At 44.8% G+C, this 208885-nt stretch overlaps 5 protein-coding genes and 1 long non-coding RNA gene across 8 annotated transcripts; 2 read left to right on the forward strand and 4 right to left on the reverse strand.

The window, feature by feature from the left end:
- The first annotated feature begins 14654 nt into the window (after positions 1-14654).
- On the forward strand, positions 14655-66299 carry PIAS1 (protein inhibitor of activated STAT 1). Of its 3 annotated transcripts, none has more exons than XM_083412013.1 (14): positions 14655-14790; positions 36268-36712; positions 47116-47200; positions 48325-48372; positions 50560-50650; positions 51239-51373; positions 54553-54658; positions 55391-55464; positions 56378-56538; positions 56754-56884; positions 57219-57393; positions 59134-59276; positions 60110-60147; positions 61379-66299. In XM_083412013.1, exons 1-14 carry the CDS (start codon positions 14767-14769, stop codon positions 61673-61675), a joined length of 1953 nt encoding a protein of 650 aa, XP_083268139.1. In that variant the 5' UTR covers positions 14655-14766; the 3' UTR covers positions 61676-66299. The 3 variants fall into 3 exon arrangements, with proteins under 3 accessions (XP_083268139.1, XP_083268141.1, XP_083268140.1); XM_083412015.1 differs by lacking the exon at positions 14655-14790 and adding an exon at positions 14885-14982; XM_083412014.1 differs by lacking the exon at positions 14655-14790 and adding an exon at positions 24162-24366.
- CALML4 (calmodulin like 4) lies at positions 64927-71096 on the reverse strand. The gene is made up of 5 exons (XM_083412355.1): positions 71002-71096; positions 70841-70871; positions 69302-69442; positions 68168-68356; positions 64927-67133 (listed from the first exon to the last, which is right to left on the reverse strand). Exons 1-5 carry the CDS (start codon positions 71002-71004, stop codon positions 67036-67038), a joined length of 462 nt encoding a protein of 153 aa, XP_083268481.1. The 5' UTR covers positions 71005-71096; the 3' UTR covers positions 64927-67035.
- A 2998-nt stretch (positions 71097-74094) lies between these two features.
- CLN6 (CLN6 transmembrane ER protein) lies at positions 74095-85878 on the reverse strand. The gene is made up of 7 exons (XM_083412287.1): positions 85530-85878; positions 82851-82965; positions 81349-81447; positions 79174-79362; positions 79025-79080; positions 76873-76998; positions 74095-75827 (listed from the first exon to the last, which is right to left on the reverse strand). Exons 1-7 carry the CDS (start codon positions 85571-85573, stop codon positions 75536-75538), a joined length of 921 nt encoding a protein of 306 aa, XP_083268413.1. The 5' UTR covers positions 85574-85878; the 3' UTR covers positions 74095-75535.
- Positions 85879-90356: 4478 nt separating this feature from the next.
- LOC310663893 lies at positions 90357-91378 on the reverse strand. The gene is made up of 2 exons (XR_014504641.1): positions 90881-91378; positions 90357-90570 (listed from the first exon to the last, which is right to left on the reverse strand). It is a non-coding gene; the product is annotated as an uncharacterized lncRNA (long non-coding RNA).
- A 131-nt stretch (positions 91379-91509) lies between these two features.
- FEM1B (fem-1 homolog B) lies at positions 91510-98304 on the forward strand. Its single transcript, XM_083412024.1, has 2 exons — positions 91510-92579; positions 95242-98304. The coding sequence occupies exons 1-2, from the start codon at positions 92332-92334 to the stop codon at positions 96875-96877; spliced, it is 1884 nt and encodes a 627-aa protein (XP_083268150.1). The 5' UTR covers positions 91510-92331; the 3' UTR covers positions 96878-98304.
- A 2344-nt stretch (positions 98305-100648) lies between these two features.
- Positions 100649-186739, reverse strand: ITGA11 (integrin subunit alpha 11). Its single transcript, XM_083411922.1, has 30 exons — positions 186544-186739; positions 172865-172976; positions 150229-150338; positions 148803-148894; positions 147277-147391; positions 145356-145483; positions 143709-143857; positions 142669-142813; positions 140476-140641; positions 139699-139769; positions 136965-137109; positions 135751-135899; positions 132784-132924; positions 130824-131027; positions 129322-129452; positions 128720-128886; positions 127969-128111; positions 127446-127556; positions 126035-126120; positions 124501-124708; positions 118716-118814; positions 113543-113619; positions 111191-111280; positions 110485-110575; positions 110266-110379; positions 109004-109090; positions 106336-106446; positions 104805-104900; positions 103335-103448; positions 100649-102201 (listed from the first exon to the last, which is right to left on the reverse strand). Exons 1-30 carry the CDS (start codon positions 186593-186595, stop codon positions 102130-102132), a joined length of 3576 nt encoding a protein of 1191 aa, XP_083268048.1. The 5' UTR covers positions 186596-186739; the 3' UTR covers positions 100649-102129.
- Between the last annotated feature and the right edge of the window lie 22146 nt (positions 186740-208885).

Genomic DNA, 208885 nt, shown 5'->3' on the forward strand with positions numbered 1-208885 from the left:
ATAAAAATAAAATTAACAGAGTGAATTACAATTCTTACAACAGGCAGAAAAATCATTAAGTGGTCCAACAAAACCCTCAGCAAATTTTGAAGTCATCTGTGGAGGGGAACTTTGGGGAACCTGTGCTATACTGCTACCACTGTGAGCAGAGTAAATTACTGCTGGAGCAGATTTTAAATGAAGAGGCTCCTTTCATGGAAGGCAGAGCTAGCAAGTGAGTAGGGGCTGAAGCCCCTCCTTAAAGCTCAGTCTGAGGGTGGCCGGTGCTGAAGCAACATTCAAGTTCTGCTCTTATGGAGTCTCCATCCTGAGACCTGCATGGAGCTGTCCAGGGTGCTCTTGCCTTGTGTGAGGTCAGTGAAAGCAGGCCTTCTGACATCACACAAATGTGCAAAAGGCAGAGAGCTTAAAAGCTCTTTTCGTTCAGGGTTGTTGCCAGTGCAGAAAGAGCTCTTAAGCTCTCTGCCTTGCTTACCAGATTCTGGGATGTTCTGGGGCAAGCTCTGGGATGCTCTCGTGAGATCTCATAGCATCTTGGCTAGCCCCACAAGATCTCGTGAGAGCATCCCAGAGCTCAGTAAACAAGATCCGCTTGGCGCATGGCTCTAGAAAGGTAAGGATGTTCATATGGGGCTGGTTCCAAGGGGGTGGTTTAAGTAAATGTGTTTTTGTGTATTGTTGTACCTCGGGTTACAGGCGCTTCAGGTTACAGATGCTTCAGGTTACAGACTCCGCTAACCCAGAAATAGTACCTCGGGTTAAGAACTTTGCTTCAGGATGAGAACAGAAATTGTGCTCCGGCAGCGCGGCAGCAGGCCCCATTAGCTAAAGTGGTGCTTCAGGTTAAGAACAGTTTCTGGTTAAGAACAGACCTCCAGAACGAATTGAGTTCTTAACCAGAGGTACCACTGTATATGAGCCATCCCTGGAACATAACTTCCACACAGGAAGCGATTATACTGTATTCTAGGTGTACCTCTCAGCTTGTAATTATTTGGTTGCTTGGGAGCATGGGAAGGTGCCTCATACTGAGTCAAACTATTGGTCCATCTAGCCCAGTGTTGTAACTGCTGATTGGCAGCAGCTCTCCAGGCAAGGCGACACCCCCAGCTTTACCTGGAGATGCAGGACTTGAACCTGGGACCTGGGAACCTGAATGCAAAGCAGATACTTCACTCCTAGTGGCAGTGCCACCCAAAAAAAATATGTGTGCTGCCATGCCAGCAGTAATCCTCACTTCCTTGCCCCCCTCTTCCAATTCACCTCCCTCCTCCCGTGATTCTTCATTTTTTACACAAATAGAAAATTTAGGAAGTGAAAATCATGGACCCAACGAGGAAGGAAAAATGCTCACCTACCTGGATTTCATTACAAAGGAACACGAGGAGTTGCATTCAGTGTTAGTCATACTCAGAGTAGGCCCATTTAAATTAATGACCATGACTGGCTTAGGTCAATTAATTTTAATGGGTCTACTCTGAGTAGGTCTTGGCTAGACACAACCCATTACAGGCAAGGCATGCCCCCTGCTTGAGTTACTGGTGGTATAAATTCATGTCTGCATTTCAACTTGAGATGTTTTGCGGCTTCCAAGGACCAAATGAATCCAGGTTTGCTTTGGGGTAACCTACTTTCCCATGGTTATCTCTCTATCTCTCTCTGTGTATATATATGTGTGTGTATATATAGAGCATAACTGTATGTTCTGTAACAGCAGAGTGCTGATAAGAGTAGCAGACTGTAATTAACTGACATACTGTAATTAACTGACAAGCTACTTACTCCTATTTGTTTGTGGGACAGACTGTCCTGAACACACTGGCATGCTTAAATCAAAACCCAAAGCATTAGATCATGCAAGAGTCTTAGACTGCTGTTGCGCATGAAAGGAGAAATGGGTTGTTCTAGCCTTTTGGGCTTCCAGTTCATTCCAATTTGTCACCCCACCCCCCACCCCCAGCAACGAATTGCCAGATGCAGTACAGCTTCCCATTGCTTCGCAGTTTCTGGGATGGTCTCCCGCAAACTTCACTTTTGCACCACTTTTCAAGATTGTCCATTGGAAAATCACCTTCAAGTCAGGGAGGAGTTTCATTAATGACTCCCCATGTGGGTTCAGACGTGCTTCTGACACCCCAGCCGCAATTTGAGATAGTCTGTGGCTTGTGACATCCGAGGACGGAATGTTTCTGTTGCGATACCAGTCCACTCTCCAATAGTATAGCCAGATTTCTGGCTACTTCACCAATTCTTACAGCACAGAGGAGGAACTAAAATGTCTGTTTTCAGCAGTACACTTCCAGCCTCTGTTTAGGTTCAGGACCTAAGCATATGTTAAATTGGAGGCAGACTGACCATTGTGTAATAATAGCAGTAGTTGTATGCATTAGATTGAGGCCTTTTATTGTACAAAAAGAAAGGAAAGATACAGTAATTTAAAAAGAAATATAATTTCATCCATATACGTAAACGGGAAACATAAATATTATTTCATATTATGTTTCCTTCATATACAAAATTATTTGAAGTCCTTTGTTAATTGACAAAAAGAGTCAGTTAAAGAGTGCTGCATACACTGACTTCATTTCTTTGGTTACTATTACATTTTAAGCAGAATGTCAGATTATACAAGTGAAAATAATACGTAATGTTCAACACTATATTGGAATTTTAGTTTCCAACAATTAACCAAGGGGCAGAATGTTTTTAAAAGAATTGAGAGAAGTACAGGGTTTGGCAGTTTCTTGCCTGAAGTGTACCAACCAATTTCTTTCACCCCATTGTTTTTCCTACATTGGTATCCTACTATTCTTCCATCTTGGAGCCCAAGGGTGTGTCTGTGTCCAGTTCTGGGTACCTCAGTTTAAGAAGGATATTCATTTTCTCTCTGATGACGAGAAGAGGAGCTTGGCTTGTGTTTTCTTCCAAGCAAATTCTGTAATCGGGTATGGAAAAACATCAGTGCTGGTTTGAAAAAGGACCAGTGTTTATACATTGTTATAGGGTGTTTTTTTTTGGGGGGGGGGTGTCAGTCAACGGTCCCTTCCAAGTCTGTGATCCTGTGTATATGAGGTTTGAGGCAGACTGTCAGACCAGTTTCTTTGGATAATGGCCTTAGCTGACCAGTTAAGTACTGCCATTGACATCTCCAAAGACGTTGCCCTGTTGCCATAGAAACAAACAATGGGTACATGCAACTGCTGGGTGATCTTGGGCCAGTCACACTTCTTTGAAGTCTCTCAGCCCCACTCACCTCACAGAGTGCTTGTTGTGGGGGAGGAAGGGAAAGGAGAATGTTAGCCGCTTTGAGACTCCTGAAGGGGAGTGAAAGGCGGGATATCAAATCCAAACTCTTCTTCTTCTTCTTCAACTCACCTGCCTCTATGCCATGGCATCTTGGGAGGAAGAACAACAGGCAAAGGGGGGCTTTGTGTGTGAGGGAGGGAGGGAGGGAGGGAGAGAGAGAGAGAGAGAGAAAGAGAGAGAGAGAGAGAGAGAGAGGCAGAGGCAGACAGAGAGACAGACAGACAGAAAGAAGAAAAAGAAAAAGAAGAAAGAAAGGGAAGGGAGAGTTTTGGCTGAGGCTGAAAGTTGGAGACACAGAAACCTGTCTTGTTCTGGATTAAAAGCTGTGACTTAGGGCTTTCTTAGAAACATAATAGGAAGGCAAGTTTTATTGAGGTGTTAATGCTGTGAGCCACTCTATCCTATGTTCAGGTTTTAGTGTAAATAAAACAAAAAATTCTAAAGACATCACAGTCTCCATTGACCTTCCTTCCAAGGAATCCGAACTCTGGATAAGTGCTGAAACCCCTGTAGTTTCTCACTTCTCAGAGGTTGGGGTACATGCAACAATATGTTACATTTAAAACTGGGCATAGTTCTTCCTTTTACAATCTCAGGTAAGTAGCATAGAATTTGATACCAGGCACATAATTTAACATCTTGAGAATCACAGGTCTCATCATTTTTAAAAATAAGTTTCTAGGCCTTATGTTTATTTGTGCATTTAAAGCATTTCCACCCTGTGTTTCTCCCCAGCTGGGGTACCAAAAAAATTGACAGCAGAAATGGCCATAAAACCAAATTCAAATAAACCAAACATTACAAAGGAAATTAAAAACAAAAAAGACATTCAGAGGAGCCATTATTAATTAACTAAGAGAAATAAAAAAAGAGAGCAAGCATCCTCTGAGAAGCTAAGCAATAACAAAACAATAAAGGCAGAGTGTACAGCCAAAAATATTAATAATGATGAAGATGCTCTTGAAATCGTGGAGGGCCAAAATCCGTAGGGGGGTGGGGTGTGTTAGAAAGAAGCCAGAGTCTGAGCAAGCCTCCTCATTTTCCAGAAGGCGATGAGTAAATGCAATGAAAGAAAATACTCAATTTGCCAAAAGCAAAAGTGAACAGAGCAATGGTTGCTGTTGCTCTCACTTTGGTACCATACACTACATTTGAAGGGGCTACCTTTGAAGGTGACCCAGCAATTACAACTAATCCAGAATGCGGCAGCTAGACTGGTGACTAGGAGCGGCCACCAAGACCACATAACACTGGTCTTGAAAGACCTACATTGGCTCCCAGTATGTTTCCGAGCACAATTCAAAGAGTTGGTGTTGACCTTTAAAGCCCTAAACGGCCTCGGCCCAGTATACCTGAAGGAGCGTCTCCACCCCCATCATTCTGCCCGAACGCTGAGGTCCAGCTCTGAGGGCCTTCTGGTGGTTCCCTCATTGCGAGAAGCAAAGCTACAGGGAATCAGGCAGAGGGCCTTCTCGGTAGTGGCGCCCGCCCTGTGGAATGCCCTCCCATCAGATGTCAAAGAGATAAACAACTACCTGACATTTAGAAGACATCTGAAGGCAGCCCTGTTTAGGGAAGTTTTTAATGTGTGACATTTTAATGTATTTTTAATCTTGGAAGCCGCCCAGAGTGGCTGGGGAAACCCAGCCAGATGGGCGGGGTACACATAATAATTTATTATTATTATTTATTATTATTTCAGTCATGTAAAAGTCATGGGTTTCTACATAAATTGACACACACCCCTCTGTGTTTGACATTCAGGCAAGCAAGTGGCGTTAACACAGTTCAAGGGGAATATTCCATCCAGGCAAAAGTATTCAAGGAGGGCGTGGAGCAGGGTCAGTGAGGGGTGGAGCCTAGAGAGGCAGCATGGCCCGGGGGGGGGGGTGAGTCCTGAGGGCCAGACAGAGAGGCCTGGAGGGCCACATTCAGCTTGTGCGCCCAAGGTTCCCCAGTGCTGAAATGCATTGCTATGACTTGGGAAATATATTCTGTACAGTGGTACCTCGGGTTAAGTACTTAATTTGTTCTGGAGGTCCGTTCTTAACCTGAAACTGTTCTTAACCTGAAGCACCACTTTAGCTAATGGGGCCTCCTGCTGCTGCCGTGCCGCCGGAGCACGATTTCTGTTCTCATCCTGAAGCAAAGTTCTTAACCCGAGGTACTATTTCTGGATTAGCGGAGTCTGTAACCTGAAGCGTATGTAACCCGAGGTACCACTGTATTTCTCTTGCTTCTTTCTCTCGCTTCCTTCGCCATTTTGAAAGGGAAGCCTCACCCCAAGAGAGAGTTAATTTATTTTTGAAGCCACAAACAGTGCCAAGGGTTTGCAGAACGTAACCTTTGCCCCAAGATTCCTGCTGGGCACCATCCAACCACACATTTCTATTAACAAGTCACCTTGAAAACATCTGGTCAAATAATGGATTCCCCCCCCCCCCCAAAAAAAGGGGGTGGTGGAGATTTTTGTGTGCTTGGAACCAAGGGACTGACAAAAAGTTCTTTGTGAGGGGAATTAGAGATAGCAAACATGGGGGAACTTGCTGAGCTTGGGAAGAAGCTGTTGGCTGATGATTTCCATGGCCTTGGCTAAGAGCAATGTTTAGAATTCATATTGACCTCAAACCGCTGTATTGCAAATAATAAGAATAGTAGTAGTAATAATAAAAAGTTTAAAATACAGTGTGTCTGACCCATAGCTAGGCCCTGTTAAAACCAGTTCAAAAGTCATAATTGCTAAGGCTATCAGTAGCTACTGGCCAAGACCGCTATGCTCTGCCTTCACAGTCAGTGGCAAAAGCCACAGAAGTCACTAGAAACTGAGGGAGGGGAGAGGACTCTTGCGCTCAGGTCCTGCTTGAAAGCTTCCCAGAAGAGCCTTCTGGTTGGCCACTGGGAGAAGAGGACACTGGCACAGATGGGCCATTGGCCAGATCCAGCAGGGTTCCTCTTATTACATCATATCCTTACCTCATTGCTTCCAGTAGGACTTAGTCGCTCACAACTAGCCAGGGCAGATGTGAGCAGAGTGGTTGGTGGCATATGCCGTGTGATCGAGTCCCAGAGGAAATGCTTTGCAAAGCAACAAGAGCTACTGCTGGATCCGTAAGCTGACTGGGCACCTAGTCTCATTTCTCCCTGCACTGCAAAATGGTTCCAAGATGGTGGTGTAGACCAGGCATAGGCAAACTCGGCCCTCCAGATATTTTGGGACTACAACTCCCATGATCCCTTGCTAACAGGACAAGTGGTCAGGGATGATGGGAATTGTAGTCCCCAAAACATCTGGAGGGCCGAGTTTGCCTATGCCTGGTGTAAACGCTGCTGCCATGGGTCTTGGTCATGTGACCCCCATGGGTCCAGAGAAGGCACCATGTCCTCCCGCATCATCAAGCACTTCACTCCAGTGTGGACATTCTCTAGGACAATCGTTCTGCCTGGACACTGAGGTCCAGCTCCGAGGGCCTTCTGGCGGTTGCCTCACTGCAAGAGGCCAAGTTACAGGGTACCAGGCAGAGGGCCTTCTCGGTAGTGGAACGCCCTCCCATCAGATGTCAAAGTGATAAACAACTACCTGACATTCAGAAGACATCTGAAGGCAGCCCTGTTCAGGGAAGTTTTTAATATGTGACATTTTAGTGTATTTTTCATCTTTGTTGGAAGCCGCCCAGAGTGGCTGGGGAAACCCAGCCAGATGGGCGGGGTACAAATAATAAATTATTATTATTATTATTATTATTATTATTATATGATCAAGAAGATTGAAATTGCTAAGATATATTGATAAAAAGTGACTGGTTCCTGGTGACATTAGAACACAGCTGACACTAAGTGCGCGGAAAACTCTAGAGCAGAACAGTGTGTGGCTGAATGGCTTCCCTAGACTGAAGCTCTGGATAAAGTGTGTCCAATACAGAGCTGTCTTTCCCATAGGGCTTAGTGGTGTGTCACACCAGGGCGCCGGCCTCTCAGGGGCTCCCCAGCAAGTGGGGGAGCTGCGCGGCTTTGCCGGCACCTCCCCTTTCCCTGCCCGCCAGCTGCGCCCCGCCAACCATAAGGCTGGCAGGCGTGCAGCTTCTGCAGGTATCGCTCTCCCACAGCGGCATGGGGGAGAGTTGCACCCCCCGGATGGCAGTGCGCAGCTACGGCCACCCCAACACTATCCGTGGTAATCTGGGGGCACTGGGCGGATATTTGCACCCTGGTGCCACGTCTGATAAATAGTAGAATCATGGGTAGCCTCAGCTGTGTTTGGGCCATAGGGTTGTATTCAACACTGGTCTTACTCAGAGCAGACCCACTGAAATTAATGAGCGTGACTAACTAAGGTCCATTAATTTTAATAGATATACTCTGAAAAGGACTAGCACTGGCTGCAACCCATAATTTTATTTTTGCTGGGATTTCTTTAGACATGGTGTGCTGTAGAGAATGTCTGGGTTCAAAATGCCCAGTGCATATTTCTTTGAACAGGACTTCGTAGGCGCCGCTGACTAATGATGCAAATCCCCCTTTAATTGAGCCACATCTTTGCTGCTCCACACATGACGTCAAGTCTAGGGCAGGTGGTCAGGGTTTGGTCCAAATGGCTTCGTGGGCCAAATGGGGGAGGCCTGACCTGCCTAATTAGGCCAGAAATTCTCCATTTCTGATATAGGACTCAGACCTAAGACAAAGCAATTGAAGTGTCTATCAATAGGTTAAGGGCATTTGGAGGAGCTCAGAATAGGGTTATTTACCCTTGATGGGGAGCCTGCTTGCTTCTTAATTTCTTTCTTCATAAAACCCCTCAAAGCAGATTATAAAAAGATAAAACACTATAGTTACCAATAAGAAAAATTAGCAACAATACTTGAAAACTTGAAAAGTTAAAATAACTGGGAGTGACGCGGTGGCTTGAGCATTTTCAGGCTCTGTGCTTCCCCCCAAAGTCCGCCCATTGCCTCCCCCTCAGCTGTACGGCGACTGAGGCAGGCAGACACTTCAGATACCCCACGGTGCCATTGGGCAATAGGATCCATGGGGTCAGCAGATCCCGATGTAGATCTTTATTCCCTCCTGTTTCTGATTTAGACATTCACTCACACCTTCTTCATCAGCAGGGAGGAGAGTGCCATTTTGTGGTTTGCCTCAGGTGCCAAAACGTCTTTGGTAGGCCCTGCCAGCCAGATAAGAAACACTTTAGGCAGGCACAGCCTAGGGCAGAATCTCAAGGGCCAGCTAGAGAGGCCTGGAGGGCTGCCTCTGGGGCTGTGAGGTTCCCCACCCTTGACCTAGATGCTTGATGTGCCAAACCCCTTGAAGTGCCTCATCATCTTGACTTTCAAATGTGTTCATTCTCTCTCTCCCACTCTCTACGTTTGGCATGGAGCCAAGTTACAGTAGGAAGAAGCAGCACTGACTGATCTCAAGCAGGGCATATATAAAACCAGCACTGCTAATTATTTTGCAGTAATTACCTGGAAATTATATGTATGTTGTTTGTGCAATAGTGGGTGCTGCTATTTTTGAACTCGCATTGTTATCCTTACTTGGTGGAGTCACACACACTCAGGATCCATATTCATCACCGGACATGGTTGTTCCCCACCTCCCCATCCCAGCAGTTGGTGAGAACAGTGTAATTATCAGCTTGCACTAATCCAAACACCTTTGCTCCTTCATTCTTTACACACTCCTTCCTTTCCCTTTCACCTCCATATTCACTCAAACCCAACTCATTTGCTTATAAGCATTTAGCATGATTCAGGATAAGATGCTTGAACCTTTGGCTAGGTTCTAGAAATAGCTCCCAGTAGATCGTTGCTTCTTCTTCTTCTTTTTAAAAAGAACAAACTTTAAACGTGCTTTAATTATTATCTTCATTTAATTGCCCCCTTTCCCCACAGCTGTTTTGTGATCTAGAAGTGTTGCACAACTCTCTTGGCACTTCAAAGGGAAAAATGAACAACCAACAAGCGAAGACAGTGGGCACTTAATGGCTTTGGCCAAACTTGTTTACAATCACCGTCCCTAATCAAACCATTACAACAGTTTCCCTTCCTCCTCTTCCAAGTGTCTAGGTGTGGTGTCTCCTTGCCAGACAGAACACAAGCATCTGAAAAATGTCTTATATTCAGATGAAGACGTTCAGTACCAAATCTCTCTATCCAGGAAAGCAAAGGTCTGTTAGTGAGTGTTTGACTTCTACATCCTTGGCGCAATTCAAGGACCCACAATGATGCATAAAAATCCTAAGTGACTTAGGACCCAAATATCTGAAAGCCCATCTCCATCTCTACCTGCTAAGATATCCATAGTGGCCTCAGAAGTTCTACCACCCTCAGAAATGCAGGAAATAGCAGCCTGGCAGATGGCCTTTTTTAAACTGTGGAACTCCCTGCCCACAGAATTGTGTCTAGCATCTTCTAAATGTGCATTTTATATTTGATTTCCTTTAGTAATGTTTTCTTTTGAAAATTTTAAGATAATATTTTAGTTTCCTTTTAATTACATTGCTTTGAACTTATATGTTACATTTTACTTTCTTTAGTAACGTTTTATTCTGGATTGCTTCATTTGATGTATTAATTTGTTATAAACTACTTTGAGATTTCCCCCCTTAAACATATAAAGTGGTATAGAAATGAAAGAAATTATAATGATTTTTATAATACAGTTAAATGATTCTGTGAAAACTTAATAACCCCGTCTTCAGAAGAGCTACACTAAATATGAAGGACTTCCGACAGGCTAAATAATATGCTGGACTTCCAAGAAGCAGAATAAGAGGAACCCCGGTGATCAGGCCAAAGGTCCACTTTATCCAACTTCCTGCTTTTTACAGTGGCCAGCCAGGGAACGTAAGAGCTCGGCTGGATCAGGCCAAAGGTCCATCTAGCCCAGCATTCTGTTCTCAAATTAAATGTAAACTCCAGAAGGCTAGAGATGCTCATGTGAGATCTTGTGGGAACTAGGACGGGCTCTGTGAGATTTTGCAAAAGCATCCCAGAACATACGCACTGAGAGAGCCTTGCCTTGCACCCCCCGTCCCCAAAGACCAGGGCAGAGAGCTTAAAAGCTCTTTTAGAGCTGGGTCTTATTGGAGTTCCTGGTGCGAAAAGAGCTTATAAGTGCTCGCTTTGCGGGGTGCATGGGCAAGGCTCTTTCAGTGTGGTGGCTCCAGAAGGCATGGGATGGTCGCATAGGGGGCGGTTCCAAGAGGGCAGTTTGAGTATGCACATCTTTGCATATATAGTGGTACCTTGGGTTAAGTACTTAATTCATTCCGGAGGTCCGTTCTTAACCTGAAACTGTTCTTAACCTGAAGCACCACTTTAGCTAATGGAGCCTCCTGCTGCTGCCGTGCCGCCGGAGCACGATTTCTGTTCTCATCCTGAAGCAAAGTTCTTAACCTGAGGTACTATTTCTGGGTTAGCGGAGTCTGTAACCTGAAGTGTATGTAACCTGAAGCGTATGTAACCCAAGGTACCACTGTACAGTCGTTCCTTGGAAGTTGAACAGAATCCGTTCCGGAAGTCTGTTTGACTTCCGAAATGTTTGAAAACCAAAGCATGGCTTCTGATTGGCTGCAGGAAGCTCCTGCAGCCAATCAGAAGCTGCGGAAGCCCGTCAGACATTTGGCTTACAGTCACTTCCAGGTTTGCAGTGTTCGGGAGTCAAAATGTTCGGGAACTAAACTGTTCAAAAACCAAGGTATGACTGTACGTGCACTCCCCGGAAAGTAACCCCCGTATAAGATGCAGTCATCCTGTATTATGTGGATGTTTTGATGATTAATATTTAGAATACAAACAAGAGACTGATCTTAGCTTTTTAAGGCTACTGTTGTTTTCTTTTGGAAGTAGGTGAACCACTCATCTTCTCCCAGTTCCCATATGGTGTATGCCTATGCCTATGCATGTGTTCATGCGAGTGAGACAAATTGCTCCTATTCCAGCTTGGTCCCCTTTGATGCCATCTTTGAGTTTAAGTTGTCAAGATGAAAGGCCACACAGGAAGGATTTTTACTCATCTAGAGCATGTGATGATTAAATGCATTGTAGTAATTAGTGTTTACTACTAACAGAATTGGCATTCATATTCCAAGCATTAATTAACAGGGGAGGAAATAGAAATAGATCATATTTACACATCACAATTATTCCTCTAAAGTCTAAGTGGCTCCAAAGCAGAAGAATTTATTAAAAGCGAAAGCAGACTGAGGTATGTCCCCAAGGGCAACACCATCCATGGGGGATCGACTTTGAACAGAGAATGTGTGGATTACACAGTAATCCTGCACATGCCTACTTGAAAATAAGTCCCACTTAATTCAATGGAGCAAGTGGGTATAGGATTGCAGCCATATTCTCTTAGATAAATGCACACTGATCCTGATTGCTGTAATGAAACATGAATGCAAGGACATATGGTCCAAGTCCTGATTTCTGGTGAAAATGATGAACTAGATTTTTTAGTGGACTGCGGTACAGCATGGTATGAATTCCTTCAAATTGTAACTAAGGGGAGGTAAGTTTCTCAAGATGCAAAAACTTAGATTTACTGTAGCTACGATGAGGTGCTTCAGTGTTATCCATGGGATGGATTCCTCCCCTTCATCTGAGGGCAGCATGCTAGCTCAGGAAGCACAGGTTAGGCCAAATGGTGCACATGCATTTCTGCCCTTCAACCTGCAACCCAGCACCTACCACCTGAGGCAACTGCTTCACTGTGTCCAGTGGTAGGGACACCCTGACTAACACATCACATGGATTTTGTTAGTCATAGGAACCAGGAGGGAATGACATATGTATGGGCTGTGGTGTTCAGAAGCAGCGCTTAAACAGTGCTCCTTATCCTTGGAATTAGAGCGGCCTGGTTGTGCCAGATTCCTCCTCCCACATGGGTGGTGAGAAACTTTTGCTAATCATGTATATGGGATAAGTGTGTGCTATTAATATGGTTGAGTGCAGCATGGTGTACCCAAAATAGCTGACACCATACATTTAAATGATCAGGTTAGGCTAGGGAACTTTCACTTTAAAACACCTAGAACTCTTACAGCACATTTTTGCCAGTTTTATTCTTTTTCTCTTCTGTACTGTTAGCTTCTCAGCTCTCAGTAATAAGAATTCACCTAGGAGCAAGTCATTTGCTTTTTTAAAAAATAAAAAGAAGAATTTACACAGTGCAAGATACAAAAACCTACAAATTCCTTATGAGTTGGCATGGTTGAAAGAGCAAACCTGTAGGGATGAAGTCATGTGACTTGCCAGGAGGGAATTTCAACTTTAGAGACACTCCCCCCCCCCCCCATTTCTTATATCACTGAACATTCTGGTATTCTACCAATGGAAATTGCTTCATGCACATATTTTGAGATATAGCTCTTCAGTTTATTGATGTAATCTGAGCAAGGTCTGCAAGGGATTCCCACATGGAAGGGTTAATGTTGTCAGCCTTCGTGTCACACTTGCAGACATCTTTTTAATGCAGAATTGGTCTGCCAACAGGCCTAGTACCTGAAGTCAGCTGGATCTGGAAGCACCTTGTCCACATTAGCTGACTGCATAAAGCCAAAGGGGTCCCTCCCCACAGTAACCTCTGGACCACCCAAAACAACCCTGTTGGCTGGCTACTTGAGCATTCTTTGCAGCTTTCACTGCTACATGGTAGGCATGATTGTGTTTTCTTACCAGTGTTCGGTCAGCTTCAATGTAAAACATGAGCCATTTGTGCTATAGTCTTCGTCTGCTCTGTTTCACAGTCCAGAGCTCCTCAGAATACCAAGGAGCTGCTCAGGCTCCAAAGCACCCAATAAGACACTCAGGAGCGTTTGTGTCCACCTTGCCGTTCCATAGCGAGACTTGGGCTTCAGGAGGATCACCAGCTTTCACCACTCGAAACCCCCCACCCAAGCATTTAGGAATACATTAGGTTCCATCTGTCTCCGAGGGTGGGCTATCAGAGCAGGCCCACCACCCTTACAGGGATAATTGCCATTGTCAGTTCAAAATTAACCAAATCATGATCTAAACATGACAAGGGAGTGCACTGTATCCCCCCGTCTTCTATAATTTGGGGCTAATATCACATCAAGGGTGTGCCCCTCCTGAAGCGCTGGGCCAATGACAATCTGAGAGAGACCCACAGTTGTCATGAAGGCCATGAACAGCAGGATTCACATGGATATTGATGCCACCCAGGATTATCGTTTTAGGGTCCTCCAACAATAGCCTTGGTTAGCCAGATCAGGGATACTGCTGTGCAACAGGGTGGTCAGTAAACCAGCAGCATCCCAATCTGTTTCTTAGGAATAAACTACTATCTGACGTTTAGAAGACATCTGAAGGCAGCCCTGTTTAGGGAAGTCTTTTAATGACTGATATTTTATTGTATTTTTAATCTCCTGTTGGAAGCCGCCCAGATGGGCAGGGTATAAGTAATAAATCATCTTCATCATCATCATCCCTGGCCCAACATCAGGTGCCGACCATGTAAGTCCATCCCAAGATTAAGTGTCAAGTAGATGGTGCTCTTATGGACAACACAACACCCCCACTGCAGCTCCCTAGTCTAGCCTGGTGCAGTACAGGCAACGATGGATTTAGTTGCATCTGAATGACATGCGATCTCGCATGCATGGCACTGAACTTGGAAGTAGCCCCAAAACGTTGTGAATTGCCCTGAGATTGATGGGTACTGTATAGGGCAATATACAAATTTAATAATAATAACAAATAAGTCACGAAAATGATGAGGAATTGGTATGGAATGGGGCAGAGCAGGCTTATGCATGCTCTGCCGACATGCACGGGGGTCTGGAGTGTAACCACCCCCCTGCAGAAAACCAGGATTGCCTTTACTGAAAACCCAGGTGAGCACAGCAGTGTAAAGTTCGGCCTATCCAGCTCGTTCACCCAAGTCTCAGTAATGTAAACCACATCTTCCAGCTCATGCACAATCAGATTGTGCACAAATATGTTTGTGTTATTTATTTTTATTTTGGACTGATTTAGCATTCAGAATCAGCACCACCAGACCAGAGGACTCGGCAGATATTCCGCCAGCAGATATTCTCATTGGTGGAGTGAGAGGACTGGAACAAGAAACAGAGACCAAACACTTAGGCCTCCAAGCACTAATAATAATAATAATAATAATAATAGTAATATTTCTTTGGATATTATTAATGTTCAAAGTAGGTAGACTTGAAATGCCTCATGCCCTACTGATTTCAAAGGCTCCCCACACTCTACATCCCCACGCTAATAACGAGAAGTGACATTAATATGTCTGTTAATATCCGAGGGTGGCACGACGAGACGCCCCCTCCCCTCTCTCGTCCCGCCCTGAGGAGGGACCAACAAAATGGCGGCGGCGGCGCGCCGTTGATTCAAACGCAGCGCGCGGGGCGGCGGTGGTGGGAGGCGGCCTCCCGGCGGGGTTCACTGCGCCTGCGCCCCGCGATTCAAGATGGCGGACAGTGCGGAACTAAAGGTAAAGGCGCAGTTTCAAGCCGCCCCCCCTCCCCTCTTCCTCCCCCCCCCCCGCCTCACCGCCGCGGCTCTTCTCTACTCCCGGGCCCCCCTCCTCCTCCCCGCAGCAGGCCTGGCCCGGCGGCCGGGCGACCCAGTGGAGGAGCTCAGGGAGGGAGGGAAGGCTGGCTGGCTGGCTGGCGGCGATCCGGGGGTGTGTGAGAGGAGAGGGAAGAGAGGCGCTGAGGGAGGGACGGAGGGAGAAGTGAGGTGGGGGGGGAGCGCCTTTTGGCTCACCCATTGAACTGAGTTTGCCTCCCCCCGTATGTCCTCCCTTGCTTTTCTTATCAGCCCCCACCCTAGGAAGCGAGTCCGCTCGAGTCTACTTTCCCTCCGAGGTGCTTTTCTCTCAACCCTCCGCCCTGCGAGGTTGGCCAGGGCTGAGGAGGAGAGGAGACCTCGTTCTGCTGCCCAAGTTGTGGGCGACTCTTCTCTCTCCCCACACCTGCATCAGATCAGCCTCTCTCTCTCTCCCTCTCTCTCTCTTGCTCCTCCACCTTGAGCTGGCTCAGTGGGTCCTCGCCCCCTTGAAGGCCACGAATTTGAGGAGTGCAGAGTAGGTTATGTGCGTCTCCTCCCTCCCCATCTCAAGAGGAAAATAATCTAAAAATGGGGTCCCGCGCAAAGCTGCCCCTTCTTCTTTGACAAAGATGATCGTCCTGTTCGCCTACGTGGAACGGAGTTTGTCCAGAATCTGGCTTCTTTTACCTACCCAGCTTTTGCCCCCCTCTTTTCTGCCCCTCTTGCATAGGTTTCTGCAACTGTGCAAAGGGCAGAGAACAAGGAGGAAAATGTGTCTTTCCCTAATCGTTTTATCCCGAAGTTTTGACAGCTCTCCCTGACTTTTAAATGCTTAGTATTTGCCAGTGGCAGAGAAGGGTGCCTGAAAGGAGTGGAAACTGAGAGACCCCCTCCCCAAACTTTCACTTTCAAAGGGTGGAAACTGGTTTTGTAGTAGATCCTTTTGGTGTTGGTGTTCGTTCAAATTTCCTTTTTTTGTAATCCTTGACCTGGATTGCAAAGGTTTTATTACTCCATCCAAAGATGCTAGTGCAGTAGGCAGGGGACACAAATTATGGGTGTGTGAGCAACAGCTGCCTTTCAGAGGAAGTAAATAAAACTATAAGCATGTGTGCATGCATTTTTTCTACTTCCCAAGAGGTTTGTTAAACCTACATTTTATTTGAAATCATAGATGAAATGATGAAGGGCTTATTTTAATAGGAGTAAGAAACTGAATAGAAACTTTGGCTGTATTTAGATCCTTAAGCTCATGTGACGGAGAGGGCTTTTTAGCTCATTTCCTGAGAAGAAATTCTCTCATGTTGAAATCTAAAGCGCTCTGAACTCTCTAGAGGGATAGTAGATAGGAGGAAACTCCCACCACCTTGGTTTCCTGTTTTAAAGTGAGAGGAAACCAAAAGTGCTGAATCTCACTTGCTCTTCCCTCTTATACACTGCTATTTTCTTAGTCTAGCCTCCATGCATGACAGCTAGAGAAAAAGAGTGAGTTTAAAAATATCTGAGATGATTTTGCAGCCAATCCTTCATCCGAATAAAGTGTGTGTGTGTGAGGTAGTATATATATTAAAAGCGTTTTCTGAAAGTCTTGAAATGCCCTACTCGCTAAATGAGTGAGGTTTGATATGGCTGCTACAATTCTAGTTGCTTGCTGTGATTCCCCAGGGGGTATTATAGTAATAGATCATAATTTCCTTTTTTTAGTCCTCAACATACCCACCCTTGGTAAACACAAAGGATTGTTTTTTAAATAAAAAGTATTTCGTATATTTCTTAATCTGTTTTGAAGCCTTGCCTGTTTACATACTATGAAATTCAACAATGATTACAATAGTCACATGTTAAATATTGAATAACAAAATGTGTCTAGGTTGAGTGGGGGTGTTTATTTTCCCTACATACTGTAGACTTTTATAATCACGCTGTCTTTGTAAGCAAAATAGAAGCCACATGTTTAATACGTTTTTATAGATAATATGTCAAAATGCATGTCAAATGCTTTCCAGTTAAAATTCATTTACCAAGGGATTATTTTGTTTACAGTGTCTCTCAATGTCTTAATGCTTTTGGAAATCACACATGTTGCTTTTATGGCTTTTTTATCCTGGCCTTTCAGAAAGGTTCTTTGCTCCTTTGGGACATGTGTACACAGTGATGGCAGCTCTCTTTGTGAGGTGAAGATGAATGGATCCTGTTTATAACCTCCATTGCCTTTTGTGTTTGGGGTGTGTGTGTGTGGAATCTTGCTGCAGTAGGAGACTTAAGGAAGCCTAGTGCCCATTTCTGCAGGCAGCTTGTTGTAAAGCATAAAAAGGTTTATCTGTTTTCCTTCACACTTGGGGTTGCTTCATTAATCTTAGTGCAGTAAATACAGCAAGGTATTGGTAACAGACTCTTATTGGCTAGGATGCTACATTTATTAGGTAGTTGTTTTAAGCTTGGTTGATCTGGGTGGCAAAAGATTTCCACCTCAATCTTTTACCTCTTCCTTCAATGCCTCTCTGGAGAGAGAGAATACATACATGTGTGTGCAATTCCTCCTCATGAGAGCTTGATAAAATTACTTGATGAATTACTAGATGGTATTTTTTAAATAGATGCCATTGTCGGAGGCAGCATGCCTCTAAATATCATCTGCTGGTAATCGCTAACAGGGAGAGTGCTGATGCTCTCAGCTTCCCATAGTCATCTGGATGGCCACTGTTGGGAACAAGCTGCTCCGCTAGATGGGCCTTTGGCCTGATACACCAGGGCTCTTCCTATGTTTCTTTTTAAAAACTGGAATTTTATGTTGGTCTACTTTGGCTGCCCTCTATCTAACCTCCAGTTCCTATCTGAGTAGGCAAGTTTTTGTCCCCTCCCTCTAATATCTTTTCAATGCATATGCTAACTTTCCTTTCTCCCGATAATGCTTAACTTTACTGCTTATTACCCTTGCTTTCCCAAAAATCAGCGTAAGGAAACTGAGATAGTTCTTCTCAATTTTCTGTCCTTACTGGTTTGTAGCCAGAAATGTGAAACTGACTTGTTTCATCAATCATGTCCATTTGTTTCTTTTGGAGAGGTGGGCAGGGGTGACCCGCAGGCATGGCATGATGAAGGTTGCAGGCTTAAAAAAATGTCTTCTGTTTTGTTATCGAGGACAATCCTTTGTTTAGATAAAGCAACTTTTATTTACTTAAGAGGTTCTTTGTAAGTTAGCAGTCAAATTGCTGGGCAAAATATTTTGCCTTTTGAAATTTATGTTAAGTTTCCTGCTTACCTGTGTTTGGCATATTCTCAACCAAAAATTGAAGTTCTGTGACACAGGAAATGTCCAGTCCTTCTGCTTCCTGAGTTATGGGAAGAGTAAAGGTTAGTTTGTAGATCTGGTGAAAAACCCTACTTCAGGTGTTAGATGGGGCAAATGCTTTATTGAGGGATGGCAAGAAGGGGTTACGGCTCACTGTAAATTGTCATAGAACCATGACCACAGTTTCAAGTATTTAATATTTTCAAGGATGCTCCCAAAGAAAGTAGGCAGGGGAGACTTTCCATCTTTTATGGCTTTGCAAGCCCTGTTGGATTGCTTTGATACCAAGCAAATATCCCCCACTGTAACTTGAATAATTATTTCTGCTAACATTTGTGTGCAGTCTAATTTGAAATATTTTGTCCACCTCTTGTTAGTATTCTTAACAAGTAAGATAAATACAGGCATTAAAATAAATAATTCTGGCTTGGATTCAGAGTAAATTGGTTGCACTTAGTACTCATTGAAAGCAGTGGGATTTAAATGGGGGCATAACTAACTTGTCCCATTGATTTCAGTGGAACCTAAGTTCAGGTAACTTCAGTGCGGATCCAGCCCATTGTGTGTAAAACTGTCACTAAAAGCTGTTAAATTACAGGGAGATGTGTTCTTCTGTTTTGCTTTGTATTTTCTTAGTAAACATCAGAGCTGCCTCTTTTTGAATGTTGTATTCAAACTAAAACATTCTGAGACATTAAATAGCTTGAGTGCCAGATAGTCAGAATTTTTCTTCTGTCATTGAAAATTCCCTGTGTCCTAATATATCATCTAGTTACTTTTTAAAATCAAACAGGTTCTGAAAACATTGGTTCCTTACCCAGCATTGTTCTTTTTTAGAGGTTTGTGAATTCCACAGTTCCTTATTCTTATTCACCTATGAAATTTTGTGTGTGTGATGATATAATAGCTCATATTAAGAACATAAAATGAGCCTGCTAGATCAGGCTGGTGGCCCATCTGTATCACAGTGGCCACAGGATGCCTGTGGGAATCTTCAAGCAGGACCCGAGCACAAGAGCAACCTGGTTTTCAGAAGCACACCATCTTGGCTATTAGCCATTGATAGTCTTCTCCTCCATGAATTTGTCCAATCCTTTTTTTAAAGCTTTACAGATGAGTGGCCATCATTGCTTCCCAAGGGAGTGAGTCCCGCAGTTTATGCATTATGTCAGAGCTTTCCAAATTTTTCATGTTGGTTACACACTTTTTAGACATGCATCATTTTGCAACTCAGTGATTCAGTTTTACTAGCAAACCGGACGTTAAACTAACCCCTTTCCAGCACCGGGAGGAGGACGGAGAGCTTTCGTGTGACACCTACACACTGCAGCCAACACAGTAACATGTCGTGACACACAGTTTGGAAAGCTCTGCACTAAGTGATGGGGAAGCATATAAATAAACAGCTAGTTCTGGAGTAGTATGTTGTGTGATCTTTGTGTGAATGTCTTCATTACACAGTTCTAGGTTTTCATAACATTTACATATAGATCAGAGTTTAATTATTTCTAAAATTGTCATTGTTGATGCTGTCTTCTAAATGGATGTCAAAAGTGCATATTGAGAGGCTTCCGTCTTTACACTCTCATTTTAAAGGAGTGCCTTTGGGAACTGGAAAGATCCTTGAAGTGTTTCTTGCTAGTTATGTTTCCTGATTTTAAGGAGTGATGGAAGGTAAAGAAAGATTTTGAATTAAAATATCTAGTCATGTGTTCTTCTGTACAGGTGAATTTATGAATGTAAATCAGTTGAAATCAAATACTAGGCTTGTTGGATGTGAGGAAACTGCTAACAAGCAAGGTACTTAGTATTTTTAGATGATAGTAATAATGAAGATTAGGCCTCCAAGGATGGAGAAACTTCATAGTAGCACTAGCAAAATAGCCAAATAAGCAGAAGCCACCATTTTCAGCTTTTAGTTATAATTTTGCTCAAACCATTTCCATTGAAGATCTATCTAAATCTCAGTGTTGGATACAAGCAGAATAATTTCACAATTCAAATTGTTTTAATGAGCAGCCCTTACCATGCACCTTCCTATTTACAGTTTTTCTTCTTGTATAATCCACAGTGTTTCTTCAATGCGCTTTGAGAAGTCATCTATACATTTTTATTTCTTCATGCTGAAGCTGCAAAGATCAAATAAGCAGCTGTGCATCACTGTAAAAATAATAATCCAGCTCATGGTACTTAAGTATGTTTGCCAATAAAAATTAGATTGCAAATTTCATGCACACATAAATATGAATAGTGTATGCATACTTGTTTGTGAAGGGTTTTATACTTCATTAGGAGTTCTCATCAATTATATTTACAGGGATATGGGGTGGAATTTTTATTCATGGATACATTAGTAACTATTGTCTAATAAAGACTGGAAATTCTTTTTAAAAGTAACTTCATTGGCTTAAAGGTATTGCATATAGACAGAAAATGTCAGTGGTGGTTGCTGAAGGAGGCATGAGTCATTTGTAACCATTAGGTTGGTATTATTTTAACATTTATTTAAAGCAATTTTCAGATGTGGTGCAGAACAGAAATAAGCACTCTCAGTCCTAAATGCATTGCATGAAGTAAGCTGTATGGATGTCAATTGTGCCTGCTTCTGGGTAATGCCTTTAGGATTAGGGCATATTTTGGATAGATGGAAGGTGATGGGAGATGATGGGGTTTGATAAAAGCACAGAGTGAATAGTAGAAACTGCAGAACAGATGAAACTGGTAGTCTTGGAAAGACGAGGAAGGGATGCATTGGTTGAAAGGGATTGTGTTGGAAAAGGAAAATGGAGAGGCAGATTTCATGGAGAGGAGGCGCTGCAAAGGGGACGGACGAAGAATGAGAAGGTTTGGTTTAAGTACAGAGCATAGCAGTCTAAACAAGGATGATTGAGAGGTTGGAAGTCACACGGTAATCAAATGGGAGCCAGTGTAGATACTTTGGGTACATGTGCGGTTGAGAGTGATTCAGTCTTAATGAGTTTCCAAAAGTAATCTTAGGCATTATACTTTTTAAATTACAAACTTTATTGAAATTTTTAAAAACAATTACCAAGCATAAAGTCGAAACAAAATAAAAAAGTTCCTTCTAGTAGCGCCTTAGAGACCAACTAAATTTGTTATTGGTATGAGCTTTCGTGTGCATGCACACTTCTTCAGATACCTGAATGCATGCACACGAAAGCTCATACCAATAACAAACTTAGTTGGTCTCTAAGGTGCTACTGGGAAGGAACTTTTTTATTTATTTTTACTACGGCAGACCAGCATGGCTACCTACCTGTAACTAAAGCATAAAGTGTTATCTTCCAGGACAAATCCATGTACAGGTGTTAAATCTTGTGTGCAGTCATCTGCATGGCATCAAGACACTTGGGAAATGTTTTACATTACAGATTAAGCTCACACCCACAGGGTATACTTCAATCTAGAGCATTAAAATAATTTCTCCATAGTGCCTACTATGACAAGAGATGGGAGATTACTGTACTATAGTTAATATAAATAGAGACCATATGGAGTTAAACCCATCTTTCTTTGTTATTCCTCTTATCACCCTCTGATGTTGAGTTAAGTGCTCCATTATACTTACGATCATGCTTAGATACTCACAGAATCACAATTTCCAGAATTCCTTACAAACGTGTAAAACACAGGAAAGTAGGTAGACCTTCTTGGCTGTGAGTCCTGGAGGACCTGTTCCCTGCCTTGCATGCCTTTTCTACCTGGCCTGGGAGGGTGGGGCCCTGACTGACTCCAGTTACGAAAGCTGAAGGATGTCCAGAGCACTGTCTAGTCCTGTTGTGTTGGATGAGTTTCAGTTAATAAAGCTCAAGGGTGTGGACAATGTGCTTGGATCAGTCAGGGCGACCACTTGCATTCTGGATCCTTGTCCCTCTTGGCTGATAAAAACTTGCAGGGAGGGGACAGGTGGCTGGGCCAGGGAGGTGATTAATAAGACAAAACCTTGCCCGCTGTTTTGTGACATTTTGTAGTTGGTCCTAATAAAATTGGGTTTTTAATATTTGCATGCTACAAACATGCTGTGCCAGAGGAGTGACAGGAGAGGGTTCTAGAGGCATTTTGAATCAATTGAAGAGCACTGACCAAGTAGAAAGGCTTCCTGTACAACAAGAGATGTAAAATTTATGGAAATCTTGAAGCTATGGGAAAAATGGTAAATTTATGGAAAAAATAAAAAATCCAATACTTTTTTAAAGTACTCTTTACATATTGAAAATCACAAGTTTCATTACAAATGAAGCTACAAACTGCTGAATCGTAAGGAACCTAGCATATCTTTGGTTTTGCCAGTTTATGAGGAGCAGGCAAAAACAGTAAAAACAGAAATCAACATTATAGTATAGTAAAACAAATGATAATTTATTCTGAAAATTATTTGTATTCTCTAGTCCTCTACAGTATCAAGCAGACATAATGCACTTATTTCCATAAAAAGATCTGAAAAAAGAGAGGAGGGGGAATAGAACTAAACACTACATGAAATTTAATCAGTCTCATTCTTAGCTATCACTATCTGTTTCTGTTTCTCTGTATTTGTCACCATATTTATCATGGACCTCTAGAAACTGAAGATTTACACAGATTGAAGCAAGCCTATACCCTTTCACATGCCAATTTAGTTCTTGATTTCCTGTGAGTATTTCTGACCACAGACAAGTTACTTTCACATGCTGCAGAGAATGGAGGAATCTGAAGTAGGTAAGTATGGTGGCAAAGCCCTTGTCACCATATTGCGGAAACAATATGCTTGGCAGAATCTCAGATTGCATTCCTTGGCCAAATACCTGAACATGTTCTATACTCGGCAACTTTTGAAAGGAAGGCCTAAAATATGCTACAGTGCCACTCTTCAAGTTAAGGGCCAAAAGCCTGGAGAAAAAGAAAAGCCTTATTCTAGCAGTGGCACCAAAACATAAATAGCGTGTTCCTCCCTGGAGAGAGCAGTGCACAAATGGGGGGCCACAACTGAAAGGACCTGATCTCATGTTTCCAGTCTCCTGTTGGAAAGACTTGGGATAATAACCACAGGGTTCTGGTCCACAAAAAAGGCATCGTTTGACTGGATGTCAGTTCCTCCCCTTCCTTTGAGGGAAGTTCATTTGTCTGTCTTGCTTGAGATTGTGAATGTTCAATCATACTGATTTATGATTAATTTTTGTTGCATTTGGATACTTACTTTATCTTTGCACAATTTTTGGTAGTAGGATTTAGTTTTTGCTGGTGGGGGAATGACAAAACACCTAAAGCTGAAATATTTAATTGACTTGTCTTCTGAGAGAGCAGTCCAGTTCCCGTCCTGATAAGCATCTCTTGTAATCTCCATTGACTGAGCACCATCAGTGTATTTTACTGTGTATTTTACTCTCTTGCTAGGAAACAATACTTAGCATTTTTCTTTTGGGAAAAGAAAGAACAAGTGCAAGTTTCAAGAGCATCAGGCTCCCAGGCAAAGTCTTCTAGGTGGGAGAAGATTACGTTTGTCTCCTCTGCAATATTAGCCGCTGGGTTTATTTTCTTTGTCAGATTCTTTACTATTCACCTTTGAAGAAGTGCTGCATTGCTTTCTAGGCCTTTGGCTGCACTGAGATTTGTTAGAAGGCTCCAGGGCATGTGGATGTATAGAACAGAATTCTTTCCAGATGACGAAGGCTTTAATGGGTTATAGGCGTCACATAGATAAGGGAGAACCTAAATGTTTTTCAAGGGGCTCATGCAATGTCCATCCAGATGTTGGACAATGCATACTCCTTTTGTGAAGGGTAGTATTAAATCTTTGCAGGGCAATTGCTTCTGAAGAGAGGTAAAGGTATAGAAAAAAGCGAACCTCAAAATGAGGTTTCATAACAGTAGGGAGGGGAATAATCTTAATTGCCAACAAAACTTACAGCCTAGCATTGTCAGGCAGGTTCAGGTCACAGAATTTAAATTTTGTCATAACTGACAGTTTCCCTTTAAACAGTTACAATGCTTGTGAACATTCTGTGGCATTAAACCAGCCCATCCAGTTGAAAATGGGGTGAGAGATGGTTGGCAACCTATTAAGAGTGATTTTCCCTATACAGTCTAGAAAAACTGGGTCAAGAACTTGTCAGTATGCTTCTGGAAACTTAGCTGGGACTTTGTCAATCCTTGAGTGATGTTTTTCTAGCTGTCCACATCATCAGTCAGTTTAGAAAGTGAAAAAATTCTCATCCACAAATGGAGGTAGGTTATGTAATAATGCAACATTTGTTATGTAGCAGACTAATCAATCTATTGACCAGTATAATAAGTTGCGGTGTATGTTGTTAGGCTTCTGTTTCTCTGAAGAGACAAGCACCTTCACTGAGATAGATTTACTTGATAGTAAGTTCCACTCAAAATGAAATTCCACAAAGTGTGTGTAGAACTGCAGTGATGATTGCAGTAGTAAGCTGGCCTTCCAATCTGCCTGATGGATGTAAACTCACTGTAGCTTGAATGTCCATATGCATTTGCACCAACAGAAGTTGATCCAAATGAAAACAGCATTTTAATTTGCAGTGGTTCTTGATCTGATGTTTTGAGGGACACCAAGGCAACAGCTGTTTGTTCATCTGTCACATACTATTCTCCTAAACGTCAGGCGTATCCCTTACTTCTAAGTTGTATTTTTAAACTATGGATATGTGATTAAAATATTGTGAGGGGTACAGTATATTGATGACCACTAAAAAGGACCCTCACTGCATGTTAGAAAGGGTGCATGCTGGATAATGAGGCTGGAAAGAAATATTGATGAGCTGTTTCACTGAAATACCTTTTATCACTTATACTGAATGAGGTTGGAGTCTGGCAGGGGAGGCTAAGGAATGTATAATTCAGCCACCTATAAGCAGTTTTGCTTATTTCCTGCTCCAGATGCATTGCTCAAAACCATACAAGGCTATTCATTTCCCCTCCTCAAGAAAACTGGACCAAATCTCTGTAGGGTAACATTTTAAAGTGTTTTGCACTCATTTCAGAAGCACTAATTAGCACTGCTATAGTTGCAGTAATGGTGATAACCTGTTGTGTGCTGCTTGTACTTAAAATCAAGACATTTTATGTTGCAGCTGAAAAGGCCTTCTAGCCAAAGACCTAATGATGGTAGAAAGCCAGCAAATGCTTACTGGGGTGTGTGGGTGTATGTACGTTCACTGTCCAGTGTTTTTCCTGCTGAGCAGAGGCACAGGTATTTTTTATTTTATTCATTAAATTTGTATACCATCCTTCACCTGAAGATCTCAGGGCAGTTCTCAGTATGTGGTCAGTGCAAAGAGCTTCTGACTTTTCATGTTGAGGCCAAGATGGCTAACTTGGATAATTTGAGAGGTAAAGAGAGATATAGATGAGGCTTTCAGGGGTGTGGTGGTGTTCATTTGATGTCAATTTGATGTCACCTTGTGAGTTTTCTGGGATGCGGGGTCTTGGGACAGATGGGATCATAATGAGGAAAAGAGCACAGATGTCTAAAAAATGAGCATCCCTCTGGTGATGAACTGATATCCTCTCACAACAAGGATGTGCCTCTGAGGGTAATGCCATGGGGACTTCCCATAGGCATATGGTTAGCCACTGTGAAAATAAGATGCTGTACTGGGTGAGCCACTGGCCTGATGCATCAGGTTCTTCTTATGTTCTTAATTTTAGATTATTTACTTAGGGACCTAGATTTGTAATGGGCATACTAACTGCAAAGTTACTTGTCTGCCTGATGCAAAGGTCTCAGTTGTCAAAAGTATTGGGGGGGGGGATTTGTACCTCTGCATGGATAGTGACTGCATTGTTGCAGTCCTGGAAGGGAGAAAACAAGTTGTTAGATAGGATGGTAAAATTCGGATGATCTAAAACAGCCAGTTTGGTGTAGTGCTTAAGAGTAGTAGACTCATAATCTGGTAAACCGGGTTCGCGTCTCCGCTCCTCCACATGCAGCTGCTGGGTGACCTTGGGCTAGTCACATTTCTCTGAAGTCTCTCAGCCCCACTCACCTCACAGAGTGTTTCTTGTGGGGGAGGAAGGGAAAGGAGAATGTTAGCCGCTTTGAGACTCCTTTGGGTAGTGATAAAGCGGGATATCAAATCCAAACTCTTCTGCTTCTTCTTTTGAAGAAATGATATCTGTACTGCATGCAAAGTTAGCTAGGCAGGCAAAGCTGGAGATTTAAGTGTGTGAATAAGGGAAGGACGTTGGGAAGAGGGGTTTAGGCTTGTAAGGCATGGGAACATTTTGAGACAGGTCAACCTTGTATAGAAAATGCTCTACTTGTGTGTCTAAACTGTTATTGTATGCCATCAAAAAAAGAAAAAGGCTTCCATCAGATCACTGATGGGATCTGCACTGATGTTGGCTCACCATGGAAGAAATCCTAAGATCATGCTCAATAGCTCAATGAACAATTTGAGGCAGAGTGTTGTGGCAGATAAAAATGCAATCTTCAATACTTATGCAACTTCCTGTTGCTGCTTTTGCATTCTACTTGCTTCCCCAACACACCTCAAGGCCCAAATAATTATTCTCCAGACAGAAGCATGCTTTTGCTATGGGATGAAATGATGCAAATCGCAGAGTGTTCTCAAGAAGTATTGAAAGCAGAGTTAAACTCTACTCCAGATTATTGTAGTCATGTTTTCCAGTTAAAGCCGAGGGTAGAATGTCTTCAGCATTGGGCTCTTATTTGTAGATGACAAAAAACTGTGAACTCTTTATGGGCATAAAAGGATCCTTGATTATGAAGAAGAGAGTTGTTTTCAGGGTCAGTTTAAAGGCGTTGTTAGCAGTTGTGAGATTAAGGTCTTTAAAAGTATTTTGTATCCTTTCCAATGATTCATTGTCTTCCCACCAATACCTGCTTACCATCACTCTGTCTGTAGGGCCTCTTCCATATCCTTTCTCTTGTCCCTTTGCTCCTCAGTTGTGTCTTTCCCCTCCACCCCCATTGCCTTGATTCTGTTGTTGCCAGCTTTATTTCTTGTCCTCCCATCTCCCTCCTTATAGTTCCATCTGCCCTCCTAATCCTTAGTGCTGGCTCGCATCCTCTGTATGCTTCCTCTGCTCTTGCTCAAGAGCAGCTTTGAATATCTTTGGCAGAAGTCTGTGTCTGTCACCACTCTGAGTTCCCCCTGCGTGTAGCTCTGCTACCTTCTTGCCAAGCAAAGCTACTTGCCATCTGGTAGTCTCACAACCCCTGCCCTGGACTTCTCCATCTTCCTTCCATAAAAGCTGTTTCCTTCTAGGGAGAATCCACTTCCCTCTCTGACCCAGGTCCTAACAGTCACCATGGTCCTCTCCCCACCCTCTTTTCTGCACACCAACAGTTTCTGTTCCTTAAATTCTTTCCCTCAGAACAATCTCTTCCCTTCCACCCAATAACATTTCTGTTTCTTTACTTCCCCTTTCCCTCCAGTGTACTTGAACAAGCAGTTTCTGTTCACTGTCCTGATTATCAATCTTCAAATTTACTGGGCGCATCCAGGTAACTTTTTGGATCCTGGCCAATGCATGGCTACAGATAGCTTTGTGGGCAAGATGGAGGCCAGACTAGAAATGCTAAATGTAAATATTGACTTTATTCTTAAAGAATTACCATACACTGCCTCGCAAGGTGGTACACACTTACAATGCATTAAGTACATACTTATTGAAAAAAATCTATTTGTGTTTCCTTCTTCCATTTCTCTCTGTAATGAAGTACAGGTTGTTGGCTTTCAACTAGTAAAGGCCAGCTTTCATAGCGTTTATAACCTACAAAGAAAACTATATTAAGATAGCTACCTAATGGCACTGGACATCTTGGAAAAATAAATAGTGTGGGAAGTGGGAAATTGTCATTGTTGGTTTTTGTCAATACAGTAATCTTTCCCCCCATCATATGTGGTAAGGTAAAGGTAAAGGGACCCCTGACCATTAGGTCCCATCGTGACCGACTCTGGGGTTGCGGTGCTCATCTCGCTTTATAGGCCGAGGGAGCCGGCGTTTGTCTGCAGACAGCTTCTGGGTCATGTGGCCAGCATGACCAAGCTGCTTCTGGCAAATCAGAGCAGCACATGGAAATGCCGATTACCTTCCCGCCGGAGCGGTACCTATTTATCTACTTGCACTTTGATGTGCTTTCGAACCGCTAGGTTGGCAGGAGTCATATGTGATAGAAATGTCTCAGTGTGGAAAGTTTCTGGTGTTTGCTAACTGTGATACTTGCATTACTTTTAAATTGGAATAATTATGGAATAATAATTATAGTTATGTTAAGTATTAGTACAGTGGTACCTCAGGTTAAGAACTTAATTCGTTCTGGAGGTCTGTTCTTAACCTGAAACTGTTCTTAACCTGAGGTACCACTTTAGCTAATGGGGCCTCCCACTGCCGCCACGCCGCCACCACATGATTTCTGTTCTCATCCTGAAGCAAAGTTCTTAACCCGAGGTACTATTTCTGGGTTAGCGTAGTCTGTAACCTGAAGCATCTGTAACCTGAAGCGTCTGTAACCTGAGGTACCACTGTATACCAAAAGACACGGGTGTTGTGCATATTTTCTTCATAGCACAGTTAGTGCATGCCAGATGGTAGAAGGATAGGTGAAAACCAAATAAAGTTGAACAGATTAGAAAGTAATGGGAACAACCAGGGATAATTAAAGTGATGGTGATGCTGATAAAAAGGAGTATAAGGAAGTGCTTAAGTGGTTGGGGTCTTGTGGTCAAATACACCAAGGAACAGTCAGGAGCTGTATTTAATGTGAAGGCATGGTGTATAATAAAAAAGCAGAATTATGATAGAAGTGAAGTTGGAGCGAGTGGGGAGTGTTTGTATTAGCTTAAACTGTTCGTAAAAGTGATATATTAAGTGTTACTATAATATTAGACAAGTCATTCTAGTATTTTCCTTTATACTTGCTTGCATTTCCTTTTTTGTACACTTCAGTAATAAAATAATTAAAAAATTAAGTAATTTAAATAACCTGGGTGTCTGTGTCTTTAGATACAAAGAAAGAGCCATTAATGTGCATCTCATCTCATGTGGGAATTGGAGAATGGGGGAAATCAATGTTGAAACTGGCTCTTTCAAATTACTTATGGACTAGTAGACTCCAGTGATGGTTGCCAAAGTAATGACAAGATTTCTCCAGCTGAATGGAAGGGAATTTGGGAGCAATCTCTTTTCTAAATAACAAAAGGAAGATTAATCTGACAACCCCTTCTTGACTCCCTTGAAATATGTCATCTTTATTTTTTGCCTTTTGTCTTGATTCTTGCAAGCACTTTTAATTCTCCTCTAGACACTCCACGGTATACACTAAGACAGTGTCTAATGCTAATGTATTTTTCTGCAATTACTTGTCTTTAAACTAGGCTAACAAATAGCAATGTAAAACAGCTCCCATCTGCATGACTAAACACAACACTGGTAATAAAGATAGAAAATGCCAGCAAAGATGACTTTATTTTTCTAGCACTGAAATAAAGAATACTGTTAAAACCCACAGCCTTGTTTAATACAAAAAATAACAATAAAATTCTGACAGAAAATAAATCTCAAACATCTTTCACTAGCATTACTCCCTTTCATTTCAATGGGGCTTTCCCCATGCCTATAAAACGTGAGGATATACAGTGGTACCTTGGGTTACAGAGGCCTCAGGTTACAGACTCTGCTAACCCAGAAATAGTATCTTGGGTTAAGAACTTTGCTTCAGAATGAGAACAGAAATCGTGCAGCGGCAGCGGGAGGCCTCATTAGCTAGAGTGGTACCTCAGGTTAAGAACAGTTTCATTTTAAGAATGGACCTCCAGAATGAATTACCGTATTTTTTGCCCCATAGGACGCACTCCCCCCCCCCCAAAATGAAGGGGAAATGTGTGTTCGTCCTATGGGGCGAATGCAGGCTTTTGCTCAAGCCTGGAGAGCGAGAGGGGTCGGTGCCGGGCTCCCACGGCTTGTGGAGAGTTGCCTGCATGCTGAAGGCTGGGCGTGCTGAGCTCAGCGTGCCCAGACTTCCCGCAACTCTCCGCACGGCGCGGGAGCCCGGCACTGGGCTCCCGTGGCTTGCGGAGAGTTGCCTGTTCTGGGGGCTGGGGTCGGGGGAAGCTTGGGCTTCCCCCACCCCAGCCCCGCGCCTGGGGGGGAAATAATTCCCCCCTTTATTCCCCCCCCCAAAAAAACTAGGTGCGTCTTATGGGACGGTGCATCCTATAGGGCGAAAAGTACGGTAAGTTCTTAACCCGAGGTACCACTGTACATCCTCACGTCTTATAGGCATGGGGAAAGCCCCATTGAAATGAAAGGGAGTAATGCTGTGTAATTCATATGCTCCATTAATTTTAAATGAAGCTTAAAGCAGAAGTGTTGGTGGGTAGATTGTACTAAAAAGACTGGCCTGATTCTGAGGCAAACTGAAGACTCTGTCTTGGTTGCGGAATTTGGGGTACAAGTTTTGGAGACATGTATTTGGGCAATGTGCACCAGCTCATTGACTCCAGTCTCTTGGGCTGATGGCACAAAAGAAAACCATCAGTTAAAATCAATTTCAGCATATTTACAAGTGAGCATATAGGTCACATACCTGTTTAAATAAGAAATGTCTTTGCTTGCTGGCAGGAAGTCATTGGAAACAAGACTAGTTGGGCCTACCTTGGCAAGGAGTTCCCAATCCTGGGAGCAGTCACTGAGAAGGACCTTCCTTGAGTTCCTTCTAAATTTGTTCCAATGTTGGAACAAGAAAGAAGGACCTTCCCAAGAATCTCAGAAAGTGGTCTTTCAGATAACTTAGTCCCATGTTGTATAATGCTCCTGTAAGCTGTATAACAAGATAGTTGCATGATTCCTGTAATCCATCATCAGTCAGTTATCTGATTGCTGTATTCAGAACCCACTGAAGTTGTTTCTGTTTTGTTTTGTAGGAGTTAGTGCTCAATTAATCTAGATTTTGGTCTCTGAATTTTGCTTACAGTTGCTTTGCTGGAGTTTTAGCTTATATTGTTAGGAAATCATCAGGATTGTTCTGTGTGCTGTCAGTGTTACTTTGATAATATTCTAAGGGAATTAATGGATTTCATTTGTTTTCCTGATTTACCCGTGGGCTGCTGTTGGACTTTGGTGCTCTGTTTTGGATCTCCTGCGTGTACGTTGGTAAAATCCTTCTCTTACACCTCCTTCCTGCCTCCTTCCCTGCGTCATCCTTGATATGTGAGCTATGAACTAAGACTAGGAGAGAACCAGCCAAAGCTCTGAACAGATTGGCCTGTTCTGTTCTAGTTTTTATAACTGCAGGCACACTTCATTGGATGGAGGAAGATTATGTTCTTTGGAAAGGAAGAAAAATGTGAATGCTCTGTATCCCGGCCATGGTGATTTGGGGTGGGGGTGGGGCATGCTCATTCTGTATACAAAATCTGAAAGGAAGAGTCCTTTCCTTTCAGCTACCTGAATAGTACTTAAAGGTGAAGCTATGTGATACATTTGTTTATATATTCCCTCCTCCCTCACATTAGAACAACCCTTGGCTTTTAGCATTCCAAAACCATAAGGTAAAATGAAGTAAGTTACTGCCTGTCTGTCAAGGACCTGAGTGTCCATGAATTTTTCTCTCTCCTGCTTTCCTTTTGCAGTTCTGCAGCAGTTGGATGATGATAGTCTTATAATCCCTTCCTAATGGGATGCTTAGGTTATAATCTTATAACTGGAATTTAAGGCAAGTCCATATATAATAGCCCAGGATCTCTATTATCCTTCATGAACCATTTACTGCTGTTCTCAGTGGTCTTAATATGAATCTCAATTTCCACCAGTTTGTCTTCTAAAACAATGAATGATGGAGCAAATGTTAGTCAAATGGGGGGGGGGGGGACGAGTCTTGCTGCAAGTAGGATTTTTATTGCATTGCCCCATGATGTTCTCTCTTCATTCACAGTTACTTCTATATTAAAAGTGTAGTACACAGGTGCTTGAAGCATATTACTTCCTGGGCTAGCCTTCCCCTCCAGATGTTTTTATAATCCAACTCCTATCATACCAGACCATTATTTTTTTTTGTTGGCTGGCTCTGATAGGAACATCAGTAGGGTATAAGGTTGAGGAAAATGTTGGGTATTTCAGTGCAGGAAGTTATTTTCCCTTTCTTTCTTCCTTGATTAACCGCCTTACATACCATTTGCCATGCTGGCTGGGACTGATGGGAGTTGGAGTTCAACATCTGGAGAGCTGCAAGTTCTTAGCCTCTAGCCATGAACAAGTTGGAGGGAATGCTGTGCTGCTTACTCAAAGTTGTACTGCACTGATCCCAAAGTAACATCAATCTCATCATGGGCATTGTGCTTCTTTGTTCTTATATGGGCAGCATTACACATGTCCTCCTTCCAGACCAAACAGCTAGCAAGGGCGGAATATTCCTTATCTGTGTATGACAGTTCACTGGCAGCATCCTGGACACCACATGCTCTGCTTCTCTAAGATTGTTCTTTGTGGTTTGGATAGAGCTATATCAGAATGATGACATCTGCTGTAGCCTCCCTGTCTTGACTGCAACACGTGTTCAAGGCTTTGCAGCGCACTATGGGCAAGACTCAATCAGATTGGGTGTGGGGTAGCCTTCTGATAAGGTTTTTTTAGGTGTTCCTTCTTCTTTCTACATTGAAGAATCTGGATGGAAGGCTTGTCCTTCTAGCTATGTTGCAGAATTTGACAGTTTTAACAAAGTTGTGCCTCTTAATGGAAACTTTTGGATGACACAATGCAACAATTTATTGCGCAAGATGGAAGTTCATTTTCTCCAAAACAACATTACACACCTGTGAAGATTGGCACTGCACAGTTGGAATACAGTTCCCTTTCCATGCCCAATTCTCAGAGATACAGGAGGAATAAGAGAACTGAATATTTCCCAATCCAGATACAGTCGTACCTCAATTTATGAACTTAATCCGTTCCGGAAGTCTGTTCTTAAACCAAAAACCTTTCTTAAACCGAGGCACGCTTTCCCTAATGAGGCCTCCCGCTGCCGGTGCCCTTCTACCATTCAGATTCCGTTCTTAGACCGAGGTAAAGTTCTCAAGCCAAGACACTATTTCCAGTTTTGCAGAGTTTGTAAACCAAACTGTTCTTAAACCAGACTGTTCTTAAACTGAGGTACCACTGTACTTCTTTTATTTCCGTGAGCATCCTCATATAAAGTGATGCTAGATGACTTGGTCAATAAAGAAGATGCACATGATTCATGAGGTGGGGGCTGAAGAAGGCAAGGTTAGGTTCTACATCTGATGAGAGTCATGCCATGAATAATGCAGGCAACCACCACATGGGAATTAGTATATAAAGTAATGTGGCCAAACAGGAAATATTAGGTTCTAGCTTACAGGCTAATTGGTAGTCTTTAACTTTATGAGGTGATGACAGAGTGTAAACAAACAATATTTCAGATAGAATGAAAGGACCAGTTGAAACTATTAGCATTTCTTTTTACTGAGAAATGGCTTTCCATCTCATTCTCTAGTTTTGCTTCCTCAAATATTATATTAAATATGATTTTGTGTTTTTAATGTATTATATATTTGGTGTTAGCCGCCCTGAGCCCAGTCTCGGCCGAGGAGGGCGGGGTATAAATAAAATGTATTATTATTATTAATGTTTCTAGGGAGTTCCAGAATCTGGGCGCAGTCACTGAGAAAGCCCTCTCCTGTGTCCCCACCAAGCAAAATATTTGAAAACATGTTTTGTGTATGCCATATCGCATAGAATCATAGAATTGTAGAGTTGGAAGGGTTATTGGATCCAACCCCTTGCATAGGAGGCTCATCAGCATTTTGGGCAGTTGGTGTACTTCTCTTTACTTATTTACAGTACCAATTTTTTAAAAAGAGCTTTCTTGTGCTCTTTGAATTTCTTCCAGAGATTTTGGATTTGAATTTTTGGCTAAATGAAGAGGTGATTCACAGACAAACCATTTACACTATATGTCGCATTCTGTGATACTGGGGAGCAGCTTCATGTTGTCAATGGCTCCTTGAACAACAGAGAAATTTAAGGGATATCTGATGGTCCCAGTGAAGGCTAGGAAAAATTCAAAAAATTGAGGGGCAGACTATGTACATAACTGAGGGAATACTGAATTTCAAGCTACTACTCAGGAGCTTGGGAGTCTAGGTGCCTTGTGTCGTTTTCTTAACCACCATGATCTCTTCCATATAAGTCCAAAGTAAACTCTTCTCTTGAGATTGCTTTAAGAAAATGAAGGTAGACAGCACAGTCTATGTTTAGGGATATATTTTACAATTGTAGTAATAGTTGTGCTTTATTCAGTTTCTAGTAGGAATTAAGTGAGTTTGCTGTATAAATCACTTGGTTATGATGCTTTAAAATGTTTCATTGAGGCTTGTTTTATCAAGGTGAATGTGGCATTCTTGAATACTTTTTTAGACTTCACAATCCACAGTTGCTCACTTTTATTCCTTAGGTTTTATATTTTCGTCCATTTATTAAGTTTTTTTAAAAGGATTTGTGTATCTTGCTGCACAACATATAGAAGAAATGGGGATAGATCCTCAAACAAGTTTTTTGGGTCTAAAACACAGGGTAGTTTTCAGTTGATTTAAAAGCCAGTTTGCTGCCTTTGAGAGTGTATAACCTTTTGAGCTTAAACTCCCCAAATTCTGGGCGTGTTAAGTATACTTTCGTAGATGGAAAAATATTTCAGACTTGTGAGCTCCACCCTTGTTTTTCTGGAAGCCAGTTCTGGAGATTTAATAAGGCTCAGCCTGGCCCAAAGAGGTCTAGATTTTTCATATTCATAGGTGTCAGTATAAAACTTCTAGGGGCTGGAGCAGATGTAATGCAACCATTTACTTGAGAGTTGCAGGTTATATATTGCGTCAGCATTCCTCCAGCTCCCAGTTCTTCTGTAGTAACCCTCAGTCTTTTGACAGTTTGGATATTGTGCAAATCTGATGCATCATGCAACCTTGAGGGGGGAGTATAATGGAACCATGGAAAAGTAATTGTTTGGGATATGAGGCTATACGCTGTGTTAGATACTGGAAGGATGGGCAGGAGCTTCTGCATTAGCCTTGTCTATTAAGAACAGAAGCACACTATTTATATGTGACATTTGTATGCCTCCCCATAGCATGAAATTTTCTGGGTAGCTTGCAATAAGTAAGTAAAAAGCAACTAAAATACAAACAAAACCATTAAGGGGAAGTGGGATGGGGACGGAAACCTACTTTGATGCAGCGAAAGCACAACAGAACTTGCCACACACACCAAGTTAAAGACAGATTTTAAAATCCCAGAGCTCCAGACAATTATAAATTATAAATTATAAAAAGGCCTAGGTGAACAGAAAAGTCTTCACTTGGCACTGAAAAAACACCCGAAATGACACCAGGCAAACCTTCCTGGGAAGAATTTTCCATATCAGAGAAAAACCAATGCTGAAAAGGCTCTCTTCTCCCTGGTGGCTGCCCACCTCGCTTCATTTGGCACCCAGGGCAGGACCTCTAGATATATTCTTAAGGTTTGGGTAAGTATATCTGGAAGAGTGGGATGTTCTAGGTAGCTTGATCCCAAGGCACTGAGAAGCTAGAATGGGTAGAACCATTTTTAGAGAGGAGGAGATCTTAGGGCAAATTGACTTATGCCTGCAGTAATGAAAGTGTTTATCAGGACTTCTGCCTCAAGTTTGAAGAACATTTACAATCCACTGTGGATGGCTGCTTCTCAAACCTCATCCAAGTTAGTAGGGACATGGCATTTCATTCCAAAAGGGCTTGTAGGGAAGTTGTTTTTTTCCTGCAGCCTCTCATATCTGGAACTCTTTCAGAGAACAACTCTGTGGAACCACTCTGTCCCTTCAAACCAACGTTCAAAGCCCATCTCTTCTGTTTAGCCTTTGACTTAAGTCTTTATTCCTCACCCATAGCCCAAATGATGCCTAAATATGTGGAATTGCATTTTCTTATGTGTGTTTCTTGTTACCCTGGCCTCTCTCCTCCCTCCTAAATTATGTTGTAAGTTCCTTGGGGCAAGGTTCTGTCTTGCTTTGCTTATTCTGCAAAACACCTTGTACAATGATGGTGCGATATTAATAACACTTATCTTGGCTTTTTGTTTGTCTTCAAGCAAATGGTGATGAGCCTCCGAGTTTCTGAGCTGCAAGTACTTCTTGGATACGCAGGGAGGAACAAGCACGGCCGCAAACACGAACTCCTTACGAAAGCCCTGCATTTGCTCAAATCTGGTTGCAGTCCTGCTGTCCAGATGAAAATCAAAGAACTGTACAGGCGGCGGTTCCCACAGAAAATCATGACCCCTGCAGACTTGTCCATCCCCAGCGTCCACTCAAGCTCCATATCTGGTACTTTGTCACCATCTACCATTCCACAGCTTGCTTATGACAGCCACCCTGCAACATCACCTTTGCTCCCTGTTTCTCTCATGGGACCTAAACATGAACTGGAACTGCCCCACCTTACCTCAGCACTCCATCCTGTCCATCCAGACATAAAGCTTCAGAAATTACCCTTTTACGACTTGTTGGACGAACTGATAAAGCCAACCAGCCTAGGTAAGGACTCACCTCTTTGCCTTGGCCTTTGGCACTTGAGATGTGTATTTTAGGACCCACCCTTTGCTTCTAATTGTCATTTGTTCTAAACGGTGTTTAATGTTAAATTTTTAATTGTTGTGACCCACCCTGGTGGTGAAGAGCAGGTAATAAATCATATTAATAATAAACAATGATTGTTACTTTTTAAAAATGCCCTCATTGGGCATGGGGGTATAGGCAATAAATACAAGGTCATTAAGCTATACTTTTCCTTCCTTGGGAATGCTGGTGCATAGGTCTGTCGGTTGCCTTATCCAGTCTTTGTCTTAATCATTTGCTAATGGGAGGGGTGGGGCGGATGGCCCATTGCAAAAAGTTTAATCTGCAGGAGAGCAAGAGCGAAATAAGGTTACAGATATTGCCAGCATATGTAATTAAATGTATTGAAGCTACTATGGGTGTAGCCCACAGTTTTGTCAAACATTTCACCCAGAGATTGTTTGAAGGAAGCAGTCATTTGGATACCTTTTCAAGAATGCAGTTAACCTACTATTTAATAATGCGAAGAGCAGGAAGTTTTGTCATAATCAGTTTACAGTGGTTCATTCACAAATTATTCTCCAAGGAATGTTTTATAGGAAGCTAGCTGTGGAGTACTACCTTAAATGCTGGTAAACATTTAAGTCTGAAAATCTATGAATTTAGCCTTTCACATAGATCTACAAAAGTTGGCAGTTCACAAAAGTCTGTGCTTATAATTTATTTTAGTCTTTTGGGAAACTCTTTAGTTCATACAGTTCAGATCTGGCAAGGCGACCTCAAGCTTGAAAAGGTGCTCCTTAAAAAATAGATGTGAAGATAAGCATTTTTCAAAGTTATTTTGTATTGTCATGGATAATGTTACAATGCATTTAACTGTCCTTGTCAGAGCATTGTTCTCAAATATTCGTTAGCACTGTCTGTCTCAAGGTAGTAAACAAATGGGTCTGAAGCACTTAGTATTTTGAATGTGCCCCTCATTTTTTTGGAACACTTGTTCAGTCTCTAAAAGGCTGATGTAAATTTCAGTCACTTGTGACTCTTCCTGCCTGGATTATAGCCAACCCTGCAGGGTCTCTGGCTTTCTATCTCTAGGCCCTTTCCTAGCACAACAGGAATTTTTGTTTTCATGCTGTCATCTTGGTGACTTGTGGAAGAGCTCAAGAAGAGTTGTTTCCTTGGGAAACAGATCCTAGGTCATTGTTACTCTTTGGATATATTTTATTTTGTCAGTGGAGTTAAATACTTTCTGGACAGGATGATTCCCTTTTTGAAATACTTACATGGTAACCATTCGAATTTCCTTCTGATCCCTCCACCCCACCCTTGCTTGGTGATGGCAATCATTAATGGCTTAGGGATTTGACCTCTTTGATATCTTGAGAAACAGTGTTCTGCCCTGATAATTGTGCATGACACTGTGTACCTCTCTCTTTTAATGCATGTAACGAGGATGGTAAGTTGGTTTAGTTCCAATGCTTACCTTGCCTGATAGCAGTTGTCTGTGGGTTAGTGAGGCACTGGAACCTCTAATTGTTTGAAAGATGATCAACTCACTCTTGATTGTCTAAGAAACATGGGAATAAATTTCTTGCTAGTCCTGACCATATTCTGCCTAAAACATTTGCAGCATCAATCTCACCCCATCACCATGCCAGTTCTGTTAATAAAAGGGCATGGTTACAGTGACTGCAACAAAGACAGATTTATACTCCTTCTGGCCCCAGGAGAGCTTTGATAGACCTGGTTTCCTAATGAGAAGGCAAGACAAACATTCCTGATTTGGTGGACCATAGTATCTGGGACACAACTGCTTGACAATTTCCTTAACTGTAGCAAAATTATAGCTACTTCTAACTCTAGCAACCTCTGGCATCCCTCTCTGATTCAAACTGATTAACAACATCTAACAACTTTTTATAAGGAACCATCTGGGCTTCCTTTTTCTCCTGTAATTTACATGGGAGTTCATTTGTGTTGAAAACTATGTAGCGGAAAATGTCATTTAACTGTTTTTTGAAGCAGTCCTCATTTTCCATGGGTTCTGTTGTGTAAGTTGATTTGTTCTCGCTTTCCAAATTACTTGCTTGTGTAAAGCAAGTGCAATTCAGCCTCATGCATCCCTACTGTAGAAAGTGTATGAAAGACTTCTGTTTCTATTTTGCTGATAAGGGCTGTTAGAAAAGAGTGTTGTGGTGACACCTAGAGATGGAGAACAAACATTACAGCACAGTTTTAGTACAATAAGCATCATAGATGAAAAAGCAATCTTTTAGTCCTAAGAGGTTCCCAGATAGCTAAGTGTAGAAAAGCCATTGCATGTATGCTTGTAGACCCATTTCAATGTCAGTGGTGTTAAAAGAATGCACGTTTGTGCATGAGACTTTTCTCCAAGCCGTTCAAGGAGCCTTTGGAGAAGATGTCTTTATTTTCCACCCCACTCCCTAATTTGAATATGCTTTTCTTGCAGATTTATCGAATGAGGTTGTACATAAATCTCATAGGGTGTCTTGTTGAGAACAAACTGAACTGAACCTCCTTTCTTAATGCCCCAAGGAATCCCGGCTTGCCACATCTGGGTGTAATACTTTTAGCTATTAATAATAACCCTGTGCAATCCACTTAAATGATTCACAAGGATGAATGGAGTGAAACCAATCTGTTTGTATTCTAGTTGATTTAAAAACACGAGCTGATCTGCCTCAGGTGTACATCTCTAACTTTGCACAATGCAAAAGGGTTGAATAAGGCTAAGGAGCATTTTCCACTGACAATGAGCATTTTGTAAAGGGCTTTGAAGAAGATTTCAGGTTCTCAGGCATGTAGACCGTCTACCTGCTGTTTTTCTTTCTTTATTAGGGCACTTATACCCCACCCTTCTATGTCTGACAAATGAGCCACTCAAGGCACTTATGAATGATGTTTAACACATTTAGCAGTACAATCTGAAGAGAGTTTTTAAGTTCTGTTGAACATGCTTAGAAATCCTCCCTATGACCAGAGACCCTGATAAGGTAGTGTTTCAGCTTACAGTGAGGGTTCTAAGTATGTTCAACACACTCTTCAGGCATTGGCACTAAATGTACAAAGGTCTGGAGAGCAGCCAGCATGTCTGGGGGCATTGGGGCAGGATTGCTTGCTCCTGTCCCCATTTTAATGCAAATGCCAGAACATGGCTATAGAGATGCATATTATCTGCGTGCAAGTGACTGCCAATTCCAGATCCCTGAGTGATCTTTCTCAGCAGTTTCATGTAGATGTTGAAGCTATGTGCGACACTACATATATGTTGTAGGTCACTTTGAGTTAACCTGCTGAAAAAAGGACCAATAAATTTAAGAAATAATAATATGCACCAGGAGGAACTAACAGGGTGCTATGTGGCTGTTGTGCACTACAACTCTGATCGCCCCTGAGTGTTCATCTTGCTGGCTGGGGCTCATGGCAGTTGTAGTCCACAAAATCTAGATGACATCACATTGGCTATGCTTGCTTGTTTACACCAAAGGTGAAAATCTTGAGCAGGTATCTCCCAGCACCAGTTCTGAAGTCCGTACTCTGTGAGGGACCAAAGCCACTGTTAATAGAGTGCTATCAAGTCCCATCCATGTATGCCAGTAGTAGGGAACTTTTGGCCCTCCAAATGTTACTGAACTACAACTCTCATAATCCCTAGCCGTTAGTCATCTTTGCTGATGGAAGTTGAGGAGCAGCAACATCTGGAGGGCCAAAGACTGCCCACACTTGATGTGGGCACATTCCTGAGGGACACAACCCTGGCTAACGTCTTGTACCTATTGACCACAGTTTTGGTTGGTCAGGTTAGGTTTGCTATAAAAATATTCTGATGTATTTCAATCTTCTGTAAACATTTGTATCTTCAAACTGCAAGAAAGAGTTCCAGAGCTGGGTTATCACCAGCTCAGAATCTTCATATTGAAGACCTTGGCTAGATTTAGAAACTTCTGAGAACAGGCAAGTGGAAACATGCCATATTGGGTTAGACAAGTTTGGTCACTCTAGCTAAGCTCCTTGTCTCCAAGAGTGGCTAATATTAAAATGCTTGAGAGGAACAGGACAATTATCATTTTAACGTCATTCACATTTTGTTCTTGGCAACCAGAATTCATTTACAGTTTTAAAATGAAAAATACTGTTTCCCAAGGAACCTGCTTGCACAAGGTAACTTGAAACCTAGGGTTCACAAATACATTTGCCAGTGAGCACTTTATTTGGGGGGGGGTGTTTAGCAGAGGAAACAGTTTTTTAAAGTTGGCAAAACAAAAATGTAGAGAGCGCCTTTGTTGTTGTTGGTGGGATTAGTATCAGGGATTGCTACGCAAACACACTATTCCCTACCCCAGTAAAACCCCTTTTCTGGGCAGGAAGTACCAAAGGGATGTTTTGTTTTGAGAGGGATATTTGAGAAAATCAAGCATTATGGGCTTCTAGAAACTAGCTGGCTACCTAATCCAGGCCAAATTTGTGGGACCCTGCTTGAATCTGTGTGAATATTTGATATTTCAAGTCCATAAACTTTCGGCACTTCTTGTTTTGTCAGTAAATAATACTTACCTTTTTCATAACCAATAAAGATTTTATTATGTGAATGGCCTGTGGCCCAAGCATTAATAAACTACATGTACATCAAACATTTTATTACGGAAACTGAGAAACTCTTGGGGGGGGGGGGGGGTAGGAAGCAATGGAAGAGAATGCACATACAGTTTTATGTTTTGTGTTAGGATTTCAAAAGTTTTTCAATTGAGTTGAAAGGATTTGCTGCTTTCTTCTGCTCTGGATATGATATTCTAGTGCAATAGCTACTCCTTTCGTACAGTTTAAAAAAACTTGGAACACAATGAATTTTTTTGTTTTATTTTTTGTTTTATTCTTCATTGGTATATTTTGCATTTCAAAGCTGAAATTCAAATGAAAACTTCAGTTTTACATTTTGAATTCTGGCAGACCACATTCAGATTCCACCTTCTATTGTTCTAATATATTTTGTTCTAAATCTTTCCCTATTTTTAAAAATGAAATTAGGATCTTTTTAATATCCTCTTCACCTCCTCTACTGCTGCTTCCCCTGCTCTGCTATCTCCTCTCCATCTTCAGGTAACAGGCTCTAAAACTGTGGGGGTTTCTCCACGCCACTCATTACTTCCAGCCCGCACTCTGGAAAAATCTGAGCCTCATCTCTTCATAGACCGACTAGCCATAAATCCAGCAGGCATTTTGTGTCCCCAAAACCCTGGGCTGCTTTTCTGTTTGACTTAGTGGTGTTTTGTTTGGCACTTTAAGAAGTATTGCTTCAAAGAAAAGTCCTCTTCAAGAGGGAACTGAAAGATCATAATGAGCCAGAAAGCAGCAGTGGATTTTCATTGTGTGTACCCACAATACAAGGCTTGCTTTAGGCATTAATGCCATGTCAAAGAAGCATAAGTTTTTGGTAGAATAGTGCGTTTTTCCTTTGTGTCTGCAGTTTGTGTCTTCTGCATAGAGCAGCTACCATGTTGTCTAATGTATTCATGGCCACAAGCATGGCCACATCTGCTTACCAAGGCGAAGTGTCCCAGCCCAACAGCATGAAGGTCACTTGTTGAGTGCCTTGCCTCCATTAGGCTCTCAGATGCCTCATGGTATGAAGAGAATAAGAGACGAGTGTTGTTTGGGGTGTTACAGCTTTTCGCAAGTGACAGAAAACCATGCCTCTTCCATGAGCCCCTTGCTCACCACCAATTATCCCTCAGTCCTTGAGCATGTGCAGACGGCTTGAGAAGGGTGGTGGGGGTCTGATCTCATTTGCTCTGAGATTTGGAGAAGCTGAGAAACATCAAGAGTGTCTTACACTGTTTTGGTATTTTTGAGGAAAATCTCACATCTCTCCCAAGCCTTCTGCATTTTCGCAATGACTCTCTGTGCAGAGAATTGGTGATGAGCACAAATAGGAGCTGGCTAGTAAGCCAAGTGGAAATTTTGGGGTCTTTACAAAACCATGCTGCCTTATGCCACCCACATTGCCTTCCACTATGCCGTGGGTGATCCTCAAGAATACTACCTTTTTTCAACCAGTTCTAAGAGTTGATGCCTCTGTGGCTCTTATTTACAAATGCTGGATTCTGCTAGTGGGAATTATGGCTGGCTTCATTCAGCAGAACCCTTAGGAGTTGCACCGACCCTTCTCCAAGGGCCCATGGCAGAGAATAGTATCTGTACCTAAATATAGGACCTTTGTCCTCAAAATGACACGCTGAAGCTAATAGAAGGTATGGAGGAATGAGTGGAAATGAAAACACACACACACACACACACACACACACACACACACACAAATAACCACACAAAAGGGAACAGTTTCTCTTGCCCCTGTTGAGTCCACAGTTAGCAAGTCTCCATGGCCATGATGTTGCTATAGGTGTGCCATAGGCTGTGCATTATCTGGATGCATCAAGCCCTGGCAATATGTGTCAGAATTCTTGCAGGACTCTACTTCCGTTGAGCCACTGCATCTCTTACGGACCTTAATATGTTTGCTATAATGTTGTGCTGTCTCCAGGAGATTCCTTTTGCATCACTTTCTCAGAAAGAGAAATGTAATGCATCAATTCAGCAATAGAACTTTCTCATTTTAAATAAGTCGGAGTTTATTATACTATGAAACCTACCCAGCAGACAGTTACTTCCCTATACATTTTATCCTTAGTCATCACAGTGAGCTCTTTAATTATTTAGCAATGGCCAATTTGCTAGGGAAGATGGAAGGCGTTCTTAGCTAATAAATTGAGCTGATGACCATTGAAATAGAGTGGTGCATTCTGCTCTAGGCTGAATAGTACAGTGTTCATCAAAGGCAGTAGAAGAGCATTTCTGAATGATTATCAGAGGGGAGCTTTTCCCAACACGGCAAGAAATATTTTAAAAGAGAAAGATTGTGGTGCTATATTTAGCCACTGGCTACTACCAAGGGAGAGAGAAGCACATTCTTTTTTTTTTAAGCGGAAGCAAATAGAGGCATCCAACTAGATTTTACAAATTTTCTTTCATGCCTTCACATTTGAAACATTTTCTCCTGCAGCTCTAATTGCATCTCTTAACCCCAGTCTTCAATATACACAATTTACATACACCTTCACTTGGCCAAACACTTTGTGTGTGTTTCACATGCATATCTTTTAATGTGCCTAAAAAGGAGAGCCAGGCAGTGTGGTGTTGTGTGTTGGACTTGCATTTGTCCATTCAGCCATGGATCTCCTTGGGCTCTTGTGGCCTTATATACTTTGCGTGGTAGTTGTATGATCTAGGGCAGCCTTTCTCAACCTTGGGTCTCCAGATGTTGTTGAACTACAACTCCCATCACCCCTAGCTAGCAAGGCCAGAGCTCAGGGATGAAGGGACTTGTAGTCCAACAACATCTGGGGACCCAAGGTTGAGAACCGCTGGTCTAGGGAGAATCACCCATGTGTTGCTGTCAAGCTCCTGAGGGGAAGAATGAGACGTAAAGTATACGTCAGCCTTTCCCAGCTTTGTGTCCCTCCAGATGTGTTGTATTCCAAAAGATCCCAGCTGGCACAGTCATGGTGGCTGGGGCTGATGGGAGTGGGAATCATCCAGCACATCCGGAATACACCATGTTGGGTAAGGCTGATATACTCACTAAATGAAAATAGATGATAGAAACTTTTACAGTATCTTTCTTCTCAAATAAATAAGATAAAGGTAAAGGTACCCCTGCCCGTACGGGCCAGTCTTGACAGACTCTAGGGTTGTGCGCCCATCTCACTCAAAGAGGCCAAGGGCCAGCGCTGTCCGAAGACACTTCCGGGTCACGTGGCCAGCGTGACATCGCTGCTCTGGCGAGCCAGAGCCGCACACGGAAACGCCGTCCTCAAATAAATACTTTATATTAAAAGAATTTCTGCATTTTAGTACTGTAAAATAAGCCAGGACCCCAGAATAGTCTGCAGTGTTAAAGAATAAGCAATAACTGAGCCATAATCCTTCCCCCCCTCCCCCACTATAAAAAGGACTCCTCAACCATTTCCCCAGGGGAGATGGTTTTGGTTCTAGAGTTCTGGCTAGCTTCCATCTTGATGAATAATATATTGTTAGTGATATATTTGGCTCACTCTCAGTTCCCACTTACAATCAGGAAAATTATTTTTGCTTTCAGTTCCTTTAAATGGTGCAGCTTTCCAGCCCAGTGTTGCCAAATCTGCTGTCACACAAAATATGCTGGTGTAGTGGTAGGCTCCGGGGGTCGCAGGTTGTAATACATTGTGGTGATTGTTAAAAAATCCCAGCTTGGAAGGAAACTTATTTAGTCACTGCAGTGTTGCATCCTTCATTGAAGCCAACTGAGAAATGGAAAATGAATGTCTAGCTTTTCCCAGGATGCTTTTTTGTTTTTTGGTATTTTAATTAAATTACCCTGTTATTTGATGAAACATAGTCCATTTTTTGTTGAGCTAATTCTTCATTGCCTTGTACTGCAAGCACTTGTTTGAACAGATGTATACTAAAAGCCTCACAGAATCAAAAGACCTAGGTATTTTGGAAGCAGATTAATTCATTGTGAATGAGTTGATATGCTTTTGCTCCGTGAATTACTCAGTGAATAGATATGTTGAAATGATTTACAGTGTTACAGGTGTCAGTGTTTTTAGTGGGAAGAAATGCAGTTTAAGAAACTAGTCATTTGAAAAATGCTAAAGTCTATACAGCAATTACCTGATGACATCTATAGTGGAATAATAAGCTATTCTGATATTTCAGAAAGAGACTGGAAGCATCTGAAAATTTATTGTGTTGGCTACTCTTAAGGCTTACCTCTTTGGTTCTTATGACCACTGTTTTTAAGTTCTGTATCAAATAGTCACTTTTTGCATGGTTAAGGCCTACATATAAATTTAAGATTTCAATAAATATTAAGACTATGGAGATTGGCATGGTGTGGGCAGGGGCAGGGAGGAAAGCCTGAAATATAAAGAGAATACATAGTCTCCTGTCAAAGCTAAACTTGCTTTATTGCACTAAGCAACATGTTTCCAACAGCACAAGGATTTTCCCTTCTCCCCTGACACAGGATGGAGAGTGGGGATATACTGCTACTGTATCTTGCACCAGCACAACAGTTTTGTTGCTAATACTGATGTACCAGATTTTACTGTTTGATATATTTATGAAATTTGTAAACCCATGCATATTTGTACAAGCAAGGTGGGGAATGTATCCAATGCTAGCTAGAGAGATGGGTGCAGACTGCTCTGTCCTATGCTACTTAAGTGCTTGCATTAGTGGAAAATAGAAACCACAAAGTTGGTAATAAAGTAAAGTAAGTATAGTATTGGGGCTGAAACTGTTTTGTATAGCAAGACACCAAATCTCTGCTAATCCTTAATATTGTATGTTACACTTTATAGCAACATTGAAAACGTTTGGATGTTGTGTATGCCTTTACCATAGTGTCTACACAGGATTAACATTTGCTGATATTGTAGGTCAGGAGTGGGGAAACCTGTGGCACTCCAGATATTTTTAGCCTCCCAGCTCCCATCAGTCCCAGCCAGCATGGGCAGTGGCCAGGGAAAATGGGAATTGGAGTCCAGCAACATCTGAAGGTTAGCTACCCTGCTGTAGATTGTTTTGCACAAAGGTTTATGCACTACATATTTGTAGTGAGGAAAACCTGGTCTTATGAGCATTCCATTCATTCCAATGTGTATATATTTCATAGCAGTTCTTTTTTTCTAGTACAGTGGTACCTTGGTTCTTGAACTTAATCTGTTCCTGGAGTCCGTTTGACTCCCGAAATGGTTCGAAAATCAAGGTGCGGCTTCCGATTGGCTGCAGGAGCTTCCTGCACTCAAGCAGAAGCCGCGTCGGATGTTCGGCTTCCGAAAAACGTCCACAAACCAGAACACTTACATCCAGGTTTGCAGCATTCGGGAGCTGATTTGTTTGGTAACTAAGCCGTTTGGGAACCAAGGTTTGACCGTATTTCTCTTTTGGAAGCATTGAAAAAATATTCAAGTTGGTCAGGGGAGAAGGTAAGGGTGCATTATTGGGAGAAGTATCCAACTCTAGAATATATGTGAGGTTGTGGATCTTCTTTCTGATTATAGATGAAACATTGGCCTGGCATTAAATTGGCCTTCTCCAACCTGGTGCCCTCCAGAAGATGTTGGACTATAACTCATATCATCCCTGACCATTGGCCATGTTAGGTGAAACTGATGAGAGTTTTATTTCAACAACACCAGGTTGGGGAAGGCTGTGTTCATGGCTTCTCAGGAGTGGGTGGGGTGTCTGTATTTTCCAAAATGGATGAGTAGAGTGATCCTTCCTCTTGCACACTCAAATCTCCTCTTATTTTCCCATAGCATCCGATAATAGCCAGCGGTTTCGGGAAACCTGCTTTGCATTTGCCCTGACTCCACAGCAAGTGCAGCAGATCAGCAGTTCCATGTAAGTGGTAGTGATCTTTTGACACCTTTTAGTCCTGTGCATCTGAATTCTGAAATGCATAAACCATTTTAGAGTGTGCGTGCGTGCGCGTAACTGTAAGATTGAAAAACAAGACAGATGTTTGGAATTTAATAACCGAAAGTGAGCTAAAAGAGAGTGGTTAGAGTAGAAGTGCAAGGGAGAGCTACAGTAATTTGGAAAAGGGTTTTTCTGTATGAGTAAATCAGGAGGGAATTGGAGATGGAGTGCGGGTCATGGGAGCGAGGACATATTTTTATTTATTTACGTGTTTTAGGGGTTTATACCCTCCCTTTCAACAAACCAAAATTAGAAGAAGAACTGTTAAATTATGCAACACAGTGACCCACTGGTCCCATAGTATAGTCTGAAGGCACGTGAGGCCACCACCTGGCTGCAGCTAAGCAGGTCCAGGTCTGGTCAGTTCCTGGATGGGAGACTACTTGGGATCTGCAACTTTGCTCCCTTGGATTCCATGTCAGAAGAAAGGCTGGATATAAAATGTAAGAAAATAGGTAAGTAAGTAAGTAAGTAAGCAAGCAAGCAAGCAAGCAAGCAAGCAAGGAGTGTCAGAGCAATCAGTAGAATTAAAACAGGTTGGATTAAAAGGCTCAGGAAAATAAAAGAGTTTGCCTGGTGAGCCTCCCAAGATGGATCCCAGGCTTTTTGAGTGTTTTGAAGCGTAGGCCTGTTTCCCAAAGCAGCGTATGAAAGCCCATTAGAGTCCATTGCCTGAGTTGTTTAATGAGTGCTGGCCCAAAGCTGTCTTCATGGAATTGCTATTATGTGTTCTGTTTGTATAATTGGGCAAAGTGATACAAGTTACAGGAAGCACTGCAGAGGTCAATTGCCCATGAGCTACTGGATCAGATCAAAGGTTCATTTGCTCTAGCATCCAGCAAAGGTTGGTGTGTGTGTGTGTGTGTGTGTGTGTGTGTGTGTGTGTGTACAGTAAGGTATGATCCTGCAAATAAGGCCAGTTCTGGTCAGTGACTCAGCATAGACTGTGAGTGGCATGTTTAACTTTTCAGACCTTTAAATACTCAGATCTTGCATTGGTTTATTGTAATGTACAGTCTTTAACTGATGTCTAATGTCTTTGCTAGGGATATTTCTGGAACCAAATGTGACTTCACTGTGCAGGTCCAGCTAAGGTATTGTTTCCCTACAATTCAGTATTTGTTTTGGTGGACTTTGCCCCCCCCCCCCTTTGCTTAAATTCTCTACCAAAGAAGGTTGAGATTTGCATATATGATCATGCTCAGTTTACATACATTTTATTTGCTATACCTCCGGGTATAGCAAATATAATAAAATTATTATTATTATTATTATTATTATTATTATTATTATTATTATTTATACTACTACTACTCTGTTTCCAATAATTGTGGAAAGAAGCACAATAACTCTATGCACTGTAAGCTCCATGCACCCCCCCTTCCCGGTAATATTGGTAAACAGAGAAGCAGCAGCTCCTCATTACTTCCTATGTTGCTTTTACTTGCCTGTGGCAGAAGAATTGGCTGCTGCTTTGATTAATTCTGTCATTATCTGCCAGAGGAGGACTTGCACCTTGGTGTGTGTGTGTGTGTGTGTACACGCACGCACCTTCAGGGGAGAGGCTGTATGTGTTGTGGTTGAGAGTGCTTGATGCAGCCCAGTGACCATTTCTAAATCAATGAGACCTAAAGCCCCAGAATGATGCTCTATGCTAGTAGCTATGCCTCTTGATATCTGTGTGTCTTAATTGCATCTGACACGCTTCCCACTTTACTAGCCCCTGATTCACTTGTGGCCCCACAACTCCTCTTCCCTCTTTCCACCCTGAAACAGGATCTGTGTTGAATGGATTCAGGAAAGACAGAGACAGGGAAAGATTGTTCACTTCTACTGTGCTTTCTGCTTCACACCTTCATGTGCAAACATTAGCCTTTTATATCCATGTCTGAGTTTCAGATTGAACTAAAGGCAGGTGATGGGGGGAATCTAAACTTCACCCTCTTTCCATCCCCCAATTTGCTAGCTGTTGATTTATTAATGTGGGGTATAATTGAGTCTGCTCAGGGCATGTAATTTCATTCATTCTGTTTAGTGATGTTTGTGAAAGGGTTGTAGCAGCCTCTTCCTCTGAATTCAGCCCTCTGCCTCTTGAGGTCTGATCTTTCTTTTGTCAGCATCTTGGATAGGGAGGTGCCTGCAGACCCACAGAGGAGAATCTAGCTTGTGCAGCAAGCACTGATATCAGGAAGATGAATGGAATTGGAGTGTGGCTGAACTGAAGCTCTAGAATCTTGACTGTGTGCGCCAGCAGTAATTAGAGAGAGCTGCAGCCGCGGCAGCTGTGGAGGTGGAAGAGGGAACAATAGGAAGGAATATCCCCATTGGTTGTAAGCAGCTTTCATAGGACTATGTAAGGTGGAAGAAGCCTGTGACAGGCTGCCTGCGGCATGAGCCCTTAACCATAGGGGTTACATGCAGGATTCATGGTGGAATCTAGGGGATGGCTCAGAAATACTTTTTAGCGGCTTTCTGTTTTACTCTGTAGTTTAGTTGGGTGCACCATCCAGAGAAGTTTTATGATATGAGGTGGCATACAAATGACATAAATAAAATTTGGTTGGGGGCCTTAAGCAAATCCTCTTCCCAATGGTGTCGATACCTTTTTAGGTCACCCAATGATTGAACTAGAGGACATGGCACTCTGATGTGCATACAACAGGTGTTTCCCCATTTTTGTCTTGGGGTGGGGACTGCTCCACACAATCTGTGGAAGCCTCCATACATGGATAAGAGTGTGTCTTTTCAGAAACATCTGTCATTCAGGAAATGAAGCTTTTGTGCTCCCCCCTGGGGGACCCAGTCTTGCTTCTCTTCCAATAGGAGTCTGTAGCCTGTCTGATTTATTAGCTTTTGAGCTCCCCAAGTTTCAAAGTCTGAAATATTTAATTCAGATTCTACCTTACACACTTGGTAATTGGATACAAAATAAGATGTATGTAGATTTTCTTAGCTTACATAATTGTGTTTTTCTTTCTTTCTTGGAGTGGGGTCTCTGCCACCATACTGACTCACGTAAAGTTGTGATTGTGTATGTAAAGTGAGAAATTGTGGGCTTACTGTACAGTGATAGAGCTGGTGGAAGCATAGCTGTCTGGCCTGGGCTGATGGTATTTGTTGTCAAAACTATCTGGAGGGCATCAGATTAGTGAAGGCTGCTTCAAAGCACTATGGGACACTGGCTCACAGATAATGATATTTCCCCATGTCACTTGTAGTATTTACAGACCCTGTATAGAATTTAATATAAAATGTCTGTGAACTCACTGTCTTGTCTTTAGGTTTTGCTTATCTGAGACCAGCTGCCCACAGGAAGATCACTTCCCACCAAATCTTTGCGTGAAAGTTAATGGAAAACCATGTAGCCTTCCTGTGAGTATCCTCAGAAATTTGGCCAATAGTTAAAGATGCTTTCTTGGGGGGGGGGGGGAGAAATTGTTTGGGGGATATTGAAGTGAATAGTGGCATCTTGAATTGCACCGTATAATTCAAGGCAATGCTACCGAAGTCTTGTATTGAAAGATTCAACAAGTGACATACAAGAAAAGCAAATGAGCTCTTCTGTGACTCCCACTTATCAATATTTCATTGCCATTTGCCATTTACACCCTCACTCACGTATAGTCTGGGGTCTAGGGAAATTTAAAGAGAGCAGGAGTGGGAGATCCTGAGAGGGACTTTGGAATCGTTTTACTCTGTACTTCCTGCCCAGTTCGCTCCTCTTCCTGAGAGATTATAGGAGGATATCGGGGGCTGGATGTTGTTTCCCATTCATTAAGAGATGGAAGGCAGTGAGTAAGGGGAGGCACTGGTCATTGGGCATCATGTGCCTGTGTCTCAGCCTCAGTTCCCTATCAATAAAAGGGGTATGACTGACTTCTGGAAGGTCGTTCAAGGTCAAACAAGGTGGCAAAAGAGAAGTTGCTTTGCATATTCATGGTGATGTGTGTGTTGTTTCAGGGCTATCTTCCACCAACCAAAAACGGGGTTGAACCAAAGCGACCTAGCAGACCAATCAACATCACCTCACTTGTGCGGCTGTCCACGACAGTACCAAACACAATCGTTGTCTCGTGGACTGCAGAAATAGGAAGAGTGAGTTACAGTTGGCTATCAGAAGGTTGGGTGTGGGGGTGTGGTGGGGCTGTGGCTGTATGCATCTGGAAAAAAATCATGGAATTTGACTAGTACTGTCAAGATTTAATGCCTTTGTGGAAATCTTTCTGTAGTTTCTTACGCTTTTATGTACTGACTATATCTTAGTTTACCTTGCTACATTTGAGTAGGGACCCTGAATGGACTGTATGTCGACGTGTAAGAGTGATATGGAATATAGACAGATTTATTTATTTGTTAAATTTGTTAGTTGTTTACGAAAAAAGATACATAAATTAAAACCAGGGTAGAAAAACCATTAAAACGCCCCGTGCATTCTAAAAGACCACGTACAGTTAAAAGTCAAAGATCTGGTTAAAATGAAATGTTTCTGCCTGGTGCCTGAAAATATTCAGCACTGGCACCAGATGAACTTCCCTGCGGAGAGCATTCCACAGATTGGGAGCCACCACTGAAAAGGCCCATTATTTTGTTGTCACCCTCTGGACCTCCCATGGAAGTCCACAGAAAAGGGCTTCAGATGTCGATTGCAGGTTCCAGGTTGGTTCATATGGGGAGAGGCAGTCCTTGAGTTAATGGGTCTGAGCCACATAAGGCTTTGTAGGTCCTTGATTGAGAAACAGAAAGCTGAGATAAAGAGATGGAGAAAGGATGTCAATATTGGATTTCCAAAGATTTACTGTAAGCAAAAGAAGAAGCAATCTCAATGCCATTGCTTGACTCCATGCAGTTAACATTTAGAGCCCCCACATAAATTAAAGGGTCATAGAGCTGCATGGCACATTCAGTCTGGTAGCCACAAGACTCAAAACATGATTGCCTTCCGGAACTTGTAATTAATTCTACAAGGTCTGTTGTAGATGTTAGTGGATGTTAGTATTTGCAATACCATCTGAGACTTTCAAACACAGATTTCCAGTCTGGATCAACCTAATTCAGGTAAAGGCATAATAACCTTGTTCCAGCTTCTATGCCATGTGACTTCTCTTCCCCCACCCCCCAAAATTTGCATCAAAACTTGCTGTGGGCAAGTTCCACGCTCTGTAGATTCAAGCTGTCAGTAAATAATGCTGTTAATTAGCAGCTCTTGTCTTTTGCCCTAATTGAAGCATTAAATAAACATGTAGCCCTCTACAAGTTTGATGGGGAAAACGTTTTTAATAACATACTAAGCAATGCTTAATAAATAAAGGTATGAGTTTGTTATATCTGGCACTTCTTTTTTTAAAAAAAGCAATGGTATCTACAATTGTGGAATCATAAAGCTGGACAGAATTGGATTCAGATTCCAGCAGGATCCTTTGTGCTTCTAAAGACCCTTGCCTTGAGAGATTTGAGCTCAGGAGAACAAGGCTTTTAGATCAGAGGATGTAGCTTCTAGGCAGCCCTGAGTCCCCAGGTTAATTTTTTTAAATTAACCGCTATCACCCTCCTCTGCTTTCAACTCATTTTGAGGCTTTCAGGCTGGGCAGCAGGAGATTTAGCTCTAATGTCTCTAGCAAAGACAGCTTGTTTGGAGTTTAAAAGTAATTTCTGCTACACAGAGCAATGCACTGTTGGTCAAACTTTCATAGCATACACAGGGGGAGGAGGAGCACACCAACAACAGAAAGGTGGGAAAGCCAATAAGGTGCACACATATTTTGATAAGAAATCAGCATCTTCAGCTGTCTTTATTGGGGCAATCTGTGGAACACAAGCTTTAAAAGTAAATAAACTTTTCGACTTCATCACTAAAAATTCAATGCCTCCTTTAATGGAATGTCATCACAGCCAACATCTTGAACAGAAGGAGTGACGATAGGAACCCACTAACATACCAGCTTGCCTCAATAGCCGAGTCTCTTGAAGAATCAGGTTTTTCTGTTTTCTGGAAAATGTAATTGGCAAACTAAGAGTACTGTGATGTCCATGGCTTCAGAATTGGCTAATTTTATATAGGTGAATTCGAAGAGAAATTGATTTGTTCACCTGACAATCTATTCATTGACATTGTTAAATGGTGGTGACGTATATAGGTTTTTCTACTTTGGAAGTGGATGTTTCTGTACCATCTGCTTATTGTATTTGGATTAGCTGAATAGATAATTTTATTTTTCGCTTCTGTTGTATTCTGAGAGTAGCCAAATTATTTTTAGATGTTTATGCCAAAAAGAATGGCAGATATAGATAATAAATAAATGAAACTGCCAATTTCTTCTTTGACGTTACAAATCATTTTCCATATAGTCACTATTTACAGCATAGGAATTCTGTAAGACAGTGCTAGCAGGCTTGCATTTGGAGTAAATCAATATATTTATTACTTTGTTTCTGATGTAACAGATTTACTTTTTAATTCCCCCACATTGAAGAGATGTTTAAATTAACTTTGCTGTCAGTGCCAATACATTTTGAAGCTGTTTGTAAACCACAGTTTTTACATTGTTCAATGTTAGTGTTGCATCTGCTGGTACAAGAATATCTTTCCGAAGCACATTATAAAATATAAAATAACTTTATGTTTTAAATGTTATTAGAGATAATGGGCTTGTTTTGCCCTTGATTGTTGTTAATTTTTTTTACAAAGTGTTTTTATAGGAATATATTGTATTTTTAAAGCTTCTTTTACATTTGTGATATGCTTGTAACTGTACTTACACCTTATGCCTTTATGTCTTCTCCAAAGACTTCAGTATGCCATTGTTCTGTCTGCCTGCCTAACTGTGATCAGTTGGTAGATTTTGGAGTGGGGAAGGGGAACATGCTGAGTTTCCCTAATGGCCACAATTGTTGAGTTAGTCATTGCAATATTATTATCATTGGGCGATAGTAAGTCTCATTTGGACGTACTTTTTTTGGTGTTCTCTTGTTCCAAATTCACTGCCAACTGTGAGTTGATAAGGTTCATGCAGGGCATGCCTACTCTTATCCTGATTTTTCACACAAGTTCTGTCTTTCGACCCTGAGCAAAAAAGTAAAAGCGCCTGCCATTTCCCCCGCTGCTGGAACTGTGTAGACATAAATGAGAGTTGTGTTACACACGCTGCCAGTGAATTTTGCCTCTGGTTCCTGAGGGCTGAAAAAACGTGGGTGGGTGGGATTTGGACACATTAAAATAAGACGCATGCTCATTGGCCAAGCTGATTCTCATTTGTTCTTGCTTTTTTTCTATTCAGAATTATTCTATGGCGGTCTACCTTGTCAAGCAACTGTCTTCTACAGTCCTGTTGCAGAGGTTACGAGCGAAAGGCATCAGGAATCCTGATCATTCTAGAGCACTAAGTATGTCCACTTCATGCATATTCCTAATATAAATGTCCAGATTGATAGACAAAGTGATAGTTAATGCTGACATTTGTGATGAGGGCTTGAAATGTTCAAGGTGTCCAGAATGAAGGTTCTCTCCACGCTCTGATAATTCTGCCGCATCTGGGGTCCACTGTTTCTTTGGAGCCCAGCTCTTAAGTTTCCTTTGCAAAGAAAAAACCTCAGAATATAAAGCCTCCTGAACTGGAGTGGGCTGGTCTGCATGCTGTTTTTGGGGGGTTGCTGAATCTTGGAAGTGAATGTTTGAGTGTGTGTTCTGGATTTAGGACTACCCTTTATGCAGCCAATGAAGTGGACTCTGGTATAATGAATTTGCTAGTCTCTTAGGTGCCGCAAGATGCTTTATAGTTCTTTCTGGGTTGGTGTTCATTCCAGACCTTTCCCTCCTTTTGCTCATTAGTTGGTCTCAGTCTAGGACCGTTTCTGCCTCCATGACTTTCTCTCCCTTTCCCACCTTCAGTATCCCATGGGTGAAAGGTCGGTGCCTGGTGTCTTGCTGTTCTTCCACCTGCCAGCTGATCTTGGGGCTTCTAAGGTGGCAGAACTTCACCTACAGCAAGTGATGGTTTCTCCAGTTAGGATTCCTGTGCTGCTGATCTTTCCAGCCTTGTTAACCAATGTGCCTGATGGACCTTTTAATAGTTTTTCTGTTCCTCTCCCCACCCCCATTTCTTCTTTCCTTGACAGTCAAAGAGAAACTAACTGCAGATCCTGACAGTGAAATAGCAACAACCAGCTTAAGAGTTTCTCTTCTATGCCCAGTAAGTCTTAACTTCCCTAAAGTGGCTTTATTTGCTGTAGCAATGCCAATTTGAATAGAAGTTGAAAACCCAAAGTTAATTGATGCAAAGGGTCTTGGTGTTCATAAGGGCAGAAGTCTGAAACTGGCAATATCCTCTTCTGAGAAGGCCAGGTAATTGGTATGGAGCAGTCTCCCATAGCCTACAGCTCTTGTCAGCCTCAGCTGCCTATAAAATGGGGCAGAATGTTTCAAGTCAAACTTTAGCAGGAAGGATCTCTTTCCACTGTGAATGTCAGAGACAGCCTTGTCCAAGTTGATGTGCCCCTTGCTGGACGTTGCAGTCCAGCAACATTTGGGGGGGGGGGCGCACCCAAAGGGTAGCCAACCCTGTCCTAAAGTAACCTCATTTTCCTGCTACCTGATAGTGGGGCATCATTGCCAGTTCTTGACTTGTAAATGGGACAGATAATTTAGCTTAGATGTATCAGAGGCTGTCTTTCTTCATGCTGAATGTGACTGATAATTCTGTAAGTTGCTTTACAGAGGTGAGAGGTATTTTTCTCAATCAGAGCACACAATCCCAGAGATGAAACCTGTGAACTCTGAGGCTGTGAAAATGGTTCTGTAGTGTATGGTTTTTGAAATAGGACTTGGACCAAATTGTGACTTGAGATATTGGACAATATTTACACCAGAGGTGTTGATCAAAGAGACTCCACTGGGAAGATCATATTGGGGAGGTGGACTGGATTGCTACTCATGCAGACAATGGAAGGAGAGTGTGCCTTCCACTCTTATGTGTAACCTGAATCTTTTGCTTGACTTACCTGGAGTTATATGATTTAAAAATGCACCTCTCTTAAGCAGAGTCCTTTGTTCTTTTTTTGTAAATCATGGCATAAAAAGAATGCTTTTGCTTTTTATTTTAATAGCTTGGTAAAATGCGGCTGGCGATACCCTGCAGGTCCCTGACTTGTTCACATCTGCAGTGCTTTGATGCCACTTTGTATATTCAAATGAATGAGAAGAAACCCACCTGGGTTTGCCCTGTGTGCGACAACAAAGCTCCTTACGAACACCTAATAATTGATGGGTAAGTACTTTTTGGAAGCCAGTAAAAGCTGGGTATAGTGAAGCAAGTAATGTGTCTGGAAATATTTTTGCCCTTTTTGTAAAGGTCTGAAACCACTAAAGTTGTGCTTGTGTGTTTTTGCCACCTCTGATGGATTTCAGAAGCATGAATGTTCCTTATGTGCAAATTCCTCCATGCTTTCTGGGTGAATTTCTAAGGAGGCTCTTTTTTAATAGGTTGTTTATGGAAATCTTGAAATACTGCACAGATTGTGATGAAATTCAGTTTAAGGAAGATGGAACCTGGGCTCCTATGAGATCAAAAAAAGAGGCACAAGAGGTGACTGCATCTTTTAATGGAGTGGAAGGTGAGTTACTGAAGTCTATTTGCTAAACTGTTGCTCCCGCTTTCTGACTTTTTCATTTTCTCCTCTTTGTTCTGGCTCATGATTTTGGTGCTTTGTAAGTGTGTAATTCCTAAGTGCAGACCTTACAATGCTATCAAGTCCTCTTGAGGCACACTGTTCTGGAACAGGTTGATTATCTAGATCAGCTTTGGGTTGATTTGGAGACCTCCAGATGTTTTGGATTACAACTCCTTTCAGCCCCCAGCATCGTATGGCTGTTTAACTGTATTTTAACACACACACACACGTTGCAATTACCAATTGGGACTTCAGCACTGGACTGGTCTCTTTCTAGGTTGCTTAAGTTCTTCTGTGGATCATCAAGTGTCCTCTCATCAGTCAAGCAAAAATAAGAAAGTTGAGGTGATTGACTTAACCATTGACAGCTCATCGGATGAAGAAGAGGAGGAGCCATCGGCCAAGAGGAGCTGCCCTTCCCTGTCTCCTGCATCACCCATTAACAATAAGAGGTGAGGAGACACTTAGCTGCCCTGGGAAGTGGTGGGCTGCAGCTCAGAGCCCTCGATGTGATGCTGTGTAGGCAGAGCTCACTGTTTCATTTCATGGAACTTGTAAGCCATCAAAACCTTTCAACTTAAAAGCATTGGATTGCATTCAGCTGAAGTTATGTTCCGAGAAGACTCTCTGAAATTAATGGACCTTGGTCAGTCAGATCCATTAATTTCAATAGGCGTGTTCTGATTATGAGTAACATGGAATGCGGTCAGTGGCATTTTAATGGCAAATGTGACCCTTCTGTTGCTTCTTTTTCCCATAAGAAAGAAAGTTGTTATGGTTCTGGCAAAAAAACCTGTATCCAATGCATTTTTACAACAAATAATAATTGAGAATTTCCCTGAGGCAGTACAGTTTCTGGACCTATAACAAGTATTGGGGCAATTGTGGAAGCTAGATGACACCTCTGACATTGTAACCAAGGTGATTAGCTAATCAAAATACAATAGGGTATTGGCATGAGTGTATTTAATATAACAATACAGTGGTGCCTCGCAAGACGAAAAGAATCCGTTCCGTGAGTCTCTTCGTCTAGCGGTTTTTTCGTCTTGCGAAGCAAGCCCATTAGCGGATTAGCGCTATTAGCGGTTTAGCGGCTATTAGCGGCTATTAAAGGCTTAAGGGATTAGCGGATTAGCTGCTAAAAGGCTATTAGCAGCTTAGTGCCTTAGAAAAAGGGGGTGGGGAGCGGAAAAAAAAACCCCAGGAATCGCAAGACATTTTCGTCTTGCGAAGCAAGCCCATAGCAAATTTGTTTTGCGAAGCACCTCCAAAACGGAAAACCCTTTCATCTAGCGGGTTTTCCGTCTTGCGAGGCATTCGTCTTGCGGGGCACCACTGTATATTTTGTTTTGGGAAGCGTGGAAATATCCTACTTCAAAAAATTGCCTTTAAGGATGAACTAACTGTACAGAGTCTTTTATGGCTAAGTTGCATGAGGGAGGGGGGTGGTTTCTGTTATGTGTGGCTTTTTGTCTTGAGTTTCTATAAACAGGAAGTCTGAACTAGTTCACTCCCTGCCTCTACCCCTACCTTGCTGAAATTACAGTGCCCGTTTCCAGTTGCCGGAATACTTAAAGGAGGCTGGGAGTATAAAACCAAGTGAGATTTGAACCCCAAGCCTTCAGAGGTGCTCTCAGATATCTTCAAGTATTTCATTTCTGAGCTGTGCATAAGAGCTTGCCATTGCTTGCTCACCTGTCCCTTTCTGGTGAATAAAAATTGCCCCCAGGTGACCAAATCCTTCACCAGCCCCAGTTCTGGAAACAGAAGCACGTGAAAGAGCTCTTAGGTTCTCCCCTCCCTGCACTTAATGTTTGGCAGAGGCCTGTGCTGCAGAAATCATTCATGAGGGTTACATACATCAACAGGATGCTAGACAAGGTGAGCCATTGGCCTGATCCAGCAGGCCCTTCTTATGTTCTGAATTGTGGGCATCAGGATGGCAAGCAGGAGGTGCAAAAGCAAAAGGCAGGGTGAAAAGGACTTTGCAAGAGAACCTCAGTGGCAGTAGTATATATGAAAAATCTAGCTGCATCAAGCATTTGTCAGAAAGCATGAAGTGAAAGGAGCTGTCTTTTATGAAAGACCACATATGCCCAGCTCTGAACCCCAGGTTCTGTCTGTCTGGGATACTGCAGGAGGAGTCTGCAGGCCCCATCTTCTAAACTCAGGCTTCTGCTTCTGCTTCTTAGCATTTCAAGTATGCCGCATCAAGTCTCTCCTGTTTCAAGAACCCCGAGCCTTCCGGCTGTTGACACAAGCTACATCAACACGTCACTTATACAAGACTACAGGCACCCGTTCCATATGACACCCATGCCTTACGACCTCCAAGGTAGGTTTCTGACAGGACAAACATCATAGATACAGTGGTACCTCGGGTTAAGTACTTAATTCGTTCCAGAGGTCTGTACTTAACCTGAAACTGTTCTTAACCTGAACCACCACTTTAGCTAATGGGGCCTCCTGCTGCTGCCGCGCCACCAGAGCACAATTTCTGTTCTCAACCTGAAGCAAAGTTCTTAACCTGAAGCAATATTTCTGGGTTAGCGGAGTCTGTAACCTGAAGCGTATGGAACCTGAAGCGTATGTAACCCGAGGTACCACTGTAATAGTAATACCTGAAATTACTGTTTGGATATTTTAACTGTTTAAGAATGTTTCAGTTGTTTTCAGAAGGCTTTTAAACATATTTCATATTATTGATATGTTTGCTGCCCTGGGCTTCTTTGGGTGGAATATAAACTGAATTAGTTACCGTAATTAGTAGTAGAGAAGCAGCCACCACATTACTGAGTGTGAAGTATTTGCCTTGAGTGATGGAGCCTTTCACAACCTTGCTACTAATGTCCTTTTAAACTGATGGTGTTGGGGGTTGAGCCCACAATCTAAGGTGTACAGAGCATGGGCCCTACAAGGTTTGGCCCCTTTTCATGGCTTCACAAGGCCTGTCACCAAAGGTTTATAGCAAAAAACCCAGCATAACATATTTTTCTTTTTCCTGACATAATTTTGCATAGGTTAGTTTAAGAGAAGCACTGTTTGAGGAAGGCTGGAGGCTAAGCAAGAGTGATGAGGATCTGTGCTATATTCTGCTTAAAGCTGTTTGATTTTTGGGGGGGGGGTGTTTTGAGAAAATGAACCTGTTTCATTTTGCCTTTTTCATAGGACTGGATTTCTTCTCTTTCTTACCAGGAGACAATCAGGTAAGCTGCTAATGGGAGGCAGGAAATGGTTCTAGAACAGTCACAAAGGGGAATAGTTTTGATCCAATATAGGGAGAATTTCTTCTTAATACAGTATCCCAAATTGAAAATGTCAAGTGGCTGAAACCACCAGGCAGTATTATAAATTATTTTTGATGTGCTAGAATATCTTTGCCAGAATACATTATTCTAGCATTGATTTCCATCACTGAGGGGAGCAAGCCTGCACAACTGGGATTGCACTGCAAAAGTATTGCTTAAAACTGAACATTTAACTTGTTTTTTAAAAAGCATTCAGGTCTTTTTCTTCCTTGAGGAAATGCTAAAGGACTCTGCGTGCATTTTGCCAGTAAAGTCCAGTAAATAGGAAGTGGGGCTTCTCCCCACAGTCAAGGTCTCACTTCCTCCCCATTATACTGCCTCCTCTGATTTCAGTAATCCTCTCAGTGAAACCTTGAGCCTGACCTTTTTCCTAGAGCGTTACTGCAGAAAACCAGTACTCTTGGGGCACTCGGTTCTGTGTCCAGTTACTGCACCCAACAAATCCAACATGCCTGTGATCTGCATGCAGGAGTTTTGATGACCCTTTTATTTATTATTTTATTATTTCAAAAAAATTATACACAGCTTGAGTGTATAAATTGTATCAAAGCGGTTTACAATAGTAAAATCAGTAAAAGCAGTTTGAAACGTTCAAAAATAAAACAAAATCGGCAACAATCAGAAACCAGTTTAAAACATGCACCAACATCCTACATGTCTGAGTAGGCTTGCCAAAACAAAAATGTTTTTAGTGGGTGTCAAAAAGAATACAGTGAGGGCACCGGCCCTGATGTCAGTCGGCAGGGAGTTCCAAAGTGTAGGTGCTGCTATATTAAAATACAGGTTTCTTACAAGTGTGAAGCAGATACTATTACATGGTACCTGTAGCCTGTAACAGTGGCAGTTCTGGAAAGAAACTGAGCTGCCCATAAGTACTTGGAATCCCCTCTTTATTGACCTGTAGCCCCCTGGCCTTTTAACCCTTGTGAACCCACCTCTTTTGTCTTATCTATACTGTGCTGGTTTTGCTTTTTTTACTTGTGTGAGCATATTGCTGCAACCCACCCTTACGGCGAAGGGCGTGAAATAAAAACAGTGGAGTAGTAGCAAAAACATGCATGAGTACCGTTTATTAAAACCTGCTCTCCAGTGCCTCACAGCTGCCCTTTGTCCTCCTTCACATCTCCAGCATTATAGCACTTCTCTTCTGGCCGCTGCAGCCGCCGCCGTGTCTGCTTCAGATGACCCAGAACTTTTGCACTCCCGGTTTTTCCCCTATGCTTCGTCTCAGATGTTCCTGGATCAGTTGAACGCAGGAGGGAGTGCCACCCTTCCAGCCACTAACGGCAGCAACAGCGGCAGCAACAGCAGCCTCGTGTCCTCCAACAGCCTGCGAGAGACCCATGGCCACCCCGTGGCCAACAGAAGTAACACAGACCCAGCCTCTCTCTTTGGCGTCATGCCGGATATCATTTCCTTGGACTGAATCTTGTTGAGTTTTCACTGGACTAGCTAGAGGAGAGATCTGGGGTTTTGTTTTATCTTATTTTGTTTAGAAATGCAGACGAGCTTTTCCTTTTTGTAGGGAAAAAAAATATTAAGATATGTACAGAGAACAAAACTATATTTTCAGTTGTACTTTTGTATATAAACAAAATATGGTTTGACTGGTAAAAAAAATGACAAAAGCTCCCAACCTAGATTTTTGGATACGGAAGATTTTACACCACCCTTTCTGTCTCGAGTGTTCGTTTGTTTTAAGGCTTTGATTTTTAACTGCATCACTTTGTTTCTTCACAGTGATATTAATGGAAAAGTAATGGAGTGATTGAAGCTTTGAAAAGTTCTGGGAGGCTTCTAGTTCCAGGGAAGACAGATGGCACCCACAATAACTGGAGGGAATGGTTTTCCTCCTTAGGGCACAATCCTCTGGGAATATTTTTCTGCACAAGTACCATTGAAATGAATTAGTCTTGTGCCAGTGGATCAGGCCCTCTCTCTTTCTTTGTAATTTATGTCAATTCCACAGCATTCTCTGCCTGCTAAACTGGTTGTGTGGCTTCTTGGAATGTTCTTTCAGCTCTTCCTTCTGGTTCTGAACATCTGTTCGGAACCTTCCTTGTTCCTTCACCAGACACCATATTGTTCTGTTTGTGTGTTCATCAGTTCTCCTCACGGGGGGGAAAATACCCACACTCCTGCATGTTGAAGCATTACCATTGGAAGGTCTCTCCGCTTTTGCATGAGGCAAAATGGCTTCTTAAAATCCTGTTGCCATAAAGGCATTGGTGACCCTTTCTTGTATGTTAAATGTTCTGTGTTAAAGACTTGCTTTCTTGAGGTCATTCGACATTGGCCTAACACTCAAACTTCCTTCCCCGGGACTTTAAAAATCTCTTTTGTGAAACTCCTACATTGTACTGTGCTATCAGGACTTAAATGAGATGATATAATTTGAAAAAGATGTATTTTGCAGAGGATAATGACAAATAGCATGCCAGAGTCCTTTCTGCAAGCATATTTGAACTATAGGCTCCAATCCTACGCACTTGTGCTTCAGAACAAACCTACATCAGATTGGGCTATATTAGTGGCCGAACCCCACACAACTCTTTTTTTAAGTTCAAAGTCCTTCTCCCTTTCCTTCAAATTTACCAAAATTTGTTAAAATCTTGAGGGTGATCCATCCCCCTACCTGCTTATTGGCTTCAAAATAATTATTGAATGATTTTGGCTTCTTCTGACTGAGCATGTGAAACTATATTTTATTCCCCTTTAATGTTTGTGGGTCCCCCCCCCCACTACCTTGAAACCTGTATGATTAGTTAGGAAAGAGTCTTTTCCAGCTTGGGGATTATTTAAACTCTTCCTTTTTTACTAAATGACAGAACATGTAAATAGAGAGAAAGGGAAACTGTTCATAGTACATGGGAGAAAGAAGGGGAGGGCCAAGCAGCCATGTTGATGTATCCCAGAGCCCTCATTGGAGTGCAGATCTGTTCTCTGCTGTGAAAATACTTTATAGCTAGCTTTTAAAAATCTAGGTTTACAACAAATCAGGAATGGATAGGAAGGAGGGAGGTAGCAGGGTTGGTAGTGGTTTTTTCTTTTTTTGCTATACTTTATCAAAGACCATGTTAGCGATTTCTTTAAACCATAGCTGCAGAAGTTAGTATATCTTGTCCCCCCAGCTTTGTTTTCAAAATCGTTTTTAAGATAAACTTTGCATTGATATCAAGCCACCACTTTTTAATAGGAAACAATCATTTCTTTTCAACTAATTGAGAGACAGTATAAATGTTCTAAGTGGGTTTTCAAATGTCCCCTTCGCCATTTTAAAAGCTGACTTGAATTTTTAAAATGTTTGTTCATATGTATATGTGTGTGTATATATGTATTTATAGATCTCTCTGTGTGTGTGTCTCAGTGTGTCTGTTTCATGCATGTGAATTCCATTACTGTCTGGCTGAAATGTTTCCTTCGACTAGTTTATAATTTATTAAATGTCAGTAAAATCTAAATAAAAGGAACACAAAAGAGGAATCCTTTCTAAGTTCAATCTAGCTTGGAGGCATCAGAAACTGATTTCTTTTTTTAAAAGTATAATGAAACTGGCTCAACTTAATATAAAATGTGGTCCCATTTTGTTGCAATTAGAAGGATCATTCCAAACACTGAAACAATAGGAGATTTGCTAACTTTGGAAAGTCTGGTCACAGTGTAGTTGCAGGAGTCAAAATTGACAAGTGTTCTGATGAAACCCTGTAACTGATGCTCTGCTTCTTAGCTTAAGGTGAATGCTTTTTATCAGGCACTTAAACGTGAGTCTGGGTACCACCTGCTAAATACATTGTAAGATATGGGTCTTGTAGCTTGCTTTGAATGCAGATGACTCCAACTTCAGTCTCTGCCAACATGTAGAGCTGGGAAGGCCCCCTGCCTGGGACCCTGGAGAGCTGCTACCAGTCAGTGTTGACAATATTGAGCTATATGGACCAATAGTCTGACTCATTATGAGGCATCTTCCTATATTGTTACCTGGAATATGTGGTACAGTCAAGTGCATGCAGATGATGGGCTGCAATTGAGTGTATTTATGCCCCATTTATTGTCATGCAATGCAAGCATATATAAGTAGTGTGCACTTGGCTACAGCATCTACACAAGGCTCCCCCCTACTCACCAAATGTATCTACTGCAACTCAAATGGTTTTTATCTGCATGTCTGTCGAGATTTTTCTACATCTGACAAAACAACTGTCAAGTCAGGATTTTAGGAGACTTTCCAACAATTCGTCAGGCTTCAAGGAACGCCGTACTCTGCTTTCAGTGCTGTTTGGTGTGTTTGAATGCTGGAAGTAATCTTGTGCTTTACAGTAAACGGGAACTGCCTGAGAGTGCAATTATCTTCAGTGTGACTTGCCTGAATGGTGTTTTGGGGCGGGGGAGGATTTTGTCCATCCTCTTTCTTAGCCTGTGGGTGCTCGATAAAGATCTAGAACTGTGTAAGACTAGAAATCTTCTAGGACTGGTTCAGGTTTTTTAAGTCCAGTTAATTGTGAAATTAAAAAGGTACCTGCTACATTGAGCCCACGGGTTTCCATGTTTCTCTCTCTCTGATAAGGTAAATGACACTTCTCACCACGGTGGGCAGTAAGGGGTGGGCATTGCGCTTGCAGTTTGGGAATGAGACATTTAAAAGCATTACAAATGAGACAAGGCACATAAAGAGCAAAGGTCAGTCAATTAATGTTTAATGTGGAGAGCGCTTGAAAATTTAAGGTAGCAAACCATTTTATATGTCTCTTCCTGCTCCTCCTGTCCTTCATACTAAGTAAAACAATGAATCTTCCCAATTCAAAGTGAATAGTGTTTCCTGGCCTCCCTTAACTTGGGTTTTGGGCTGGGGAGGGGATTTTTGATGTATTTAATTCTGGGAACCTCTTTTGAAAAGCTATTTCCTGATCAGTGTGTGTGTGTTTTAAGTTGTTTGTTTTGTTTTTTAGCCAACAATAATAGTTAATGGGGAAAAGGTTCCATTTTGGCATTACCTGCAGTCTGTCAGTTTCTTTAAAATACTAATTTTTAAGAATTGCAGAGGATTTTTTTTTAGTAACATGGAGTTAAGGGGTGTTTTTTTTTAGTTAACACACAAATCCTGTTAAATTTGAATATGGAAAGTGTACTTCTTGCATTTCATAACTTGTTGGCTCACTTTTTTTTGTCCTTGTTTTTCTAAAAGAGAAGTAGAGGGATGTGTGCTGCTTGGATGTGTGTCTCACTTTGTACAAAAATTTTGGGGGAGTGAGTGAGTGAGTGAGTGTGTGTGTGTGTCTACACAAGTACACACAGATGCAAGATCCTTGTATAATAGCAGGGGTAGAGTGATTCTGAATCACTTCTGTGGGCATTACTCGATGCAGAGTTTGTTGTTGTTGTTTTTACCTAAAAGCAAAACCAAATTAAACCTTGCTAAGACTTAACTAGCAGTTTGTTGCAAAGTCTCGCAATATTTTCATAACTGCATTCCCAGATTTTCTTATCCCTATCAAACATATACCATACTCCCCTGGAAGAAGGCACTTTTAGAAACCTTCCACTGAACTTGTAGCTAGTCCTTGTTTTTTTTTAACGTGGTTAATCTTTTTCATTGCATTAAACATTTCAGGGTGTTTTCTTTTTCACAATACATTATGTCTTGCTTTGTTTTTATTATTTTCCTTTCAATGAGAGCTTAGATTTTTATTGAGAGAGAACCTGCCAGAGGCCCCCGGCTTGTGCTGCTGTTTGTTGCTCTAATTAACAAAAGGGAAAACAATATGTAAATAAGCAGAAACTTTAAAAAAGTTATTAATTCCATAAACTCAGATCTGTGATTCATTGCCTTAACTTTCTCTTAGTTTTCCATACAGCATGCCAAACAAGTTTTAAAAGTGGCTTTTAAATAAAATGTATAGTAGACCAATGTCAGTTTGTATAAAAGTATCAAGTGAAAATATTTATTACATGCATTGGAAAAAAATGGTTTACCCTACTGAATGTTACCTGTTTATGTAAAACATCTTTAGATGTAATAAAAAGCATTATTACGTTGTCTCTTCTGGAATAAATGTTGCAGAATTTGCACACTGTAAATTTACATCAGCAGGAAAGCTTTTAGGGAGGTGTGCATGTCTGTTGAGAAGTCCTATAGGTAACCAGCGCAAATGTGACACAACTGGACTCTACTGTCTCTCAATTTCTGCCAGTGGGTGCTGGAAGTACTCTTAAATCAGATCTGCTCAACTTGGGGGCTGTCTTTTGGCTTGGTACATCATGCCCCCCAGAGACAAGAGTGGTAGCCACTGGTTGTGTGGGTGGTGGCTGCTCAGCACCTGCTGTGCTTGTTTAGTTTTTAAAGCCCACCTTGTTTTGAAACAAGATTTGAATGGGCTTTCTCAATACAGGGAAAATAACCACACATCTCCTGACAAGGTCAGGAGACACAACCCTGCTGAATAATCCTAGTACATAACCTGCAAGTTCTTCCTGTACGCTACCTTAAAATTCTTGGCCCACCAACACAGGACTGAAAAATAACCCAAATTCCTAGGCACCTTGTTTTTAAAACACTGAAATTGAAGTGAAATAGGTGGTCCATTTTATACAAGCCCAGTTCCACTGGTTTGTTTGAACCAACGCTTTGGCCTGGGAAAAATTGGATCTCTACTATATATTTTTGAGGGTTCCAAAAGACAAAGCATTTAAGGCAAGTAAGTGGGAGAGATCCCAGTTCCATCAAGTACCTGAAGGAGCACTGCAAGCCACAAGGACGACGGTTGCCCTTCTGTTTCCTTCCTTAATGATTCAGTAGTCGGCAACAGGGAGAGTGATGGATTGGACCAGGTCTTCATACCTGACTATTCCATTGTGGCCCACTTTGGCTTCCTTCAGGAGGTTGTCCACTGTAAACAATTGCACAGTAATTGTGGCATGTCAGTTTAGTTGTACATTATATCTAGATTATTGTCTACCTTTTTTATTTTTCACCTGTGTGTGAAATAAGTGTGAAACTATGTTACAGTGGGTCCAAGGAGTTTTCCCATTTCAAGGAATAGGTGGGTTACATTGTGCAAAGGCAGAAGCCCAACAGCTTTCCTTCCCAATCCTGTTAGTCTCAGAAATTGACAACTTGTGTCTATTCCACTCACCCGCCTGTCTCTCTGGTACTCCATATATTTACATTGGTGCTGTCAACTCAGTTTTCTCAAGAAAAGTGTGGGAGTCAGTGCCACTGCTAATTTAGATAACTTCCTTAAGAGAAGTACCATTTTGAAAATGGGAAAGCAAAGGGGTCTGAGAGAGCAACCTAAATATAGGATTAGTTTAGTAATTAACCAAACTGGGGACTGGAGATATTTCAGAAAAGGCTATGTCAATAGAAAGGAAATGCTTTTAAATATAACCAGTTGTTGCTGCTATTATGTATTGTATTTATATCCCACTTTTTCCTTCCAAGCAGCTCAAGGTGGCGTTCATGGTTCTCAATTAATCTCAGGAACCCTGTGAGGTTGGTTAGGTTGAGAGGCAGTGACTGGCCCAGGGTCACCCAGTGAGCTTCATGGCTGACTGGGGAGTTGAACTCTGGTCTTTGAGGTCCTACTCTGACACTCTAACCACTATACCACACCGACTCTCAAGTCAGACTCTGTGAAGCAGCTTTCCACAACCTGGTGTCCTCCAGATACTTTGGACTGCAACTCCTGTCAGGGGCTGATGTAAGTTGTAGTCCAACGAAACATCTGGTTGATGGTAGATAACCTGGAAATTGTTGGAGAGTTTCTGCTTCACACAGTAAGTACACCCTTTACCTATTACTCCTGATCAATACAATATTATTTTTAAAAAACCTGTTCGCTGGAGGCAAAATTAAGATTGAGGGGACACGTCAGAAATGCATGCCAGCCAAGAGAGAATCTCTCCACTAAGAACTTTTTACCTTCCTCCTTAGACAGTTTCTCTCCTAGATTCATCAACTTGGCCCTCAGCTCTGCCACTGAAATGAATCCCGTCTTCTTCCTGTCTGCCATCAACAGGGCCAAGAGGATTTCGTTCTTGGGATCTTCTTGCTGCATTTGCCTGTACATGATGGTCAGGAAAGTTGAAAAATCCATTTCTCCAGTCCTGTCTGGAAACCAGAAGAAAGATTGGGTAGTCTGCTTGAATTGGTGGTTTCTTGTGCCTAACAGGCCCCATGGAAGGAGGGGATTAAGCAGTCCATCATGGCTCATCAGCATTGGGACCTGAGGTTTTCAATTTGTTCATAAACTACCAAGACTTGGGGATGGTCAGTGAACTGGGCAAGTTTGCTAATGACACCAAGTGGTTCACAGATGTAAGGAGAAAATGGGAGCTCCCAAAGGACCTCTCCAAACTGACTGGGCATTAAAATGTTGAATGCAATTCAAAGTAAAGAAGTGTAAAGTGATGCACGTTGGAAACTTTTTTTCCTGAATTTCACATAATAGGGTTTCAACAGGCAGTGGTGGGGAAACCAAGCCTTGTGAGGAATAGTGGAAGGAGTTGGGGATGTTTAGCCTGGTAAAGGGGGGACTGAGAGGAGACATGATAGCCATCTTCCAATATCTGAAGGGCTGTCACATAAAAGAGGGAGCAAACTTATTTTCTGCTGCTTCAGAGGGTAGGTATTCGAGTGACAAGAAAGGAGATTCTGACTCAACATTAGGAAGAACTGTCTGACAGTAAGAGTGGTTGGACAGTAGAATGGACTCTCTCAGAAGGTGGTGGACTCTACTGGAAGCTTTTTTAAAAAAAGGGTTTGGATGGCCATCTGTCAGAGGTTACGGAGCTGTGATTCCTGCATTGCAGGAGGTTGGACTAGAGAACTTCAGCTCCCTTCCAACTTTGAAATTCTATGATTATTTGACTCCAAAATAGCAGGAGAGAATCACCTTAGCTAATGTTGCTTTCAGCATTAAAACACACTAGCTCTCTAACTCTTGGAAAGAAGCACCTGACCAAGAAATTTGGGGTGGGATCTAAGTAATTTGTACAGGCTGCCTTTGCTAGAGAGTGTTTATTAAAGCGCTGACTATGCCTACCGTTTACTTACCAACTTTCTGCAGCTGAAGGTGCCTGGCCACTTCTCCGGGGGTGGGGCTGCTCCCCAGACAGCGCATAACAGTGATGAGATCACTGGCATTGATCTTGCCTTTACGCTTCTTATCATAGAGAGAAAAACATTCTTTGAACTCTAGTTGGGAAAAAGGAGGAGAGGAAGAAACCCAGTTTCACTGACACATCCTAAAGAAAGTGTGTGTAACCTTTGACCCTCCACATGTTTCTGGACTGCAACTCCTATAATCACCCCTGGCCATTATATATGCTTACTGAGGCCCCAGAGGGGCACTCCAGTGCTAAAGAGAAATGATGGACGCTAGCTACCTTCTTGAATTATGGTGCTGGAGGAGACTCTTGAGAGTCCCATGGACTGCAAGAAGATCAAACCTCTCCATTCTGAAGGAAATCAGCCCTGAGTGTTCACTGGAAGGACAGATCCTGAAGCTGAGACTCCAATACTTTGGCCACCTCATGAGAAGAGAAGACTCCCTGGAAAAGACCCTGATATTGGGAAAGATGGAGGGCACAAGGAGAAGGGGACAACAGATGACGAGATGGTTGGACAGTGTTCTCGAAGCTACCAGCATGAGTTTGACTAAACTGCGGGAGGCAGTGGAAGACAGAAGTGCCTGGTGTGCTCTGGTCCATGGGGTCACGAAGAGTCGGACACGACTAAACAACAACAATAGCTACCTTCTAGGAATAGTGAAAGTCCCTCTCTATCATTTCATTATATATATTTTTCAGATTACTATAACCACTGCATGAGCAACACTTGGAAAACAACTGGACAAAACGGCAGGAAAACAATAATATAATGCTAACCCATTTCAAGGTAAAACAACTTTTCCTTTGAAAAGCAGAGGAACCACTGTGAAGCTGTGCTTAACTTTTCACATCAACAAGGACTTTGTGGCTGAGAACAGGCAGCGGTTCTTGGTAGCTGAAGTTATTTCTTTTATTATCTGTTTCTAAGGTAGTAGTAGTAATTATTTATACGTCACCCATCTGACTGGGTTGCCCCAGCCACTCCGGGTAGCTTCCAACAAATTATAAAACCACAGTAAAACACCAGACATTAAAAAACTTCCCCATACAGGGCTGCTTTCAGATGCATCAATAGACAAGCCATCTATAAAGAACTGCAAAGACATTAAACTAGTGTTTCCCAAACTTGGGTCTCCAGCTGTTTTTAGATTGCAACTCACATAATCCCTGGCTAGCAGGACCAGTGGTCAGGGATTATGGAAAGTAGTCCAAAAACAGCTGGATACCCAAGTTTGGGAAACCCTGCATTAAATGGTGGCATCCTCGGTGCCATGATACCTAGTGAAGATGTGGGCACTCGCTTCCCCGATACTTTAAAGACTTAAGTAAGAATGACCTTCCTCAGTGCTTCGACGAGAAACTTGTTAGAAGGAATTCCTCAAAATCTGCTTTGGCATTCTTCCAAGGCAGAGCAGGACACACACAATAAGAAGGTAAGAACATTTAATTAGTTGCAAAGAGTGTTTTGTTAAAAGGTACATACCATTGATCTGATCTTGGGACAGGAATTTTGCCTGCAACACACAAAAGGAACAAAAGGGAAAGTTTGATAAATTAAACTGTAATCTGCAAAACAAGAAACATCACCCTCCCAGTCATCTCCAACACACATAGACAAGCTAGATTCCATCCCCCTTCATTCACCATTGTTGGGTATTAATTGTCCTTTTCAGTGGGGTGTGCCACTCCTTTTGCCTGCCAGCCTGCTAGTCTCTTTGCCTTCTGTGTCTGACTTAGTATGGTCGAGGTCTAAAGTCCACCTGTGCCGACGAGTAGCAAGAAGCAGCAGGTGTAATAAATACTCTTTGCTGTCATGGATACAGGACATGCTGTGTGTTGGATTTCAGCAGCTACTAAACAGACAGTAAGTAGGCCATGGAAATGTCGATTTACTAGAAGCTGTTTTTCACCTCTCCATAGGTGTTTTTAAACAAACAAACAAACAAAAACAAACAAGGGTGACAGTTGTTAGAAAATGCCACCATGCTAAAAGCAGCAATTACCACCCTGGAATCCCCCAAATGATAGAGCGCCTCAAAGGCTTGGTAATCCCAAAAAGATTTCAAGACACCTCATGCTGTGTTTAAATACCAACTAGTGCCCATTTGCTAATGCTTAATGCGATTGTTTCAGGAGGACACACGGAGGTCACTCAAACACTAGCAGTTAGCATGGATGAATCTTCCAGCAGAAGAAAGCAGGGCAAGAGATTCCCCTGGATGCTTAGGCCTCACTTTAAAAATTTGGTCCCCCAAATCATGCTTTTTTTTCTGCTGGAATGTGCCAGAACGCAGTACCCTTTCTCTTGGCCACTCCTCTCGTGACACCTAGCCAATACTCTCCACACAGGCTTCAACCAAAGTTGGGTGTGTGGGTGTGTGTTGAATTGCCCCTCCTACCTTTTTCTAGCTTTATGCGCTCAGAGACGGTAGGCACCCACCTGCTGGGGCCTTGCAGGGTGCTGTCATTCACCCTTTTTTCATTTTTTTAATTGATTTTCCAAATTTATTACAAATACAACACACAAAGAAAAAGACATGACATTACTAAAAAATAAAAATAAAAGAAAAAGACAAAAATATGAACCAATATTACTCTAGGACCCAATTTCATTATCATTGTTAACTGACTTCCTCAGATCCCCCCCTATCTGAATTTCATTGAATCACCTTGTAACAGTTTTCCAATATCCTCTTTCTAATAAAATTAACTCCTTCAAATAATTATCTTCCTTTCTTTTCAACATGTCCTAAATCCATAATGTTTTACAATACATTCATACTCTAATCCTAAGCTATTTTGATACTTTCAAGTGACTTCTATTGAAGTTTGTATTACAATGTTTACATTTCTTCCAATCTTCTTGATATTCCTCTTCTTTCTGATCGCGGATTCTCCCAGTCAGGTCGGCCAGCTCCAAAAAGTCTAACATCTTCTTCTGCCATTCTTCTACTGCTGGTAGTTCTTGAGATTTCCAATTTTTAGCTAGTAGCAATCTTACCGCTGTAGTGGCATACAAAAACAATCTAGCATCTTTTTTAGGAAGTTCCAATCCTATTATTCCAAGTAGAAAGGCCTCTGGTTTTTTAATAAATGTATTTTTCAACATTTTTTTCAACTCATTATAAATCTTTTCCCAGAAGTCTTTCACCTTGAGACACGTCCTGTCATTCACCCTTTGCTGTTCGCTGTGATGATGCACAAGCTGCTGTTGGTGCAGCTACACCAGAGGCCTCTACATCACCATTGGTGCCTCTGCCTCCCACCCTAACCGGCTTCTCCCTCCCCTTCCCTTCCATAGGTGCCTCAGGAGCCGCTGCACCTGCCCTTCTTGCACCCAAGCAAAGCCCCCTTTCTGCTCTGCATCTGTCACCTTAGCACCTTCTACATTTACCTCAGCATTTCGCTGCCGAGCACGTCCAGCCGCTGCCCTCGCGAGGAGGTCCCTCGCAGGGTGGGTAGCCCCAGCAACAGCCTCCCCCTGCCACCACAGCCTCAGGTGAGGGCCGAAGTGGCTGTGGCGGTCTGCTGAGCATGTGCAAAGTGCCACCTCCTTTCCCCCACTCGGCTGTCCCTCAAGCCATTTCTGGGCAGTGAGTACCTAGGAAAAAAAGCCCTGCCCAAACCATTGCTAGGATTAAATAGGTTTTTCTCCAGAGGGGGCCTTAGCCACGAAGGCAGGAGAGATGGTTAATGGTGGCAGAGCGAGAGACAACTAGGTCTGCCCCAGGTGGCCTCAAGTTGCTGTTTTTTAATTACAAACCAGTTGAGATGAATAGTGACTGTGCAAGGATAACATCTCCTGGGAATTTTGCCCTGTATTTATTAGGGAGCGGAGGGCTACCATTTGGATCTTCCTTACAAGCATCAATAATGCCTTAGGACAATTGCTCTCAGCACCTGAACAAATGCAGTATGTGAAAACAAGGACGTTTGGCTAAATAAATAAAGATGCCTCATAACCTAAAGTACGATAACCTTGAAAGAGGTGGAAATATGACCACTCTTGAGAATGTCCCTGGACCCCTACCGCTGGTTGCAAATACCCCCTTTTGGGGGAAAGGGGATTGAGAAGGTTGTGGCACCCAACCCCACACAGAAGGAAGTACTCATGGATGAAACTGATCAGATTGACCCATTCCAATTAGGGTTCAGGCCTGGACTTTTATGGGATTGAATTAGGCTCGATTTCCTTAAGGATGACGTTTATTGAGAGGACAAGAGGAATGAAACCCCGCCATTGTTTGCTGTTTTCTCAACAGCTTTTGGTACCACTGGCCATGGTATCCTCCTGAATAGGTTCTGTGAGATGGGCACTGTTTTGCAGCGGTTCCACTTCTGTCTCAGGGTTGATTTCAGGGTGACTATTTCTTGACCCTCTGACAACCATACTGTTGGGTGCCACAGGGCACCATCCTGTACCCAGTGCTATTTAACACTTGTATAATCCTGCAGCTAAAAGACTTGCACTGGCTGCCAGTTAGCTATCAGGCCAGGTTCAGGAAATGGAGACTTGGGACTCAGCTATATAGCTGCAAATAGAACATTTTAAGTGTGTTTTAAGTGCATTATACAAATGTGACACTAGTTGGCAATGGTGCGCTTATGGCAAGTTCAATATATTTCTCAAAATGCTTTTAAAAAGGCATTTCACAGTGTTACTTAAATGTGTCTAGATTCCACCTTGGTCTGTATTAACAAATGTTTTTTTTAAAAAATAAAATCTCAGCCCACAAGGACTTTAGCAAACTTTTATTTCTCTGCCAACAAACTCTTTTACATCCACTTAGTTTGGATCACACTCAGGATAAATGTACACAAGGCAAAGTCATGGAAGGCGAACAGTCAATGAAGGTTCGGTCCAGGAATTTGAGGTTACAAAGGAAAGTTCTACTCAACAAGTCCTTAAAAAGTTTTGAAGAAATAACCGTGCACCTCCCTTAGAATTAAAAATTTTCTACCTGAGTATCAAAGGGGAGGAAAAGCATAGAGAGGACAACAGGCAGTGGAACAAAGAGGGCATGCGGCAAGGAGGAAACATCCATTTTGACAAGTGGCAGAAATTTAGCCTTCCTGATCAGAGCGTGATCAGAGCTGTGCAGCATGCCTCAGTGGCCATTCTTGAGGTTCTGCTTTAGGATCAGGTTCTGAACATGGCTGTGTGTGCGCGTGCACACACCTGCCTCTTCTACAGCCTTCCCCAACCTGGTGCCCTCCAGCTGCTTCAGATGGTGAGCCCAGCAGGGCTCTATGGAGTGGTTTAAGAAGTGGGGTCCCCAGTGGGATCAACGGTATTCTTCCTCTTGCAAAATGATCAGAGGGCATTTCAAAATCCATTAAGATAAAGAAAACAAAAACAAAAAAGCAACTCCACTGAAATTTTCAGCAGTAGCTGCTCTCAAAACCAAAAGCAGACATCGGTGGGCCTCTCCCAACCCTGGGCTTTAAGAAAAAGGCAGCGAGAACTAAGCTAGACTGTACAGAAGAAGCAGATTCACTTCTCTTTTGCATAGTTTATTCTGCAGGACACAGGAAGGAAAACAGGGAACAAGTGGGTATGCATAGCGCTGAACCTGCCCTGACCATGGGAGGCCTGCTGGAGATGATCCTCTCTGGTTTCTGAGGTCCTCACAGACTCTGCTGATGTGTTTACAAGGTTACCTTATCAGCCATAGGAACCAGAAGGATGAAGAAACCTAGAGCTCAAGCAGACAAATATTTCAGGTTCAATGGTGGGTCCCAATGGGTGTAAATAATTCTCTGTACAACCCACACATGCCCTTATTACAGACTAAGGCTGTGATCCTAAACAGACACAGGCTGCAACCCTAACCCAATTTACGTGGGCATGAAGCCTCACTGAATTCAACAGCATTTATTTCTGAGTAGGCCTGGTTTTATTTGCAAGTAGGCCCCAATGAATTCACTGGAGCTTGTTTCCATGTAAACCTGCATAGGACCACAATGCAGAACTTTATCTGAGCTACGTTAGGATTAGCCATTGAAATTTTTTTGGTGGTGGTGGGGGGGGGGGAAAGGAACTTCTCTTGCTCTGTACTGTGGGCCTGATCCACTGCACACATCATGCCCTCTTCAATGGTGCTTGCAGCAGAGCAGACTGGGGCCCAGGATTGCATTTTCAAATTCTCTCCCCCGCGCCCCAACCAAAGAATCAAAGTTAAATGCTCTCCCCCTTTGCAGAGTGCAGGTTACTCATGTGCAAGGTGTAAAAAGCCCATGGTTCCGGAATGTAGATGACGCCGGGGTATTTCTTCCTGAGGATCTTGTCGTTCCAGAGCCAGCCGACCCACAGGGCGATCAATACCAGTGTGATGATGAAGGAGTAGAAAAGGAAGCGTCCGTTGCTGTCCATGAGCAAGCCTTTCCGTTTCTGGTGCATCACCAGAGCCATCAGAGCAAAGAAGGTGAAGATGAAGAGGATGAAGATCTGCCCTTCCGTGACAAGGTACCTGCAAACAGGGGGGAAAGGGACGCGGGTCAGAGAGCTCCTTCATACAGCAGGGAAGAGAAAGCAGGTGCATGGGGAAGGCAAGGACATTCAGCACTAGAAGAAGATGCCTCTCAGGTAAGAGGTCTCCCAGGCTGGCTTCCCAGCACACAGTTTATTTCTGACATTTGTGCCCTGCCTTGCTGTACGAAATCTGAATCAAGGCAGGTTGCAAACAATTGTTGTGATAACTATTGAAATGATCTAGGCCAGTGTTTCCCAAACTTTTTCAGGCCACCATCCCCTTGGTTCCATAAACTCATCCCTAGTGGGCCCCCTACCCTATAAAAAGCATGATTCAGAATAGCGGTTTGCATGACCCTTCTAAGGAAGATAAGAACACAATGAAATCCAAAACGGTAATTAATGGAAGAGTTATTTTTAAAAAAACAAATAAAGCTATCTAGCTTAATTACCGTATTTTTCGCTCTATAACACGCACCCGACCATAACACGCACGTAGTTTTTAGAGGAGGAAAATCCGTAGGCATGCCACCCGTAGGCATTTCCTCCATAACATGCACAGACATTTCCCCTTACTTTCTAGGAGGAAAAAAGTGAGTGTTATGGTGCAGAAAATACGGTAATTCAACAAAACTGATGAACTTGATTCAGCTTTTCAAGGTCTGATAGTCATTTACACCTCCAGTGCCCCCTGACTTTGAGTGTCTCCCCCCCCCCCCAAGGGCTGTACCATGCTCTTTGGGAACCACTGATCTAGGACAACTTTACACCACAATTAAAAGCAGCACCAGCAAAACCTTGAAGAAAAACAATATTCCAGAAAAACAATTAAAAACAGATGCGTCTTACTTAAGAGTAACAAATTCTACACTTCCAAGTTACAACTAGGGATCTTGGTTAAGATTCAGGATGTTTGCAATAGCCTTTGAACACTGGCTGCCCCCCCCCCCCCATGATGCATCCGTGGCCTCATGTAGCTCTGTAGCATCTAATTGTGACTTCCCCCTCCTCCCCCTCTCCAAAGCCACACCTGGCTCACTTACCAGTAATAGAGGCTGCTGGGCCCAATGAGGAGTAAAGCAGCCACAGGTATCCTCTGCTGCTCTTCTTTAATGGGGATGAAGCAGCCGGAAAAATAGATGCACAGGATAAGGAAGAAAGGGATGTACCTGCGAGAGGGAACACAGTTGCAACAGAGCCATCAGCAGACACTGTCAACAGCCCCTCCCCAGATTTAATGCAGAAAAGAGGGGTTCTTTGTGTCAGCTGTAACAGCCTGAAGACTGGGTGAAGTCTCTGAACAAGAGCATTGTGGTAGTAAAGGTCTGTGCTCTGTCCCCTTTCCCAGAGATCTGACCAGGTCCTCTGCAGATGGTTTCAAGCTGCTCCTTACAGCCCTGAGAGCCAGAAAGTTCATTCATTCATTCAGCAGGCAGGCAGGCAGGCAGGCAAGCAATCCTTGCCCAGTGTGGTGCCCTTATAAGAAGAGTCTGGCTGGTTCAGGCCAGTGGCTCATCTAGCCCAGCATTCTCTTCTTACAGTGGCCACCCAGATGTCAGTGGGAAACCTACATGCAGGACCTAAGAAAAAGAGTCCTCTCGCCTCCTGTGGTTTCCAGCAAGTGGCATTCAGAAGCATTGCTGCCTCCAAATGTGGAGGCGGAGCACAGCCATTGCGGCCAGTAGCCAATGATAGCCCTCTCCTCTGTGAATTTATCCTCCGGATGTCTTGGACTACAACTCCCATCATCCCCAGTTAGTGGGGGAGGCTGTTCTAACTAACCGCTAACTTTAACCCTAGCTCTTAATCAAGTAAAAGCAGGGACTGGCTTAGATGCTCGGTTTGTTATCTAATCGCAGCTGGCAACCACCCATGGCCACATGAACGAACGAAAGCACAATTGATTTGGGAGATAACACAGAGCTTCTGGGAGGTCAGCAAGAGAAGTCTGGGTGGAACTGGATGCGAGGAATGGCTTAAGGAGAAAAGCACAAGGGGGCCTCTCATGCAAGCTGCCATCTTCCAGGTCTTATGCAGAAGTTAAGAGGCAGCAAGGACATTTCACTGCTCCTTCCGCAGCCCAGGGCAGTGGGTAGCATCACAGGTCAATAACCAGAACCAAAGACGTCAAGTCTCTCTGAGCCAAATTCTGCCGCATATTAGCCAGGGATAAATGTCACCAATTTTACCAGGGAACACACGCAACAGAAGAAAAGGTTATCCGTTCAAGCTGCCTATCGCTGTTAAATCCAGAATGCTCATTTCATTTTGGGTCCTTACTGCTGCTCCCCCCCCCCCCACTTCCCAGTGGAAGATCGTTTATGTATGTGCCTTCTAAAGTCACGCCTTCCTCCTGTCAGGACTGTTTGAGAACGAAATGCAGACACAACCAGAAACGGACTTCTTATGCTACTGTTAATGGAGGGTGAGAAAATCCGCCCCCCCCCCAAAAAAAATGTGGGAGAGAGATATCTGTAAAATGCACCTCCACAAGGGATCAAGTCAAAAGAGATGCACAGAGTTTAATTAAAAACGTGTTGTGGAGGCGAGGAAACCAGGCCATGATTTTAGTTGTCATAAATGATTTTTGGGAACCAATTGCAAAAGAGACATAAGGTTCAAGGTGTTGCTATTAGTACATAAAGCCCTTAACAACCTGGGACCAGTTCACCTGCATGATCGCCTTACCCCTTAAATGCTCACTCAACTGCTTCGATTGGTGGAACTGGCCCTGTTACAAGTGCCACATCATATCAGCTCCACATTTGTAAACACTTGATCTTTTAGTATGGCAGCACCTGCACTTTGGAGCTCCCTGCCGATGGACATCAGACAGATGCCTTTGCTGTACTCCCTTTGACACCTGCTAAAAACATTTTTGTTTAGACAAGCCTACCAAGAGATGTAAATGCTGGTGATTGATTTGATCTGTTTTTAGTTTATTACGGATTTTATCCCTTGAATGTTTTAAAGAGTTGTTTTTACTGATTATATTATTGTTTTATTTTCTTTGTAAGCTGCTTTTTAAAGGTTTTTTTTTTAACAATTAAATGGTGTATAGATTTTATGAAATAAAATAGGAATTATTATTGTTGTTGAGTGACATTTTCTCCTCCAAGAAAAGTGGGGGGGAGCAAGGAACACCAACACAATACCCCAACCTGATGTGTGGGAAACGCCCTGCAGTTTACTTACCACATTGAATGGCCCAGATATTCATCATAATAATACAGCAGTTCAAATGAATCAATCTGGAAAGGAAGGAAATGAGAGTCAAGCCAATGAAAGTTTCCCAGCCAGCAGCAGAAACAAAGCAGGCAAGAAGCACCAAAACCTCTCGTTACCAGTGTCTCCGGCTTGAGGTTTTTGATGATGGGGTTCTCCCGGACGGACAAGTGGAGCTGGTAGCCGCTGAAGATCAGCCGGTGGTTGACGGAGTCCCCCACCAGGTGGATGCTGGCTCCCATGACGAAGGTGATGATGCAGATGTACACCATGGACCGTGGGAGAGTCTTGGGGGACCTTTCGATGAGCTGCAATGGGAAACTCCTCTCAAGGACATGGAGAGACAATCAGACCATGCCCTACACACACACACACACACACATACACACACACACACACACACACACACACACACCCCTCTCTTCCTCAGGCAAGAGCTGGAAACATCCTGTAGACAGGACTCTCAGTTCTTGGGTTCCAATGATTTTCTTAATTTCATTTGTTTCCTAAAGGAAAGGACTATTTTTAAAATTGAAAATTGAAAAGCAGAACTGCAGCCTCCACTGACCTGCAACTAATCCAGCCACCCTTTCCATGTCAAATCAATTGATTGTTATGCATTAGCCTGAAGGATCAAAAGCACCACTCAGCAGAAGCGGTGAATTCCATTGCCTCCACTGCACTATTTGAGAGTGTTCCTGTGCCCCACAACCAGTGGCTGATACTACCCCCACCACAATCTGCAAAGCTCTTGAAATGCAATTTCATATCAAATTTAAAAGGCAATGCCAGCCATTAACTCATATAAGGCAGAATAAAACGAGAAGACTGGTCCCAAATTAACTTATGTTAGAGTTGGAGCCAGGGGAAAAGAGTAATTCTAGTTTCTATGGTTCAGAAACCTAAACATTTACACTGACCTAACTACTGCAGAAAACATCCTTGCTAGTTCCAAAGACCTGAATGTGTTTACACACACACACACACACACACACACACACACCCTATATAAACTTACCTTGTCACCCACCTGCTTGCATTTCAACAAAACCCTTTGTATGTGGTTATTCTGACACAATTGTTATCTGAATGTTTTATCTCTGAGAACAGACACTCAAAAGCAGGTTGCTCCGACAGCTTATTTTGCTGAATCATTTGGGCTGCATCGCATAGCTGCTGTAGGGATTACAGCAAGATCACATATGTGATCACTAAAAAATAATAATGCTAGAAAAATGCTAAGTATTATTAATTGCTTAGCCCCAGTTTTCTGCCAGAGAAAAGCTGCTTTACTTATGGCAAGCATTTGCAGTTATGCCGTCTAATATTTCACTGACCAGCTTTCCCAAACCAGGTGCCTTCCAGATGCTCTGAACTCCCAAAACCCAGAAGATCCAGCCACCACGGCCAATGGTTAGGGATTATGGTAGTCAGAGCCTAACACCATCCAAAGCTTGGGGAAGGTTGTCATTGGTGAATGCTACCATGGCTGAGTTTACTTTGCTGGGCTCTGAGAGGCCAACTCCAAGCTTGACATTTGCCATTAGTAACATGATTCTTGGGAGAGCTATTGTCATTTTTTAAACTGATGATGTGAAATGCAAGCAGCACTACCCAATGACACCCATCACAATCATGAAGCTCTACCATGTTAACAGTGACATTTGGCTGTATCGGTGTGTGTTCCGAGAAGCACTGTGCCAAAATCTGTCCTCCTATTTTGTAAAAGTTTTCTTCCTTAGCCACAGGAGTCTTCCATAGTTCTACCTCATTAACACGGCACTTTAGAATTTCAACAGGTGTGGGGATTTGAGCTTACTATGCCATTGAGAGGTGGCATTTGTGTTTCTCTCTCCAGTAAATGTTTCTGCAACCTCCTGATCTGAAAAAGCTACACAGGAGGAGTTACTTTATGATGTTTTCCCCTGAACTTTTAACCAGAGAGCGTTCACCTAAGAAAGCTGTGAAGTAGACCACTGGCAAGATGATTTGCAGAATGAAAGAACAGACTCTCATGAACAATCTCAAGAGTAAGGTGAGCACAACAGAAACCCTGCATGCCACCCATGAGAATTTCATTGAAATTTTCTCTCCTCTGGTGCAATTTCTTTTCTCATTAACTGGTGGCACGAATAAGTGAACATGATAATTTTTTTGGCACAGAACTACTTCTGAGCACCATCGTTTCAGAGAATTCACTTTCCACTCTGATCATTATCCCCGCTATTCAGCCTTCCAAAACACACAAACGGATCTCAGCAGAAATGAGAGAAGAACACAGCTCAAAAATTTACCTTCAGAAGAATAAAGGGCGTTATGACATTGTAAGCCATGTGAAAATAATCTCCAGCACTTGGCTTGTTCAGGGGGAACCATTCCAACGGAAGCACGATCTGAAAGAATGGGAAACGGAAGAAGGGATGAGTTTCATCACAGGCAGCCCACAATGAGCAGTGGACTTTATATTGTTATATGGTCTTTTTGTCAAGGCTGGCCACAAAAGCCATTTCCTTCCTGCTTTTGTGCAGCAAAACCCAACAGAGGCAAGCGCAACAGAGATTGCAGTAAATGAAAAAGATACCACCACATTCATTCATTCATTCATTCATTCCTTCATTGCATTTACATCCTGCTTCCCTCCCACCCAGGAGATCAAGCTGGTATACTTGGTTCTCTTCCCATTTTATACCCACAACAACCCTATGAGGTAGGTTAGGTTGAAAGGCAGTGACTGGCCCAAGGTCATCCAGTGAGCTTCATGGCCAAGCGGGAATTTGAACCCAGGTCCAAGCCTGAGGCTCTAACCACGATCAAGAAAACACCAGTTCTCAACCCCATGTTGCCCCATAAACAAAGGGCAGGGGCAGTGGGTGAGGATTTCCAGGCACAAGGAAGGGTGAACACCCCCACCCCTTACAATTGCCCCCTGCATTCCTGCCAGCTAGCAGAGCTTTTTCAGAAGTTTGTGCCCATGTAATGAAGGGTGGGGCGGGGGGAGTGCTTTGTGCTTGCGTTACTGTGAGAACAAGATGCTGGACTAGATGGGCCATTGGCCTGATCCAGAAGGAACATCTTCTATTCATATTGGGAACAGGTAGAGACACTGCACTGAAGGCACCATGAGAGGCTTCTCCCTCTCAAGGGATATCAGATCTGCTGCTTAACAGGAGCACACACAGCTTGCCTTCATGTACTTGTAAATAAAGCATGCATTTCAAAATCTCTAGCTTTCTGTCTTCCAAAGAAAAGGCTGCCTGGGTAATGCTGTCCCAGGAATTTATGGATGGAAGAGCCCTGCAGCTGGATCAAGCGTGTGGCCCATCCCATCCAGCTGTTCTCACAGATGCCTCAAAGGGAAGCCCCAAAGCAGGTCCCTGGCTGCAACAGCACTCTCCCAACTTGTGATTCCCAGAAACTGACATTCAGAGGCATGCTGCCTTTGAAACTGAGCACAGCCATCATGGCTACTAGCCATGGGTAATCTTAGCCTCTGTGAATTTGTCTAATTTCCTTTTAAAGCCAGCCAAGTTGGGGTCCATCACTGCATCACATGGAATTCCAGAGTTTAACTAAGGCACTGTGTACTTTCCGTTGTCTGTCCTAAAACTTTTAACATGTGAGGAACTGAGGAACTCACAATTCCTGGTTTTGGGGAATTTCAAATGCTGCGACAAAAATTTGTCGTTGTTCCATTCCCTCCCCCCCCCCCCATCACAAAGAGTGACCAACCTCTTTCTGCCCGGAACCCACATTTTTAACAGCCCCCGGGTGGCATTGAAAATGCAGCGGCACTCACCATGGCAATGGGGCGCCCAAAATCCAGCACCCAGTTCTGCAGAGTGAAATAAAACCACAAGTCAAAATGAAACCGGGGGTTCCTGCAGGCGTCTTCCTCTTGAGCCACTCCATGCCTGCCAAGAAGAACAGTTATTCAATAGTAAAGAAAGAGCTTTAAAAAGTGTTTGGAAGCTTCAGCCAGCCCAGAATGCTGACTCAGACCAGTGACAGAAAACAGGTTACTCCACTGCGAAAACAACTTTCTGGGCACAAGTGCTTGTTAGGACCTATAAAGCCCTATATGACTTGGGCCCAGGCTACCTGAAATCTCGTACCTCCCTACATGAATCTGCCTGGGTGCTAAGATAAGCACTTTCTCTCAGTCCCATCACCATCAGAGGCAAGGTTGGTGGTCACATGAGAGGGTGCCTTTTCTGTGGATGCCCCCATATTGCCTATCAGAAGGTCGGCAGTTCAAATCCCCGTGATGGCGTGAGCTCCCGTTGCTCGGTCCCTGCTCCTGCCAACCTAGCAGTTCGAAAGCACACCAGTGCAAGTAGATAAATAGGTACCGCTCCGGCGGGAAGCTAAATGACGTTTCCGTGTGCTGCTCTGGTTCGCCAGAAGCGGCTTAGTCATGCTGGCCACATGACCCGGAAGCTGAACGCCAGCTCCCTTGGCCAATAAAGCGAGATGAGCGCCGCAACCCCAGAGTCGGTCACGACTGGACCTAATGGTCAGGGGTCCCTTTACCTTTACTAGTCAACAAAAGCCTTTGGCTACACAGAAGGGCCTTGCAAGAGGGGCCCCATCCAGCATCCTGTTCAGCAGCCAAAAAGATGCCTGTGGGAAGCTTGCAAGCAGGACCTGAGCACAAGAGCACTTTCTCCTCCTGTAGATTGCAGCAACTGGTATTCAGAAGCATCACTACCTCTGATGGTGGAGGAAGAACACGGGCATCAGGGTTAGCAGCCACTGAGAGACATCCTCCATCTTTAAAGTGCCACAAAACTCATGTCTCTTGAGATGGCTGTCCCTCCCCAAGAGAGGTCTCTTGTCTCTTACTCAAGAAGCTCATCATATAAGAGCCCTGCTGGATCAGGCCAGTGGCCCATTTAGTCCAGCATCCTATTCTCACAGTGCCTGTTGGAAGCCCACAAGCCGGACCCCAGCACAAAAGCCCTCTTCGCTCCCATGGTTCCCAACAAATGGTTTTATTCAGAAGCACTGCTGCCTCCTACTGTGGAAAGTCAGCTTTAATGCATGTTTTATGGAGAGACAAAAGAGAGGGGCTTTCTGGGCTTAGATGCAACCTTTCCCAAACTGCTGCCCTCCAGATGTTTTGGACTACAATACAGCTGTGCTGGCTGGGCCTGATGGAAGCCCAAAAATGTTGGTGGGGGCCACTTAAAACTAGGTTGGGGAAGGCTGCTTTGAAATAGCCCCTTTGCCCATAAAAGCCTTCTTGTCATTTATTTAGACACAGATGTGCTCGGATAAGGTTGTAATTAAGCAGTACACAAATTGTCTAGAATGAAGAATTAAATTAAAATATAACAAGTGAGAGAGAGACACCTAACAGATTCATTAACTAAGTATTTGGGATGGTTCTGCAATTCTAGAGCTGGATCTAGTTTAAATTTGAACTCCACAGAGAAGGTCCCAGATACTACCCTCAGAGGACTGAAGTCTTCTACAGAACTTCAGCTGGTTTTTAAAAAACGTGATATGATGCAGTTTCTTCCATCAGACTGGAAATAAAGAATTTTCCAGGGTGCTGGTGTTGGAAGGCTTTCAAAAATGCATACCAATTTATTAGTCAATTCAAGGTATTTATGTACCAGCTTTCATTCCGAATAGGAATTACCAAGGCGGTTCACAAACAAATTAAGCAACCACAAATTTTCATAATAAAACAAAGTTAAAATATACATCAGCACCAAGACAAAAATGTTTCCGTTTGGAAACTGTGCTACAGCGTGGCAAGTGGGTTGCAGAAATTTATTCTTGGAAAAGCATGAGATTCTGTCTCAGAACACGGATTAAATCCATCCAGTATTAAAGGGGGGGGGGGAATCAGCGAGGAAAGTCGTTGATCCTCGGGGCTTATAAGAGAGGCCTCTCATTAATTCCTGCTACTGTCATGCCTTGCACGATATATTCCGCCGCGAGGGGACTAGACCTGCCTGCTCAGGGAAATCCTTTTTTTCAAAGTACTGTAAGGATTTCACCACAGATAAGAACCAGCCTTGCAAAATGTGGGGTGGGCGGGGGAAATCCGCCCGCACCTAAACCGATTCCATGCAAAGCAGTCGGCGTTGTGAAACACCGTCTAAACCACAAGCAATGATAGGATATTGTGCAAAAGTGGGGAGGGTCCCTGATCAAAAGGCCCTGATTCTGGCCGCACTTTGGAGCAAGTGACCTCCTGCCTGCGAGGCTCCACTCTCTGTCCTGCCTGCCCCTGCGCGGGCGGCTTCCCCAGGCGCCCTCCTCCATCTCTGCCCGGCGCAACAGAGAAGCGCTGCAGCGCCTTCGGGGCAGAGACCTACGTCTCCCCACGCTTACAAAGCCATAGGGCTGCGCTGCAGCCCAAGCAGCCTCCTGAGCGGCTGGACCAACTGGCAGAACCCTGGGGCGGAGGGGCTTGCAGGGTGCTGGGTTGGGAGCATCTCCCCTCTTCCGAGGGGCGACTCACCTGCCCGACGACGAGGCCGCCTGCCGCCTCCGCACGCCCGACATGGGGAGGGCGCTGGGGCTGCCTGGCCTAGCGCGTCTTCTGCGGGCGCCCCCGAGCTCGGGAGCCTTCCTCTCCGCCGCGACTCTCCATGCTCGCCCGGGAAAGGAGGAGGAGGGCGGGGAGGGGGCGAGGCGGGGCCAAGCGGCCGGGGCAGGGCCGGGCCCGCCTCTTCCGAGGCTCAGCAGCGCCCGGCCGCCGCCATCACCAGCAGCAGTGGCTGCGCGCCTTTACGCGCGGGAGAGGCGCGGGAACGCCAGGAGGCGGAAAGGAACTCTGCACATGCTCTAGGTCTGCTCGTTGCCCGCCAGGGGTGGCCGGACTCCAACTCCCATCATCCCTCAGCATTAGCTGTGCGAGGAGGCTGTTGGGAGTTGGAGTCCTTGGCAACCGCTGGATAGACCGGTGACAAGCACGTCAGACGTTTAAAAGCACTCTTATGCCACTTTAAGATTCGCTTTAAAAAGCGCGCTTTATCACAGCACAAGCTGTCCCTTTGGATCCTAGCATTTTTGTCACCCTGTTATTATTTTGTTATTCAGAAACTGCCCAGCCACTTTCCCACAAGGATCTCATTACTCACCTGAAGGTTTCTGCACTGCTTACTATTGCAAGGTATTGGAAGACTCTAAACGCAGACCTGTTTGAGATCGGGATCTCACAACTCCAGGATTTAAGGGACAAACGGACGGTCAACGTCCAAAAGAGTCGAACAGACAAGAAAATCCCTATTTTTCAATCTGCCTGGAACAGTTTTACTGCATATGCAAAATTGATAGAGCATGGTTATTGGCCTCCAAGGACACATGGCAACTTGCGGAATGATACCTTTCTTTAAAAACTGAAATGATTAAAAAATTTAAATGTAATTAAATTGACATTTGGTGCTTCTGTGTAGGGTGGGATGGATTGCTGAATATTGATTGTTGCTTCTTGAATAAATAAGTGAAAACGGTAAAAAAAAATTGTGGGATAAAAAGATTCATGGCTTTCCCTAAACAATCCTAGAAACTGTGGTTTGTAGTTCAGTAGTACTTGGAGGGCATCTGCTTGGCAAAGGTGGCTTTAGGAGTTAAGAGGATACATCTGGGAGAGATTGCCTTGTTCCTATTGTCCTGTCCCAACCACCAGGGCTTGGAACCACCATTGCCAGATGCCCAGAGCAGAAGCCTCGTAAATACTTTGATGATTACACAGTGCTGATGTGCTTTTTTGTGCATGAAAGCCTTGGCAGACTTCAATCAATTAATTCTTTTATAGGAGGGAGCAGTCAATTCTGCTATATTAAAATGCAAACTTGGAAATATTTTAATATGTTTGTCCTGCTTACGGGATTTCTGGATGCATCTGGGCAACCACTGCTGGCAACGGGAGCTCCAAGTAGATGGACTTTCAGTCCGATCCAGGATGGCTCATGCTTTCTTGGATTCAATTTAAATTAGGGCTGCCATACGTCTGGAATTTCCGGGACATAGCTGGGATTCAGCCGTCGGAAACAAAATCTGGGTGAAAATCGCTGAAATGTCCAGATGTATGGCAACCCATGTTGGAAGTGTAGATTTGGGCGAACTTCTTTAAAAATAGCTCCAAAACTTTCTTTTTTAAATTAGATTTTTGGCTCAACAACTTTGGCCAAACAAACAAACTAACTAACTAACTCGACAAATCTGCCAAAAAAAAAGGGCTCAACATTAGTGTCTGGATTTTCACTTTCTGATATTTGGCAACCCTATTTAAATGGCACCCTGCTCCATTTCAGCAGTGAAGCATTTGCTGGTATGGAGAGCAGGTGTGAGAAAAGGTCTGATTACTGTATATTTCTCTGCAACTATTAATGGCATGTGAGAACTGCTGGGAAAATAAGGTTGGCAACATCTTAGCCCAGGCCCACCAAGACTCTTCCAACTTCCCTCTACAAAAAGTGTGGAGAACTAAAGGCAGGGTGGGGTGAATGTGGGTTTTGGGGCCACCCCCTCGCTAACTGTTCCACCCATTCCTTTTTTCTGGCTGGTGTCCTTTAAAATGCATTTTGCTTCTCTGAATGGAGGATGGAGAGAGATGTGGGTGCGGGGGGGTGGGGAGTAGAAGCTTCTGACTTTTGCTTAGCTGGCATGTAGCCACAGTTGCATCTGTTGCTCCAATTGCTAACCTGCCCATCGTGAAATCATAATCCCAAGGCAGGTTGCAACAATCAAACAAAATGCTGCCTCACTTTGCCTAATGGTAGGGTCATCCCTCACAACACAATAAGGCCTTCCAGGGGGTTGGACTAGATGACTCTCATGGCCCCCTCCAACTGTACGATTCTATTACTTAAAGGGATTTCATTCTAATTGGAGCGGTCAGTCCTATGTCCAAAAGCAAGATTTCTGGCAGAGAGAAGCTGTATTTGCAGTACGTAGATCAAAAGCATGGAAATCTTTTGAGTCTGTGCCCTGCATCTGTGACACAAGGTCTCTGCATGCCGGGCTGAACCTTTGAGTGATGGATTTGATGCCTCTCGGGATAATCACCATCAGATTATCCACCCTGGGAGATTAGGGGAAGATAAGGGAGCGGAGGGCTATGCACACATTGCAGCGAGGTCATTCTTTTTTTTTTGCAATTTAGATCCAAGATGGTTTGCGGGGAAACACATCCAAGTGCAGTATTTCATAAGAAGCAACAGGATAGATGCAGGATGGTATAGCTCATAACACAGATATGGGGTGTGGTTAATGCCATGTGAACACCACTTCCCAAAGCAACACTGGGCATGGAGAACATAAGAGCCTGATGGATCAGGCCAATGGCCGATCTAGTCCAGCATCTTATTCTCACAGTGGCAAACCAGATGGCTGTGGGAAACCTGCAAGCAGAACTTGAGCACAACAACACTCTCCCCACCTGCAGGTTCCTGCATCTGGTTTTCAAAAGCATTACTCTCTCTGAAGGGTGAGGCAAAGCGTAGCCATCGTGGTTGTTAGCCACTGATGACCTTATCCTCTCTGAATTTGTCCAAACATTTTTTAAAGCCATCCAAGTTCGTGGCCATGACTGCCTCCTGCAGGAGCGAGTTACATAGTTTGCACTGTGTGTACTAAACAGGATTGTGTACACAGCCAGAGGAGAATATACACAAATGCTGTGTGTTTCAGGAGGGCGACTTGTGCTCACCATCCCTTCCTCCTGCTGCCACCTCTTTGATGCGCACCCCATCCAAAGAACCACATGGCGCAACCAGGCCATTCCTCCCATGCATAATGCATGGCATTGCCCTTGCGCAGTTTCCACAGCTGACAGCGGCTCCTGTTGCATGACTTCCAATTAACTATTAATTTTGTTGTTACTGAAACCACGGCAAAACAATTGCACCAAACAGGCCCTGGGTCCAATTAGCAAGATCGCATTACTGACCGTGTCAGCTGGCTCTAGCAAATGACTAGTTCGTGACAATAGGTGGGTCCCCCTGAAAGCCTCGGGAAACAAAGACCGCGTCTGCAACAAGAAAGCCGGAGGGAAGGCCGTTTCTCAGTGGCAAAGCATTGGCTTTGCATGCAGAAGGTCCTGGGTTCAGTCCCTGGTATTGCTAGATGGGGCTGGAGAGTCCCTTGGCCAAAACTTGGAGTCATTGCCAGTGAGTCTTGACAGTACTGAGCTAGATGGATTCATTGTTTGACTCTGTATAAGGCAGCTTCCTATGTTCCTAGGAGAGGAGGAATGCCACTAGCCAGTGTCTGCAGAAGGAACACCACTGCCTGTTCAAGGGGATATCAAACCTGTCCCCACTACATCTGGCAGGTGCAAAGAGGTGCAGGTGTTTGTTTATACTGTGGTGGTCTCATAAAGCCAGCAAGGACCATTCCAGCATTCACCTGCCAGTTTCCCTTATTCTGACTTCCAAATCTTTTCTGGCACCTTCAAACCTTTAAGACAAATGTCTTTTAGACTTCTGACTGCAGTAGCATATTGGTTTAAAATGAGAGACACATTTCCCTTTTTTACTCAAAATGGTTTTAAGTGTTTGAAAGAGTGTGACTAGCCCTTGGAGGATCCCTCTCCCCCTGCTGTGTTTTTGTGGGAGTCACTGCTCTGGGTGTGTCTGCTGACTGGATGGAAGCAAGCCCAAAGGAGGGGTTTACAGAGAAAAGGCAAGCTTTACACTAATGTTTACACCAACGGATAGGGACGCGGGTGGCGCTGTGGGTTAAACCACAGAGCCTAGGACTTGCCGATCAGAAGGTCGGCGGTTCAAATCCCCGCGACGGGGTGCGCTCTCGTTGCTCGGTCCCTGCTCCTGCCAACCTAGCAGTTCGAAAGCACGTCAAAGTGCAAGTAGATAAATAGGTACCGCTCCGGTACATGACCCAGAAGCTGTACGCCAGCTCTCTCAGCCAGTAAAGTGAGATGAGCGCCGCAATCCCAGAGTCGGTCACGACTGGACCTAATGGTCAGGGGTTCCTTTATTTTTACCTTACACCAATGGACAGTTCTAGTTGAGGAAGCCGAATTTACAGAACCGAGGAAGAGAGGAAGCTGCCTTCTAAAGTCAAACCACTGATTCATCTGGCTCAATATTGTCCGTACACTACAATCCACATTGCTGTCCCAACAGATGTTGGCAAAGGCAGTAGCTCTCCAGGCAGGGTTCTGTCCCAGCTCTGTCTGGAGACATTGGGGATTGTACCCGGGGCTACCTTTTGCATGCGATGAAAGCATGCATTCTCTCCATAAGTTACAAGGTGTAGTGCCTGGCATTAGTGGAAAAATTTGCACAAAAACTTCAGAGTGCTGGGAGGGCAACAAAAATAAAGTTATTGGTGACTGGTTTCATTTTACTACATACTCAAATGAACATCATGTGACATCATGTAACCTCTCCTTCACATTGTTAGCCTTTGGAATTCTTAGTACCCCGCCCCCAGTCAATCTCTGGTTAAGTTATGTGTTGTTACAAGCCTTCCTTGTCCTTGGCTTTTGTATTCCATCATTGTGTGATTCCTGTCAAAACCTGCAGGCATCCCTGCAAATACGAAAAACAGAGTTTAATCTCATGCTTATTGGACCTGCTGTAACCTAGGCTAACAGATTGCTCTCAGCAGAATGCTGGGTTTAGCTGGTTCATATCTGTTTTTTATGTCATTTTTGGCACGTATATCTCAATATGCTTGTATCTTGCTTTCCTGTTGTATATGTTTCCAAAAATAAATAAAAAAATATACTAAACCCAGTCAGCCTGGGAGTTATCCTGGATCTTTGCATAAAGAGCACATGAATAATACAGTACTGTAATAGGTTTATTGCAGCAGCAGCTTTCATAGACAACAGCTCACCTCATCAGATACATGTAGTCTTAGTCTATATAAAGTGCTACAAGATTCTTTATTGGTTTTGCTGCCCAGGCTCATTTTCTTCTATCTGTCCTGAATCTTCCAACATTCAGCTTCATTGGATGTCCATGAATTCTTCTGCGGTGACAGCGGGAGAAAAGCTTCTCTCTCTCCACTTTCTCCACGCCACGCAAGATTTTATAAACGTCGATCATGCCGCCTCTTGCTTGCCTTCTCTCTAAATTAAAAAGTCCGAAATGCTGCAACCTTTCTTCATAGAGAAGTCGCCCCACCCGCTTGGTCATTTTGTTTGCCCTTTTCCACCACATCCTTTTCAAATGAACACTCAGCAATTCGGCTTCCTCGACTAGAACCGTCCATTGGGGCAAACGCAGCGCGGCTCCAAAGGGGGTCCTTTGGGCACCTTGCTTGTTTTCCTCCCCAAAACCAAAACCAAAACTGGGATTCTCCTGGGAGAAATATGGAAACAGTCGAGCTCTGGAGGGCCCTTCCGGAAACGTGGCTCGAAGCAGAGAGGAGAGAAGGGCCAGAGCCATCACGTGGCTTCCTTTCCCCCTCCTCCCTTCCCCCCCTCCGTCTCTTCCTCTTTCTTTCTTTCTTCCTCCCTCTTAGCCCAGCTATCTGTCGGCGGCCCTGCTTGGCTACGGAACATTTCTCCCCCGGACGGAGGTTTCCCAGTCCGGCTCCGATTCCAGGGGGACCGGCCTGGCCATTTCCGCTTCCGGGAGCCGAGGCGCAGGGAAGGTGGGAGGGAAGGAGGGAAGCGAAAGCCGGTCCGGCGGCCGCGAAGGGCACCTGCGGCGGCACGTAGCCGCCTGCGCTCCCTCTCCCGCTGCCATCCTCCGTCGCCGCCAAGACCGGCGCTTGGCGAGCCTTCCGGGGAGCTGCCGCCGCACCGAGAGGCCTCCAGTCCAGCTTCCCGGGCACTTCGCAGAGGCCTTCCGGGGAGCCCGGCTGAGGGAATTGGCACCCCGGGGCCTTCGTCTGCCCCGCTCCCTGGTTTGGGTTTGGGCTTCCGCGGGCGGCCGCCGCCTGAGGCAGGGGCTGCGGGCTCCAGCCTCGCCTGGAACTGCTGTGCGTGCGGACCCAGGCAGAGCCCCTCAGCCAGGGTCCCTTTTGAGCAGGAGGGGGCATCGCGGGGGGTCGGCTGAGCCTGCCCCAACCCCCAGTGAGCATGGGGTCTGGGGCTCTCAAAGGCAGGTGCTTGGGGGTGGCACAGCTGGCCTGAACAGTGTGCGGTGGTGGCGGGGAACGGCAGGACGACGAGAAGCCCCGGTGCCCCCCTTGACCCCACGGGGGTCGGCCCGCATGCACCTCCCCACTGCGGAGCCACGGAGGCGGAGGAGGCGGAGGAGGAAGATCCCGGCTTGGCCCTGGCGCCGGCTGGGGAGGTTGGCGGCTGGCGTTGGCGGTCCCGGGAGGAGCAGGCAGCCATGGAGAGCCTGGCGGGCTACGTCTACAAGGCAGCCAGCGAGGGGCGGGTGCTGACCTTGGCAGCCCTGCTCCTGAACCGCTCGGAGAGCGACATCCGCTACTTGCTGGGCTACGTCACCCACCAGGGTGGGCAGCGGTCAACACCTCTCATCATTGCTGCCCGCAATGGACACGCCAAAGTTGTGCGCCTGCTCCTGGAGCACTACCGTGTGCAGACCCAGCAGACTGGCACGGTCCGTTTTGATGGGTATGTACGTACACGTGTGGCACGTGGTCACAGAGGAGGCCTTGGGCTTCTTTCTAACAGGAGAAGATGGGATGGTCCTGTGGATTGATAAATTCAGCCTGGCTGTTGTGGTGCTTCCTTTCACTCAATGGAATATAGTAGGTTACATCATGCCTTCATTTGATTGGCATATGCTGTTTCTATAAATGATCTTCCAAGAATCATAAAAGTGGAAGGAGCCGAAAGCTGCCTGCTGTGAGGCAAGACCTTCCCCTGGATCAGTTTACGTAACCCTACCTGTGCTGGACTGTAAATAAAGAACAGGCACAATGCAGGAAGGTACCTGTATAGACCAACACTTTTGAGATGACTTTACCAACTAATTCCAGATGATCCTTCAGGAGAAGGTGCACACAGATATGTCCTCTCCTGCCAGTCTCTAGCCAGAGCCTGGTCCTTTCTAATTTTTGCCATCGTATTGCAGTTGTGAGGACTAGGAACTCTTCCTTTCTCTCCTACATGCGGCAGTGGTTTGTAGAAAACAGTGTGGGGCACAGTGAAAAATGGGTGGCATGAGTTATCTAGCCTACTGGAAAAGATGCTGCTCATGGAATTGTTCAAAGTCCTGGTTACATTGCTTGGATACATTGACCCCCTTCACGAGGGACGCTTCACCTGTTAAGAGGCAGAGGAATCCCACCACTGTCCTGTTATCAGAAGGTGACTTAACACATAGAGCCTCCATGTGAGTAATGCTTGGAGGGAGCTATTGACAAAGAGCCAAGGTAAAATCAGGAATATATTTAAAAAGTGGTTCAAAGGCCTTACATGAAAGATTTCAGATACATTTCAGCTCCATATGTCTTCCAAGGCATGACAGTAATGCCAATTGGGGTCTTAAGATGTATATTAGAATTCTTACTTTTGGAAGTAGTTATTATTCTTCCCTAAGGCTATTGAGCCAAAGGGCAAGCACAGAGCATTTAAACATGTAAGGATCAACATTTCCCATATGCCTATCTACCTGGTAATGGGGTGCTTTAGCTTTTGCCAAAGGCACTTGATAATTTCTTTCTGTGACATCGCTGAGGAGGTTGCTGGGAGCTGTGGGACACGCCATCAGAGAGGGGAGCAGAGGCTGTACCAAACTTGTCTCTGCAACCACACCTCCTAGCTGTCCGTTGCTCCTGTTGAAATGGACTAGGTATTATGATTGTGTTTCAGTTTCTGGTGAAGTTGACAGGATAGTAATGCGAGTATAGCTCTAAAACTATACAGAAATGTTTTCTTTTGGAGATAATTACACAGCTGAGAATATTTCTTTTGAAGACCGAAAGCCAACTCTGGGGGTTGTCATATGGGACTACTCATCATGAGATTTGGGATGGGGGAGAAGGACAGCTACTTTCTGCAGCCTACTTATTCTGCTGCCATTCCAGTTATATGAATTAGACTTTTGTGGATAAGTCCCTCCTAATTGAGTTTTGCTGGAGTACCTCATTTGATTATCAGAGATTACACTACAGTGTAAGCCTCCTGAGATTCTTTGTTAGTCACTTGTTGATCTTAGATAGTTTAAAGAGGCTAGGCCACTGTTGAGTCACTGGGGAGAACTCCAGAATCTCCCTTTTGAAAACAACTGACAGTGCTTGACACTGACGTGCAACGTAGGAGATGGTAAACAAATGGGTGGTAAAAAATATCCCTGTCCCTGCCTGCATAGGAGTCAAAGCAACAGCAACAACAAACATCCAAGGAAGCCATAGCTGTTGTAAAAATCCTCTGTTTCCCAGCCTCAGAATTATTTTGCGTGTTCTGCAGTAAGACTTCCTTCTTTCCTTTGAACTGCCTTTAAAACCAATTGCTTCTTTGTTGTCCCAGCATGTTCTGACAAGAAGCTCCCTCTAAATATAAAAGCTGTAATTGATTTAAACACATTTGTCTGAAAAGTCTTTTGGCCTGGGGTTCTTTATTCAGGCGCGGTGAGATGCAACTGACAGGTTAAAACAGTTTGAAAAATTGCTTAATGCTTTCTCCTGGGGCAGGCAGTGCAGTCCCAAGGCCAAAAGATGTTATCACTGCCCCATTTCTGCAACTGAATGTTTGGTAACTCTCTTTGCCTTCTCTTTACTAATATCTGGAATCACATTTGTCCAAATGTCATGAGGGTTATCCCAAAGTACTTGGATACCCGTGACAAACTTTTACTATTAGGTGTATCCAATATGGCAACCACTCGGTGTTCTCTTTAGTGTGGCTGCTGAATGCAAATAGCACCTCATTAAGTGGTTGTTTTTGTTGTTGTTGTTTTTTAAACTATATTCATTATTTTGGTCTGAGTCCTCCCTGTAGCTGTTAGAAAGCTTGAGGATTGGTTGCCATCAATTGCAGGGTTAAGATGAATCCTGCCTCAGTTACAGATTGGATTCTATACATGTTTGGAAAATCATGCCCCCTTTGCTAGAAGTTATGCTCTCCTCCAGATTAGAAATTTCATTACGTGTACTTGTCCAACTCTTCTGCCCACATCCAGCCACCCATTGTGAACCTAGCCCTTGCATTCCCTATCATTCTGAAATTCTTCTGCTCACTGACTCTAGACTGTTTTATAGGATATTATTTTGAAGATTTTTTTTTAAAAAAATTGCACCTATTTTAACATCTGGTCTCTTTCTTTCCATAGTTATGTCATCGATGGCGCCACGGCCCTGTGGTGTGCAGCTGGGGCTGGCCACTTTGAAGTCGTCAAGCTCTTGGTGAGCCACGGAGCCAACGTCAACCACACAACCGTGACCAACTCTACTCCGCTTCGCGCTGCATGCTTTGACGGCCGGCTTGACATTGTGAAGTACCTCGTGGAAAACAATGCCAACATCAGCATCGCCAACAAGTATGACAACACTTGCCTTATGATCGCTGCTTACAAGGGCCATGTGGATGTGGTGCGCTACCTTTTAGAGCAGCATGCGGACCCCAATGCCAAAGCACACTGTGGCGCGACAGCATTGCACTTTGCGGCGGAGGCTGGTCACCTGGAGATCGTCCGCGAGTTGGTGAAGTGGAAATCTGCCATGATGGTGAACGGCCATGGAATGACACCTCTGAAAGTGGCTGCCGAGAGCTGCAAGGCCGACGTTGTCGAGCTGCTGCTGGCGCACGCCGACTGCAATCGCAAGAGCCGGATAGAAGCTCTGGAGCTCCTGGGTGCCTCGTTTGCCAACGACCGAGAAAACTACGATATAATGAAGACCTATCACTATTTGTATTTAGCCATGCTGGAGCGGTACAGAGATAGCGAGAACATTATAGAGAAGGAGGTCCTGCCTCAGATAGAAGCCTACGGCAGCCGGACAGAGTGCCGGACTCCTCAAGAGCTGGAATCCATTCGGCAGGACCGGGATGCTCTCCACATGGAGGGCCTCATTGTCCGAGAACGAATTCTGGGCTCCGACAACATCGATGTCTCGCACCCCATCATTTACCGCGGTGCTGTTTACGCAGATAACATGCAGTTTGAGCAGTGCATCAAGCTCTGGCTTCACGCCTTGCGTTTGCGGCAGAAAGGCAATAGGAATACCCACAAGGACCTCCTCCGGTTTGCTCAAGTCTTCTCTCAGATGATACACTTGAACGAGCCGGTGAAAGCCAAGGACATTGAGAGCGTCTTGAGGTGCAGCGTCTTGGAGATAGAGCAAGGGATGGCCCGGGTCAAAAGCTCTCAGGATGCTGAGCTCCACACAGCCATGGACAACTACGAATGCAACATCTTCACCTTCCTGTATTTGGTGTGCATCTCCACCAAGACGCAATGCAGGGATGAGGAGCAGTCGCGGATCAACAAGCAGATTTACAACTTGATCCACCTGGATCCCAGGACGCGAGACGGCTCTGGCTTGCTGCACCACGCCGTCAACTCTGGCACGCCGGTGGACGACTTCCACACCAACGACGTCTGCAGCTTTCCCAACGCACTGGTCACCAAGCTCCTCTTGGACTGCGGCGCTGACGTCAACGCTGTGGACAACGAAGGGAACACACCGCTGCACGTCATAGTCCAGTACAACAGGCCCATTAGTGACTTCTTGACCTTGCATTCCATCATCATCAGCTTGGTGGAGGCCGGCGCTCATACGGACATGACGAACAAGCAGAAGAAGACCCCTCTCGACAAAAGTACCACCGGCGTGTCGGAAATACTCCTGAAGACTCAGATGAAGCTGAGTCTGAAGTGCCTGGCTGCCCGAGCTGTGCGGGTTTATCACATCAGCTACCACAACCAGATCCCCAAGACACTAGAAGAATTTGTTGAATTCCACTAGCCACGCCAACGGGGTGGTGCTCCTTCCCTTCCCAGAAAGGTCAAACTCTTGTCAATAAAATACTGGGCAGAGCTTTAGAAATCCCTTCTCCTCTCCTTTCTTTTTGGTAGCAGACACACACCAACCAGCCCCCTCGTAAACTGGCTAACATGGCTTTGATTTGCAAAAACCTGTCTTCCAACGGCAGAGTGAACAGGTTTCTTTTTTTCCTCTGAATGAACTGGGGCAGGGTGGAGAGTCAAACTTTAAATGAGAATGAGTGTAAAATATTTTGATACTATGATGCACACGGGTTTTACCATTGACAGCCAAGAATGCTTTAAGCAGCTACCTGCAAAGAGGTTTTACGTTTAATTAATTGAGCCAGCATGTTACCTATGCAGCAGTTTGGAAAGTCTTCTTGCGGGAGGGAAGAGGAGGAAGGGAAGAGAAAATGGAGAAGGATCTTATTGCTGGGATTTTATTAAAACATGCAAAGCAATCCAGGGAAATTTACTTCTCACCAGCCTGTTTTTAATGCCTTTCAGTTCCTACCAGAGTCGTCACTAACATTTAGTTTTAATTTCTGCTTGCAATGAGATGAAAATAACCGATTGTTTGGCTACAGAAAAAGGGAAATGCAGGTTGAAATTCAGATGTGTGAATGTGCTTGCCTATCAGTACTTAAAATTACTAGTATTTATTTGGTTGTTGTTGAGGGGGGCAAAACAGGCATACCTCCTCAAATTCATTCTCATTTTTGCTGCTTTAAGATAAGTAGCATGCAGAAATAGTTTGCATTATTTGAGTATTGTTTTATGCGTGGTTCCCTGTCCCCGCTTCCCTCTGGTAAGATAAAGCGTAAAGTGGTTAAGGCTGGATCTTAATCCCACACCTGAAATGATAACTGCTGCATTTCCTGAAATCTTCCAAGTAGCTGGCAAACAGGTTTTGTTTTAAAAAAAAAAGAGCTTTTTTAAAATTAAAAAAAAAAATGTTAGAAACCTGGCAGGGAAGGATCAGGGAAGAATAATTGTGTTGGCAGGACCCTGCCCTGAGAATCAGTTTCTGTCTTTTCAGCCCTCTTCATTATGGAACTCTTCAGAAAAATAGATTCCACACCCACCTGCACACGTCCAAATCATCCTCTCTAAAGGCCATCTTTTAAATCACTCACAGTACCTTGATTGTATGAAGAATGTTTGACCTGTGAAAAGCATCTCTCCTTGGCAGAAAACTTCAGCAGCCCAATGCCATTTTTTTGACAGGTTACTGAAAACACTTCCCATGATTTTAAATTCTACTTTCTAACTGTCAGCTGGGAAAAGAATGTTCTGCAGTCATTTTTTTAAAAAAAAACCCGAACAGAGAGTTCAAATAAAAAGGGGCATTCTGAGCACAGGTATGTGTGTTTGTATTACAAATAAAATCTTGAATGTGAAACTTAACCCTGATGTGTCCTGCTGCAAAGTGATTGGTAGCTGCTCTTGTGGGATGTTGGTAAGGAGCAGACCTCTCGTTTTGAAAAGAAGTGGTTTCATGCCATTGCATTTAAATTTTATTGTAGTTTGATTAATGGACAAGTAGCTCAGCTAAGCTCTGACCTTCTGAGCCTTAAACAAATAAGTTGGCCAAATATTGTGGTGTTTGTGTGGATGATTTCATTCTGAACAGTCTGAAGTCCAGGTCATTCTGCATTTCAGCATGTTGTTCATGGGCCTTTGAGGGATAGCCAAATTATATTAATTCCTCCCTGATGAGGTGGGGGAGAGGATGATTTAAAAGTTGCCAAAGCTTCCTCCTTTGTGAACAGGAGCACTTGTTTCCAAAACTCAAAATGCTGCTTTTTTTCTGAGAAGGTAAAAAAGAATGGCAGTGTAGTGGTAGTCACCAAAGTGCGAAGATTCAGATTCTCAGATTCATGTTGTCTCATTTTAATTTTGGGGTGCAAATAAGAAGCTTAGGGGTCAGTCCAAGCTGTTCAGCCTCTCTTGATACAGATAATGTTAATATGGTGAGATGAAATGCCACCAGCTCGCCTGTGAACCTGGTTCTGTGAACTAACACACAAAGGTTCCTTTTCATAAGATTGATGCTGTATCTTGATTGGCAGCCTAGGAGCTGGACTTTGGCGTCTGCCAACAAAACAGTAGGCATGAGCTCTGTGAAACCTCCAATTCTGACCAAGTCCCTGGTCTTCCAATACTGCAGGTTTCAATATTTTACCATATATATATATATATATATATATATATATATATATATATATATATCGTGTGTGTGTGTGTGTGTGTGTGTATGTATAGTATGCATGCAACATAGAAACAGTAAATAATAACATTGCTACAAAATTGCAACATTAAACTACAGAATCATAGAATTGTAGCATTGGAGGGGACCTTGAGGGTCAGCTAGTCCAACCGCCTGCAGCACAGAATAAAAACGAATTCATAAAGAGATAGGCAGCGTCCAACCTTATAGGTCAGGGAAACCCTGGTTAAAATGCTAGGTCTTTACAAGACGTCTGAAGCAGCTGATGGCTGCTGTTTCATGCATGGCAAAGAGAAAGTCCTTCCATAATTACAGGGGCAGTAGTGGAAAATGCCCTTTTTTGTGTCACTGCCCTATGATGTTCCACAGAGTGGAATTTCCCCATACAATCTAAGTGACATCACAGGTCTCTACAGGGGCAGGCGATCTTTCAGGTTGGCTAGCTTTGAGCTGTTCAAAGCTTTATTTTTTAACAAGATTTTTAAAAAAAATATATCTGCACATCCCCCTTCACAGAGCATAAACATGCCTGCAGAAGGAGGCAGCCTTACAGATGCTGACAGTGTGGATTATTGCAATGCTACATACTCTACCCACCCTTGTAAGTTCAATTGCTAAAAGGCCTGGGGGAGGGAAGGAGGGATATGGGAGCTTTGTATCCTAATCTGGGTAGCATCTGTCTCTTTGGAATACTCTGGAAAACAAACCATGAAGTCAAACGAGCTCAGTGGGGGAAGCAGAAAGCAAAATTGATGGTCTTTGCCAAGCTGGTCTCCTCCAGATGTTGTGGACTACAACTCTCATTAGTCACATGGTTCCCCCCTCCCCAAAAAAACAAAAAAAAAAGCTCCCAAGGATGAGTGGGTGCTTTGATTTGGAATGTGTCGTAGGGGGTGCATTGGGTTTTAAAAGACAGCTGGTGGTTTCGAGGCAGCGAGCTTGTTGCTAAGAAGATTCAAGTGAGCGAGGGAGGGAAGGAAAGCTGGCATGTTGTCACTAGGAGAAAGAGCACGGAAAGGTCGAGAACCCTTTTAGAATTTTGTACCTGAGCTCTGATCTAGCGGCTGTGGAGCAGTAGTTACATAACGGGGGGGGGGGGGGGTGTTGGCTTTCCTGAAGGAAACGCTTGCTGGTGAATTGAACCAGACAGACTTCTAGCACTCTGGGAGATTCCCAGGGTCAAATGCGTCCTGTCTCTGCGATTCCCTTTCTGTGAGAGCAATTTTGCACTGCCAACACTTCAGTTAAGTGTCCTTGCTATGACAACTAAAAATAACTGCAGCTATGTTAATGTCAGGCTGCTCCTAATGCAACCTTCGCCAACCTGGTGCCCTCCATCTGTTTTGGACTACAATTCCTATCAGCCCCAGACAGCAAAGTCCCGGTGACAGGCTGGTGGGAGCTGTGATCCAAAACACCCAATGAATGTCAGTGTGCATTTGGGTTTTCTCCAACCAAGAGGCAAAATTCCTAGTTCCTTAAAAAAAAAAAAAGTCTTAGACAAATGACTGCATCTAAAACTTTCACTTTAAGAAGTTTTAATTTTCTTTTTACAAAATCCCACAAACCACAATCTACTGCTACAGCATTTTACATAGGTTACTGCATTCGGTGGAACTGATTTCTCATTTTCAGTCATTAATATTCACAATAGCATAAATAATTTTATTATGCAAAAGAAACAAAAAGGGTCAAATTAAAACATTTCCATCGTACAAAAGTATATACACATATAGTACATATTTTCCATGTGTTGCTTTTGGAAATTGCACAACTTGAGGGGAAACACTTCAAACTGGTTTGTTTTAGTCGACTTCAAAAACAAGAAAGGTAAACATTTTCAGAAAAAGTATATACAGCTGAGGATTGAAGGCTTGCATTAAGGTGCTTACAATTGTCGGTATCTGTGTTCAGTGCATTAAAAGAAGGCAATAAAGATCTCTCTCTTCAACTGCTCCATTTAGAGACTGGGAGAGGCACTGCAGAGTGGCGGACGGTCTGGCTCTGAGCTGGGCATGTATCCTGCACCCACCACTTTGGAATGAGTGGGAGTTTCATGTACAGAATAAGTGCCCAGTGCGTTATATCCTGCTTGGGCTCTTCATAAACATTTGGTGTAGAGCATCGGATAAGAATCTAGTAACTTTTTTGATTCATAGGCGCCCCTTACTTGCGGCAGTCCCTTTCTTCTGACATGGGAATAGCTAGAGAACATGTGTCCCCACCTGCAAGTTAACTTCTGTTTTATTCAAGTCACCAGCCTCTTACATGTTTTATGGATAACGTGAATGGATCTCGCTTTTTAAAGCATTAACTCGCTACAGAGTCCTCTGGTTCAGAAAGAACCTCCCATCCTCAAATGATTTCAAATGCTGCACTATTTTGTAAAGGCAACGCCATTTGTTTCGAAGGCATGCTGTGTTGATATCTCAACTTCTTGAAGACCACCTGTGCAGAATATATCGGTCTGGTTCATTCTCCCTTGGCATCTTGAATAAGCAGTTGCTGTAAAAAGAATATGTAAAGACCCATTACAAGTTTGCTGCTGCTGGTATCCATGCAGATCCAGGTTTTTCCCTTTTTTTGGTGGGGTGAAAAGCTTTCACCAAGGAGATATGCTTGTGCCATGAACGGATAAAAAGGACTGGAGCTCAGAGGCTTTTAAGATCACTGCAGAGCTATTCTGGCATGGTAGCTGTCTGCCTCGTGGAGCTAAGATTTGTCATTTTTAAGAAAGCGATGGCCACTGAAGGGTCCCTTGTCCCTGTAAATTTACTCTCCTGGCCGTTGCTGCGTAGCTTCCAGTGTCTTAGGCTGAAGGAAGCAATTCAAACCAGTTTGAAGTCCCTTTTTAGCCAGCTGCATCTTGCCCCTTGCAGGTAACACTGAGCAGTTGGGGTTGCTTTCATGAGAAGAGGTGAAAGGGGTGTTGAGGGATCTCATCATTGCAAAGGAAACTTGGCTCTGAGGAGCCAAGTGAGTCACTTAGGGAGATGGAAGCCTCAGTCCAAGTCCTTGGTGTTCTGGTTCTGGGCTGCGTCTCTCTTGCGGTTAGCACTTTTAAAAAAGCCAAGCTGCAGGAAAAGGAAGATAAAGAAAAACCCACCGTTAATTTATATGCCTGGCATTAATAGCAGTATTGATAGGTCACATGTAGCTGAGGCTCCCTGCCTCTTCCAGCTGCATCTCAAACTCAGGACTCGCCTATATTTCTGCTTGACCTGTATTTTGACTGTATCATGTCTCAATCCATTCCCCTGGGACTGAGAGCTTTTCTTGTAGTTCTGTAGCTGCACCTTGTGAAAATCCAATAGCACCTGCCAAATCGGGTCTTCTCGGATGTGTGGAAAATCCAAAAGGAGATTTTGCTTAAATGAGTTCAGTATAGCAGGTAAGAGCGCATTTTCTCTAGGTGCAGCTGTAGAAGGATGAGAAAAGCTCTTGGACCTGGGGAATTGATGGGAACACAGTATGGTCAGAATATAGAACAGGCAACAATGTGGACCAGCCCAAACTCACTAATCATTATGTGACATCATGGTACAGTATTAGCTTGTTTATTATGACATATCCTATCTTAGTGACTTCAGACTGGCTTACAACTGAATAAAGAAATATGCAAATGCATAAAAGGGAAAACATTGAACTAGGAATTGGTGGGTGGGTGGGAGGCAAAAACACAAAACAAAACCCAATCAGCTGAGATTCTGCCTGTTACATGGCTCATACAGCAATCCTAGTTGTTAAACAAGGAAAAGGCCAAATGTTTAGCAGTGTGACTAATTTTCATGGAAATGAATTTATCACTTTAATGGTAGGAATAGAGGGTAATGATTTTTGTTGATGGATTATTTTTAAAACTCCTACTCTTGTCTCCCCACCGAAAGGGCAGTTGGCAGACAATGGCTTCATATATAAAGCTGGTTTTGGTGAGGAACATCTTACATCCGTTGGCGTCCCCATTGCCAGTTTTCAGCCTTCCCCAATCTGGTGCCCTCCAGCTGTTTTTGCACTACAACTCCCATCAGGCTAAGGGGTGGTTGCAGCAGTGGCAGACTTTGGTGGGGCGTGTCTCTGATTTGAGCAGCACCCTTGTGTGACACTGTGACCATTACACCATAGTTGTGGCGCCCCCGTGACTCAACTCCCAGTGCAACCGAACTGGTCGCGCTCCCCTAAATGCGCCTCTGGTGGGAGAGGGACTCACCTTCCACAGTGCCAGCACAAGGAGGGCCAGCAGGAGGAGACCACCTAAGGTGCTCCCAATGATGATCCAGATGGGGATTTGGGACTCCTCTATCTTGGAGATTTCAAACATGACCTGCAAGAGGAATACACAACAAGAACATTTGCAACTTTGGAGAAAAACCTTCTGAGGGTAAGAGCTGCCTGACAGTGGAATGAATGACCTCAGAAGCTGGTGGACCCTCCTTCATTCGAGGTTTCTAAACAGAGGTTGGATGGCCACTTGTCAGGGATTCTTTAGCTGGGATTCCTGCATTGTAGGGAACTTGCACTAGATTACCCATGGGATCCTTTCCAATTCTATGATTCTACCAACTGGCTCTTCGAATGGAACCCCCCTCGACTTTTAACCCCCTTTGCATCCAAAAAGGAGCAGGGTGATGGGTGTGATTTGTATGGAATTGAAAAAGAAGAAACAAGTTTGGTTATGTATGTTTGGGTTCACTCTGCAGAAGTGTGCCCATGACAAGCACATACTGATGTCTGCTGCCGGCAGAGGGCACCAGCGCCCCACTTTTTAACGGCATTTCAGAAGAGCATGCCATAATGTTCTTCTGCTCTGTGTCGTATGTGCATTTATTTATCTCTTCTTCCAGGGCTGCAAGCACAAGTCTATTCAAGAGCAGGAGGGGCCCTCATTGTGGCCTAATTCTGAAGGAGAGATGCTGGATGCAAAAGGTGCAGTTTACCCCTGTTGGGTTAAACTGGATTTGCAACTGCTGCTTTCAGATAAGGGCAACATAGCAGGACCCAGTCATTGCTGTTCTGCTCTGAACGGCTAGTGGATGAGGAACTTTGCTTCCAGACTCCTGGAATCCAGATGACATTCTGTGGCCCAGTGGGCAGTTCCAGATGTGTGGGTGTGGGTGTGGGAAAGGCAATTTTAATTGGGACTATGGGTTAGCAGGAAAGGATTAAATGCTTCCTGCCATCTTGACACAGTTTAAAGGGTAGCAGGAGGAAACTGATAGAAAGGCAATGCTATTTGGAAAGGGAAGGTTAAAGTGAGAGAGTTAATTGCTAGACAGGAGAGACAAACCCCAGAGAAGGAAATGGCTGGAGCACTCTATACAGGCCAGAACCAGCCCGAAACCCACAGGAAAACTGCAAGATTGGTCATCTGGGGAAATTGCACAGCTGTTTCATTGCTTTTTTTTTTTTAAGTCAGTTTTTCTGAGCTCTGGGTGGGGAAGCTCTGACACTGAACAGGGAAAGCACGAGAAGAAGATGTTTTGTCCATGACTATTGGTGCTGTGGGTTAAACCACAGAGCCCAAGTTGCCCAAGTTGCTTGTGGCCTCCCAGTTCACGAGGGTTCAAACATGTGCTGCAATTCCTGCATGGCAGGGGGGTTGGACTAGATGTCCCTTTGGGTCCCTTCCAACGCTACAGTTCTATGAGATCTGATGAGCGCCTGTGGTCAAGCTACTCACCTGCCGACTGGGATCGTCCTCTCTGAAGACGAAGGCACTGCGGAACCCTCTCTGCAGGACGGCGTTAATCACAAATCTCAGCGACTTGAATTTCATCTTGAAAAGACAGGGCAAGATAAGAGTCACAAGAGGGGGCTCAGCAGTGGACAGTTCAGCTAGTCGGTTACTCAGCTTGTTTGGGGGGCCTTTTCACTGATCTGAGCAAACCAGGGGTTGTGTCGTTTGTAAGAGCAGCACTCTTTCCTGCCTGAAATGTTTCAAGTGGTACACCAGGGGAAATAACTTTTCTGTGCCGCAGCATCACTCCCCCTGCCACTGTATTCTGCTCTGGTCAGACCTCACCTGGAGTACTGTGTCCAGTTCTGGGCACCACAGTTCAAGAAGGACACTGACAAACTGGAACGTGTCCAGAGGAGGGCAACCAAAATGGTCAAAGGCCTGGAAACAATGCCTTATGAGGAACGGCTAAGGGAGCTGGGCATGTTTAGCCTGGAGAAGAGGAGGTTAAGGGGTGATATGATAGCCATGTTCAAATATATAAAAGGATGTCACATAGAGGAGGGAGAAAGGTTGTTTTCTGCGGCTCCAGAGAAGCGGACACGGAGCAATGGATCCAAACTACAAGAAAGAAGATTCCACCTAAACATTAGGAAGAACTTCCTGACAGTAAGAGCTGTTCGACAGTGGAATATGCTGCCAAGGAGTGTGGTGGAGTCTCCTTCTTTGGAGGTCTTTAAGCAGAGGCTTGACAGCCATATGTCAGGAGTGCTCTGATGGTGTTTCCTGCTTGGCAGGGGGTTGGACTCGATGGCCCTTGTGGTCTCTTCCAACTCTATGATTCTATACTATGATTCCCTTGATGTATGCCCTGAGACCTGCAGGTAAAGGGTGGTATTCAAATTTAATAAATAAAATAATAATAATCATGTCTGTCCAAAAGCAGCTGGAGACCCAAGTTTGGGAAACCCTGTTTGAAACAGTTGTCCTAAATTGTTTTTAACTGATAATTTAGTTGTTTTATTCTCTTTGTAAACCACTTTTAGGCTTTTTTTTTAAAAAAAACCAAAATACATAAAAACAATTTATTGAAGGGTGTGTGTAAATAAATAAAGACCAGAAAATCAAGCTGGCTGGCTGTATGATGCGTTAAAAATGACACTTTTCTTTAAACCAGGGAGGGTCTCACCCAGCACTCATCTTAGTGAAAAAGAGGTCACAGATGTTCCTGGCTTGACCTAATTCTTTCATTATTTGCTGTAATTAGCAAATGGTGTTGATGTGGCACTCAAGAGGATGACAAATCTTGTTTCCCAGCTACGTAGAGAGGGAGGATTCCATTGGGGACGGGCGGGGAATGACTAGCAGCTGAAAAAGCTGGCGAGAAAAGAGGAAGTTTGAAAACCTCCTCGTGGCCCAACTCCCTGGAGTCAGGGGCTAGCTCGGGATACAGCTGAGCAGCTAAGCACAATAATCTGCCAGCCTTCAATGGGGATAGCGCTGGAAGCCAAACTGTTTGCTGACTCGCCCTTACAGCTCTCAGTGACTTCATCCACAGATTTCCATGCAAGAGGAAGCTGACTTCTCCATTGGCAGCCAGATTTACACTGCAGTCTATGGATATCACATCAGAATTACTGTAGTTCTGGAAGGAGTAAAAAAGAAAAGAAAAAAGGAGTTAGAAGTGGAGAGGGCCAGAACGAGGCTCATTCCTCCCACCTGGAAGTAGGACCAAAGGTTGACTACTGCAGTTGTCTGGGCAGGTGGGTGACCACCACTGGACATTCACTCGAATTTGCTGCACCCACAGTGAAGTGGTTGGACCCTGCTCATGCTGGATGAAAGGGAGCACTTTTTATTTTCTTTTAGCTGCACAGTGTTTCTCAACCTGTGGGTCCCCAGATGTTGTTGGACTACATCTCCCATCATTCTTAGCCAGCATGACCAGTGGTCAGGGATGATGGGAGTTGTAGTCCAACAACATCTGGGGACCCACAGGTTGAGAACAGGGCAGATAAAAGGAAGTTCTTCATAGTTAAACTATGTAACTCGCTCCCACAGGAGGCAGTGACCAACTTGGTGTCAGGCTTGAGGAATCCTCTCCCTCCCCCAATGGCTCCGAGAAGCAGGGAGGAAACAAGGAAGTTCTTACTTATGATTTGGTCAGTTATAATGGTGCTGCCCAGGACTGACCTGCTGCAGGTCTGAAGGGCCTGGCGCTGCTTCTCTCTGCTTGGCTTGGAGCAGGTCCTGACAGGCTCCATAAATGAGTGCTGCTGCTGCTGGGCAGCAGAGAGGGCTCTGTTTTTGTTTTTGTTTTCAAACTGCTTTTATTTTTTACCTGTGTCATTTTAAATTGTGATTGATATTAATGCTGTATTCTTAGTTTTAGATTTTATGATTTATGTGGAAATTGTTTTTCATTTGGCTGTGTATTTTTTTTGCTATGCTTTATTTATTGTTTATGGCTTTTGTTATGTTGGTAATTATGTAAATCTGGTCATGTTGTAAGTCACCTTGAGCATTGTTTTTAGCTATGGAAAGGGGGTATACAAGTAAAATGATGATGATGATGAAAGACAAAGAAATCCAGTCATTCGTCAGTAGTGGAGTTGCTCACACTGAGCTCCTCCTCCTCCCCTTCTAACAACAACACCTGCTTCTACGGCATCCGCCCATGGTCAACTGTCACTGTGCCCTTTGTTCTTAACGAATGTCACATTTTGGGAGAAGGGGGGTCAGTTATGCTGTCCAGTGATGTGTCAGCTAGCTGCTCTGTCTCCCCTCCATCTTCTCCTAACACCTCATAACTCTTCTGTTCACCTGTCTCTGAGCTGTTATCTTCCTCAAAGCCCTGCTGTAATTTGAGACTGCCTTCCTCTTCCCTGGAAGCTACAGGAGAACCTCTACCACTCTTCGTCCTCTTCAGTCCAGTCCCTGACACTTGGATGGATCTAAAAGAGGACTGAACAAATTCATAGAGGAGAAGGCTATCCATGGTTGCTAGCCCCTCTGCCATGTTCTTCCTCCTCTCAGCGGCAGTAATGCTTCTAAATACAGTGGTACGTTGGGTTAAGAACTTAATTCGTTCTGGAGGTCCGTTCTTAACCTGAAACTGTTCTTAACCTGAAGCACCACTTTAGCTAATGGGGCCTCCCACTCGCTGCTGTGCTGCTGCTGAACGATTTCTGTTCTCATCCTTAAGCAAAGTTCTTAACCCGAGGTATTATTTCTGGGTTAGCGGAGTCTGTAACCTGAAGCCTGTGTAACCTAAAGCATCTGTAACCCGAGGTACCACTGTATCAGTTTCTGGAAAGTGGAGAGGGTGCTTTTGCTCAGGTTCTGCTGTGAGAACAAAATGCTGGATTAGACGGGCTTGACCACTGGCATGAACCAGCAGGGCTCATATTATGTTCTTATGCCAAGCTGGCAGTGCAAAGGCCAGGCCTGAAATAAGCTGAGACAGGGAACATTTGTGATTCTTCTAATGTTGTTGGGCTCCAACTCCCATCAGCTCCAAAGGCAGGGAATGCCAACAAAAATGGTGCCTCTTTACATCCCTGGCCAATGGGCAGGGATGATGGGAGCTGGAGTCCTTCAACATCTGGAGGGCCACAGGGTCCCCATCCTCTCTCATGATTGTTGCTCAGACCGGTAAGCATGCTTGAGCCCAAAGGGAGTCGTCCCCCCCATGGGACTCACACCCTACTCAGGTTTCCTTGCTGTTTTCGATGACCTCCCCCTGCAGTCCTCTCCTTTGGACAGGCCTGAAAATCACTTGCAGGTGTCATCCTAAGCAAGATTGGGCTGCCCACACTCCAGACCAGTCAAGCAGCTTCCTAATGCACAACCTGATGTCCTCTGGATATTTCGGATGACAACTCCTATCAGCCCCCACTGAGGACACCAGGTTCAGAAAGGCTGGTTGACTGCATCAGCCCAAAGTCAATTTGCTATCTGACCTCATTCTCCATGTTTGCTATGTAACACTAAAGCCAGGGAGGGCATTTCCCCCCCAGTCATAAAAAATTTTCATTGCACAGGAAATGCCATGCAGGTTGTGAATACCTTGGCAATGACATTGCATACTTTATTAAAAAGACGGACCAGAATCTGAGCCCTCTGTTCAAGTCTTGTCTCAGCACACAGGATTTGATTTTGTGTTTTCAGAAGTCCAGCACAGCAAGATAGGCATTACATACCAGCTGGGGGTGGCGCCCCAAGTCCTCGTCAGAGGGTGTCCTTCGATAATCTGTGTTGTTCCCCCCAATGTGGCACGTTATGTGTTCCTATAATAGAAGAGGGAAGTTGGAATAGATCACTGGGAACAGAAATCCAAGGAAACATCCTGGAAAGAATGACGCAGACTGGACAGCCTGTTTGGGGGATTTTCTCCCCCTGTGCACATCCTTGCCCCTAAAATACAGCTTCCGCTTGTGCAGCCAGTCCATCCCAAGGCAGCACACAAAATGTGCCCTGTGATTTAATGGGCACCTGGATTCCAGCAACAGTCTCTCTAGGAGGAAAATTGTTCCATGACCTTACAAGCTAGTCATTAAATGCCAGTGGGAGGTTTGGCTCTCTGCTGCTGCTGGCTCCTAATCTTTTCCACCTCCCCAGCCAACCATGTGTGGAAGTGGATGGAGCCCTGAGTGCACAGTTAATGCAGAAGGGCTGTAGCTCAGTGGCAGAGCACCTGCCTTGGGTGCAGAAGGCTCAGGGTTCAATCCTCGATGGCATCTCCACATGGGACTGGGAACCTCTCTTGCCTGAAACCCCTGGAATGCTGCTGTGAGTCAGTGTAGGAGATATTGAGTTAGAGGAAGCAATGGCCTGGCTTTAGTCTAAGACAGCTTTCTTTCGGAGCCAAAAACTGTAATAACTGGGTCAAGAGGGTGACTATTAGCAGAACAGATGGGAGGAAACCAAAAGATGACACAACATCTGGATGGGAGGATGGTACAGCCTGCCAAATTTGCCATTGGGGGCCCAGTTTTATAAAAAGCGCTAAAGCTGGACACAGGAGACTGCCAAGTCAGACCACTGGGTTCCATCTAGCTCAATATCATCGACATGGGCTGGCAGCAGCTCTCCAGGGTTTCAGAAAGGCAGCCTTCCCAGCCCCACCCAGGGATGAAACCTGGGGCCTTCTGCGTGCACAGTAGATGTTGTGCCCCTGAGCCATGGCTCTTCCTGGTAAGCACCACAAGTCTTTACGTAAGCCAAAGGGGTTTGATCCTAGAACTGGAAGTTGCTTGCAAGGGGTAGGGGAAAGTCTGAGCATCATGACAGCACATTTACTTTGGAGGTTGCTATGATCACACAATCAAATTTGGGGGTTGGGGGGAAACTCCCTACATGGCTTCCTGCTGGAGCATCCTGATTTGTAACCCACACCTTAAAGTTCATTTGAGGCTGTTTTTAAAAAATCCCCTTAAGAATCACAAATAAAAGTTCTAGCTACCTCATCCACGTGGAAGCCTGCTAGCTGCAGAAGGCGATTGCCTCCCCTCGTGGCCACGGGGACTGTGATTTTGATAGCCATCGCATCAACAGGGAAGAGGCCCAGATTCTGCAGCTGTGAAAGTTGACAAACAAATGCCAGATCAAGACCCTTCTGCAAGGGGACTTCCCTCACTCCCTTCCCCCACCAGGTTCCTCAGACCCAGAGTTCCTCCACTACCTTAAAGGTACAGTTAAAAGGCGGACCAATGCTGTCATATCTCTCCAGAGAATTGTTTGGCTTGACCTCGTAGTAATTCTGGCTGGGACTCCTGAATAACAGCAAAAAGGAGAAAACTCATCCATTCATAGTTCAACTAAGGGTGTGTTCACATTTCTGCCTTAGAGCACAGTAAAGTTGTTCCGTCCCCCCCACCCCACTGAGAGTGTTTCACAGCTGAGCTCTTTTGCCCCTTAGTTCACATCAGCAGGTCTTCACTTAGTGTCAGATTCATTTCTGTTTGTATACATCTTTTGGATGTCTTTATCCCATGCAAAAGGTGGTTACACCTTGGCTAGAGGTGAATTAGGAACAGCTTAAGGGCTCCAATCAACACACCAAACAGTAGTACCTTATAAGAAGCAAGACATTTGAAATGGTTTTTCATATTGTTCTTAATGTGCTCTAATCTGTCCTGGGACCTTAGGGTGAAGGGCAGGTAATTCATTGTTGTAATAGTAGTAGTAGTAGTAGTAGTAGTAGTAGTAGTAAGTCCAGGATACACCTACATTTTTAATAATGCTGTGTGAACTCAGATTAAAAACCCCACACTGGAAACATAGTGAGTGCCCATTAAACAGGAGCATGAATGCACACAGCGGGTGGAAATTTCAGCGTTAACAAATCAAAGCGCTATAAAGACTCCACTCAAAGCCATCAGAAGTACCTGGTGAAAAGCAGGTCTGTTTCATACTTCAGCGGAAACTTTAGGAGGACAGAATTGTCGTCTTTGGTGTTTTCCTGTTCCTCGCTGTCACTAGAATACAGAAGAACCAGAAGCTCATTTAGGTGACACAGCAGGACTCAGAAGCAAGCAGATTAACAGAGAATGGGCTAATGTTGATGAGAAGGCAAAGGCCCCTCCAAACTGGTACTTTTTTGAAGGTGTCTTCTACAACATCATTCAGCCCGGATACTGGGGTCCAGCGCCGAAGACCTTCTGGCGGTTCCGTCACTGTGAAAAGTGAGGTTACAGGGCCTTCTCAGTAGTGGCACCTGCCTTGTGGGATGTCCTCCCATCAGATGTTAAGGAAATAAACAACTATCTGACTTTGAGAAGGCATCTGAAGGTAGTCCTGTTTAGGGAAGTTTTTAATGTTTGATGTTTTATCGTGTTTCTTTAATATTGTGTTGGGAGCCACCCAGAGTGGTTGGGGAAACCCAGCCAGATGGGCGGGGTACGTATGTAAGTATGTATGTATAAGTTATTATTATTATTATTATTATTATTATTATTATTATTGCCTCACAACGACCCTGTGAGGTAGGGTTAGACTGAAAGACTGTGACTGGCCCCAGGTCACCCAGGGAGCTTCCTGGCCAAGTGAGACTAGAACCCTGATCTCCCAGGGTACAGCTACAGAATTTCAGCAGGAAGCAGCAAAATGTGCACAGAGAGGAAATGGAGCAGTAGGTCTGCCCCAAAACTGTTCCAGGAGCAAAGAGCATTGAAAATGGGGTGGAGGAAAACTGTCCAGATGCCACCATGAGCACAATTATTTGTGAATGCGCCTGGAGAGGCTGTAAGCAGCTGCCTGCTCAGATTCAGCTGCATGAGGAAAGTTGTGGACCTAGGCTGCTTACAAGAAGTTCCTACTGAATGAGATTAGGAGCTGTTAGCACTTATAAATATACACAGAGAGAGTGAGAGCTCAGTTTTTCTTCTGTGGCATCAATGCCAGGGTTGGCGGTGCTCCCCTTTCCAAGAGTAGCAATTTCTCTTACTTATACTTTCGGTGACTTTGGCATCAGACAGAACTTTCCCCTTGCCACTCGCCAATACTATGCTGGCCTAGCGGGATATTGAGACGTATAAAAGGGGATTTCTGGCTGACGCAGCATGATTCATGAGCTGTGTGAAGTTAATCCACTCTGCAGTTGAAGTGAACATAATTTTTGTCGTTTTCCAAGTGCTCATCTTACCAATTTTTGACACAGCTCTGGGTTCTCTAAGCTCTCTCTCTCTCTCTCTCTCTCTCTCTCTCTCTCTCTCTCTCCCCCCCCCCAAGTTTAAGGAACTTTCACCCACATGTGAAACATCACTTCCACTGCCATTTCTGTGATAGCAATTTAGCATCTGTACCTTAAACATGCCTACGGGGAAGTAATTATTTTAATTCTCTTCTCCCCCCCCCCACCCTATTTAACAAAAATTCAAAACTGAGAGATGGTGACTGACCCACCATTGAACCCATAATAAGGTACTGTGTGGATGTCCCCTTGGACTGGGGATATTTACATTTTTAAGGGATGGAATGTGAAATCTTTCTCCTCCCCTGACCCGATTTCCCCAGCGGGTTTGGCACAATGCTGGAAAAGGTCCCTCTGCCATCATATGGGCAACGGTAGGGAGCTGTGATTTACAAGTGCAACTGTGGGTTTTCTATCCGCCAAAGTTAGCTTTGTTTTCATAGCGCCTGGGGTCTTTTAGGAGCGAGGGAGACCTGGCAGGTTTCACAAAGGCTCAAATTTTATAAGCAAAATTTATTGGGCTTGTGTGTGTGTTTGTGTGTGCGCGCACAAACAATGACAGCCTCTGTATTCCACTGTATATTTTCACAGCACAGCTAGACAATGCCCCCCGCCAAAGATATTTAGTAGCATAAAAAGGTAAAGGGGCCCCTGATCATTAGGTCCAGTCTCTGGGGTTGCGGCGCTCATCTCTCTTTATTGGCCGAGGGAGCCAGCGTACAGCTTCTGGGTCATGTAGCCAGCATGACTAAGCCGCTTCTGGCGAACCAGAGCAGCGCACGGAAACGCCTTTTACCTATTTATTGTTGGGGTTTTAGCATCTGCAGTTTCATTCTTTTAAATACACCATTCACCAACTGCTGAGCCTTTGGGAAGAGGCAGGCTAGACACTCAGATAAATATATACATTTCGGAAGCCTCTCTGTTCTGACTCAGAAGTATCAGAGAGGGAAACAGCCTGGGGAAGAATGGGATGGAGGCAGTGGTGGTGCGGAAGGAAAATGAGTGGATGTAAAAAAAAAAGAAGAAAAATAAGGTTATTGCCGACCTGTTGGCAGTCAGAGAGATCTCCAGATTTTGGAGGAAAATAGATTTGCTGAACTCGAAATCCAGGCGAAAAGCCACCTGCAGAGATTTGAAAACAGACAGATGCATTAAGGAAAACAACTCAGGAACATTTCCCACAGCCATCTGGAGCAAACACTAGACTGTCAGGACAAGAGTCTTATAGCCAACATTTAGTCATAAAACTGAATTGAAATTAATGGACTTGACCAACTTAGGTCAGGCGAACATTTCCATCAACTCCGTTTGAAATCAGCAACCTATCAAAGGTCCATCAGTCGCCCCTGGTGTATGATGTGAAAGACAGAAACATTCAAAGTATCTTATTTCTGAGCCAGACCTATTGGGCTCCATCTAGCTTAGCATTGTCTACACTGATTGGCAGTAGCTCTTCAGGTTCATGCCTGGAGTTGCCAGGGATTGAACCTGGGACCTTCTGGGTGCAAGGAAAATGCTCTGCCACTGAGCTATGGACTTGCTCCCTTAGTTTTACCTTTCTGATTGCAACAGCGATTGGAGAGGGACTTAGCAAGTCTGATTAGTTGCATTGTGTTGCCCAGTTCACTTACACTGGGGGTGTTGCCTTGCTGAAAGTGGGAGGTTGGCTGCCAAAAAAAGAAGCTCTAACTACTTTTTTTTTTTAAAAAAACCCCAGGTTTGTGCACAGCTGATTATAATATTAAAATTCCCTTCCTTGGGCTCCGAGGGCTGAATTTTCCATTTTTAGCTTCTATTTGCTTTGGCAGAGCCGTACATATTCGAGGCCATACAGATGCATTATGATAGTATTTCATGGTCCAAAAGCACACAGGGCTGCTTTATTGCAAGGGCTAAATCTTAGCACAGTGATTAGATCAAATCCATCACTGTCAATCCCTTGCCAAGCCGAGGTTTCAATCTTAACATTTTCTTTAGAATCTGGGAAGCCTCTCATTGCCTTCGACTTCTTCTCTGTCTGCCTGTAGATCTTCCAAGGCTTTCCTTCCAGCCTATAGTGGATATGAGGGATAATTTATTTTCCAGGTAGATCATCTATGACAGTACAGTGAAACTTCTTCTGTTTAAGGAGTCAGGAGAGTTAAGATGGGAGGGTTCAGCTGCCCAACGTGGTTCTAAGCCCTGAACATCCTCTCAGTGTCTCTGCTGAGGAATCCTGGTGGAAGTTGTTATGAAAATGAAATAATGAAGATGTCTCCTCCTGGGCTAGGGCAGTGGTCCATCTTGGGTAGGATTGTCTTCTCTGACTGGCAGCAACCCTCCAAGGTATTCGGCAGAGAGAAACCCTTTGCTTACTTGAAGATGCCAGGGACTGACCTTCTGCATGCAAAGCAGGTGACCTAGAGGCGTCTCTTAAACCATCAGTGTGCTTTGCATATGGACTTGAGCTTGCATAGCTAAGAGTGTGATGAGTGGGGAAGCTGCCAAAAGAGGGGAACAGGCTAGTGTTGGCACTATGAGATTTATATATTTTAAGTAAACTGGGGGACTCCATCAGCTTCATCAGCCTCAGTTTCCTATAAGTTTGCTTTACGTTATGGAATGGAACAAAGACTCGGCCTACTAGAGAATGATAAGGAAAAAATACTCAGTGCATAGTTAAACTATGGAACTCCCTCCCACAAGAAGCAGTGCTGGCCACTAACCTGAATAGCTTTAAAAGAGGATTAGACAAAATCATGGAGGAGAAGGCCATCAATGGATACTAACCATGATGGCTATGCTTTGCCTCCACAGTTGGAGGAAGACATAGGAGCCGACTCTTCAGCCCCTCTCTCATTAAAATATTTGAGGGAACCAGTCCCCCCAGTCAATGGGCCTTGCCATTCAAATGGTGTGCATGTGTCACATCATGTGATGGATAATGCAGCGTTGGGCTTACCTCCTCCTCCCCCCCATATTTAATTCAAGCTGACACCACTGGAGGCAGAAATGCATCCTAATACCAGTATCTGAAAACAACGGGAGGGGAGAGGGCTCTTGTGCTCAAGTCCTGTTTGTAGGCTTCCCATTGGGGCATCTGGTTGCCCCCTGTGAGAGCATGATGCTTGCCTGGATGGGTAATGGTCTGATCCGGGAGAGCTCCTCTTATTTTCTTAATACAATCTACTTAGAGGTGAGAGGTGATATGACAGCTGTCTTCCAATATCTCAAGGGTTGCCCCGTGGAAGCTGGAGCAAGTTTGCTTTCTGCTGCTCCAGAGGGGAGGCCCCGAACCAATGGATTCAAACGACAAGAAAGGAGATTCTGACTGAACATTAGGAAGAACTTTCTGACAGTAACAACTATTCAACGGAGGGCTGGACTACCTTAAAAGGTGGTGGACTCTTCTTTCTTTTAAAAAAAGTTTTTATTTATAATTTTCGTTTATGTAGTTTTAACTCAATCATAGTTTTAACTCTGACTCCCTACCCCTCTTTCTGTGGAGGAAGGTGGTGGACTCTTCTATATTGCAGAAATCCTGGTAGCGGCCGTCTTTTAAACATATGACTCACACTGCACCGCCATTTTGCTTCACAGACAAACTGGAAGCCAATCTGTCAGGGATTCTTTAGCTGTGATTCCTGAATTGCCGGGGGTTGGACTAGATGACCCTTTGGGTCCCTTCTGACAACTCTGCAATTCTATGATTCTATTCTCATTCCATACTGCAGTCACATCTGGATTTGGGGTTTTGGCCAGAAGCTTTAACTGAAATGAACTATTCCTTGGCATAAACAAGCCATAAAAGGTAAGGAGGAATCCATCAGTCATGGCTACTGAGAACTATAAAGCGTGGAATCTTTGAACACTTGTGTTTCCCAATACATCCTTCCTCGAATACGTAAGAAGATGGTCTGAACCCACAACAGCTCCAAGAATCTAACATGGGGCTGAAAGTGCCCCTGCTGAAAAACTCAGGAGAAATCTGAGTCTAATATAATCCCCATACCCAGTGGTTGCAAAACAGGAAAAAAAGGTGACTCATACAGCAGCAAAGGAATTTGGGGGCTAAATTACCCAAAAGCCACTGTCAAAGTGCTCCAGAGGATTAGAACAAACGTTTTTGGAATCAGCCTTCTGGTTCTGACTACCCAAACAAAGGCCTCTGAGGATTCTGGGCCATCTATAAGCAGCTGAAATTTCTTTGCTCACTGGTTGCTTCCTAACTTGGCTTCCCGGCGGAGCTCTGCAGCCTTGAAAAAGCAAATATTCCAATTATTTGTGTGTGTGTGTGGAGTCCTTAACGTCTCAAACTGAGCTGGGAAAGCAACTGGGATTAGGGTGGATGATGAGAGGATGAATCTACTTAGAGCAACATTGCTCCATTAAATTCTGGAGAGGGCTAACCTCCCACCCTTAAAGGTTGCACACCCCAGCACCCCAAATGGCTGTACCATTTTATAATATGGTCAGTGGCATACTGCTCCAGGGTTGTGGGAGGTCGAAGACCCGCTGCTATTTCTGCAGCAGGGTCCCTGCATCCCAGAGGCACCCCAACAGCATAGAAGAGGAGCTTTTTAGCCCCTCTATGCTCCAAATATAAGCATTTTATATTGGAAACTGCCTTGTGATTCTCAGATGAAGGGTGGTATAGAAATTTCATAAATAATGAAAAAATAATCAAAGAATCGTAGAGTTAGAAGGGACCCTGCATATCATCCAGTCTAACCCCCTGCAATATGCAGCTCTCCCATACGGGGATTGAACCTGCAACTTTGGCATTATCAGGACCAAACTCTAACACATCAGAGCTGTTTAAAGGTAAAGGTAAAGGGACCCCTGACCATTAGGTCCAGTCGTGGCTGACTCTGGGGTTGAGGCGCTCATCTCGCTTTATTGGCCAAGGGAGCCGGCGTACAGCTTCTGAGTCATGTGGCCAGCATGACTAAGCCGCTTCTGGCGAACCAGAATAGTGCACGGAAACACCGTTTACTTTCCCGCCAAAGTGGTACCTATTTATCTACTTGCACTTTGGCATGCTTTCGAACTGCTAGGTTGGCAGGAGCAGGGACCGAGCAACGGGAGCTCACCCCGTCGCAGGGATTCGAACCGCCGACCTTCTGATCAGCAAGTCCTAGGCTCCGTGGTTTAACCCACAGCGCCACCCGCATCCCAATCAGAGCTGTTTAGGAACACTGAAAACACAAGGTGTTTGGGTTTCAAGAGAATGGGGTGCAAGTTCTGTTATATGCAGTGGAACTTCAAAGAAAACACAACTTAAAAGTCATTCTGAAATGAACACTCCAATTCATGTGCAAATAACATAGTTCTAGCTGAAAGGCAATTCATGGAGATCTGCACCGATCATTACAATGCATCCCTTATTATTATTATTATTATTATTGTATAATTATGAGATTATTGTATAATCTTAGAAGAAGAGGCATAGCTGTGACTATCATAAAGGGACCCTGCAATACAGAATGTGGTATCAGAGTTCTGGCTTAGGGTTACCAGCAGAAGAAAGCACCAAGTTAGCGGTCCGAGGTCAATGATGAAGAGACTTGTGGGACCAGCTGTGGAAGCTCTGTGAGCCTGATGTGTGTACAGGCGACCTGTGGAGGAACAGAGACACAGAACCTAACAAGGGCATCATCAGTGATGCCAATGAGTCTCATGGTCTCAGAAACAGGTATGGATACAGTAGTTGCCAAGTATTTCACCAGCTCCCATCCTCCAGTTTTGTAGAGTGGAGCTGGAGAGCTCTTTTGATGTTCAATGCAGGTGGAACACAAGAAGCTGCCTTGTTCTGAGTCAGACCCATTGGTCCATCTTGCTCAACATTGTCCAAGATTTCTGGCAGGGAGTCTCTCCTAGCCCTACCTGGAGTTGCTGCTGGAAATTGAACCTGGAACCTTCTGCATACACTACTGAATCTTTTCGTTTAATTTGGGAGGTTACTTTCCCAGTGTCGGGAATTGCTGCTGCCCTGCGCATTGGAAGGCAAACTTGCCTTAGACTAGCTTGGACCTTACAGCAGCTCTCTAAGAAAGAAGAAGTGGTGGTTGGTTGAGAGTCTGGTCAACAGCTCCTGTTCAGAGAAAGCTCCATGGTTTTTGCCTCACCTTGAGGATGTCCCCGAAAGCGGGCTGTGAGCTCAAGTTTGCCTTGGCTGCCTCCTTTTCCCTATTTTAGCTCATGCTTGTTTTGTGCATAGGTGCCTCAGAGCCTCTTACCTTTGCTTTGGCTCGGAAGAATGGATAGCTGACATTGCAAACCCTCCGGTTCGGATGCTTCTCTTCAGACACACACTCAATATTAATGTCCAGGTCATCCTGAAACAGAAGGAAAAGAATTGACACTAGCTTTGCATGGGAACTAGATTGCAAAGAGGTCCCCCAAAGCATTTTGAAATGCAGTCTCATTGCCTGGTATACCACTCTACCTTGCGTTTAATGAAAATACTCTGCTTCTTTAGGACATGATATTTGCCCCTCTCTTGTGCCTTGGAAGGACAGTTCTGGAAACCCGCTGGGTGCTGTCTTATCAGAAGGTATGCAGGCAGGTTGGCATGAGAAACAGTGCTTTGTAGGGAATGACCTTTACTATTGGTTACACTGGCATGTCGCAAAAGAGGAGTCTAGTGATCACACAAGTTACACAAGTTACTTTGAGCACACTGGCACTGTCCATTTAGGGCACACAGCACTCCCTATCTTCTGAAACAACAATGGGACACTAGCTCCACCCAAGGCAGGCTGGAGAACAGCAACAACTGACAAAAGATAGACAAAATATATTACAAGGACAAGAAGAAACACTATGCTCAGAATAATTGTCATACAGAAGAAGGAGAGAGTATAAATGCTTCATCTGTAGGCATAGAAATCAAAGTGTCAATACAAATAGAAGTAATTAAAACGGCAGTTGCGACATAAAGGATATATTTGGACTGGAGCGTAATTGGAATTTATAAGATTTTGGAACACAGAAACAAAGTAAATCACTAAACCATCAATTCCAGCATATGGGGGGCCACCTAAATTGTATCATTTGGCATCTCAATGATTGGTATTATTAACTGTATTGTAATTTGGCATTGCTATAATGAGGCTATTGTTGGATTGTTGTAATTGAAAGCTAATAAAAATTCTTATGAAAATAAAGCACAGCACCCCCTAAAGAATCCCGGGAATTGTAAATTTGTTAAGGGTGCTGAGAACTATAGCTCTGTGAGGGCTTAATTACAGTTCCCAGGGAAGCCATGTGTTAAGTACTTAATTCGTTCTGGAGGTCCGTTCTTAACTTGAAACTTTTCTTAACCTGAGGGACCACTTTAGCTAATGGGGCCTCCCACTGCCACCACGCCACAGCCGCACGATTTCTGTTCTCATCCTGAAGTAAAGTTCTTAACCCGAGGTACTATTTCTGGGTTAGCGGAGTCTGTAACCTGAAGCGTCTGTAACCCGAGGTACCACTGTATGGAATAGCTGGGAGCCTCGAATCTGTTTTTACAAGTCGACAAAACATTTCCTTTATTTGCTGCCCCTGTGTTTGTTCTGGTTTCGTCTGTTCATGTTGTTCTTTGGTTAAGTTTGGAGTAATTCATCAGTAAAAGGAGAGAAGCTTTTTGCACTTTTCCTATTTTGTGGTTAATCTTTCCTGCAATTTTCCACTGGCAGAGCCTTTAAAATCAACACAAGGAAGACACTTGATGCTTGGCGGCTAGAGCAAGCTCAGCATATTTACTAATAAAGAGGGAGAGAGAGCATGGCTTGTCCAAAGCTCGCGGCAAAGTGCTTACACACACTGTCAACACTTCACCATTTACTGCGAGTCTAGACGGCAACATTGGGAAGAGGACGTTTCAGAGGACCAGCTAGGAAGTCGTCACAATTGGGAGGCATTCCTATGAAAAGAAATACAACCCGCTGTGGCTGGCTTATTGGGACTGGTGGGGCAGAAGGCAGGGAGGTCAACAGTAGGTGGCGCCAGAGCCAATGACAGATGGGGCCGCCCTGTGGCTGGTTGTAAATAGGAAGGCATATTGGTGGGGCAGTGGCTAATTTCGCCTAATAGATGAAGCTCCTCTGAATGTAATGTCCTGATGAATTATGATGATGATCAGTGCTTTTTTTCTTAAAAAAAAATGTTTAGGGGTACTCTCATTTTCCGACTCATATTGAAATACTGCCGCAATAAGGCCAAACTTAGATTCACAAAGTGTTTAGGGGAATGTGTCCCCCCAGAAAAAAACCACTGATGATGATGATTATTATTTATTTGCACCCTGCCCATCTGACTGGGTTGCACCAGCCACTCTGGGTGACTTCCAGCACATATAAAAACATAGTAAAACCTTAAACCTTAAAAAGTTTTCCTATACAGGGCTGTACGGTTAAGAACTTAATTCATTCTGGAGGTCTGTTCTTAACCTGAAACTGTTCTTAACCTGAGGTACCACTTTAGGTAATGGGGCTTCCCACTGCCGCCACGCTGCCACTGTGCGATTTCTGATCTCATCCTGAGGTAAAATTCTTAACCCGAGGTACTACTTCTGGGTTAGCGGAGTCTGTAACCTGAAGCGTCTGTAACCCGAGGTACCACTGTACTGGAAAAATATGAGAAACTGCGAGAAACCAAAATGGACAGATTCGCTCCTCTCTACTTGAAATGAGATGAGCCACTGTCATGGCTCCTCATTGCTTTTGCTGCTCTCAGCGGAGGCAATGTGTATGGTTACAGCACCACTGTAAAAATGACAAACCCTAGAGGGCCAAGGCAAAAGCTGCTTTATCCACAGCCCAGGCAAGCAACAATCAGGATGACAAAGGAGCTGACGTGGACACAGCCATATGAAAAATATAAATCAGAAACATTTTTTCAATAAAGCATTCCCAGACACTGGCTGGCTTCGAGGGCTGGCTGTCAGCGGAGTCCTATATGATGTCCCCCAAGTGCTGAGCAGATGCTTGGCAAGCCCCCCAAGCCTCCTTCCATCTTCCCTCCCGAGATCAGCAATTGCCGTGGCATCATCCATAGCCCAGTGCACAAAAACTATAGCTCATTCTCCATTCTAAGCCCCTCGTTTCCAAAGAAGCAATAACTCAGTGCAAAAAAAATCACCTCTGACTGAAACTTGGCCATCAAGGCAAGCACAAAAGCAAAAGGAGGAGGGAGATGCTTTTGAAAACCACCAGGAAAATGGACAAAGTCGTTAATCATTGCAGTATATTGAAGTTAAAACACCCTCCTGGGGCAAGTAGCAATTGCTTCTGGGCAACTAGATCACCAGCTTTTCCATGTGCAGCATCGTGTGGAAACAAGAAAATCTGAGAGGGTGGAGGGGTGTGTGCGCACGTGTGCATGTATAAATATTATTTCTACCATGCAGAGCAGAGAAAGTCATCTCTGCTGGTTGGGTATGAGGATAGACACACACACACACCTGAGCTGTGCATTTAAATAACACAAACAGCTGGAGTTGGGGGGAGCCACACTACTCTCAGACATGAGAAGTGGACAAGGTGGTCAGAGGTCTTCTGTGCTTTTTATTTGTCCCGTATTGTGCAATGAAAGCACCTGCAAGCAAAGATCTCATTGGCTCTGAGAACTCAGAAGGCACAGGAAATACTTTTGCAGCCTGTCTTCTTAAGGGGGGAAAAACAATTGTGGAGGGCAGAGAGAGAAAAAAACTTAAAGGATTGAAGAGGATGACATGGACTTGGAAGCACTCTGATTAACTCTTTCATAAAAAAATAAGAGTTTGGGTTTTAATCCATCCATCCATCCTCAAGGGACCTCAGTGTCTCTATTGAAGCAGTTTTCCTGATTAAAGACATCACTTTGTTGCTCAAAAGGATAAGGAGAAATGCACCACCGCCTATGCTGGATCAGATCAAGGGCTCACTAATATCGGACAACTGCCAGATGCACAGGCCTGATGGGCATCTCCTCATTTGCTCCCAGCAGCCGCTACTCAGCGAAGGCTGTTCCTCCATCATGAGCTAAGTGAACACTAGCTGTTTAGCCCCATCCCCTGACCTCAGAGGACCTCAGCAGGAACAGGTCCCTGGGAACTGCCATAAGAATGTAAGAAGGAGCTGCTGGACCATGCCAATGGCCCATCTAGTCTAGCATCCTGTTCTTACACACGCCTGTGGGAAATCAGCAAGCAGGATTTGGGCACAACAGGCCACCCTGTGATTTGCAGCAAGTGGGATAGCAAGAAGTGTCTCCATCATGTGCTGCGTGCGTTGCAGTTGCTCTGCCCCACTCCCTCACCTTGGGGGTCTTCACTGGGCTCTGCCTTCACACTAGTGAAGGTCAATCATCTTGTTGCCGTAGAGCTATTTCTCTCCCCAATACAAGACTCAAATATGATTTTAATCGTGGGAATCTCCTTCCAAAGAGAGCCCTGATCACAGCAGGACCGAACCTTCTTGCTCTTGTTTGGGATGCAAAGGAGGCACATCACCGCCTTCTTCCCTGTTCCCTCACCTGACTGTATGCTTAGTCAGGGTTTTAAAAACCCTAGCAAAGCATTAGTCCTGTCCCTGAATTGATTTGGGGTTGGAGACAGGGTGGGCCAGGTTGGCCCAATTTGGGGGGCTGTGCGCAGCCTCAATAGCTGCCCAAGACCACCTTGGCTTCCTGAACTGGGGATAACTGGCCAAGGAAGCCATGGTCCTTCAGGAATAAGACAGGTCAAAGGATTCTGCTAGGAGAACAGTGCCACACGGAGAGCTGAGGACAGGCTGGCTGATGCATTACAGATGCTTTAGATTCTGATGGTGGGACTGTGTTTTACAAGGAAATGCATTTAATGAAAACCTGATGGCCGCTTCTTCTAGATGGAGCGACTCTGGAAGAGGAAGACTTGCACAGCAGAAGCAGCAGGGATGCTCCAAACTTTTGCCACCCACCATCTTTCCCCTGAAACTCCTCCACCTTTCTCCTGCCCTGGAATGCCACAAGTGGGTACGTGGTAAAAACATGTGTCTGGAATGAGGACGGATGACTTTGGCAAGGTTGGTTTTTCTTTTTTTCCCCTGAGGCTAAATTCAATTTCCCCTACTTCTGCATCAGTTTGCAATTTTTCTTTTATGAAAAGTTAGCATGCGGGTGGCGGGGGCATGGAAAATGCACAGTTGCAGTCAACATCACGTCCCGCTTGGTCCTTACTTCCTGTGATGCGAAAGCTCATAAGACCATTAAGAAGAGCCTACTGGATCAGGCCAATGGCCGAGCTGGCCCAGCATCCCATTCTCACGGTGGCCAACCAGATGCTGATTATGGGACACCAGCAAGCAGGACCTGGGCATAAGAGCCCTCTCCCCTCCTGTGGTTCCCAGCAACTGGTATTCAAAAGCATTACTGCCTCCAGCTGTGGAGGCAGGGCAGAGCCATCCTGGCTAGAAGCCATCAATAGCTTGTAGTTTCCATGAGTTTGTCTAGTCCTCTTTTAAAGGCTTCCAAGTTGGTGGCCAGCATCAACTTCCTGTGGAAGTGAGTTCCATAGCTTAAATATGTACTGCTTGAAGAAGGCCTATTTCTAAATTAAAAAGTCCCAAACACTGCAACCTTTCCTTGTAGGCGAATAACAGAATCATAGAAACATAAAGTTGGAAGGGTTACAACCCCCTGCAATGCAGGAATTACAGCTAAAGAATCTCTGATGGATGGCCAGCCAACCTCTGCATTAGCTACCCCTTCCAGTTTGGTGTCTTCTGCAGATTGAATGAGCAGCCCCTCAATTCCTTCATGCAATTTGTTTATAAAGGTGTTGAACAACAACAGGCCCAGGACAGAACTGGATGAGGAGCCAACAGAGAGCAGAGAACCTGCCACTTGCTTGTTCTTCCTCTTGCTTTAAACATAGCCAAAGGAACATTTTAATATTATTTTTAACCTCTTTTGCAAGCCTGAGCTTTGGTGTGCATGACCTCCGCCCTGCAACTGTTGGCTACTTGTGTATTTCTCTTTGTGATTTCTCCTCCCTTCCATTCAGAGACTCCTTACCTTCTGGATCAAGCTGGCAAACTTCAGGTTCCTCGAGAACGAAATGTTTAGAACGGTGTTATATGCATTTTCTCCTCTGTTCTCCAGCGTAGCTTCCACTGCCACCCTCCTCCTGGCACTTTCTATGACAAAAATGGAGGTGTCAAAAGACAGCGTGTAGGCGGAGCAATCCGAATGCGACTTTCTCAGGACGCGTCTGCAATACTCCCTATGAAAAGAGCAAACATTAAAGCAGCAGCCCAGGAAGAAGCGTCCACCCTCCCTGCAACTGCGCATGAAGGAGACTCCCCACAGTCTCCCAGGGGGCAGCCTGTCAACGCCCAAAGTGCCTTGGTCACACTGCAGCACCAACAAGAAACAGGCAAGGGCCCAGCGCTAAAGCAAGAGGCTGAACAATGAAGCATGTAAGACAATGGACCTGGAAGGAAGGCATTCATATTCTACATGGCATTCTTATTGGACAGTGTCCTGGGGGGTCTCTTAAACTAGAAAGGGTATTCCCAATTTATTTTCACAAGCTCAATATAGAGACAAGGCCAAATTACACATGTTAATCACACATTATTATTATTTTAAAAAAAGCTTTCTTGCAGTGCCAGCACTGGGAAGTTGGTGGGATTCCACAAGATGGTCTTCACAGTGTTGGCACCCAGAGGCTGGAACTCCCTCCCTGGGGAAATACAGTTGTGCCTCTCATTGCTGTCCTTCAGCACCACTTAAAGGTGGTTACAGTGGTACCTCGGAAGTCGAATGGAATCCGTTCCGGAAGTCCGTTTGACTTCCAAAACGTTCAGAAACCAAGGCACAGCTTCTGATTGGCTGCAGGAAGCTCCTACAGCCAATCCGAAGCTGCAGAAGTTCTGTCGGACGTCCAGCTTCCAACGAACATTCACAAACCGGAACACTCATTTCCGGGGTTGCGGAGCCAAAACAGACGAGTACCAAGGCCTTCGGGATCCAAGGTACGACTGTATTTGTTTTGCCAGGTCTTTAAGAATTAAGCATCTCATTCTAGGCTGTAGTTTTAAAGAAATGGGGTTTGTGTGTGAAGTATTTGGGGATGGTCATTAATTATACTGGACACCACCCATGGATTTCAACTGGAGGAACAGAAATCAAACAAATAATAAAATTATAATGCTGTTGCCACTTGTACTCTGAAAGAAAAGTAGACAGAGTCCCTCAAATCCTATGCTGTGCTTCCGATCTGTGTTCCCAACCTGGTTCCCAGCCCAAACCCCCCTCCCCTGCTCTGTTTTGTCCCCAAAGGTACTGCAAACAAGAGGAAAAGAAATGGCCAAATTCAGGATGACATCACAATAGCCTATAAGATAAGTGTGAGAAATCTTTGGCTCTTCAGGTGTTGCTGAACCACAATTTCCATCCTCCCTGGCCTGGACCATGCTGGCTGGGGCTGATGGCAGTTGTAGTTCAGCAACATGTGAAGCATCAAAGGTTCCCCACTCCTGTTCTAAGAGTGGTAACCCTGCAATCTGATTTCCCAAATCCCTCTCACTCCAGATGAGCTACTCACATGGCAGTTGGGATATCAGTTTTAGCATCAAGGACCAAATTAGGGATGCAATGCTCATCCTCGTTGCATCCGTTCCAGAAAGGTACCTATGAAACAAGAAGGAAAAGTATTTATTTCCCAACCTTCGCCCTAAGATCCCAGGATAGGTAACAACATTTAAACAATTTTAAACAACTGACAATCATAAAAAATAAGGTGGGTCCTAAAAATGTGCACCCTCAAGTGTCAAAAGCCAGGATAAAGAGGTGCATCTCCAGCATCCTCCAGAAGCTGTATAATGATGCACCTTTGTGGGGAGGGCATTCCACAACTTGGGGGCCACCACAGAGCAGGCCCTCTCCTGGGTCATCGGCCCCCTGCAAGCCTCTGAGGATTCTCTGGTTTTTATATGGAAGGATAAAGAAGATGTCTATAAACTAGGTACCCTGGATAGTTCTGGGTAACCCGAGTTACAATACAATACTTTTTTAAAAAACATAGAAACAATATGTAGGATTTGATGTTGTGCCAGGCATGACACTGTGCAGAAAGGTTGACCACACACATAATACATCTGCTGGCTTTCTGGTTGTCCCAACCAATATGCGAAGCCCAGAGAGGCAATTTAGTTAGCTCATACGTCTCAGTGTCTGGATTGAAAAATGAGGACCAGGTGACTTTCCATAAACAACAGGCTTGCCCTCCTTTCATATGTTTAGGCAGCCTTGCAAGTTATTACTGTTTGATTTATACAAATTTCAAACCACATTTTTGCTGTAAATATGCATGGGATCCAGTGTGGTGTAGTGGTTAGAGTGTCAGACTAGGACATGGAAGACCAGGATTCAAATTCCCACACGACCAAGAAACTCACTGGGTGGATCTTGGGCCAGTAACTGCCTCTCATCCTAACCCACCTCACAGGGCTGTTGTGTGGATGAAATGGGGGAGGAAGAGAGCCATGCACACCCACTTTGAGCTCCTTGGAGGAAATGCAGACTATAAGTGTAAAAAATAAGTAAAATAATAAAAACAACACACTTTGGTTCCTGGTCAGCTCTTCCCTATTCCTCTGCCCCCTATACAGTGGCGTAGCGTGGGTTGTCAGCACCCGGGGCAAGGCAAGTAATTTGCACCCCCTAACCTGTGGATTTGCGCCCCCTAACCCTAACCCCCAGATGTTGCGCCCGGTGCGGCCGGCCCCCCCTGCACCCCCCACGCTATGCCACTGCCCCTATACTTCACTGACCTGCCCCCCCCCAATCCTCTTACTCTTGGGCTTCTGGCCCTGGAAGGCCAAAATCTTGTCCTGAATATTTCTTGGACACAGCCTATAGGGACAAGTTCCCAAAAAGATCAATGGACAAAATACACTGCAGTGTTTCCAAGGCTCCCTCTCCACCTTCCCTCCAATGTAACAACAGTTACGCACAGCAACTTTTAGCGAGGTAGGCCAGCCGCCATCCATCACCGGTCCATTGTCAGGGCTACCCAGGGCATAATCGACAGAGAAAGTCACTGGCTTCACATAATCGGCTGTGTCCTAGGATAGGAGAAAGCAATCACCATTACCCTCAGTTTTTACTTTTGCAACAAGAGCCTAGCAAGCATAAGTTGAACGGGAAACGTTTCTCCTTAACTATTCACCAGAGTTGTCAAAAGACATGCAATCTGGTTTCCCGTGGCAAGTAGACATTGTGTCAAGGTAACTATACAGGGAAACTCACCTAAATAGGTATGTGTGAGCACAGTGGCTCATAAACATTTCTGTAGCTGGTGCATGGTTATTATTATTTTATTTTTTTCAAAGAGATGTTACACAAAGTTGGGCATCTAAGGCAACATTTCTTGGTGCACTAACAAACAATTGGTCTCTGGTATTTTGAATGCACAGCTCAAGACTAAACTGCACTTCCTGGCAAGGAAACTCAACTTTTAGAGATCTGAGCACGTACCAAGACATGAAAATTCAGCTTATCGCACCATTCTTGCCCTGCAAACAATGTAACCGTCTTGTGGGTGAGCCTGTCTCCATTCTCATCCAGATGGGCTCGTGGGATGTACCGTCGCTCGTCAATGGTGATGTTGTAATTCAGTGCTGAAATGATTGGTTCAAAATGATTTGAACATGCACAGTGAATTACAGAACTATAGTGAGAGCAGATAGCTTAGTTGGTTAAAGTCTGGTGCTGATGATAATTCCAAGGTTGCAGGTTCAATCCCTGCAAGGGACAGCCGCATATTCTTGCAGTTTTAATGTGGCACAACAGAAGGATCAAACACAACAGTTGTGCTAGCAGAAATGCACTGCACAACCAAGGCTGGATCTACACAGCTATAAAAAACCGCTCTACAAAAAACTGTTGTAAAGCTCACATCACAATTGAAAATATCACTGAGTTGTGATTTCAGCTCTGCATCGCCATCTGGTGTCACAGTGTTATAATGCATTTATAATGCTGTATTTTGACTAATGTAGCTGAGTCCCAAGTTACCAGAAACTTGCTTATGCATTCTCTTGAGCTAGATGGCTCCAATGGCACAAAACATTTCGCCAGCGGAAGAAGCAGCCTTCTATGTTGCTATAACTTAGTGCTGCCTTAGATACACCCCCAAGTCTCTCTGAAGAGTAGTTTTGAAGAAGGTAGGACACAGTCGCCTTGTGAAGAGAGCAAATCTAGACAGAAATCTGGGATCTCCACTTACTCACGCTTGCCGTCTGAAAATGAGCCGAGAGGAAAATGGCAGTGAAGCAAAGAAATGCAGACAGGCAAGTGGCGTCCTTCCCGTTCCGAGTGCAGTCCTTGTTGAAGATGTTGATCTTGAATGGCTCAAACCTGAGACTGGCATTGATCCGCACCACACTGCGGGACCTTATGGAGAAGAGGAAAAGTTCGATTATATCCTGAGCCAACCCAGAAATTCAATTACCAATTCAGATGTGTGGGTCAGAGTTTAAGGTAACCTAAATTTGAGTAGATCAAGTAAAGTAATTTAACTTTAAATTTTTACCTAAGTTTGAATAGAACTTCTGGCTGCTGTGGTAAAACAGCAGTGGTACAGGCACTTTCCTAGCCACCTTGTCCAGAATGCCTCCCTCTGAAGAAAGACCCCCTTGGCCCTTTCTCAACGTGAGGCAGGGTTGGTGACCATCACTGACCATCACTATGGCAAGTGCCATAGTTAACAATGCACTGTGTGAAAAAGGGCTTGCTTTTATCTGCCCCAAATCTTCCAGCAGTCAGATTCTACAAACAAGCCTTGCTCTGAAAAGTAGCCCCACCAGCCATAAATCCTCCATAACAAACCATAATAATACAGCATTTCCCAGTGAGCCAACGGCGAGGTCCACAAGCCTGTCTTCATTCAGGTCCAAGTTGCCATGGATGCTGCATCCAAAATACATTAAGCCTGGAGAAATTTCAGCTGCCGTAATTCTCTGAAAAACGACAAGAGGAGAATCCTGTTCAGTATCCTGGTGCAAGCAGACGCTGTACAAAAGTGATGGCATGTTTTCACATTTTCTCTCTCGCAAGGGTGGGTACCCAAAAGAATCCAGCAGGTACTTAGGAGTGTTGGTAGGAGTTGACATCTTGCTGAGGTTGTGCCACTGCTGCTTAGCTGGGATGATGCAAAGGCGAGGTCAGGGCTGTGTGGACAGGAATGCAGGAGGGACCAATCCGACACTCACACTGGTGATGCCCCGACCTTTGCTGCCTTCCTGCCTTGCAGGTCACAATTCACCAGCAGGTCACAATTCACAATTTAAATTTCATAATTAAAAACAGTTAAAACAGATTAAGGTGGACTCTAGACACACATTAATAAAACCCGCTGAGAAAATGCTTTTTCTTAAAGCGTTTTGAAAAATATATTGAATTTGCCATAAGCTTACCATCGCCATCTAGTGTCACATTTGTATAATGCACTTAAAACACACTCAAAATGTTATATTTGCAGCTGTATAGCTGAGTTACCAGAATAGCGTGGGCCCTGAAAACACCCATCCCAAGTAAACACCAGGGTAAAAATCGGTACCTCTTCAGCGTTCGCCAAAAGATGTATAGTGAAGAAGCCAGATACACCCAAGGGCGTAGGAAGCGGGGGCAGTGGTCCACCCCAGGTGTCACCCTGAGGGGGTGTGACAAAATGGCAGGCAGCCGAGGACGTGTGCATGCTGTTGTTATGGGTGCCGCTCAAGTGCCGTCCATATCGGCACCGCGCATGCGCCCTTCATATCAACGCTGCGCATGTGCCGCTGAACGGTTTGCCTCGCCCCTGTGGGTGGTTTGCCCCACCCCTCGACACCCTGCTCCGGGTGCCAGAGAGCCTTCCTTCACCACTGGATAAGCCTATGTGGAGAGGGAGTCCCAAAACTAAGAGGCTGACACTAGGCCCATGCAGAGCTTGTCTGAGACTCGGGTCAGCAGTCTTGTTAGAATAAAGTTATAAACACAAACAAAAAGGCCACCGGTCCCTGGTGGGGCACCCCAAGCATCTTAGCCCTCTGAGGCCCTGGGCAAATGTACCCAGCTCCCCTCCCCCCAGCTGCATGAGCCTGGCTGCCACAGAGGAATGGTGGCTACCACAAATATATATATATATATATATATATATATATATATATATATATATATATATATATATAGTGGATAATATTCAGAGAACATTCTGTACAGTGGCCTTCTTTTTCTGAGATCAGAGGAAGAAAAAAAAATCTCAGAATTTTTCCTCAGAAAAATGTATTAAGACATCTTTGGTCATTTTAAATAAATGTCTTCTTGCCTTTCACCCTGCATGAGAACTCTACCTGCTTATATTGCCGTACGAGGTTTTCCTTGTAGCCATGGAAGATATATATTGCTCCCTGATGCTCATCTTCAAGCGGAGCTCCCACAACGACATCGTTGTAGGAGTCCTGATTCAAATCGGAGACGGCAGCTATGCAGGAGCCAAACCTGGAGTTCTGGTAGCCTGGCAAATCTTCCAGAGTCCCATTGGAAACAAATCGATCCTTTGAAGAAAAGAGCTTATATATCACCCACGCCCACAGACACTGTTTTTTCTCTCTGCCAAATGCCCCCAAATAAGCAACTCTGTGGAGAGAGAGAAATCCGACAGTTCAGTCTGGGCAGAAAAATGATTCACCGTTATGCAATATGTAAAGATGGCCGGCAGAAAAAGAGAGCAAAACAACAACTGGCGTTGTTTGATAAGGGATGGAAAGAGGAAAGGAAACCAGATACTCATTCTACCAATGTAAGCTTTGCATTCATCCATAGTTGTATGGATGAAGTAGCCAGAACGGCTATGTTTTCCCTTCCCTGTTGGAGGCAGTGAGTCCCTGAATGCCAGATGCTGGGAATCACAAGTGGTGAGAATTGCTGTTGCTCTCAGGTCCTGCTCTCATCTGGTTGGCCACTGTGAGAAAAGGATGCTGGACAAAACAAGGCATTAGCCCAATCCAGAAGGCTCTTCTTTTGTTCCTATTATATATACAGTATTTTTCGCTCCATAAGACACACCTTTTCCCTCCTAAAAAGTAAGGGGAAATGTATGTGCGACTTATGGAGCGAATGCAGGGGGGAGGCAAGCAGGAAAAGCCCCCCAAGAGCCACACACAAGCTCCGCATGGCTCTTGCAGGCTTTTCCCCAGGAGGGAGAAGGGACTTTGCTCTTTGGGGCTGGGGGGGAAACCCGGGCTTCCCCCGGCAGCCCCGAGAAGCTCTGGGAGAAGCAGACAGTCTGTGTGCAGCCTGTCCGCTGCTCTTTGGGGCTGGGGGGGGGGAGAAATAATATATTTTTTCCTTGATTTCCCCTTCTAAAAACTAGGTGCGCCTTATGGTCAGGTGTGCCTTATGGAGCGAAAAATACGGTAAATGTTTTTGATGTAGGGAAGCTTAAGCACCCTTGGGACTTGGAGTGAGAGGGTGGAGAGAGGGTGCTCAAGCTTTTCTGCCCCTGCTATCTCTAAAGACACTATTTGCCTTTGAAGAGAAGCCTTCATTGGTGCCCGGGGAAGTTTCCCTTGACATGCAAACAGGACCTTTGGAGAGGCAATTTTTGTCAAGACTGCAGCAGGGAGAGAAAGTGTTTGATTTCTCCTCTCCTTCCGCTCAAGCTTCCCTGATTTGCTATTTACATCATTAAAGTTAATTAGGATTGCCACATTTCAAGAAGTGAAATCGTTGAGCTTTCTTCAGAGTAATTTCCCTAAGTTGTTGAGCTTGTTTTAGAAAAAGGCCAAATTGGTTGAGCTATTTTTGAGAAATAAGCTGCTTTTTGGAAATCCCCCCCCAGACACTACCGCCATTGAAACTGGACCTATGGCAACCCAAATTTAATTATGCAATTGTATAAATTATATTGTACATTAATTGTGTAAGTGAAACTAAAGTCATGTCCAGTTTGACATTCTCACGATACCGGGGATCGAACCTTGGACCTTTTTCATGCAAAGCAGATATTCTGCCACTGAGCTACGGCCTTTCCCCATTTTGGCAATTAATTTTAGAACCAACACAGGAAACTGCCTTATACTGAGTCAGATCACTGGTCCATCTAGCTCAGTACTGTCCACACGGATTGGCAGCAGCTCTCCAACAGGGCTCTCTCCAAGCCATACCTGCGGATACCAGGGATAGAACCTGGAACCATCTGCAGTCCAAGCAGGAGCTCTGCTGCTGAGCCTCTATGGCCCTTCCCCAATAAGAGGTGGGAAATATAAACAATTGTTTTGTGCTTGTAGGGAACAAGACCAAGGAAATTACCTCTTTTAGGGTGTAGACATACACCTTCCCCCTCTCTCTTCCTTCGCTGAAATACATTGGGGCTCCAACCAACAAAACGTCCGTGATGCCATCGCCATTAATATCTACAGAATTGATTTCACTTCCATAGTAGGCACCGATCTGGGGGAAAAAAGAATACATTGACATATGTGTGCATGCATGGAACGAGTGCTAGAGTGTTGTGTGTCTTTATATTTCCATTTGCTTCCGAGAAATTAATGGCATCTTAAATGATCCCGTTGGAATGAGAGGTATTTCGAAACGGAAGCAATCTGTCATCTCCTTGTCTAGACATCTCCCTTGGGAACAAAGAAAGGCAGACTCAAAACTTTGAAACTGGAAGATTAAGGATCAGACTCATGGCTTGTCTCTATGATGCTGCTTCCTGAGTTCATTCCTTTTTTGCCCAAAGACTATGATGAGAATGATTAATTTATTTATGATGGGATCCAAGCTGATTTGCAGCAAGTAAAATGCAATCTTCAAGTCTAACAGCTTCTTGACTGACCTCCAGGATGGAACATCTTTAAGGACAATATTGTGTCTATGCTGAGGTATCTAGAAGATATGACATTGCTGTCTAACCCCATTTGGCTGTCCCAAGCGTCTGAAAATGCAAAAGCTCAAGGTCACCCACTGAAACCAAGAGACGATAGGCCTTATACCAGCAAATTAAAGTACCTATGGGTCTCATTTGTGTAGGAGAGGGTTGGGAAACCCCAGGCCTGGGGGTTGAATGTGGCCCCTCAGGACTCTCTATCTGGCCCCTAGAACTCTCCCCAGGCCACACCTGCTTTACTCCCCAAGTGGTTTTGCCTGGCTAGAGTGTGCCCCTAATCTCTGGCAACGCCTCTCACAAGAGAGGGGAATGGCTGAGTGAGTGCTGAAACTAGCCTACTGTACAAGCACAAAATTTACATGTGTTGCTCCACCCACTTTTGCCTCTGGCCCCACCCACCATTGGGACATGGGGCTCAGAAGGCTGCCCACAATGGAATGTGGCCCTTGGGTTGAACATGATTTCCTGTTCCTGTTGCAGCAAATAGCAATGGCCACGGGCAACAATGGATTCCTTGGAGGAGAGGTCGTAAGGATGGCATTCACTACGCATGCTCCATCAACCTTTTGAAGGAGTTAGTACAGAAGTACGACCACACATTTCTCTGCAGTCAGAAGGGAATGAGGGTGGGGGGGGGGGGTTTGCTTTAAATGGTACTGGAGATTCTCCAGATGTTGGATTCTGTGTTCTGCTTATGGAAAACGGATAGCTCAGTTGGTTAGAGTATGGTACTGATAACACCAAGGTTGCAGGTTTGATCTCTGTTTGGGACAGCTGCATAGTCTTGCGTTGCAGGGGGTTGGACTAGATGATTCTCAGGGTCCCCTCCAACTTACAATGCTATGATTCTATGAATTGTTGCAGTGGATGCTCAGACTATTATTATGATTATGATTATTATGATTATTATTATTGAATTTATATACAGCCCTATACCTGGGGGTCTCAGGACGGTTCACAGAATAAAACCACAAAATACCACAAAAATACCTAATAAAAATAAGGACAGCAACCCAATACCCCCGCCCCCAAAACCCACATTTTAAAAGGGCATAGGATGTAAATCGGATTAACCACAGGCCTGGTTAAAAAGGAATGTTTTTGCCTGGCACCTAAAGTTGCATAATGAAGGCGCCAGGTGAACTTCCCTGGGGAGAGCATTGCACAGACAGGGAGCCACTGCAGAGAAGGTCTGTTCTCATGTTGCTACCCTCTGAACCTCTTGAGGAGGGGTGACATGAAGGAGGGCCTCAGATGATCTCATATGGAAAGAGGCGGTCCTTGAAGACTAGGCACGGACCTTTGAATATACTCATAGTGAAACAATCAGTCTCATACTGGACTAACTGAACTGCCTTGTATGTATGTATGTATGTATGTATGTATAAAGGTAAAGGTACCCCTGCCCGTATGGGCCAGTCTTGACAGACTCTAGGGTTGTGCACCCATCTCACTCAAAGAGGCCGGGGGCCAGCGCTGTCCGAAGACACTTCCGGGTCATGTGGCCAGCGTGACATCGCTGCTCTGGCGAGCCAGAGCCGCACACGGAAACGCCGTTTACCTTCCTGCTAGTAAGCGGTCCCTATTTAGCTACTTGCACCCAGGGGTGCTTTCGAACTGCTAGGTTGGCAGGCGCTGGGACCGAACAGCAGGAGCGCACCCCGCCGCGGGGATTCGAACCGCCGACCTTTCGATCGGCAAGCCCTAGGCACTGAGGCTTTAACCCACAGCGCCACACACGTCCATGTATGTATGTATGTATGTATAAATAAATAAATACAATGTATGTATGTATGTATGTATGTATGTATGTATGTATAAATAAATAAATAAATAAATACATGGATTTATTATTTATACCCTGCCCATCTGGCTGGGTTTCCCCAGCCACTCTGGGCGGCTTCCAACAGAATATTAAAATACAATAGTCTATTAAACATTAAAAGCTTCCCTAAACAGGGCTGCCTTCAGATGTCTTCTAAAAGTCTGGTAGTTGTTCTTCTCTTTGACACCTGGTGGGAGGGCATTCCACAGGGCAGGTGCCACTACCAAGAAGGCCTTCTGCCTGGTTCCCTGTAACTTGGCTTCTCCCAGTGAGAAAACCACCAGAAGGCCCTCGGCACTGGACTTCAGTGTCCGGGCTGAACAATGGGGGTGGAGACGCTCCTTCAGGTATACAGGACCGAGGCCATTTAGGGCTTCAAAGGTCAGCACCAACACTTTGAATTGTGCTCAGAAACGCACTGGGAGCCAGTGTAGGTCTTTCAAGACCCGTGTTATGTGGTCTTGGCGGCCGCTCCCAGTCACCAGTCTAGCTGCCGCATTCTGGATTAGTTGTAGATCTTCTGCAACCCCAAAGCAATGGCCCCCCCCATTGCCCAGTTTACCTGCTCTCCTTTCAGAGACTGGTGAATGGTCAGATTCCGGTTGGTGTGCATCGTAAAAATGATAACCTTCCCCGTGTGGTTGAAGCGGGGCGCTCCAGCGACGTAAATCCTGTCAAGTCTTGTCGACACCACTGAGGTGACGGTGTAACCTGCAGCGCACACAGACAGAAAGACAGGAAGGTAGACAGAAAACAAGGTAGCATTTTATGCAGAGGGAATCACAAGAACAGCCTTGCTGGATCAGCCTGCAAGTGGGACCCACTCAGAAGCACTGCTGCCTCCGACTGTGCAGTCTGAGCATAGTCCCCATGCCTAGCAGCCACAGAAAGCCTCATCTTCCATGAATAGCTTTACCCTTCCACCCAGCTGCTAAAGATTTTCTATTTCGTCTGGCCTTATAACTTGGTGGGTTTATTTTGTTTTAACCTGAATCATCCGTTTTTTATTCTGATGCACTGTTTACTGGCTTTTGGTAACAACTATGCCTGGATAGCTCAGTTGGTTAGAGCATGACGCTGATAACTCTAGTTGCAGGTTCAATCCCTGCATGGGACACCTGCATATTCCTGCATTGCAGGGTGGGGGTGGGGGGTGGACTAATTTTATGATATCTATGATAACTGACTACTGTTCAATACATTTTTCATCTTATCTTTTTTGTCATATTTTTGATATGTTATTTCACTGTGTTGTTGGCCAGTTTAGAAGAGTTTGGATTTGATATCCCGCTTTATCACTACCCGAAGGAGTCTCAAAGCGGCTAACATTCTCCTTTCCCTTCCTCCCCCACAACCAACACTCTGTGAGGTGTGTGGGGCTGAGAGACTTCAGAGAAGCGTGACTGGCCCAAGGTCACCCAGCAGCTGCATGTGGAGGAGCGGAGACGCAAACCCGGTTCACCAGATTACGAGTCCACCGCTCTTAACCACTACACCACACTGGCACTGAGTACAGAAAAGCAAGATAGAAATTCTTACAACAAATGGATAAACTGACAAAGAATCATGCAATTCACACAAGCTTCATCTCCCTGGCACAGTTGCTTCAGATGCTAGCCACAGTCCAGAGACTGGTGCACTCTACACCATGATCTGCTTACATTTTAGCCCCTCCCTAAGCAATCACATAGTCTAAGGTCCAGAAGGGAGGAACTGCTTGTGTGAACCAGCTTGACCCACTTCCCTTGCCCAGCAATTGCTGGTGATTCCTCTTACCCAGATAAGCGCCATGATTTTTCAGCTCCTCTGGGAACTCTTGGAGGTAGGATTCTCGGTGAGGAACGACTTTGCCGCTACTGGTCTCCTTGAGGACTGCTCCGTTCCAGTCGTAGGCACCCACAGCTCCAAGCAAAATCCCATCCTGGTCATGGGGGGAGACAAAGGAGCTATTGGCAATTTCTAAGGGCTCAACCACACTTTTGCTTGACTTGTATTTTGATTGTATTGTGTACTGATTAATCCCCCAGGGTCCAAGAGCTTTCTTTGTTTTTCCCTGGCTGTGACTTGCAAAAATCCCACTTTACCCGCTGATTTAAAGCTCACTTATGCCAAATTTCCCTCTGGAGTGTCTGATAAGATCTGATTTAATGGATAAAAATGGATTTTTGCAAGCGGCAGCCATGGAACAATGAGAAAAGCTCTCAAACCAGGGGAATTAATTGGTACACAGTATGATAAAAAATGGGTCAAGTACAAGTATGAATGAGCCCTAAGATATTGGTACATGTATGCTTGAGGCATACACACAGAGAGACAAATTTGACATTTCTACATGCTAAAGATCTCACCTCCGGCTGTGACACAAGAAAGCACCAGCATTTCAGTGAAATTTTCTCCTAAAACTGTATACACATTTGCTGCAAAGCAATTCTTAATATAATGTATTTTTGTATGCTGTTTCCACAAATATATGCATCTTTGAGCACACTTTACCCTAGCATATGCATTTTTGCACGCATTACTTGACTAAAGAACTGCATTGCAATATTAAGAGAAGTGTGTTTTGATACATCTAAATTATGTAGGGTTGCTTTCAAATATGAACTGAATCAATTCCCACCCCTATCCATATCGCTGTCCTCAAACTTTATTCATTTTCTACCTTTCTTCTGTCTAGAGATTTAGAATTGCATGCAGAATAGGGTGGGGAATTATGGTATAAAGGGTGTGTACTGAATTTTCCTAACAGACAATTCTGGGAGACTCTTTGTATATGGTAGAGCTCATCTTCCTGAGCATGTTGGTGTTAGGCTTTTGCTGCAATAAAGAGCTTATCCACACTGGTTTGAGCTTTAAAGCTTTGTGTCTGAATGCCCCGAACTTCCCACATGAAAACCTGCTCTTTAACATTCAATTGGAGCAAACATCACTTTGGGTTATTCATAATTGCCTTTTGCTCCAATTCAGCTTTAAAGAGCGGGTATTTGCGGGGAAAGCTCCAGATCAATAAAAAAGGGTGCTCAGACATGGAGCTTTGAACTGTGGACTTTGCCTGGAAAGACAAGAGGAAAGATCAGTGTTGATAAGTCCTAAATTAGATGCTGAATCATTGATGGCCGGAATATTAGGCAATTGATGTGTAATTTTGGGAGCAGTTTGGCAGTTTCCTTCTTCTTGGCTCTCGCGTGTCCTGGTCTCTGTCCCTCAAAAGGAACAGCCACCCGCACAGCTTCCCTTGGCATTTGACTGCTGGCATCCTTTTGGTATTGTTATTTAAAACCGTCCAGCACATTGGCTTATAATCTGCATTTTAGCTACAGCGAGAGAAGCTTCCAGTATTTAAAGGAGCTCTGGGAATGTGCAAGGAAGGCTCTGCCAAGTCAGCAAGTGAAATATTCTGAGACTTGCCAGTTCCTCCAGACTTGTCAATTTTGGCAGTGCAACTTTAGAAAAAACACACACACCAGGGAAAAAAATCCCCACCAGCATCAGCTCAGTCCTTGTGAAAAGAGCAGAGTAAATCAATTTATAATCAAAGCTCCCCTTCTGGCCAAAAACTACCATAGGCTGAGAGTAAGGCTGTCACTGTTTCTTTCATTATGGCCAGAACTCCTGTGTCTTCAGCAGCAGTAGGGTAGGCAGAGATTCAACTGGTGTGGCTTTGTCTAGCATGGAAATTGGGATGCACCTACTGGTTGGGTTTTTTTGCATGTCAAGCAGCTACATAGAAGGAACCAAGAGTTGTTCCCTGAGTCCTTGCAGAAGAGGAAGAGGTGAAACTCTCAGAAACTCTCAGTAACTTCCAGGCCTTCTTTGGAAGGCATTTGGATCTGTGGGTGCACTCATACCATACATTTAGAGCACATTTAGAATCCTGGGAACTGTAGTTTGTTTGCTCTGTGGTGGGTAAATTGCAGTTCCCAGGATTAAAGACATGTGCTTTAAAAGTCTGGTGTGGGTTTATGCATATGCGTGAAAATCCAAATGGCAACTCCCTGCCCCTTGTAATTTGTTTTCCTGTTAACTTTAACGTCCAACCATTTCTTGCCACTTCAAGTCTCTCATAACCTGCTGCTTCATAGGAGAGTCAGTCTTAGGAAGTCTTGTCCATGATGCCAAGAACAATCCAGCCCAGAGATGGCAAAAATATATCCTAAAAATGGCTTCATCTAAATTTTCAGTCAACACATTCTCAGAAATAAATGGAGGAGTCATTCCTCGGGATCACTTTCCATGAGGAGCCAAATGAAAATATATCTGAACGTTCCTGGCCCCTCGCTCAATGCTTTTGTTTCAAATTGCATCAGGAATTCAGCTTTTTTGGCCCACGGAGAAGCTGAGAATTCTCAACGGCTTCCAGTTTTGGGTGCATAAATAATCCAGGTATCATCTGCTCCCATACATGGGCCTTTAGATGCCCCCATCCATCACAACCGAAAAGCTCTCCACATGCCAAAGCCACATGAATCATGGTGGGGAAATGACAAAAACAAGAGTGTTATTCACTCACTTCCACAATATGGGATGAAAATCCCGTCTGGGACATTTCGAGGCCAAAGGATATCTCATGCTTGTTGGTGCCTGCAGACAAAAGGGAAAGGCATTTCAGGAATTGTCAGACACCTTCCATGGGGAAAAAACAGTCAGATGCCAAACAGGGACAATGAGAAAGGAAAAATAATAATAATGAACTACCGCTTCTGAGCATAATTTTACAGCATTAAGTGCTTGGTACGGAATATGTGCAGTTTGGGGAATTAGGGGTCTGGAATTGACAGAACTGGAAGTAGAACACTGGTGAACTCGCATGAATCAAATTTTAACCTATGCTTTCTGAAATCTGGAACCAACTTCCACATAACTTCACAGCTTCACCTCTCAAGACTGAGAGGTGATAGGACAGCCACCTTCAAATACTTGTCACGTCAGGTGGAAGATGGAGCAAGCTTCTCTTACGCTGCTCCGGAGGGTAGGACTTGAACCAACAGAGTCAAATGACAGGAAAGGAAATTCTGACTAAACATTAGGAAAAGACTAAATATTTCTGAGGGTAAGAGCTGTCTCAAATTTAGTCCTCCACATTTCTGCAACAGTTAGAGGGTTTTATTATTATTATTTTTAAAGCCCTTATAAAAATTCATTGGTGTTTTAGTGAAACACATGTTTGCATGCAACTGTGCCCAATATGCACATTTCTGCAAAAGGACTGACTGGCGTGACCTGCCTTTCAAAAGTGTGACAAGGTGAGATGGAGACACTTGAGGCAGTAGCAAACTCTGCAGCTCACCTTCCAAGCTGAAAATCCTTTCCCCCAGAGCGTCCACAATATCTTTGAGAGCAGCTTCATCAGTGACATTAAAAAAGTGTTTTTCATCTGGGTCACTCGCTATATATTTGATTTCTTTCAGGAAGGCTTCAGGATTGATCCCTCTTCTGTTATAATAGCCAAGAACCTGTATTAGAAAGAAAAAAGATGTGCCTCATATTTTTTTTCCTACAGAATGAAAGGCATTTGTCAAGAACATTCTAGCGCGAGGTTAAGGGCTCATCCAGATTTCCGCTTGTCTCACTGCTTTCCCTCAGAGAAACTCACTCTTTACCAATGAATTAGAACAAATGCCAGCCGGCTTTTCCAGCACTAAAGAGCTGAATCTGCCCACCTCAGGTCTACTGGGAGTGGCTCCTATAGGAAGAAAACCTTTCCAAGTCTGCTATCCCTAATGCTTTAAAACTACAAATGCTAGGGATCAAAACTGGGGGCTTCTACAAGCAATGCCATGTGGCTCCATACCTTTGGCACCAAAATGAACTTACCATATTTTTCCGTGTATAATACGCCCCCATGTACAAGATGCCCCCATTTTTGAGGACTCAAAATGAAGAAAATGGGAGGAGATTGCCCAGAGTTGATGAGCTTTTTTATGGGAGGATTGCCAAAAATCGCTCACCCGCCTGAGCTACAATGCTTCTCACACGCATCGCAAAACCCGTTCCCTCGCCAGCAGAAGCAGCCAATTGCCCGCCCATTTGCTGCAGTGGCAGCCAATCAACAACAGCCCTTCCCACAGCCACCTATAACATACTTAATAACTGCTGACAATCTCCGGGTCGCAGCACCAACCAATCCCATGTACCCCAGATCCACTACCCATGTATAAGACGACTGCCAATTTTTGACATACAGTGGTACCTCGGGTTACATACGGTTCACATTACATACGCTTCAGGTTACAGACTCTGCTAACCCAGAAATAGTGCTTCAGGTTAAGAACTTTGCTTCAGGATGAGAACAGAAATCGTGCTCCAGCGGCACGGCAGCAGCAAGAGGCCCCATTAGCTAAAGTGGTGCTTCAGGTTAAGAACAGTTTCAGGTTAAGTACGGACCTCCGGAATGAATTAAATACTTAACATGAGGTACCACTGTATAAGACAAGGGTTTTTTCTTCAAAAAGTACAGTGGTACCTCTGGGTTAGCAGAGTCTGTAACCTGAAGCATATGTAACCTGAAGCGTATGTAACCCAAGGTACCACTGTACAAGGAAAAGTATGGTACTTCTATGTCTGGGGAAAAAATGCTAAGCCATGGTTTGTTTAGCCTAAGTGAGGTTTCTTTGAAAGCCTGAACCCAGCCTCAACCATGGTTTGTTTTCTTTCAAGACCATGATGTTGCTGGATTACAAAAGTGTGGCTTGTTTTAACGATGGTTTGGCATTACCTCTGAACCAGACACCCTTGCTTAGCTAGGGTTTGTTTGGCCAGTTTGCCCTGGATGCTCGCCAAGCTGCAGAGGGTTTAGGCAAAGAGAGACTGTAAGCAAGCCAAACTTTGGAGGGGGAAAAGCATGGCTTGTTTGCTTTTCTGTGCAGTGACTCATGGTTTGTTGAGCAACCATAGCTTAGCATTATGTGCAAAAGCAACCATTGCCCCCCTGCCCTTTATAATACAGTGGTACCTCGGGTTAAGTACTTAGTTCGTTCTGGAGGACCGTTCTTAACCTGAAACTGTTCTTAACCTGAAGCACCACTTTAGCTAATGGGGCCTCCTGCTGCCGTCAGAGCACGATTTCTGTTCTCATCCTGAAGCAAAGTTCTTAACCTGAGGTACTATTTCTGGGTTAGCGGAGTCTGTAACCTGAAGCATATGTAATCTGAAGCATATGTAACCCGAGGTACCACTGTAATAACAACCCTCCCATGTGTAATTAATGAAAGGGAAAACTGAGATGGAACTGCTAGATATGCATTGAGCATAACACATAGTTTGGCTCTCAGAGTGCACCTTTGAACACACTCCAGAAAGCTCTGCAAGATCCAGGGTTTCTCTGACAGTCAAGTAAATGTTAATTGCGATCCTCAAAAGCAGAATGTCTGAAAACCAGCCCTGATGGTTTCACCAGTGGAGAGCCCAATCCTGACTCTACATTCACTCTGGCACAATTTTGGCCAAAGCTCCCAGTAGGTAGTGCCAAAAGGAGACTCACCGCAACAGCGTATCTGGTGACATTATCTTTCTCGCTGCCTTCAATCACCTTCTCGAGGTCGGGGCTGTCGTGTGATTCTCCGTCTGTGATGACAATCATCACTTTCTTGGCGCCCTTGCGGCCGCCTTTCTGAAACGCCTCTGTGCTGAAATTCAAGAGATTGTGGGGAGTTAACATTTCAGTTCTGCGGAAGTTTCCTTTGCAGATGAAGTGTGAATATCACAACATGTTCACAATGGCTGGTCTTGTTTCTATGGAGATTTTTTAAAGAGCTGAAGAAGCATTTTGGGGAGAAACATGGCGACTAAGAGACAAAAATGAGAAAGAGATTGTCTAAGATCTACATGACCCGGAAGCTGTACGCTGGCTCCCTCGGCCAGTAAAGCGAGATGAGCGCCGCAACCCCAGAGTCGGCCACGACAGGACCTAATGGTCAGGGGTCCCTTTACCTTTAACCCCATGAATACAAAAATATACCAGCCATGCACAAGAATGTCCTTTGGGAGATCTTGAAGGGGAAAAATAGGTATATAGAAAGGAGACTTCCTGGATGCCAAGATCCAGGTTTGGAGCAAGTACTCTTCGGTGAGAGAACCCCAGCAGAGATTTAAAATCACAAAATATGCAGAAAAGTAAAGAGTGGAAATATAGGTTGTTAGATCTTTAAAATATGCCCTTGTGAGTTCCAGAACATTCCTCTTCCCTTAGCAGAAAGAAATACTACATATTTGGCAAGTTACACATGGTTTACTTACAAATCCTCTAAAGGTCAGATTCATGTGCATTCAGAAAAAGTTGCACAGGCAGTAAAACTTGGCTTAGTTACAGTGGGATAAGTTCACAGTGGTGAAAATCCAGGAACTCAAGAGAGGTTGAGTTCATCAAGGTAAAAATAAGCTTGATTACCTTGCTCCCGCAGTGATGGAGAGTGTCTTGGCTAAGTCTGGCAGGGCAGCTTACTTTATGGTATTAACCCCTTCATGCACTAATTAGACTTAAGCATGTTGGTTATATGAAGCCGGTTGTCCCACATTGCTCACCGAGCGAATTCTATCCCGAAGGCCGTCCGGGTCTCTGTGCCCCCTCTCTGCTCAATGTGCCTGGCAGCTTCCACCACATCCTTCACAGACCTGTAGTCATTCAGATGAAACTCGTGCACGGCATCTTCTCCATACTGGACGACTCCAACCTGGAATGGGGGAAAAGAAGAAGGAGCAGATGGTTTGTGGATCCTTTAAGGCAAAGGTAGCCAATGTGAAGCCCTCTGGATGTTGCTGGGCTACAATACCTGTCAGGGAACTGCCATCGGAGCCAGAGGGAGAGGGAGGGCTCCAGAGGGATTCCGGAGAGCGTCCCGGGAGGGAGAGAAGCAGCACATCTTCTGGGGAAGGAAATCAGCGTAGCACCAGTGGAGAAGGGGGGCAGATGGGGGAATCGGCGAGGTGGCTCCAAGACTCCTCGCCGGGGACCAGCGGGGAGAGCATGGGTCCTCCGATGCCCACACCCTCCCTGCGCAGAAGGCTTCCGCGCAGGGAGACTAGGCGAAGACTAGGCGTCAAAGAACTTCTATGCTGGAAGAAGTTCAAGAAACGCCCACTGACGGATTCTGCCAGCGATTGAGACAGCCACGGGCGAGTGGCTGTCCAGACAGAAAGGGTTCACTCAGGCAACCCACCCAGGTGTGGCGCCGATTTACACACGAGCAACCCCTAGATCCATTACAATACCCATCACCTTTGACCAATAGTCATGCTGGCTTAGGCTAAAGCCCAACAATATCTGGTTACACCGGCTTTAATATATGTTGATACAACATTAATACAATACATATTTAGTAAAATGAAGTGCTTAATAGCACAGATTGCTATGTGAATAACGCACAACACTTTAACAACAAGCTGCAATTTCTGAACAAACCTGCCATGATTTATTTTAACTGGCAGTCTTATACTGTACACATGATTCCTGCATTTAGCTCTTATTCCCGCATTGCAGGGAGCTGGACCACACAATCCTTCCAACTCTACAGTCCTATGATTCTACATCTGATATGTTGCACTTATTACACCTGTGATAAAAACATAAGAAGAACCTGCTGGACCAGTTCAATGGCCCATGTAGTTCAGCATCCTGTTCTCACAGAGGCCAACCAGATGCCTGTGAGAAACTGGCAAGCAGGATTCAAACATAAGAGCACCCTCCTCTCCTGCCGTTTCCAGCAACTGGTATTCAGAAACATAGCCATCCTGGCTTGTAGCCATCAATAGCTTTCTCCTCCATGAATTTGTCCAATCCTCTTTTGAAGCCACCCAAGTTGGTGGCCATCACTGCCTCCTGTGGGAGGGAGTTCCATAGTTTAACTATGTGCTGTAGGGGGCTGGACTAGATGACTGTTGGGGTTCCCTTCCAACACCACGATTCTATGATTCATCCCAAAGGTTTGACTTTTGCAAAGTCTTTTGCCAGAGGTCCCCTGCCTGCTCCCCTGGCCCAAAGCAGCCCAATGCATTTGCTTCATCCTGGGTAGCGTCTCTTTCAAATGCAAGCAATATTTGACTGATTCTTGAAGAAAAGCACGGTGCGCTGGCAAGGGTGATGGTTCCTAGCACGCCAGCTTGGAAAAAGCTATAAAACAAAAGATGAGGATGTGCTGATATGAGAGAAATTCCTCACATGTGTTTTCTCACCTGTATTTGGCCTGGTCCAATGTAAAATTTCTCCAAGATGCTGATCAGGAAATTCTGTACTTCCACCCAGGGGTAGATGCTGTTGGAACCGTCCAGGACGATAATTATATCCATGTATGTCTGGCATCCTGCGATAGAACAGGCAGGAGATCATTAAGAGATCTTGGCTACTTTCAGGAAGCGGATAAAGGCTTGCCAATATATATACATATATTCTTTGTCTCCTTTGGAGCAAGAAAGTCCTGAATCTTAGGCCAATCTTTCTCCTTTCCTGTTCTGAAATCTTATCTCCTGGGTTCTGCTGCATTTCTTCTTTATTGAGGTTCCCTAAGGGTATATATATATCTATATTACATGTTTAATTGGTTTTAAAGTCTTCAAGAAACTCTGGGAACTGCAGTTCTGCGTGGAGGCGAAGGATAGAAAAGCCTCAGCACCTCAGCAATGTACAGTTCGCAGGATTATTAGGAGGGAGCTGCAGAAATTATAGTGATGCTTATTTATTTGTTTCATAAAATTTATACACTGCTTGATTCTTTTTTTAAAAAAAATTAAAACATTTAAAGCAGTATACAAAAAAGAGAAAAATATCAGCAAGAAAAAATATCAACAATAAATTAAGACTTCTGAAAAGTTAAAATAACAACTGCCTAACTACAGATTAAAACTCGCACCAACCTTCTTAACATCTGGGTAAAGGTAACGGTAAAGGTAAAGGGACCCCTGACCATTAGGTCCAGTCGTGACTGACTCTGGGGTTGTGGCGCTCATCTCGCTTTATTGGCAGAGGGAGCCGGTGTACAGCTTCTGGGTCATGTGGCCAGCATGACTAAGCTGCTTCTGATGAACCAGAGCAGCGCACGGAAACGCAGTTTACCTTCCCGCCGGAGTGGTACCTATTTATCTACTTGCACTTTGACGTGCTTTCGAACTGCTAGGTTGGCAGGAGCAGGGACCGAGCAACGGGAGCTCAGCCTGTCACGGGGATTCGAACTGCTGACCTTCTGATAGGCAAGTCCTAGGCTCTGTGGTTTAACCCACAGTGCCACCCGTGTCCCATCCGGGTAGGCTTGTCTAAACAAAAATGTTTTTAGCAGGCACCAAAAAGAGTCTAGTGAAGGCACTTGCCTGATATCAATAGGCAGGGAGTTCCAAAGCGTAGTTGTTGCCACACTGAAAGATCGAGTTCTTACAAATGTAGAACAGGGATGATCTGGGACCTGTAATAATGCCTGTTTTGCCAATCAAAGCAGTTAAGTGGGCATATATGGGGCAAGGCGTTCTCACAGGTAAACCGGTCTCAGATTGTTAACGGCTTTATATATAAACAGCTATTGTTACAGTAAGGCTGTGTGCCCCTCTGGCATGGCATAGGAACACCTGGATTCCACCAGTTTCTGGAAGGGGCAACATCACATACAACTCACTGGGGCATTGGGGTTGGGCCTCTGCAATATACCTGATCCCATAAAGGGGCCGTAGGGGGAGCACTGCTTGAGAAGCAGTAAAAGAAGGTTGAAGCTAGAGTAACCTTCTCCTAACTTATAGCATACTGAGAAGTGGACCCAACACCAATAGTCTTCTGTAGGAACTTTTCTTTTTATCAAAAAACTACATTGTTTTCACCCTGTAATGTAAAGTCATAGATATCCAAAACATGTCCGTTTCTCTTTCTTTTGGGTCTGGAAGGAAAAGGTGTCTATGCTTCGCTGCTGCAATTTTTACTGTTGCCGGCCCACAAAATTCCCTTTGCTGTCCTGCTTCCATTCAAGCAGAGTTTCCTAGCCCCCCTCCCTCAAAGTGGTGCTGAAGGCATTAGAGACCAAAACCCCCTCCTCTGGCAGAGAGAGAGAGAGAGAGAGGGAGGGAGGGAGGGAGGGAGAGAGGGAGAAAGGTCTATATAGCAGGCACATTCTCATACTCTGGAGCGCTGGAGCCACAGTCTTGGAGAATCTGAAGTTGGAGTTCACCCTGGAGCACATTCCTGTGGTGTAGTAAGAACTTCCGCACTCATGAGACCAGAGAGGGCTGCAAGCCTGTGTGAAGGAGGGAACAAAACAGGGAGGAAGGTTTTAGAACTGCTACTGTCGGTTGTTGCTGGGATAAATTCTTCAGGACACGGGACATGCCAGGAGTCTCTTTTAGATGTTTTAGCCAGGCCCAGAAGGCTAAAAAAGGGAGTCAAAGTGATACAGGCTAGAATTCTTGTGAAGTTTAAACCTCTCCTTCCAGCACAGTGCCTAGAGTGGGATGGTCTTCTCAGTAGAGATGGATGGATCTGCCAATTTCACTTTCTCTAGATGTGCGTGTTGTGTGTTTGTGTGTATGTGTGTGTGTATTCCAATCTACATTCACATCAGTTGGGGGTTTTCTTTTGTTAAAATCCTCCTGAAAAGTCACCTGCATTTTAGTGCGAATTTCTCCTAATATGCACACATTTTGCAAAGTGATTTCCCCTAATATAATACATTTTCTGTACAGTGGTACCTCAGGTTAAGTACTTAATTCGTTCCGGAGGTCCGTTCTTAACCTGAAACTGTTCTTAACCTGAAGCACCACTTTAGCTAATGGGGCCTCCTGCTGCCTCAGCGCTGTCGAAAGACAATTTCTGTTCTCATCCTGAAGCAAAGTTCTTAACCTGAAGCACTATTTCTGGGTTAGCGGAGTCTGTAACCTGAAGCGTATGTAACCTGAGGTACCACTGCATGTCTAACAGATGAGTTGTTATGCAAACAGTACCCTAGGATATGCATTTGGGCACACTTTACTTGGCTGGAGAACTGGATTGCAAAATCCAAAGAAGCATGAATTTTTGAAGGGCTGCTAATGTTTCAGTTTGCATATATTCCAGAAAGTGTAAATTAGGTAAACTTGCCTTTAAATGCAAACTGAATTGGATTTCTTCCTCATACCTATTCCCCCAGTCATTGGACTGATTCTGTGAAGAGTGGAAAGAGGAGGACTGGGGGTGGGTGGGCTCTGTGTGCCTGTACAAGAATCTGTGCTGCCTGAACCCATCGTAGGCAAACAGCCCCCATAAGGTTCCCCAAGACTGAATGCAACCCTCAAACCCAAAATAAAATAAAATAAAGGGACTAGTCACTTCTGCTGTAGATCATTGGCTTGAGCGCAGCACCCCATGGTCGAATTCAACTGGACTTAACCGTCCAGGGGGGAGTCAGGTATCATATAAAGATAGGGCACACACAAATTTAAAGGTGTGTGTGTCATATTGCCATCACCATGCTAACTTCCACTCTAAATGTGTTATTTTAAGAGAAGGTGGAAAGAGGATGAGAAAGATGGAACTATGTAGCTTTTTATTTTTATTTTAAACTTGGTCCTGTGTTGCAGCTTGGGGTTAAAAATGAGTCTTAGGCTTGTCACGACAGAAGACGGCAGCAACTCAGAGAGCATCTGTAAGCCTACATGCAAATCATTCCTTACCAAAAAGCTGTTGTCTTTGGGGTTTGTGGTCAAGCTGAGACCCAGACGCATATTATCCTTGCGCTCCGACACATTGGAAAGAGTTACTCTTCCTTGGGAAAAGAATGCCAGAGTTAGGCATGTAGTGGAAAGGAGGAACAGCTGTAGAACAGGGAGCTTCAGAAAGTGTTTGCGCAAACTCTTTGCATTTCCCTCTACCAGTTTTAATGCTTGTTTTTTTCAGGAAGAGGGGCAGCAATCAGACCACGTATAAAACTGAAAACATTGTGCACTTACAGGAAGAGCCATAGCTCAGTGGCAGAGCATCTACCAGGTTCAAATCCTGACATCTTCAGGTAGGGCTGTGAAAGGTTTCTTGCCTGAAACCTTGGATAATGGCTGCCAGTTAGTGTAAACAATACTGAGCTAGGTTGATCAATAGTCTGACTCGGTCGAAGGCAGCTCCCTTCACTTACTCTCCCCCTTTGAACTTGAGAACTTGGTTAACTGGTAGCATCAGTCTAAAACAGCATCAGTCTGAAACTGAAAAGGAACATTCAGAGCTGGTTTCCACCATGCTCTTAGGTCACCTACATGCTTAACCAGCATGCTTAACTCTAATTAATGCATGAAGGGGTTAAGACAATAGAGTAAGCTGTCCTGCCAGGCTTAGCTAGGTCACTTCCCTCCTCTTAGGAGGAAGGGTTGCCAAGCTCTCTGTTCTCTCATATTCCTCCATGTGAACTCTGTCAGCAAGGAGGTGTAAGCTGGATACTCCAAGCTTAGAGTGTGGGACTACAGCAAGCCATCTTTGTGTTTCTATGCAAATTATTTAGAAACATTTACCATTTTTGGAACCTAAGTTATACTGCCTGTGTTTTGTTGCTGCTGTATGGAAAAACACATGAATCTGACATTTGAAGAGTTTATAAGTAAACAATGTTAAGCTTACCAAACATGTGGTCTCTTTCTATGCTAAAGGAAGTGTGGAATTTTAGGAACAACTTAGAAGGGGGTATTTTAAAGGTCTAACAGCCTATATTTCTATGCTTTGCAGCATCTTTTATTATTTTAATTCTCTCCTAGAGCTCTCTCACCAAACAATACTTGCCCCAAACCTGGGTAGAGGCATCCCGGGAATTAGCCTTTTTATTATTTTACCATATCTATTTTTCATTTTAATCATGTTAACCAACAAGGTTGGCATTTCATGGAGGCCTGCTGGTTTCACTTCCCACTGAAAAATGTTCCAGGGCTATAAGCGTAGAGTTTAAAGACAAAATAGAGATGATCTCGTGGCAATCTTTCTTACCTATGCACAACTCAGAGAAGTCATTGGTAGCTATGGATGTGAAGACACGTGTGCATTTGAGTGACCCTTAGCAATTTCAGTGGAGCACATATAGAAAAGATGCTCAAGGTGGTAGATTTTATCCCATGGGTTTACCTAGATTGAGCTTGGAACAGGTGCTGTTGGTTTCACCATTCACCGAACACTTGTACACATCTCCAGTCTTCTGTTGCCCACTGGTCTCATAAGGGGCTCCGACCACCAGCCTGGAGGGAAACAAAAATTTGAGGGGGGGGGGGTAGGAGGAGGTCTTTTATTGGCCATTTCTGAACATCACACATTTGACCACAAACACTGAAAAGCCTTATCACTGAATGGTCTAACAAAATACAGAATATAGCTACCTTATTGAAATATACAATAATTTATAAAGATCAACTATAAAGAAATGTATAGAACGATGGAGAATTTTTCTGACGTTTTGGAACGTCAAACACCAAGATAATATACAACTATATAATGGTAACCAATAAAAAGAAACAGCACTGCATTATTGTATTGTCTTTGTTGGTCCTTCATGGTCAGTTGTAGCTTACATTATTTAAAAATATGTTATAATAATAATAAAAATCAAACAAGCATAGAAATCCTCCAAATTGAGTGTATGCATAGGAAGTGATTACAAATACACCATTTCCTTGCAGTCTGCCCCAACCCCCAAAACATTATACCATTCATTCATTCAGCCTTCACATTGGCATAATTTAGACAATAAAATCATAAAAGGGAAACCATCCATAAAACATTGGTAATCCAGATACATTAAGCACATGAAAGTATTGCACCAAATAGCAATGCATTGTAGCCAACTCAGGGAAAATCCATTGAAATCAACGGGCCTAATTTAGACAGCTGAGATTCCTGCATTGGAGGGGGTTAGACTAGATAACACTTATCTAGGGTCCCTTCCAACTCTGCAATTCTATAATTGTAGTCGTGTCCATTGAATCCAATGGGTATTCTCTTATTAGAACTAGCATTGGATATAACCAGGGGTGGCTAACTTGCAGGCCACAGGCCACATTAGTCCCCACCCTCAAAAAAAGGTTTAAATTTTAAACCAAGGTGAACTGAAATACGTTGCCGGGGTTTGGTAGAGGACAGATAATAAATATCTCAAGTGTGCTGTGTATGCACCTCTGGATAGGGCCCATGCACTAAGCCAATGCTGGGAACCTGTGGCAATGCAGCTGTTCACGGACTCCAATGCCCATCATCACTATTGGCCATGCTGGCTTGGGTTGATGAGAGTCAAGAGTCCAAGTTCATCTGGTTCCCCATCCTTGCACTGAACCTTCCGTCCAGTTAAGTGTGCAGTTCCCCTTAAGAAACAAACAGCCTCCCCAAACCTTCCAATATTTGGACACTGTCTATTGCCTTGCTAGACCACATCATGCTGTAGTGTAGAGGATGCTTGCAGTCACTTTTGGATGAGAGAAGAGAGGAGATTCATTCCCTGCCCCCAACCACATTTAATATTTAAGGACAGAGTTCATTCAACTCCAGCAGAACCCCACAACAGCCGGGAATCATAAAGAAATCTAAACAATGACTAATTCCTGTTTGGAATGGAGATCTTTTTCAAATCACCCGGATCGAAATCTGGCAGGAGTCGACAGTCTGGGGGCTAAATATATCAGCTGATTAAAAAAGAGTTTCAGTGCAGCGCAGGAAGCAACATCAGTCAGTGTAATTTCTGGGAAACAAGAGTTGGTCTTTATATATTACATGGTGGATTAGATGGAAGGTCCCCCTTATCTTTGATGGGGGATCTGAACCAGGGGTTGGAATCCAGTCAAGTATTTCCTCCCCATCCAGAAGAACATGAGGTACCATCCATTGGTACCCTGTCGGGGTTGGGTAGACTTGTACAAGCTGGGCAGGCCTTGTTTGGCTGAATGCTTCCCATGGAGTGTGCTGCCTTCTGTTGCTCATGACCTGCTTTTGATGCTGCTAGAGCACATCATTGTATGCTACTGGAGAACATTGGCCCAAGGCTGGTCCCCTGGTAGAGACAGGAGAGGAGCAAGCAAGGCTCATTGCTTTTTCTAATATTTTTCTAATATGGGGGGCACACAGCTTTTTCTAATATGCTATATGTTCATATGATTTATTGTCTTTTCTATAATGTATTTATATATATATGTTCTTTAGTGTGAGACCTGTTAGGTGAAAGGTGACTAATAATTTCAATAAATAAATAAGACATTTTGCTGCCTGAGACAAAGCACAAGATATGGAATAAGCTTGTTTCCTGCTGCTCCAGAGGGCAGGACCCAAATCAGTGGATTCAAATGACAGGAAAAGATATTCTGACTTAATAATAATAATAATAATAATAATAATAATAATAATAATAATAATTTATTATTTATACCCCACCCATCTGGTTGGGTTTCCCAGTCCACTCTGGGCGGCTCCCAACAGAATATTTAAAACACAATAAAACATTAAACATTAAAAGTTTCCCTAAACAGGGCGGTCTTCAGATGTCTTCTAAAAGTCAGTTGTTTATTTCCTTGACATCTGATGGGAGGGCGTTCCACAGGGCAGGTGCCACTACCGAGAAGGCCCTCTGCCTGGTTCCCTGTAACCTCACTTCTCGCAGTGAGGGAACCACCAGAAGGCCATCGGAGCTGGACCTCAATGTTTGGGCTGAACGATTGGGGTGGAGACGCTCCTTCAGGGATACTTAACATTAGGAATAACTTTCTAAGGGTAAGAGCTGTTTCGCAGTGGAACAGATGACCTCAGAAGGTGGGCCATTGCAGGTATTTAAGATGAGGTTGCATGGCCATCTGTCAAGGATTCTTTAGCTGTGGTTCCTGCATTGCAGGAGATTGACCATTGGAGCTCCTGGCAGCTCTACAATTGCTGCTGCTGCTGCTGCTGCTGCTGCTGTTATCTACAATCCTATGATTCTATGATATCCTCCACCACACTCAAAGGCAGCAGGCTAGCTTAGGGCAGGGAGGACACACACAGTTTGGCCCTACAACTCTCTTCCCTTCAGTATCTTCTGCCTTAGGCAGCTGCCTCACTTTGTCTAATGGTAGGGCTGGCTCTAATACTGAAATACATCCCTCATTCATGCAAAAGCCCTACCAAGGAATGTTTCTTCTACTTAGTGTTGTTGCAGGGAATCAATCAGGGATGCCAAAGATCCCTCTGTATGGAGTGATGTGCCACATCTGGAATCCATGAGGGGCCACCGCCAGCTGTTCCTCTGGATCTAGCCATGCTCAAGCTAGGCAGCTTTTCTGGAGCTCTTTCCTTTGGAAATGTCCAGGCTCTCTGCTTCCAGAAGAGAGTGGCGGGTAAGAGACTGATAGATAGACTGTTTCTCAGTTTCATCTCTGAGACTGAGCCTGCCCCAATGAATAATAATAATAATAATAATAATAATAATAATAATAATAATGTCATGCAGTCCTGACGTAGGACAAACCTCCGGGAAAGATTCCCCACAGGCCTTCGCATTATGGATTCCTTTTTACTCAGAAGCGAAAATCAAAATGCACTTGCTTTCAACCCAATCCCAACATCACCATCAGGCTACAAAGGTAGCAACTGAAATGAGCATCTTATTTTCGAATTGCAAACAGGACGTCCAGCCAGCTAGTGAAGGAGGAGAGGAGATAAAGTTTTCAACAAACCATGTTGACACACCTCGTGGAGAACTCCTCAAAAGCAGTTGTCGAGGCTCTGACATCTGCAGCAGCTAATCCCCATCTCCACCTTCAAAGTAACTGGGGAAATATTTCCATGGACGCTAAGTTTCCATGAGGCTCAATCACCACCACTCTTTAAAAACTTAAAGTTCAACCCCAATGGAAAGCAATGTGTCATTGTCCAAGAAAGACAAAAAAAAATCATGTGGCTTCCTTTCATTTTAGGACTTTGCCTCCTTCATTGTCATGACTGTTATAGGTTTTGGTTTCCTCCATAGCTCTAAGCTTGAATGACTCACTTTTTAATGCTTTATATAGCTTTGGAATTGCGATGCCTCTGGAATTGGGTGGGAGAAGTTTAGGCTTGCTTAGGCAGCATTATTAAAATTCTAGAGGCAACCACAGAATGTTGTTGGATATCCAATCCATTCCCTCTTGAAATGAAGGGCCCTGCAGGAGAGGAGAAGACTCTGCATAGGTGGCTGTTGGATTATCACTATTTTAAGAGACTTATGCCAAGTTTCCTTTCATTATCATCAGTGGGCCTCTCAATGCAGCTTTCTTCTGGGCCAGAGTTTGTCCCCTGCGGGTGGCGCTGTGGGTTAAACCACAGAGCCTAGAACTTGCCTATCGGAAGGTTGGCGGTTTGAATCCCCGCGACGGGGTGAGCTCCCGTTGCTCGGTCCCTGCTCCTGCCAACCTAGCAGTTCAAAAGCACATCAAAGTACAAGTAGATAAATAGGTACCGCTCCAGCAGGAAGGTAAACGGCGTTTCCGTGCGCTGCTCTGGTTCGCCAGAAGCAGCTTAGTCATGCTGGCCACATGACCCGGAAGCTGTACGCCGGCTCCCTCAACAATAAAGTGAGATGAGCGCCGCAACCCCAGAGTCGGCCATGACTGGACCTAATGGTCAGGGGTCCCTTTACCTTTACCTTTATGGGTTCCCTAATTCATGCTAGGTCAGAGAACATAAATAGAGCCTACTGGATCAGGCCAGTGGCCCATCTAATAGAGCATCCTGTTCTCACAGTGGCCAACTAGATGCCTAAGGGAAACCTGCAAGCAGGATCCAAGCACAAGAGCCCTCTCCTCTCCCGTGGTTTCCAACAACTAGTTACAGAAGCATTATTGCCTCCGACTGTGGAGGAAGAGCACAGCAGTTCCCCACACTTACACAGCAAAGGGAAAAGTAATAATATTTAAACAATCAATGTTTATTTAATTACTTCATTCGTGCAGCGGTTTGACTTCATCCCCAGAGGCGTACTTCATTGTCTCTCGAGACAGGCAGATGCCAACAACAACTTCATTAAATACCATATCTTACTGCTTCTGATACCGCCTAGAAACCATAATCATCAGCACAATATTGATATGCTGCTCTTTTGCCCGCCAGTGGCATATTAAAACCATAAAATGTCCAATAAAATCCATGTAAGGCAGAAAATCACAACACACAAGGGCCAGAAGATACTGTCTCCTGGTCAGAAGTACTCTTGCTAATCCTACTTTCCACACTCTTAGGGTCTAGAAACATGAACTGATGATGAAAAATACTTAAAAACAACAAGCCAACTTACCAAAAGTGGAACAATTAATGATGTTATTAATTGTGAACGTATGCATTATTTAGTATTCACCATGAACAAAAAAAAAATAGTCTATTTAAGATACTTATTTTCAGGCAAACCTTAACAAGTGGTCTTAATACGAAATACAGTGGTGCCCCGCAAGACGAATGCCTCGCAAGACGGAAAACCCGCAAGACGAAAGGGTTTTCTGTTTGCAGAGGCGCTTCGCAGGACGAATTTCCCTATGGGCTTGCTTCGCAAGACGAAAAATGACGAAAAAAAATGATTATTTTTTTTTGCTCCAAAACCCCTTATTTTGAATCGCTAAGCTGCTAAAAGCATTTTAGCAGCAAAACCGCTAATCCCCCACCCCTTAAAAAGCCGTTTTTAGCCCTTAAATTGCCAATAGTGCTAATAGCGCTACTCCGTCAATGGGCTTGCTTCGCAAGACGAAAAAACCGCAAGACGAAAAGACCTGCGGAACGGATTCTTTTCGTCTTGCGAGGCACCACTGTATTAAAAAGCATCAATTAAAACTGTAGAAAGAAATGACAAGTTACAGGGGGAAAACATTCTGGATCAACTGCAGGACCTAGGTCAGGGTGGTCCAGTGCGTGGCCTGAGGGCTAAGACCTCTTTTGGTGGCCTTTGGCAACATTCAGTGCCCGCCCCACTGCGCTCTCACTGCCTTCCCAGAGCCAGATAAGAGAGGTGTTGGGCTTTGGGAAGGAGGCATGAAGGCTCTGGCAGGGTCCCCCTTCCTCCTTCCCAAAGCCTGGTTAGCAGTTTGCCAGCTTTGGGAAAGAGGTGGGTGGGGCACCAAATTGTGGGCTCATTCCCCCACCCCATGTGACAAGGCAGCGTGCGGCCTGTAGGTTCTGTGCTGAAGTACTTTTGCGGCCCACTTGGTATGAAAAGTTGGATTGCCCTGACCTAGATAGTCATCAACTCACCTGGCTGATGCAGTTGGCTACTTAGGAGCATCTGAGTGCCAGAGAATAGGCTGAATTCCTTAAAGGAAACCTGTGCTGTGCTTGAGGTGTGAATTACTAGCTGGTTGCTGGACCCGCCAAGCAAATCTTGCTTGCAGCAAAGCTCTTCATTTGCAAAACCCCACTTGCTAATTAAACACCTCAGAGTGATGATATACAAAACCAGATTTAAAGGCTGTTTTAAAGCCTTTTTTTCCCCTTGCAGAATTAATGTAGTTTCCCCCCTGTTTTGTCTTAAATATCTAGCGTAAAACCAAACCAGCTGTGATGGGTCTGGTTATTTTTTCCAGTCGCTGTGTAGCATGCAATGAATGGACAGAGAATGAAAACCACTTTTCTTATTTTGGCTGTTTGGACTTTGAAGCCAGAGGGACCCATTTTCAGCATCTATGCTCAGGGAAGGCCTGTAGGGAACTCCAGGAAATGTAACTCTGCGAGGCAAATAAGGACCACAGAGCCTAGGACTTGCCGATCAGAAGGTCGGTGGTTCGAATCTCCGGGATGGGGTGAGCTCCCGTTGCTCGGTCCCTGCTCCTGCCAACCTAGCAGTTCAAAAGCACGTCAGAGTGCTTCCAGTGGGAAGGTAAATGGCGTTCCGTGCGCTGCTCTGGTCTGCCAGAAGCAGCTTAGTCATGCTGGCCACATGACCCGGAAGCTGTACGCCGGCTCCCTCGGCCAATAAAGCAAGATGAGTGCTGCAACCACAGAGTCGGCCACAACTGGACCTAATGGTCAGGGGTCCCTTTACCTTTTTAACAACTATTAGCACGCTTAACAAACTGCATATCCCTGGTGTTTAAAGTGATAGCAAAGCACTTTAAATGCATGGTGTCAATGTGTCAAAGGCTGAAGAACTGTGTCTGGCTGAGAACAAGGTCTCTATGCCCTCCAGGGCAAATTTCACTGATGTCTGCTCCGTCTTGCAACTGCCACTTATTCCTAAATATTCCTTTGTCTACAAAAGAAGACAGGCCTGGTTCCTGGAGCCACGGGCAGAAGTGAACAATAACAGCAGCCAAAATGCAAAGAGCTCCTGAATTTCATTGGCATTTCAATTCTACATCTAATCAGCTGCTCACTGAAATAATAAACCAATGGGGGAAAGAGCTATACAGTTACATATGTTTAAAATACACACGTATATTGCATTTCCCAAAAAATATGTATGATTAATGTGAAAGACACCAGGGAGAGAAAAAAGAAACGGGTATTTTTGGAAAAGCAGACATGAAACAACAGAAGATCAGCTCGTTCTTTGCAATCAATGGAACAGTTAATCTCCGGCAGCAGCTCTGGAGCCACTAATTTATTCAAGATGGGGCTGGGCGGCAAATGAGAGCTGAGAAAGGGAGTGGGTCGCAAGGAGGGTTTCAATGGGTTTGGTTGGAAAGGAGGGGGTTGCCAGCACCCACCCAGCCCTGGATTCAATTGAGTTTCCATTTAAAGGTGAACTTACTCAATTCACACTATCTGAAGCAATATGTTATCTTCACTCTGCAATTGATTTCACACGGTTCTTGGAAATTTGCAGCTTCTCTGAATTTTGCAATGCAGTTCTCCAGCCAAGCAATGTGTACAAAATTGCATATATTGGGGGTATCATGTGCTTAACTGATGTATTTTAACTATTTTTAAAATTAGTTTGATTTTTTTAAATCTGTGTTTTGTAATGTAAGTGTTGGAAGCTGCAACTGAATCCGAGCTTGGGAAAAAGGTGGGAGATAGATAGATAGATAGATAGATAGATAGATAGACAGACAGACAGACAGACAGACACACACACACACACACACACACATTAAATAATATTGTAAGTATTAAGTGCACTGGTGTGTGGGTGTGGGATTCACTCCCCAGCCTTTCTGGTACAATACCTCTTTCTTCAGTGATATGGAACAACATGGTTGCTCTCTTGGAATGGGCCTCTAAAAATCCACAAGACTTGAGCAAAAATTGGAATTCTTCCAATGGGCATTGCAAAGAGAATTCCAGGGCAGGGTGTTATATTCTGTTGCGTTTATAGGCTGGATTTGAAAAAGGACATTAGGGGCTTATCACTTTCAGTCAGTTCCACCCCCTGCTCCAACCACCCTGGCTCAGCCATCTTTCCCCAAAAATAAAATAGACAGCATTGTGATTTGGGGTCTTGAACCTGCATTTCCACAAGTGCCTGCTGTGTTCAGATCAGTACAGGGGTGCAGGTGCTGCTGTAAGACATTCTTATGCAAAGGTTTCCTTGCAGGATAATATACCAAATGAAACTGTTTCTTAAACGTATGATGAATTTTAGAAATAGCCCTTACAGCTGTCTCTCCCGCAATTGCAGTGGAGCATGTAGTCATCCTATTGCCTGTCTCAGGTGATTCTTTTTTTTTTAGTGTACAGAAAATGAATTACAGAATTCAAGAGTTGGAAGGAACCCAAAGAGTCATCTAGTCCACTCTCTGCAATGCAGGAATCGCAACTAAAGATGCAGAATGTGACCCTCGAGTCCCTTCCAACTCTACAGTTCTATGATTCTATGTACCATACAGGTCATAATTGTGGCTCTCCTTTGTAACCATCTTTCGTTTTTAATTCCCACTTTCCCTTCCCTTACAAGCTCAAAGTAGTTTGCTTTTCCATTGTTTAGGGTTTTTCCACTCCAGTTCCAAGCTCAGGCCCTCTAAGAGCATTGAGCCCTAGTTTATGCCTGTTTACTTGGAATCGAGCCCTACTGATTTCAATTGCTCCCAAGTCGGTGGGCGCAGAAACATGGTCCTCCCTGCCACTTTTTACAGCCTTATTAGTGAAGGAACTGTTTGTGGTTTGGGAAAGAGGTTTTGGGGGTTTGCAAGATGAAAAGAGCCACAGGCCTTGTGAGAAAACAAGCTTGGAAGAGTTGCTATGCAGGCCGCCCCATGACCACAAAGTCAGCAAACAACGTCTGAGCTGTGCTAACTAACACCTGTGAAACCAGACCGATGCCATATGGAAAACAAATTAGCCTTTCCTTGTTCAGGCCTGGCAATGTCTAGGCTCATATCAATAGGGAAAAGAAGCCAGGGTTGATGGATGAGGACCCAGTTATTTCCATTCCAGAATGGGGGAAACCAGCATTTTGTTTCTAAGAAAGAATGAGCAGGTGCAGGCAAGCATTTTAGGGATGGGGAAGAAATCTGATTCAGCTCACATGTAAATGCAAATCAACCTAATCCACACTTTCTGATACAGGACGCAAACTGAAACACAGCCGTCCGTGGAAATTTGTGCTTCTCTGCATTTTGCAATATAGTTCTCCAGGCAATTAATGTGTGCCAAAATACATACAGAATGGTAAAATGTGCACAAAAGTGCATATATTGGTGAAAATGCCATACAAAAAAGCCTATTTTAGAGAGAATTGCATATATATTTGGAGAATTTTGCAGTACAGTGCTGATGAATTTTCAAGAGGGTTTTTTTAAAAAGAGTAATTTGCAATTGTTTAGTCGTTTAGTCATGTCCGACTCTTCGTGACCCCATGGACCAGAGCACGCCAGGCACTCCTGTCTTCCACTGCCTCCCGCAGTTTGGTCAGACTCATGTTGGTAGCTTCGAGAACACTGTCTAACCATCTTGTCCTCTGTCGTCCCCTTCTCCTTGTGCCCTCAATCTTTCCCAACATCAGGGTCTTTTCCAGGGAGTCTTCTCTTCTTATGAGGTGGCCAAAGTATTGGAGCCTCAGCTTGAGGATCTGTCCTTCCAGTGAGCACTCAGGGCTGATTTCCTTAAGAATGGATAGGTTTGATCTTCTTGCAGTCCATGGGACTCTCAAGAGTCTCCTCCAGCACCACTCCTTCATGGATCACTGCCTTGTCATGGTGAAGGGGCTTGAATAACTCAGAGAAACTATGAGATATGCCGTGCAGGGCCACCCAAGACGGAGAGACCATAATGGAGAGTTTTGACCAAACGTGATCCATTTGGAGTAGGAACCTGCAAGCCACTCCAGTATCCCTGCCAAGAAAACTCCCTGGACAAAGACAACAGTAATTTGCAAACTGATGTGGAAATGTGAAAAACTGGACTTAAGACTGGAAAACAGAGAAACCAAGAGAAACCAAATTGGCGGATTTGTCCACCCCATCTCTGGCATGAAGACTGCAATTTGGCTCCACCTTCCACCCCATCCACAGCAAAAAGGGCTGATATCACCTGGTTACTACAACTCCCTGCTCTAAGAATCTGTGGCCCTCCAGCTGGTAGACTGCAGCAGGGTTTGCTAACTTGTGGGTCTCCGTATGTTGCAGGCTCCAACTCCCATCAGCCCCAGCAGGCAGCACGGGCAGGGATGATGGGAGTTGTAGTCTAGCAACATCTGAAGGGTCAAAGGTCTCCTCACCCCTGCTTAAGCATCTCTTTTTTTAACTGAATTGTTTACATCGAGAATGAAACAGGTATTTCCGCAGAGGATGTGCAAAATACAATGCCATTTCCTGGAAGACCTTTCTTCTCATTTATACCGAATCAGACTGTTGGGTCCATCTAGTTCAGTATTGTCTACACTGACTGGCAGCAGCTGTTTGGGGTTTCTGATAGGGGACATTTCTGGCCCCTACTTGGTGAAATCATGCATTGAACCTGGGACTGTCTGATTGCAAAGCAGATGCTCTACCAAGTGGCTCCATCTGGTTGCATTCTTGCAGCTCATACCTTTCCTTAGGTTAAAAAAAAATATGTTTCCCCAACGGGATAACCCCCACAAAAATATTCTCTTTAATCTTTAACAAGCAATGAGGTGACTTTGCTTTATTTCCCCAAGTCATAATGAGTGTTTTCTTCCTGTTTTAAATCAAGCCCTCTCATCCAAATCTGACACAACTGTAATCTAAACAGATGTTCTCAGTGACTGTGGCTTTGGGCTTGGAAGGGATAATTCTAATTACATAGCATCTTCTGAGGAGTGCATCTCTTAATTCACTGCTTGGCATATGGAAGCTTCTTTGAATCATCTCTCTATACTGCTTTGAGAGGGTGGGAGCTGATCTATAAAATGGGTTCTTCAAGACAGGCTGGCAGGGGTTGATGGGAGTTGTAGTCCAAAACGTCTGGAGAACAGAGAGTTGGGGGAATGCTGCTACAGTTACACAGCCCCACATGCCAGCTACATTGGGGTTATGGTACATTGATAAGGGCTGCTTTGCTAAACCCATCAAAAAACACCCATTGGAGGCAATCGTGAGTTGCATTATGATATCAGTGTTTCAGAACGAAAAATACTGCGTAGAATGGTTGATGAATCAACAGCGTGATGCAGCAGCAAAAAAAGCTAATGCATCCCTATGCTGCATCAACAGAAATACAGCGTCCAGATCAAGAAAAGTCATATTACCACTCTATTCCACCGTGGTCAGATTGAATCCCGATTTTGTCTTCTGTGGTATTAGTTACCACTCTCAATTTTCCAGAGGTCCTTTCTTAACCTGAAACTGTTCTTAACCTGAAGCACCACTTTAGCTAATGGGGCCTCCTGCTGCTGCTGTGCCGCCGCCATGCAATTTCTGTTCTCATCCTGAAGCAAAGTTCTTAACCCGAGGTACTATTTCTGGGCTAGCGGAGTCTGTTACCTGAAGCGTATGTAACCTGAAGCGTACGTAACCCGAGGTACCACATCCTCTTTTTCTAAGTGCTCATAGACCAGCAGTTTAATTATCTGTTCTAGGACTTTTCCAGGTATCAATGTCAAGCTGACTGTTTAGTAGTGGAGTTAACGACAGTGGAATGGACTACTTCAGAAAGTGGTGGACTCTCCTTCATTGGAGGTTTTTAAACAGAGGCCTCCATTTTTTGAATATATAAAGAGGGAGAGTCATATAAGTACTCCTCCCATCATTCACTCCTCATTGTGGCTGGGCTATAGAGACTCATCTTAAAAACTTAACTATGTGTAACTACATCTCTGTAATTTTTTTCCCCTATACTGAATATGCTCCATGTATAGTTGTTATTGTTTGTATGGTTATGTCTTAGTGCAGGGGTCATCAACCTGTGGCCCACGGGCCACAAACGACCCATGGGGGCAATTTAACCGGCCCCCGAGCCGCCCCCGAACTGAGCTACCTGCTTGGCGAGTCCCCGTGTGCTGTGCTAAACTGGCACGGCACGTAGACTCCCTTCCGCAGCGCCGGAAATGGCACCTGTGCATTCCCAGAGGCCGGAAATTGCATCTGCGCATGCCCAGACACTGGAAATCACGCACGCGATCTGGCCCATGGAGAGATCTCCATGGGACTTTACCAGCCCAGGCAGGTAAAACCTTGCCGAGCCCTGTCTTAGTGTGTCCATATGTTTTTGATAAAATCCATATATTTATGATAAAATCAATTTTTTAAAAAATAAAATAGCAGAGATCTGTCATGTGTGATCTAGCCGATATTCCTGCTTTGCAGGGGTTGGACTAGATGACCCTTGGGGTACCTCCCAATGCTACAATTCTATAATTCTATGATTAAGGCCGTATGTGAAATATCAGTTGTGTTTACTACAGAAGGAAGGCCTATGGAAGCCAATGAATCCTCCTTTGCTTTCATGAGAGAATACAATGGGACTTGTAGTTTGCAGTGAGCACTGAAATGACAATAAACCACAATCCAAGCAGGAGACAAAACCAATTTCTTTGCCGATCCAGAATTTCCAGAGTGGGGAAAAATATGTGCGAGAGCATTCTGTAGAAAATCTCCTTGGCTCCCGCAATTTGAAACAAATTCAGGAACAACAGTTCAGTTCTGGCAATGCTTTGTTATTTCTAGAGTTCCTTCCTATGTAGAATACTAAGTCCTGAGCTGACCTGGGCTGGGAGGGCAGCAGGGTGATTCACAAAGATTTTAATATCCTTTTGAAAAGCAGGACACTATTCTGTCCCTTTCATAGCCTTGGGAATGGCTGCTGTTAAAGTATGGAAACATCACTCTCTGAACTTTTTCATTTTTCTCTTACCTCCTTTTTTTTTTTTTACAACTCCCCCTCCCATCCATGTGGGACCCTGCAAATCTGGGTTATGCTGAATGCATGATGAAGTGGCCGGTGTTTCATGAAAGCTAATGCTGCAATTCATTCATTCATTCTTCATTAATTAAATAATTGTTATAAATTATTATTATTATCAGCCTTCCACCCTAAGGTCTGGGTGGGTTACAGCATTAAAATCATTTTTTAAAAAATAAAATAAAAGGAATTTACAACCATCATTATTATGAATTTACTAGTTGTTAAGGTGTCATAAGACTCTTTGCTCCTTTTGATGCAAAAGGCTAATACAGCCTGCTCCCCCTCTGTAAACCGTCTCTGATGTGCAACACAGATTCTTCCACATGGAGGCATAAATATATATTAAAGCCCACATAGCCCCTTTCCCCATCTGTAGTTCAAGAAGCCCTTGACCATGCGATTCTGTGTTGAACAAGTAATGAGGCTAAAATCGCCACTCGTTTTTGCACTCCTGAACATCTACCAAGACTGGAGGGTGGGGGTGGGCGGCGGTGCAATTCTTATAGCTAACCCTATCTTGTTTATTTGGTTTATAGGTTCATTTTCTCATTCTCTTTGCACAGATAGGTTTTTTCTGTGTGTAAAAGTTGCAACAACAAAAATTAAATAACAACAACATTAAGATAATAAAGGGCTGTATCCAATTGAGTCCTATGTAGAGACCCACCAAAATTAGTTGTGTCCATTAACTTCAATGGGTCTACTCTGAGTAGCCCTAACATTGGATGCAACCCCATAAGAATAAGAATAGTCTATCCTACCTACCCTCCTTCTCCTTCTCCCGCTCCCCCTCTCAAACCCCAAACTGGTGCATCCAGTCGCAAGCCAGACCACCACAGACTGACAGCCAAGAAAGCTGGGGAAATGACTAACTCCTTTTCCAGATCAGCACAATTATTGCTGTAAATCTTCAGAGCAGATTTGATGCGGCTTCCCTAGAGTCCCTTTCCCTTTTTTTCACATTACAGTAAGACAGAGGACGTCATGTCTGCTCCTGTGATTACCCAAAGTATAGGAGGGTTTGCCACCAGCTCCTCCGAGCTCGTGAGGTAACCAACAACACAGGCCTGGGAGCCCTGCGGCTCTCGGGCTGGATTGGGCCTCTTTGAGATTCCTGCTCAGCCATGAAGCCTCTCTGTGCCATTTTAAGGATTAGAGAGACAAGAGACTGAGCGATGTAATGCACACACTGAAGAGTGCTAGGCAGCGAAGCCTGGTATTTTCAGGAGAGTGGGGCACAGCCCCACCAGCCTCCCTCTGTTCTCAACCAGCCCCCACCTGCCTGCCTCCTTACTTACAACCAGTCCAAGGTGGGGGTACCTATTCCTGTCAGCTTCCTGCTCCCTCAGTCTCTATGTTGCCTTTGTAGAACATAAGAAGAGCCTGTTGGATCAGCTCAGTGGTCCATCTAATCATCCATCCTGTTATCACAGGGGCCAACTAAATGCCTGTGGGAAACCAGCAAGCATGAACACAAGACTCAGAGCCCTCTTCCCTCCTGTAGTTTCCAGCAACTACTGAGACATTACTGCCTCAAACTGTGGGGGAACGGCACAGCCATCCTGGCTAGCTACCATTGATAGCCTTCTCCTCCAGGAACTTGTCTCATCATCTTTTAAAGCCATCCAAGTTGGTGGCCATTACTGCAGACCCTCCAATTTTCCAGGGACAGTCCCGGATTTACAGAAGCTGTTGTGGTTTCTGATTTGATCCCAGAATGTCCTGCCTTTCCTTAGGACTTCCCTGTTTTCACTGGCAAAATGTTGGAGGGTATGAAGTTGTGTGACCCTCAAGCCAAGGAGATAAGTAACTATACAGTAATACCTCCGCGAACGTCCGCCCCATTGAGCGTCCATTTCAGCGAACCTCTGCGGCAAACCTGGAAGTACCAGAACAGGTTACTTCTGGGTTTGCCGCTCATGCATGTGCAGAAGTGCAAACCTCTCTGTGCACATGCTCAGAGCAGCAGTCCCTTTCGTCGAGTGTCCGGGGCTCCAGAACGGATCCTGGACTCAAAACAACGTACCACTGTATACTTATCTGAAGGCAGTCCTGTATAGGAAAGGTTTTCTTTTAAAAAAATATATGTGTTTAGATCTATTGGAAGCCACCCACAGTGACCGGGGCAAACAAGTCAGATGGGCAGGATATAAATAATAAAATTGTTGTTGTTGTTGTTGTTGTGGAATAGGGCATTCCTATTTTCATCTGAGAAATGTTGGAGGGTACTGTGTCCTGTGGGAACAAGTTCCACAATTCATCTGTGTGCTGTACAGTGGTACCTCAGGTTACAGACGCTTCAGGTTACAGACTCTGCTAACCCAGAAATAATACCTCGGGTTAAGAACTTTGCTTCAGGATGAGAACAGAAATTGTGCGGCGGCAGCGGGAGGCCCCATTAGCTAAAGTGTACCTCAGGTTAAGAACAGTTTCAGGTTAAGAAAAGACCTCCAGAAGAAAGTAAGTTCTTAACCTGAGGTACCACTGTATAAAGATACATAAATGTTTCCTCTTATTCACCTTTTCTCTTAAAAACAACAACAACAAAAAACTTCACATTTGGGGAAGGGGACAGGCCTCTCATGACTTGGACAGCTGTCACATACTTCAGCAACAGTAATCAAATCAGGGAACATAAAAACTCATTTCACCCTCTAGGGTTCAGGGTGAGTTTCATATTCACCGCCCGCTTTGGTCTCATGAGGAGATGCCATTTCTTTTCAGGATGAAAAATGGGCTGTTGCAAAATATCCGAGGCTAAAGTATGCAATTAGGTTGGACTTTTTTATTTTTAAAAGATGATCTTTCAGAATTAGAAAATGGTCACGTCAGCATTTGGAAACACACATGTGCAGCAGAGGCTCAAGGAGAGGAGAGGAAGCCAGGCAGACTCTTCCTTTTCCTGGAGCTGCAGGCGAGCAAGATCACCGGGGGAAGAGGAAATCCAAGTTTAATGGAACTGTCAGAGAAAAGAAAGGTTGGGGTTGGGGAAAGGAAATGAGACGAGCCCTATGAGAGCTGAAGGCCTGATCTTTAGAACTCAGTCCAATGGTTTGGGGCCAGTGATCCACCAAGAGCCACCCTCGTAACCCAGATGGATGCTTGGGTAGGTAGGAGACCTGCTTCCATCGTAGGCTGAGTGAGTTTCAACTTCTCAGCCCCACTCCTTCCCCCAAAAGATCTTCAGTAGGTCTTCCGCCTTGCAACACTAGGAAACCCCAAGAATAAGGACAAAAAAGCTGTCTGAATAAATCTGCCATCTTATTTCTGATTATATGGCATCATAGAATCATAGAATTGTAGAGTTGGAAGGGACTCCAAGAGTCATCTAGTCCAACTGCCTGCAATGCAGGAATCACAGCTAAAGCTTCCCTGACAGGTGACTATCCAACCCTGTTTTAAAACCTCCAATCAAGGTGAGTCCACCACCTTCCGAGAGAGTCTGTTCCACTGTTGAATGGCTCTTACTGTCAGAAAGAGCTTCCTGATGTTTAGTCGGAATTTCCTTTCTTGTAACTTGAATCCATAGGTTCGGGTCCTACCCTGCAGAGCAGCAGAAAACTAGCTTTCTCCATCTTTCATGGGACAGTGTTTCAGAGATCTGAATATGGCTATTATATCACCCGAATATACCTCAGATTAATACAGAATTTGGATAAAATGGAATTATGAATGAACACATCTTCAGTCAGGACGCGGGTGGCGCTGTGGGTTAAGCCACAGAGCCTAGGACTTGCCGATCAGAAGGTCGGCAGTTCGAATCCCCACGACGGGGTGAGCTCCCGTTGCTCAGTCTCTGCTCCTGCCAACCTAGCAGTTCGAAAGCACGTCAAAGTGCAAGTAGATAAATAGGTACCGCTCCGGTGGGAAGGTAAACAGTGTTTCTGTTCACTGCTCTGGTTCTCCAGAAGCGGCTTTGTCATGCTGGCCACATGACCCGGAAGCTGTACGTCGGCTCCCTCGGCCAGTAAAGCAAGATGAGCGCTGCAACCCCAGAGTTGGTCAAGACTGGACCTAATGGTCAGGGGTCCCTTTACCTTTATATCTTCAGTGGAAATGGCTTCGGGTTTCGTTATTCTGGTCCCAAGTATATAAAGAAATCTGTAAAATATTTAAATCACTTGTTTGGGCTTCCCCACAACTGTCATTACTGAATATGTGGATGGACATCATGAAAGCTTGTCACTCTGCAGAGCTTGGGACATGGATTTGAGTGAGATGCAACTAGGATTTCAGTAGCCCAGCGATGGAAAAGCTAGGAAAACCGCATCTGTCTTTGTGGTATAAGAACTTATGGACTTTGGCTATTGCAGAGAAAAAAATACACATGAACTATGTGTTTCCAGGGGAATGGTGAATCCAGGCTGCTTTTATGTTATGTGGTGGGATTTTATTTCCTATGCTTTAGGCTTAGATGCTCAGCATTCACCATCCACGCCAGCTCAGAAAATAGGGATGTCTTGATTTTGTTGGTGTGTCACCATTTCTATTTTTTAATAGTTACTGTTTGTTGGTTTTGTATAAGGTATGATGTAATACCCTGTTACTGCACTTTGGGGTTGTTAGCAATGTTAATAAAGGTTTTAAAAAAGTTAACAACACTGAGCTAGATGGACCTCTGGGTCTGATGCAGTATAAGGCAGCTTAGTATATTCAGGGGCAGGACACAACAGGCTGTTGCCTGCTCACAGCCATGCTAAAGTCCTGGATTTCTCAATTTTTAAAATATGAGCAACTCTCTCTTCTGCACATGTAAGGAGAGAGGGACATCATAAAGGGCCACAAAGTTCCACCTCCATACAAGTGGATTATCACTCTGGATTTCTTCTCTCTGTGCCGTATGCCAGTGGCAACTCCAACCCACCCAGGCCTGTGTCAGAATCCCCTGCCAGACCCTTGCCAAGGGAGCCGCTTACGTTACCAGCACGTATGTGGAGCATGCATTCCATACGCAAGTTTCAACAGACAGCAAACCTGTCAAAAATGTCTCAGACCACTTCAGTAGCTACAACATGAAAACAACAGAAAAAGCAAGTGGCGTTGTCCAATGCAACCTGGTTCGATACCAACAGACTGTGGCTGGGCTCATTTTGAAAGAAAAAGGAGGCTTATTTTGAAGGGTGGGGGAGAGCCAAGGTCACTTAATGAGGAAGGAATGAACTCAAATTGCCGATCTGGAAAGACAATGAAGAGAGAAGATGATCTAATGCACTGGCTGGATTTTGGAGCGGTGCAAATTACGTCTCCCACCCCCTCCCTTGGAATTTGGGAATCTGGATTCCTTCTTTTTAGACTTTCCACTACCTTGGTTATATTTGAACCCCCCTCCTCCAAATGTGTAACTCTTGGCTGTCTGCCCCCGAAAGCCCTGCTCAGATCTTTTATACATGCACAGACACAATAGAAAGAGAGCAGCCACCTCTCTTCCGCTCTCAAAATCCCTCTAAATCAGCCTCCCTCAATCTGGTGCCCTCCAGGGGTTGCATTACTAATGTAGTAGTAGTAGTATAAGCAGTATCACCTGCCCTTCACCAACAAGTCCCAGGGCGGATTGCAACAATTTGAAATTCAGAACTGAAAAAGAGTTAAAGCAGATTACAGTCACAGGAATATGGTGGGCCCTGAAAGCACAGATCTCAGGCATCAAAAACCAGAGGAGAGAGAGGTGTGTCTTCAGCCTTCACCAAAAGCTGAAAAGTGAAGAAGCAAGACACACCTCTGTCGGGAGGGAGTTCCACAACTAAGGGGCTGCCACAGAGAAGCCCCTCTCCTGGGTCACCACTATCCTGAATTTCTGAGGGAGGTAGAACAAGCAAAAGTCACCCCCCCAAGCCATCCAACAGAGTGCTAAGTTAAAGTCACTTAGTGGTATACTTGTTCCCAGTGCTATTTTTCTAGGTGCCAAAATTCATCATGAACACCTCCCTTATTCTTTTATAATGACCATGGCACCCACCTGACAAGTGCTGGAACTGAGTTCCGGTGAATTGCGTCTGGGGGGGGGGGGAGCCGTTTGTTCTGCTGACAGAATGTTGTTGCACAAGAGGCTGCTGGTAACTTTGTTGAGCGACAGATGGCTTCATCTGTCGCATTTTGAATTTCTACCAGCACAACTGCCGCACTGAGATGCTCTGTTGTGCGGAACTCACCCACCCACCAGTACAAGAGCCCTTGCAGATGTTCTGAAGGACAACTTTGGTGGGGATGAGGGCCATTCCCCTCCCCCTGCACTGCCGCCTGCTCACGTCTCCAGACTCATTCAGCACTGGAACTACCCTGGGCTGTCTCCAGTCGCTTCAGGCCATGGTGGCAGCAGCAGAAGAGGAGGAGGAAGAGGCAGTGATGGCTGGTGGCAAAGCATCCTGGGCTGTGGGGAGGCAAGGTAGTGGGAGGTCCCTGTGATATGGGCTCTGCCACTGCGCCAACCTCCCTGCCACCTTGTCCCTTCCCTACTTGGTGTATTCTGTATTGGGAAGCCAGGTGAGTAACACCGTCTCAGCCTGCTGGCCGCCAACGCTTACACCCAAAGGAGGCCCAAACTTCAGGCTCATGGCATTTACAGAACCAGTTTGGGCTTTCTCATGGATTCCACATCTTATACAACCAAGACAGCAGATTTTTATTTATATGACACACATAAGTTATCTGAGGGAATTTCTTAAAAAAGTATCTTTGGGGGGAAAGACACCAAAGAAAGAATCCGAGATGCTCAGTGAGCTTAAATTCCTCTTTAAATACTTGGTCGGATGCCAGGATTTGTAAGAGCTGTTATTATAACCATCTTCCCTCCACAGCCCAGAATTTCTCCGTTTGCCATTCAGCTGTGTGATGGTGCCTTTGCTTTCCCTCTCGCTGGAATTCTGGAATCTTTGCAGGCTGCCTTTCAGGGATGGTCATCTGGTTTCCCTCTTAACATCACGCTGTGGCTTTGCTCTCTTTTCCACTGCGTCTGCCTCCTGCCAATTTCACATCTAGCAGAGCTGGCTGACAGTGGCACCGCAATCGCTGGGATACTGGATCCTTTGGTAGCGAAACATACGTCTGTTGGTTTTGTAGTATAGATGGCTTGTTTGTTTAGTGATTCATACTTTGTGAGTCATGGTGGGTTTACAATGGCTTCTTCCTCTCTTTTTTGCTTTTGGGGTAAAAACAAGAATCCTTAGTTCCTTATTTTATTGCATGGGGTTCATTTTAGGCATTTGAGGAGAAGGGAAGGAGCTTTCGGAGTTTGCTCTCTCTCACACACACACCCATTACACAAAGATGGCAATGTCTCCACAGATCTAACATCACAGATAAAACTTTCACACCACCTCAAAGAGAAGGTTTGTTACTGGGAATCCATTCACACGTTCAGCTGCCATGGAACACACACAAGGAGATGGGGGATCTTCCATTATACGTTCCTTCTTCCCAATATGCCTTGGTGCAACCACTAACCTCCAAGGCCCCTAACAAAACCTTATTTGAACAGGGCCAGTCCTACCATTAGGCAAAGTGAGGCAGAGGCCTCAGACGGAAGATGCTGAAGGGTGGCAATGAGGTGTTGGAGGATAGTGCTACATGTCCTGCCCTCAGCCAGATTGTTGCCATAGCTGAGTAGAAGAACATGTGTCTTGAATGCAGAAGGTTCCAGCTTTAATCTCTGCATTTCATGGGGAAGAAACCCTGGAGAGTTGCTGTAAGTCAGTGTAGGCAATGGACCAATGGGTCCCAGTTGGTACAAGGCAACTTCTGATGCTCCTAGTCTCGACTTGGGCCTCTCATTCTCCATCTTCAGACTCTGACCAGATGCAGACACAAAGGGCTATACCACCAGCCTATTGTTCCTCCACCCATCCACATTGTTTACCACTTAGACTGATGAATTGTTCTGTGGAACTCAAAAGCCAGACACTATTTAGTGACATTTTGGTTTGCCTAAGAAATGGGTTGCCCCAAGGTAGATGTTCTTATAGGCCAGAACAGTTACCTTTGCTTTTTTCTTTCTTTCTTTTTTAATCACACACAGACTGAATTTCTCACTGAGAACTGGTGAGGCATCTAATAAACATGACGAGACTGGAAGGAAAGAGCGGTGGGGAAAGCAAGTATATGCTGAAGACATTAGGGGGGAACTCCTGTTGTGTACATCTGATCCTCACAAGCAAAACAATGCCCTCACTGACCACAATGCTACCTCGGTAGTCTGAAGGGCTGCCTGGAAAGATGCTCAGATCTGCATCACTGGTCAAAGTCGCAAAACAGGCAGCTGCACAAAGACCTATCCAATGCAATGATCTTTTCCCCCTCTTTGCTTCCCAATGTTCAGTCTGTGCTCTAAAGGCTTCAGACCAGGAACATGGGAACCTTTGTCCTGTGCTGCTCCACCCTTCCTTAAAAAGGAAGCCCAGGGTTTGCTGTTCATGAACTGAACTAGCTTCTTCCCTTTAGTTAAAGCCATACATGATTCCATCTGGACAAACAACACTTAGCATTGATATTTCAGGTGTTCACTACACCTACCTCAAGGACTGCCTCTTCCTATATGAACCTACCCGGCCCGTGAGACCATCTTCTGAGGCCCTCCTTCGTGTGTCTCCTCCTCAAGAGGTCTGGAGGGTGGTAACATGAAAACAAGCCTTGTCTGCAGTGGCTCCCCATCTGTGGAATGCTCTCCCCAGGGAAGTTTGCCTGGCACCTTCATTGTACACCTTTAGGCGCCAGGCAAAAACATTCCTCTTTAACCAGGCCTTCCATTTTAATCCAACACCCTTTTAGAATATGGCTTTTGGGGGGGGGTGTTATTGGGTTACTGCTTTGGGTTTGTGGTCTTGTAGTGAAATACCCTGAGACCACTGGGTATAGGGCAGTGTGTAAGTTGAATTAACAACAACAACAACAACAACAAATACAATGCCTATATTCACCTTGGTTTTCTGCTATGTGAGCGAACTTTTCTGGGTTCAGGCAAAATGCCAAGCTCATGTGGTGTCTTTTCCCCTCCTGCATGGCCAGCAGGAAGATTTCTGCAAGGTTTTGTTTCTCTTTCAAAGAATTCTGGCTTTAACATTACATATAAACCAGGAGTCATGGTGTACAAGAAACTATGGTTAATTAGGAAGCCAGCTTCATAACCTAGAGTTTGAAGTTCACTTGCTTAGCAACTAGCCATCATTTATTGTACAACACATCACCTGAGTTGCATGTACCACTAAGCCAAGATTCCTTGAAAGCAAAATTGGAAATCCTTCCCTCACCTGCAAGGGAGGAGAAGAGTTAGGAGGGTGCATGATCCTGACACTTTGCTGGGGTTCATGGAGGTTTTTCAAGGAGGGTCTCACCATGGTTTTATGTTATGTGTGAGTAGGTAATAAGGAAATGCAATTTACCAGCATTTGATTAAGGACAGTATTAGAGACATAATAAAAGACAAATGCCTTGCCAAAAGCACAGGAAGAAACATCACAGCATAAGCATCCCGTTTAGGCACGATGTGGTATTCATTTACCATTTCTTCCCATTGATTTCATGCTGTTGAACCGTATAGCCAAAATATGCTTCTTTAGAGCCTGGAATAATTCGTGGCCTCTTCGTGTCAATGTTGAAGGCATCGCAGAATCCTGAGACAAACAAACATGAACAGAATTAAGTTGTGCAGCAAAGGGAACACAATGCCCGTTTTACATTCAAAAAAATAAATAAAATGATTTTTTTTTAAGGCTGCAAGTGTGAATTTAATACTCCTCTCCCCGAATTGCAATTTTAAAATTCATTGTTTTTTAAAAAACTGGAGGTTAAGTTTTTATGCTGGAAAATGTCAGTGTAATAATTAAGGCTGAAGTGTTTCATTGTTTCATCAGTTACCTCAATTAAGGGTGCAATGCAGTATAAACAGAAGCGGGTTCCAAAGGAACAGGAGAGACCTTGCTTTTCTTTCTCAGTGCCTGGACTTGGAGCAGGAATCAAGTCTTTATCTGGGCCAAACCACTTAGCAAGAGGATTATGCAGGGGAAGAGACAAGGGCTACCTGGCTGTGTTTATCTTCTGAATGGAGTTTCTGCCATTTCTCCCCTTCTGCACATATTGTATTTCTGGACAGTGGTGATAAATAAAAGAATAACTCTTGCAGTTTGGAACAGAAGGACCGTGATCATATTTTTGGGCTAAGTTTCCTGCTATAAATCCAGGGTGGAATTTTCATGTGACAGAAGATAAAGCTCTTTTTCATTTCATCAACAAAATTTATTATTTTTTTCCTGCACAGAGCAGAGCCTGGATTGTCTTCTGAGAATCTCAAAAATCTGGTGTTTACCTCTTACCGTTATTATGTCGATGAGACAATATTAACATTATTGAATGATAAGGGTGCTTGGTTTCTGAATGGGAAGAATGTTGAGCTGGCAAGGAGGGAGGCCTTTTGACATGCGATTGGCACTCCTTGATCCACACAGCAACAGCTAGCATCTATTTCAACGTGTCAAAATAGAGAGCTTACATCAGATTTATTTTATATAAATATAGATTTAAAATACTTCTATCCTGATGTCACAAGTCCCATCATCCCACACCCCTTGCAGCTTAAAGCAGCTGCTCTTTCCTTCCTCCTCCCACTTTTGCGGTCCCTCTATCTCCCCATCAAACTATCATGGGCAAAGAAAACAGATGACCCAACACACCACTCTCTGCCCCAGAGTTCTTTTCTCCTTCCTCAAGAGGCAGCCTCTGCCTTCTCCAGTTTTCTCTTTCTCCTTTCCACGATTCCCTTTTATAAGCAATTGGGGGTGGGTGAGGGGACACAGAGAGTCTGGAAGCTTTCAGTCTCTCGTGAGACTCACTCAGGGCTTGTGTGAAGACTGGTGGGTTTTCTTGCTTTTTATTTTGCAGGTATCTTCTGCAAAAGGAGGTGCCGAGGAAGGTGGCCAAGATGACCAAGGGTATGGAAACCAAGCCTTATGAGGAATGGTTGAAGGAGTTGGGTATGTTTAGTCCAGAGAAGAGAAGACTGAGAGGCGATATGATAGCCATCTTCAAAAACCCAAAGGGCTGTCCCACGGAAGATGGAGCCAGCTTGTTTTTTGGTACTGCTCCAGAGAGTAGTACCCAAACCAATGGACTCAACTGACAAGAAAGGAGAGTCTGACTCAACTTTAGGAAGAGCTTTCTGATTATAAGAGCTGCTCAACAGTGGAATTGACAACCTCAAAAGCAGGTGGACTTTCCTTCATTGGAAGGTTTCCAGCAGAGGTTTGTGGGCATCTGTCAGGGATTTAGTTGTTATTTCTGTATTTAATGGGGTTTGACTAGATGATACTTGGTCCCTTCCAACTCTAGGTAAAAAGGTAAAGGTACCCCTGCCCGTACGGGCCAGTCGTGTCCGACTCTAGGGTTGTGCGCCCATCTCACTTAAGAGGCCGGGGGCCAGCGCTGTCCAGAGACACTTCCGAGTCACGTGACCAGCGTGACAAAGCTGCTCTGGCAAGCCAGCACCAGCGCTGCACACGGAAACACTGTTTACCTTCCCGCTATAAAGCGGTACCTATTTATCTACTTGCACTTAGGGGTGCTTTTGAACTGCTAGGTGGGCAGGAGCTGGGACCGAAAGACGGGAGCTCACCCCGCCGTTCGAACCGCCGACCATGCGATCAGCAAGTCCTAGGCGCTGAGGTTTTACCCACAGCGCCACCCGCGTCGTCCCTTCCAACTCTACAGTTCTCTAATTCTATGTTACTGATACAGTGATTTTGCATTAGTGATGGGCTTATACTGGACCATCCACACACCTTTCTGCTTTATTAGTTGTCTGGCAATGCTTCCCCAAAGTTACCACACTACCATCTGCAAGTGGGGGGGGGGTGTTCTTGCACTACAGTGCAACAAAACAAAAATTGCAAACCCAAAATACTTGTGCTATAAAAAGTGACAGAATTTCAGCAGGAAGCTACAGAACACAAGCCAGATGGAAATGTGGCAGCATGTTCACTCCAAAACATTTGTGGCATATGCAGTATTGAAAATGGGAGAGTGTATGACACCCCTGATAACATCATGAGCACAAATCATCATGAATACGCAATCAAAAGAATTAAAACAGCCTCTAGCTGTGCTGGTTGGGACTGATAGGACTTGTAAACCAAAATATATCGAGGGCACCCAGTAGGTGAAGGCTGTTCCACAATATACACTGTGTGGCAACTCTTTTTGTTAACAAAAATGCAGCCTCAGAGGGTACTAAAAGTGGAAAGCAGGTGGAGGAAAAGGTCTTCTTAACCCTCATGTTGTTTTTCTGCTGAAAATGCCCCCTAGCTGCCTTCACTTCCCCACACCACACCCCATGGGAGAGACCAGTGTCATTGTGCCCTAAGGTTGCACAAGTTTCTTGCACAATTTTTTTTAACAACCATAATAGTTATGTGCTCCTATTGAATAGTCAAAGTGCCTCGGACATAGTTTAGTAATCGTTACAAGAATGCTTTAAAATAGTCAAGTATCATCATCATCATCATCATCATCACACATGCTTCAAAACTTCTTGGAGCTGAAGCCCTGATGAGGTTTGACCTGCTTGACTCACATAGGAGTAAAGAAAGATGACTTATGCCAGGTCAGACAATTGGTCAAATACAAATACAAATACAAATACAAATACAAATACAAATACAAATACCTTTATTGGCATTACGAGTTAAAACATTTCAAAACACTAGGATAAATTTAAAAGGGACAGGAGTGAAGTTGTCGAGGATCACAAGGTACTAGATTGTTCTGCTTCAGGCAATTGGTCCATCAAGCGCAGTGCTTTCTACACTGATTGGCAGCAGCTCCCCAGTGCTTCAGGCAAGGGACATTCCCAGGTCCCAGCTCCCCACGGAGATGCCATCAGGGATTTGAACTTGGAACCATCTGCATGCAAAGCAGATGTTCTGTCACTGAGCTCTGGCCCTTCGACTCACAGTGCTCCCCACTTCACCATTCCAGCTTTTGTATTGTTGGGGGCTTGGGGGGGGGGGAGGTCAGTTGGAATGATGCCTTGCACCCCTTCCAATTGTTGAGATCAGGAACTCACTGTGGGTTAGAATTTAATAGAGGATTCTATTGCTGAACTAGTAGGACAAGTTTGCCCTGAGCTGGCCACTTAAGTGTCCTCATCAGCATCCCAAAAGAATGAGCTAGGTTGCAAGAGCTGCAACTAAGGGATGGTGCCCTCCAGGCTAAAGGGTGGGCATTTCTTCCACCCCCTCACCTAGTTGCTAGGTAGGAGAGCAAGAGTCAGAGAGTTGTGTGTGAGCTGAGCTGAAAGCAGGAGACAGAAAGGCATGCTTGCTTTGTGCTGGATCCAAAGCTGTGACAAAAAGAGAAGCAAGATCTGTTGCTTTGAGCCTCTCTATCCTATGCACAGGTTGTAAAGGTAAAGGTAAAGGGTGCCCTGACCATTAGGTCCAGTCATGACCAACTCTGGTTGCGGCGCTCATCTCGTACAACTTCCAAGTCATGTGGCCAACATGATTAAGCTGCTTCTGGTGAACCAGAGCAGCGCACGGAAATGCCGTTTACCTTCCCGCCGGAGCGGTACCTATTTATCTATTTGCACTTTGAGGTGCTTTCAAACTGCTAGGTTGGCAGGAGCAGGGACCGAGCAACGGGAGCTCACCCTGTCACAGGGATTCGAACCACCGACCTTCTGATCGGCAAGTCCTAGGCTCTGTGGTTTAACCCACAGTGCCACCCGTATATCCTAAAGACACAACAGTCTCCACTAACCTTCACATTCCAGGGAATCTGAACATGGGCAAGCGTCTGGGACCCCTGGATTATCTCATCGCTCAGAGATTGGGGTGCCATAACAGTATGATTTAGGAGAAACCAGAAATATTGCCCTTTCTTCTTCTCCACCGCCCCCTGGAATGATCTTTAAGCAGCCAGCAATGAATGAGGAGATTCAAAAGAATGTTTGTTGCCATATCTAATTGCTGTCTTATAATATAGTGGAAATATAAGAGAGACCAAGGCAACGTCTGGTCTTTGTCAAAACAGAAAGGACTTGGCCCAGAGAAGAGAAGGGATAAAACTTGAGTTGAATTCACAGCCATCATTTGGACATGAGGATTGATGGGTGTTTTTCCTCACTCGGACTTTCGGAAAACCCTCATAGCATATTTTGGCTGGGGATACCTGGCAATAAGGCAAGGGAACCACCCTCTTCCTTGCAAGGTGACCCTCCTACCCTCTCCAGGTGGCCAGTTGCCTGCTCCCTCCAGAGGAAGGGCTATAGCTCGATGGGAGAGCACCTGATTTGCATGCAGAAGGTCACAGGTTCACTCTCCAGCAGCATCTTCAGGGAAAGATTCGCTGCCCGACACCCTGGTGAGCCACTGTCAATCTATGCGGACAATACTGAGCTAGATTGGACCAACAGTCCATACAAAGCAGCTTCTGAGCACCTAGGATTAACCTTTCCTTTAAGTATTGATTTTGGAGTATTTATGGAGAGTCGCAAGGGGCAATAGAGAGGTGGAACCCCCAGGTCTCAACTTCATCAGAACACATAAGAATGCAAGCTGAGCCCTGCTGGATCAGACCAAAGGGCGCCCATCTAGTCCAGCATCCTGTTCTCACAGTGGCCAACCAGATGCCCCAGTGTGAAGCCCCCCAAAACAGGGCACGGGTGCAACAGCACTCTCTGCCCTTGCAAATTCCAGCAGCAAGTATTCCAGAGTTATACTGCCTGCAACTCCGAAGGCAGTACAAAACCACTCAGGTTAGTAGCCATGGATAGATCTACCCCCCTCCATGATTTTTTGCTTTTGCAAACCATCCAGTTCACGTTTTGTATAGCCATCCAACACTCATGTGGTTCTTCCTTGGGGAGGTTCTCAATTTCTGGTTCTCCATCCAGAGCAACTTTTGTTAAAAGCATTAAAAGCGCCGGTGTGCAAATTCTTCATGCCAAAGAGACAAATGCTTTTGCTTTTAAAAGAGTGTGTGTGTTTGACAAGGAGGACGGCTTTGAATTGTCCAGATGACAATGGCTGTGCTTTATCTTTGGCCTTGAGAGAACTTATAACCCACACTAGGAATCAGGGCTGGTTCCAGGGTTTGGGGGGCAAGCGGGGGTTGGGGCTCCTGACAACACCTTCTGGGTGCGCTCCCTCTCCCTTCCAAAGTGATGGTGGGAAGGAGCAACACCTCCTCTGCATGCTCACACCTTTGCTCCATTCCTCTGGATGACAGGAGGATGGCTCCAACAAGCCAAGGCATCATCCTACCTTCAAGGGAAAGGCCAAAGGTGCTCAGGGAGTCAGTGTGACCTAGTTAGAATGCCAGACTAGGAACTGGGAGACACCAGAGTTCAAATCCCACACACAGCCATGAAGAAGCTCACTGCATGACCTTGGGCCAGTCGCTGCCTCTCAGCCCAGCCTACTGCACAGGGTTGTTGTGTAGATCAATTCAGGAGGGGAAGAACCACGTATGCCACCTTGAGCTCCTTGGAGGAAATAGTGGGATATAATGCCTTGTAAGAAGGAGTAATTGCTGGTGGCCAGTTGATACGTCACAGAAGGGCTGGGCGCCTGGAGGTGAGGCAAATCAAGCTCAGGGCAGGCAGCAAGGAGCAAATGGCAAGGAGCCATCCCTAAGACTGAGGTTTTATAGGGCCAGGTGGAATCCTATTGGCCCTTTGTGTCACCTGACTGCTGATAAGCTGGCTGCTGCAGTGCTGCCTTCCACCTGCAGCACTGATGGTGGCACTCAAATACAGCCGAGAATAGACCGGCGCCCTCTCCTGGCAAACTGCCGCAATGCAGCCACCTTCCCAGCCAGAATCTCCACTTCTTTTGGCACTCAATGGGGTGCCTGGTCCTCCAGTGGTAGAAAGCATCTCCCATAAATTCAGAAGGTCCCAGCTTCAATCCCCACGAGCATCTCCAGGTAGGGCTGGGAAAGATTCCCTGCTTGAAACCCTAGAGCTGCTGCCGGTCAGTGTAGGCAGTACTGGTCTAAATGGACCAATGGGTCTGACTCAGCATAAGGCAGCTTCCTGTGTTTCACTCTCCAGAATGAATCACACATTTACAGGAATCTTAAGGATGTACATTCACCCAAAACATGCCCTTCAGACTTGAAATTTATGGCTTGCGATCATCAGGATTTCAACCCACTCACTTCCATATGTGAAGCTAAAAATACTGTGTAACTTTGGGTTACTCTGCCCACCTCTCTCTGTTCCCATTTTTTTTAGAGCTCCCTTTTCCTTTTCTTTTTTTCCTTGTTAAATTCTGGACGGTTCTGTGGGGAGTGCCTAGAATTAACAGAGCGAGCAAGTATGCTTATGAAAAAGAGGACGTTTCCTTCCTAGCATCTACGTAATGGTTGGAACTTAAGTATTTATTAACAAGTCACTATAGCAACTCCTTTAAGAAGAGGAGATCTATCCTGCTACTGAGGAACCACATAAATTGTAGAAAGTGACATGCACAATTATGGACAATGAATTCGTACATCAGCAGTTTTAAAAGTTCAAATTGGGCCGAGCAAGCCAGTGGAAATTCTGTAGGGATTAATTTATGCTGACATATTGGTCTGATTTGTTTATAATAAACGTCAATGTCTAGCCCTGAATTGGAGTTGTTTCTGAACAGTCTTGGAATAGTAAAACTAATATGTGTGACTACTGGGGATCTAAAGGTTGTTGTTGTTGTGGTTGTTGTTGTTGTTATTAAGTTTTAACATACATGGTAAATATCATTAATCAGATAGGAAATACATTAAATATTATCACCAGAAGAAAACTCTTTAGAAAACAGAGAGAAATATTAAATACTGACATTAATTCAAATGGTTAAATTAGCCTGCCTACATATAATAAAGGTCAATCTTACCAGCAATAAGGTTGCAATATTAGGGTCTCTGGTAGGGTATAACTGGGGCCACAGAATTTTGCAGGTATCTTTCTCTGGGCAGAGAATTAGGTGTGGAACATAGAAAGCTGCTGTCTAGCAGGTCATTGGTCCATATTGCTGAGGATTGTCTACACTGATTGGCTGTGGCTCCAGCCTTACCTGGAGATGCTGGGATTTGAACATAGGACTAGCTGCATGCAAAAGAGATGCTCTTCTACTGAGCTACCACGTTTCCCTTAACACACATGAACACAGGGAGCTGCAGCCAGAATATTGGCCCATCCATTGTCTGCACTGGTTGGCCATTGCTCTCCAGAGTTTCAAAGGGAGCATCCTTCCCAGCCCTGCTTGGAGATCAAACATCTGCTGGAATAGGCTGGGGCAGAACCACTCAGTGATGGTTGCTCTAGTCTAGCTACTGGGACAGAGCTGCAGCACCTACCGGTATGTAAGGTTCAGCCTGCCTGCTGCTGAAGCAACACCTGAGCCCTGCACCCAGGCAATATTCATCTTGAGCCCTGCACGGAGCTGTCCAGGGTACCTTTGCCCCAACCTGCCTCTACTGAGGTCAGTGCTCACATCAGAACAGCTGGTGCCCCAGCAGGCCATGACAGGAAGCCTCCAGCGGCCCACCATTTTTAATTAAAAACATTTCTGATGCCAGGGCAAGAGTGACAGCCAGCTCATGCTATCAGTTACCTCCTCTGGGGTTGTGGGGTCAATAAAAGTAGCAAGAGGGTGGGTTGAGGGGGATTGGCCCACCCCTTCAGTCCTCCAGAATCCTCATTGGCCCCACAACCCCAGAGATGGGGCCTGATTGCTGGTCTCACTGTTTAAATTAAAATGGCCAGTAGTTGGATCATTGACACAGCTAGCTGGTGCTGCATCTGTGGGCAGGGAGACTTTCCCTCACCACCTTGCCTGCCTGGTTAACACTTATTCATCCAGCTAGTCAACCAGGGAGGAAAAAAGTATTAGTACCACAGTTTAAAAACAAAGGTTTTTTAAAAGCCAGGCTGTGACAGCAGAGAAGCAGAGAAGTGGGACCCCAGAGGGCAAAATGCTCCTCAAAATTGGCACTTCCTCGGAGTATAACTAAAGGACCCAACAGTATCTTTCATGCCAGTGGTTGCAAAATTTTGGGGGGGCTACTGCCCCCTTGGTTCCAAAAACTCATCCCCTACCCTATTAAAAAGCACTATTCAGAATCACAGTTTGCATGACCAACTAAGGACGATAATAGCACAAAAAAATTCAAAGTAGTAACAATTAACAGCACACCTGAGCCTGGATAGCTCAGCTGGTTACAGCGTGGTGCTGATAATGCCAAGGTTGCAGGTTCAATCATTTTGGTGCGAGGTGAGGATATATATAGCAAGAGTAATAAAAATAAATTGTTATTTAGGGGATTTGAATTTAATTCTAAATTATATACGGGAACATGGGAGAGTACAAGTGGTAAAAGAAAATGGATGTACCGTGCCATATTAGAGGCAAAAAAAACTTGTTTTAATGAATTGGAAGAGCCGCAAAAAGATCCCATTGAACACATGGATTGACAATATGGACAGACTAGTTACATATGAATGAATTGCATATCGACGCAATTTAAGAATGGATAAATATGAAGAAATCTGGAAGGAATACTTAAGAGATAAGGCGGAAAGTGGTGGGAGGTAAGGGGAGAAGAGGTGGTGAAATATTGTTAAAAAGGTGTAGTTATAGGTATATCAGTGCTCAAATCTGAATAAATTGTGTTATTAGTGTTATTGTGGTTTTTGTTGTATGTGTTTTTTTGTGGTTGCTGTTTGTATTGAAAAAAAATGATTAAATAAATAATAATAATAATAAAGGTTGCAGGTTCGAACCCCATATGGGACAGCTGCATAGTCCTGCATTGCAGGGGGTTGGACTAGATGATCCTCAGGGTCCCTTCCAACTCTACTATTCTATGATTTATACTCCCTTCTGGTGCTTTCCAGAATAACTGGCATTCTGAAGCATTACTGCCTCCAACTACTAGTATCCACTGGCAACCTTATCTTCCTCTATGAATCTGTCTCATCCTCTTTCAAAGCCATCTAAGTTGGTGGCCATCACTGCCTCCTGTGGGAGGGAGTTCTGTGGTTTAACTATGCACTGGGTGAAGAAGGACTTCCTTTTATCTGTGTTTATGCAACAACAGTAGAATCCACCCAAAAACCACCCATCCACCCATTTTTAAGGGCAGCAAAATTGTATGCATGTGGGGTGGGTCCATTGAATTTGCTCTGGAGGGAGGCAAAACTATCAAATGGTTTTGGAATAACAGAAAAATGATAACTTCTCAAAAAAAGTATATTCCAATACTGAATGAAATTCTGTTGGTAGTTTATGCTCGCAGATGCAAGAAGCCATGGGCTAAGAGACAAGGACTACAGGAGCCATAGCTTCAGTCACAGGCAGAGAACCTGAGATGGGTGGTGGTGGTGTTTTACAGAATAATCTCTGGGATTCCTGAAATTCTCCAACAGTTTGGAGAGAGCCCCCCGAAAGAAAATATTCAAGCATTGCTAAGAGAAACACTTTCCTGAGATATTTCAGCCCAGGCTGGGATGAAACCTCTCTTACTTCCTCCACATCCCTCCACAAAACCACCTTTTCCATTAAGCCTTTGGCACAACCCCAGAGGTCCCAGGCCTGGCTGCAACTAAGCTTATAACTAAATTAAAGAATGTGGAACTGAAACAGCCACATTGCATTTCTCTGTATAGCTGTGGCCTTCATTTCCTTCCCTTTCCTCAGTTCTTTCTCCCATGCCAAACTCTGGAGTGTAAGCTCCTGTGGAGCAGGGACCTGACCTCTTGCTCTCTGTAAATCACTGAGCACACTGTTAAAAGGTAAAGGGTAAAGGGACCCCTGGCCATTAGGTCCAGTCATGACCGACTCTGGGGTTGCATGCTCATCTCGCTTTATTGGCCAAGGGAGCCAGTGTACAGTTTCCAGGTCATATGGCCAGCATGACTAAGCTGCTTTGGTGAACCAGAGCAGCACACGGAAACACCATTTACCTTCCCGCCGGAGCGGTACCTATTTATCTACTTGCACTTTGACGTGCTTTCGAACTGCTAGGTTGGCAGGAGCAGGGACCGAGCAATGGGAGCTCACCCCATGGTGGGGATTCGAACTGCCGACCTTCTGATCAGCAAGTCCTAGGCTCTGTGGTTTAACCCACAGTGCCACCCACGTCCCGAGCACACTGTTGGCACTATGTAAATAATCAGCAGGAGCAACCTAAGAAGAGCCTGCTGGATCAGGCCAATGGCCCATCTTGTCCAGCATCCTATTCTCACAGTGGCCAACCCACTGGACCAATGGGAAACTCACTAGCAGGACCCAACCACAAGAGCACTCTCCCTGTCTGCAGTTTCCAGCAACTGGTATTCAGAAGCATTGCTGTCTTTGAATGTAGAGGCAGAGCGTAGCCATCATGGCTAATAGCTACCATTGCTGGACTGTAGCCACTGACAACCACTGTGACAAGAATATTGCTGGACTATAGCTGCCTTCATCCCTGCTCATTGGCCATGCAGGATGGGGTCGGATGGATTTGGAGTCTATACCTGTCCTAAATTAGCATGGCATTCTGGAACTATGCCCCCAGGTGGCCAAAGACTGATCTAAGTACAGTGGTACCTCGGGTTAAGAACTTAATTCGTTCTGGAGGTCCATTCTTAACCTGAAACTGTTCTTAACCTGAAGCACCACTTTAGCTAATGGAGCCTCCCGCTGCTGCTGGAGTATGATTTCTGTTCTCATCCTGAAGCAAAGTTCTTAACCCAATGTAATATTTCTGGGTTAGCGGAGTCTGTAACCTGAAGCGTATGTAACCTGAAGCTTATGTAACCCGAGGTACCACTGTAACTGCAGGAACGAAATGTCTCCAGCTAGGAACATTTGGACACAAATTATCCTGGGCAGCAGTGTTGAATGAGAGCGGAAGCAGAAGGCAGGACCAAAGACCAATTGGGATCAGAAGGCAGAACCAGAAAATATCAAGACCAAAACCCAAAACCAGACATACACCATAGGACCGGCCGACCAAGCTCTCAAGATGGGCACCACTAAGACAGGAAGTATACACTCCTTCCTGCCCTAGAGGAACCAATAGCTAGCCTGATGGGCAGAGCCAGACCAAAACCCAGAAGGTTCTTCTCTGAAAAGGCTGCAGTTTGGCACTTCACCACTTGGGGCAGTGGCAACAGCTCCTGACAGGTGGTTCCGATAACAACGGAAGTGTGGAATCGAAAGGGACCACTCCCAGCCTACTGGTAGGACAGTACTCCATGCAGCTGGAGCCATTCCCAGGCAAATCTCCACCTATCCTTCAGATTCAACCTTTTACTAGGCTTCCATAAGAACAGAAGGAGAGCTTGCTGGGAAACCCGTAAGCAGGTCCTGAGCACATGAGCCCTCTTCCCTCCTGTAGTTGCTGGCAACTGGTATTCAGAAGCACTGCTCCCTCTGAAAGTGAAGGAAGAGAATGGCCATCATGGCTTGTAGCCACTGACAGCCCTTTCCTCTATGAATTTGTCCAATCCTCTTTTAAAGCCATCTAGGTTGGTGGGCACAAGGGACACGGGTGGCGCTGTGGGTTAAACCACAGAGCCTAGGACTTGCCGATTGGAAGGTTGGTGGTTCGAATCCCCATGATGGGGTGAGCTCCCGTTTTTTGGTCCCAGCTCCTGCCAACCTAGCAGTTCGAAAGCACATCAAAGTGCAAGTAGATAAATAGGTACCACTCTGGCAGGAAGGTAAACGGTGTTTCCGTGCACTGCCAGAAGCGGCTTAGTCATGCTGGCCACATGACCCGGAAGCTGTACACCGGCTCTCTCGGCCAATAAAGCAAGATGAGCGTCGCAACTCCAGAGTTGGCCACGACTAGACCTAATGGTCAGGGGTCCCTTTATTTTACCTAGGTTGGTGGGCATCACTGCCTCCTGTGGGAATGAATTCCATGGTACTGCAACATTAATAGCAAGGAGCCAACTTGCAGTCTTACAGCTGATTCCCTTTAAATGCAGGAGGAAAACACAAAACTTCAACTTTCCTGTCTAGTTAGTATTGTTGCCTGCTGCTGGGGTGTAATGCGCAGGGCAACCTCTCCAAAGAGCACAGCGAGAGTCATGACCGAATCAAGTGCCACCCCTGGAAGAAAAAGGGTAGCCGGTCGCTGCGTGCAGCTGGGTTGCGGCAGGCACAACACAGCAACGTGTCCACGTGGAAAAGCGCAATACCAGCTCTCTCCATCAGCCACACTTCGTCTTGCTGTGGCTGCCTTCGGATCTTGCCAGTTTTGTTCGATTTGGGAGAAAGGTACATATTTACATTTGAAACATTCCCAGAAATAGTAATGGACTGGAACCCCTCCTAAAGCCCCAGGGTTGTTCCAGAGCCACAGTTCCACTCACAAGCCGGAAAAGTTTCTCTTTTGTTTGAAAATCTCACAGCAGAGCACCCTCCCTCCGTCCCCTCCCTGTGCTTCTGAGCTGGAACTGGGCACAGAACGATGTCAAACACAACTGAAGCAAACACGTCTCCCCTTCCATCAGCTCAGCCCCCTCCATACATAACAGAGTTTTTAAGTTTGCAGGAATGCAGCCAGCAAAAAGGCAAAATTTCACCCTCTCCCTTCTCTGCTGTAACTCAACACGCACGCCAGCAGCCACGCATCAAACCATATGTGGGGGCCAGGCTGCATCTCCTAAAATAAATAAAAGGACTGAGCACCTAAACATAATAACGGGTACCATCAAGGACTGAGCACCTAAACATAATAACGGGTACCATCAAGTCGTTAACTGGACTGCAAAAGTTTTCAGCAAAGAAAGACTCTCTGAAAGTTGAAAAAGCAAAACAAAGTTACTTCATTTTGCTGCTTGTGGGGGGGGAAAAAAAAAGCTTAAAAAGGAAGCAGATTGAAACATTCGAAACTGGGTCTAGGTGCCAAAAGCTTAATGTACTTGAGATGCAAAGAATTTCTCGACTTCCTCCCTCTGAAACTTTGCAAGAATTTATACCCTTTGCATTTTAAAAGTGGAGGGGACACAGACCGCTCCATCATTACATGCTTTGGAGGCAAATCTCTCAGTTGCTGCATAAATAATAATAATAATGATGATGAAAATTTGGCAACTGTGTCTTCTTGCTGACCTAAGCACTTTCTTTCTCTTGAATTGCGTTTCTCACCTGCCACGGTGCACTGCTATGCTCCTGTATGAGATTCAGCGCCACACACAGCCTGCCTTACCTGATAGGAGGCTGATAGCCCAGGCTACCACCAGCTCTCTGTAGAAGTCCATGTGGGTGGTGGAAGTTCCTGGTGGTACCCGACCCAAACCATCCGCTTGAGACGCCAAGGCAGTGTGGCAGCTCCACTCTGAGGGGGGAACAGCTTTCTGCTTATCCCACAAGCCGTTCTTTGCTCCCTGACAGAAGCAGCTCTTGAGAAGGAAGTGGGAGGGAATAAATTGTAGGAGGTGCAGGGGGAGAGGAGTGGAGAAAGGACCAGGCGAGAAGCAGATTCCCAACACCCTGGAGGGGCCACCCTGGGAGCTGCCGGGATTTCCCTTGGCTGCAGAGACTTGCAAGAACTTTAGGAGAGAAAAGGAAAGAATCTGAAGCAACTTCACTCAGTGGGGCTTTTGATTGCAACTGCAAACAAAACAGCCTAATTCTGCAGTATCCACAATGCATGCATGCTGTTGAATTTGAGGGTGTTTCTAAGGGGGGGGGGGAACAAGGTATACAATTCTGACTTTTGTGAATTCATATGGATTTTCAAATGAGGTGGAAGGGGAATTTTATAAATTGGGGGGGGGGGTGTCCTTCAAATTTAAAAACCTGAAAAGGGTCACATTCAAAATTCCAGATTTATTCTTTTTTTAAAAAAAAATGTGTTCAGAAATGTCAGCTCTTTTTGGGGGAATTCATTCCCCCCCCCCCCTTTGCTGCATTTGCATCTTGCCTTGTGTCTCTCCAAAGAGCTCAGATTAGCGTGCATGGCTCTCCACATCCTCATTTAATCCTCACAACAACCCTGTGAGGTAGGTTAGGCTGAGAGGCAGTAACTGCCTTTCAGAAGGCACCAGCTTCAGCATCAAATTGTGGTGGAATGCATCATTCCAGAAAGGGCAAGAAAATGGATGCATCATTTCAAAATATGGTGTCTAGCCCAGGAAATTGGGGTGTGTGTGAAAAAATTGGGGTTGGGTCATAAGAAAATCCTGCTGGATCAGGCCAGGGGCCCATCTAGTCTAGCAGCCTGTTCTCATGGTAGCTGACCAGATGCCCCAAAGGGAAACCTACAAGCAGGATTCAAGCACAAGAGAACACAAGGGAGCCAGTGTGGTGTAGTGGTTAAGAGCAGTAGACTCGTAATCTGGTGAACCGGGTTTGCGTCCCTGCTCCTCCACATGCAGCTGCTGGGTGACCTTGGGCTAGTCACACTTCTCTGAAGTCTCTCAGCCCCACTCACCTCACAGAGTGTTTGTTGTGGGGGAGGAAGGGAAAGGAGAATGTTAGCCGCTTTGAGTAGTGATAAAGTGGGATAGCAGCAGGTATTCAGAAGCATTTACTGCCTGTGACCATAGAGGAAGAACATAACCATCATGGCTAGTAGCCACTGATAGCCCTTTCCTCCATGAATGTGTCCAGTTGTTCTTTTAAAGCCATCAAAGTTGTTGTCCAGTATTAGTCCCACTCAGAAAAGATCCACTAAAATTAACCTTCAACCATAGGTGCCAACTCCCTGGGGCCCTGGGTGCCTGAGCACCCACAAAATTCCCCATGAAGGGGCTGGGAACCCACAAATTTTGGTGCCAGGGCCATGCATGTTGCATGGCACCCATGGCCCCAGGCACCCATGGTTGCGGGGTCAAGTTGGCACTGCTGTCTGAATCTATTCATTTTAATGGGCCTACTCGGAGTAGGATTCAGTTGGCCATTGTCTGAGACAGTTTTAATGCTCTCAGGTTGCAGGTGCCCATTCTGCACTAGACTAAGGTTACCAGATTTTTTTTTCAATGAATCCGGGGACAGTTTTCAACTTCAATGGATTCTGTATGGGGACTGATTTGTAAATCCGGGGACTGTCCCCGGGAAGCAGGGACGTCTGGTAACCTTATGCTAGACAGTTGGCTCATTGCGGGGAACTAGGGTTGGGGAGAGAGGGGGCTTGAGCTAGGCACACAGTACAGGGTCACCAGATCATATACTGCTAGCTCCGCTTCCAAATCCAACATGCAAAGTCAGGTCAAGACCCAGCAAAGCAAGGCCAACACAGCAGAGGGCAAGTCTGAATAAGGAAGATCAGGCAAAGCAGAGGTCACATTCCAAAAAAGAAGCCAGCAAGGTGAGCAGTACCTTGGATAGCTCCAATTAACACCTAGATCAGCCATCAGCCAAGGCAGGCTTGAATGTTGTTCTAACAACCAGCAAATCCAGACTGAGCACTAAATAGACCTTTGAGCAGCTAGCTCCTAATGGGTGGGGCATCCACTTTTAAAAGGGCCCAGCCTATTTTAGAAGCTCTGGACTCTGGCAGTGGGGGGGGGGGGTGTCTATTATGGCATCTGAGCTGGAATCCATAATGTCTTTAAGACTGAAAAGGTCCTGGCATTATGGACTCATTTGGTGCTGTGACTTCTGAGGAGGTAGAAATGTCAAAGGCTGGTTCAGAAGAAACATTCTCCTCCAGATTGTGTGCTGGTCCTGGGGGAGGGTTACCGTGAGGCGTGGTCAGAGTCCGGTCCTGGGTCACGGGACTAGAGACAGTCCACACAGGGTGAAGCGGGATCTGAAGCAAGAAGCTGGGCATGGTCGGGAACTCTGGAAGAACAGGACTGGGTGCTGGTAGTAGCAGGTTTCCAGCGACGTTGCTCCCGCAACCTGGGACCGGGCTGACTGGCCTTTATCTCCTCTGAGGTCAGGGGCAGTCCCGGCCCCCAGGTGACCCGCCTCTTCTGGCCTTAAGGTGAGCACTCCTCCTGAGAGAACTTAGTTCCCTCCACCTCTCTGCCCTGAGCCTCTGCAGCTCAGGAGAGGCTGGAGGGTTACTGGACCCAGGGGGAGACTCATCTTCCCCTGACAGGGCTGGGAGAGGTGCACCTGCAGGCAATGTGTCCTCAATCACCTCCGGAGCCAGAGTGGATTCACCTGGTGCCTGCTCCTGAGGATCCGGCACAAGTGCAGGCGCTTCAGATGCAAGGCCCTGCCCCAGCTCAGCCGGCCCTGGAGGCGGGGACTCCTGTGCAAGCCGGGATTCCTCCGGTTCAGCCTCTGAATCGGATTCCCAGGCCATCACAGATTGTCATGGATGCTTTAGCTGAGATTCCTGCATTGCAGGGGGTTGGACTAGATGACTCTTGGGTCCCTTCCAACTCCACGATTCTGTGATTCTGTGACTAGATGGGCCACCAGCCGGATCCAGCAGGCTCTTCTTATGTTTCTTTGTTCTTAAAGCAGATGCTGTACCTTCAGCCCCATTCACAGGGGAAGATGGGAGCTTGTCTCCCATCACTGATCTTATCAAGAACCCCCTAATAAGTGCTCGAGGAGCTTTTCCCCAGAACAGTATAGAAAGCATTGTTCTCAATGCCAGGCCCCTCTACCAGCCAATACTTTCCCCAGCTGAGATTCTTCCTGGTGAGGAACCAGCATGCCTTCCATTCGTAGTTACTTCCTGGTACGTTCTTCCATAGGACAAGGCCCAGGATGCAGATCAAGCAAGAGCAGCGGTAGGCAACCTAAGGCACATGGGCCACAAGTGGCCCACAGGGATCATTTAACTCGTAAGCCACCCCCAAACTGAGCCACCCGCTCAGCGGGTCCCCGTGCACTGCGCTAAACCGGTGCATCGCAGCGTGAGGACTCGCTTCCGTGGTGCCAGAAATTGTGTCTGCACATGCGCAGATGCCGAAAATTGCATCTGCGCAGATGCAGACACTGGACTATAAAAAAGGCTGATTGCCAAAGAATTGATGCTTTTGAATTACGGCGCAGGAGGAGACTCTTGAGAGTCCCATGGACTGCAAGAAGATCAAACCTCTCCGTTCTTAAGGAAATCAGTCCTGAGTGCTCACTGGAAGGACAGATCGTGAAGCTGAGGCTCCAATACTTTGGCCACCTCATGAGAAGAGAAGACTCCGTGGAAAAGACCCTGATGTTGGGAAAGACTGAGAGCACAATGAGAAGGGGACAACAGAGGACGAGATGGTTGGACAATGTTCTCGAAGCTACCAACATGAGTTTGACCGAGCTGCGGAAGGGAGTGGAAGACAGGAGTGCCTGGCATACTCTGGTCCATGGGGTCACGAAGAGTCGGACACAACTAAATGACTAAACAGCAACAACAGACGCAGACACTGGAAATCACAGGCGCTCTCTCTCTCACACACACACAATCCAGCCCATTGAGGGATCTCCGCTGGAGTGAACCGGCCCAGGCGAGGTAAACCTTGCTGATCCCTGAGCAAGAGCCATCTTCTACTGAAGAATTGATCCTGTTTTTCTGCCTGACCTGCCAACGATCAATGCAATAATCAAAACCAATCCCTGGCAACAGATGTATTTCCAGGCTGGGCTGTTTTGCCAAACCTCCACAGCCCTGTCTAGATTTCCTCCGTGAAATGAATATCTTTCAAACTCTTCATGGCAAATGCTGGAAATACCTTTACCAGACCTGTTTTTGAGACAGGAGACCCGTTCCCAGTTTGGCTGAGCAACCTGCAAAGGATTCTGTTAAACATTTGTCCATGCACATTCATAATACCCTCCTTTTATTTTATTTCTTTGCAGAAGCCCTACAGCTGAAAAGCTGGCTCCCTTGGAAATGTATCCACTGTGAACCTGTTCCAGTGGAAAGAAGAGAATAAGCTGTATAATATTGTTTCAGAGAATTAGCATCTGGACCCTGCCAAAATTCCTAAACAATCCACATCCATTTCTTTCTCTCTCTCTCTCTCTTTTTAGACCATCTCAAATGAGTCAGAGGATTCCTAAGAGATTGATAAATCCAGACAAATCGCAGTGTAACCCTTGACAGTCTGACGGGGCCACTTAAGGGTCTGTGTGCCAGATCTCGAGGGAACAAATGGAATTCCATTTTCCCCTCTCTCTCTTTTTGCCAAAGTTAGTCTGATGACAAATCGGTGCCAAGAGGGAGGGGTGGGGAGGAGAGTCTTTCCTTCCAAGTTGGAGGGGGATCTAGCAAGTGGCTGGGATCTTCACATGGTCCTCATTAGCGAGGCTGGCTGCAGAGGGAGAAAAAATTAACTGCATAACTCCACCGGGTGCAAATTGCATCTTGACTTCCCTGCCTTCCTCCAGCCCACAATAATGGCAAACTCTCTTTCATTTTGGAAAGCTTTTCACCGTCCTGAGGCACACTCTGCTCCCTTTGATGCTTTTAGCATGTGCCCGGATGATGGGATCCCATCAAGGAATCTTGGAGCTAGAAAGGGGATGCAGGTGATGTAAGTCAGGCTGAGCTCTGCCTGGGGATTCCTCTACTCCTGAAATAATATATCTTCCAGGGCAATGCCTCACTCCAGGCTTCTCTGATCATGCCTCATAAGCAGCTTTCGAATGGCACCAAGCCTCTTCTCTGGAGAAGAGATGGCTGAGAGGTGATAGGATAGTCATCTTCTAGTATCTAAAGGGCTATCACATGGGAGATGGAGCAAGCTTGTTTTCTGTTGCTTCAGAGCAAGATCTGACCCAGTGGATTCAAGGGACAAGAAAGGAAATTCTGACAAAAGGTTAGGACCAAAGGAGATTAAAGATAAAGGGACCCCTGACCGTTAGGTCCAGTCGCGAATGACTCTGGGGTTGCGGCGCTCATCTTGCTTTACTGGCCAAAGCAGCCAGCGTACAGCTTCTGGGTCATGTGGCCAGCATGACTAAGCCGCTTCTGGCAAACCAGAGCAGCGCACGGAAATGCCGTTTACCTTCCTGCCAGAGTGGTACCTATTTATCTACTTGCACTTCATGCTTTCGAACTGCTAGGTTGGCAGGAGCTGGTACTGAACAATGAGAGCTCACCCCGTTGTAGGGATTCAAACCACCGACCTTCTGATCGGCAAGCCCTAGGCTCTGTGGTTTAACCCACAGCGACACCCACGCCTCTAGGAGATTAGGACCAAACATTTTTGATGGTAAGAGCTGTTAGACAGTGGAAAGGACTACCTCAGAAGGTGGTGGGCTTTCCTTGGTTGGAGATTTTTCAACAGAGGTTGGGTGGCCATCTGTCAGGGATTCTTTAGCTGTGGTTACTGCATTGTAGGGGATTGGACTAGATTACCCTTTGGGTCACTTCCAGTTCTATAATTCTATGATTCTATGGTCTGTGTGGACTGGTGCCTATTACCACCGATAAAGCAGAAGACAGAGGTGCCCACAGTAGGTGATGCCAAAGTCAATGGCAGGTGAAGTCAACTAATTCTAGTGTTGTCACCTACTGCATGCTGAGTTCCGCAAGGGCAACACAGGGGAGGAAGCTGACAGGCAGGGCCACCGTCTGGGCAGGTTGTAAGCAAGAAAGCAAGAGACTTTGAAGGCTGATTGAAGGCAAGACCCCATTTGCCTTAAATAATAATAATAATAATAATAATAATAATAATAATAATAATAATTATTATTATTTTATTATTTATACCCCGCCTATCTAGCTGGGTTTCCCTAGCCACTCTAGGCGGCTCCCAACAGAGGACTAAAAACAGAATAAATCTTCAAACATTAAAAACTTCCCTAAACAACTAGACTGGCTAGATGGAGTCCCAGTATCAGCAAAATGCAAAATAGTACATCTGGAACGCTTTTAAATGGACCTTGGTGGCTTCCCACTTGTCCTACCTGCAGTTTTGCATTCAGTAGTGCCATGATAAGTTGTGGAGTGCAAGAGCCAATGATGACAGCTCTCATATGCTCCCAAGGACAGCCTATGAATGCAAATAGCTGCACTAACCTATGACTGTCACAAAATAGTGAACTGGCAATGGGTAGCATAGTGGTTGCCATCTTGGAATTTGGCTGGAGTGACCACACATCTTGGAATTTGGCTGGAGTGGCACTTACTGCTCTTCTACCAGCAAACCAGCGGCCCTCTGCTCTCTACTGGTTAAACCAGCGGCACTTTACTGCTCCTACTGGGCGGGGCTGATCAAACCCCTGACTCCCACAAACAAGCTGTGGAGCCTACCTTTCCCTTCCCTTGGGCACCCTTTTCCCTGTGCAGCTGCTGTCTTTCTTCCGTCTCTGCTGCATCTCCACTCAGGTACAGGGTGGGGGGCTCCCCCTAGAAATGGTATGGTGCGCGCTTGGAGCCACCGACACCGACCGAGCTGTTTGCTTAGCAGTGACGTCTCGGTCCTTCGTCCTTCTCCTTGGAGAACGTGGATTCCCGGCCAATGCACCAAGAAATGTAGCCTTATTGGAGTTTACCGATTGGGTCTGCGTTGCTCCGGGACAGGAGGAAGGAAGTCAAAATGACACCGAGTTGGTTTAAAGAAAGAGTTTATTCTGCTCTCCGGATGGCAGAAGGCACTTGCGTGATTAGTCCCTAGCAAGTCCGAAGAAATGACAGGTTTTGTGCAGTGTATATATCCTCCAGGCACCCTCTCACTCCTCCCCTAGGAGCCCAACCACGTCGGTCTGCGTATGCAGGTTGACATTACATATGTTCCTGCACTGGTACTCTCAACCATCAAAGGATCTTCCTTCCTGCACTCCTGACCATAAAACGATATTCCTGTTCCTACTCCTATCTTGAAGCAAGAGGTCACTACTTCTGAGAACATGCTCTGGCGTTAGTCCCAGACTTGGGTCTCTGCATCATTTGTGGCCAGGACATAAGATATGTCTGTGTCTGTTCTACTGGTAAAGTCAAGGCCAGTCTTGCCGTCAAACTGATAAGGGAGAGAACTGTTTATGCAGTTGTGTCCTTATTATGGTTTTGCTGAACAGTTCAAGTTTTACGCATTTAAAAGTGCTCTCTTTTGAAAGAACGAAAGGGGGGGGGTTGAGACAGTTTTAAAACTTACTACACAGAAACCCATTCCTTCAGCACTGCAGCATTTTGTTGCAAGTCCCACCTGTATAACATCAAGGGTGGATTATACCTTGCCAGGAAAATCCAAGTCTTATAATTTCCACTGCGCACTAACACTCAAAGTCATTACAGTCTGAAGTGTGGCCCATACACTTTCAGTCTGGGGGGGGAGGGGGAATTAAATATTCCATTAATAAAACAGGATCCCCCCCCCCCCCCGGAAATGCTTTCCATAAAATCCTTTATGTGGATACCATGCCGTGCACTGTATGGTTGTAATTATGATGGCTTTATCTTTTTCTCCCTGGAAGCATTCGGCTGAGTGGTGTTTCTGCTACTGCCATTTGTCTGTCTGGAGGAATTACCCCTTTTGTAAAGGCTATCCGCCATCCAACAGAAACAGAGACTTACATTTTGCTATTTGCCTGTTTAATCCTTGCAAAGCTCCACACATGGTTAAGTCCCAAAGGCAGACGTAAAAGCCACTGAAATCTCAAAGTCCAGGCAAACCCTCTGAGCCAGCAGCTCATAAAGCCATGCAATGTAAGGAGGAAACCTTGTTGAATGCTCAGCTGACTGTACTTGAGAGGGAGGCAGAAAAGCCAACCTCTGCCCGAGACCCCTTGCAGAGGCTGCAAGCCACCTTCTCCTGTGACCTGGAAGCAGAGAAAACCAAAGAGAGGAGGAGGGCATTAACACTTTCTCTCATCTTGGCGTCTTTATTCATATCGTTGCACATCAGCCCAATCTGACAGATCCCAGGAGTTCCAGGTGCCTACCCAAGTTCGGTTTCCCTGGAACGAAGGTCAGAGGAGACTGTGGTGTCATTAGGATAGATGGTTTTATTTACACATATATACAAGCTAAGCATAAGATGGAGATGCTCACAGCATTAACCCCCCCCCCAACAAATCTTGCTTCTCCATTAGTTGCAGCTTTGGGTCCAGCACAGAGCAAACAGGTCTCTACTTCTCCAGCTTCCAGTCTGCTTTTAGCTCAGTTCACATATATCACACTGGCTATTGTTCTTCTATCTACTAACCAGGAGGAAAAGTCCACCCATTAACCTGGAGGGCCCCATCACTTAGTTGTAGCTCTTGCAACCTGGCTCACTGATGATGAGGGCATCCCATCAACCTGGGATGCTGATGAGGACACTTAAGTGGCCAGCTACAGTTGTCTCACAAGGGAACCTGTCTGACTTGTTCAGAAACAGAATCCTATATTACAGTCTAACCCTCCCGGAATACAGGACCCCAAGAATTGGTAAGGACTCAGATCATCATCCAGACTGACCTCCCAAATCCACAACAATAGAAACCACATTTCTGTGTCCCCTTTACAAGTGGCAAGCCCAGAATCAAGTCGAGAGAAAGCTTTCATTTCTAATCCACTCAGAATGTGTTCCCCTAATGTTCAACTGAAAGCTTCCATTGCAAATTGCAAGTAGAGAACCATTCACCCATTCTCCCATCTGATAGCCCAATCTTCCCCAAACTTGTGCGTGCCTTTCAGATGTTTTGGACTACAACTCCCATCAGCCCCAAGCCAGATAACACAGCCAGTGGTGCGGGAGTTGTAGTCCAATACATCCTGAGAGCTCCAGGTTGGGGAAGGCGGTGATAGCCCTTCTTTGAAAGGGGCTGCCATGGCTCTCCCCCACCCTGCTCAGGTCTTCTGTCTTCTCCAGGCTAAACATAGCCATATCCTTTTTGTTCTCATCTGCCTTGAAAGGTGGACATTTCCTCCCGATTGCCTTATCAGGATAACGTGCGCGCCCCATTCCACAATCCAAACCAAGGAAATGATAACATGGAAACAAAAATTGAGAAGGTGAACAAATGTTAACTCGCAACCATTAAACCAGCATTTGAACTCTTTGCACAGGAACAGTCTTGCACAGAAAGCGAATGAGTGACAGGCAACTCGGGTACCAGCTCCGACTCCAAGTTATTAGCAAGATTGCAAGATTTAGGACCTCGGACTCTCGGCAGCACCCAGATGGATTTCCTTTCTTACTCAGTTCCAGAAAACTGCCAGACAGGCATCACACTCGGTTGGATTTTCTTAAAAGAAACCATAGGCCAGCTGGGGTTTGGGGGCTTGCTGTTTTATCAATCTAGGACCCCCTTGCCCCCACCCACGCACGCCTTTAACCAGCTTTGCAGAACGACTCAAGTTTCTGCCTTCTATCCCTTTGGGCTCTTAGTGACCCTCTTGGCATCACATGTCAAGGAAACCATGGAAGGGGCCTCTGAGATGGGATCCCTTACTCACCCCTTGGCTAGGGATGGAAGAGCTGCCTGCGAAAAGAATGGGAGATTCTGCTGAGCCCAACCCAAGGCTGCCCATTCGAGGTAGTTCAGTGTGATGTAGATTAGATCAGTGTGATGTTCAGTTAGTTCAGTGTGTTGTAGAGTGTCAGATTAGAACCTGAGAAAAGACCTAGGTTCATTTCCCTGCTTAGGAATAAAGGCCACTGGGCAACTCTGGGCTAGTCAATGTCTCTCAGCCTAACCTACCTCATAGGGTTGTTGTGGGGATTAAATGAGGAGGGGGGAAATATGTACACCACATTGAGCAAGGAGGAGGGACGGAGCTACTTGTATGTTGTTGTTGTTGCCACCGCTGCTGCTGCTGCTGTTATACTGATGATGTGTTACAGTGTTCTGTCTCTATTTTTAGGGCCGTCTCCAGGTTTTGGACAAAGTACATTTTATGTGATTGTAAAAAGAGTCTACTACATGACTGAATAAGTTCAGCCAGGCAGATCCCCATTATCAGCTGATGGCTCTTAATTTGCTGTCCTCAGTGGCATAGTGTGGGGTGGGAGACACAGTGGTGGTTGCCCTGGGTGCAAAATTTCAGCACCTGGTGCTGCCTTAATACAACCTCAGGTTGAAGTTGCTTCAGGTTGAGCACTTTCGGGTTGTGCTCCACGGCGACCCGGAAGTAATGGAACGCGTTACTTCCAGGTTTTGCTGCTTGCGCATGCGCAGATTGTCAAAATGACGTCACATGCATGCGCGGAAGTGGCGAATCGTGACCCAAGCACATGCAGATGGGCAGTCGCGGGTTGCGTTCACTTCAGGATGCGAATGGGGCTCCAGAACAGATCCCGTTCCCATCCTGAGGTACCACTGTACAGCTTCACACTTCCATCGCTAGGCTCCGTTAAAAATGGCTTCTCCATGCGAACCAGAAAGTGACCTCTCCAGACAATGGAATAACTCTTCTTTTCATATCTCTGCAGCTGCCATCTCCTGGATGATGTGGGTCCCGTTAGGCAGTTGAATGTGCCTGTGTACTCCATCCATTTCTCTCCCACCCACCCCGCTGTGCAGCCCCAGGTGCTGGCAACCCATGCTACACCACTGGCTGTCCTTATCAATGGTTGGTAAAGAAATGAATAGGGTGCCCCTTTCCCTCCATGACCTGGACCTGTGGGAGCAACAGACTACAAAAACAAAGCAAAACAAAAAACAGGCTCACAATTTTTGAAAGACCCGGAAGAAGGAGTTTGAGGACTGCGTTTGGACTCTGAATATACTAACAAAACCTTGTGGTTCCTTCTGTTTCCCCAGAACAGCATTCTATTGCCTTGGAATAACCACTGCTGTTGGAACTACAACTCCCATCACTCCCAGCCATCTTACCCAATGGTCAGGGGTGATGGGAGTTGTAGTCCAAAAACATCCAGGGGCCTATTGAAGAACACCGCATAGAAAACCTGGTGAGGGTGCAGTAAATGTTGGGTGTCTATTGGAGTGGCTTAATGCCACACCTTCCCCTGTGTCCAACCTGTATATTTATAAATAAACCTAAATGTTACAGAATGCTAGGAATCTTCCAGTAATCTCCTTCCAAGGGAAATAAAACTTGGGCAAGCACGGTATTGCTGAAATTTCTCACCTCTTGTAGAATTGGGGGTGCAGCCACTGGGGTCATCCAAAAAGGGCTTCTTGGTGGTTCCTAGGAAGACATCATTTAGCACAATGGTGCCGACATTATGGGACACAGTCCCTTTGCACATGCAACATGCATCTCTGATTTCTGATGCATGTTCACTATTTCCTCAATGCTTGTTATTCAATGTTAAAGGTAAAGGGACCATTAGGTCCAGTCGTGACCGACTCTGGGGTTGCGGCACTCATCTCGCTTTATTGGCTAAGGGAGCCGGCATACAGCTTCCAGGTCATGTGGCCAGCAGGACTAAGCCGCTTCTGCCGAACCAGAGCAGCACACGGAAACGCCGTTTACCTTCCCGCTGGAGCGGTACCTATTTATCTACTTGCACTTTGACGTGTTTTTGAACTGCTAGGTTGGCAGGAGCAGGGACCGAGCAACAGGAGCTCACCCCGTTGTAGGGATTCGAACCGCCGACCTTCTGATCGGCAAGTCCTAGGCTCTGTGGTTTAACCCACAGCACCTGGTGTCTTATTTCTGCCATTCGATACAGAGTTGAATTTTACCTGCGTTGTTTTACTGATTGTATTTTTTTTTTTAAAAAAAGAAGAAGTTGTGCGCCACTTTGAAAATTTGGTATTTGAGGTTTGTAAATTATTGCTAATGCAATAATGAATAAATACGTGAAAGGGTGTGAGTGATCACCCAAATCCTCTCCCACCTTTTCCTCTATTGCTCTCTAACTTTGGGAATTTATGTCTTCTGGTGAGTGAAAGCAGCGGAGCTCGACAAGATCTTACCTCCTGCCTTCTTGTTGCACCTGAAAGCCATTTAGCAGAGCTCTAAATAACGATAATAAAGATAATGACACTACATGAACTCACCGGGGTCTGCTAGAGACATTAAACTGGGGCGAGTGATCGGTCTCCCTGCCGTAAGCCTTTGGCAGCCTGTCTCAGCCTCACATTGTTTAATCTGCGCTCCCCCCCCCCCCCCCTGTGCCTGGCTTGCGAGAAAGAATCTATTATGCAGCACCAGACTCTCAGCGCCGTCTTTACTGGCAAGGAGCAGGCGGTGGGACGGCTCTTCCATCGCAAGACGTCAATTTCAAAGGCAGTGGAGCTTCATTCCACTCAAGAAGAATGGTGGAGATTATTTGTCTTGGCTGCGAGCCCCTGATGAGCTCAACCTAAAAAACCCACATTGAAAATGCTTCTGGATTTGGAGCAGAGACGCAGTCTCAGAATCCAGACGCTTTGGGTCAGACCAGGCATGTCCAAAGTCCAGCACAGGGGCCACTTGCGCCCCCTAGGCAGCTTTCAAACGGCCCCCAGCGCCTGCCCACCAAAGCTATTTTCTTTTTGCCAGCTCATAATGAGCTCTCCCCTCTGTGCGGGGAGCATGGCTAGCCCTGCACCATTAGGGAGTCCCGGCTGCATCACTCCTTGGGTCGACCAATCTGGTCGGCCGGGGGTGTGTGGCTAAATAAATACTACAGTGCACATTCGGGATGTTGATGCTGCAGTGATGCCAGTGGCAGAGGAGCCGCCGTCGCTGCCGCCTTGACCCAGTGCCATATTTATGTATAGGATAAGTAGGCTGAAGCCTAGGGCCTCTAAATCTAGGGGGCCTCACCAGCCTGTCATCTCCCCAGTGCCACAGTCTCCCCTCTCCCAAAATTGCAAACCTAATACTTCCTGTGAGGGCAGGACAACTTGGGCCTCTAAATCTAGGGGGCCTCACCAGCCTGCCTGTTCCCTAGTTCTGCAGTCTCTCCTCTTCCAAAATTGTAAACCAAAGGGCTAGCCAGTGGGTCCCAAATTGAAGCAGTGGGGTGCAACTTGATTTTTTTTTTTTTTTTTGATGCGGCCCCAGTTCACAGCCAAAGTTTGCAAAATCTTATAAATATAAACAAAATCCATCTAGATTGTCCTAGTGCGGGGGGCCCTTTAGGAGCAGCACACGGGGCCCCATTTGGTCAAATTGCTCCAATTGCCTTAAGGTCAGCCCTGATGAGACTGTGCAGGGATTGGACTGACAAGCCCTGCACCTTTTAGGTCCCTGGTGTGTGACATTCAGAGTACAGACTCAAGGACTTGTTATGGAAATAAGGGGTGCACTTATTGGAAATCAGTTTTGTCATCTCTTCCTCACCAAACCCCGAGGCAATGAGCCCAGACACCTTTTATTCACAGTCGCATAAGCACTACACTACAGCATGGCCATCAACCTGTATGTTCAACTGCTGAAATATACACCCATATGTAGCAATGGAGATTTATGTAACTGCTTTATGAATGAACACTGTGTTTTATGAATGAACTCTGTATTTTGTGAATTACCCAAGAGCCACCAAAAGGGAGCTCTAGAATCTGACAGCTAACCCATTGGGTACTAGCAAACAACGATCCCTATTGCTGAAAGCAGGTAACCAGCAGGGAATGCTTCAGCTCAGCCTTTACACTGTTGACTGAACACCCCCTGCTGTGCAGACAATGGAGAAAGCTCGTAAATTGTATCCCTTCTGGCATGTTGGCCAACTCTATTACACTGGTGTAAACCTTGGTGCAGCAGAAGCCCAGAATAGCAGCAAATAAAATCTGCTCGTATGTCAGTGACTGATAAGACTTGTCAACCAGTTCTTCCAAAGTCTTCCTAAATAATAAAGCTCCAAAATACAGGCCAAAAGAGAGCAGGTCTGGGAAGAGTGATACATACAATGGGCACCACCGGTGAAAAGGCCCTGCTCCATGTAGCTCCTGCCCTGTGATTTGATAGGGTGCCTACTTGCCCTCCTTCTTGACATGGAATGCTCTCTATTGGAGTCTCCAAATCCAGTACAAAGACTATAAGAAGGGAGAGCAGGGACTTTAAGTTCACAACAGCTGCTAAGCAAGCAAGCAAGCAAGCACACAGATCACCTTTGTCACAGTCAGGAGGCCTATGTTCTGGCCAGTCCTGCACCCAATCTTGTTTGTGTACAATCTTGTTTGTCCTCAGTAACCAAAATTATATTATCAACATATACAAGCAGAAAAGTTGTTTCCCTTCATTTGAAAGGAATCATAGAAAACAAAGTGGCACTAATAAAGAAAAGTTCCAGGATGGCAACAGAAAGCAAACTAAAAATGCTTTTGCAGTTCATCAAAATTATCCAACAATATCAAGTTATAGGAAAACAGGTAGAAATACTGTTTGTAATGAAGTGAGACGCGGGTGGCGCTGTGGGTTAAACCACAGAGCCTAGGACTTGCCGATCAGAAGGTCGGCAGTTCAAATCCCCACAATGGGGTGAGCTCCCATTGCTCGGTCCCTGCTCCTGCCAACCTAGCAGTTTGAAAGCACGTCAAAGTGCAAGTAGATAAATAGGTACCACTCCGGTGGGAAGGTATACGGCGTTTCCGTGTGCTGCTCTGGTTCGCCAGAAACGGCTTAGTCATGCTGGTCACATGACCCTGAAGTTGTACGCCGGCTCCCTCGGCCAATAAAGCAAGATGAGTGCCGCAACCCCAGAGTAGATCACGACTGGACCTAATGGTCAGGGGTCCCTTTACCTTTAATGAAGTGAGAGCATTAGTTTACTTGCTTGAATTAACAAATAAGAAAGTTTTGAGATTTTAAAGTAGATTAATTAATTGAGAAGGGGGTTGTAACAAAAACACTAGGGCCTAATTTGAATAGTAGAGTGCCTGGTATCTGGTGGGCAAACAAAAGCACTCGTCAGGATAGCTATGAGATTCAGGTGAGGGTCAGATGCCTTGTCAATCCCAGCAGGTATATAACAGGATGGCCCAGCCTGCCCAGCTATGAGATTCAGGTGAGGGACAGATACCTTGTCAATCCCAACAGGTATGTAAGAGTACGGCCCAGCCTGCCCAGGCCTCCAGCCTGCCCATCTCAATTGAGATGAATACATTGTAAAATCTCAGTTAATGTCAGTTGGTCTAAATCAGGTATAAATATATTTGGACACAACAATATATTTTGAACACAACAAGTATACCTGGGGTTATGTTCCTGTTCATATGTTGTGAACTTAAAAGTTGACAGACAACCTTTATTACTGTGTAATGTACTTTACAATGTTCCGGACATATATTTCAGCTTTCTGGATTTATTTTTCAGCTGGCCTTCAGATATGAGAAGCAGAGTGATTTAACACCTGAATAGATTTGTCATCCATGTGACAAAATGAAAAGTATGCCATTTGCAATAAACTTTGCATAAAATCTTCGCATAAAATTTGCATTTAGTTTTAATGATTCTAAGAATGTCAGGCAAAATGGTCAGACCTCGTGCATGTTCACGTCATCAAATCATGCCTCAGCCAGTGGCGTAGCATGGGTTGTCAGCACCCGGGGCAAGGCAAGTAATGTGCGCCCCCTAACCCGTGGATTTGCGCCCCCTAATCCTAACCCCCAGATGTTGGGCCTGGTGCGGCTGGCCCCCCCTGCACCCCCCACGCTACGCCACTGGCTCAGCTCTCATGCTATCTGTAGCTGCTGCTGCTGCTGCTGCATGTTGTAGTCTCCATCATCTGGGGCAACAGGTTGACAAAGGCTTCTGTAGAGTCTCAGGAGTTGAAGGAGCCCAGGAAAGGAGGTGCCAATAATAATGGAGAGCCTGTTTCTTTGAAGTTTGACCACAGTCACTCTTCTCTTCTGTCCCCTCAACACCTAAGTGTAAATGTAAGTTAAACCCAACAATTTCTTTGGGGAGCAATCCTAAAAAGAGCTCAACAACTTCAATCCTAAAAGAAGCTCAACAACTTTGGCCGGCCCTCATGCAATGTTCACTTCATCAAATCTGGCCCTCTTTGAAAAATGTTTGGACACCACTGGGTCAGACACATTTCCCTCCAGCATCCTCAAAACGACCTCTTGTGGAAGATGCTGGTATTTCCCCTGTTTGGCGCTGTGTGTCACCTGAAGTTCTGTCGCTCTCCTGCCATGAATGGAACGGTTCTGTTAAAAATCTTTAAAAGCCGAGGGGTGGCTCTGTCGCAGGAGGGATTCAAGCGCTTACAGGCATTTTCAGTTGACGCAGTTAAAGTGGCTTCTTATTAATTGATCTTAGAGTGGAGGTGGCTTGGGGCTCTTGAAGCACAGACCCCTGATCCCAACATGGCTTCTAGAAGACTATTTGGGGAGTGTTTGTAGAGATGGATATGCAAATGAATTCCGTTCCAGCCGCCTTGTCTGTTTGCTTTGGTTACATTTCCCCCTTCAATCTATCAATCATTGTGAGCTTGGCTCTGCAAAGAAGACTGCAACAGGCTCAGCCATGACCTGGACACCCGCCTCTCTGGTAAATCATCTCATTTGGTGCCCATCACTCCAAGGCCAGAGTTAACACTTACGGTGCCAAAACACAGACAAGAGATATCCATTCAGAAAGACATCTCCCTCCTCCTTTGCTATGACTAATCTTCAACAAATAGGCAGGAAGTATTACAAAAAATAATTTAAAAAATATTGTGTCCAGGCAGAGAAGTTACTGCAGCGATGCTGTTCTGTCTCCTGCATGTGGTGTGAATGATGGGATTAACAATTATGTTGTTGCTCCGTCTCTAGTTTCTTTTTAAGCCATGATTTTATTGCTAATCAGAATATGTGCATCACATGCATTTACAAGGCATTCCATTGTCTCTTTTGCTCCTGATTCTTAAAAAAAAGAAATTATTTAAAAAGCAAAACCAAAAAGGCAAAGCAGTATATTTCTCCCTTTCTTTGTAACACATTTTTTTAAAAGCAAGGGGGCAACTGTTTTGAGAGAAATGACTTTCTGACTTTTCCGAATAATGCCGTTTCAGCTTTCTTCAACTTGTGCCCTCTCAATGTTTTCATGGGCAGTGCCTGCTGAGGCTGATGGGAGCTGTAGTCTGCAACATCTGGAGGGCAACAGGTTGAGGACATCTGATCCATTATGTTTCTGTGAATCTATGCTGGAGGTACTGCTTTTATCCATATATGCCTACGCAAGTTGACTGACACATTTTAGGAGTGGCTTTTCTAGCTCCCAAACTAGATGATTATGGTCACAAAAACACACAGCTTCAGGAGAGGAAAAGCCAGGCTCACAAGGATGACGGCAGCTCTCCAGATTTTGACTCAGGAGGAAGGAATGATGGTCACCAACTCGGATGGCTTTCAAAGAGAATTAAACAAATTCATGAAGAAGAAGGCTATCAGTAGCTACTAGTCCTGATGTCTGTGTTCTACCTCAACTGTCAGAGGCAGTAATGATTCTGAATTGCTCGGGATCACAAGTGTGGAGAGCGCTGTTGTGCTCAGGATCTGCTTTCAGGATTCCCACTGGTTGATCACTGTGAGAACAGGGTACTGGATTAGGTGAGCCATTGGCCTGATCCAGCAGAATCTTCTGGAGGCGGTTGGAGGATGGATGGCGGCTAACAGATTGAGGCTGAATCCTGACAAGACAGAAATACTGTTTCTGGGGGACAGGAGACGGGCGGGTGTGGAGGACTCCCTGGTCCTGAATGGGGTAACTGTGCCCCTGAAGGGCCAGGTGTGCAGCCTGGGAGTCACTGTGGACTCACAGCTGTCCATGGAGGCACAGGTCAATTCTGTGTCCAGGGCAGCTGTTTATCAGCTCCATCTGGTATGCAGGCTTAAACCCTATCTGCCTGCGGACTGTCTCGCCAGAGTGGTGCATGCTCTGGTTATCTCTCGCTTGGACTACTACAATGCGCTCTATGTGGGGCTACCTTTGAAGGTGACCCGGAAACTACAACTAATCCAGAATGCGGCAGCTAGACTGGTGACTGGGAGCGGCCACCGAGACCATATAACACCGGTCTTGAAAGACCTACACTGGCTCCCAGTAAGTTTCCGAGCACACTTCAAAGTGTTGGTGTTGACCTTTAAAGCCCTAAACGGCCTCGGTCCAGTATACCTGAAGGAGTGTCTCCACCCCCATTGTTCTAACCGGACTGAGGTCCAGCACCGAGGGCCTTCTGGCAGTTCCCTGCAAGAAGCCAAGTCGGTAGTGGCGCCCGCCCTGTGGAATGCCCTCCCACCAGATGTCAAAGAGAAAAATAACTACCGGTACCAAACTTTTAGAAGACATCTGAAGGCAGCCCTGTTTAGGGAAGCTTTTAATGTTTAATAAATCTTTAATAGGTTATTGTATTTTAGTGTTTTGTTGGAAGCCGCCCAGAGTGGCTGGGGAAACCCAGCCAGGTGGGCTGGGTATAAATAAATTATTATTATTATTATTATTATTATTATTATTATTATTATTATTATTTTCTTAAGACTTTTCCCTAGGGCTATGGGTCGATGCCTTCATGCACTGAGAGATTCCAAAACTCAATGCTGAACAGAGCACTTCCAATGCACACCTCATGCTCCCACCAGCCTCTTTTCTCCACCAGCTCATATTGTATACAGCCGTTGCAACATCTGGCGATCTGGTTAGTTGGAGGGGGGGGGGAGAGAATAACATTTTCCTAATTTATAAAATGTTGTGGTTGGAGCATTCCAAAAAGGCCATCTCCCCACACCATGGGAAGGTGTCTCGACAGGCTGCTGCAAATGGGAAACAACTGTGTGTATTTAGCCTCCTAAAAATAGATAATCTGGAAAGGCCCCTCACTGGCTTTCTCCCCCTATAAGAGCCAGTCTGGAGTCACATGAATAGAACGCTTCTGGCAGACCTCTGTCTTGCTTTGGTGGGTCCTTTCCTGGGCAATGTGCTTGCCAGATGCTCAGGGCAAATTCAAAGGAAGATCGCCTCTCATCTAAGAGATATGGGAGCACATCCTGGCCACTTCTGCCCTCCAGTTGCCCACCTGGTCCTACCAATCATTTCTCTCTATTTCCCGCACCCCATCTTTCTAGAAAAACAAGCCATCTATTGATCTACTGGTTTTAAAAAGGAAACAGGACATTCTATCCTTGCTCTTCCTGCTTTCAACCGCCTTGCCATATTTTATCTTTATTAAACTTTCAGGCAGATGATAAATCATTAAAGTGTGTGTGTGTGTCCCATTAAAGGGTGGCGCAATCTTTCTGGCGGCGGCCTGTGAACACTCAGCTATCAAACATTGTCCCTGAGATGACACTACTGCCCTGCCCAGGGTAGCAAAAGTGTGCTTCTTTCCCTTCCAAAGCTGGATTGGTTTTTCTTTTGCTGAGTAGCTGGTGATAATTACTGCTCCGCAAGATATGGTGATGGCTTGCGGAGAAGGGGCTTTTATATAAGGCTCAACCTAAATCTGGTTGTTGCTGGAACAGCACCAGAGTGTTGTTCTCTTACAGGATTCAGCCTGATCCCTGCAGAAGCCCTGCCTTCTAATGAGGTCAGTACAAACAGCCTGTGTGGGTGCTTTCAGGGAGATCCACACCATATGTGTAACACCCAACACACATTAAAAAACACCTGACTTGGAAGAATCCTTGGAAGTGTAGTTTCCCCCTCACCAAGATTCAAGCATCCTTAATGAAGTACAGTTCCCAGGATTTCCTTGGGGGGAATCATGTGCTTGAAATGTGCATTGGGTGGACTTTGAATGTATGGCATGCCCCTGCCCTTTCTGTATTAAACACAAGAAAGCCACTGTGGCGTAGTGGTTAGTGTGTTGGACTAGGATCTGGGAGACCAGGGTTTGAATCCCCACTCAGCCATGAAGCTCACTGGGTGACTTTGGGCCATTCACTGCCTCTCTCAGCCTAACCTACTTTACAAGGTTGTTGTGGGGATCACAGTGGTACCTCGGGTTAAGTACTTAATTCGTTTCGGAGGTCTGTTCTTAACCTGAAACCGTTCTTAACCTGAAGCACCACTTTAGCTAATGGGGCCTCCTGCTGCCGCCGCGCTGCCGGAGCACGATTCTGTTCCCATCCTGAAGCAAAGTTCTTAACCCGAGGTACTATTTCTGGGTTAGCGGAGTCTGTAACCTGAAGCGTATGTAACCTGAGGTACCACTGTAATTGAAGATGGGGAGAACCATGTGCATCACCTCGAGCTCCTTGGAGGAAAAGGTAGGATAGAAATGAAATAAAGATATGGTGTATCCCAGGATAGCCCCTCAAGGTCTCCTGCCTTGGCCCAGACAATGCTCTTTCTACCAGCTGAGACTGAATGGCTGGCAAAGAATCTACTTTTGCATTGTGTGAGGAATAGCTTCCTTTTGTGTAGTCTCATTCTTCTGCCAATCATTCAGGACAGACAAAAGACTGCCCTTCTTCACACACCACATGGTTAAACAATGGAACTCACTCCCCCAGAAGGCAGCGATGGCCACCAACTTGGATGCTTTTAAAAGAGGATGCGGCAGATTTATGGATGAGGGAGCTATCGATAGCTACTAGCCACAATGGCTATGCTCAGCCTCCATGACTGAAGGCAGCAATGGTTTTGAGTTCCAGAACCACAGGAGAGGAAAGTGGTCTTGTGTTCAAATCCTGCTTGCTAGTTTCCCACAAGCATCTGGTTGGCTGCTGTGAAAACAGGATGCTGGACTTGGTTGGCTCCTCTGACCGAGTCCAGCTGCATGTCTGTGTCCTCTATCTTTAGTTCAACAGGACAAATGTCCCACTTACAGATTAAAATAACGATAGGGCCGGCTCAAGACCTTTCACTGCCTGAAGCAAAGCCCAAATGGGGCCTACCCAGCCCTCTATACTACGGTAGGGTTACCTGACGTCCCCGTTTCCCGGGGACAGTCCCTGGATTTGCAAATCTGTCCCCGGAGAAATTCTGTCCCTGGAATGTCCCCGGATTTCATTAAATGTCCCCAGGAAATGTGTCAGCGTCAGTCTCAGCAGCCTGGAGCCAGGTTTCATTGAAAAAAGAGGCGCACCGCTCGATGAGGGGCACAGCTTGGCTCGGGAGAACTTCTGGAGCGGTAAGTTGCTGGGTCCACCAGCGCCGCCCTTCGCCTCCCACCGCCTCTGCCGCCTGGTTCCTTCCGCAGGCCGCCCTCGAGGGGAAGGACAGCCCTGGGAAGGAGCCCAGAGCTGCGGGACTGAGGGGGCCGGAGGAGGCACCGCTGCTACAACTGTTTGTACCGCTATGGGCAGCAGGCAGGGCTTTCCCCTTCCCTCTCTTCGGACCTGTAACGTCAGGACGAGGGTTTGGCGGGTCTGTGGACCACAGGCCGGGCCTGGTAGCCTCCCACTCACCTCGCTCCCACTTTTCCCTCCAGTGGAGGGCTCCTCTGACCGAGTCCAGCTGCATGTCTGTGTCCTCTATCTTTAGTTCAACAGGACAAATGTCCCAGTTACAGATTAAAATAATGATAGGGCCGGCTCAAGACCTTTCACTGCCTGAAGCAGGGAGGGGTGCCCTTCTTAGTGCCTCTTTCCCTGTGGCTGTGGGATGGCGATGTCCCTGGTTTCCTGCCTCCTCCTGGCTGCTGCTGCTGCTGCCCGTATGTTTTCCCATTCCATAAGGAGGATGCTAGCCAGTGGCCCCAAGGTAGGTTGCTTCTTCTCAGCCACATGGGCTCCTCCTGCAGGTCCTCCTGGTCCTGTGCATGCTTTCTACTTGGAAGCAAGTCCCACTTCACTGAATGGGGCGCCTGCACTGGTGTAGGATGTGCTGGGAGGGAGGGAGAGAGAGAGGAATCACATTTCTGGTTCTTAAAGTCGTTTTGGCATACACGATTCCAAGA

This window comes from Podarcis tiliguerta (assembly GCF_965153285.1).
Source record: "Podarcis tiliguerta genome assembly, chromosome: 14".
NCBI lineage: Eukaryota > Metazoa > Chordata > Lepidosauria > Squamata > Lacertidae > Podarcis > Podarcis tiliguerta.

Coding starts and splice junctions, on each gene's coding strand:
- PIAS1 (XM_083412013.1), top strand. CDS start 14,767: ATGGCGGACAGTGCGGAACTAAAG. Junction 54,659..55,390: donor TGATCATTCTAGAGCACTAA/GTATGTCCACTT, acceptor TTTCCTTGACAG/TCAAAGAGAAACTAACTGCA. Junction 60,148..61,378: donor TCTTACCAGGAGACAATCAG/GTAAGCTGCTAA, acceptor TCACATCTCCAG/CATTATAGCACTTCTCTTCT.
- CALML4 (XM_083412355.1), bottom strand. Junction 68,357..69,301: donor CCTTCAGCTGCAGAAAGTTG/GTAAGTAAACGG, acceptor TCTGGTTTCCAG/ACAGGACTGGAGAAATGGAT. Junction 67,134..68,167: donor GAAACTGTCTAAGGAGGAAG/GTAAAAAGTTCT, acceptor AATTGTTTACAG/TGGACAACCTCCTGAAGGAA.
- FEM1B (XM_083412024.1), top strand. CDS start 92,332: ATGGAGAGCCTGGCGGGCTACGTCTACAAGGCAGCCAGCGAGGGGCGG. Junction 92,580..95,241: donor GGCACGGTCCGTTTTGATGG/GTATGTACGTAC, acceptor TTCTTTCCATAG/TTATGTCATCGATGGCGCCA.
- ITGA11 (XM_083411922.1), bottom strand. CDS start 186,595: ATGGACTTCTACAGAGAGCTGGTGGTAGCCTGGGCTATCAGCCTCCTA. Junction 132,925..135,750: donor AGTCTCTGAAAGGAGAGCAG/GTAAACTGGGCA, acceptor TTTTTCCCCCAG/ATCGGTGCCTACTATGGAAG. Junction 109,091..110,265: donor CAGGCTTCCACGTGGATGAG/GTAGCTAGAACT, acceptor CTTCTATTATAG/GAACACATAACGTGCCACAT.
- CLN6 (XM_083412287.1), bottom strand. CDS start 85,573: ATGTCGGGCGTGCGGAGGCGGCAGGCGGCCTCGTCGTCGGGCAG. Junction 82,966..85,529: donor GCGGCCTCGTCGTCGGGCAG/GTGAGTCGCCCC, acceptor TCTTCTTGGCAG/GCATGGAGTGGCTCAAGAGG. Junction 75,828..76,872: donor CCCAGCAGCCTCTATTACTG/GTAAGTGAGCCA, acceptor CCCTGTTTGCAG/GTACCTTGTCACGGAAGGGC.